The 288,358-nt window shown below is 40.1% G+C and overlaps 4 protein-coding genes and 1 long non-coding RNA gene across 7 annotated transcripts; 1 reads left to right on the top strand and 4 right to left on the bottom strand.

The window, feature by feature from the left end:
- Nucleotides 1–80,981: 80,981 nt before the first annotated feature.
- On the bottom strand, nt 80,982–86,247 carry LOC131406816 (uncharacterized). Its single transcript, XR_009220355.1, has 3 exons — nt 86,167–86,247; nt 82,336–82,491; nt 80,982–81,062 (listed from the first exon to the last, which is right to left on the bottom strand). It is a non-coding gene; the product is annotated as an uncharacterized LOC131406816 (long non-coding RNA).
- Nucleotides 86,248–116,833: 30,586 nt separating this feature from the next.
- Nucleotides 116,834–120,568, bottom strand: ADRA2A (adrenoceptor alpha 2A). The gene has a single exon (XM_058543980.1). The coding sequence runs from the start codon at nt 119,608–119,610 to the stop codon at nt 118,228–118,230; it is 1,383 nt and encodes a 460-aa protein (XP_058399963.1). The 5' UTR covers nt 119,611–120,568; the 3' UTR covers nt 116,834–118,227.
- A 26,304-nt stretch (nt 120,569–146,872) lies between these two features.
- Nucleotides 146,873–243,284, bottom strand: SHOC2 (SHOC2 leucine rich repeat scaffold protein). 2 transcript variants are annotated; one of them, XM_058543974.1, is made up of 9 exons: nt 242,983–243,284; nt 191,797–192,738; nt 170,292–170,429; nt 158,627–158,757; nt 156,657–156,845; nt 153,620–153,742; nt 150,841–150,978; nt 150,383–150,500; nt 146,873–148,960 (listed from the first exon to the last, which is right to left on the bottom strand). In XM_058543974.1, exons 2-9 carry the CDS (start codon nt 192,497–192,499, stop codon nt 148,752–148,754), a joined length of 1,749 nt encoding a protein of 582 aa, XP_058399957.1. In that variant the 5' UTR covers nt 192,500–192,738; nt 242,983–243,284; the 3' UTR covers nt 146,873–148,751. The 2 variants fall into 2 exon arrangements, with proteins under 2 accessions (XP_058399957.1, XP_058399958.1); XM_058543975.1 differs by lacking the exon at nt 242,983–243,284 and adding an exon at nt 242,271–242,340.
- Nucleotides 242,698–258,683, top strand: BBIP1 (BBSome interacting protein 1). Of its 2 annotated transcripts, none has more exons than XM_058543979.1 (4): nt 242,698–242,835; nt 243,796–243,879; nt 256,537–256,609; nt 257,356–258,683. In XM_058543979.1, the coding sequence occupies exons 3-4, from the start codon at nt 256,564–256,566 to the stop codon at nt 257,520–257,522; spliced, it is 213 nt and encodes a 70-aa protein (XP_058399962.1). In that variant the 5' UTR covers nt 242,698–242,835; nt 243,796–243,879; nt 256,537–256,563; the 3' UTR covers nt 257,523–258,683. The 2 variants fall into 2 exon arrangements, with proteins under 2 accessions (XP_058399962.1, XP_058399960.1); XM_058543977.1 differs by having other exon boundaries at nt 243,784–243,879.
- Nucleotides 258,684–258,772: 89 nt separating this feature from the next.
- On the bottom strand, nt 258,773–285,291 carry PDCD4 (programmed cell death 4). Its single transcript, XM_058543976.1, has 12 exons — nt 285,265–285,291; nt 280,200–280,306; nt 274,764–275,066; nt 273,105–273,199; nt 271,304–271,417; nt 268,777–268,998; nt 266,882–266,979; nt 265,835–265,949; nt 262,883–262,990; nt 262,540–262,650; nt 261,739–261,878; nt 258,773–259,507 (listed from the first exon to the last, which is right to left on the bottom strand). The coding sequence occupies exons 2-12, from the start codon at nt 280,240–280,242 to the stop codon at nt 259,447–259,449; spliced, it is 1,410 nt and encodes a 469-aa protein (XP_058399959.1). The 5' UTR covers nt 280,243–280,306; nt 285,265–285,291; the 3' UTR covers nt 258,773–259,446.
- Nucleotides 285,292–288,358: the final 3,067 nt, after the last annotated feature.

Genomic DNA, 288,358 nt, shown 5'->3' with positions numbered 1-288,358 from the left:
CACTCAGGGCTCTCCAACTCTGCCATGCTTGAGAAGGACATTGCAAAGGAGACAATAAGGGAGAGAAGAGGCGAAAGAAAGAAAAAGCTAGCTTAGGAGACAGTAGAACTAAAGTCATCCAAAGGATAGAATCCATTTTAGCAGATGCTCATCAGAACTGCCAACACTAATCCCTTCATTCAACAAATCCGTACTGAGCACCGATTGTGTCCAGTCACTGAGCCAGGTGCTGGGACTATGACATTGATGAGGTGCACGCCCTCAAGAGTTTTCCATCAAGCAGAAAAGAAGAATGTGAAAAAAAAAATAATGCCAATGAATGTCACAGGAGTGCTACCTAAGCGAAATCTTAGGGGACATTGAACAAACACAGCACGGAGTAACATCGTCTAGCTGTGAGGCAAGTTCCCAGATCTTAGAAGGGAGTCTGTGAAAATGAGGAACGTGCAGGAGTCAGCCAGAAGGAGGAGGCAGGGGAGAGGGATTTTCCAGGCAGAGGAAACAGCATGCGCCAAGGTGTCAAGGCCAGAAAGCATGGCTTTTTTGAAGAAGCTGAGGAAAGAATGCAAGCAAGAGGATGGTGGGAGACAGTGCTGGAGAGGCAGAGAGGCTTAAACATACATGATTAGTTAAACTGTAGACAGAGTCAACTGAAGAGCGAATTAATGAACCAACATTTAACCTGCAAAACTCACTCAGAATGCCACATAGAGAGACACTTGATGGGGAACGTGAAATAGAAGTTAGGGGGCACCGAAGAAACAGCAAGAAGTAAGGAAAATAAATAATGCGGGAAAGGCTATATCCAAAGACATGATAGCAGAGAACTTTCCACATGAAAGAGAGACTCTTCAGATTGAAAAAGCATTAGTCATGAGCAGGATAAATTTGAGTAGTTTCAGAATTGCTAACCCATACCGTTGTGAGAAACAAATTTACCAATCAGAGTATCTTGTTTGTGAGCAATTCTTTTTGCCTTTTTTACTAGATACTGTAAGTAACACTGTTTTGCCAAGGTTACTTCTGTCAGCTCCTTTCTTTCGCAAAGGCCTCAGGGTGATCATGTGATTCGTTTTAAATACATTGAGATTCATTTGTTCTAGTCTGCATTTCTACTCTCCCTCCACCCCATACACACACACATCCTGGTTGATATTTTTAAATTTACATGCAACAAAATATATTCTTTGTAGTTCGTCACTCTATGTATTTTGATACATGCACGGTCATGCACCCACCACCAGAGTTCCATACAGAACAGGTCAACCTATGATTTAGGGACTATAATTATCATCCCCATTTTACATATGAGGACATGAAGGCACAACGCGATAAGTAACTTTACCTGAGGTGATCCAACTAGCAAGCAAAGAGCTGACTGAGATTTTGCTTGGGTAGTCTTGGCTCCAGAACACCAGCTAAAAAGCCCTATGCTACACTGTCGTGGATTTCCACACCCAGACCAAGTCTACATGAACATTTGATTGCCAGAAACCCTGTCACAAAGGGATCCCAAATGTGCATCTGCTGGAATCCTCAGTCACAGTCACTACTAGGGGCATCTGGAAAGCTTGGCCCAAATGTCTGGAAAAAGAGTCACGTGGACAAAAAAATAGCAAGCCTTTTCAAACTGTCAAATAGGTTGGGATTGGAGAGCATGAAGGGAACAGACCTTGTCCTCTAGCTGAAGATTTACTGAGGATGAGTTTAATCCTCCAGCCTGTGACCCTTTGAAGACACAGATCACGTCTTATTCATCTCTATACCCCTGGTACTTAGTACATGGCAAGTGTTTAATCAACGTTCATTGAATGCATGCATGCACCAATGAATGAAAGATTATAAATTTAAATCTCAAGAGGTACTAGAGAAGAGCCCCGAGCTACAGGACATGCTCCCTCTTTCAACTGACATTTTACATCCTTCTCATCATATGAGAAGCCTTACACTCCAGTTCTCCCAGTTTTACTAACAGGGTCTCAGGTATCATGGTCCCCACACTTAGAGTGCAGCAGAGGCCACAGACATGCCTGACCAATTAGGTAAATTATGGATAATGACATGGGGCTTAGTGTTCCTCTGTAGCCTTTTTAGCCCCTTGGAACTATGTGGCAATGCAAGACAATATGAAGCAAACACATGGATGGATGATGGGTGGAGGACAGATGGATGGATGGAAGGACGGATGGATGGGTGGATGAACGGATGGATGGATGAACCAAAAGACTGTACTAAACTTAAGTTAAAAGCTACACATATTCTCCTTGAGGACAGGATTTTTGGTTCTCCTTTATAGCCATACCCCCAGTAACTAACACATTGCGTTACACATAACAGTTTCTCAATAAATATTTATTGAATAAAAGAGGAATGTAAGGAAAGTAGCTGACAAGTGGTCTCCCTGTGCCAAATACCAATAGGTAGAGGCATTCTTAGCTTGTCCACATACTCATATAAGTTTGACTCCCGTGTCTCAGCTTCTCTAACAGGTTTTACTAATGCTGATGAGAAAAACTAGAAGACCAGCTCCTTCCAGGCGGATTTTTGAACACGCAGCCCACATAAGTTGAGAATACCTAGAAGTTAAACAGTCTTTCTAAAGCCCTAGTAGAAGAGCACAGAGCAGAGGGAACAGGACTTTCCCAAGGGTCCCTGAAAAGATCTGCTTGGATACCATCAACTTTCTTCACTGCACCCACAAGAATCTGCAGGCAGCGGTGTTCAGAGGCACAGCACTCCCTACACAATCAGAAAATAAAGCATTGCTAACAACATACAGGGAGACCCTCACAAGAGGAAGTTGGCCTGAATGAGTGTGGAAAGGCAAGCAGCCAACAGTCTGTGGTGGCAGATGTTCTGGGCATGACCATATGAAACAGAAAATTATATTTTTAATGTGCATTACTTTCGTCTTGTCATGTTGGGCTCTGGGGAGGGGAGGAGGGCATGTTCTCTAGTCCACCTTGCAGTACTGCCTTGTATTCAATAATTGTTTATGCAGGATCATGCTTATTGAGTCAACAAGAGCATCACATTGTCCTTGAAATCAGCGTGAATATGCTTGACTTAAAAATAACTGGAGTGTTGCTTGGTCCCCCAGGCATTCCCTGAAAAACTCCTGCCAAGGAGAGACTGCTCCTCGGGAGCAAGAATTTATAAGAGAAAGCTGAGTTTCATACATCATAAAATTATTTCTGCAGAAGCGAACTTTTCTCTTTAGGATAGACAAGATCACAAGGAATAGTCCAGCTTTGAATACAGTTCTTCGTAGAGACAGCATGCAAACACTGACCCTCAGAATCTGCAAATTAGAAATCAAGGCATCCTGCCTGTCATGGAGGAGAAGGACTTTGTTAGCAAAATCCAGTTTCAAGGTTTGTCCAAACCCATCAGAGGCACACCCAAGAGTCACTAATGCCAATCCTGCAGAGAGGTCTGCTCTGGAAACTGGCACGTCTCTCCTGGAGCTGCCCAGGGGATTCTCTGTCCTGTCACTCATTCTCACCAGACACCAGAGGAACATTTTCTTCCCTGGTCCCTCAGAAAGACAAGCCCCTGTCAGAACAGCAGACTCTGAGGCTGAGGGAACACGGAGCGTGTTCACAAGCACTAACCTCTCCACCAAGTCCACAAAGCGCCAGGAAGCCTGCCTTGAAATATGCTGAGGTCTTGCCCTGTCACCGTCCACTACCCTGGGCTGTTGGAACGACTGCGTAGTGAGGTTGTGCCGGTCGTACTCTGTCTCCCTAGCTCCATTCTCTGCCGTTCTCTGCCCCCAGTAACTGCATCACCCGTCACTTTGCTGCCTGCCTTCTGGTGGGGTCACCCAATGGAGGCACTGCCAGAAGATTCGAGGGCGCGGAAGGAGGGGTCGCAGGATCCTTCCGCTACCCGCTCCCTGCTCTGGGCTACATTGCCGGCAGAGGCTGCCTCCCTCCACGCTTCAGCCCCTTCTGGAGGCCACTAGTCCGCTCACAGCTCTCCTTGGGTTCCGATAACACTGTTCTCTACCCAAGACTCTTCAAGCCTAGGGATGGTGGAAGGTTCCTGCTCCTGCTCTTCTCCTCCTCTTCTCTGCGAGCCTCAGCAACCCTTGTTGATCTCGCAACCCTGCCCATTCCTCCATAAGTCTTCCCTTCATCAAACCATCCAAGAGGAATTGTGTTTCCCGGCCTGGCTCTGGCTGGTCAAGAGGTGTAAGGAAAAAGGCATTAATCTTGGATTCAGGGACACTGAGTTCTAGACGATGCTCTGCTTTTAACTAGCTATGTGACCTTGAGCAAATCCCTTCACCTCTCTGGGTGGCAGCTACTTACCTCCTCACCAGAATGAGGCGGCCGGATCTGTGCAGGGAAGCCCACCCCACCCTACGGGCCCGCGTCTTTTTCACACCAACACCGGCAGTCCCTGGGGCATCCCTCCAGAACCCTGGGGCTGTGAGGAGCAGTATTTGAAAGCTAGACGTATTCGTCCTTCTAGTTCTTTTAGTGACTTTGATATTTGATATATGGAGATTAGATGACTTTGTCTGGAGAATTAACACAATGATTAGAATAGCAACTCACTTAAAAGGAGCTGTTTGGGGTTTACAAGGTACTCTGGAGGGGATGCTGGGGCACAAGTTGCACCATACACTGGCCCCTCCGGAAGCAAGGAAGCCGGCCTTTCTTTTGTGCTCTCGTGTCATTTGCCATGTTGGGGGCTGCAGGAGGCCGGGAGGATGGTCAGCTCTCTGCAAAGAGGTGCCCACTCCTCTGAGGACAAGTCCCAGGAATGGCGCAGCTGGGCACTGTCTTGGCCAACGCTGGGTCCAGGGGGATCTGGGCAGGTCAGCGTCCACCTGTTTCCACAGCACCTACAGCTGCCCAAAGGCTTCCCCACAAACCATCTCACTCGATCCTCACAGCCTCCCTGTGAGGCCGGCAGAAAAAGAACATCAGACAATTACGTTTGATAAGTAATAGACACGTGTGTTTGAGGAAACTGAGTCAGAGGCGTTTCTCAAAGTCATACAGCTAATGAGGAAGGAGCTGTGACCAAAATCCAGGCCTTAAGTGTCCTTTCCAGAACTATATATTCGATTTATGTAGATGATTAAACTAAATTACTGGCTTTAAAGACTTCGGATTTGGAATTAGGCCAACTTTTGCATGTTGCTATTCATGATTAAAAGCTTGTCCCCTGGCTGTTCTCCAGGATGTCACAGGCTCACTGGGAAATGGAGACAACTCTCTGGGAACCTTGGCCTCTTATCTCTACTTTCCCATGTGCTTTTGTGAATGTTCTCTCACACAGGTGGGGCTGTTTGAGCCAAGGTCACCTAGCTATTTGGCCCGCTCAAGTCTGCTCCAGAGCTCATGTCCCTTGATTCTCAGTCTGGTGCTGTTTTTGCTTCCTCAAAATCCTTCAGTCATTCAACACACATGCTGAGTCTTGCCGTGGGCCCAGCCTGTGCTGGGAGCAGTGGAGGAACAGTGGTGAACAAGGCCCAGCCCCAGCCCTTAGAGGAGTTTAGAGTCTGGTGGGGAAATTGATGCACAAGCCACAATGGATTGCAATCGTCACAAGCAGTGGGGATTGCTGTGAGGAAAGTGTGCGCTTGGGGTGTGTTGGGAGCACAGAAGGAGGAGCACCTCGGTCCTCCTTGGGGACAGTGAACAGAGGAGTAGGGGAAGAGCTGAGATTTGAAGGGTCTGTGGATGAGCAGGCGTCTGGATGAAGCATTGCAGGAGGAAGCAGCATTCTAGAAGCTGGAAGGAGCTACCTGTACAAAGACATGAGCGAGCTTGGCACACCCACGCAGCTCAGCATAGTAGAAGCATCAAGTGCAAGGGACACAGCTGTGATGAACCGGGACAGGTCAGCAGGGGCTCAGGGATGGAGGGCTCTCTCCAAGTCCATATGTAGAGCAGCGATTTCCAGGGGAGAAGACCACAGTGACATTTGGGAGTTGTTGCAGGATTTCAAAGTAAGCTATAGCAGTTTATTCTTGGCAAGACCTGTGCCATTGCTGCCCTGCCTGGAAGCATGGTATCTGATGATTTTCAACAGCCTCTTACCAAAAAGGATGGAAAGCAACAACAGTAATAACAATACTTAACTATAGTAGCCGCCTAGCATGTCTGGTGCTAGAATGAGCCCTCCTGAGTGTTAAGAATAGAGTCAGAGTTTGATTGCAACATCTGTTCGACTTACCTCTGTGAGATGAAGATATGAATGTGCTTCAAAAAACAGAACCAGCCCACCCTCACAGCCAGTCAGGCCCAGCTCCTGAAGGGAGCTGCTCTGAGCCTCGAGTTGAACTCAACCCTCTGGATCTCCTGCACCCTGGAGGGCACCCACCCCACCAATTCTGGAGTGCCCAAGGGTTTCCTGAGTTCTGTGCCTTGCCTCCTCGGTGAGCCTGGGTCTCCTGGGGCCAGGGACCAGAGCCATACCTTCACAACACCTAGAGCCACACTTCACGTGTTGAGGATGTCGAGGAAACAAAGATTTCTGGAGGCAGCTCCGTCCTCCCCCCGAACATAGTGGCACAGTATAAGCTGTGCGTGCCCTTCCTGACAGCTTGCCTATCTGCACATCTCCCCAGGAGGGAGAGCAATTGATTCCCCGGCATCTTACCTTCCCTGTGATCAATTTTTCCTGGCATTTGACAGACTCTAACACCTCCTCTGTGGTCCTCCAAGGGCCAGTTCTGTTCATGGAAACTGTGAGCACAGCCCGTCTGTAAGCAGATGCCTTTTTTCTTTTTCCCTCCACTTTCCAGTAGAGGAAAATCAAGGCAAAGGAGACCAGAGAGAAGAGAGGCTAACCTACAGCAGAGACCCAAGAATGAAGGTGCAGGGCCCCTAGTGACCGGTGTTGTCAGAGAGGGTCACAGAGCTGGCGCAGGGTGGGGCACAGTTGGCAGCTTCCCACGTGCTGACTCTTTTTTGATGAAAAGCTATGACTTTCTCCCCTGTCCCTGACAGAGCCCAGAATTCCACCTTAGGGAAACAGACCTGTAGATTCTGAATGTATTTTCTTCTCCAAGAGTCCCCTTTCCTGTGCCAATAGTCAAAGAAGAGGTTATTAAACCACAAACTCTTAGTAGCCAAGAGCTCAGAAATAAATTAATTTAGCAGATACTGCTGATAATTTGGCCCTGGGAAAGTGGGACCAAGGTATGGCCTACAAAGAGAGCAAGACTCCAAGTGGATGGAAAGATCAGAAGAAGGGAGAAATGTTGAACTTAAGCACCTACCCCATGCCCAATGCGTAACATACACCATCTATTTTCACTACAAGAGCAGGTGTTGTTATCCCTGTTGACAGATGAGGTATCTGAGGCTCAAGAAGGTCAGTCTACTTGGCCAAGGTCTTACAGCTAGGACAGGGCAGGTCTGGATTTGATCCCTGCTAGTGAGCACACAGCCACATGGGGAGCTTGTTAAAAACAGATCTCCTGGCCCTGCCTTTGAGATCCCAATTCATCAGTGTGGGTTGAAACCCAGGAATCTGCATTTCTATTCAGCACTCCAAAATGACTTCAGTGCTCATGGATGTCAGGTGGTGGTTTATAATCTGAGATTTGGAAAGACACTTGGATTAGAAGCCCAGCTGTGTGACCTTGAACAAGTCACTTAAGCTTTCTAGGGCTCAGCTGCTCCATTTGCAAGATAATAGAATGCACACCACACAGGCTTGAGGTTTAAAGGGGATAATGAAGCAAGAGTGCCAGGCCTCGGCTCACCCCTAATGTTTTGGAGGCCTGGGGTATAAGCAGAGGCCCCCTGGCCTACAGCTCACTCCCCTTCACTCCCCTCCCCCTGGTTCCATTCCACACTACCAGGATCTTGCACTGTCAAGTGTGGACATCCCAGGCCACATTCCAAGCTTCATGCATGCACCACCTAAAAACAACACCCCCCCCCCCATGGCCACCCTTTGGGCCTAGTGTTGTGCAAACTGGCAGCACGGTCTGACCTCGGGAATATGGATTCAGGGGAGAGGCCTGCCAAAGAGGGCCATGTGGGCAGGGAATTCTAGGGGTCCCAGTACTCAAGGGAACGAAGGCTTTGATGGGCATGTTCCATTGGTCCACAGACACCTCACCTCCGGGGAGGGCACAGCAGGAGGACAGCCAGAGCAGGGACCCCCAAAGTTCAGGGCCCAGGGAAGGGGCCCTGGTAGCCTAGGTCCAAAGACGGGATCTAGTGCACAGCAGTGTGATTAGAGTTAATGATACTGTATTACATACTTGAAAGTTGCTGAGAGTAGATCTTAAATGTTCTCACCACAAAAGAAATGGTCACTATGTGACATGATGGAGGTGCTACCTATGGTGGTGATCATATTGCAATATATACGTGTATCAAATCAACACGTTGTACATCTTAAACTTACACAATGTTATATGTCAATTATATCTCAGTAAAGCTGGGGCGGGAGGTGGGGACGGGTAGAGACAATCCTACTTGGCAAAGCTTAGCAGATTCAAAGTGCCCAAGAGACACACTGCTTTTGCTGCCCTGGCATTGGTCTTGGTCTTGGTATCGCTATTGTTGAGCTCATGCTTTTCTACACCTCTAATCTGAAGCCACGGGCACAGGCCCATGGCATCCCTCACAGTGACACAGTGTTGGTCACAGGATCCAGAGACGCTGAAGCCTTCTCTCAAAGGCAGCTATAGAAGGAAGGGATGCAGGGGTGGCAAATAGGTGAACACTGAGGGACAGGCCTGGCAGATACCCTGCCACCGGTGCCCCTGGGAGGGCTGGTGAGGTCACAGTCCTCCTCTCTACCCTCAATCCAGCACTGGGACCAGGAAACACATGAACTGAGCAGAGAGAACTTCTCCTCCTTGCTTCTCTCCCAGAGAATGGTAACTCAGGACTTACCTGGACAGTGAGACCACGTGTGGCACAGCAGCCACGCCTGTGGACACAGTGTCCCACAGGAGGCAGGAGCTGCCTCTGAGCAAGCAGGCTTCACCCAGTGACGGGAGCAGGGAGCCTGTGTCTTAGGACAGGAAAGGTCACACGGACTTTCTCCCTCTTTTCTTTCTGGATTCTAACCACCACCTGACCAGAAAACAAATATCAACCACCTGGCTCCCATGTGGCTCTTAAAGCACTGCAACACATTCTCTCAGGTGCACCTTATCCTCTCAACAGCCCTGTGGGGAGGACGTCAGGGTGGTGATCCCCATTTTATGGACGAGAAACTGAGAGATGGAGAATTATCACCACAGTGGTCCCTCCTTATTCATGGGGGATATGTTCCAAGACCCCCAGTGGATGCCTGAAACCGCGGATACCCATGTACCAAACCTTATATATACTACGTTTTTCCTATACATACATACCTATGATAAAGTTTAATTTATAAATTAGGCACAGTAAGAGAGTAACAATAACTTCTCTTTGGAATAGCTGAATTGCCAGCATCACTACTCCTGCACTTTGGGGCCATTATTAAGCAAAATAAGCGTTACTGGAACACAAGCCCTGCGATATCATGACAGTCAATCTAATAACCCAGCAGCTGCTAAGTGACTAGCGGGCAGGTAGAGTATACAGCGTGGATAACTGGACAAAGGGATGGTTTATGTCCTGGGTGGGCCAAAGTAGGGCTGTGGGAGATTTTATCACACTACTCAGAATGGCACACAATTTAAGCCTTATGAATTGTTTATTTCTGGAATTTTCCACCTAATATTTTTGGACTATGGTTGACTGAGGGCAACTGAAATCGCAGAAAGCGAAACCTTGGATAAGTGGACACTGCTGTATTATGGCGTTTCTCACCTTTTATCCTTTAAGTTTGGAGTTGGATGGATCTGAGTTCAAATCCTGGCTCTGGCACTAGGACCTGGAGCAGGCTATTCACTTCCCCTAGCCTCAGCTTCCTCATCTGTGAGATGGGGAAATACACGCTTCAAGTATTATAAAAATTTAAGGCAATAACATATGAAAATCAATTAACATAGAGTCTAGCAAATAGTAAGAGCTCAATAAATGTCACCTGTTATTATTTACCTTGTAGTATTTACCTTATTTTGGAACATGGCTTATCCCTCTGACTGAGCTGTCAGGTCTCGGATAAAGCCAAGATCCACATTCAATTTCAGATCCCTCTTCCCTCTAGGGCTGCCCACAGTGTTTGGGACACAGCAAGCAATTGGTAAACGAGGGAAGAATAAGTCAAGTAGTTTGAAAGTGAATGAGAAGGGGAGACGAAAGAGTGGTCCACAAAACCCACGCTACCCTGGCCCAAGCAACATCCAATCAGCCAAAAAGAAGCCAGATGAAAGGGCAGCACCAGCAAACCCTAAATCCAGGGCCCTAACTGCTTCCAAGCCTGACTCAGGCTCCAGCGAGGCTGGAGAGATGGTGGGAGAAAGTTTGAGAAGGATCTGGGAACACAGCTGACATTAAGTGACTCATTTTCAAAAGCCATTAAGCTAAATTCAAACCATATAGTGGGTCACATGAATAATATAAATTTTTAATGTGCATATATATATATTCATTTAGTTTCCTTGGACAGTGTGACAACCCTCCTGGGACCCGCTTTATGACAAGGAAGCTATTTTCAGACAGACATGTTAAGAAACCGAGTCTCTGCTGAGGACCTTAGCGTCCACCCCAGGGGCTCAGTGGGCTGGGTGAATCTCCCACTGGCTCCTCCAAGGTGGTCCGGGCACAGCCTCCCTTTTCCTCATTCAGAGCAGGGCTGGGATTCTAAGCCAGGAAAAAGTTCCCAGAAAAGAGATGGGTCATGAAGGACAAGGGCCAGAAAACCAGAGAAAAGATCAAATATTTGAAGGAATCTGAAGCACAAAGTGACTTTGCTTTCACAGCCAGTTAATTTAGGCAGCACACACATGCACTCTCCGTCAAGCCTACTTTAGAAAAATATCCATATTAGCCCTGGCATAGAATGATCGCGATAACGCTCAAGTGATTCCAATGTGATCCACATTTCCAGAGCATTTTCTGGATTTGGAGAAAGGCTGAGCAGAAGTGAGAAGTAAACCAGAGCTGAAGCCTTCAAAAAGGAGCAGAGAAAGTCCCACCCAGTCAGATGGGGCCCTGTCTCGATCCGAACTCTCCCAAGTGCCCCCGGGGGATCTCCTTAAACGTGTACCTACTGGGTCTCACCATGGACTCCACACCTCCCCAACCTGCTCCTGAAGGCCTCCCCACTCAGCATCCACAGCCATCACTGACAGTAAAAGTCACTGAAGCATCTGATTGTGACCCATGTCGGGTATGTAACATCTCCTAGGAGGCTCCTCTTTCTCTGTTAACAAGAAGTGGGTTACACAGCCAGGCCTTCTGCCTTTGGAAGGCTGCAGGGCCCCAAATCCTGCTTTAACTCTTCTGGCCTGGAATAGCCCTGTCTGCCAACCTTTCCCATGCACAAAGCACCCCCACCAGCCAGCCCCTTCCATGAGCTTTGTCTGTGCTTCTCCTCCAATGGAGCTTTCAGATCCTTCCCTAAAATATATACCAAAATTCGGTGTGGGAAATGAGTAGCTCCTGAGGGAAGGATGGAGGAAGGAATTCAGAGAGTAAGGGAGGGAAGAAGGAAGGAGAGAAGGAAAAGTATTTTTTTTGAGCATCCTCCTAACATCTCCATGAAGTAGTCCACTCTATGCCCCACTTTACAGACAAGGAAGCTAAAGCCCAGAGAGATTAAGTAACTTTCAAGATCACACAGATGGTCGGTGCAAGAACTGAGAGTTTAACCCAGGACTCCTTGGCTCAAGCTCATATCCTATGCATTTTTCTGAAAAGTCAAAACTGATTTCATTTCTGGAATTATTAAAAATTAGCAAATTGTCTGGGAATACAAAACTCATCAAACCACACAGAGTGATTCCAAACTCACTGTGCTGACTGCCACACTTGTACGTAGCCGGACCCAGATGGAGATGTTTGGTGGATCAATGTCACAGCAAAAACAGGCTACATGTCTCCACCATGTGAGTCACAGGGAGGTCCTGAGCTGCTTCTCACAACACCCTGAGCCTTCTAGTAAATCTGGAAAAGACCAAAGCTTCCCAGAAAGATTCATTTTCTCCTCCTTATTCAGTAACTCTAGGGAAAAGGAGGCTGCAGGTGGTCTGGGTACATATCCCAGGGTTTGGGTTTCATAAAAGTAGTCAAGGTCTCAACCTCTTCAGGGTCTATTTAAAACTCTGAGGCCCCAACTGCCACTCCATATGTCATTCTATTATATACATGTATGTAGATATAGATTGATATTCATGTGCATTTTGTTTCATTTTAAGATCTATTTATATCATGTATGCATGCATTTTGTTTTGTTTTAAAATCTATCTATATCTTATATGTTTGTGTGTATAAATGCAGATACAGATGTAGATATACATATCAAACAAAATATACATGAGTTTCTCATTGGGATGCATCTTGCTGTCACCCTAGGGGTGTATTTAGTCTGCCTGTGGACTAAGTCAACACTGTACTACCTAAAATTTTCTTCCCAGGAAAATAACAAGAGAGAATAGACAGACAGGCAGAAGGAAGCTGCTTCATGGCACAGAAGAATGTGTGGACTGAACAGCTTCTTTGTCCCTCCTTTCCCTTCTGGGTGCCCAGGAAGTTCTGCTGATATTGAAATCAAGGCAAGTACTCCTGGGCCCTCTCTCAGAAACCATTTATCATTGCTCACTTTCTGAGCACAAGCTGCCCAGAGCCTGAATGGAAAAAGCCCAAGTGAGAGGTGGCATCATGGACAGAAACACGAGGTCTTCACTGGTGCTGCTGCGCCCCGCCCTCCGAGGAGCCTGGAACTTGTGCATGGTCACTTGGACTTGTGACTCTGACTTGTTTTTATAATTGAAAAAATTTTCATTTGTGATGTTCCAGGCCCCTTAGAGGCATACACATACAAATATGGCCTTCCTACAATAAGACTCCTACGTTAGGATCTTGGTATGAACTAAACAGAAATCATTAAGACAGGTAGAGGAAGGTGACTTTATAGACTGCTAATGAGCTGGGGATTTCTCTTCAGAGGATGTTCATTTTTAATTCAGAGTGTATTATTTGAGAATATCACTTTCTCTGTAATAAGAACCTCCCTCCGCATCACTCACGTTTCTGGAGTGGATTCAAAGCCCATAAAATCCCTTCTTCAAGGCTGCCCTCCCCTCATATCTACATCCCCTTCCACACCCACACCGCCAGCACTCCAAAGAAATACCCAAGTGTAAGTAGCATTGGAGGGAGCCAATGTGAAAAAGCAGGTGTGTGACAGGTATATCTAGTATAGAAGGGAAGGTGTATCTGGCATAGAAGGGAAGGTGTATCTAGTATAGAAGGGAAGGAACACCTTAAATTATCCCGATACAGAGGAATCTGAGACGTGACAGAGGTAGGAAGCTGACTCAACCCAAGCTGGTGATGGATGGGGATAAAAGACTTGAATAATTAACAGGAGTTCAGATGAAAAGAGAAGAACTGGGGAAGAGTTTGTTGATCTAAGGCTAGCTACTTTTAAGAGGATGCAGGTCAAATACTTTGTAGTAAGCCACTGTGGCTCTCCAGGCTCAGCAACAGGCTGGCAGAGAACTGACCTGGGGAGACCCAAATTAATGGATGTACATTAAATAATGTAGGACTGAATTCACAGTGTCTCCAAATTTAAATATTGCCTGCCCTAAATATTCTCAACCTAGAATCAAGTTGAATTGTACATCAAAAGGATTGTCTCAGTATTGCCATTGTATGATCAAGGCCTATGGGCCCAAGACACCCTCTGAGGGAGCATAAAGCAAGGCTCTAGTGTCAGAGTTTAGTCTAGCTCACCAAGACTTCCTGTCAAACATCTGACTTTCTTACACTTGGCAACTTTCCTGTCCTACCTGGATATAATGGCAGAATTCTCCTTCACAACTGGACTACTTGGCCTCATGTGAAACTGTGTGTCTGTGTGTATACGTATTTTCTCTAATCTAGACCACGGTGAAACAGTGAGACTGCCAGGAGAGTGAGTTTCTAACAGGAGAAGGCAGGGAACAAGGAATGGTGTGGGTATAGCCATCGGGAGCTGGAACTGTTGGAAAAGGAGAGCTGTTCTCCTACTTTTTATCTTTTAAAGCAATGGTGTCTGCATGAGAAATGAGATCTCTTAGGCAGGGGACACTGGGGCCTGCTTTTCTCTCCAGCTTGAAAACCTCTAAGCAGCTCAGGAGTGACCCCTCCCAGATAATGTGCACTTCCAGCTGAGCCAAAGAAGGAAAGAGCTGCAAAACAGACCTCCCACAGCCAACAGCAGGCTGCTTTCCTTCTTGAGGGGCTCTGAGCAGAGAGAGCCGACATGGAAATGAGACTCACAATTTTCCAGAACCACGGAAATGGGTGACAGGTGTGAATAATGAGCCATTAGGATGAGTAGGAAAGGCCAAGACAGTTCACTCAACAGAGGAACAGACAAAATGAAGATGCCTCTTTCAAGGGGATAGACATGAGCGAGGAATATCTTCTGCTTCCCATGAGAATCAGAAGGTAACATCTTTCTCCAGTCTCTTCTGTGACTCCAAAAGATATGCTCAGATATGTAGCAAGAACCATAGGGAAGTTCATATCCTTTACCCAAAAATACCATTCCAAGGATTTTCCTAAAGGAAATCAGTAAACTGAAACAAAAAGCATATTATATGAAAAAAGGCATTAATTATATCATTATTTAGAAAGGCCCCAAACTGGAAATAACCTGTCAAAACAAATGGAAGTGAGTTAGTCATAGTGGTTTGTATTTTCATTATAGACTATTATTATCCAGGCATAAAAATGACAGTTATAAAGATTACATAAAAATATGAAATTATGTTTATGATGTAATTTAAGGTTGAAAAGTAGTTTCTATATATTGACCATCTGTATAAGCTCAGCACTATTTTTTGCAATTTACATGCTTTATCTCTTTTCATCCTCATGGATCCCTATGGGTGGGGAGGATGCTATTACTACCCTCATTATACAAATGAGACAATTGAGACAAAGTTGCTTAGTAATTTTCGTAATTTTCCCAAGTTCGCAGTTAGTAGAGCCAGGATTCAAACATAAACTAACTGATATCAAAGCCATTTCTCTTTAACCAATATGCCATAAAAGCCCTAGACCCCAGAGGATAATAAGCAAAGATATGTATATATATAAAAATAGGAGAAATAACAGGTAGGACAAATAGCAAAATGGTAGATTTAAACCCGACTATGTTGATAATAACATTAAATGTAAATAGTCTAAACAGTCAAATTATAAGGCAGTGATCGTCAAATTGGATAAAAATAAGTAAGATCTAACTATGCACTGAGAAACTCATTTTAAAAGCCAAGACATACATATGTTAAAAGAGGAAGGAGGGCAAAAAATCAAGTTTATGTCTATATATTAACAACAAACAATTGAAATTGAAATTTTTAAATATCATTACAATAGCATCAAAGAAAACATAAAGTATTTAGCAGTAAATCTAACAAAATATTTACAATATCTGTACACTGAGAACTACAAACTCTACTAAGGTAAATTAAAGAAGACCTAGATACATGGATTAGAAGATCAATATTATTTAGATGTCATTTCCCAACAAATCAATGTATAGATTAAATGTTATGTCAATCAAAATCCCAGTAGGATTTTGTGTAGAAATTGCCCAGCTGATTCTAAAATTTATACGGGAATGCAAAGGCCTTAGAATGGCCAAAACAATTTTGAAAAAGAACACCAAAATGAGAGGATACATGTTAACGGATTTCAAGATTTACTATAGAACCACAGAAATCAAACAATGTGATAATGACATAAGAACAACCATAAGATGAATAAAACGAAGAGAGTCTAATTGATTTTCAACATAGATTCCATGGTAATTCAATAGAGAAAGGAGAGTCTTTTCAACAAATGGTGCTGGAACAGTTTGATATCAATAGGCAGACAGACAGAAAGAAAGAATGAAAGAAAGATTTCTAACCCTTATCTCACACCATATACATAAACAATATAAGAGCTAAAATTATAAAATTTCTTGAAGAAAGCAAGACAAAATTATATGACTTTGGATTACTCAAGATTTCTAGATAGGACACAGAAAGCATGGACTATGAAGGAAAAAAATATGATAAATTGGACTTCACCAAAATTAAAAATTTCTCTTTTTCAAAAGACTGTTATGAAAATTGAAAGAAAAGCAACGTATTGGGCAAAAATGTTTGAAAAGCACATATCTGACAAAAGACATGAATGCAGAATATATAAAAAATTCATACCACTCAATAAGACAAAAAGCAATAAAAATAGGCAAAAGATTTCAAAAGATAGTTCACCAAAAAATGTATGCAAGTAGTCAATAAGCACATGAAAATATGCTTTCATCACTCACTTGTAGCTAAAATTAAAAGGACTGACAACATTGAGTGTTAATGAGAGTGTGGAGCAACGGGAATTCTCATACGCTGCTGGTGGAAATACAAAATGACACAGCCACTTTAGAAAACAATTTGGCAATTTCGTTTTTTTTTTTTTTTGTGAGGAAGATCAGCCCTGAGCTAACATCTGTGCCAATCCTCCTCTTTTTGCTGAGGAAGATCGGCCCTGAGCTAACATCTATTGCCAATCCTCCTGCTTTTTTTCCCTTTTTCTCCCCAAAGCCCCAGTAGATAGTTGTATGTCATAGTTGCACATCCTTCTAGTTGCTGTATGTGGGACACCGCCTCAGCATGGCCGGACAAGCGGTGTGTCGGTGCACGTCCGGGATCCAAACCCGGGCCGCCAGTAGCGGAGCGCACGCACTTAACGGCCAAGCTACAGGGCCGACCCCTGGCAATTTCTTATAAAGGTCAACATATACTTACCATACAACCCAGAAATCCTGCTACATGTTATTTACCCACGAGAAATTAAAATCCATGTCTACAAAAAATCTGTATGTGAATGCTCATAGCAGTTTATTTATAATAGTTGAAAACTGCACTCAACTGTCATCTAGTAAATGGATAAACAAGTTTTAGTATATCACTACAGTGGAATATTTTTCAGCAATTAAAAATAGAACTACTGATACATGCAACAATGTGGATGAATTTCAAAAGCATTATGTTAAATGACAGAGGCCAGACACAAAAGCCTCCATCCTGTATGATTCCATGTATACTACGTTCCACAAAAGGTAAATCTATAGGGACAGAAAACAAATCAGTGGTTATTGGGGCTCAGAATGTGGAGAGGGCATTGACTGCAAAGGGACACAGGGATCTTTGGGGGTAATAAAAATGTTCTATAGTTTTATTGTTGTAGTGGCGACATGGCTGTACACATTTGTCAAAACTCATCAAATTGTAAACTTTAAAAGAGTGAGTTTTGTTTTATGTAAATTATGCCTCAATAAAACTGACATTTAAAAAAGTGATGGAGTTTGTCAGGCATATTAAATATAAATAGCACTTTACTTAACAGCAAATAAAATAAAGATGGGAAGGGATTTTTTTTTTTTTTTTGCCTAGCTTGGAACTCTCTTGAACCTCTTGAATTATGAGCCTCTGGGCTAACACTTACCTTTGGGAAAGTAGTTTGCTGCCTGCAGAAACCTCTCTGCTCTGCCTTCCTTAAAGAGTCTCAGAAGATTCATATTTCTCTAAATGGCACTTAATAATCTCCTGTGCAATGTGTTAACTGTAAATAAATCACAAGCATGTAGACTGAAATGCTCCTTGAAACAGAGACTAACATTTAAGAGGGAGAAAAGGAAAAAATTTTAAAGCAATTTATGTGGCAACTCAACCATGAAATAATGATACCAGAGAACAACTAGACTGTTCCACAGAGCCCCCTCACCCTGCCTCTCTCAACTTACCCTGGATGAGAAGAGACCCATCAGCTGCAGTTTCCTGTTGGGGATGACGATGATGATGATGATGATGATGATGATGATAACAGCAGCAGTAGTACAGTGCCAGGTACACCCTAAGCATTCAGTCAATTTTTAATGTGAGTTTCATGTACATTCCCATTCACACCACAAGACAACCCTCTGAGTAAGCACTTTAATTATCCCACTTTACAGAGGAGGAAAATGAAGCACAAATATGTTAGGTAACTCGCTAAAGTCCACACAACTCCTAAGTAGCAGAGCCGGTGTGATGATAATGTTATGTATCAGCTTGACTGGACTACAGGGTGCCCTGATATTTAGCCAAACATTATTCTGGGTGTGTCTGTGAGGGTGTTTCTGGATGAGATTAACATTTGAATCAGAAGACTGAGTAAAGCAGACTGCCCTCCCTAATGTGGGGGGGCCTCATCCTGTCAACTGTAGATCTAAATAGTACAAAAAGGCTGAGTAAGAGAGAACTCCTCCTACCTGACTGCTTAAGCTGGAACATTCGGTCTTTTCCAGCCTTTGGACTCAGGCTGAAACATTGGTTCTTCTAGGGTCTTGAGCCTGCTGGCTTTCGGACCAATAGGACATAGGTTCTGTTTCTGGAGAACATGACTAATACAGCCGGGCTTTGAATCTAAGTATCTCTGACTCCAAAGCAAGAACTCTTAATGATGCTTCCTATTCTGAAGACATAATACGTTAGTGAAAAGTCAACTTGTTTTCCTAAAAGTTGAATATCTTCTCCAAGTTCCAGGATGTCCAGAGTGTTGTCGTTACTATTGTTTTACTTCTGTCCTTTACTTTCCACAGTTTCTAAAATTCAGATATACAAGGCCTTGATCATGTTGGGGTGTCCTAAATCCCATGTTGGGACCCACAGTTTCCCACCCATCTGTAATAATTTTGAAGTTCTCCCTGAGTCCCAAGTCCTGATAAAATGAGGGCCTCCAGTTTAATTTGAACTTTTTGTCAAAAAACAAGCACAAAATAGGAAATCCAATACTCAGGCAAGGAGGCAAGGTGGCTAAGGGGTAACGTAAAATTATGGGAGAACTAGAAAAGTTTCCATTCAGCGACCTCTAGGCTCTATGACCTATAATCATACCCACCAATTTCCATCCTCACAATCAAGATCTACACAGAGGCAGGAGAAGAAGAGTAGGGATTAGAAAAATACCCAGAAAATGAACCAGGAGGAAAGCCCAGGTGACAACCTGGGTCTCTGGTACAATGAAAGAGAACAACATGAAACATTTTCGTCTCAGCCAGATCCTCCCACAGTGGCTCCTCCAGCTGAGGAGCACATCCCAGCCTTCAATGGTGCGGAATCTATTATTCACGAATATATCTAGCCCTTCTGAGAGGGCCTATTTCTGGACTCTCCCACTCCTTAGTTTGTATGCTTACTATCTATTGGGTAATGTCGTATCTTCTTTAAAATACCTCAAAAGACAAATTGCATCTGTAGAGTGCTTCACAGTTCTCATTTTTGTGTGACCTCATTGTCTCTTTTCTATGGCCCATGTGACTAGTTCTGGCCAATGAGTTATAAGCATAAACGGTGTGCCATTTCCAGGCCAGAGAATTATATTGCTGTGCAGGATGCGCCAAAGTTATCTTTTCTTCTGTTAGGAAAATTGCAAGGTTTGGGATGGGCTGCTCCATCAACCTGAGCCTCAAAGGAGACATGGAGCCAAGATCCCAGAAGATATGCAATGGACATGTGATGCGAGTTGTGACAGCCACTAAGATTTTGGGGTTATTATCGCAGCAAAACAGAGTCTATCTTAAATGGTAAAATAGTTAAAACTACCTCTTTTATGCCTCAAAAGGTATATTCATGAATTAGAGGAACTAATTCATGTTGACCTTTCTGAACCATTCATGAGTTGTAGGCCTTGATCAAATCCCTTGTCAGGTTTGGAATTTCCAATCTGAAGTACTCTAGCATTTAGTCCACCCTGATACACTTCCTCCACCATTATCACTGCCTAGCCCACTCATGAATACACTCACACACACACTCACACACATATACACACGAGTGCACACACTCATTCACACATATACACTCACACACACACATGCATCCTTCTCCATTTGATGGTGCCAGCTTAGCAAGGACCTGGCCATGGTACCTTCCTTGTTACGTTGATTGCAAGTCACTTCACAGAGGTACAGAGGGGATTTAGCATAAAAGGAGTGTCCAGAGAGAGTGGCCTCTTCCGTTTTACAACGATGTGGCTAAAGAGGGGAAAATACAACAGATGGAGCTTGGACTGCTGAATCAGATAAAGCAAGACAAATCATGGGAAAAGTGAGATGAGCCCTGGAGTCAGGGACAGAGAGAGGAATAAAACTGTGGACGCTTGAACAAATTCCCAATCCGGAAAAATCATCAGATATTCCCAAACCAGGCTGTCCATCAGAATCCGTAGCTAAGGCTTGTTAAAATGCAGATGTCTGGGCCTCATCCGGGTGTCCGGGATCTGAATCTCTAGGGAAAGGAACAGGGAATATGACATGTATACAAGCCAGCAGCAGATTCTGATGATGAGCCAGGCTGCTGACCCACTGAATTAGGTGAACTATGAAGCCCTTTCCAATTTTGAAATCTCATGGTCTATAAGCAAAGTCAGGAATTTAAGAAATCAGTATTCCCAGATATGAAAACAGGTGCTAGTCTGTGCTCAGGTGAACCTGTGCTCACTAGGTGAACTAATGAGAGGCTTTGATAAACGTGAATAGTAAAATCTTTGGAGAAAGAATAAGAAAAATGGCCTCCTTGCGGCCAGGGTTAGACATGAGGGGGAACTTCCTGGCAATGAAGATGGTCTACCAGAAACTAAGCTGGGCTGCATGTGGTAGGGAACTTGCAGTCCTTCAATTAGCCATATTCCGTATGTCAAGGCAGGGCTGGCTTCACGTGTCTATGACCTGTGCAGTCACAGAGGGACTCTCTCCCAGAAGGAACTCATGCTTTGTTTAATGCTCTACTGTTGCTGTCTTGAAATTCTTAATAATTTTATCTTTGAATGCGAGTTTTGTAAGTGAAGTCTGATGAGACAAGGAAGCATGCATGTGAGCAGAGGATACACCAGGCAGCCGTAACACAGGCTCAGGCCCTCAGGAATGGTAAACCAGGGGCAGTCTAGGATGTCACGGGGCTCTGAGGGGCAGCCAGGGCCGGGACCGGAACCCAGCTGGGTGGCAGCAATGGCAGCAACAGCAGAGGCAGCAGTAATGGCCACAGCAATGGGAGGATGACTTGCCCGCCAGTCCTTGGAGCCCATCCGTGTGACATCTGCACAAATATGAACTCTGTCCTGAGTGCCAGGACACGAACTGCTGGAGCTCGAGCAATAAACTTTGTCCATAAATTATTACAAAATAAAAATGTACGCATGGATATTGCAATAAAGCATATCCAAGAGTTGTTAGGATTCTTCAAAGAGTTTAGAATCCCCAGTTTTGAAAACTGCTACAACATTGCAAAGCAAGTATCCACAGGCTTAGAAATAGAAATTGAATTTAAAGGTTGTCCCAGTCAACAGAAAAGAATGCCATTTTCATATGAAACTTTTAATGAACCAATTATTGGCAAGAAAGACAATTTTTACATTAATTTTTTCTTAAATGAAGAAGCACAATAGACTACATAAACAGGCATTTTGAATTATATACAAACCATGAAGACAATTTCAGTTGCACACAGGATCTCTACAAATTACCGGAAAGGTCAGAGAAAGCATTAAAATGCCATTATACAAATTGACATTTAAAATTAAATTCAAACTTATATAAAATTGACTTCTATGAAGAGTTAAATCTTTTTAGAAAAACTGTTAGGCAAGAATCGTCAGCTCTAGACATACTAAACTCTATATTTCAAAATAATTTTTTAGAAATTTATTCTAATGCTGTTACAGCCAATAAGATACTCTGAACTCTAGTAACAGTTGCATCAGCAGAAAGATCCTTCTCAAAATTAAAAATTACCAAAAATTATTTATGATCTTGTACTTGCAAAGAGCAACTGATGTCACTTTCAATTATATCAACTGAAAATGAAATTGCTAAAAGTATAGATTTTAGTAATCTGATAAAAGAACTTACCGAAAAGAGTGCCAGAAAAATCTTATGGTCAATCAAGATATCACATTGATAAAGTATTATTTTTTATTGTAGTATACAAAATTATGAAAAACATTTTTACTATTTATAATAGTAAATAATACTATTATTATTATAATACTAATAAAACTCATATATCACAATTACACCATTATGTTTTATAAATAATAAAATATTTTTAAAGGAAGAGGTTTATATCTTAATACCTTTAACTACTTTTTGAACAAGGAGCCCCACATTTCCATTTTACATTTGGCCATACCTACTATGTCACTACGCCACTTGGAGAGTAACTATTCTGAGGCTTTGCTGGACACTTCAGGATGGCTCTGAGATCCCCATCTTGCCGAAGGTTTTTAGTGATTTCATCAAGTACAAGAAAGTCCAGCGTATCCTGAAACACAGAGACCAGGAGCATTATGGCAACTACATTCTCATTGTCTACATTCTAAGGAGTTCTAGGGCATCCTTGACTTTGGGTTTCTCATTTTAGACTAAGGCCCTTATCCTCTGAAACAGAAGCTGCATTTCAAGCTTTCACCCCATGATTTATGAGTCCAACATCGTTAAATAAAACCAGGACAGGAAGGGGAGAGAGCATCAGACTTCTTTGAATTTGGGCCAGTGTTTCCAAATGCAAAATACCCAATAGCCAATTTCCCCTGGCTTTGTAGATAAACAACAAGATGACCTTTTATGTCAGAAAGGAGCAGTAAAATTTCCACTTCCCTGTGGAATGTTAGGTTTGGAACCAAAGTTTTCTGTGTTTCTTCTCAAGATAACAACCCACAAAATACCCTAATAAATGCAAATTATGAGATTCCTGTGGCCAATCCAGAAATTCAAACAAACGATCTTGCCTCTTTTCCAAGCAAAATATTACAAACACATCTTTAGGAACTTTTGCCTGCAGGAGTGGAAATCCCCCCTTTCCCTGTAATGTTGCCTCCTCGGGCTCCTGGGAAATGATGGTCTGTCCAGTGACTAGGTACCAGGAAAGCAGGGCATGCCCCCGCTCTCCTTCCAGCCATGTCAGAGTGAACTGAGGCCATTTCCCTGAATCTCTTCCCAGTTGGGGTGGGGGGCGGGGGCGAGGATCATCTTCCCTCAGCGGATAAAAATGAAGCCCTTGTCCATTCTTTATAGAACTTTGGATCCACTCTCTCTTCTTTCACTATTCCCAAAGTTCCCTAAGAATAAAATCGTGTGTCCCAGGCCCCACCAGTCTGGAGATAAAACCGGAATGGCTATAAGAGTCATGTCCCCACCCTCCTTTAAAAAATATCTACTGTCTCCGCCAACTCTAACATTCAGGGGTTCTGATTATTCTTTTTACAGGGTTGCTTTAAATAACAACTACTCAGGGTGAACTTAAAATAGAACTTGAGCTACAAAATTTTGGTTTACATGTGATCTTCCAAGACTGGGTAAAGTATATGCGATGAGGTTCACTCAACAATCATTTTGCTTTTAATCTGTCACAAAATATTTAGTTCAACAATGATATATTGAGAAAAAATACTTTTTAAATAAGTACTTTTTAAAACCTTTGATGTGTCAGGCCGGCCCATGGCTTAGTGGTTAAGCGCACGCGCTCCGCTACTGGCGGCCCGGGTTCAGATCCCGGGCGCACACCGACGCCCCGCTTCTCTGGCCATGCTGAGGACACATCCCACATACAGCAACTAGAAGGATGTGCAACTATGACATACAACTATCTACTGGGGCTTTGGGAAAAAAAAAAAAAAGGAGGAGGATTGGCAATAGATGTGAGCTCAGAGCCGGTATTCCTCAGCAAAAAAGAGGATTAGCACGGATGTTAGCTCAGGGCTGATCTTCCTCACAAAAAAAAAAAAAAAAAACCTTTGATGTGTTCTGATTAATTTGCTTTTAAAATAGCCCTGATATAAAAGCTCTTTATCAGAGTTGAAAACACAAGGGAGCTCTCTGCCAAGCCATCCAATAGTAGAGAAAGAGAGAGAGACCTTGACTTGACCTTGAGGATATGAGAAGAAATGGATAAAAGTGGATTAAGTGGCTGTGTGTCTTTCTTTGACTCCTCAATGGAGTCATGATCCTTGACATTCATTCCATCTGCATCATCAACATTCATTGCAAGTCCATTGGACCAGAAAGCTTCTGTGTTCCTGCCAGCAGCACTAACACACTAGCAATGATTCAGGCACTCTTGGAGGTACACCGTCTATGAAATTGCCAGAGGTAGGTGGACTCTAGATTGGTAGCGAGCACTGTCACGACCATGTAAGTTGCACTTGCACGCAGCCAGACACAGGAACAGTGCTTGGCCCAGAGCAACCATAGACTATCTTCATAGGGTGAACGAGTGAGCGCCATTTCTAAAGAGTTTACCATCGAGTGGAAGATATCACAAACATGGACAAATTCCACCCAAACTTTATATTCAAAAAGCAACAGATGAATGAGCCAGACAAGCTACGTCGGCTCAAGGGAAAGAGAGAGCTCAGAAAGTGTATTAGAAGAAGGGTGAGGGTAAGAACTTCACCTAGGCAATTCCAGACAGACTTTCATTTGTTCCCTTGTCAGACTGAGAGTAGGGATGAAGATGATACCTACAGGATTGTGGTAAGGATGATTTTATAGGTGACAGTACTTTGTAGATGCCAAACAAATAGCTCTGCTGGTGGGAGTTACCCTCAGCATCATAACTCCCTGTTCACTTTTTGTGCCTGAGTGTGGAACTGCCTAAACCTCCCAAGGTGTAGAAGCCACAACAAGATCATGATGAAACTGCTCTCTTTGTCAAGAGCTGGGAAACGTACACACAGGAGCATAGGAAACCATCTTGAAAACTAGCATTCCTGCTGACTCACCAATGGTAAAAAGAAGAGACCAAAAGAAAAAAGCCTTCCCTCCCATCCACAACTGAGCAAAGAAGCCTGCAAACGGAGGCCAAGCTACACAAGTGAGCTGGGTTGGTGACGGTGGCCCAGGAAGATCCATGAGTGGCTGGAGGATGAGCCTTCTGGATTGGCTTTTTTGAGGACTGGCTCTTTGTTCTAACCAGAAAATTACTCTGTTCTTGAATAATACATAATTGCTCTCTGCTTTTGTTTTTCCCTCTTTTTGCTTTAGTAGCTAATAAATCATTTTAAATGAATAGTTTAAAAGGCATATGAGATTTTCATGTTATATACTACCTGGGTACCCAAGCAAACAATCCATTCACCAAAAATATCTCCAGTAGGAGCCATATTGCCCATTGCCATCCTGCACTCTTAAATGTCCTCACCATGCCAAAACCAGGCCTTTGCATAGGGACGTGTAAAATATTCACATGCCAACCCCTTCCTACACACACACGCACACACACCACACACACACACACAACATGATTCATTTTATTTCTCATTTAATTTGTTCATTTGTTTACAATAACCAAGATGACATTGGGAAACCAGAAGAAGAGCTGGAACTGGACCATCTTTGCCTGATCCTATCACAACACTGCCCACATGAACTGAAAGGAAGGAGTTACTTCCCTTAAGAGAAGAAATGTTGACTTGAACTTTTAAATAGAGATTTAAGAAATAGCTATTTTATAGTCTTGTTTTTCCTAGTCATCTGCTTCTCATTTCTATTTTCTTTATGCAAAAATTTGTATCTTTGCATAACTGGGAAGTAAGACATAGGATTGATAAGCCTTATATTTTAGGGAAAAAAAATCAATCTCTTCCAATGAAATTTCACCTGCCTAACTAACTGCTGGCTGCCATTTACATGTTCTTAGTGCTGTATTATCTCCACCTTCGTGAAAATACATGAAATTTCAGACTCTGTAGAGACATAAAACCATAGAGTTTTAGAATGAGAAGAACCTGAGGGGTCCTCTAAGGTTGATTATTCACTCTATTAAAAGCATTACCCACTGGGTCCCTTAAAACGACAAGCTCCTTGTGTGCCTTTAAAATGGAATTCAATTACAAAAATTAAATTCACATAGATGTACTCACGTTTCCAGGAACATGGCCACTATATATAATGAGGTGGACTTAAAACATTATTTGGTTTACCTTGTGAGAGCCATAATGCAAAAGGATAAAATAAGAAATGAAAGTTCTATGGTCATCTTATCATGGGGAAAAATACAGTGGTTATTGCTGTCAAGCCTGCTCCCACCCCAGGCCTTTTCACTGCTCTTCCTTCTGCCTAGAACACTTTTTTTCCCAGATATATGAATGGCTGACACCTCACTTCATCCAGGTCTCTGTTCTCAGAGAAAGTTTCCTTGATCATTCCAGCTAAAGCAGTCCCCCCAAGCCCACCTACCCCTAACGCCGCCTTATTTCTCTTCCTCGTGCTTGTCACCACCTGGCTTATCAGATCTCTTCAATCATTATCAGTTGCCCCTGATGAAAGTATCAGCTCCATGAAGACAGGGATTTTTTTTTCCTGTTTTGTTCATTAGTGATATTTCTAACATCTAGAACACTGCCTGGCACATATAGGTCAATAAATACCTAATGAATGAGTCAATGAAGGAACAAGCAAGCAAACAAGTACTTGATCATGTCTCAAGTAGATTCTGGAGAACCTTCAGAATCTTCTCATACTGCCACACATCTGTGACTTTCTCAAACATGACATTCTTGTAATGTGAAAGAGCTCTTTCCTTTGACAAGTCTCTCCCAGATGGCAGTGGGTACTGAACAGGTTGTCTAAGCTCTCTGACCCCTATTACCAGAAAAAATGATTATCCATCTTCCCTCCTTTTCCTCAGCTATTCAAAAAATACCTGCTATGTGCCAGACAATGAGTATAAACAACTAGGAAATGACTAAACAGTATAATAAGAACTAGGATGAGAGCAAGCGGCAAGAAGGAAAATGTGAGCCAACCAGGGGCCACATCCTAAAGGCTGAATCAGGGTAGCCAGACAAGGATGGAGAAATGGGAATTCCAGGAGGAGGGAACAAAAGACACAGAGGTGTTGGAACATCAGCAATGATGAAAGGAAAGAAACTAGCTAAAAGATAAAGCAAAGAAGACGAAGAACAATAAATGAAATTTGAGTTTCTTGTGCTGGGTGAATGAAAAGTCTTTTCTGAAGGTCTAGCCCCTAACTGCCTAGAACCCAAACACAGACTATTCTGTGATGATCCCAATTGGCATATATATGTAGCAGCCACCACAGCCTGTCCTGGTCGTAGTTTCTGGCAGCCCTCGTGGAAAGGCTGGACAACTGACTTAGCAGGCTGCCTATAAGGGACAGAAACTGCTCTCTGTGCAGCCAGTCCTGAAACTGTCAGATAAAGATAAGCCTCACCTGGCAGACTCAGTAGACTTGCACAACCTTGAATTTGATGATAACCTTGGTAGAGATCATCTGCCTGGTTTAATTTTCTGGTCTGTGAGCAAAGAGAGGCAAGGAAATGATACAGAGAGTCATTTGGGCATTCAAGTCCCCTGCAGCTCACATCAGGCCTGGACACATCCAGCCCATAGTTTTATACCTGATTTTACAAAGAAACCCTACAGCCAACTAGAGAAAACCTATCCTATATCAGACATGACACCCAGTGCTCTTGAGGATATTATCTCAATTAGACCTGATGATAGCCCTGTGGGGTCATTATACTCATTCCCCATCTTACAGATGAACAAACAGAGGCTCAGAAGAGGTACCATGACTTTCCCACTTAACAACTGAGTAGGAAGCTGAGCCTCAAAGCTAAATATGTCTGATCCCCAAAGGCCATGATTTTCCCACCTACTTCCATCTGCCTAGACAGTAAGATACCTATCTACAGGCAGAGGTACTTATTAGACAAAATGCAAAGTCAAGATATGATTTGAGAGAATGAATGAAGTGCACTTGTGATGGAGGACACCATGTTTGTCATGGAGCCCAGAGCCCCAAGTGTCCTACTCCCCTCAGCCTAGTGTCACCTTTCCCGCTGTCTGCCAAGGCCTTGTCAAGATCTAGGGCAAGTCCCAGGGCCTGAATCCATTCCTGGTCTTGTTCTTCAATCAAAATATACAGGTCTATACCATAGAACAATAGGCATCCATTTAAAACAATGTTCCTAAATAGTTTTTAATGAGGAAAATGCTTTTGAAACAAAGCAGATTCAAACTCTAGAAACCATAAGTCTTAAATATGTAAGAATAAATAGGTATGCCTTGACAGAGTAACTGAGAATGCACATCCCCTCTTACTGTAAACAACTAGAAAGATGGAAAAATATACAATTGTTTCCAAATATTGAACAATGGTCATTGTAGGACTATGATCTCTGAAAACAAGATAAGCCTTGTTTTGGCCCTAGCTCTTGACCAGAGGAAATTTACAGACCATAGACAAGGAGGAGAATCCCAAGCAGGTTGGCAATCTTGCTAGATTGATGATACAGAGATCTGAATTGGAGTAAGCTGAGACAGCTGGACTTTGTGAGGGCAAAATTCCAGAGAAGAGAGAGCTATACAGAGAATAGAGCTTCAGAAAACTCTTAAGACTCCCCTTTAGTCTACTGCCAAATACTAAGGTGTGATTAATAGGGTGAAACTCCACAAAGCCAGGAAAACAAAAGTCAGGGATCTGTAAGCTGAATACTTTCCAGATCTGAAAGGGCTGAGAGAAATTTAACTTCCAACCAGCCAGAGTAGTGACTCATCATTGATCACCTGGACCATTCAGTAGAGCCTGGTGGTGGGGCTAAACTAGATTAGAGTAAAGATTACTGTAGAATTGCCCTAACAAAACTGAAAACAAGCCTTGAAAGAATTAAGCTGATCCCCAAGCAACATAACTCCCTGCCAGAACAAAGACTGGCACTCATTGAAGGAAAAGAAAACAAAGCAACAACAGTGTTGTAGACTGAATCGTGTTCCGTCAAAATCCATATGTTGAAGCCCTAACCCCCAATGTGACTATACTTGGAGAGAGAGCCTTTGAAGACGTAATTAAGGTTAAATGAGGTCACAAGCCCTAATCCAATAGGACTAGCGTCCTTATAAGAAAAGGAAGAGACATCAGGGAAGCAAGCTCACAAAAGAAGGGCCATGTGACTCAGCTGGAGAAAATCAATCAAATGAAACAGATCCAGAAATGATGGAAATAGCAGATAAGAATCTTAAAACGTCTATTATAAACAAGTTCAAGAATCAAAAATAACATGAACATAATAGGCATCAATATTAAAGAACATGAAAAAAAGAACCAAAGGGAACTGCAAGACATGAAAAATATATCAAAAATGAAAAATTTACTGAATGTAATTGTATTAGTCAAGGTTCTCCAGAGAAACAGAACCAATTGAAAATATATCGAGAGAGAGAGAGAAAAAGATTTATTTTAAGGAATTCTCTCACGTGATTATGGAGGCTGGCAAGTCCAAAATCTGCACACTGGGTTAGTAGCCTGGAGACCCAAGGTGGAGCCAATGTTGCAGTTCAAATTGAAGGCCATCTGCTGGCAGAATTCTTTCTTGCTCAGGGGAGGTCAGTCTTTGTTCTATTAAGGTTTTCAACTGATTGGATGAAGCCCACCTACATTATGGAGGGCAATCTGTTTTCCTCAAAGTCCACCATTTTATCAAGAAGACATAATCCTAAATGCATACATACCCAACAAGAAAGCTTCAAATTACATGAAGCTTCAAATTACCTAACAGATCAAAAGGAAAAGTAGGCAAATCTAGAATTACAGTTAGAGATATTAACATCCGTCTCTTTAATTAAAGTAGCAAAAAAAAAAAAAAAATCAGTAAGGATAGAGAAGATTTCAACAGCCCTTTGAACCAACTTGACCTAACTGACATTTATAGACACTGTACCCAACAACAACAAAACACACATTTTTTCCAAGTGCTCATGGAAATTTCACCGAGATAGGTCATCTTCTGGGCCACAAAATAAATTTCATAAGTTTAAAAAGATTAAAATCCTGCAGAGTATGTTTTCTGACCACATTGAAGTTGTTAGTAATAAATAAAGAAAATATCTGGAAAATCTTCAAATATTTAGAAATTAAACAAATACACTTCTAAATAACCCATGGGCCAAAGAAGAAATTACCAAGGAAACTAGAAAATATTTTGAACCAAATGAAAAGAAAAATCAACATATCAAAATCTGTAGGATACAGCTAATGCAGTGCTTAGAGGGAAATTTATTATTTTAAGTATATGTACAAGAAAAGATGAATGATCTAAAATCAAAGATCTAAGCTTCTACATCAAAAGCTAGAAAAAGAAGAGAAAGTTAAACCTAAAGTAAGAAGAAACGAGATAAAGAACTAAAATTAATGAAATAGAGAAAAATCAACAAAACCAAAAGCTGGTTCTTTGAAAAGATAAAAATAAATGAGTAAAAAAAGAAAAAAACAGAAAAGAATACTCAAAAAGTTATTTCTTTTTCTTGGACAGTTAGGTTGTAATTGTTTAATTTCATTATTTATATTTTATATTTTCTAAATATTTTAATGAGCACAAGATATGGTCATAATCAGAAAATCAAAACCCTATTTTTAAAATTACCATTCCTGTGTTTATTTCAGAAGAGCTGTGGTGCCTTGCTCTCTAAGAAAAGACATAGTTGTCTTTCCTAAAGTCAATTGATCAGGTAATGTAACTCAGAGAGGGAACACCTCCGCCCCAGATTTCCCCTGAAAGGAAGAGATCCCCCTCCTCTCCAGATGGCTCCACTCCTGGAATGAACACTCCTAGTTCTGCCCACCACATCCTTTCACCTCCTGGAGAGCCTGATATATAATTGGTCCATGTAACCCACCAGTACTTCAAAGTAAATCTGATTTTTTCTGCCTTGTCCTTCTCCTCCCATCCCCTTACTGTCTAAGTCAAGTCTGCTTTCTTCTTCACCTAGACAGACCTCCTCCACCTTCCACCCCCTACCCCATTGCAAGTAAACCTGCTGTTCTCTACCTCTGCCTCAGAACAGCTCTTATGGTCCAATTGACAGGAGGATGCCCTGCTCTGTTCTGCAATCCACCTTCATCAGAACCAAACGTGATACTACAATCTGATTCCCACTTGGCAACTTGTGTGTATTTCCATTTGGTTAGAATCTTGAGAAAAGGAGAAGCCTTGCCTAACCTCCTTGTCAATATATTATTGGATTCATAATCTGCTCCTCTGAGGTAACATAAACTTTTTCCTGATTAAACTGTACATGTGTGACAAATGAATCTAACAATATTGCAAATGTATGACATAACCTCACTGATGGGGAAGAGGAAGAAAGGAGTTGATCTAAATCACTCTGGAAAACAGGGTTTTATCTAGATAGTGTAAACCTAAGGACATATAGAACTGTGCAATAACAATATTCTAGTTGGTAAATTTGTTTCTCACAGGGGCACAGGTTAGCACGTCTAAAACTATATATATTCTAGGACTGAACAATAAATAAATATATTGTACATAATGAGAACCAGGTTTTTCACAATCACAGAAAGAAAATACAAACAACAAGAGCGGGGAAGTCTAAAATGAGCCCTGCGGTACTGGATTAGAGTCAGAGATATCAGTAGAAACTCACGTTTTACTCAAACATATATACAAGTGGATTTAGAAATAACTTTAGGTGTGGAATATTATGTGTGTGTGTGTGTGTGTGTGTGTTATATATATAATTTCCTAGCTCTGTCCACTGAGAGGGCTTAGAAGCACTGACATCCCAGTAGCAACACACACAGCTAACTCCCAGATCTTTGTTTCTAAATACCACTTCCCAATAAAAGGAAATGTCTAATTCTAAGTCTGGGACCTAAATCATCTTATAGAGCCAGAAAGTAAGCCAGTGACAGAAGGACAAATACTGCACAATTCCACTTATATGAGGTAAGTAAAATAGTCAAATTGATAGAATCAAAGAGCCGAAGGATGGTTGCCAGGGGCTGAGGGCACGAAGAAATGGGGAGTTACTAAACACAAAGCTTCAGTCAAGCAAGATGAATAAGCTGTAGAGATCTACTGTGCAACGTTGTACCTATAGTCAACAATACTGTATTGTACACTTTAAGCACTGTTAAGGGTAGATCATATTAAGTGTTGTTACTACAATAAAAAAAATTAAAAAAAAACATGTCAAAGGACACAGGAGCCAACCTGAAAGAGCTCCCAATGGCCAAAGCTCGAAAAATTTGAGCAACAAAATAAGTAATAATAGGGGCTGGCCCCGTGGTGCAAGCAGTTAAGTGCGCACGCTCCACTGCAGCGGTCCAGGGTTTGCCGGTTCGGATCCCGGGTGCGCACTGACGCACTACTTGGCAAGCCATGCTGTGGTGGCGTCCCATATAAAGTGGAGGAAGAGGGGCACGGATGTTAGCCCAGGGCCAGTCTTCCTCAGCAAAAAAAGAGGAGGATTGGCAGATGTTAGCACAGAGCTGATCTCCTCACCAAAAAAAAAAAATAAGTAATAATAGTATGGGATTATAACCCAAAGAATAAATATCTGTGAGTCCATACTGATTTTAACAAATTAATGAATAAGACAAATGTTTTTATAGAAAAATCCACTTTAAAAAACGTAAGAATGACAGAAATAGAAAAACACTATTAGAACACCACTGTAGTAACTGCTGCAGCCAATATCCACTGATGAATGCTCAAATCAACTGGTGAAACTTGAAGAAGAAACACCATATTTGCGTAGCCTCACAGACGTCCCCTAAAATATTTGTTAATTACTGTGAAGGTTTTAATATGGCCACAAATTCTTTGATACTCCTCCCTCCAGGAGGTGGAGCTTATGTTCCCTCGTCTTGAGTGACAGCCGACTTAGTGACTAACTTCTAATGAACAGAGTAAGGAAAAGGAAAAATAGTAACTTTACCATGCAGAAATCTGGCTGATACCACCTTAACTAGGTGATCGAAGTTAATATCATCAGTACTATGTCATACTGATGTCATGTAACCTGTGATATGATGTAATGAGAAGGAGCCACCATCTCTGTGGTGTTCTTCTCCAATAGCCATAACCTCAGTCTAATTATGAGAAAACAGCAGACAAAACTAAATTGAGGGACATTTTACAAAATATCTGACCAGCACTCATTAAAAGTGTCCAGGTTGTGAAAGACAAGGGAAGACCCAGAAACTGGCACAGACTGGAAGAGACTAGAGAGACACAACAACTAAATGTAAAATGGTATCTTGGATTGGATCCAGGAAGAGGAGGGGGAAAGGACATTAGTGGAAAAACTTGGGGGATGTGAATAAAGTCTACAGTATAGTTAACAGTATTGTACCAATGTTAATCTTTTAGTTTTAAAAAATGCACCATTATTATGTAAGATGATAGCACTAGGGGAAGCTGAGAGAAAACTATATGGAAACTCTCTGTACTATCTTCCCAATTCTTCTTGTAAATCTAGAATTACCGCAAAATAAAATTCTTTTCTGAGGAAAAAAATGTTCCCATAAGGAAAAAAAAAATACATGGCATCAATGAACAAAGCCAAAAATTGGAATTTGGGGAGGTTAATAAAACTTATGAACTCTTAGGATAACTGACCTATAAAATAAAAGATAATGCAATTATAAAAAATAAAATAAAAGAAAATGCAATTAATAATAAAATTAATGTAACAGCAGATCTCTACATTGAAAACTACAACATATTCTGGAATAAGTGAAAGAATATTCAAATAAATGAGAGGGATATATCACGTTTATGAATGGGAGAGTCAATGTTATATAAACATCCAATTCCAAATTGATCTACAAGTTGGGTGCAACCTCACTCAAAATTCCAGGTTTTCCTTTGGAAGCTGACAAATAATTCTAAAATCTATATGGAAATGCACAGAGTGAAAAAAAGAAAAATAGTCCTGAAGAATAACAACAAAGGACTTATATTACCTGAATCAAAGCTTCAGAATTACATCAGTGTGGTTTTGGCATAGGGACAGACAAACTGACCACTGACATAGAAGATAGCCCGGGAACATAAACACACCAAGATGCAGTCCTCTGGTCTACGACAAAAGTAAATATGCAGTGCAGTGGGAAAAGGGTGACCTTGTCAATAACAGATGCCGATTCAAAGAGATATCTATATAGGGGAAAAATTAGTCTTGACCCTACCACACACCCTACACACACATCAGTTTTAGATGAACGGTAGACCTAAATGCTAAAGGTAAAAGCATAAGATTTTTGGAAGAAAACATAGGAGAATATTTTTATTATATTAGGGTAGGCAAAGATTTCTTCAACAGATCACAGAAAACACTAGCCATAAAGGAAAAAATTGATAAATTATACTACATTAAAATTAGAACTTCTGTTCATCAACAGACATCCTTCAGAGAGTTTTTTTAAGCCACAGATATATGTATTTGCAATACATATATCTAACAAGACTCATCCAAAATATATAAAGAATTCCCATAATCATTAAGTAAAAGCCCAATAGAGCAATGGACAAAAGACTTAAACAGCTGCTTCGGAAAAGAGGATATCCAAATTAGTTAAGCAGATGAAAAGGTGCCTGGCTTCATTAGTCATCAGAGAAATGCTAAATTAAAACACCACAATCAGATACCACTATGCTCCTACCAGAATGGATAAAATGAAAAAAGCGGACCATGCCAAGTATTGGAGATGATGTGAAAAAACTGAAACTCGCATACACTGCTGCTGGTAGGAGTGTAAATTAGCACAACCACATTGGAAAGCCACTTAGCAGTAACTACTACAATGGAGCATATGCATTCCCTATAACCCAGATTCCCTATATTCCTATATCCCCAGCAGCTATGTGTACATATGTTCACCTAAACACATATACAAAAATGTTCATAGTAGCATTACTCATAATACCCCAAAATTCAAATAACTGGAAGGTCCATCAATAGTTAGATGGGTATTCATAAAAATACACAACAGTAAGAATGCACCAACTACAAATAAATGCAACAACACAGATGAATCTGATAAACACGATGTTGAACCAAATAAACCAGAAACACATAAAAGTATAATTCCACTTACATAAAGTTCAAAAACAGACAAAACTAATCTAAGGTATTAGAAGTCAGCAGGGTGGGTATCCTGTGGTAGGGGAGCTGGAGGAGACAGATATTGACTGGAAGGGAGCATGAGGGCAGCTTCCCGGGTGCTGGTGATACTCTGTTTTGATCTGGGTGCTGATTTGACATATGTGTTCAGTTTGTGAATATTCATCACTTATGATTTGTGTAACTTTCTAAATGTATGTTAGATGCAATAATAAGTTTATGGGGTGGGGGTTAGAAAGTGATATACATGCCTCCAAATGGCCCTTAAGGAGGATTGTGGCAGAAGGAGACAGGTTAACAAGAGAGATGACCACCCTCCAAACACGCTCCACTAATCAAATGCAGCCCCGAGGCTGTATATGGGGCCAGCCAGTGGAAATAAACTGGTAGGAAATAAAGATCCGCAATCTGCCCACATGAAAATCCCTGGTTAGGTATACCACCTTTTAGGCAAGCAGTCCTTGCCTCAGTCGTCCCATCCTTCCCATCAATTTGCCCATTTCTCTCTCTCCCTTTCCCTCTCTAGCTCTTTATCACTAGAATAGAGCTGGGTAGAGACTGCTCACATTGGACTCATGCCATCTTGAACTGGGCTTCCTAACCACCTCACCAAGTCAGGATGCCAAGGTCTAACAAGAAGCTTTCCAGGGAAATGCAACACCAGAGAGACCAGCTCTAAAGACCAGAGAAAATGGAGGCATGTCACAGATGTGTCCACCAAAGCTCTTCCCAGCATAAACAAATGCGAGGACAATGGGAAAACACAGTTCTTTTTGTCAGCAAGAGACTTGAGGCTCTGTCCTTCACCGTGCCATCAATCAAAGTATGCTGGTGACTTCATCTCTAGATAAATATTCACTCTGTTGACACTTGTGTCTTGCCTCTGGACCATAAAGTCAAGATTTAAGAATGATGTGATGCAGGAAGCTTGGGGATGAATTAGGATTGTCTAGAATTCATCCTTAGATCACCAACTAAGTTCTGATTTAATGTCAAGTTCTTTCAAGTAGGGGAACATGCAGAACCATGTGACTGGTCTGTAGAAAACTTGAGATGACCCTCTGTGCCTCCCTTAGACCATCTGTCTTTAAAATGTCTCCTGCACCGTCTGGCCTCCAGTGGCATTTCATGAGTCAGAATGTCCCAGGGACTGAGCTACTTCCTGAGTTACCCACACGCTGGTGACCATTGAATCTTCACTTGGCGCTTGTCATAGCTCATGGGCACTCTGTGTATCCCTCCAGACTATGTTCAGGATCACCTTCTCTACAAAGCCCTTCCAACCACCCCGCTCTCCCTCCCCTGCCCTCACGCCAAGTCAGTAACTCCCTCCTCACTGCACCTGTGCCCCCTGTACACCATTCTATCAGGGCTTTCATGGCGGTATAATTCCTTCAGTGGCTTCCTCCCGTACTAGACTTTGACCCTTACAAGGGTGGGGACAGTAACTTACGCATCATGGTATCCACAGCTCCCCACACAGTGCTTAGTGTCTTTATTACTTTTTCTGATAATGCATGTAATAAAAGGCCATATAAAATTCAAATCTTAGAGAAATACAAAATGTTGGCAGTGAAAGTTCCCCAGAATCTCTCTGTCACAAGATAACCACTGCCAGTTTGGTGCATATTCCATCAACAGTTTGTGTAAAAAATACATATATAAATTGTTAATATTATAATTTTTCGTAAAGATGAAATCATTGTCTACATGCTGTTTTGCAACTTGCTTTTACCACTAAGCCACATAAGATAGAAGCACGCTTCCTTGATGAAGCACATGGCTCCCCCTCGTTCATTTTAACAGCTGCATGCTATTCCATTGTAGGGAGGTACCATAGTTTATCTGGCGACTCCCCTGTGGAGGGACTTTTGCATTATGTCCATGTTCCTTGCTATACAAACAATACTACCACGAACTTTTTTTATTTACATCTCTTTGTGCCCACAAAGGAGTATTCGTCTGGGATAAATTCTAGACGTTGAAACGCTGGTCCTTATAGCCTTCTTTCCCTCCATAGAGAACTGGTGCAGTGTCCATAAGCAACAGCTCCCCAGAAATGATTGTTGACTGACCAAAGAATGGGATTCAATAAAAGAAATGGTCTTAAAAAGACAATTTCTGTTTCTTTGGTAAAAGAGCTTTTGGAAACTGACCCCTTGTGTTGTACTTGGTCCCTTATGTAAGGATTCTTGTAATAAACTCCTTCCCACTAGGCTGAAGGCAAGGATCATGTCTGATCTGTGTTTGTTCAATTCACCAAATATTTTCTGAGCCTACCCTAAGCTAGAAGCAGGGGATAGAATTATCAGCAGTAATTTCTGGTAAAAAATTGATGACTGTTGATGAAATACTAAGCCTCCTTTATTAGCTAATTTCCCTCTATGCCTCGTCTGCCAGGAATTTCAACACTTGGTGCTGTTAAGAACGCTCTCTGGCCTCAGATTTCTGCTATATAGAGATACCCTTCTTAGTCTTCCATCACATTGCTTTGTTACTTTTTTTTTTACCCATATTTCTACAGGTGTATTGCATATGCATCCTATTGCAAACTACCTCAAATGCATGTTAAGGGTAATAACAATAAGTAACATCTTTATAAAGGATTTACATGTGTTATTTTATTTAATTTTTTTTAAGTTGTAATGAAGGTAGAACAGGAATTATCACTATCATCTCAAATTTTTGGTAAACTGAGGATCAGGAAGATTAAGTGACTCACCCAAGACAACACAGCCAGGAAAACACAGATTTGAGAATCTAACTGGGTCTCGTGATTTTATAACTGAAAAATAAAGTGAACTTACGCACTAAGTCATATGAACACCTGTCTCCTCCCTTCCCCTTTACAGCTAAGTGCACTCACCTTCTCTCACCTGGGCACCCACAATCTCGAAGTAAACAGATAAGAAGTTCTTGGGGGAGGGGAAACAGAACTTGCTTCAGTATTGGGCACGTAACAAGGTTAACATTGCTGCCCACCACCACCACCACACAAGTCAGTGTCTTCAACCTTGATTTCTCACTGCACAATGGCACAGCTATTTCTCTAATGCCTCTTATAAGTCCTGCCTAATTCTTCTAGAATCTTCCAGAAATGTTAAATCACATGACAGGAGTGAAGAGGAAGGGAGGTTGGGAGAGGCGGGTGTGGGGAGAAAGAGAGAGTGAGCGAAAGAGAGAGCAATGAAGGAAAACAGCACTGTTGGATAGGTTCAGCCAATGAAAGGTCCTTTCCCATGTCCAAACAAAAGCCCTTCCTTTTCTTCCCAGCTTTTTTTTTTTTCTTTTGCTTTTATTTTCTATTTTGATGGGGGGGGAGGACTGTGCTGTTTACACCGTTGCAAAACAAGCAGAACTATGAGCTACATTTCACGATTTATGTAGCAATTTCATGTCATTTTGAAGTTCTGTTTGAGTTCCAACAGTTTTTTCCTCCCCTGAGAGCTTGGGCGGCATGGGCCTGGCACCCTTCCCAGCACCACATATTTATGACCTGCATCCTGGGCATTTCACAGGCTGCTTTCTATTGATTTTCCTCCCCATCCTCCCGGAACACCTGACTCAGGGCTTTTCCCTGCTCATCTCTGATGTCGTTCATCTCCTTCCTTGGAGCTTGCTTAACTGACTCGCAATGACTTTTGGAACCCATGGATTGCTCTCGGGCCAAGACTTTCAGGTGTGTTGTTCTCGTCAGCTCCCTCACTGATGACAAGCCCTGGTACCACCAGGCTTTGTGCCCACTGCCTGCCGCCTCAGCTCTATGGACACCAGTTTCTGACAGTGATGGTTAACTTTTTGTGTCAGCCTGATTGGGCTAAGGGATGCCCAGATGGCTGGTAAAACTTTATCTCTGGGTGTGTCTGTGAGAGTGTGTCCAGGAGAGACTATCATTTGAATCAGCAGACTGAGTAAAGAAGATCACCCTCACCAAGGGATCATTGGCATCATCCAATCAGTTGAGTCCTTAAGAGAACAAAAAGGCAGAGAAGGGGCTGATTCCCTCTCTCTACTTGAGCTGAGACATTGGTCTTCTCCTGCCCTCAGACATCGGCACTTCTGCTTCTCAGGCTTTCAGCCTAAGACTGGGACTTACATCACTGGCCCTCTGCTTCTCAGGCCTTCAGACTCGGACTGAATTACACCACTGGCTTTCCTGAATATCCAGCTTGCAGACGGCAGATCAGGGGACTTCTCAGCCTCTATAACTGTGTGAGCCAATTCCTATAATAAATCTCCTCATATATATATATACATCCTATTGGTTCTGTTCCTCTGGAGAACCCTGACTGGCCAGCAGAAGGTGTGAAAAAAGAACAATGCTAAAAGACCTTCACTTTGAAGGGGCTTCAGACACCCGTTATTCAAAATCTAAGCGGGTAGAAAAAGTGTTGGCACTTTTGTGAATCCCACACAGCAGCTGAAGTGGTAACGTTCTTTAAGCAAGGGACACTTGAAGTCAAGAAAAATCTGTGCTAGCGAATGGTGAAATTTCAAAAATGTATCTCTCCGGGACAGGTCTGTGTTCTGAGTGCCAGACTCACACATCACCTGCCTTCTTGCCGACTCCACTTGGGCGACCCATAAGCAGCTTCAACTTCACAAGCGCGAAACTGAACTGGCCGTCCTCTCCACCCCCAATCCTCTCCACCCCCAATCCTCTCCATCCCCAATCCTCTCCAGGGTCCTCAGCTCAGAAAATGGCACTTCTGTGTGTTCAAAGAAGAAACACTGGAGTCATCCTGACACCTCCTTCTCCCTCAGTCATCAACAATTTTACCTCCTGGACATTTCTCCAGTATATTCATTACTGTCCAACTTCACTACCATCACCCCTTTTAAACCACCAGGATCTCGTGTCGAGGCTATTCCTGTGGCCTCCTGGCTGATCTTCCTACTCCTCACTCGTGACTCCCTTCAGTCAGCTTCAACACGAAAGCGAGCTTTTAAGAACACAAACCATTGTGTAAACATTCCAATGGCTTCCTACTCCTTTTAGAATTAAGTACACAGATTTCGCTTTGACTTACGGAGGCCTGCAGAGGTCTGACTTCTACACATCTCATCTCTCACCATTCTATGCCATATTGACCTGCTTTTGGTTGCTCAAAAGCACCATGCCCTTCCCTGCCCCACAGCTTTTGCGCATGCTCTTTGTCGATATCTGTGTGGAATGCTCAGCCCCTACTCAACTTCACTAAGCCAACTCTTCATCATCCCTCGGGTCTCAGCTTAAACGGCAGCTTCTCAAGGAAGCCTTCCAGACCCTCTATAATGAGCTCTCACAGCATCCTGTACTTTTTCATAGCATTTATGACAATGGTAATTAATTATTTTTGTAATTATTTATTAAATGCCTATCTCTCCCTCCCTCACTGCACCCCCCAAACTACAAGCTCAAAGAGGGCAGAGACTATATACTAAGTGCCATCCCACATTCTGGGGATGCAACTGTGAACAAGATAGGCCCAAAGTAAATGCTCAGTAAAGGTTTCTGGGACGACAGACGAGAAATGAGAGGGGAAAAGAGCAGGGGAGGACAGTTGCTGGGTTCTTTTCTGAACTGATGAGAAATCAGTTTATGTTTGAAACAGAGGAAATAACAGTTTCCTAGATGACTTGAAGGAAAGTTGTTTTCGAAAAAGTATGTTTATATGTGTATGTATAAATATATTTTTTCTTCCTCATTACTTTTGTAAGGAAATCCAGAAAATCCAAGCTTAGACTTACATGTAGAACTTGATAAAAATGGAACCATTTGAAGAAAAGGCATCAATTATAAATAAGGACTGTGTACAGAATCTCAACTCATGATGGGAAACCACCATTTTCTTGGATTCCAAATAACTGGAATGAGCAAAGTTTTTAAGTCATCTCTAGTGTTTATTTTACTTTTTGTGTGATAATCTTCTTTTAATAATCTTTTTTTCCTCTTTCCAAAAATGGCACAGTTCCCTTGGGGGTATTAAGGATTTTCAAAATCTTTGGCAGAATCAGTGTAGCTCTAGAATCCATTGCTCTGGGACACCAGGAAATCCGTCAACTGAAAATGGGAAATGTCCAAACTCAGCTGCCAAACCAGAAGGTCCATGCAGCGGGGTTCAGCACAAGCACCCCTCACACGAGTCCAGCGTCTTCTGGGTTCAGGGCTGCTGTAGGTAATAAGGCCGCAAGGTAAACATGCCCACAAACATCCATTCCTCAAACAGAATCCATGTCACAGCTGTCACCCTGGGAGATTAAACACTTGTTCCTAATACATGGCTGCTACTCAAGCTAGTTTTGCAACTACCTTTACATATCCTCAGTGGTGGCTACTTTTACCTGTTGAGGATCGAATGAACCTCATGAATGAACGTTTTTGGAAGTGTCTAAAAGACATTTGGAAGTGTCTAAAAGACATAGTGCCTAACGTCTAGTCTTGACTAGTGCCTAACTAGAAGATCAAGCTGAGTAACCATTTTTTGATTTTCAAAATACCAGCTGCATATTATCATGTGCATAGAAAGTTTCCTTTCTCATCTGGCTTTTTTACAGGTACTTCCCAAAGAATTGTCTTGAGCTATAGCAACATATAAAAAACTGCACTTATGTTTTCCATGAAAGTATGGATCACCTGCATTAGAACCACAGCATGGGAGGAGCTTGTTAAAATGCAGATTTTGGAGCCCCATCCTGAACCTATGAGGAAATGAAACTGAATCCACTGATGGAAAAAAACGAAGGAGCCTGACAAAGGCCTCTGACAAGACTCAAGGATAAGAAGAGCTGATGTGGGAGAAGCAGGAGGCAGAGTGCTCAAGGCAGGGGAAAGGAACATAGGAAGACTCTGACATGGGGACATGCTTCAGGAGTAGAAAGGAGGCCTGTGTGGCGGGAGACCATGGGCGAGGAGGAGCCACACAAGATGGGGGAGACAGGGCAGGCTGGGAATGGGGAGTCGTTGAAGAATCTTAAGCGGTCAAGTACTCTGGGTGATTTGTGTTTTGCAAAAACTGTTCCCATGCTGTGTGAAGACATTTGGAGGGGAAGGAAAAGAAACCAGAAGACCATTCAGATTTGGACTAGGGTTGGTAAGAGTGGAAGTAGAAAGACGCGCAAGTTGAAGGTACAAGGTAGAAATGACACAACCTCATGGGCTGAAGGCCGGGGTAGGGAGAGGGAATCTGGGATGACGGGTCAGTTTGCAGCTTCTACAAGGTGGAGGGCAGTGCCCTTTGCTCAGATGGGCAAGGCTGAGGAAGAACAGGAGGATCAAGAGATCCCTTTGGACATGTTCACTGTGGTGCATCATCTGTAAAATGGAGATAAGTCCACTAGCTTGAATGGTTTTTGTGATGACTGGAGATAATATATGCAAAGTACCTCAAGACACATAGTAGAAGCTCAATGAATGAATGGTATCTATTGTTTATTATCGTTATTATTATCAAACATCAGAATATTTGTTGGCACACTGGTCATGTTTGAGCCTATGTTTCTTCTTTTTTCCCTCCTAAAAACACCAATTCTTGAAGCCGAACTGAACGATGCCCACTACACAAGCCTAATCTAAGAGATCTCACACAGAGATATTCTCTGCCTTTGCCTAACTCCGATGCTCAATATCTGACACAGCACACTTGATCCACTTTGTTCCACTTTATTGACAGGAAACATCCAGAACCATAAGAATTATGTTCCCAATTATGGGGGGAGGGGCAATTTATCAATTCTCGATCTCACAGGTCAATGCTTTTTTCCCCTCTTTGGTCTCCCCTTTGCACTCTCCAAGCCCATGGGTCTTCTGAAGTTTTCTCAGTACAGATCCAAGCACCACCATTTCACCACCCCTGAGACTCAACGACATTGCAAAGAAAGTCAATCTCACCCTTAAAATCAGCCAGCCAAGGGGCTGGCCCCATGGCATAGCGGTTAAGCACACACGCTCCGCTGCTGGCAGCCCTGGTTTGGATCCCGGGCATGCACCGATGCACCACTTGTCAGGCCATGCTGTGGCAGTGTCCCATATAAAGTAGAGGAAGATGGGCACAGATGTTAGCCCAGGGCCAGTCTTCCTCAGCAAAAAGAGGAGGATTGGCATGGATGTTAGCTCAGAGCTGATCTTCCTCACACACAAAAAAAATCAGCCAACCAAAAGAGATGTCCCTGGTGATGGGAGCAAGAGGGTGATTGCTGGGAAATCAAATCTCTGAAGTACATTTTAAATGTATTAATGTGATCAAGAATACAGCCCTGTTCGCACCAGAAGAATTCCGATGGGCTCTGAGGAATTAAGTGATTCCAAAAATGTTTGCTGGAGGAATCTGAACAGTCATTGGGGAGCAAGTAAAATATAACTTAGCATAAGCTGTTCCCCAACACCAGGTGACAGCGCAGCCTCTGCAGACATTCATCGTGTTTCAGGAAGGCAGGCTTGACATCAAAAGTCTTTTGCTGCCAGAGAGCAGGAAAGTGATGATTGTGGCTGAAGGGACAAGTAAGGAAAAAGAAAACCATTCAATAACTCCAAAGCACCTAGGAAACGGCGTGACTGGGGACAGAGGCTGAGAGTTCATCACATCAGCCTCAGCCAGGAACAATCAAGCCTGTCTGTTCCAAGACCACAGCGGAGGGGGGATGAGGGGCAGAGTAAAAGCCTTTGGAACTCTCAGGAGCTGGAGAGTTCAACCAGGAGAGAGCAGTCCTAACCAAAGGACCACGCCATTACAATACAGCCATCACAATTGGATGCTACCAGGCATGCGGCAAAGGGCAGAGAGCAGGCTGACTGAGGTGCTGCTGAAGCAGCTGTCAGGTCTCCCCATCCATCCTGATGGAACCAGACTCCCCAGCTCCCCAGGTAGATTGCCTGCATGCCAGCCTCTCTAATCAGGGAGAAGACAATTGTCAGGCTCAAAAAACATTCAGCATTACTGAGACTGGTACACATGTCAGTCCATAGCTACAGTCACTGGTTAAAGGAATGTGGGACAGTCTCATCGTCCTCTCCCCAAAACTTCCTCTAAATAGCATTTAACCCAGGCCCTGGCCCACAGTGCTGCTTCGCCAACATCCTGCTAGACAGAAAAGTGTCAATCCCGTTTATAAATTACCTCCCAGCCATAGGCCATTCACGCAATCGGTACCCTTGATTATCCCCTGTTGGGACTGCAGCTGAGGAAGGAGATCAGCATCCAGAGAGCAGCTGTAGAAACGAGACTTTCCCTCACACAGCTGTTACCACGGAGCAGGACTCGCATCTTCTCAAATGAAGTTGGAAAGAGCAGGGATTCAGGAGTTTTTAATTTATTTTGCATTTGAATTTTTGAGACACAGCAGGATGTAATCAGCTTATGAGTTAAATAGAGACATCTGTCTGGTTCTACCTGAGACCTTCCAACTTGCTGTACAGGGCCCAGTGTTTTTTAATAAAGAGGATAAAGATATATAAATATGCACACATAAAAGAAACGGAGAGCAGAACCAGCTCCTTCCCATTGCCCTCCTGCGCCTCCCTCAATCACCGATTCCCTGCCCTGTCATTGATTCCGCTACTCGACCCAAGAGCAGAGGCATTGCTCTCTCCAACAGGTAAGAACTGAGGGCTGCCTGTAGCCAAACTTCATCTGAATGTCATGGCAGCTGGAGGGGCAGAGAGGCAGCTTCAGAAAAAAAAAGAAAAAGTCCTTCAAGATTGGGGTCTTCGCTGTACTGCCCTGGTTATGGATTCCCAATGCTGCTGCCACGACTGGACACCAAGAGCCTGGAAAGCATGCAGTCGGCCACTCAACAAGTATTTACTGAGCAGCCAGTTTGTGCCAGGCCTGTTGCTAGATGCTCAAGAGACAAAACAGGATAGACATGGATGTTACACACAAGTGGGAGGGCAGAATGAAAACAAACAAGCACACAGATGAGAAAAGGTGAAGGGCCACGAGGAAGACAAGCAGGGTGATGTAAGAGAGGGTCACTGGGGGGTGAGCGCTTGCTGCAGTGGTCAGGGAGGGCCACTCTGAGGACATGACACTTGGGTCGAAACCTGGAGGCTATGAAGAAGGCAGCTTTCGGCAGAGGGAGCAGAAATGTAGCACTGGCACCAGCCTGCATTGCAATGAAGCCATTCCCAGCCATGCAAGGGGAAAAGAGAGAACAGACAGATGTAAGGAATGATGCACAAGGCAGTTCCGCCTCATCCACATGCCTGACAGCGTGCGCATATGTACATGTGTACTTGCATATAAGATGTCTCATGTTCCTCCCACGGCTGGAGTGCCCATCTGGCCTCATTTAGCAAGCCCAAGGCAGACCCAGAGCATGAAAATAAATGGCCAGATTAACACGTCAACCCAGTTCACAGACCATGGAAAACCATCCTGCGCTGACATCAGGGCTTCCTGTTCCTCTTCTCTCTGAATATAGTATTACCAGCGCCTCCTCTGCGTTATTAGGGAAACCTATCAGTCACCCACGGGGAACAAAGCACCTTCCCCCTCCAAAGGGTCTGGAGCAGACAGAGCTCCCTCACATTTCACAACGAGCTCAGGCCTGGATTTATGCTGGGTCATTGTGCCCCATTAAGGTTGCCATGGTTACCCCAGGCCCGTGTTACCTGGATGTTTGATGTGCTGGACGCAGGGGCAACAGCTGCTTTGCTTCTTCTATAATTCACCAGGAAAGTGGCAGAGAGGCTCAAAAGGTAGAAATGCTGGACAAGACCCCAGAGTTTAGAGAGACTGCAGGTGGGAAGAGCATACCACCCACCACGGAAAAATTAAGGCTCTTTCCTAAATCTACTAGCCTGTGAGCTCCAGCAGGGCAGGAACCCAGACTGATAAATCTTGGTCTCCCCCAGCACCTAGAACAGGGCTTGGTGCATAACAAACTCTCAATAAATGTGATTGAGTCATTCTGTGGCAAGGCAAAAATTCACAAAAGAATTCAAACAAAGAATCCATCTTGGGCTCTACCCTCTTTAGAAGTCAAGAGGTAATGAGATTACAAGGAAAACTATGCCCCTTTCTTTGCAAACTGGAGATCACAGAGGGTGAAATTTCTGTAGCTAAGGGAAAGGATCTGAACATGTGGGAGGGAAGCATGTTAGTGTCAGTCCTCCAAGAAGCTGACGCCAAGATCACATCAGGTTTGCAAGAGATTTCTTTGGGCAAAATGCCTGTAAAGGGTAAAAGAGAGGAAGCAGGAGCAGGAGGGGAGAATCTTCAGACCACATTTCAGGCCTAACACCAGGAGAGGGGAAAGGGAAAAAGGAAGATTGGGTAGGAAGAGCCTCAGACTCCAGGGCGGCTCTGGAAGTCTCAGCCAGGTGTATGGAGAGGCTCCGAGCAAAGGTTGTCGGTTAGAGGAGTCCCAGGCTGAACAGAAATGGCCAATTCTACTGTCCCCTCTGTGCTCAGTCATGGACAGGGCGGGGCCCAGGGGAAGTGTGGTCTCCACAGGAATGTCAGGGGGGATCCAAAGGTGGGCATCTGAGGCTGTCCAGCAGCTGTGCTCCCCCAGGCAAGGAGATCTGAGCAGGACACCTCCATGACCACCTGGAGTGGGGGGTATTTGACGATAGGTGGCAGAGATCCCCAGGAGGCTAAAGTCTGGAAACAATGTGGCTGGAGGTGTGGGGAATGTCTTCAGGCCACAGAGGCAAGGCAAGGAGGAGTCTGGGAGGCTGAGCCTTGCACTGCTGTTTGCCTACCCAATATGTGCCCTGCCCTTCCTGCTTAAGCACAGAAACCCTCTCGATTCCCTTGCAGCTAGAAGCAGCCATGTGACCCAATTCTGGCTGGTGAGAGGGAAGCAGAAGTCTGCTGGATGCCCCCGTTAGAAAGGGACCTGCTCACCTGGCATGTGCCTGATGCTCTCCCCTCTTCTCCTCCTTCCCGCCTGGAATGTGGCCCTGAAGCCTGCAGGGGAAGCAGTCATCTCACTACCATGAGATGAGAAGCCTGAGGATGAAAACTGCATGCTACAGAGGGTGGAGCACAAGGATAGATGAAGCCTGGAAAATGGACAACATGGTGGAGCTGCTACATGTGGGAAGCCCACCTCCAGAATTCTTGTTACATGAGAAAATAAGCCCCCATGGGGTTAAGTCATAAAAGTCAAGCTAGCACCCCATGTGGCCCACCCCAAATCCTAAATAATCCAGAGGAGATGCAGTTGGAGGGCTACTCTGAAGTGAGCAATGGGATTCCTTCCCCTGTCTTTGCACAAGACATTCAGGAAAATCAACTCACCAATGCTGTTGGACAGCCTTGGCAGGGTGGAGAGGGGCTCCTAGACGGAACTGGGCATAACAACGTTACTCTGTGTTTAAAGCATGCACAGGGCAAGAGAAGAGGCTGTGCAGAAGAACCCAGTCACCTGCATCATAAATGAATGAGTCCTAAGCCCGGGCCTCAAGCAGTCTGCAATCTAATTGAGGAAACAAAGCAGAGAAATCCTACCTTAATCTAAATACTAGCCTCTACGTGCTTCAGTTTAATCACTATCAGCTGGCACTTCATCCCTATGCCACTCTAACTCCCACGCCCACCACCAGGACAGACATGAATAACAGTGGCATCACTCTTTCCCCTTTTGGTCCAGGGAATTCTTGCATCCTCCCTGCCCTCAGACAGCCCCTACCACTCAGTTGAGGTTGGCCCTGAAATAAGACCTCTTTACCTGGCTTGATGTCATCCACAAACTTGAAGATTTTAGACCACCAAAAAGAGAGTTGTGTTATACTTTTTTTCTCTCATCTCAACAGACTTAAGTAAGAAAACTTTCCTCCAAAGATCCGCAGAATATGATATGCCTCCCAGATACCAGTGAACATGAAACAGTTACCCAAACCCACCCAGCTCACTCTGGCTGACATCAGAAAGTGATCCAGCCCTTCAATTGGTCTACCAGCGGGAGCTCGTGCTTCTGAAGCTCTGGGAGGAGAACTAGTCCAGAGCAATTACCCTGACACACACTGTACATTTGCTGTGATGGAAGAGAGATTTCCAGGCCACACTTCACCTGTCAGCATGTCCATCTCAGAATGTCAGCAGAAACGTTCACTTACCACCACTGCTCTGCGGGTCAAGGATTGGAAATCTGATCAGCCCTCTGTGTTCTAGGAAGGCACAGCTCACAGTCCAGAAAATTAATTATGGCCTCCAAAGGAAACAAAATTCTGGTCTTTAAAAAGTGAACAACTTCCCTCTCCTCTATTTGCATCCCCAGGAGACTTGTACAAAGTCAATATTCTCATCTAAGCACAAGTTCCATACCCTTGTCTAATTGCCTTAATGAGAAAAAGTTCCCCATGGACCTTTTGAGTTGTTTCTTCAATCTGGAGAAAATACATTTGATTAATAATCATGTAATTACATTTCCAATTCAATGACCATTATCATCACATGGGGCAACCTTGGAGCTTCAAAGATGATGTCCATCAACAACTCTGACAGCAAGTCTTTTGTAAAAGGGGTATCATTGCTGATCGGGGAGGCTTTGTGCGTACTGCAGTCACCATGTTGTTGAATGATTGGAGTCTAACCCTTTTGCAGACTTTTTCTAAGAACAGACTTACCTCTGTGAAGTCAAACAGATAAAATTAGGGAGATAGGTGAAACAGAAGCTGGTCCCTTAGAAAAGGTGCCTAAGAGGAGATGGCAGAAAAGGCAGGCTGCTGGGTTCTGCTCTCCCCATCCATCTCCCATCCCCTTCTACTAACTCCCAGATTGCTAGAATAACCATCACCTGGCACAGAAAGCTCACTCCCAGACCCTGAACTCCCTGCTCCCTCACTCAGGGCCTAACGTCTGAGCTATTTGCCCCACCTGCTTGGCTCAGGTTTGCCAGCTGCCCATCATTTGCTTATTTTCTTCACAACCTCAACCAGGCGATATATAATGTCACCTGTGCTATTATATCATGGAATGTCCTCTGTGTCAACTTGGCTAGGCACCAGTTCCTAGTTATTCAATCAAGCACTAATCTAGGTGTTGCTGTGAAAGCACTCTGTAGATGTGATTAAAATCCATAATCAGTTGACTTTAAGTAAGGGAGATTATCCTAGATAATCTGGGTGGGCCTGATTCAATCAGTTGAAAGACCCAAAGAGCAGAACTGAGGTCTCCCAGAAGCAGAAGAAATCCCACCTGGGGACAGCAGCTTCAGCCCATGCGGGAGAATTGCAGCCTGCCCACCCTGACCACCTGCCTTGTGGATTTCAAACTTGCCTAGTTAGACCCCACAACCATGTGAGCCAGTTCCTGGCAATAAGTCTCTTAACACATATCTCCTACTGCCTCTGTTTATTTGGTTGAACCCTGACTGATATATGTAAGATACATCTAATTTAGAATGTCTTCTTTCAGTCCATTCACCTGCTGTTATTAAAATAAATTTATTTTGTACACAAAATATCCCTACCCTAACTGGAAAACTAGTACCACCAGCCATAATGGAAGGAAACCATAAAGATAAATACAGTAAAAACAAAATCAATGCCATGGAATTCCAGCTGGATGCTACTGCCTGCTAAACACTCTGAGCATGAGGCCCATCCCGCTGGTGGTAGAAAGAAAATGAGAAGAGAGTTGATTTGGTGCTGAGATGTGTCCACATCAAGGACAAAGTCTCAGGGAGATGCTGATGAGGATTGATACAGAACTGAGAAGGGAATACACTTCTCACCACATGCTCCCACTTATTTAATGCTACGTCCATGTATGTCTTATCTGAAATCCTTTCCTGTGCAACCAAAGGTTTCCCTCCAGCACTTGCAGATACAATACTGTAGGGCGATGGAAGAGCCACCTGGGAGCGCCTGGAAGGAATCCTTTCACCGTGATTACTCAGTGTCTGGAGCAGCTGGTCTTGGTTTAACTGCAGGGAGTTGCCAACCCCAGTCACGAGGATGGTGGAATCAACTCACTTGCCTCATCTTTTCTATGTACCCTGAGAACAGCGCCCAGCAGGAGGCTCCCTAGTGACATATTAGGGCGGCAAGTTCATGACTCTCCCTCAGTGATGGAAGCAGCGGAAGCCACAGTAACACCACAGTAATACCCTTTGGGGCTCCTGGTACCAAAGGGGAAGGGTCACAGGCCCCGGGAAGCAGTGTTCAGAAGGAAGAGACCCTTGGTGACCCCCCAGCTTCCTAAGGAACTTGCTCTGTGCCTACCCACTGTGTGATGGTTCTTTGGGCCCCACTCACTACATATAGGATCCGATTCACAGCACACAGCAGAGCTCTTTTCCAATCCCCTGCCTGTGTCACTGGATTACTTCTTGTTTGATACCTGGCTTCAGTTGTTCACAAGTATCCCGTAGAAATCCAAACCAGCAGAAAGACACAATAGGTGCTCCTGAGACAGGGCCTGTAATATATTGGAACAGGCCCAAAATAGACCAAATAATAGAAAGAAGATAGGGTAAGGGTTCTGATACTTCCCAGTGATAAGATCTTGGAGCCAATTACATAAATTCTCTGACTCTCAGTCTCTTCTTCTATGAAATGGACCCAATAATAGAACTGTGGTAGGTGCCTTATGTTTTGTCTTCTTTGGGTTAAAGGGCCCTGATTTTCTTTGGGAGTACCATCCCCTCCCATCTCAATCCATGTACTATGGTTGGGGTGGACCTTCCCCCCCACCTTCCCCGCCCCTCTCAGGCACCTGGGACGCACATGACCCAGCTCTGGCCAATCAATCTAGTCTACTTCCCTGGTCCAGGTATGAGCATGTGACCAGAAGTAGTCCACTGAGAATAAATGCTGGAGCCACTGGGCAAAAGCACTTTCTTTTTACTTGGGTCTCTAGGCTGGTAGAATATAAGCCAGAGCTACTGGCAGCCATCCTTGCCACCTCATAAAGAGTTTCTGCTGAGAATACAGTCAATACATATACAGGAAAGCAAAACAGTAAGAGGAGAGAGAGAGTAAGAGTTCAATCATATTATTTGAGCACCTGGATCTAGCCAGGCCTAAGATCAAGATTTAACCCAAGGACTTTTTTTCAGTTTCATCATCCAGTGAAACTAGCTTGGACATCAAAGAGAGATGAGCCAAGTGACTATCACTTGATCCTCACCAGGTGACTACACCTCATAAGACGACATCAAGATCAAATGAGACCGCTGTAAAATCAGAGCGCAACTTGACGCGCAGTAAGCACTCAATAAATACTAGCTGTTGATTTGGGGGGCTCAACTGAAATAATGCACCTAAAGTACTTCTCCAGGTGCTCACACAGGGTGAGTGAGAACTTGATACATGATACATGATAGATGTTACTTCTCCATAGCAGCCGCCTTGAGCACCAATTAATTCATCCAGCAGCCCAACCGGCCAGCAGGCTCCAGTGAACATATTGCTGAAGCCCCACACTTTAGGCTTTGGAGATGAGAAGTTAATAAACCAAAATTCTATTTTTTTGTAAATAGCAAAGCACATTGCAATCACCACTCAGCTCTGTATGGCTTAGTGGATCTCAGCAGAGCTATTCAAATGGGAAAATCATTTTGTTACTGGTTAAGTCAGGGAAAGCTCTGAAAAGTAGCCATTAGGCTGCTGCAGAAGCTGAACTTTTTCAAAAGGAAAAAAAAATGGGCCAAGGAAAAATTTCATCTGGTTTCTAAAATCTAGATTTAGATGCTGCCAAGAGTTATGCATGACATACAACCTCACTACATCTTGATGACAAGAGAGATTTAATAATCACTTTTTTTTAAAGGTTGATGTACTTAACCATTCTTCCAAAAATACCAGTGAAGGGGGGAGAGGGAAGGAGGAACAGATGGAAAGTGACAAAATGCGTCAATTGCCCACATCATTTCACAGGCCCAGCAGTCAGAAGAAGTCAGTCAGCAAGTGATCGAACTGCCATCTCTGGATCCAGCTACCATCCACAGAGTTCACTTGTACCTGCTGCAGACAAGCCCCATCCTCTGAAAGACAGAAAAAAAAAAAAAACTCTGATAAGAGAAAACATTACAGAATGGATGTTGCTGGATAAACCCCTCATAAATGATCTTTTGATGGTTTCTAAATGCTTCCGAGGTCTATGTCATATGTAGGCGACTTATGACATTGGTTTCATCTTGCTGGGGTAAGGGCAGGAGGGAGGTAAGAAATTAATACTTATTAAGTAGCTACCATGTAAGTTCTCTCCTCTAATCCTCACCCCCACCCCATAGGGAGGTAATTAGTAACCCCACTGTATGGATCTTGAGTTCAAAATGGTTAAGCAATTTACTTAAGGCCACACTAGAAATGACAAGGACAGGTCTATCAGACTCCAAAACCTGTATGCCCAACACCACTCCTCACCCTGTGAATCTTTCTTTTCTCTCCCCCTCTCTCAATTCTTTATTTTACCTCTCCCTTTATTCCCAGTCTATAAGAATTGGAGCTCAGTGAGAGCTGGACCAAGTCTATCCTATTCAAAAATTCTTTGAGGAAGGACACAGAAGAGAAGGAAGGAGAGTTGGTCTAGCCAGGCCATTGGTCCTCAAAAGGAGCTCAAAACCTGGATGGATGTTATGATGACCATTATTTGAATGGCTTTCCTCTGTTTTCTTCTTTCAACCCTTAGAGTCCATGAGGAGTCTACACCAATTACAACTTTCCAATCAAGCGAATCAAAGAACAGGAGAACGGGCTTGAAGTTACAGCAATAATTGCTAACATTTTTTGAGCTGTGTGCTTACTATCTGCCTGGCATTCTTTTAATCATTTCATTTATATTAACTCAGAGAATCTCTATAGCAATGCTATGAGGTAGGTACTATTATCATCTCACTTTACAGAGGAGTACTAAGGCCCGAGGAGGTGAAGCCATACGACCAGGGTCACCCAGCTGATAAATGGTGCAAACCAAAGCAGCTGGCACCAGAGCCCATGCAGGAGTCCACCATGTTAGCCCCCGTCCCATAAACCATGCTCATCCTAGACTTCAGGCACATCTGGACAAGAGGGCTTTGCCTGAAGAAACAAGGAGAGATGTGGAGCCCAAGTCCTCTCCAAACATAATAAGCCAGTGTCGGGCTGGGGAAGGGGCTTCCCACACAGCAGCTCCCAGCCCAATCCCCAAAGACTCACGTGAACCTTGGCAGTGGAAGGTAAAATAATAGAGCCGTTACCATTAAAATTGCTGGAACCCTGAGCAGACATCATCCTCTGTCTCATGGGTGTTAGTCAGCTGGCACAGACCACAGACAGCAGGAGCAGCCGCAGAACTGGAGGCAGAGCTGCTGCTGTTGGCATCCCCCAAGACGGGAAACCAGAGCAGCAGAGATGGCAGATGCCCTGGGTTACCAAGACGAGAACAGACGTGTTTGCAGGGCTTTGAGGAGGGCTGGCGTTTCCATAGAACCCGTGAGGTAGATGGAGAAATCCTTATTCGTCTCTATCATCAAGAGCCTACTGTTACCCCAGGCTGATGTAATCTGGAAAGTAGAGTGATCTCTATCCAGAAAAAAGATAATAATAATAATAATAAATCAAACATCAGACAGGTATACGTGCACATGCACACACATGGATTTTGTACGTGGTATGTGTATAGACATACACGTACTCACATGTCCTTCACATATAATTTTAACAAGGATGTACATTTTCTTCTCCCCGAGTCACTGAGCCGTTTGAAAAGCAGAGAAGAAACTCTTACCCCTTGTGGTGTTTTCTTCAGTTTACCTGAATGGAGAACTTCTTAGAAGAGTCCTTCAGGAGAGAACCACTTGGAGCAGACCTCTGCGACTCCACTCATAAAATGCATCTTGCCCGTTCTTAAGATCCTGCAGCAACACCTCTCCCACACATACTGTTCCTTCAGTCCTCAGAGGCACATGCTTCACCTCCCCAACCTGCTTGGAGATCCCTTCGGCTAGGGACCCGTTCACCTACTTATTTCCCTCCCATCCCAGTGCCCAGCAAACAGCGAGGAACTCTGCAAACCTTTACTCCACATGAGGAAGTTGAGATTTGAGAAACAGACCCCCTAGTATCAGCTCTCTCCATGCCATCCCATCCTCCTGCCTGCTTCACCCCTAAGAGCCACAATCTCCAGTTCTGGAATGATCTGTGGAGATGGAGTGAGCTGAAAGGCAAGGCAAGTCAGAGAAGCAGTGTTGAAAGGCACCGTGGAGGTCTCTTGCTCTGTCACTCATCCAGCAAATGTCAACTGAGCACTTGCAGAATGCCAAGCAATTCTTAAACCCTGGTGGAGGGTCGAGCGATGAGATTCGCTTATTTCCTCAGTTGTCACTCCCTTCTCTTTTTGTACAGCTCTAAATCATTAGAAATTTCATTCACATATTGAATCAAAATCTTCCTCCCCGTAACTTACCTTCTTTGATTTGGATATTAGTTTAAACTGCATTGTAATTAAACTATGAGGGATCAAATGTAAGAACAAAACCTAAAAGGTATTGGGAAAAAAGAATATAGGTGAACATATATAATCTTAGGTCAGGAGAGATTTTTCTAGATATGACACCAAGAGAAAAATTAAATAAAATTTTCTATGGATTTGGCAATATAAAAATCTGAAATGTGCATACACTGAATCAAAGGCAAGAAGCAAACTGAAACGAAATGTTTGCAACCTAGATGGCAGACAAAGGGCTTACTAGTCTTAACATTAAAATTTTTTAAGTCAATAAGAAAAAGATTAAACCTGCAGAAAAAAATGGGCAAAAGACACAAATAGGCAATTCACAAGAAATCAAAAGTCCACACAAGAAAAAATACTTGACCTCGCTAATAATCCAAAACATATAAATTAAAATGAGATACCACATTTCACTTATCAATCTGGCAAGATATTTTAAAATCATAATACCCAGTACTAGGGAGAATGTGGGGAAACACAGGTACTCGCACACATTGGTGGTGCAGCCTAGGGAACAGTTTGGTAACACGTCGTAAACAAAAAAATAAAACCCATTAAAATGTTCATAACCCTTTGAATCCTAGGACTCCCATTTCCAGGACTTTATGTTAAGGAAATACTCAAGAGTCTGCACCAAAATTTATTTCCAAGGCTGTTCATCCCAGCATTCACTATATTAGAGAAAAATTAAGGGGAAAAATATCAAAATAGAATTTTGTAAATAAATAATGGTAAATCCCTAAAATAGAATACTTTGCAACACCTGAAAATGGTATTGCAGAAAAATATTTAATGACTTTGAAAGTTGTCTATAATATTTAGTTACATAAAAAAGTTTTCAAAATATGTTCTTTCAAAAATTGGTCCATATTATATCTACCATGTATATTTGCCTAGGAAAAAAATAGGTTATAACCCAATGGGTTAACAGATAATTGTGAGAGATGAGATTAAGTGTAATTCCCCCTCCAGCTAACTCTCTCGCTCTTGCTCTTTTTCACTTCTTTGTAATTTTCTAATTTTTTGCAATGAATATGAGTTTCTTTTCTAATAGTAAAATTTTCTATTGTAAGATAAGATTACATTCAGTGTTTTAAGAAGCTCTACCACACACTTAGTCCATGTTAAAGCCCAGGGGTTTTTTTTTTCCTGGTCTTATATAGTTGACTTTTTGAACCTAAGTGCCAACTTTTGCACTTACCCTGCAGAAGGTCATCAGTTTGGCTTTGACTCTGACTCCAGTCTGCTGGGGTCCTTTTGACACCTGTTTCTGTCACGGATACCTTAGCTTCCTGGCTCTGTACCTTTGGGAAATTTAATAAGCGCACCTTCTCTTCCCTCCTCCACTCCCCGAGGGTACAGAATTGAGGATGAGCCACTGTGGGGTCATTCCCCTGTCTAATCCTGCATGGGCAGTGGATCTGGAAGGATAAGCGACAGAGCAATTTACCACGTCAACCCTCAGGACCGACAGGGAGCCGAATGGCAAAGGAGGGGAAATGGTATCAAAACAGAAAGGCAACCTATACGGAGGAGCCACAGAAAAACATTCTGCCTCCAATCTGATTATAGAGCCAAAGAAATAAAACCTCTGGGGCCAGATCTCCTGGCTGCCTGCCTCATCCGCAGACCCAGGCTTTGTGGTCGACCCACTCTGCATCACTCACTTAAATGGCAACGACATCTGACAGACAGAGTACCGAGCCATGGCCCCGCGTGTCCCTAATGTGGTTAGAGTTGGAGAAATTATTCATCAGAGAATATACTAAAGCATTTAGTGTCCCCTGGATGCATTAGGGGCAGGTTCTGTCGGCCTCCGTGAAGCACGTCTGCGCGTTGTCCTGAAACCCCCGAGCCGGCTCCACACTGATGCCCTCATTACTCATCTCCAGAACCGTAGCCGGGCTCCATGACTCACAGCCATGCGGCCTCATCACGGCCTTTTTCTCTCTTCATTCCCTTCCAGGACCCTTCTGGGCCACTTGCCTCCCTCATGCCTAGGAGCCGCAATCCCCAGCCAGGATGCAAGGGGCTCCCGCCTGCTGTCCTTGCCCTCAACTTCCCATGCCCTCTGCCCATGCCTAACTGTTCCCTCCTCTCCGTCTGTCCTTCCTGTCCTTCAGCGCCTGGCTAAGGCCACCTTCTCCTGAAGTCTTCTCAGCTCTCATTAGCCAAAGTTATGACCACTGTCACAAGCTCACAGGGCACTTTCTTTTCTTTCTCTCTAGCACTACCCAAGCAAGCATGTGAGGACAGAAGAGGGGTGGGTGGCTGGAAAGCCATTGTGAGGGAGATTGTCAGTTCCTACCAGGAGGAAAGACCACCATCTCCTCATCTTGTATGCTTTGCATACAGCATAAAACAAAGTACATGGGCTTGGTGTGCATTGGCTGGATTTCCTATGCTCTGACTTCTTGTGAAAAAGAAGGATTTTACCACCATTCCCAACTACCATTATTACATAAATACTTACTACCTAATACTCTGAAGTCTGAGGTTAGGAAATAGTCTCTATAAAAAGAAACTCATTATAACTCACTACAATTATAACTATTATCATTATTATGAATCGCCTTCATTTACTGAGCAGCTGCTATGAATCAGGTCCTGTTCTGTGTGTTCTGCATAAAGTGTTTCTAATCCTCAAAATAATACCACAAGGTAAGTCCTACCTCCACGTCAGAAATGGGAATATTAAGGCACAGAGAGTGTCAGTGACTTAGCAAAGGTCTAATTACTCAGAATTTGTGAAGTCAGGATTTCAACCTCAATCTAACTATATATTCCTGTTCTTTCCACTGTTCGGTGTTGCCTGGTAACCTTTAAGACTCTTCTTGCAGGTTGTGAATTACTGAGCTGTACTTAGGTGTTTTCATTGGGTGAGAACAGTGACGCGGTTAAGAACAGGGTTCTGCAGCCAGGCACACTGGGTTGAAATCCTGGCTCCGCTGCTTACGAGCTGTGAGACCTTTTCAAGGCACTCATCTTCATAGCTGAGTCTCCTCGTCTGTGAAATGGCAAGTTGGCTTGATGAAATCCAAGCCATTGCAGGCCTATGTGCCAAGCACATCACAGCAATGAGCTCATTAATCCCTCAGAACAGCCCGATGAGAAAGGCATCATCAACTTGGCAGGGACACTTATAAGGTGAAGGGCTAGAAGGAGTTTTGAAACCACCACAACTTGGAACATTGCCTCAGAAATTAAAAACAAAATCCAAAAGTATCTTACAGGTAATTTGGAAGTCATTTTATGGTTTAAAGAATGCTTATGACGAGCGCATTTTCAGAGACAGGGGGTTTACCAGTTGTCTTGGCAACCGGGGAAAGGTTTTGTGGGCACCAGGAGCAGAAGGGAGCCCTGTGCTTTTTGTAGCTCATTTAAAACCCTCCCTTCAACAGGTCCTCAATGCCAACAGGGAAAAGCCCAAATGCCTGAGCCTGCCCTCTACGAATCTTACCAAGCTCTTCTCGGCCAAATTGCCAGTCTTGTCACCTCACACACTAATCTTTTATTTCTGCATATTGCAACCTTCTACTCATCCTTCAGTACCCAACTAGTGTCCCCTGCTCAGCAGAGCGTTCATTGATTTCTGTGGAGAGAGGTCATTGTTACTCCATCTCTGTTGCCACCTCTCTACTGTAGCACTTCTTACCATTTAATTAAAGGTTTATATGTCTGCCTCCACTGTTAGTCATTGACAGTGAGCTGGTCAAGGGTTGAGGTCATGTCCTGGTCATCTCTCATCTTTGTATCCCCAGTACTTGGCATTTATCAAGCACCAAGTAAATATTTTTGCATGTACACATCAATTAATAAATAACTTTCAATGTTAGTGAAAAAAATCACTCCAGCTAAACCGGAATTTTCTTTGAGCTTAATAAATAGTGGCTCCTTCATCATTGTCATCATCATCATCATCATCTAGACCATTAAGATCCCAGCAATACAGCCTGTCTAACTGAAAAAACTTAAGATCCTCTGTGGAAGATTTTCTTGCATTGTTCTTCTAAATAATCAATGTCAATCAAAACCTTTCTCAGGGGGCCAGCTGTGTGGCCTAGCGGTTAAGTTCAGCATGCTCCACTTCAGCAGCCTGGGTTCTCGGGTTTGGTTCCCAAGTGCAGACCTACACCACTTGTCAGCCATGCTGTGGCAGTGACCCACATAGAAAATAGAGGAAGGCTGGCAACAGATGTTAGCTCAGGGCGAATCTTCTTCAGCAAAAGAGAAAAAAAATTTTTCTCAGAGCTCTCAGATATAGCTATCTTCCTCACACAGTCAGTCTGCTAACTATGAAATAGCAAAAGCACAAGGACCATTCAAAGGTTGACGTATTGCTCTTTCAGGAACACGGAAGCCTATGTTCACAGGACAGCACACAGTAGGCACCTGGTAAATATTTGCAGCATGATGAGTATTTGTGGTGTGAGGCAGCTCTCCCGTGGTGCCAGCTTGGAAGTCAACTGTCCACACACCTCTGTTTCAACCACCTCAGTTATGAAGGACCAAGTGGCATCGCAAGGAAGAACAGCATTCGGCCAGAAGACACGGGTCTAAGCCCTAGCTCGTCCACTTAGCAGCTGGGTGACTTTTGGCAAATCATTTGTCTCTCTGGGAAACAGGTTCTTTGTCTGTAAAATAGGGATAATTTCCCTTGCCTTGTTGTGAGGATTCCACAAAATCAATACATGAGAAACTATCTAACACAGGCCTGATCTGGTGGTCAGTGGACACCTGTAGGTATGAACTTGGTTCTATGGATTTGCTAGACTTCTTTCCTGACCCTCAGCTTCCGGACCCAGAATTGTATTTGTATCCATCCTATCAGCATCCAAAACAAGAGGATGAAGGAAGAGTAGGAGACAGAACCAAAGGATTGACTGCTTGAAAGAAAAGGTGCCTCATCCAATTGGACTAGAGGTGGAGCCAAGGGAAAGCACCAAGGAAAATCATTACACACACACACACACACACACACCCTCAGATGCTGAGTATGATACTGAGGACAAATTAAAAGAAAAACCCAGTTTATTTTAGCTATATAAAATTTGGCAAAGCACTCTCATTTATGGGAACCACTTATCATTTGTGCCCAATTTTTGCCCATGTACTTTATTAAAATATGTTGGCTTCACTTGGCTATATGTCAGTATGCATGCTGCATCTTCATAATATGTTGCTCATTTGTCGGAGTCAGTTAAATTAAAGGGCACATTGGCTCTTGTTCTTGTTGATACTTGTGACCAAGGAAAGAGAAACTTAAAAAAATATACGAATGCATCCATTAGGATGAATTATCAACAATTATCAACAAAATAAAATGGAAAATAACAAGTGTTGGTGAGGATACGGAAAAACTGGAATCCTCGCACATTGCTAGTAGGACATTAAAATGGAACAGCCACTGTGGAAAACAGTATGGCAGTTCATCAAAAAGTTAAACATAGAGGGGCTGGCCCCATGGAGTAGTGGTTAAGTTTGGCGTGTTCTGCTTCGGCGGCCCAGGTTCGCAGGTTTGGATCCTGGGCGCAGACCTACACCACTTGTCAGCCACACTGTGGCAGCAACCCACATATAAAGTAGAGGAAGACTGGCACAGATGTCAGCTCAGGGCTAATCTTCCTCAGAAAAAAAAAAAAAAGTTAAACATAGAAATACCACCTAATCCAGCAATTTCACTTCTGGATATATACCCAAAAGATTTAAAAGCAGGGACTGAAACAGATACTTATACACTAATGTTCAAAGCAGCATTATTCACAATAGCAAAATGGTGGAAACCACCCAGATGTCTATCAAAAGATTAATGGATAAACAATATGTGGTATATACATACAATGGAATATTAGTCAGCCTTAGAAAGGAAGGAAATTCTGACATATGCTACAACACGGGTGAACCTGGAAGACATTATGCTAAGTGAAACAAGCCAGACATAAAAGGACAAATCTTGTATGATCCTACTTATATGAGGTAACTAGAATAGGCAAATTCATACAGACAGAGAGTAGAATGGTGGTTACCAGGGGTTAGGGGGAGGGGGTAATGGGAAGTTATTGTTTAATGGGTACAGAATTTCTGTTAGGGATGATGAAAAGCTCTGGATCTGGATAGTGTTAAAAAACAAAATTCAACTGAGTATATTTGAAGATCTAATTGGCTTTATTAAATGATTCATGAATCAGGCAGCATCCCATCTAGCCAATAGAAGAGCACTCCAAAGAGTTGTACAAAACGGAAGGTTTTTATGGGCAGAAGGAGGGTGGGGCAGGCAGATATCAGCAAAAGAAAAGAAAGGACTGTTTGAAGCCAGGACAACTTCTTCTGGGGGCAAGGGGATGGCAGGGATCTTACCATACAGATTACCTCACTAGTGCCAGTCAGGAAATTCCAGACTGATCCATTAAGATCACATTCCTGCCCAAGGTCAAAACTGCAGTCAGGTCGGGTATTAAGTCTAGGTTTAGTATCATAGGCTTTAGCACTAGTGATGCCATTTTGGGCCTGTGGTTTTTTTCTTCAACAATTCCCCCTTTTGCTCAGACTCTTAGCTTGACTGAGAAATGAGACGAAAATTTAAGGCACAAGTGCCACTCTCAGCTGCTACTCCACAGTTCTCGCAGCTTTGTTGATCCTTGGTGTGGTATCTACAGGTCACGACGTTTTGCTTAATCCTCATGACATTCACTGGTCATGATTCCAGGTTCACAAATTTTAAGTTGGCCATTCTCTTTATTTCTTTTCGGACATTCCAGTCTTAGGGAGATCATTTGCTTGGCAATTAGCGGCTCCAAATGGGAATTTAAGGCTTTTGAGAGAATACAAGGCGCCAGGGGAATTTTTATGATAACTATAAGTAAGACAATTTCCAATGTTTGGAGTGCACTTTGGAGCCATCGTCCCCAAGACTCAAACCAATCAAAGAAAGATCTCATTGAAGGAGTCACCCTTTTAAGCCAAGTGGCTTGCTCAATGATCTTATGTAACTGAGTTTCAATTTCCCCAGGAGTGTTGATCCAGGTACAGCAGGTGGTGTTGGCCACAGCACAGACATCTCCTTGCTCAGCTAAAACATAATCAAGGGCTATCCTATTATCAAGAACAACCTTGAGCAGAGAATCCAAAGATTTTTGCTGGGCAGCTAATGTCTTAGCAACGGAATCTGCAATATCTTCAAGAGTTAAGGAGAGGTTTCTGATCAGAGCCTCATTTACATTTACTCCTAAACAGGGAAGTAGGGCACTGCAAAAGGGAGTGAATCCTGAATCATGAAGGCCTCCTGGTAGGTCTTTTCTAGAACAATCAGGGGCACAGTTAGATGTCCTAAGAGGCATTGCCCAGATGTGCACCAGTCATCCAGGCATTCATAGGCCCAAGGAGAATGATAATCACCACCAATAAAGATAAATCCTATAAGGACACAAACCACTTTCATCAAGGTGGCATTGTTAATGGATTCATTCGCAGGAACTGTTACGTTTTTCCTGTTCAAGCCAAGGGGTCAAGCCTCCTAGCCTGAAATAAAAAGTTGTTCTAAATTCCAGAGGTTACTCACCTTAGCAATGGCTTGGGAGATACGGATGACGATGTTATCTTTCCCAGTCAATGCCACATAAAGGAAAGAAAGAGAAGAAGAAAGGGTTTCATGTTTAGTTAAAGTATAAAGTCTTGACCTGTGGTCTTGGACAGAAGCGGTTTACCCCAATGTCAGCTGCTTCTCTTCCTCACCATTTCAGTTCAGAGGTCTTCAGTGTTTGTACAGGACCAGGTGTCAGGTGGGGTCTTCTTCAGTTCTGAGATATATATGCAAGGCTCCAGGCCCTGAAGTTTGGCTACCATCTGGGTAGTGAGGAGGGCCTGGTATAGTCCCTTCCAAGCAGCCTAGTGAGTCCAAATCAGAAGGTTAGGAGAAAATTGGAAACTAGTTTGGTGACTCATAGCTAGATATTAGAGGAGACTAGAAGAAGTCAGGATCCAGTTCAGTCTACAGGAATATAACAAAACCTCAAAGACAAGTAACAGGACTAAAATCTAATATCTACAAAGGTGCGAACATAATTTTTCTCTCTACAATGACCCCCAATTTTTACCAAAGATAATCACAGTAAATCTAAATTTGTTTGCATTAAACTTGGCCTGATTATTTATATAAGTGCAGCAAGAACAGTGATTAACCATATAAACTCTTTTGAAGACTGTTTTGCTGGAACCTTGTAAGCAGGGAACCAGGTCGATTTTTCCAAGCAGTTTCTTGAAGCTGTTTGGTCATGTCTGAGTCTATGCACATCCCTCTCAAATATGAAATTCTAGTCAAAGCCTTGGTAATAGAGCCAGTGTTTCTAATTGTGTCCTATTACAAGGAGAAAAGATTCTTACTGAACTTATACAAATAACTAACTATATTGCCATGAAAAGAATATTCGGGGCCAGCCCAGTGGCGTAGTGGTTAAGTTTGCGCACTTCACTTCAGCAGCCCAGGATACACAGGTTCGGATCCTGGGTGCAGAACTACCCACTGTTCATCAAGCTGCGCTGTGGCAGCGTCCCACATATAAAATAGAGGAAGACTGTCACAGATGTTAGCACAGGGACAATCTTCCTCAAGCAAAAAGAGGAAGATTGGCAACAGATGTTAGCTCAGGGCCAACCTTCAAAACAAAAAAAAGAATGTTGAAGAGTTTCCGAATTCTGGAGTGATCAGGTAGGGAGAAAAAGTAAATGTTTTCATCTTTGTTCACAAAGGTATACTTTACCAAATTGTTGTAAATCGTAGTTTAGCTAAAGAGGAAAGATTACCTTATACCTGGAAAAACAAAACATTAGAGCATTCCCCCCAGTTCATGCAGTCCCACGTAGTTAATACTTGTTCTGCTTGCATCCAGTTTTTCCACTAGTTCTCTCAACCTTGCCTGATGATTGAGGGTGATAGGGACAATGATAATTCCAAGAAATGTGCAAGGTTTTCATTAAGGCTCATATGATCTGCCCAGTGTAGTGGGTGCCTTTGTCACTGGAGATTGTGGAAAGTATACCCCAAGTGGGAAACACATTTTCTAACAGTTTCTTTGCCACCATGAGGGCATCAGTCTTGTAGCAAAGGAAGGTTTCAAACCACCTAGAAAACACACATACAACAACAAGACCATATTGATAACCCATGCTAAGTGGCAGTTGAATCAAGTCCAGCTACAGGTGTTCCAAGGGTCCAGAAGGAGGAATTCCGAGGCCTCTGGGGATAAAAATAGTTTTCCTTAAATGCACTATGGTGGGTGAAGGGTGCAAAAACCCCATAGCCCCGACTGTTCATTTAATTCACAGCCATGATTTACCCATCTTAACTTCTCTGATTCAGAAGCAGAATATTGCCATGTTACAAGGACCTCAGGATGGCAAAAATCTGGCAACGAAGGGTCATTTTTTGCAGAAGCAGAATGGACTTCATCCACAGGTGCTACAGTCTTTATAGTCTGTTGCTGCTGCCTTTGCACAAAAATCAGCTAGGGAAGTTATTCCGGCAAAATGCAGAATCTTTGTTTTCTAGGTATATTACACCTTTTCTCAACCAAAAAAACCCACATCCTACTTTCCTTGCATACAGAATTGTTTCCCTTACTATTTTTAGTAGCTTCAATTACATACATTCAAATTTTTAACCTTTAAAAACCTTAATTTCCAGTGAAAACTAAAGAATAATTATGAGCTGTCTTTTACATTAGCATCCTATGGCTTGGCAAGTTTATAAATACTTTTTATAATTTCTAGAAACATATGCTTTTCAGCATGACATAAAACATGTTTATTAACAGACCTGAATATCCTTAATTCTTCTGTAAAAGGAAGTAAAAAGTGGATAAACTATGTTCAGTAATTAATGTTTCAGTATTTTATCTTATTTGGAAATGATCTAAATATTCAATTTCAATAAATTTCCCATAATTTAATTTAACTTAGCAAAATTCTAAGGTTTCAGGTTACCAAAAAGATTTGGGGAAACTATTATTAAGTACAGATACTGTAAAATGTAATTGTTGCTAAAAGTCTTATCTATAAACTCTTATCCCTCTTACATTTAACTAAATCACTTGCTCCCAACAATTATGTTTTGATTATCCACAAAAACGTCATGAGACATTAGACAAAGCCAGTCATCATTTTAAGTCAAAAATTTTTTTTGTGCTGATAAATTTTGTGACGGATAACATGAATTTACTTGGCTTTTAGTAAACCTAGGTAGACTAAAAGTTGTATGTTTGCATTATACTCAATGTTGATGACTCAAACATGTCTGTTTTAATTAAATCAACAAACTTAAACTAGCTTTAATTTACTAAAGATTGATCCTAGATCATGTGAACTTGAAAAATATTTTAGCTCATTTTTATTACATTTCTGAGAGTTTAAGCACTTAATTTTCTTTAAGCCAATTAAATAGAGCTCTTTTACAAATTAATTTTTACAACATCGTCTAGAGGTAAAAAAAATCACATATCTACAACATACATTTATGATCACACACACACACAGACAGATGCAAACAGAGATCTTGTAGCTTTTGTTTTTACCAATACTTGTGGAGAGAACATTTAAGATTTTTCTTTAGCTCAATTTCCAAATACCTTCTGTTTTTTTTGTCCTTCTGATGAAAAACTTCCCCCTAAAGTTTGCATTTCGAAAAATGGCTCTTAGGTCCCAGAGAAGATGGGGGTAGAAAATGTACATTACAAAGGCATAGAGAAAAGTATTCAAGTTTTCTCCGAGATGGAGGTTTTGGGGCATATTTGCCCATTATCAGAGGTCTGGGGTAACTTAAATTTTTAAGTACAGGACAATTCTGTTTTTAATGTCCTGATCTTTTGCAATATGCATAGGGAAGGTTTGGGGATTGGCAAAAAAGGCAGGTGAACTTTGAACCACTCTCTATAGCCACACCTTTGGCCCCGCAGAGATTTGCAAGACAAAGACAATTGTTTCCAGTTTCCCAAAGAACTGTATTGCAGCCTGAATAATAAAGAGGCTGACCCACCCTTCCAATTACATTTTCTCCAGTTTTCTTCTTTCCTTCTGAGTGCATAGCTTAGGGGAGAAAGCCTAAGGAAAAAAAAATTCTATCAATCAGGCTCTGAATATCAGCTTTCAACTTGGCCAAATTTCTGATCATGAGATTATTAAACTCTTTCAAATATCTTTTCAGGTTTCAGCCAGGACAAACAGTAAATATTTCTGGCAGTATTGAATAACCCCATTAATTTGAATTTTAGTTTTCCCTTGGCTGTTTAAGGGAATAACGTAGCAGTTTACAAAAAAAAAATAAATCCCTCAGAGTTTCGTCAAATCTAGGAGAGGCCCATATGGGGGCATCTAAGTTGATGTTGAAGAATTTGCACAGGGCTTTTGAAGACAATCTCTTTTCCAGTATCTCAGTTGAATACAATTGAGGTATCGATTTCTGGGCTAGTGTTTTAATAACGGACCCCTAAGAGGGTGAAATGGAGGAGGCCTAGGTATTGCTTTAAATACCTTTTGTGTCTTTAATTTTTCATTAGCTTTTTGCAACAAATCTTTCAATGAAGCTATTTTGGAATCCTGAAGCCTTTTGGAAGCTTCTGCATACCATTTAAAATAGGTATTCCATTCTGTTTGTTCAAACTGGGATCCCTCACTCTCGAGTGCATTTCTTAAATGAGTAATCTGGTCTAATGGTCTAATTGGAACATTCCCCATAATGGCCTTTGTAATTCTAGGTTGTCTTTAGTAATATTTTGCATTTTTGTTGATATCTACCATTTCTGGCACCATAGTTCTAAGACGTAAAATAAGCAGGTGTGCCAGAAGGTGGCACAGTCAACTCTTTGAATATAAAGCGTCCCATTTCTTTTAGCTAGTTCTTTGGGTTTCTCAGAGCCAAACTGAAAACTAACAGGGTTACACGTGGTCGGAAAGTGTGAGATGTTTTACAGTGTATCTCATTGCAAGGAAATTTTCTTGAAGTTGACAGGTGACCTAGTGTCAATCTACCCCATTCCATGACCAACTTATCCTAACATGCGAGACTTGGGGTTAGGCGGCAAGCACTCTAACAGCTTTTAAATGTTCCACCTGTGCCAATTTTGCAGATTTTTTGGCTTCTGAGATTTCAATTAGCAATGGCCTTTACTTCATGTGCAAATTAACATAACAGTAGTAACCCAAAAACTAGAGAATGGGGAAAGGATTGAACCAATAGGCCCCAAAGAATGAGGATCACGGACTGATCCCAAACAAATGGGGAACTGCAGCTCCCACCAACAGTTCCCAATGTGGAAACCAGGCACAGAATCAAGGGATGGGGTTTTCAACTCAAAAACCTGGGAATTGCAGTCTGAAAAGCCAATTAGATCGGGAGCTCAACAGAGAAAGAGAGCAGGGCTCAAACCGAGAGACACTTACCAATGGCCCTCAGAAATGGCAAGAAAAACAGTGAACTCAAAAGGGTTCATGGGCACCACGCCTTTGTTTTTCATTGTCCCTAAAGCCACTGGAATGCTCCTTCTGTCCTCCAACTGCCACCAAATCTGTTAAAAAACAAAATTCAACTGAGTAAATTTGAAGATCTAATTGGCTTTATTAAACATTCATGAATTGGGCAGCATCCCACCTAGCAAATAAAAGAGTGCTCCAAGGAACCGTACAAAATGGAATTTTTTATAGGCAGAAGGAGGGTGGGCAAGAAAGTATTAGGAAAAGAAAAGAGGATTGTTTCAGGCCAAGACATCTTCTTTTGTGGGGAAGGGAATGGCAGGAGTTTTATCACGAAGACTACCTCATTAGTGCTAATCAAGAAATTCCAGACTGGTCGATTGAGTTTACATTCCTGCCAAAGGTTAAAACTACAGTTAGTTCAGGTATTAAATCTAGTTTTGGTTTTAGCACAAGTGACGCCATTTTGGACCTGTGGTTTGTCTCTTTAACAATAGTGATGATGGTTGCATAACATTATAAATGTACTTAATATCACTGAATTCTACACTTAAAAGTGGTTAAAACAGTAAATTTGAGGGCCGGCTCCATGGCCTAGTGGTTAAGTTCAGCAGGCTCTGCTTTAGCAGCCCAGGTTTGCAGGTTCGGATCCCAGGCATGGACATACACCACTCGTCAGCCATGCTGTGGCAGTGACCCACATATAAAGTATAGGAAGACTGGCACAGATGTTAGCTCAGGCCTAATCTTCCTCAAGTGAAAAAAGAGGAAGATTGGCCACAGATGTTAGTTCAGGGTGACTCTTCCTCAGCAAAAAAAAAAAGTAAATTTTATGCTGTGTATATTTTATCACAATAAAAAAAACTTTAAAGTATATATATGGAATACATTTCTGTGACACAGTGATTGGGATGGTTTTCAATTTCTCCTTAATTATTTCAGTATATGGCTGGGAAACTGGCAGTGGGGAAACATCCCAAGCTGGCAAACTTCAATTCCTTTCTGGAGACCTGCATTTGGAAGGACCCTGAAGGGACACAATTCTCAAGTCCTCCTCTTGAGTGTCCAAAACCCTGCCAACCGGGTTGGCAAAATGTCGAACTAGGCCATTCTCATTCCAGAGCCTGGGACTCCCTGGCAGGTCCCTGACTGAAAACACTCCCACCCTACAGTCCTGTCCCCAGCTTCTCTATCCAGTCACCAAAGGGACCTGCTAGGGGTCCTCAGGGTCCAGCTAGGTAACCAGAACTAATTTAACAAACTGGTGTTATAGACTTAATAGCTTAACAAGCTGCCTCTCCCAGAAAACTTATTTGCATTTTCACTGAGTTTTCTGGAGACAATAGTTTAAATGGAAGGAGAAAATACAAATCCATTCTCTCAACAAATATTTGTTGCTTATAGGACACACAGCTACAGAATACATTTCCTTTCAAGGATGCACAGGTCTCCTGTTGCTGGTAGGTGCAGTTAAGGCCTGAGTTAACCTGCCCCAGTGAAAAGAACAGAACATTGGGCAGCTGCAGAGAACCAAGGGTACCTCTCTGATTCGTGCCAGTCTCAGCCTACCGATAGTGATGCTATTGGCTAGACAACCCTGGGAGCCCTCACCTGGGCCCAGTTTCCCCTTTCAGAACCAATGCTGTGGCCGGACCAGCCCTTGTGGTTCTTATTATAATTGTAAGATGCCCTCAGCAATAACCATTAGGAAACTTTGAAAGACAAGGTTTATTATTCACACGTCCTGGAAGGTACACAGCACACCTGGAGCCACACAGCAAGGTCGTGGGGAGAAAGAGAGCCTGGGCCTGCGGTTCTGCTTTTATTGGGGTGGGGGTGGGGGCCTACCGTTTCACAGGTTCACTCTTTACTGGTGAATTTAAAACATAAGAGCGGGAATTAAAGTGCAGGAAGAAAAGGGAAAAAAAGCGGCCAACCGGTCAGTTATCTAAAACAAGCAAAGATCTCTAAAACAAAGGAGCTTGGGGCGGGGGCGGTCTGGCTCTTTATCTAGTCCTGTGGCTGGCAATGTGTTTATTTGAGACGGCTGTCTTTGAAGTAGATGCCTCAGTAATCAAAGCAAAAGTCGAGCACTTGCATTGCAAACAGAAAAACCAACTGTCAGGGTTCACACTACACCCTCTAAGCGTGGGTCCCTTTGCTTATAAAGGAGATTCTTGGGCTGCATTCTCTCTTTTCAATTCTAAATTGCACTAATTATGCTATGCTATGATATTCACCAGCTCAGCTCCAGCCACACAAGCCTCTCAGTTTACTCACCAAATAGAGGGCTTGCTAAGGAAACAGCACTGCCTTCCCGCCCAGTTAATCCCATAGGTTGCCTGAACAAGGGCAAGGCCAATGCAGCTTTCCACCTCAGTGTTTGTGGTTACTGGATTGCCCCCCACGTTCCCAGCTAAATTCCCTTAACTCAAAGCTCGACTTTTGAAACAGACTGAAATTCATTTCCAAGTGAGCTGGGGCAGGGCCAAGAGGTACCTTGTTTTTACCGGTGAAAACAGGTAAGACGAATACCCCAAAATGGCTTTTGGTCCAAGGGGCTACGGGGTTCATGGCTTAGCATTGTTGAAGGAGGCAGGAAAGAACAGGGTTCCATGAGAAGAAGGAGCCGTGGCAACCTGTCTCTCCTCTCCCACCCCTCCCAGCTAGCTCAAGCCACCGTCATCCCAGACAAGCAATTCTAGCACGAAGGAGTAAAGATTCTCTGGCGGAAGCATGGAAGAAAGGACTGAAGGGAGACTGGGCTGAGGGCAAGACCCCCACTGCCCCCTCAGCTGCCTGAATAACCCCATCCAAGAGCATAAGAGCAGCTGCCCGGCCTTCAGCACTTACAAGGGGTCAAGCATGTAATGGGTAAGTCAAGCACTTACAATGGGTATGCTGTATGGACATCATCTCATTTAATTTTCCAAAGAAATAGAAACTATTATCTCCTCTTTATAAATGATAGGACTGAGATTCAAGGAGGTAGGCTGACTGTACAAGAAAGCAAACTTGTAGCTCCCCTCGGCTCCCCTCAAAAATAACATTTTTTAAAGACTCAATTCATGGAACGCCTTTTGGCCCACCGTCCATGAAGCGTTCCTCATTTTCCCAATTGCAGTCCACAACCTAGGTGAGCACTTTTCCCGGCCTCTGCCCTCGACACCCCTCTGGACTGGAAGCACACTGGGTGTCAGGCTCATGCCTTCTCCATCTTGGATCCCAACTGAGCGCAGCCCAGTGCTGGAGCCGGACACCCACGACGCCAAATGGGACGACACAAGAGGAAACCAAAAGAACACAGGATGTTTTGCAGGGTGTTCCTTCCCAGGGATGCTGACATTGAAAAGACCACCAGACACTCTGTCCGCCATCCTCCAGGCCCGAGGGACAGCATGGCTGACTCTTGACTGCTGTCTACAACTAACATCGAGGCCAGACCTCACATTGTACAAGCCCCACGTATTTTCTTGGTCTTATGGAGTCGTTTGCCTTGAAAATATCCAACAGCTGTGCATTCCACAGTCGACTGTACATTAATCATGCATCAGAGGGGAAAGTGCCATCGTTGCTTCCAAATCTTCTGCTAACACACAGACGGGCACCCAGCTTCTGAGCTGCTAGGGAATAGAGACAGGCCTCCAAATTCCAGCTGGCCCCTCTCTGCGTGCTGGAAAGCGTCAGACATCTGGCTAGAACGATTGGCAAATGTGCGGCCCCTTGGCTGTGGAGTGCTTGATTATATAAGGGTTGGAGCACCATTTGACAACGCCGTGCTCACTCTCTGCAGCCTCGCAATGGTCTAAGGGCGCCCATCTCAGCTCACCCCTTCTCCTTCTCTATTTTCTTTCGGTCTCTGTTCCACTGCTCGGTCTCTGTCTCTCTCTCTCCTTTTCTTCCAACAGTTCACGGCACTCCAAGTTAAGAAGAATTAGACTCACAATATTAATTTTTTAAAAACAGAGCATTTCTCATTTGCTGAAGGCCTACTATATGCCAGGGACTTTGCAGGCACTGCCCTAAGCCTCATCAACACCCCGCAAGCTGAGCGGTATTATTCTCATCTGCAAATGAAAAAACTGAAGCACACGGACATTAAGTGACTTTCCCAAGTCACACAGCCGGGAAGTGGCAGAGCCAGGATTCAACCCCCGATCGGGTTGCTTCTCTCATTACACTTCCTTTTCTTTCCCACAATCCTGTAGGGTCCTCCTGCACTTGCTATTACCTGGTCATGATCCCAAAGCCAGGAAATGAAAAATGACTCACCAGAGAGGCCAGGCCAACTCAGGGCAGAGCAGGGGCCAAGAGGGGGCAGGGAAGGAGGGCTGTTAGAGCTGGAGAAACCTTTGAAGAAGTTTATGCAGAAGGAAACTGTTTGTTGTGAAATGTTTAATTATTGCACTTGGGGGTAATTTATTATCAGGGAAATTAAGTGATCCCATTAGCCTCCTGTCACTTTCCCAAATAAATCTGTCAGAGTGGGATGAGGGGAAAAACGGAGATGAGAGCTTCTCTGTTTTAATTTGTTTTTCTGTCGATTGCCAAATGGAGTCCAGGCTCCATTTATCTATGGGAAGGGAGCTGGCGACGGTCCTGCAGGAGCCTCTCTGCTACATTCAGCCCCTCTGCAGCCACATTTCCATATCGGAACAAAAAATGAGTCCGGCTTGGGGAAAGGGGGTAAGTGCCCAGTCTACGCAGAAAGAAACCAGAAGCCTGGGAGCTGCAGCCAGTTCTGCCACCAACTGGCTCTGGGGCCTTGGGCAACTCACTCCCCAGCTCTTAAATAAGATTCTCAAATGATAACGCCCTTCCCCGCCAACATCCCCTAAGCACCCGCTGATTCAAGCTTCCAATAATCGTGCCTGAGCACATTTGGCTTATAATAAGAGCTCGGTCAATGGCAACACACTCCTTCCATCCTCACCACCAGGTACTGTCGCTATCTGTATCTAACAGATGTGGCTCTGAGGGAGCAAATGATAGAGCCAGAACAGGAATCCAGGTTTGAGTCTTCAGCCAGTGCTCTAAGCCACTGCCCTACAACGTCATCTCCTTCCACGTGAGCCCAGGGAACATTCTACATGCACCTCAATCAGCCACATCACAGCAACATGAAATCCTGCCTCCCTGGACCGTGAGCAACTGAAGACAAGGCACTGTTGTTTTCTTCTTTATATCTAAACTAGTCGAGAGCCTAAACAAATGCAAAATGCTTTATTACTCTTTGTATTCCCAGGGCTTGGCACTCAGCAGGTACTCAATATATATTTGTTGAATTAACTAATCACTCTGTAATATGAAATTTTTGACTTAGTTGAATGGATAACCAGATCTTAACCAAGGGAGAGGGAACTGTGCCTCTTGCATGAAAAATCTAAATATCTGGAAAGAGAAGAGCTGAAGAAGGTCTGGTAGTTCCAGTGGAGACATAAATTATGCTCCTCTGCCCAAGAGCTCCGATTTCCTCAGCAACTCCACTGTGGCTCCACGGAGATGAATGCCACCAACTGATAAGGGTACCAGAGGCCATTGGCCACAGGAATCTGCCTCTCCCAGATGCCTAGCCCTGGTCGTGTACTCAGGGAGGTGCAATCTTTCTTCTGGCATGGTTTCCTCGTCATTTCCTCATCTATAATGTAATAACAGAGCAGCAGTGCTCAGCCCCTATAGATGGAGCCAGGAACTACAGGGTACCAAGATCTGTATTCTAGCCACTGGCAGACCCAGGCACCTTGTGAGAGCTTCCGGAGGGTTCAGCACCAGGGGTCAAGGCACTTCATAGTCCAGGCAGGCACGAAGCTCAAAGTCACAGGGGCCCAACTCTACCATCCAAGAGGCACCAAGCCATGTGGCTACGATGATCAAGGAAGCTCCCCAGTCACGTCCTGTGTGCTAGGACGTGGACACTGTGTCTGACCCCACCCTCAGTCCGCCACCAGCATTCACTCAATGATCCACAGCTGGAAGGAACACACACCCTGGACACACAGACTAGATGGTTTTCTAAGTCAATAAATAGCTTTGGTTACCATCAACCACTCAAACTGGTTGAAGATGTGCCTGCCAGGGGAGCCCGTGAACACAGGCTGGGAGGGAGATCCAGGGGCTGACCCAAGTCCTGCACATCCTGGTCCCCACTCTCCTGGCATGGGAGTGGGGTGTACAGCCATATCCATTTATGGAATGATGGCTGCCTGGATCCATTATCCATACCTGCCATGAGCGAGCTAGATAATGTCAAGCAAGTCACCCAAATCAAACTTTAGGGTGCACACGAATCACCTGGGGAGCTTGTTAGAACATGGATTTTGATATAATAGGACTGGGGAGGGGCCTGAGATTCTGCATTTCTCGCAAGTTCTCAAGTGATACTGATGCTCCTGGTCCGCAGACCACATTTTGAGTAGCAATGCCCTAAACTCTCTGAACCTCAGTTTCATCTATAAAATGGGGTTCACACTAGCTGCCCCACAAGGTTGTTGGAGATTAAACACCATAACATATATGAAGCACCCAGCAAAGTATCTGGCACATAATTGACCTCATTTGGCTAACAGACTCCTCTGAGAACCTAATAAAAACTAAAGGCTCTTTACCAGTCAGGATGAGCTAGGCTGTGCTGTGGTAACAAACGTGTCCAAAATCTCCACGGCTTAACACAACCAAAGGTTACTTCCTGCTCCTGCTACATATCCAGCATGGGTCAGGGGGGGTCTGCTCATTATAGTCATTTAGAGACCCCGACTGATGGAGGCTCCATCTCAACATACATGTCCATGATCATCATGGTGGAGGGAAGGCACATGGTGAATCACATTGGCTCTCACAGTATCTGCCCAGAGGGGACATATGTCACTTCCACATTTCAGAGGCCAAAACAAGTCCCAGGGCAATGCCTCCTTTCAAAAGCATCAAAGAAGTACAATCCTACCCTGCGCCCAGAAGATGGAGAGCCATAAGTATTTGGTGAATAACATTAATGATTACCACCAACCTACTTCCCAGGGGAAAGAATGAAATACAGAAGCTTTCTCATAACTTCAAGAGGTCCACAGACACCCTCAAGCCTGGTTCATCCTTTACACTTTCTGAGCATGGTCAAAGGAGATTGGAGAGAAGAACTGCTCATTCATCAATTCAATAAATGTTGATTGAGTATCCACTATGTCAGGCACATTCTGGGTGGGCAACAAGATAGAGCAGGTCCATGCTCTCACAGGTCTTATATTCTAGAGGGGATAAACAGACAATAAATGAGGAACTTACAGCAGATAGTAAGTACAATAGAGGTAAGGTGAAGGTGTGATGTAACAGAGAGTAACTGGGAGGTGGGGAGGGATGTTCTTTAGATGGAGAGGTCAGGGAAGGCCACTCTGGGAGGTGATATATGAAATCAAAACTGAAGGATCAGAAGGAGCCAGACTTGCACTGAGCTAGAAGAAAAGATTTCTGGGCAGAGGGAACAGCAAGTGCAAAGGCCATGTGGCAGGAAGAGATCAGTGTGCTAGATGGATAGACAGAAGGCCAGTGTGGCAGGGGCTTAGTGAGTGAAGTGAGTAGTGGTAGGAGATGTGGTGGGAGGCGGAGTCAGAGAGGTCAGGGCCTGATTGTGCAGGTTCCAGCTACATGTCCATGCTACTGATCCAGATCCTGGGTGTCCTTCCCCTGTTGCAAGGGGAGTTGGAGATATCCTGAAGACCCTGGGCAGGAGTCAGCTGGAATCTCATGACAACACAGCCTGAAGGCCAAGGCTTCAAGGGCAGATGACACTAGTGCTAAGTCCAGTAGCCTAGAGAAAAAGACCCTCCATAAAGATTCACCTTTCAGGTCTTCTGTCTCCTCCCTACAGGACCCAGCTTGAGAGCTTCCTTCTATAACTCAACACATCTCTCTTTTCTCTTGTACAGACCCATCCTGCCCTCCTCTGCTCCCCTTAGCTGCACCAGACTGGTCTTTCTGTCTCCAGAATATGTCTCCTGCTTTCCTACCTCCAAGCTGTTGTTATGATGTTCCTCCTTAAAATGCTGTCCCATGGCCTCCCTACCTGAACATGGACTATTCTTCCTGCAGAAAACAGCTTAAATCCCATCTCCTTTCTGACACCTCTAAGGACCACCTGCAGCTGGAGTCAGTTGACCTCTTCTTGAATTTTTAAACTATTCCCAGCAGCATTGACCTGGACTAATGGCATTGGTTACTATTTCACATACACTTCTCATCTCTCTGAGGAAACTCTAAGCTCTTGGAGGGCAGGAACAATGTAGATGAGCAGATGCCCCTTGGGCACCCACCAGAGTGCCTCGCAGAGTTGGTACTCAGGACATGGTTAGACTCATTAAGAAAGAGGCAGCAGACTGGGAAATGTGCCAGCATTTTCATCTGTGCCCAGGCCCCCTAGATGACAGGGTGAAGCCCACGGTTTGCTCCTCTCTGCAACCCCAGTCCCTAACACAGGGCCTGCAGCTGGCTGGGACTCAACAAATTCTTGTGAAATAAACCACCGGACTCATCTTAGATTGGTGATTTTGGATAGGTGACTTGATATCTCTGAGCCTCAGTTCCCTTATCTCTAAACCAAGGATGACGAGTTCCTTCCACATAAGGTTGTTGTGAAGAACAAATGAAACGTGAAAGAGTTTTGTGAACTGTGGAGTCCTCCCATATTATGAGTGGCTGAATGGATCCCTGGTCAACAGACCTTGTCATTTCCCAGCAGACACCACACCCAGTGGAGAAGGATGTGAACCAGAGAGTTGACTGAAGCACATCCTGTTTCCTACTAAAACAGGCCAGACCAAGAGCAAAGAATAACAGGGTCGTGTTCCAGGGAAGAGTGTCTGTGTTTTGAAGGATGAGTGTCTTCTCACCCACCACATCTGATGTGGGCTCTGCTTGTCCTCTGATTCTTTCTCCTGGTCTCGTGGGGCAAGGGGAAGGGAGCTCGGGCAGCCAGGTTTTATCCTGCTCTTGGCCCTCAGCCTCCTTCCACCTTATTTACTTTTCATGGGGCTTGTTTGAGTTGGGTTCCCCTCTGGAGGTCTGCTCTGCCTTCCTGCACATTCTATACATCAGAGGAGAGCCTGAGTAGCAGCAGGAAAGGTCAGTAAGTCCACCACATGCACAGACAAGAGGTTTAGATCCTGCCAAGCAGTGAATGATGTAGACTTGGAGGCCAACACCACTTTCAGCACCTACAGGCCCCGGTAACATTCCACAAGCAGGTAAGGTTGAATGACATTCTGGCTCTGCCATGAACAAGCTGTGTGATCTTGAGCAAGTCCCTTAATCCTTCAAGTTTCAGTTTCCTCCTAGTACCTACTTCACAAGGTTGTGGTAAGAACACATCCGGATAATGCTTGTAGAGCACTTAACATAGTGCCTGGCACACAGAAGGGCTCAATCAATCTTGGCTATTTTCATTATTATACCATCAATGCACAGGTTTGGGGTTTGAAAAGTATCCGTGCAGAGGGCTAGAAGCTAGGACCCCCAGGTTCTCTCACACACCTCCCAAAATGAAAAGAGCCACAATCCTACAATGCATGCCCCTAAGACACTTGGGGATCTCTTCCATCACTCATGTCCACTCCTCACACTCTCGGAGACAAAGGTGTCTGAGCCCTGTGAACTTCCATAGTACAACATCGGCAGAACAAACTGGAAAGTGTCTATACTGGCAAGTTCCCAGACCCTGACCACTCACATAATGGCCACACGTGGAAACTCCCCTTTTGATTAGGAAGTGAGGGAGGTGACAGGGACAGAAGACAGAGCTCTAAAACATTCCTATCCCAAAGCTGAGCCAAGCCCAGGCACACACTAAGTACTACCAGAGAAGTCTCACCTTGTCACTGGTGAACCAGGAAGTAAGTCTGCCTCCCCCTTCCCCAATGCAGGAAAGTGATGTTGTGCTGGTCACCCATCTGCCTCGCTCATCAGACTCTGAAGCCCTCAAAGGCAGGGACAAGCCTATTCATCTTCAGCGACCCAATACCTGACAAAGTATGCACTCAATAAACACTTGTTTAATTTAATTGAGTTGACCGCATCCTAGTTCTCTCTCCACAGGAGCAGAGACTAACAAGCCCCACCTAGGCGGACTGCTCCCTAAGAACTCCACCAGTTTTCCTGGGGTAGATGCATACCCAGCCTGATGACCAGTGTTCTCTGCTCCCTAATGGCATTTCAGTCCTGGCCTATTGGTTACCTGCTCACATCTGCCCCTCTATGTGGACTTGTGAACTTCGGAAGAGTAGAGACACTGTCTTCCAAAGCAGAGGGGGCAGGAGCATTATTAGTATCTTGTGTGGGCTACTCTCCATTTGCCCCTCCAGATGCTCCCTCCACCCTTCTCTGCTCTTATCTGTGTCCTGGGAGGCTGAACTCCATGAACTGCATTAACAAAGTCTCCTTGATGACTAGCTTCCAGATGGTTTAAGCCAATGGGAAGTACTAACAGGAGATCAGAAGGTGGGAGGAGAGAGAGGTCAGGGTTTATTTCTCCAGCAAGCTCCCTGATGGGCCATGGCTTGGCAGTGGCCGCATTCCTCTACCCAAGGCTCTTGTCAGGTGGCCCTCTCCTTTGCTATAGCTCTCTCCAGGTTCCATAACTTCTCCCTCCCCTGAACCATTCAGAGGTAGGTGTGTAATGGCTTTCTGCTGTTACTAACCCTGGGGTCCTTTGTCATCCTTTTTCAGTGTCCTTTAACCTTGCCCATTCCTTTGTAAATAGTCCCCTCACTGAATTCTCCCTAATTACCAGCCTAACTGTCATATCTCCTTCCTGCCAGAATCTTAACAGATAGACCTGGGAATCTGAAGAGCTGGATTCCAGTCTTGGCAGCTGACTGTGTGCCCTCGGCAAGGCCACTCCCCTTCTGGGTTTCAGTCTTTTCCTCTGTACAATGGATGACTTGACTAAGTGTCTCTAAGGCTCCTTTATGTTACAAAATTGTCCTCACATATCTCTCAGGGTTGCTAGGACAGTACTGTACACAGAGACAGTGCTGGAAACTGCTTGATCAAAGGCTGTGAGGGTGGGGAAAGGAGAGAGTGTCTGGGGAGCACAGGGATATAGAGGAAGGTCTTTGCGACAGAGATGAAAGCTAATACCAGGTTGCTCGTTGGCAGAAATATGAACAATCAGTAGCAGAGGAAACTGGTTTCCAGTGATTTGGTTTTTGTGCTTTATGTGGCTGAAACAGCTGGTCAGTGGGAAAGAGCTTGGCTGTGTAGAAACAGGACAGTGCAATGGATAAAGGAACCAGGGATGAGATCAAATAGTCCTGAGTTCAGGGCTCAATTGTGCCATTTCCCAACTTTGTGACCATAGTTGTTTCACCCTCCAAACCTCTCATCCCTCACGTTAGAGTAGGGATTATATGAACAACTCCCTCAAGGGACTGATGTCACAGTAAGTGAGACATGTATTCACAGCATTTATTGCAGTGCCTGGAACATGATGAGTGCTCAACAAATATTACCCACCACAATAAAAAGCCTCTCATGACCAATCAGCTAGTCTGGGAAGCGAGGTGCTATGTTATGAGAACCAGGAAAGCGAGAGAACCCACTCACCCCTAAGGCCTAAGATAGGAGACAGGAAATGAAAGCCAAACTTTGTTACATGTTTAATTACCCCTACTCTCTTTCTAGGGAAAATTCCCCAACTTTGATGCAATGAACTTGAATCCAAGCACACAATGGTAGTTCCAATGAGCTTAAGAGGCAGAGATCAGACTCTGAGGCAGCTGAAGCAGCTGAAATCTGCAGGGCAGAGCAGGAGAAAGAGGAGGATAAAGCTGCACAAAATGGAGACAGAAGTCCGTGTGGAGGATCCCTGGAAGTCTTTGGCTGTACTTGTTCAGGATGAGACTATTTAGTCCCTACCAGAGAGTGACTGCTACGGGTTTGGAAGCTGAACAGAAGTACTAGAGGTTGAAGAGCACTGGGGTACATTGGATCCGTGACCCAGCCAGAGTGCTGAGATCTAACACCTCATTAACATGCTCTGCATCCAGATGAGAAACCAGAATCCAAGGAATTAAAGGAAAATGTTGCCTTAATGAATGCACAGGTGGGGAATTTTGCATCCAGATGAGACACCAGAATTCAAGGAATTAAAGAAAAATGTTACCTTAATGAATGCACAAATGGGGAATTTCATCAGGAAGAAAAATGAAAACTATTAAAAAAGAAGCAAATATAAATTATACAACTGAAAATTACCATTGCTGAAATGAATGTTTCACTAGATAGCTAAACATCAAGTAGGAGATAGCAGAAGAAAGAGTCATTAACTAAAAGTCGGATCCATAGAAATTATTAGTCTAAAGAACAGAGAGAAAAGAGATTGAAGAAAAATGAACAGAGCCTCAAAGACCAGTAGGACAATATCAAATGGCTTTGCATATCTGTAATTTGAGTGCTAGAAGAGAAGTGAGAGATAGGGCAAAATTTTTTTAAAGAAATAATAGGAAAAAATTCCAAATTTAATGAAAAATATCAACTTACAGAACCAAGAAGCAAAAAATAAACAAAAACAAAAATAAAACAAATAAAAAAGCACAACCTGGCAGATGACAGTCAAACGACTGAATGCCTCACTACCTGACCTTTGTCCTGGCCCTTCTCTCCCTTAACTAGTCTGGTTTGATGATTGCTCTGACTTCAGAGCTGCCCTGAATCAGAAGGCAGAATAAAGGGGTGGCATCCTTGAGCTTGGTGACCAAAGAAACATGTGCTCAGGGGGATTCAGAATCATGGGACCAGCAGGTAGGGGTGTATCTGTGTGAGGTATGAATGGATAGCTGATTTCTGGGTCCAGATTTATGCTACTGTCCACACTCTACAGAGCAGAGTGCGGTGTGAGCTATAAGGTGAGGAACACCTCATTATTTTCCACAGAAATAATGGCTGTCTCTTGGTGAAACAGTCAGGATCTCCATCTGCATTCATCCATCTCCACTGAAATCCAGAGCCAGGTCTCCCCCGAACTGTGAATCCTGACTCCAGAGAAGAGAAGGAGAGTGGGATGTATCTATCCAGGGCTGCTCATGGCTTTAAAAGCAGGATCCCTCAGCAGTCAGGGCTTGAAGCTCTCTGAGATGTAGCACCAAGAAAGCACCCAGGGCCCACAGTCCTTCTCCTGGGAGGTATCATCTCAGGCATGTTAGGAGACACAGTCCTGGCACACCCACTTCCCGAGAGACGAAGGTATCAAGTTTAGACTCGAAGGTCAAGCACAGCCGTCTAGTTCAGGCCCTGTGTCCAGGCAGCCAGAGGCCCAGTGGGGCCAAGGCTTCCAGGGAAGGGTATTTCACACCTCTATTCCCTCCTGCTGCTGCCTGAGGCTCCCAAATCATCAGAGGAGGGGGTGGAGACAGCGCTGAGAGTGAATGTCAGGCTCACTTAAGACCAGAGAGGAGACCAGGTTAACCCAAGCAGCTTAGGCCTGGCCAGGGGCTGCTTCAGAATTTCTGAATAAGAAGGGCTCAGGAGCAGCAATCAGACTGGGGGTTTGGAGAGCAATTCTAAGGCTGCCTGGGCATAGTACTTCACTCACCACTGGGAACACGTCAGTTGTCCATATCAAAGACGGGAGGTTGATGGGGAGTATTATACTGGGAATCCAATGCCTCTCACCCCCTGGGCACTGCCACTGAACTCCAGAGATTGCAGGTGTAAGGGGGGAGGTATGGGGGCCTTCTCCTCAGACACCATTTAGAGAAGAATAGACCTGACCACCCCCCCACAATTAGTTGCTAATGGTAGAGTTTCAAGGATCAGTAAGAGAGAATATTGGAGGAAAGGGAACTTTCTTTCACTCTTCAACTCACATTGCCTGTTCCACTCAGGATAACAGCAGGCCCTGATTGCTGTTACAGCTTGGGGACCAGACAGTGAAATAATAAAACTACCTGACTGGTCCTTGGCTATCTGTATGACTCAGGGTTCTCCAAAGAAACAGAACCAATAGGATATATGTGGAGAGCAAGAGCGAGAGAGAGATTGAGACAGAGAGATTTTATAGAATTGGCTCACACAATCGTGGAGGCTGGCAAGTCCAAAATCTGCAGGATAGGCCAGCAGGCCGGAGGCTCAGAAAAGAGCTGATGTTGCAGTATGAGTCTGAAGGCAGTCTTCTGGCAGAAATCCCTCTTCTTCAGTCTTTTTCTATTAAGGGAGAGGTCAGTCTTTTTTATTAAGGCTTTCAGCTGATAAAATGAGGCCCACCCACATTATGGAGGGTAATCTGCTTTATTCAAAGTCTATTGATTTAAGTGCTAATCTCATCTTAAAAAAAACTTCCATAGAACCATCTAGAATAATGTTTGACTAAATAGCTCGGTCCTGTGGCCTAGCCGAGTTGACACATAAAATTAACCATCACACCTTCATTCTGACAAAATGTGCCTCCTGAGGGAAGGGCCTGTGCAGGACATAGATGAGTCCGAGGACAATGCCAACTAGGGGAGAGGGGGCTGTGGCTACCAAACTCGAAAGTGATCCGGAAGGATCAACAGAAGTCAAGGGACTCATTTCCTTTCAGGGAGGCTAGATTGGAGCTTCTCCGATTTGAATGTGTGTGTGAATCACCTGAGATCCTGCGTAGGGGCTGAGATTCGGCATTTCTCACAGGGCCCCAGTGACTACCTGTTGTCGGTCTATGGGCCCCACTTTGAGTATCAGGGTGGAGGGGTTAAGAGGCCCTGGAGTTAGATTCCCAGGTCCAGTCCTAGCTCTACCCCCTCGCTTGCTATGTAACTTTGAGTAAGGGAGGGACTTCTCCAGCCTGAATCTCAGTGTCCTCATCTATAAAGTGGGAGGTAATAACAGCAGCAACTTCAAAAGGTCACTGTGAAATTAAAGAGAAAGTGAACATGAAGTATTGTGGCATGGAGTTCAAGCTCAATAAAAGCTCTTGGCTACGACCATTAATATTTGCCCCAGATTTCAAGAGTCCACGTCAGGTAAGAAACAAATAAATCTATATCCACTGATCAGCATGATAAAAGGACCTCGACATAAAACCACAGGAAGAACAGCTAATAAGATTGAGAACATTCTCCCTGAGAGAAGAAGAGATGTAGGCAGGAGGCAGACGGGGAGTGGAGGCAGGAAACGAAATGATTAAGGGCTCCCTGAACATGCTTGAAACAGAACGTCTTAGAAATGAAATGAAAATTATGCTGCAAGTCTCCATAAGTTAAACAAAGACCAAGGCATGGAGCCTCCTAGGAAGGCAAATGGGATCAATAATAGAACTTAGGGTAACTGAAGCTGTCCAAAAGCGAAGCAGGCTGTGTGGACTGAGCTATCCATCTGCCACCAGAGCCAGGCCAGCCAACTGTGCCACCACCACTTAGAGACCAAAAGGCTGGTGCCACAAATTCGTGTGACAATTCCCCAAACCCTCCAAGCACTTCTAGAACTCAGAGCAACTTACATCCGTGGCTCTCCCTGGGAACAGTCTCCAACGTGCAGTCCTGCACTCCAGGCCTGCTGTCCAAGGGTCTCTCCTGGGGGACACTTGGCACATTGCAAGCTTAGTCATGATGCATCAGACAATTCATTCAGATTTTTGCAATTCCATTACCAGGCCCTTTGGGAGCCAAATGGGAAAAAGAATCAGTACACGTGCTAGTCAAAGAAGCAGTCGTGTCTAAACAGCCTGCCCTCGTGAACACACCGGCCTGTCCTCCCGCAGCTTCCCAGACCAGGGCTGCCATGTTGCTGGGACGCTAGGACAGCCACACTACTTGGTCATGTGTGGACCACTTTGTATACCAGTAGAGACAGTTCCCCCTGTGCCCCCGCCCCTACCCCAGGACCCCCTGGACTGCCCCATAGTCTAGCAACCAAAGGGTTAACACCGGGCACAGCAGGGGTCTGGGTCTGCCCATTAGCCAGTCAGCAGCTGTGGAATATTTTGGACATCACCCTGTACCTTCTGGATGACGTGCCCCCAGGACCTACCAGGTGCTTCTTGCCTCTTGCACATGGCTGGAAGTCCCCTCCACGCTGAGCACAGTCTCTCGGGAGCTGGGAGGACAAGGGAAACCATTGCTTCCCAAATACATCTGGCTACACGCAGCCTTATCCTCACTTCCGCCCCCCACCCCCCCACCCCACCCCCGCCCCGTATAAGAAAAGAGCCTGGCAGAGAAACAGGATGAGGAGGGCAGAACCAGGGTGTGGTGGGAATACCTGGGCCCAGCCACAGGGTTTGGTGGTTGGACCATCTGCGGAGACTCTGCTTCAACATGGAAAGGAACAGCCCTCCTTGTCCTCCTACCCCTTAGGGGTGGGGGGCTCATGTGTTCTCCCTGTGGGGACAGTGAGCGACTCAAGGGCAAGGACAGACTTGGAAGTCAGACAGACAGGCCTGACTTCAAATCCTGCCCTGCTGGTCACTACCTCTGTACTTGTGAGGTAAATGAACCGCTCAGAACCTCAGTTTCTTCATCTGTAAAATGGGAATGAGAATAAGAGTAATATCTGCCAGGCAGGGATGTCATGAAGTTAAAAGAAATTAAAGCACATACAACACTTAGCCCGATCCTCAGCATTCGGTACTGAATAAATGTGGGAGTTACCCCTCATTAGAGACACCCCTGCCCCCAAGCCTGGCGCAGAGTAGGCTCTGACTAAATGCTCATCAAACTGAATCAAGTTGGAGTCTGTCAGGAATACACCAGCTCCTGTGTCTGTCTTAAAGTGGCAGCCGTCTCCTGGCACCCCCTCACCTGTGTCAGCAGGAGCCAAGGCCGGAGAGACGGGGGCCTCCCTGTCTAAGCTCTACCAGGGGAGACAAGAGCTCTGCAGAGTTCCAGGCGCCAAAGGCTCATGCAGCTGAAGCCGCTTCACAGTCACAACTCCTCAGCCCAGGGGTGGGCGGTGTGCAGGAATGCGGGAGGGGAGCTACACAGCAGGGCTGCTCCCATCTCCATCAGGCCCAAGCAGCTTTAGCCGAAACTTTCTGGTCTCTCTCTGTCTGACGCCCTCCCCATTCTGAGTTAAAGGGCCTCCTCTGCAGGGGCTTCTTGCAGTGAATCCAGGAGGGTAAGTTGGACCCACACCTGTCACACCTGGCCCCAGCAGGCTCCACCGACTGCCTGACCAACCCATTGAAACAGGCCTACAGGCAACTGTGGCCTTGGACACGCTAACCCCCAGCCAGCCCAGGCTCCTGGCGCTGGGCCTAGTCAGACAACTCAGTTAACAGCCAGGCATCTGTTGTGCACCAGGCTCTGTGCCCCTTACAGGGGAGAACGAGGCGCCCGGCCTGCTGAGGGAGGGAGGATGGCTGTGCCAATGCTGGTTGTCTGAGGCTGCGGTGGAAAGGGGCACAGGGACCTCACATGCAACTCGGATTTGCAGGGCTCCTGGGAATGCTTCGGTGGGGACAACACAGGACGAGCGGCGCATCCATTAGAGAGGTGCTTACACACCAGTGGAGAAGGGCCCCCGGGAAGAGGACAGAGACAGCAAGAGAACACGGGTCATTCCTGGTGAGGAGGGGCCACAGGAAAAGCAGGGATGAGCTCCTGAAGCACAGGGAGGTTAAAGGCCGTGCACCAGGGATGTGAAATTATCACCCTCAGGTGCTCGGAGAAACACTGACCTGGAGAGAAGGACACGCGCCTGCACGGTCAAGGATGAGGGGCCGGAGGAGGATGCCCTGGGAGCTGCTCTCAGGCCATGCTGCCCCCTCTCCATGAAGCACGGGGTGATCTCAGACCCTGGAGGCCCCACGAAGTTCAGGTACCCACCCTGCTCTCTGTGAGAGGCTTCTGAAGAGGCCAAGCCCCTCGAGGCGGGTCTGATCGCTTTCAGCCACGCATGGTGGTGCACTGGGCATGGTCGTGTGATTCTGGCCAATGAGATGCAAGTCTGCTGGAGGGCCCCTGGGACAGAGCTCCTTGCGGGGAAGCGATGGCCACCAGACGGCAACCATATGGATGTGGCACTTGGAGATTCTGCATCCATTTAGGGACGCTGAGGGGCGCCATCCTGGAGGCAGAGATGAGAGCACCTCAGAGCAGGTGGAGCTGGAGCTCAGGGGGCCGTCCTGTCTCCGGGCTCATTATGAGCCCTGACAAGTTTCCTACTGCCCAAGCCCACCTGCTCGGGGGTTTGTGACCGGTAGCTGCAGGCCTTCCAAGAGATTTAGGGAGCCCATCTCTCCTCTTCCCACATTGTGCTTGAGAAACATCCAGAGCCTACCCAAACTAGGGTTGCCAAATAAAACTAAGGTTAGCAAATAAAAATTCAGGACATCCAGTTAAATTTAAACTTCTGGTCAACAATGAATAATTTTTCTAGTATAAGTATGTCCTGTACTATGTTTGAGACATACTTATATGAAGAAAATTATTCATTGTTTATCTGAAATTCAAATTTAACTGAGTGTCCTACATTTTATTTGGCAACTCTATTCCAAATCCCACGTTTTCTCTCCCTCGTAGTGGACTATCCTCCAAAATGGCTTCACCGCCGTGAGGGGCCTCTGGGCTGGCACCAGTACAGCCCCCGGAGCAGCGTGGGAGGTGCTCACAGAGCCCCACGGACCACCCTGCGCCCCCCTCAGTGCTGCGGGGTTAGAGCTGGAGGAGGCCCAATAAAGGGCCCCTTTTCCCTGCCAGGTCCTAGCAAATGGCGAAGAGAGAGGAGTGAAGAGGAGGGGAGACCAAAATACAATTTCGTTGGCTGAGAAAGCTGATTCGAGGGACTATGGCTGAGAGCTCCCTCCTAATACTGAACCCCAGAATTAGACAAGTCACCTATCCAGTCCCAGGAGACCTGGACCCACCCAGTCCTGCTGTGGGTAGGGCAGGGGTAGGGCGGGGCAGGGGGTGTTGCCATTACCCTAACTTACCCTGTGACCTAGAACAATGCAGATACAGGCGATAGGAAATGGTGAAGGCCCCCATGACCTGTCTCTGCTCCCAAATTCACCCATCAGCTAACTCATTCATCCCACTTTCCTCCCCACTTCCCTGCCACCTCCTTGGGAGAAGAGAGGTCTGGAGTATTGGGCTAATGGAAGGGCCTCCACACGGAGGGATCAACCCCGTGGCTTGATGCTGCCCTCATCGGCAGCACTTAGGAAACTGCTGCCACCCTCCATGACAACAGACCACTCACCCAGGTGAGTGATTCGGCCTGCATCATGGAGTTACTAGTCAAAATGAGCCCTGGCCAACACACAGAGCTCACTCCCAACCGCCCGGTGCCCCAGTTTCTCCATCATTAAAAGATGAAGAAGAGCACTTACTTCAGAGGCTTGTTCCTGGATACGTCTGCAGTGTGCCCACCCAGCACAGAGAGCACTCAGCATGGGCTGTGGCAGTTGCCATCCTCAGCTCTGACCAAGAGGGGAAGTGGGGGTGACTAGGCAAGAATGAAGCTCTTGAGGGAAGAGAAAAGAGGAAGAAAGGGAGAGTGAAGCTGCGTTAGTGTGAGATCTGTACGTGGAGGCCAGCTGGGGGTTGGGCAGCTGTGAGGAGGAGAGATGAACCAATGAATGGAGGCCGGGTTGGCCTCCTGGGTGAGCTCAGGGTAGAATCAACCCCCTGCAGGGAGCATGGGAATGGAGGAGGGGAAGCCCTTTGTCCCCCATCACACCCTTTGAACCTGATGGTCTTGGGGTACAAGCTATGACTCAGGGTGTGGCTCCAGGCTCAACCAGAGCAGGGTTGCCCCTGGGATCCAAACAGAAGTCACAATAAACCAACAGCGGAGACAATGAGGGAAGATGAAGGGCAGCTGGCCAGACCCTTGGGTCCCCCGAGTTCACACCAGATTCCAGACTCAGGCATTCATTGACTCACTCACATAGACCTTCATTCATTCATTCAACAAAAAATGGATTGTCTCATCTGCCCCAGGCCCTGTGCAAAGCACTGGAGACATAAGGGTGAACACAACAGCCATGGCCCCTGCCTCCGCTTTCTTATATTGGGAGAGGTGGACCCAAACAAATACAGGAAATAGTTGCACAACATGGAAAGTTCTGTGAAGGAAACATGAGAGCTAAGATAAAGAATTATGGGGAGTCCAGCTTCAGAAAGGTGATCAAGGAAGTCCTCACTGAAGTGGTGGTATGTTCCCTGGGATCTAATGGATGTGAAAGAGCCAGCTTTGGGAAGAACTTTCCAGGCAGAAAGTGCAGCAAGTACAAAGGATCTGAGGTGGAAAAAGGCAGGATTTAGGGCAGCAAGACCAATGCCCAGCCCTGCCCTCTCTGAGGCTACAGTGCTTCCTCCACATTCTGCCGTGGGGAGGAATGGCTCAGTCTGAGGCTGGGGTGACACCCGCTGGGTGAAGGACTGTGAGTAGGGTCAGGGGGCATGATCAGGACAATGGCTCCTGAACGTCCACTCATCTAGTGGAGAGTCAGTCACACGAGTCAATTAGAGAACATGGCATGCCTACTTGTGAGGCCAAGGTGCGAGGAGGCTCCCTGAGGGCTGGAGGCCTCTGGAAGGCTTTCTGGAGAAACCTCACAGAAGGGCCCATTTGGATAGGCTGGGGGTGTCCAAGAACACGAACAACAGAAGACAGAAGTGAGCCCTGGCTGTCTGTGAGGCAAAGAAGAAACCCTTGGTGCCCCAGGTCCACTGCGGGGCAGCGATGACGTCACAGGGGAGAGTTTTCCTTGTACTTGCTGGGGTGGAGAGAAAGGAGCAACCTCACAAGGCGTATTTGTTGGCTGCCCACTCATCTCCCAACCCTCTTTTCCCCTTCCTAACCAAACCCAGGTTGACGCTGGGACAGCCACCCTCTACACACAAACACACATGCATGCGCACGCACGCGCGCAGACACACACACATACACACAAACGTGGTTTGGAGTAATTAAAACCTCCAGCTCAAGGGGCAGGCCCCAGTTGGCTTAAACCAATCAACACATTCCATCTCCTGGTCAGAGTCATTGGTCCCAAGGAGCACATGGAACCGAAGCCCATCCCATTAGAGGGATCCCTGAGACTCTCACCTGGGGCTATGAGCCCGGCTATGAAGCCTGAGGCAGCTGACAGTCACTGTGCAACCAGGACAGAGAGCTAGAAAGAACCTGGGTCCCTGGTGACATCATCGAGGCGCTAATCAACCAATCCTGCAACCGCCCACCTCCAGGCTTTCCGGTTACACGAGCCAAACATTGCTTTTCATGATTAAACCAGTTTGAGTCGGACATTCTACTCCTTACAATGACAGCGAAAGTTGTTGTGCATCTCGTATGTTCTGGGCCCTGAATTAATTACACACACTGTGTCATGTGGGAATTATCACTCTCCCTTCACAGAAAGGAAACATGAGGCTCAAAGAAGCGCAGTAAGCTGCCCAAGTTCACACAGCTGGAAGTGGCAGGGCCGACTCCAGGGCCTGGGCCTGGGCCCCTCCCCAATGGTTCCTTTAGTCCCTCTGGGCCAGCCTCCAGGGACCCCGGAACCGCGGGCCTAAAGCCACTCTCAGCCAGACACTGTTGAGGCAATTCCAGGATGAGGATTGCAAGAGCTCTGAGGCTTGTTCAGGAAAAATCAGACAGAGTGGAAGCCTAGGATTTGGGCTGGTAGAGACCTGGCTTCCAATCCTGGTGCCCCACTTAGTGGCTATGTGACCTTGGGCAAGTTTCTTGCCCTCCTGAGGCTTAGTTTCCCCATGTGTGAAGTTGGGGTTGAAATTTGTCCCTATTATATCACCTTTTACTCACCTTAAAATACTGAAGTATAAACATAATGTGAGGTAAATAAATATGTGTGTATACATATGTGTGTGTGTAAATTTACTTTCATCTTCACCCTAAGGCAATTGCAGTTCCCCATCAGGAATCCATGCTCTATAAGGCACTACCAAGGGCTTCAAATATCCTTATCTAAATTTGCACCATAAGGCCTATGGCCTAACCTAGTGGAAGTCAGACATGCTCATCAGGGGTGAAATAACAGGGATTCAAGACACGGGGCTGGCTAGAAAGACTGTCCAGTATTCCAGCCTTTGCATAAACATGGTTCAAGAATCCAGAAACCCAGCCACCTAGCAAAGCACTGAGACTAGATTACCCTTTGGTCTCGTGTGCCCCACCCCCTACCTAATGAAGAAGTCTGTCACCTGACTGCCTAGAAGGGTTGGGGGTCCTGCCATCAAAACGCTGTTTCCTCCACCTGGAGTGTGGAGCAGGAGGGGCAGGAAGCATTCTGAGCTCGGAAGGAATGAGTGTGACACTTGAGTAGCTACTTACCTATCGCTCTTCACGCGGCAGAATCTGGTCTGAAACTCACTCTCATTGCCACGTGTCTCCAAGTAGCAAGAAGAAGATGCAGAACACCAGCCCAACAGCAATCCTTGGAAGCTGCATATTGACCCAAAAACCCAGACAACTGTCAAATGACCAAGCTGATTTAGATTCCTTCCCAGCTCCTTCTTCCAGGTTGTTGAGAGGATTCATGATAAGAGACGTGAAGTATTGGCAAATGTTATTATTATCATCTTTCTAGTTACTATTTGGGCCTTTTAATCAAAAAACATCTCTATGCTGGGAGAGGGGCTGAGAAGAGGAGGGGGAAGGAACCAGGGGAGTTGTTGGTTGATATTTAAGCCATGGTGTGTCTGGCCAGCAACATTCCCAGTCTCCAGAGGCTGCGATGTATTAAATCCCAGGACACATGGGGCTTGAAGAGGCTCTCCCACTGATGGCAAAAGCCCACCCAGGGCCCTCAGCAACCAACGTAATGAATTTTAATCACCCTAATCTCATGGCCACGCAGTAGCTGCTAGAGCCCTCTTCCCTCTGTCCCCCCACAGTGACACATGACTTTGAGATATGGTTATTTTGATGTGGGCACACTTTGTCATGGAGGTATTTTGATGATGATTATAAGAATAATAACACCAGAAATAATCATTTTATTGTACTTGGTACATAGTAAACAAAATAAATATTAGCTGAGTTCTTTATGTGAATGTTCTCATAACACAACACCTTATGAAATATACACTACCGAAAGTGAAGCTTTAAGAAATTTGCCCAAACTCACAGGATGAATTACAATTGGGATTTGACTGTAGGCAATCTCATTGCAAAACCTGTACTACTACCCAGTGGTTTATAAAATACCAACAGAATTTGGGGTAGAAGGTACAGAAGTAGACAATCAGATTCTAAAGTTCAAATAGAAAAATAAACGAACTAAAATATCCACGGAAACTCTGAAGAGCTATGGGAAAGAACATACTACATATCCCCAATAATTAAACCAGTGTGTCACAGCATATGCTTAGACAAATATCCCAATAGAACAGAATAAAAATGTAAGAACTTATGGAATTGAGTATGTGATAAATGTGACATCTCAGATCAGTGAGGGAAATATGGATGGATCAATAAATGGTATGAGGCCATCTGGAGAACAATAAAGTAGGCTCCGTACCCCAAACCATACACTAGGATATACTCCAAACAGATCAAAGATTTAAAACTAAAAATAAATGAAACCATAAGATGACTGGAAGAAAACAGCAGAATTTCTGTACAGCCATGGATAGACATCTCTAATGAAGACTCAAATTCCAGAAGTCATAAAAGAAAAGTCAGATCAATTTGACTAATAAAAATGAAAACTTCTGCTTGGAAAAAAATGATAAGCAATGAAAACCTGGGAGGAAATATTTACAACCCATATCACAGATTGAGGGCTAATCTCTCTAAAATAGACGCACTAATACAAATTGATAAGAAAAGGACAATAACACAAATGGATGTGAGTAGATAGTTCATAGCAAAGGAAACATCAAGGGTCCTTAAATTTATGAACAGATGCTCGATCTTACTCATAAGAAGAAAAATGAGAATGAAAACTACACTGAGATAATATTGCTTATCTAGCAAGTTGGCCAAAAGCCAGAAGTTTAAAATCTGCTCTGTTGTAGAGACCATGGAGAGACAAGCTCCTCATAGTCGTTTGGGGGAGACCACGTGGAGGGCAATTGGGCAATATCTATGAAAATTACAAACACCGCATATGCCCGTTGCCCAGTAATTCCTCTTCTGGGAGCTTATCCTACAGATAGTCTTACAAACATGTGAAGTGACATATTTACAAGGTTATTCACTGCAGCATAATTTATTACAGCAGAGGAAGATGGGAAACATCCCAGCGTCCATCGGTGGGGATGGCTAAATAAATCACGGCATCATGGCACGTCCACCTGTGAAGGGCTGTGCAGCTGCTGGAAAAAAATAAGAAAAATGAGGCAGCTCTTCATGTACTGATACAGAAAGAACTCCAAGATATATAATGATTAGGGGGCACGTGCAGAACAGTGTTTATAATATGCTACTTTTGGTGTAAAAAACTAGAGGGGGTGGGGTTAATTTACTTGTATTTTCAAAAGAAACTAAAACTTACAAAAGCAACAAATAAAAGTGGTTGCCTCTTGAGGGTGGGGGCCAGGAACTGCACAGGGTGGACTGAAGTAGGAGGGAAATTTTTCACTCTTAACAGTGTTTTTTAACCATGTGAATATATTACCTATTCAAAAAATTAAATTAAAAAAATTTAATGTTATGTTTTCAGCTTTTTTCATGATTTATGAAGTGCCATGTGAAAACAGACATCCTCCCCGACTCCCTCAGCCTCCTCCCAGCCCAGACCCTGGCCAGAGGCTCAAGGACCATTTAAGTGAAAAAAATAAGGGTCAAAGTTAACTGCTGGGTGTGTTTCTTGGAAATTAAAAACAGTAATTTTGCATTTGGATGGGGCTGTATCAAAATATCCCACATCCGGTCACACAGGTAGGAAACTGGAGATAGCACCCAAGTCCAGAATCCGAAGCACCCTCCCCCCATGCTCCACCTCACCACACTGGTGGTTCCCAGGCCCGGCTGCACCTTAGAATCACCTGGGAAGCTTTAAAAATAATGCCAATGGTCTGACCCGACACCCAACTGGTCAGATCAGGCTGGACCTCCCTGTGATGCCCGCTCTCACCCTGGGCACAGGTTACAGTTGTTACTGCACATTTGTGCGTGCAATTGTCTGATGAGTGTTTTCCTCTCTTTAAGCTCATAGGTGCAGGATCTGTGTTACTTTAATCACCATTGTGTCCCACTTGCCTAGCAAACATTTGGTGCTCACTAAATACTAGATGAATGAATGCATAAATGAATGAATGAATCCTGGGGCTAGAGAAGGAAGCAGGGGGCAGGGAGATGATAAGGCAATAGCTCAGCCAAGAGGAGGCCCTTCGGTGAGACTCCCCAGGCTCAGCAGCCCACAGTGAGGGGCAAAGGACCAGGTTCACAGGCCCCATCAGGCCTTGGCCCCTTTCTGGGCTGTGACAGGCAACTCGGTTTCTCCAGGGAGCTGATCAGTCCTGCCAAGGGCCGAGGAAATATTGACCCTCAACTCTGATAGGGTCTCTGAGGGCTTTCTGATTGGCGATGACACAAGTGCAGCCCAGGGCAGGGAGCAAGCCTGGGCCTCTCTGCTCAGGACACCATCACTTCCAGAGCCACTAACACCGCCCATATGTGAACATGGGAGAAACCGACCGAATGTTGAAACGCCGTACAGAAGGTCCTGCCCCACGCTCTCGGACTTTCTCCTTGGAGTGGCCAAAAGGAGTCTGGAGAACCGGCTTCTAGGCTCAGCCCATCACTCAGCACTGTGCCGTGGACAGGTTACCCAGCCTCTCTGGGCCTCTCTTTCCTCATCTGTTAAATGAGGAATAATTCCTATGGCGCAGGCTTACTGTGGCACAACATGTAGAAGTCATCGAGAGCAAATAAAACAGAACCCACGACCCAAACCAGCTCACGAAGCAGTGCCTGGGAAGTAGGGGCGTGGGCCTCTCCTTCAGGAAGCATCTTCGATCCAGTGGCTTGTCGCCCAGGGAGGTGTTGGGAATCCTAGAGAGCCAGAGGGCAGGGACTGGGAGACAAAGGGTCAGTGAGGGCCACTACCAAGATGGACACAGGAGCCAAGTCTAAGGAAAGTTGCTTCCAAAGCCAAACCCAAAGGGCACGAGCAATAGTCCGCACAGGCATGTGGCAGAGCAGGGGAACCGAGGTGAGGTGCTCAGAGCATAGGGCCCACAGGGAATCAGGGAGGCCTGGAGCAGATCCCACGGGTGGTTTCTGCCGTCACCCCCACCTCGTTCCTGTCCAGGCCTGGGTCCCTTTCAGACTCAGCGCCCCAGCACACCTTGAGCATACCAATAATCATACAGTGAGTGAACATGTACTGAAAGCTTTCTGAGCTAGGGGCTGTTCGGAGCCCTGTGTATGTATTATCTCTAGGTACTATTATCATCCCTATTTGGCAGATGAGGAGACTGAGGCACAAAGGGGCTAAATAACTTGCTTAAGCCTTTGAGACTGCCACCCAATACAATGGCCACTAATAATGTGCAGCTATGGAGCATGGGAACGTGGCTAGTCTGAACTAGGACACACTGTAAGCGCAAAATACACTGCAGATCAGAGTAAGAAAAAAATGTAAAATATCTCATTAGCAATTTTTATATTGATTACATGTTGAAACGGTAATATTTTTAATATATTGGATTCAATGAAATATATTATTAAAAGTAATTTCACCTGTTTCTTTTTACTTTTTTAACGTGGCTACTCGAAATTTTAAAATTACACACGTGACTCACATTATATTTCTATTGGACGGCACTGCTTTGAGTAAATTCGGGGGAACAGGGCCCAGCGAACATTTCAGTCAGGACAAACACTGTGTATGACTGAAACTCATTTCACACAACTTTCTGAGGATGGATCTGTTTCCCGGACAGCATCAAGCCGTATCCAAACCGTGCACTCGTTGACTCTCACTGTTGGTCTCTCCTGAGCCCGGAGCACTCGGAGGGAGGGCGGCCTTCGGGGTAAGTGCCAGGGCATGGTGCCAGGTGCCAGCACGGCCTCAGTCAGGGTCAGGAGAGGATGATGGTGGAAATGACCCAAGGGAAATCCTCATTGCCTCCTCGGGGGAGAAGCTGAGAGAGCCAGGCTAGACATGAACTTCTCAGTCCTATGAGGGGGGCCTGAGGCCTCAGCCAGCTCAGTCATCTAGGGACAGATGAGGAAGTGTCCCTGGACACTCGTGGTGCCTGAACTCCTTCTCTACTCAGCCTCAAGGGGCCTCCTCCCCTGCCTGGCTACACTCCTCCGAGTCTGCCATGCCTGGGTCTGAGATGGGATGGTTGACGGGTGCGGACCGTGGCTTCGGGAGAGTCGCCCTCCCTCCCTGCCCTTCCAGTTAGAGAAGCTAAGTGTGAGGATGAGACAGGGCCACAGCCCACTCACCTCCAACAGATGCCACCTGCCACACAGAGAGACGCACACATTAAGCCAACAGGCCCCCCAGGGAAAGAAAATTCAACAGGTCAATGAACATTCCACGTTACTCCCCCCACAGCAGTCAGCCCTGTGCTGAGCACAGCCTCGCGGAGCTGGGGTCCAGCCGAGGAGGAACGCAGCAGATTGCTCCCCCTACTCTGCACGGAGCTCCAGGTGTGGTGGCCATTTGTGCACACAGCCGCAGCCCCTGCACATGCTGTTTCTTGCCTGGAACAGCCTCCCCACCTGACAAACTGCCACTCTTCCTTCAAGCCTTGGCTCAGGACTCTCATCTTCTGTGACCCCATCCCCACCCTCCTCCAGCAGCAATGACCCCTCTGACCTCTGTCCCACTGCCACACCTGGTACTGCCCTCCACGACAGCTCAGTGCCACCTTCCCCGCCTCTGGGCTCACCAGAGGACTAGAGACGCAGGCTCTGCCTGGAGATCCAGTTCAGCTGTGACACGAACTACACGAGACAAGCACTGTTTTATCTCTCAACCTTCCCTTTTTTCTTCCAAACACGAAATAGAGAAGTTTTATCAAGAGCATTTAATCACTGCTCTTCCTCGTCAGTGAGGGTGATTAAAGCCGCGTCCTTGGCAGGCTGGAACAAACGGGAATAGAAATTCAGGTCACTTTACCACACAGCCTGGAGCTCCTCCTCACGTTTGTTGAGTCTGTAAACCTTCACCCAGCCCCTTCTGTGAGGCAGGACAGCGCCACACCGCAGAACCACACAGTGGCCCCCGCCCTGTGGAGGCTGGTGGGCTAATGGGGAACCAGCTTGCTGCATCTTCAGGTGTCTGTTTATATGTCCGCTACGATAATAGGGAGATGAACAGAATGCTGGGGCAAACAGAGGATGGGGGGCTGACTCTGTCTGGAGGAATCAGGGAAGACTTCATGGAGGAAGTGATGTGTTAGCTGGGTCTTAAAGGATAAGAAGAAAGGGAAAGATGTTCCCAGGCAAAGGGAACAGCATGTGCAAATGCAAAGAGGCATAAAAGGGCATGTGTTTGGGCAGAATTTGAAGGGCCACATGTGTTGCTGCAGGCAGCAGGGAGCTGTTGGTGTCTATTTTGTAGGAAGTTCACTTGGAAGCTGAGTAGAGGCTAGACCGCTCTGGAGTGTGTAGGGCACTGTGCTGGGCAGAGCATATTGGCCCCCTGTATAAGACTACTGACCTTTTATTTTAAAGGTCTGATGACTACAGACTGGACAGGCAGGGGTGGGGAAATTAATTTAATCTCCCAAATAGGGGATAACACAGGTACCACTACTCTGTCCATGTCCATGGCAGACATTGCTAATCAATCACAGCATCATCCTCATCTTACAATGGAGAAAACAGATAAGAGCAGAAAGGTGGGCCCGGGGCCCCACCAAGTTAGGAAGCAGCAGAGCCAGGACTGGTGTCCACAACTAGAGGGGGTAGTGACCAATGTGGTGGGCTAGGGATGTAGACAAACATGGGTATGTGCCCAGGTATAGTCACTGCACAGTCTGCTCAGTCAGCTGTCTTCTCTGAGCCTCAGTTTCCTCAGCTGTAAAACTGGGATAATAATATCCCTTCACAGGTTGCGTGGGATGGGATAGTGAATGCTAAGTGTGAGTTCAGAGCCAGGCTTGTAGTAAGTGCTCAGTAAATGGTAACTCTTAGTAATATTAATAATACTATTATTTCTCACTGCTAATACACCATCTCTCCACATACTTGCCCAATCTTCCCGCCTCCACTGACTGCAAGGTCCCCATCTTTTCTCCCTTTCAACATGCTGCCAAGGAAGCTGGGTGGGAACTACTAATTCTGTAAAGCGTCACGGCACAGACAGGCGCAGATGCTTTGGATGTCTCTGTTCTGTTCTGGGTGGGCCAAGAGACGTCCCTTGTCGTTCCAGCAGTGAAGGGCGCTGAGGACAGTGGGCTGGGCTCTGACCTGGGATTGTCCGAGCAGTCGCTGGCCTCTGTGGATCTGCGGTTTCTCAGAAGGGAATTATCTTGGAACCTCAGCGATATTAACGTGCGGCCAGCTGGGCAGCTGCCTGGAGCCTCATCTGTAGGGGACACAGAAACGGACTGGAAATTTACTATGATAGGGAATATTTAACAGAGTTGTTTTCAGGAAAATCTTATGATGTTGGAAGACTTTTTGGATAAGCTGTTTGAGGTAGCCTGTGGTCTCTCACAGGCATGTGCTAAGAACATGAGACGATCGCCAAACAGGGCAGAGGCAGCCCTCGGATGAGCTTTCTGTTTGCTGGGTGTGTTTGGGGCCAGAGCTGAATGGTTCGAGGCAGTGGAGGAGAGGCTGAGGACCACCATCACGGGTCCTCCCTGAGCACCTCTGAACTCACGAGGAGTTAGTTTTTAAGGGGTACCTAATTAATTGTCAGCGTGATATAAGCACATCCTTTGGCCAGCTCTGCTTGGTACCTGCCGGGGCAGCACAGGCCTCAGGGTCCGAGGGCCCTCTATGGAAACCCAAGAACCCCTTTCCAGGGGATGCAGGGGTCTCTCTGTCTTGAGTCTGGGCAGAAGCAGGAAAGCTGGCAAGAGAGGAAAGCGAGGAGGTATCAGGCACGCAACTCTCCAGCTTTTATGTCACTCACCAAGAGTATCCAGGCTCAGCCTGCATTAGGCAGATGCGGGTATTAGACAGAAGTTGCAGGAACTCCCTGAGAGGGTCCCCGGCTCCAAGGGCCAACCCAGTCACACTGCAAGGAAAATAGACCCCATTGAGAATTCAGGTGGTCCACGAAGCGGGTGCGGGGCAGAGGGTGTGTGTCGGGAAGGCTGCTGACCCAGAGACAAAGCCTGGAGGAAGGCTGACCCAGAGCCTTCCAGTCTCAATCGTACTTGTAATTTCACGGGCCTGCAGGGTGACTGTGGCCTGAAAGGCTAGCTCAGCACTGCTTCTCCACGTGCAGAACCTTCACGCTTTACTTTTCAGTGACGAGAGCAACCTCCCTGCCACCCAGTAAGAGTGAGTGATGATTCCAGCGTCTTGCCCACCCCATGGGCTAGGAGGGCCGTCCAGCCGGATGTCCAGCTCCTTTCACATGGACGCTCCCTGGAGGCAGTGAGCTGAGGCCCAGACGACAGCCAGCACGTGCTAAGTCCCTGCTATATGCTAGGTACCCTATTAGGTGGCTCCCATTGCACACGGTCCTTAATCCTCCCAATGAGCCTGCAAAGTCAGTATTAGAGCCCCCACTTTACAGAGGAGGAAACTGAGGCCCAGGTTAAGGACTCAGCCCCAAGTTGACCAGGGACCCTGCCCCCGTCTGGAAGGAGCCTCCCATGGGTGTCCTGCAGCCCTGACAGTGACAACGAATGAGTTCTCTACTCTGCGGCACGGCCCTGCCTGCGGGGTCCTGGTGGGGTTTACAGCAGCCATTCCTCCGTGGGTCAGGGAACTCAGAGCTCGCAGATGCCGGCTGGCTTTAGGTGTGAGGAGCTGGGTTCCTAAGCCCAGTCAGGTGATGGGCTCTCAGCCTGTGAGGGACCTTTGTCGGGGCTTTGACACTGCGGTGAAGGGAAAGCAAATAGGTGGTTGTTTGCGGTGCCCAGCAAGGAAAGGGAGTATGTGCCTGGCAGGGGGACCCCCTCTCACAGCACCTTGCAGGCTGTTCTAAAGCTGGGGATTTGGGGGTTCAGGACACCAGAGGCCAGTATCACTTTCCTTCGGCTTCTTGGGGTGGGGCTGGGAGATGTGAGAAGGGAAGGCAGAACCTAGGCAAGGGTCAAGTACAGAGAAGGGAGGATCGAATGTCCAGCATCGTATTTTCTCGGCCCACTTCATTTGCTCGCCAAAGCCACAGGGAGGCTGACTGGCAGCCCGAGCACAAAGCCCGGATCTTCCACGGAACTCGAGCCCTGCTGTCACTCTGGAATTCTCTAGTGGCAGAGGGCAGGGGGATGTGGTCAGATGGAATCTCAGCTCCTTCCTAGCCAGGGGCCAAGCCGGCCTTCTTGGACCAAGGAATATGGCTGCCCTGCCCCCTTGGGGACCCCAACTAGACGATTTCTTGTTTACCTCAGACTTGGCAACTCCTTTCTCTTTCTGCAGGCAAAACGGAAATTGGAAGGCAAAACCTGAGGCAGCAAGGCCTTGAAAATTGCTTATAATTTCCAAGAATGTGGTACAAATAGTGACAGGTTTATGATGATCACTGTGTGATTCTGCCGCTTTATAAGAAAATTAATCCCAAGGTACTGTTTTTTTTTAAATGGTACTTTCTCGACGTTGTGGACTGGATTCTTCCCCACCAACACCTTGTATTTGTTTTGAATATAATTTCTCAGGAACTTTCACATTAAGCTCTCCTGGCTGGTGCTGCTCGGTTTGGACTAATGTTAACATTAGGCTGTGTTTCCCTGGGGCAGGAATGGCAAAGGTGCCTCCTGTCATGTGCCACCTCAGCTAAATGGTGGTGGCTACCTGCAGCTCTGCATTAGGGAGAAATCTGTGGCCAAGGCCAGACTCAGCAGGTAATAGTGCTGTGATTGATTAGCAATGCCTGCCATGGGCATAGGAGAGAGGAGTGGTGGCACCTGTGTTATCCCCTATTTGGGGAATTAAATTAAATTTCCCCACTCCTGCCTGTCCAGTATGTAGTCACCTTTAAAATAAAAGGTCAGTCCTATTATACAGGGGGCCAATATGCTGTGGCCACTGCAGCACCTTGCACACTCCAGAATGGTCTAGCTTCCATTCAGCTTCCAGAGTGAACTTCCTACAAAATATACACCAACAGCTACTCGTTGCCTATAGCAACACAAGTCACTCTTCAAATTCTGGACCCAACTCTCCTCCCTAATCTCATCAATGACACACCTACAGATGCACCTTATAGTCTAGACATGTGAAACTTCTTCTTACTGTGTCCAGAATTCACAAGGCCCTTTTATACCTCCTTGCATTTGCACATGCTGTTCCCTTTGCCTGGAACGTCTCTCCCTTTCTTCCTATCCTTCAAGACCCGGCTAACACGTCGCTTCCTCTGTGATGTCTTCCCTGATCCCTCCAGACAGAGTGAGCCCCCACATTGTCTGATTTCCCACAGCATTCTGTTCATTTCTCTCTTATAGTAGTAGACCTATAAAGAGACAATGAAAGAAAAGCATTCTGTAAACTGCAAAGGACTGTGCCCGCCGAGCATCTCCTGGCGTTCCTGTTGAATTCGAGTGAATTCTTCCAATGGAGAACACCACCCCTCTTGTCTCCTCATGGCCGGAAGGCACTGGTTCCTCCTCCTTCTCCTGGGAAACGCTTTCTGAAATAAACAAGCTCAGTGTCGAGCCCCCATCGTGCCAACTTTAGGCGACTCAAACCCTGAGTCCTGAGGTTCCTTCGTTCCCATGTGCGCCCACATGATTCAGAGCAATCACATGCCCACACGCAGAGCCAGGTTACGTGGGGCCCCAACCTGGGGAAATGGCTGGATTCTTCCCATGTGAACAAGTGACACAAGATATGAAAACAGAAATGGACAGAGGAACTCCACCCCACTGCTGATCGGTCTCACTGAGCTAAAAAGGAGAACGGGGTTTTAAGACCCAGGCAAGATCGACAATGAATTGGCTTGTGGGGAGGAAAAGAGATGGCATTTTCTTGAGCTAAAGGGACTAAAAATAGCGTGAGGTTTTCCAAAAGGCAGTAGCGCTACTTCAGGATGTGGCTAGGAAGCGTTTCTTTCCACAGCTATTGGCGCCCTCAAAGCCGAAGCCGCGTGCGGTGAGGAATGCTCGCCCAGCTCCGGGGAGGAAAGAAGCAAGTGGAGAGCTGTGCCGTGTTCCCCTCTCCGCACCATCACTGGTGTTCCCCTCTCTGCCCCTCCTAGAATGCCCTCCATCTCCCCCACACTGAGGCAAGTTGCCCCATGTCCTGAGTTCCAGCCACTCCTCTGAGCAGCATTTCTCAAACGTTTTCCCCAAGGCACCCCAACAGCAGAGAAGAAATGCAAAGGAAGAGAGGAGGGGAGTGAGATCTGAGACTTGCCTATAGAGGCTATGCAAGCATGAAATTTCCTCCAAATCTCAGTTTTATCCTAAGAATTCAAGACAATGTCTCACGCCACTCCAAAAAATGTCCAAGTTCGTATTAGTCTTTAAAAATCAGTTTGTTCCTCAATCTCACAGTTCCATTGTCACTCCAGAAAGGAGAGTTGTACATATCCTGTGATGTGAAGAGCCCACTGGCTTAACACTGCCAGTGTGTGGTGCCCCACAGCGACAAAACAGAAGTCTTCACTGAGAACCTCAGCCTCAGAGCCACTTCAGCCATTGAGGTAAATCATTCATTCATCAATCAGTTCATTCATTTGTTCATTCAACAGGTATTTACTGAGTTCCTTTTAAATGCCTAGAACTGGGGATGAAGAAGGAAGGTCCCAGCCCTCCAGGAACTCAGTCTCATGGAAGAATCAGACAAGGAGACAAGGCGTGACCCAGCTCTGTGACAAGGGTTCCAACAGGGAATAACCACAGGGCCTTTGGGAGCAGAGAGGTGAGGAAAACCTTCCTTCCAGGGAAGGTGCAGGCCAAGCTGCACTCCAGCCCAACAGTTAGGATCTTGTGTCATTGGGCAAGGCAGGTAACCACTCAGTTTCCTCATCTATAAAATGGGTATAAGAGCTTCACATGGATTTCATAGGCATTAAATGAGTTACACAGTGCAAAATGCTTCCTATTAAGTGTTCAATAAATATTATATATTAAGCTGAGACCTGAGGAATGAATGGAATTGGGATGCAGGGGTGCGGTGGGGATAAAGAAGGGGAGAGGGGAAGAGTGTACTTCCAGACAGAAAGAATAACACGTTTAAGAACAAATATTCAATAAATATTTGCTGAACGAATAAATTCTTTAAGGGAAATGAGAGTAATGCAATCTTGATAAGCCACACCCTTTACCTATTGTTCCCGTGTGTGCGTGCACCGGAGCCACACACCCACAGGCAAGCCCTCTGTGTTTTCTAACCAGAGTGTCAAGTTCTTAAGGGCAGAGATTGAGTCTTTCCCCTCTTGGGGTCCCATAGCCCTGAGCCTTTAGTCCCCCAAGGGCCACCGCGTCCCCTCTCTGCTCCCTCCTTCTGCTATCTCCTCACCACTTCCATCTTGGGGCCTTGGCCTTGGCCAAGATCATTGGAGAGAGCCAGATATGCTGCCTCATGGAACAACCTGAGAAATGCAGACAAGGGGCAAAGAGCCCAGAACTTGTGGTCGGAGCCCCTGGATTCAAGTCCTCGCTCTGCCCGCTGGCAGCCTTGTGACCTTGAGTGAGTCACCTGGGACACCAGTCCAGAGAGGACACTGGCCCCCATGAGAAGGAGGTTTGGGGGTTTTGATGCCGTAGGCTGACAAACCATCCCATTTCACGGGACTGAGAGGTTTTCTGGGATTTACAACTTTCAGCACCAAAACCAGGAAAGTCTCAGGCAAACAGGGATGAGTGAGTTGGTCACTCACAGCCTTGCTTCCCCCTCCCAAGACCTGAGACACGAGTCAGAGCAGCACCTGAGCCCTTTGGCTTCGAGGCTGACCCACGGGACGGCATCTATGCAGAAGGAGGGAGGAAGAGGGAGAGCAAGCCTTTGGTGTTGCACCGTGACGTTTCACCACTGGAGGTTGGCATCAATCCACTGTTTGAGGAGGGAGGGCCTGGCCAGAGTCTCTCAGAGATTCCAAGTAGGGCCAAAACCAAGCTAGCAAGGGTGTCCACAGGGCTGGAGGGCAGCGGAGACTGGTCTGCGCTGCTCTCCAAAGGGTTAGGGTGACGCAATTTACGACCCCAATGGCGCTGATTCCACTGCTCCTCCCCACAAGAGCCAATTGAACTGGTCAACCTGATGCTGATCTGCTAGCCAGAGAGTGGGCCAGAGGCTGCAGGGAGCTGCCCTCAGCTAGGCCCCAACCCCACCCACACTGGTAAGTCCAGGAGAGCCCCCGGGAGCTTCTGCTCTGATCCCCAAAGTGTGCTCTGCCATAGAGATCGCAGCAGGCTCCCTGCCATCCCGTCGGAGAGACATCTTGTGTTTTCAATCCCCAGTCCCTATTTACGTCCTGGTTCGGACTTGAGTGCCAGGCTATATTAGGTCATGCCAAGCCAGGCCTGTTGTGCTTTCTCACTAGCCGCATCACATCGTATTTTTAGGGGCAGCCAAGACTGAGACAACGCCAGAGGGCTGCTTTTCTTCCGAGTCCCGAAACACCACCTCCATAAAAATATCATGCTTGAAGGTCCAAGGGCCCGCCTAGTTCCCGCTGCAGTCTGGAGAGAAATCAGCTTGGAGAACAGGCGCAGGTGACTGGATAAATCGGAGGCAACAAGGGATGTGGTCCCTCTGCCTATGTCTCCATCCGCTTCAGCCACCTACACTCACCACCCCAAAGCCCTGCTGAGCCCCTGATTTCTTGTGGCCCAGTGCAAAAGGACGAAGATCCAAGACTCTTCTGGGGCCCAAACTGCCTTCCTCGGAGCAGCTTTTCCTGTCCCTCCCGTCCCTCCGCAGACCCACGGCACTGCGGTGCGGGGTTCCCTTGCTCTATCATCAGCCGTGTCCGCCATCACTACGGCAGGAACATTACAGTTTGCAAAGCGCTGCCTCACCTGTGGTCTCATCTGACTTACCCGCGGGAGTGGTGATAACATATCTATTTCACAAATGAGGAAGTTGAGGCAGTGAAAACGGAGATGAGTATCCAAGTCACAAAGACAGTAGTGGGAGGATCAGGGCCTCTGCATGGCCCCAGGGGCTCCGCTCAAAAGCCAGGCCCAGCTCCCTATTTAGGTCCACGTACTTGGCAACCGAGGAGGAGCTATTGTTCATTGGTTTCCTCTCCCTGAAGCACACTGCTCACTGCTGGAAGTGAGGAGTCTGGCAAGTGCCTGGGCCCTCTGTATTTCACTCCCACCCCGGCATCCTCGTGCCCCGGACAGTCACCATCCACGGGGCTGGGGGCCGGGGCAGCAGAGAGAGACGAAGTGCTTTCTGTGACTTTCCCCTTGTCTCTGCCCCCTATTCCTGTTCAGTCTTACATCAGCCTCTCTCTGTCTCAGACTCTCTGTCTCTCTCAGACTCTCTCTCTCTCTCTCTCAACATACACACACACACCAGCACACATGCACTCACACATGCACACACACACATAGGTGAGTCTGGGATCCAGCACTCAGGAGACCCCTCAGGCCATCTCAGGTTGGAGTGGGAGGGGCAAGGCTATTCCTCTGGAGAGCTGTAATTTCTTCCCTGGTCAACAACCAAGCGCAGTGCCAATGTGCAGGGCCTATGGGGGAGGGGTGGACCCCAGCGAGGGGATAGCAGTCATCCTGGGGTCGAAGTAGAAGGGGTGAAGGCACATTTCACTGCAGCTGCTTTGGGAACAGGGCTAGGATCTTCAAGATTTCGGCATCCCTGAAATCCTTAGGATAAGGCTGCAGACAGTGGAGGATCAGGGACCAGCTCCAGAGGCCTTCAACACTCTTTGCCCATAGCTCTTTGGCCACTAGGCCTTCCCTGTCATTCACATCTCATAGGTCAAGACGCAGACCACCTAACAGGGCTGGCCCAAGGGAAGGGCTGGCCCAGGGGAAGGGCTGGCCCCAGGGGAAGGGCTGGCCCAGGGGAAGGGCTGGCCCCAGGGGAAGGGCTGGCCCAGGGGAAGGGCTGGCCCCAGGGGAAGGGCTGGCCCAGGGGAAGGGCTGGCCCAGGGGAAGGGCACCAGACCAGCAGGTCAATTCAGCTTAAGTGGCTGTGGTCGTTTTGCTTCCACATCCCCAGCTCCATCTCAAGCCATGAACCCAGGCTCACTCTATTGAGGGCTCAGTGCAGCCAAGGGGACACATGAGCGCAGATTGGACAATGGAGCAGGGGTGTAGCCTCCTTCTTGCACTGGCCATCCTACCTACACCTCCCCTCCCACACCTAACTTCCCTCATACCCACTGGCCACCCCGCATCCCCATGACAGCAAAGGCCCCGGGGACAACAGGGCCATTTCAAATACCGTCTAGATGCAGGGCACTGTGACAGACGCCAGATGGGGAGCAGGAGAGCTGGTTTGTAGAGACATAAGTCACAGTCTTGACTCACCCAGCAGTTTCAGGCTAGTTAGAGAGAGAGGAAGGGCTTACAGAGACTGTCCCCCACCCACCCAAAAAAATCAAATAATATGGCAAGACAAAGATCTGGAATTCAATCCCCTATATGGTGAAATTAAGCAGCCCAGAAAGATCATATAGGGAATAAAACACAGAGGAATCTGGGGAGTTGGTGACACTCCAGCTTGTCTTGGAAAGACAAGAGAAAATGTTGTCCCCAGACATTCCTGTCTTTCTGGAATCACATAGCTTATAAGGAACACAGGTCTGCAGACCCTGGGTACACACTCTTGACCACAACGCGCCTTCATTTTTCACTGGACCCACATTCACACACAGCTGATCATTGGCACTTACAGGATTCATGTCCAATCACTGTTGCACAGTTTTGAAGGCTGAACATCTATGGGAATGTGAAAAGTGGCAGAATGTAAGAGCAGAAAGCTGGAAGCCCAAATGGCCCATGCTCTCAGCACATATGATTTCATTTTACCAACTAAATCAAAGAAGAATATCCCAAAAACTCAACACACAAAACTACACACATTTCAACAACTTCTAAACCCATTTCCTGGAAGATTTAGCTGTGAAATAAATCACTGGGTGGCAACAGCTCCTGTTCAGGGACAGTCATGATTTGGGCCATGAATTTGGTTGCCTTCAGTGATGATGACTGTGTTGTACTCTTTGCTCAGCCAGGAAACTGTTGTGAGAACAACTGTTCTGTCCTCTTTAGAAACACATGGAGGGTAAGCTGGATCCTGGGACTAGAAGCCCAGATGACTTCTAGGAGTCTTCCACCTCCTACACACAGCATAAAAGAATTCTAGGAATTGATAGATGACTGAAAGGTCCTCCCAACTCGTCCAAAGAGTTGTACCAACTAACCCTATATACTCGAGGTATTGGTTCCCATAGGACAGCAAGTGGGTTATGGGTTTCTGACTTTGGAGTGATGGCCTCCAGACAAGCTCAAACAACTGTTACAGCTGTTGAAAACCAAGAGCAGTATCAACGTAGTTTGAATTAGAAAGTTGATAATAACACAAGGACCAAGTGGCACCCAACTAAAGAAGCAAAACAACTAAATTCACTTGAAAGTCATGCAACATTTGAGAATATTGATGTGGTGACTTTGACCCAAAGGTCACAGGGCTATATCCATTAGGATTTTCTTGGTTGCAAGTGACAGAAAACCCAACTGAGATTGGCTTAAATAAAAGGAAGGGAATTTATTAGCTCACAAAAAAAAGAAAAATTCTAGAGGTAGGCTTACTTCACACAGATCTGGCTAAATTGATGTCATCGAGACTCTATCTCTCTCAGAGCTCTGCTATCTACCACAGTGACCCCATGTGATAGGTGAACTCAGCAGGTCCAGTGGGAAAGTACACCTGCCTCTCTCCCAACAATTCCAGCAAAAGTCTTCTGGCTTCTCATTGGTCTGACTGATTCAGGGATGGGACCATGACTGCTATGTTCTAAATGTTTATGTCCCCCAAAATTTGTATGTTGAAATCCTCACCCCCAATGTGATGGTATTAGGAGGTGGGGCCTTTGGGAGGTGCTTAGATCATGAGGGTAGAGTCCTCATGAATGGGACTAGTGTTCTCATAAAAGAGACCCCAGAGAGTTCCCTTGCCCTTTCTGCCATGTGAGGATACAACGAAAAATCTGCGACCCATAGGAGGGTCCTCAACTGCCATGCTGGCACACTGATCTTGGACTTTCCAGCCTCCAAAACTGTGAGAAATAAATTTTTGTTGTTTATAAGCCACCCAGTCTGTGGTATCATAGTCTGTATCACAGTAAACCTAACAGACTAAGACAATGACCCACTCACTGTGGTCGGGGTGAGGAATATACTGGCAAGTTACAGGCCTGGGCTTACCTCGTATGGCCACCTTGAAGCCCACCCAACCACATGGACTGAGAGTGGTGAGAGGGAAGTGCCCAAACATAGATTGGGGAGGGGGTTGGTTATGGCCAGAAGAGGAAATGGGGGCTGGGGAGGCAAACCACAAATGTCCACCACAGGACTTGTGACAAATGGATGGATTTTCACTCGTGGACTCCGTCATACACTGGACCTTGTTAAGCTACAGATAGAAACCATCACCTGTGTTCCCTCTGCTCCAGTGCAGAGAAGATTTGGGGAGTGCTGTGGGTAAGCTGGGGATATGCCAAAGGTCAAAGTGTCCAACCCCATGAAGAGCTGGGAGGTGGAACCTAGCAAAGCACACCCTGTATCTACTGCCTCCCTCCACTTTGCTCCCATCCTCCTCGCCCTCAGCCATGGGAACTGTGCAGGCCTCACCTGAAAAGCTGAGATCAGCAGAGTAGAAGTTATTCCTTCACCCCATACTAGGGCCCCAGGGACTGGATCAGACAGGCATGCCCAAGACATTCTCTATGTGTTGTTGGGACAGAGAGCAGACATCACCATTACTGAGCAAGTACCATCAGCATCGGCATCATCAAGAGGAGCTAAGACCAAGAAGACAGCAGCATGTGCCAAATCCAAGACAAAACAAATTAAAAACTGAGAGAGCAAGTGACCACATTGCTCACCAGGACACCCAAGAGTAAGATATGACATGTGAGGCAAGTGAGCTGTTTGAGTGGTTCAGGACTAATGCTAGGAACAGTGAGGACACCCCAGAGCTGCTTGAAGATGAGTGAGAGTGATAAGGAGGCCCAGACCCTGCCAGGTCCAGGCCACATAACAGAGAACCCAGAAGAAGTCTCTGTTAATGTATGTCCAGAGTGACTCTGCCTTTGAGGTTCTCCTCTCGCAGTCTCCATGGAGAGTGGCATGGAGGAGTTGAGTCACTCAGAGAGCAAAATAAAGGCTGGTGTCTGTTGCCACACACACAAAGGATCACTAGGGATGTGATTGTGAAGCACTGCACCATATGAGCTTGTTAGTTCTGACCCCTTTCTGGTCCTTCCCTACCAAGTCAAGGCCAGTCTTAATGAGCTGAGACCACATTTAAGTATGGGCTAAAAGCTGGAACGGGAACACCTGCCCCGCAACTCCACTGTCCTGAGTACAGACAAACCCCTAGCTCAGGATTCTGTTTTAAACCCATCTGTATGGTTAATTTTATATGTCGACTTGGCTAGACCACAGTACCCAATATTTGGCCAAACATTATTCAAGATTTTTCTGTGAAAGTATTTTTTAGATAAGTTTAACATTTTAGTCAGTAGACTTTGAGTAAAGCAGACTGCCCTCCATAATGTGAGTGGGCCTCATCCAGTCAGTTGAGAGGCTTAATAGAAAAAGACTGACCTCCCCCAAGCAAGAGGGAATTCTGCCGGCAGATCACCTTTGGACTCAAACTTGAGCTCTTTCTTGGGCCTCCAGCCTGCCAGCCAACCCTGCAGATTTTGGACTTACCAGCCTCCACAATTGTGTGAGCCAGTTCTCTAAAATAAATCTAAGTGGATGATAGACAGATACATAGATACATAAATACATAGATAGATAGAGAGAGACATAGGGGGAGAGAGAGAGAGAGAGAGAGATACACACACTCACATCCTGTTGGTTCTGTTTCTCTGGAGAACCCTGACTAATACGCCATCTCTCTGGGTTTAAAAGCTGAAACGCTTTCCCATATCCACAAGCACTCATCACACTGCCATATGAGGTAGATAGATAGATAGACAGATAGACAGATAGATAGATATCATGTACATATATATATATATATATGTGTGTGTGTCTCTCTTTCACACACACACACACACACACACACCCGCTCCTCTATGCCCTCAAGGCCCTGCACAAAGGCATTATCTCTGGGGATCCCTCCATGATCCTCCAGCCTATGCTCATCTCAGGCCCTTCAGGGCCTCTACAGCCTTTAGGTCCATCCACAAACCCTGGCACACCGGCCTTCACTCTCTACTCGTCTCAGGCACTGAAGCACAGCAGAACCACAGCTCCCGGAGGTCAGAAGACCTGCAGATCTTGGCTGATTCGACCTTAGCCCAGAGAAGAAGCCCTTTTACCAAATCAACCTCTGCTCAAATACCTTTAGGAGAGGAGACTTCATCAACCTGGAGACAGGCTCTTCCCCAACAGACAGCAGGCCCTTTCTTCTTCAAGAATGTAATCCCCTCTATCCTAGCCAGTGGGCATGCGCATATGAGGAGTGTGGCACAGTATGGGCCTGTTTTAGGCTTTCCTTTCCACACATGACACTATGTACGCACCTCTGCACTCACCATTCCATGTTTTAACATGGTTCTCAGTGGTCATGTCTACTGACTTGGCTGTATTCCATCATATTAAGCATGATTCGCTCATTCATCTAACAAATGTTTATTGGGTACCTACTATGGCTTGTAGGTGCCTGGGATTCAGCAGGAAACAAAGTCCCTCCCCTTGTGGAACTTACACTCTCATGGATAAAACATCACAAACGTGTGGCTATGACATGATAACCAGGCAGCCATGACACCATGGAAAAAGGTAATATTTTACCCATTATTCAGATATGGACACTGAGGCTCTGGAAAATGAAACAACTTGTCCAAGTTCACATAGACAGCCAGAGATGGAGCCACAGTGCAGACCCACGTCTGTCTAACACTAAAATCCAAGCTCCTCTTAGCCAGGTGCTAGAGAACTTGGGAGAAAATGTGGGCTAAGGTGGCTGAAAGGGGAGAAATGTTTCCAAAAGCAAAATATCTGCATTTCTCATGATGTCATCTTGGTTTATGTCTGAAACTCTTCTGACCAAAAATTCCCCCATGAAGTGGGTGCAATAGAGTTGGTAAAGATGCCAGTCCCTGGCCCCAAAGCATTTAAGCAAGAAGAAAGAGTCATGAAGAGACCCGCTCTCAGAGCCTCGGAGGATGGGATGAGCAGGGGACAGGCCCTCGAGCAGCCCTTCTCACAGCAGCCCGAGGCCCCTCACCATGCACCCCATTGGGCATTTGCCACCTTCAGGGACAGGGACGGAAGTTGACAGAGAGTCTGACCCAAGGTTTAAGCCCTGGAATAACTGATGCCAAACCCCAGGGTCTTTCTACTATTAAGATAAGAAAGTGTTGTGGTGTAGCTTGGCTTTCAAGTTTGGGTGTGATTTTGCTAGGCAGCTGGGGACGAGTAATGTGGCATTCCACATGTAGAGAACTGCTTGAGCAGAGTTATGGAGGCAGAAACAGGAGTGTTCTAATCAGGAGACAGTAAAACCAGCCTGCGGTACAACAAAGCAGCCGAGATCGCTAACCTGGGCATCAGGAAACCTCAGTTCCAGGGCTTCACCAGCAACCGTCATGGTCATCACGGGTCTTGTATGGATCTTGGGGTTCATCTGGTCCCACTCGCTCCATTGAACACAAGGTCTTTCCTTCATCAGGCTGGAAAGAAAGAAAGCTAAGAGCCTAAGAGGCCAAACTCCCTGTCACAAATCACCCTAAGACACTGGTTCTAGGGACAAGACGCTGGCCCCGCCCAAACTGGCCAGCCCAGCCCAGCTCAGCCCAGAGAAGCTTCAGGAGCAAAAACAAGCCTCCAGCTCCCAAACCAGAGTAGAAAAAGCTAGCATGACTGGGACTCTGCCTATGCCAAGCACTGGCCTGCACAACTCACCAAAACAAGAGGAACTATAATCTCCAAGTTACAGGTGGGGAAACTGAGGCCTGGTCATATGTTCAAGGTTAAAATCAAACCTTTGTGATGGAACCAGGATTGTAATCAGGTCTTCTGACTCCCAAGTCTTAGCTTTAAAGTGCCCTTCTCAGGAACACCAGCCATTCCCTCCAAGAACTGGACCTCTCTGGGAACTCCTGGGAGAGAGCGCTGCCTCACAAACAAGCAAGTGTTGAAAGTGTAAGGATCAGGTTTCCAGCAAAGAAGCAAGTATGGAGAGTCACAGGAAAAGGCCCCGAGAGGAGTGAGGAGTTTGCTATGGAGAGCTCCTCAGGGCGGGCAGAGCCAACAGGTGTGTCAAGTTGCAGGCTTCCGGAACTCCTTGCAGACAGAGGGCTTTTCTCCTTGAGAGGACTGGACAATCCTGGTATGGGAGCAAGGAGGGCACCTCCCACGCTTGAGCCTTCTCAGATCTTCTGATCCCAAGCAGAACCCATGGAGTGTGGAGTACCTGCAACCTCTCTCATTCACCCTTGCATTGTCAGCTAGCCTTCGGGAGGCTCAGTAGAAAACACAGCCTCCTTGTTCTCCGGGGTCTCCTCTAACCCTCCCTGACCTGTTGTGTAGATAAGACAGCTGAGGTTTGCAAATAAGAAGCAAGTCAGACCAGGTCCCACGGCCAGTTAGGGCGGTTAGGTCTAACTATCATTAAGGCCAACAGAGTTAACTCTCCAAGGAGATGTTTGCATATTACCATGAACAGGAAGCTCTGAGCCCAGGAACCACTCTCTAAAGATGGGAATTCACAGAGGGTGGGGGTGATGGTGTACAGTATTTTGCAAGCAAGAGCATCTCTGAAATCCCAATATCTGGGTCTGCACAGAGACTGGCACTGCCTTTGGGTGACCCCGGGGGAGGCAAGGGCCCTGAGCTTCCCTGAGTGTCATGTCAGCACCCTAGACAGGCCACTATCGTATCTGGGTTACTGCACCCCTCTCACCCCCAGTCTCTTTGCCAGACCTATTCCTGCCCATCTTCAGCTCCCATTGAGCTGTCATTTCTCCAGTAACCCTCCCCGGATGCCTTAGCCCAGGCTAGGTTCCCCCACAGTGAGTCCTTGTCACCCACTATGCCACCCTTAGCAACCTGCTTACCACTCCCTGGTGTCCACATAATATGTCTCCCTCACAAAAGAAGATGCTCTGCGTGGTAAAGATCCTGATTATCTTGTTCACCACTCTAGCCCCAACACCGAGCACAAATAGAGCAATATCAGTGACATTAGTTTGGGGACAGCTCCAAAAAACAGTTGTTGAATGAATGAATGAATGAATGAATGAGGCAAGGAATCTATCAGTCATTAAAACTCTCAGTGCCTCCTCCGGGGCCAGGGCACGAAACAGACTCCTTAAGGTGGGTATCTGCTGAGAAGGAAGGCTAAGGCATGCCCTTAGGTGCTGAGTAAGGAGCAGCAGAATCCCTAGTGTACCCAGGGGACAGGTGGGGTCATTGACCTGGGCCGGCCCCCCCCAGTCTTCACCCAGTCCCCCGTCTCACTGGTCATCACTGTAGGGCAGCTCAGTGTCTGCTTCTTGGCCTCCTAAGCTGGGCCTGAGAACCACAACGTAGAGAACTTTGGCCAAGAGTCAGCCCCGTGGTTCCCTGGGGCTCTCTCTCACCTGACTCGCCAGCTGGCAGGGAGGATGGTGTGTGCGTGTCTGTGTGTGTGTGTGTGCACAGTCTGTCCGTACTCACAACAACCCCAACACATGCCCTCACATCCACAAAGTCCGAGAGGAAGGAGGGCCGTGTGTTTCTTGTACAGCTGCCCAGTGGCCCAAGCAGCTGGCCTGTGGACAAACTGAAGGAACTCGGTGGCTGGCCTCCCTCCAGCCCGTCCCCCAAGAGGACATCACACCTTTCTCAGGTGTTAGGTCCTACGCTGTAAATTCTCCATTTGCCTCTCTGGCTACAGGCTCTGCCCTTGTCCACCCTGCTCCGAAGCTGGAAGGCTGCCCCGGGAGCTGCTCCCTACTCTTACTCTCTTTGGCGCCCTCTGAGTTCCGGCTAGACATCCGGGTGCAGGGGTGAGAGCAGTGGAGGTATTGATTCTTTGGGCTCTCTCTCTGCCCAGATGCGGTTTGGCAATGGCTGCAGCGGCTCTCTACATACAAGCCTGCCAGGCGTCCTTCCCCACAGCTGCACCTCTAATGGTTTGGGTGACTGCCCTCACCTCTTCCTGCCAAGGGTGCTGACAGCTCCCACTGTGCATGTCCCAGGGTGCTTCACTGCCCCTTGTGGGTTTCCCTTAACCCTGCCTGCACCTCATAAATAGTCCCTTCTCTCTTCACTCACCCCTATGCGGTGCGCCATCTTGTTTTTCTCATATACAGATCCCAAAGAGGCCTCAAGTTCCTGCCCTTGAACAGAATGGAAAGAGCCTTTAAAGGCCACTTCCACCTGCCCTCCTGAAATACCTGCGGTCAGATAAACTCTACCTTCCACTGAGAACAGGACGACCTGGCTGTTAAAGAAAATGCCTGCTAGAGAACTAGTGTTGGCCTCTCCCTAACGCCTCCATCCCATCATCCCATTCTCTTCCTTCAGCTCAGCTCCATTCCCCTGGTAGGGGAGCAGTACTCCAGCGTGGTGGTGGGGACGGGGAGCCAACTCGGAAGTTGGAGAGGGGCTACTTATAATTAGAGTCAATGACACAACACTACCCTCCTCTTCAATTCCCTTTCTAATCCCTTCTTCCGGTACATACACGTCTACCCTCAACTCCCCCCATGCTTCCACCCCAGGTGCTGGTGGGCAAAATATCGCTTTGAAACAGGTTGTACCTGTTCACACACACATAGACACATACGCACACATACACGCTCACACAAGCACACATACCCATTCACACGTGTGTACACACACACTTATTCACATGGACACACACCTACACAAAGCCGTAGCCCACATTTGAAAAACACACCAAACTGTCACTTCTACCTCAGGCCTCAATGAGGCTAATAACTCTTAGAGCTAGCTGTCCCCAAGGAGAACATATGGCTTGGCCCCTGCCCAGTGTGCCTCACCTCAGGCAGGAACAGAGGGAGAGAGCAGAGCCGGCATTTCATAGAATCTTAAAACAGATCAACAGAAAAGCCCAGTGAGATTCCTCAGCCCAGTATTACCCAACAAGTGTTCCAGCGAACATGATTCACACAGATGCTCTACAAAGAATGAAAGTCTGCAGTCCAGGGAGCTTGGGACACACAGCATCCCATATCACCTCCTCTCGGAGAATTCCAAACCACGCGGGCATATTCCAGAATCTACGAAGTCCTGAAGAAAAGCTACGTGTTAAAGGTCGCTTAGCCCAGCGTTTCATCAGATAGATGATAGATAGACAGATAGACAGATAAGTAGGTGAGAGCGAGAGAGACTGAGGTTGATTTTGTAGACAAACTCCAGGGAACACACTTTTAAATAACACTGTTGTAGACGAACCGTTTTCATTTTATAAATGAAGAAGCAGGGGCTCAGAAAGGGCTTTGCCCAAGGTCACACTGCTAGCAAAAGGCAAAGCTGGAACCAGCACCCAGGCCTCCTACTGCCCAGGCCCAGGCTCCTTCCAACAGGCCCTATTCTCTTTCTGTATTTAACTCTAAACCCCAGGATGTCTGGTAATCAAAGATATCAATGCTACTTTCAAAACAAACCCTGGGGTTTGCGATTGTGCTCCGTGACATCACAGGGCTGCCCTCCCAGGCACACCCTCTGCTGAGCAAGGCACCCTTTCCCACATCCCAGACTCTGGGGCCCACTGCGGGGGACGGCAGGGCTGAGGGCAGAGGCCTGATGTTGGGCCCTGGCTCTGGCAAGGGCAGGGGACTGGGTACCTGGATCCTGCTTCTCTACTTGAGTCGGGGAGGTAGGCTTCCTGATAGGTGTCTCCAAATGGGGACAGGAGCTCACCATGCCATCCCCAGGGTCGGGTTGGAGAAATGAAAGCTGAGGTCTGACCTATGCCTGGGTGCACCCCCTAGACTTGCTTCCACAGGGCTCAGCTGCTAGAACTACAGCTGCCTTCCCCACCCCTCCTCCCTCAGCCAAAGTCCTGGCACCCTGGCTTCCACATCCTACTCCCTGAGCTCCCAGCCACAGCGACCTCCCCCCACTGCACACTTGCGGTGTAGACAGATGCCCACTACTCTCAGTGGGCCTGCAGCATCCACCGCCCCCTACCATACTGTCATTGATGTATGGCTACTTAATGCTTCACGCAGGCACATCCCGTCTCCCCATGCAGCCTTAATGCTTCCAGAGCGCAGGACAGGCCCTTATCTCTGCCAGCTCCCACAGGAACAAGTGTAGGCTCTGCAGGGCACATGCCTGGCAGGAGGAAAGCTGGCATGGTGATGGGCACAGAGCAGGCATAGAAGGGTTCTTGGGGTTTATCAGCAACTCCCCACGTCCAACAGCAAAACAGAACTCACATTGGGTATCTATGTCATCCGACAGAGAGTCAAGGGGAGGGGTGGGCTCGAGGGACCCTGGGATGCCACATAACAAGTCGGTTTTTCAGGGTCTGAGGTCCTTCAACAGCACAATGGGAGTGGAGGATGTGTGAGGACACTTCTGGCTCTAAAACTCTAGTTGGATTATAAACTCAGAGAGGGAAAGCCTGTGCCACTTTTGCATCATTCTCTCCTCCAGCCCTTTAGCCCAGATGAAATTGAACAAAGCCTGTGGGGAGGAGGTTGTGTTTAGGCTCAAATGGGGCACTACCCCTCCGCCAACTCAAGGCACCTTGCAGGAGTGAAACTGTCAAGACACACTTCGGACCCCAAAGCCAGTGGCTTTTGATACCCCAACCAAAGTTGCATAAAATAGGTGATTCAGCCACAAAGACAGATTCTCTGGCCCAGATAATCAGGATCAGATGTAGACAGGAAGCTGTTGAGTGACAGTCTCATCTCCTGACCTTTAGACTAAGACCCTGTGTAGGCCATTTCTCCTCCTCAAGTCTCCTCCCACACCAGACCTTTGCAGACTGTTGCTTGAGCCCCCCACAGTGAGCAAACAGGGATGCCCCCCATGAATTCAGAAACCCAGCATCTGCGCCTGGCTTCCAGCCCTCTATCCTCCACTTTCCCGAGGCCCCATCCATCTCTGAGGCTTCTCTGCTGCTGGAATGGGGGGGCGGGGAGTGATATCGGAGTCCTGCCCTATGTGGCACCCTTGCCCACACTTCCCCCTTTCCCAGGGAGTAGGGCCCCTGGGGGTGAGGGTAAGGCAAACACTCCCCGGGCAGACAGAACAGAACAGACAGTCAACAGCGAGCAGTGTTTGTTTCTGCCCCTGCCTCTGCGTCTGGGACACACAGCCCGGTTCCTGGGGGCCTGCCAGGCTGGCCTATTGTCTAGCACTGTTTGCCTTTGGGGCAATGGGTGCCCAGGAGTGGGGAGGGAGAGAAAGACTGGGGTGGGGAGCAGGGCACAGCATCAGAGCAGGCAGCCAGCCTTGCTGCCAAAGGCCATGCCTATAAAGACCCCAGGCAAGAGTATCTGGAGCCTAGTGCCCGCCCACCCTCTTGTCTGCAGGCTCAGGTGACCCTGGGGATGGTGAGAACTCCTTCCCCTCTTGAACAAAAACCCCTCAGAACCATTGTCTTCACTCCCCCAGATGCCTCTGAGCCAAATCACCTCTCAGGGCTCTCCGCCCTCTCACCCCCACCAAAGAAGTTAAGGAAGATAAGGAGACGCTGCAGGTACTGCCCAGAGGTGCAGGATTGCCTCCAGGAGAGCTGTGGACCTGCTTCTGGGGGGCGTCCAGAGCTGGTCTGCACGTGTGGTGTAGGTAGCTGGCCCTACAAAGTCCAGCCTTCCCCAAACCACGACCTGTCACTTGTGATTGCCCCTCAGACCCAGCCCCTCAATGAGTGGTTCCCTTCATCAGCGCTGCATCTGATTATACATACGCACAGCACTACTCCACATCCAGTCCACTGCTTCCCAACTGAATGAAGCAGTGTGGCTCCAGAGGCCTGTCACCCAGAGCTGTGGGACCCTGAGCAAGTCACTTCCTCTTGGAAGACGAGGAGTTGGATGCCTGGATCTCTAAGGGCCCGCCCTTCAAAGTGCCATAACCATAACCATAGAGGGAGGAACTTAAGCCCTCCTAGACAGCAGGGTGGAACTGGATGTTGCAGAAATGCAACAGGAGGGACTCGTGCCTTTGGCCAGAGACAATTCAAACCACCTACTAATATACAGTTCTACTTAGGTGTTTATACCGCGCCCTGTGCATATACCACACTATGTGCTATATATCACATGTTGTATGTTATCACAGTGTAAGGCGTGATATATATTTTGTAGCATCTTCCACACTTTGTGCATATACCACCCTTGGGGTATATCTTCACACTTGGGCTATATTGCATACTTTGTGTATATAGCACACTTTGCATAGAGATCTTACTGCTGGCAGCATTTCGCAAAGTACTAATGATGTAACTCCGGCAAGAGGTTAAGAGCACAGACCCTGGAATCAGAAAAAGCTAGATACAATGCATTGCCACCACTCGTTAACCTTGAGTAAATCACTTGCCCTCTGGGACTCAGTTTCTTCACCAGTAAAATGGGAATAATAGTACCAACCTCATAGGTTTTGGGGGAAGATTAAATGTAGCAGAGCCTATCATGGGCTCACCACAGTGTCCAGCACGTAAGAAACACTTGGTAAACAGTAACTCTGTTATTGCTCGCACTTTTTAAAGTGAGTGTTTTATAATGTACACACATTTTTTAATTTAAAAAAAAATATATATAACCCGATGTTCCCAGACTCTCAAAGCTTTTGGAAACTCAGATAACAGGCAGGACCATTTAATTCATATTTATTTCACAGTTGATCTGTAAACTTTTTATTTAAAAAAATCCACTGCCATTAGCAACATGTGCTGACGTTAGTTTTTCTTTAGTGACAGGAGAGTGTGGGCCTTAAAGAGTCTGTCTCAAACACGTAGAAACTCGGATGTAAACAGGAGGTCTCCGCTTCTCCCCTGACTATGTGAGCTCATCAAGGACATGCTCTCAACCAGAAAAGCGGGTAGAGGACACCTCTCTGAGACTTAGGAGCTCCTGGAGCAGGAACTGTACAGTCTGGCAGGCCCATTTGTCTTTGCAAACTGTTTACCTTGGGCAAATTGTATCAGGTTTGCTTCTTCCACACAATTTCCACTCCCCTGTGTCTAAAAACAGCAGCTTAAAGATTTCCCGGAGTCAGCACTTTTGGGGAGGGAAGGGCGCACAGAGATACAAGATAGAAACATACATATTCTTCAAGCGGTGGGCCCAGGAGGGTAGGAGGGAGGGGGCATCGGAAAGAGACGGTTTTAAAGTGAGTTACTGGGGCAAAGTGTGCATCAGAGGATAATGGCTTTATACACGGGGCTGATGCAAGGCGGAAAGGTTCATTTACTTCTGTCTGGTCCAACACTGTAATATTTACATAGGAAAAGGCAATTATGCTGTTAGGCACAGGAAAAAAAAATAGACAAACCTTTTCCCTCAGGAAATCTCAAAGCAAATCCAGGCCCCAGGGACAGTCACCAGTTGCTGGTGACAAGGACACAGAGGGAGGTAATGACGCTAGAAAAGGGCTTGCATTGCAAAGGGGCTTAGCCTGAACCAGACACAACGTGTCTGCCTCCAGGGCATCTCCAACAGCCAGGATTCTGACATCAAAAGCAAAGCGACACTGGGGACCCTCCTGTGTGCACTATCAAAAATAGTGTATATTTACAGTGGGGGATGGGAGGGGGGGCAGGACGGCCCTGAGCGTTTGTTTAAAAATAGAGTTGGTGGGAGGGAGACAGCAATCAGCGGGGCCTGGGTAACCCCCGTCCATTAACCCTTTGTGAGCCGTACGCTCTGGGGTCCAGCGCTTGCTCTGAACTGCTGTCAGAGTTGGACTGGGACGTGAAAATATCTTTAGGAAACAACACTGATTAGGGGCGGCCCAAGAACCTAGAGAGATGGCTCCCAGTCAGAAGCAGCCCTAACAACAGTTGGGGGGCGTGTGGCCCTCCCAGCCAGTACTTTTCCCTGGTAGGGAAGAGCAGATGCCCGGAAGCCGCAGAGCAACCTCCCGGGCCAGGAAACGCAGAGTAGGCAGGACCCTGGTTTCAGAGTACTAGGCCTGCGTAGACGCGCCCCTGGATCCCAGCTGCCTGCGATCTGCACGAGTCTGTTCGCGCGGCGCGGGCTCCGCGCTCACACGATCCGCTTCCTGTCCCCGCGGCAGAGGATCTTCTTGAAGGCGCGGCGGAAGTCGTGGTTGAAGATGGTGTAGATGACCGGGTTCAGCGAGCTGTTGCAGTAGCCGAACCAGAAGAAGAACTTGAAGAGCGTGCGCGGCACGGAGCAGCCGACGGCCGTGAGCGTGTAGGTGAAGAAGAAGGGGAACCAGCACACCACGAACACGCCGATGACCACGGCCAGCACGAACGTGAAGCGCTTCTCGCGGTTCTGCCGCCCGCGCCAGCGCGACGCCTTGGCGCCCCCGCCGCGCTCCTCCCCGGGACCGGCCGCCGGCGCCCCCGGCCCGCGCCGCGGCAGGCTGTCCCCGGGCTTCACCTGGGTCACCCGGGCTTTGCCCTTGGCCCGGGGGCCGCGCTCGGACCTGCGAGGCCCGGGGGGCCGCTCGGCGTGCTCAGACGACGAGCTCTCCTCCAGGTCCAGCGCGTCGGTGTCGCGCGGCCCTGCCGGCGCGGGCTCCCCGGGGGCACCGTTAAGCTGGGCGGGCAGCGGCTCGACCTCGGCGCCCACGGGGCCCATGCCGCGCTCCGGACCCAGGCCGTTGGGCCTGCGCTCGGCGCCCCCCGGCGGCGCGGCGCCCGCATCCGGGCCCCGCCGGCTGGGCGGCACGCGGGTGCGGCGCTTGGCGATCTGGTAGATGCGCACGTAGACCAGGATCATGATGAGGCAGGGCGCGAAGAAGGAGCCGATGCACGACGAGATGACATACCACTTCTGGTCGTTGATCTTGCAGTGCGGCTCGGCCGGCTGCTGGCCGCTGCCGCCGCCCTTCTTCTCGATGGAGATGAGCGGCGGGAAGGAGATGACGGCCGAGATGACCCACACGGTGATGATGATGGCCTTGATGCGGCGTGGCGTGCGCTTCAGGTTGTACTCGATGGCCTGCGTGATGGACCAGTAGCGATCCAGGCTGATGGCGCACAGGTGCACGATGGACGATGTGCAGAAGAGCACATCGAGGGCCAGGTAGATCTCACACCACACCTTGCCAAAGTACCAGTAGCCCATGACCTCGTTGGCCAACGAGAAAGGGATGACGAGCGTGGCCACCAGGATGTCGGCCGAGGCCAGAGACACGAGGAAGAGGTTCTGGGGCGCCTTGAGCGCGCGGCTTGTGAACACGGCGATGATGACGAGCACGTTGCCGAACACGGTGAGCAGCATGAGCAGGCCGGCCAGGCATACCAGCGTCAGCGTCACCTGCAAGGAGTAGGGGGTGGCCCGGGCGCCGCCCCCCGGCGCCTCGGTCCCGTTCCAGCTCGCGTTGCCCGCGTCCGGCTGCAGGGAGCCCATGGGCGCGAAGCTGCCCTCGGCCAGCGGCTGCTCCTGGCGGAACATGAACGCGGGTGCCCGCTGGCCTGGGCCTGCTGCCAGCTGCCTTCCGGCCCAGCGCCGTGGGTCTTCCTCTTCCTCCCGCGCCCCGCTCGCCCCGCCAAGGCTCACATGGGGAGGGGGCCGCAGGAAGGTCGGGCCCGAGCTGGGGGACCGCTAGCGGCCCATGGGCCCGGCTCCAGCGAACCGCGCCCGACCCACGCTTCGGGCGCTCGGGGTGGGCGCCTTCTCGCTCCCAGCTCCTAAATACAGCCAAGTTTTATTTCTGAGCGACGGGAGAGAGTAGATCGAGCAGATGGGGAAAGAGATTTATTCTTCAAGAAGGGAGAACAAAAGTCATCGGTGGCCTGATGACTTGAAAGGATGACGGGATATTAAATATATATATCTCTCTCGACTCTCGAGCCTGAGCGAAAGCAAGAGGTCTTACCGTGTGCGGGGCCCGCCCCCACCCCGGGAGGCAGCCGAGGGGTGCTGATGCGGGCTTGGGGTCCTATGTCTGTCTCCTTACATCCCCGAAGCGATTACCGACTCTCTCGCTTCCCCCAGACGCGGCGGGGCCGGCGGAGCCCGGGCTGGGGCCGGGGTGCGGACTCTGCCACCTCTCAGAGCGCCGCGGGACTTCCAAAGTTGCGTGCCCTGCTGGGGCTGGGGCGCAGCGCGCGGAGCTCGGGGGCGGCGGCGGCGGCGGGGTGAGGGGGGTGGGGGCCGCATGAAGGCGCCCCCGTCCTCAGGAGGGCCGGGCCGGGTGGGCGATCGGCCCTCCAGGAGCCGCGGCCGAAGCAGGGAGTCTCCTGGGCGTCGGCCCGGCGAGCTGCGGGCACTGCGCGCGACCGGACAGCCGGGGTCCGAGGGCAGCGTGAGTTGGGGCAGGAGCGCAGGGCTAGGGGGAGAAGGTGCTGGGGGTGGCCGGGCGGCAGCGCGCCGGCTGCTGGGTGTCTGCACCGAAGCCAGAGCCGCTGCTGCTCCGCCGTGCTCACCGTGAACTGGTTTTATAGCCCCAGGATCAAGCCGGCGTTGCCGAGCAGCGGGCGTCAGCCCCCACGTGGGAAACAGACCCTCCCCCGCCCCTTGCGCCTCCCCTCCACCGGTCTAGCGCCCGCGCCCCGCGCCAGACCCAGGGGAGCGCTGCCCCCTTGGCGCGACGAGCCCTTTGGAGAGGCGGGTACCTTGAGCGAGAGGTTTAAAGAGCGTGCCCGGGGAATGGGGAGCGGTCCCTGCTGGGAATTGGCCGAGCAGCTCCGGGACGGGCCAGCAGAAAGCAGTGGGCACCCGAGAGTGCCCCCATCGAGCTGAGTCCTGGGAGGAAAGGGTGTCGGAAAGCCCTGGCCCGAATCAGGAGAAGCAGCCACCGGTACGGGTCGTATCCGGAACAGCCCCGCCCTGGGCCGGCCCGCCCTCGTCCGCAAGTGCTCCTCGCGGCCGGGGTGAAGTGGGTCGTGGTGAGAGAGGAAGGCACAGGTTTGGATGGAACCCCCTAGGGCGGAATGGGAACCGCCCCCGGGGGAGCGGGCCCGGCCAGATTTCAGAGACCCGCTTAGGGGAGAGGTGGCCTACGTATCGTCCCAGCCACAGAGCTGTCTGCGAGACGCGAGTGGCCCGGGGTCTGGACCGCGCCCCCTTAGACCGCGGTGGGGAGGGGTCCTGGAGGCGGAGGCCGCGCGCAGTGACAGAGCGAGGGCGCACTGACACCTGCTGGCCGCTCCTCGTCACGGCTGGGAAGCCCCGCCGGCGCCGGGTGCCTTCTCCCGCCCCTGTAGTCCTTTGCCTACAGCGCCTTCTCCTATCTCAGGACAAGTTTGGATCCAAGCTCAAGAAAAGAAAATCTAGATTTTTAAATTGCACTTTGTCGTATCGCAGAAATCCTCCTAAAGCATACGCTCTTGTGTGTCTATCTCCGGCGGGAGTGGGGAACCGTCTGATCAAGTCACATTAGGAAGGGCGCCATAGGCATCAGAGTGCAGGACTGGCATCCCACCCTGAACCGGCTCAGGGCAGCCCACCGTGCCCGCAGATCCGAGAGGCCTGGACCGTGCCTCGGTGGCGCCCGGTTCTGGCCTGCTGTGAACCATTGTGTCTTTGTAGCGGAGGAAAGCTGGGCTCCACCCTCACCCACCCCCATTTCAGGTGCACACACCGTCTTTCAGTAGAGGGAGGGTGCTGGCCAAGAGAAGAGAGAATATATTCCGTGTTCTCTGGTAGGAATAGCATGGAGTGGGGTGAACGGCAAGTTTTTGTCTGTGTGCTAGATGTCCTACAATAGATTTTAACAGTTGCTAGAGTACCAGCTTGTATTGTACTATCTGCACTTCTCAGATAAGCAGCAGGCAGTTTAAGGGTAAGGCCCAGGAGGATAGAAACTGTCAGCAGGGGAGAGATTAGACCTGAAGAAAAATTGTCTTATTTAAGGACCCACTAAACCAAAATAGCTTATGTAGTCACCTATGCTGGAAGATCGGAGGACTGAACAGATCGCCTCTCTGCCCAGCAGGGTTCAGGCTCAGGTCTGGCTGGGGGCTAAGGACTAAATTTAGAACCTTGAGCATCATCTTCCACCCTGGCTGATGTCTACAGACCCCATCAGTGATACAGTTATTGATGCTACTGTTCTTGATGTACGTGGACACAAAGTCTATACTTTTCAAAGTACTTCACAGACCTCTCATTTGATTCAGTACCTTTGTCTTCTAATCTTTGCTCCAGTGGGGTGACCTCCTCTTCCAGTCTAAATTCTGAGGAGCCTCTCTAACCCCCTTTTCTGGAGAATCTAAAGAAAGCTGGGAAGGCAGAATTTCCTCTCTCCATTGAGTCCATGATTTTCCATCTTCTACTCAAACCTCAGCTTTGAGTCTCCTGGCAGGTGGCAGAGACATCGCACTACACTCAGTTGGAAATGTGGTTACATTCATTTTTGCACAGCAACCAGGAGCCCCAAACCTCGAGTGTGAATGCTAAGAGAGCCAAAAATCGAAGGCCATGGCAATCTGGGTTCACGGTGTTGTTCACAGAACTTAGGGACTGAGTACTGGGAGACCATCGCTGCCCATCTCCACCCCAGCTGGTAACACACTGCTCTCCTTCCTGTCTCATTTCAGAAACAAAAAGGAAAATGAAAACAGAGGCCACACGGCTTTCCTTTCTTGGAACCTCTGCTGCTAGCCTGTGTATGATGCCTCTCGTCACATTTTCTAAATGCTTTCCAAACAGCCAGTTGGTTTCTTAATTCCCGGGTTTGCAGTCTTTTCCCCTAAAATGAAAACAGGCCTTTCAAGGAGCTAGGATCTCCAAGGTCAACACACAACAATTATTGATAACAATAGCTGGCTTTTGTGAAGGACCTAGTGTGCATCGTGTCCAGGACTATATACAGAACCCCTTTATATGCTGAGCTCTTCATCTCGTCACAAGTACCTTATCACCAAAGGCTCTGCCTCCTTCGTTTGATACACAGGGTCAGTATCTCCAAGCTTCGAAAAGCTACGTGGACACCGTTATTTTTTGCTGGAAGATTTAGTGCTGTGCTAGCTGAGTGCAACACGTTGAGCAGAGAGGCATCCCTGAGGACAATAGTTTTTAACCGGGTCTGTATATCAGCACTGCCTGGGGAGGTAAAATATGCTCACCACTGCTCCACCAGGGCAATTAGGATTCATCAAGTTCACGGTGGGATGCAGCATGTGTATTTTAACAAAGCTCCTTGTGAGATTCTAACATGCACACTCTGCTCAAGACTCACTGCCTTAAGCAATAAATCTCAGTGGTGGGCAGGAGTGATGAGCAAGTGCCTTGTTAGGGGCAGGGAGGGGGTGTCCACATGACCTGGGAACTTTTATCAAACCAACCTGAGCTACAAAGAATGGGCACCAGATTGAAAATCACTGCCCTGGTGGGCCAGCAGGACACCAGGAGGGTGTCACAGCCCTCCAGGGATCTGGGGCAGAACAAACGGTTGAGAGCCACTGTAAATATGGAGGTTGGCTTTCATGGCCTGAGGAGGAATCACTCTGAGCACACAAATAGGGGTCCATTATTATTTCTACTATTAATAAAAATAAATACTATTTATTAGCACTGACTCCATGCCAGGCACAATGCTGAGCAGTTTATGTACTATATAGTATTTTATATAATTCCCCAAAAAACCTTCCTTTACAGATGGGGGAAACAAGGCTCAGAGAGGCTAAGCAGATTACCCAGCTAATAGGTTAGCAGGGTCAGATCTGGACCCCATGTTTCCTGATGATAAGCCCGACGAGCTTCCTAACACCCTTTCTGTGGATATCTGTGCTCCACCGCACTGACCAAGGGGAACCTGCGAGAGGTTCATCAGAAATGAGTGCGTTGACGAGTTGGCAGATGCTCCTGTAACCCCGTCCTCCCGGTCCATTCGTGGCTACTAGAGCAGGCAGTATAGGGCAAGGCGTGCTCCTTCATTCCACGTCTGTATCGGAGGAGGCGTCAGGCTCACTCTGCACAACACTGAATACCTCTCAATGACCAGCCTGATGGGGAGCAAGTGCTGCGCCACATGGTTGTGCAACCCCGGAATTTCTGGCCTCCTCTTGGTAAAAGCAACCACTCCCTCTCATGGGTGCCTGTACTTGTTTCTACCGTAGCTTGGGTGAACCTTTATTGCAGTAGCTGACCTGTTCATTTGTATGATGGTCTAATAAGAGGAAAGGACTGTCCTGTTCATCTTTGTATTCCCAGAGCATACCTAAAACAGTCTTTTTAAAAATCAAATTTCTGGAACCTACCCCTTGGAGACTCAACAGGACTGGGATAAGACCTGGGCATTTACTTGTATTTTTAACAAATATCTGAAGAATCAAATAAATAGCAAAATGTAAGATGCACTGGCATAGATATTTGATAAATGTGTGTGTGATGAATGAATGAAAGAGTCAGTGAATGAATGGATACAACTTATGATTAAGCTACCCAAGAGCTAAGTGGCCCAGAAGAAGGTGGCTAAGATGGCTAGCATTTCATTCCAAAATTAGGATTTAGTTGAGGGATATAGGTATAGGATTCTTTCATTTTTGTTCCCTATCTTATCTGTCTGTATTTTTTTTCCTAAAACAAACATGTAAGTAGTGGGAGATGCTCTATTTATAACTATCAGCTAGGCAATTTACCAATAAATGAAAACTGTTTAAGGTAAATAATCCGTTTATCCTGGAATTACATCTGTCATTAAAGTGTCAGGCAACACCCAAATGCACCTTGGCTTCCCCATCTTACTTGGCGGTGACTTCATCTAAAAGGAGTGGGGAACTAGGTAGGAGGTGACATTCATAGCTTACTTTTTTTTTTTGAGGACTTAACTAGGAAAATACTACATGCCTTAATAGCTTGGACTCCTAGCTGTGCTATAACCCTCAGAAACAGAAGTTCAGACACGCCCACACACAGGCCACACGCTCACACACAGACCATACTTAAACACACATTCTTACCCATCTAAACATGAGGAGCAGGTGGGAACACAGCGTTCCCACTGCCGCCCATGCCATACGCACAGCTGGAACCAAATGCTGCTGTAAACTACAAACATATGTCAAGTCGCTGTATTGCTGACATGGGGGGGGCAGTCACTAGAAAAAAATCTATTGCTTCCTCTGAGCTATTTAATTCCTCCACTTGCTTGTACCCGTGCGGAGCCCTTTGGAATCACATTGTTATTGAAGGCGAATATAAGCCAAAAGAAAGCATCAACTCCAAGAGTGTTGTGAGGAGCTGCCTTATTTACCACCTTCCATTTTTCTCATCACTGACAGCCAGATCAATCCCGCTATACTCACAAAAACACATGAGAAGTCCGGCCACTGCCTTCATCTCTTTTTCTGCAGTGCTAGCCCATCCTGCCCCAGTCTGGAAAATTAAGCCAGGTGTTTTCTGCCTTGGCAAGGTCCTCTAACAAAGACCAAAAGGAGAAGAGTCTGTGCCAGGATCAACTCTACATTCAGGATGCCAAGAAAGGTGGGGCTCCCATCTGGCTCTTGGCTGCTGCCCAACCCTGCAGGACTTGTTTGTGTTCCCATTACAGTGTGTCTGTTGAGGGCTGTGAACATACACCTTACCATCACCTCCTGCAGTCTTCCAGGTCAGTCCTCACAAATAAGTGCCCTTTCCCCCCAAACCCAGGTGAATTGTCTGGCCTGCTTTGTCCAGAAGCATAAGAAAAGAAACCTTGAATCAGTTATGGCAAGTGATGGCTATTTGTTCTCAGGCATAACAGGCAAGGTACAGCCACTGGCCCTTGGGTATAAAGGAGATATTTGTCACCAACATTAACAACTCATAAACTAACATTCCATTAATATAATTAGGTAAGGCGAATCACACCGTTCACGTTTACTGAAGAAACCATGGAGACACGGTACCTGAAGCATAACACACACATACACTATTTAAAAGGTGGTCTGGCCACCACTGCTTCCTGGAAATTATTTCTTTTTTCCATTCTCCCTAGTTAATGAGACAAGCAAAGCACAAGCTCTTTCTTCCTAAAGGGACCCCTGCCTGCCAGGTCCTGGGAGGCATTAGAGTGAAGTCATTAGGAATTTGGTCTTTGGAGTAAGATAAACCTGGGTTCCGGTCCTGCTCCTATCACTTCATAACTGTATTAACTTACTTAACTTTCTGGACCTCTGTGTCCTCATTTGGAAATGAGAAAAATAGTTGTACCCAGCTCATGCATACTCTTAAGTGAAGATTAAATGGGCAAAAACATGGAAAATACATATCACAAGGTTTGGTATTTAATAGGTGCTCAATAGACATCAGGTATGTGTGTTTGTTTATTTGGCAATACTTTCTCCTTCTTTAATCTGACTCTTCCTCAGACAGATGCAAATAGATCCTAAGATCTTCCCAACTTAAAGGTTGATAGTTAATTAATAAATTAGTATGAGAAATAAGAATCCACAACAAAATGAAAGTGGAAAAATATGACTTTAATGGGTTTTAACAAGTATTTATAACTTTGTTTTGTGGACAGCAAGGGAGGGGTGGAAGTCTATGGTTTTGAGCTGTTTATAATATGTAAGGAAGATACACTTACATTACTTAAGTTACTTACACTATTAGGTACCAAAGAAGAGGCACAAACATCAATGAACTTCAGAGGACCAAGAAAATTGGGCTTAATAAGGAAAGCCTACCAACAGGGTCATTAAGTACTAAAATTTGTGACTGATGGAAACTGGGAATTGCCTTCTTTGGAGAGATAAAAGCAGGATCGATGGCCATCTGTTGATTCTGAGTCAGATGTGGACCAGACTGGAGGTGGAGAAGGAACCTAGAGACAGAGAAGAGAGTCACAGAATCTTAAAGCTGATGGAACTTGAGATAAATAGAGTGAATAGGGTAAGGCTGTTTCATAGTGCTTTCTTTGGCACTAGAAAGCCCAACTTAGACCAGCTAAAGTAGAATAGAAAACGGATTGATTCTGTAAGTAAAATTCAGTTCAAGGCAGGGGCAGAGTTGGCTTTGGGCAAGGTTGATGCAGTGGCTCAACGTTCTCACTAAGAACCTGATTTCTTTCTGTCTCTCTCTCTTTACCAGTGGAGAAAAGAAGGAGGATTAAGCAAATGCACAAAGAGTAGCAAATGCAAGGAACCAGGTAGTCCTCCAAAATGCATATGAGAAAGAAGCTGCCTTGGTTTTTGCCAGCATCCAATTTCCAGATTTCATTGCTATGAGGCTGATCTTGTTTTTGTTCTTGGATTTCATGCGATTCCAAAGCCCACAGAACTACTTTCCCATTTTACTTCAGTCTATTTGAGTTGGTTTCTATTCTGTGCAACCAGAAGACTTGACCAGAATGAACGCTAGAACTTTAATTTAACAGAAATATTTATTGTTCATCTTCAATGAACCAGTCTTGGTGCTGGACATCAATGCTAATAATCATCAACAAGACATCATTTCCAAGTTCGCTGACTGGGGATTCTCTGGGAAGACTCTTTTCCATTACCTTACATATATTCAAAAGATTTAAAAGCACCAAGTATCTCCAGTGATCATGGCACTCCAAGTTCAAGCATTGAAGCATCCGTTTGTCCAATCATGTAGAAAAGAAAGATAAAATAGAGAAATTTAAAAAGACATACCCACTCCCAGCATTAGACAAGAAGGAATAAGCCTGTACAGCCTCTCTTTCCCACTGATTACAACTAAAACATCTGGACAAAATACAAGAAGCAACTACTTAAAAAGTAAACAGTAGCAGACAGATTTGGAAGGGAAAACAAAAATTGAGGAAGAAACCCACATGGGAATGAGTTTCCTGTTTATTGTTTGTTCATCTTTTATCTCCCAACTTTGACCTAGCCTAAGGGAGGCTTCCTTCATGGAATGGAGGAGCAGGTATGAATAACTAAGATGGAGAAAGAAACTCCATCTTTCTGTCCAGACAACTGGGAAGATGGTCCACTGTGAGCTAGACAATGTGCACAGAATCTCTGGAAATTTTTTTCCATTTTCTTTCTCATTTTTACTCTCCTATCCCTGACACTAGAGTGGCTCCAATTCTGGAAATGTGTGGCAGCAGCATAGGCAGCTAAAACTTTGAGAAAAAACTGTTTTTTCTGGCAGCAGGAATAGGGAAAGGAAGACCCTGAGCTCTGAAGAGTGGGCCGGGGGGCACGGAGGTAAACCCTATTCTACTTTTCTTGTTCTTTTCTCTCACCACTTTGTGGCGAGGATGGACTCAGACATGCAGAGCTGGGTGGCAGGATCATGAGTAACTAAAACTTCAGGAGAAATCTGTCTTGGTCATCAGAGGAATCAGAAAAGGGGTCCACGAGTGGGGTGAGAGGGACCCAAAGAGAAGAGAGCTGGAGAAGGGGATCCTCTGATCCTGTGTAAGAGCTGACGTAAGGCCCAGTCTCACCTGTGAGCTGTGCATTCATGGGACCAAAAGAATGCAACATAGAAAAGCTTCGAACACTTCGCTTTGGAAACACTGGCCATAGAAGGAGAGAAAAAAAACCTGTGACCTGAAACCAACTAGGTCAACATCCTGTAAAAGACAAACGAAACGGATTTTAATAGGATCCGGAGTAATATTCATAACATACAAGATATAATCCAAAATTACTCAACATACAAAGAACTAGGTCAATGTCAGGGGGAAAAACAATGAACAGATGATTAATTTGAGATGTTAGAAGTATCCAATAAAGAATTGAAAGCTGCTATTATAACTATGTTCCAAGAGGTAAAGATAAATAAATACTCGTGAAATAAATTAAAAGTTAAAAGTTCTCAGCAGAGAAATAGAAACTATAAAAAGAAACCAAATGCAAATTTTCAAGCTAAAAAACACACAATCTGGAATTTTTTTAAAAAACACCTCACTGGAAGGGCTCAGTGTTAGTTTCCTAGGGCTGCCCTAACAAATTGCCACAAACTAGGAGATTTAAAATAACAGAAACTTATTCTCTCACAGCCTTGGAGGCTAGAAGTCTGAAATCAAGGTGTCAGCAGGGCCATGCTTCCTCCAAAAGCTCTAGGGGAGAATTCTTCTCTGCCTTTTCCAGCTCCTGGAGGCTCCTAGCATACCTTGGCTTATGGCAGCATCACTCCAATCTCTGGCTCCATTTTCACATGGCCTTCTTCCCTCTATGCCTCTCTATACCCAAATCTCCATCTCCCTTCTCTTACAAAGACACCAGTCATTGTATTTAGAGCCCACCCTAAATCCAGGATGATTTCATCTTGAGCTCCTTAACTAATTACATCTTCAAAAACCCTATTTCCAAATCAGGTCACATGCTGTGGTTCTAGATGAACATGAATTTTTGGGATACACTATTCAGCCCACTATAGGCTCAACAGCAGAAGAGAGATGACAGAGGAAAGATTCAGTGAACTGGAAGATAGATCAATAGAAACACTCAAGGAAGTTGCTCAGTCTGAAGGGCAATGATACCAGAAGGAAACTTGGAACTTCAAGAATGAAGGAAAAATAACAGGAATGGGAAATACTTGGTGTATTAGTTTTCTATGGCTGCCATAACTAAGTACCACACACCGGGTAGCTTAAACAATAGAAAATTTTTGTCTCACAGTTCTGGAGGCTAGAAGTCCAAGATCAAGGTGTCAGTAGGGTTGATTCCTTCTGAGGGCAGTGAGAGAAAGTCTGTTCCATGCCTCTCTCCTAGCTTCTGGTGGTTTACTGTCAATCTTTGGCATTCCTTGGCTTGTAGATGTATCACCCTGATCTCTGCCTTCATCTTCACATGGCCTTCTCCCTGTGTGTGTGTCTTTGTGTTCAAATTTCTCCTTTTTTATAAGAACACTAGTCATATTGGATTGGAGCCCATTCTAATGACTTCATTTTAACTTGTTTACCCCTACAAAGACCCTATCTCTAAATAAGGACACATTCTGAGGTATGGGGGTTAGGATTCCAATGTATCTTTTTTTGAAGGACATAATTCAATCTACAACACTTGGGTAAATATAACAGACTATTTTTCCTCATAACTTATTTAAATTTGATTGATGTTATGGTGAAAATTAGAACATCTGCTGGGGCTTTCAATGCACATAAATGTAATATATATGACAATTGTAAGAGAGATTACAAAGGAATTTATATAGTTGTAAGACTGCTACATTTTATTTGAAGTGGAAAATATTAATTCCAAGAAGACTATGAAAGGTTAGGTACATATATTGCAATCCCTAGAACAGCCGCTAGAAAAATAATACAAAGATTATAACCAAAAAATAGAATAGAGGAATTAAAATAAAATATAAACAAAAGTATTTGAATAATTCAAGAGACAGGAAAGGGCAAACAGAACAAAAAACTGGGGTGACAAACAGAAAACAAATAATAAAATGTAAGCCTAAATCCAACCATACAAACAATTACATTAAAAAGAAATGGTCTAGGGGCCGGCCCCATGGCCAAGTGGTTAAAGTTTTGTGCCCTCTGCTTCAGTGGCCCAGGTTCACGAATTTGGACCTATACCACTTGTCAAGCCATGCTGTGGCAGTGACCCACACAAAAAATAGAGGAAGATTGGCATAGATGTTAGCTCAGGGCTAATCTTCCTTAGCAAAAAAAATAAATTAAAAAAAAAAGGAAGAAATGATCTAAACCCACCAATAAAAAGGCAGAGATCATTAGACTGGATAAATAAAACAAGACCCAACTAGATGCTGTCTACAAAACACCCAAGTTAAATATAATGGCATAGATAGGTTAAAAGTAAAAAGACTGGAAAAGATATATCATGCAAATGCTAATCAAAAAGAAGCTAGAAACGGGGCCAGCCCAGTGGCGTAGTGGTTAGGTTCACTCGCTCTGCTTCGGCGGCCTGGGGTCCATGGGTTCGGATCCTGGGTGCAGACCTGCACACTGCTTGTCGAGCCATGCTGTGGCAGGCATCCCACATATAAAGTAGAGGAAGATGGGCATGGATGTTAGCCCAGGCCCAACCTTCCTCAGCAACAAGAGGAGAATTGTCAACAGATGTGAGCTCAGGGCTAATCTACCTCACCAAAAGAAAAAAGAAGCTAGAAAGGCTCAATTAATATCAGTCAACTTCAGAACAAGGAAAATTATCAGGATAAAGAGCGATATTACATAATGATAAAAGAGTAAATACACCAAGGAAACATTAAAATCCTAAATATGTATGCACATAAAAGAGATTCAAAATACATGAAGCAAAAACTGATAGAACTAAAGGAAGAAATAGACAAATCCAGAATTATAATTTGAAAGTTCCACACTCCTCTCATAGTAATCATATATAGGGGTCCTAAACAAAACTATCAACCAACTTGGCCAAATGGACATTTATAGAACACTCCATCAACAACAGAAGACATACTCTTTTCAAGTGCACAAGGAATATTCATCAAGAGAGATCATATCAGAAAGACAACTCCTGTTCATAAATTGGAAGACTTAATATTGTTAAGGTTGGCCATACTCACCAAATTGATCTACAGATTCAATGCAATCCTTATTAAAACTCCAACTGGCTTTTTAGCAGAAGTTGATAAGCTGAGCCTAAAATTCATATGAAAATATAGAGGACCCAGAATAGCTGCAACAGTCTTGAAAAGGAAGAAGAAGTTGGAGGACTCACATTTTCTGACTTCAAAGGTTTCTATAAGCTATAATAATCAAAACAACATGATATTGACATAAGGATAGACATATGGGTCAGTGGTATAGAATTAAGAGTCTATAAATAAACCCACACATCTATGGACAACTGATTTTCCACAAGCGTGCCAAGACAATTTAACGGGGGAAAGAATAGTCTTTTTAAAATACGATGCTAGCACAACTGGATTTCCACATGTAAAAGAATGGATTTGAACTCCTACCTCACACTATATAAAAAATAACTCAAAATGGATCAAAGACCTAAATGCAAAAGCTAAAACTATAATACTCTTAGAAGAAAGCATGGGTTTAAATCTTTGTGACCTTCCATTAGGCAACGATTTCTTAGATTTGACACCTACAGCACAAGCAACCAAAAAAAAAAAAGATAAATAGGATCTCATAAAAATTAAAAACTTTTGTGTTTCAAATGATACCACCAAGAAAGTGAAAAGACAACTCACACAATAGGAGAAAATATTTGCAAATCATATTTCTGATAAGAATCTAGTATCTTGAATATCTAAAGAATATTTATAACTCAACAACAAAAAGACAACCAAATTTCAAAATAGGCAAAAGATTTGAATAGATATTTCTCCAAAGACATGCAAATGACCAATAAGCACATGAAAAGATCCTCAATATCATTAGTCATTAGGGAAATGCAAATAAAACCACAATGAGATACCACTTCACACCCACTGCCTCAATAAACAGATAATTATAACTGTTGGAAAAAATATGGAGAAATTGGAACTCTCAACCTTGTTTGTGATATTATAAAATGGGACAGCTAATCCGGAAAACAGTTTGCAGTTCCTAGAAATGTTAAACAGAGATACCATATGACCCGGTAATTCTACTTCTACATTTATACCCAAGAGAAATGAAAACATATGTCCTCACAAAAACTTGTACATAAATGTTCACAGAAGCATTACTCATAAAATCCAAAAAGTGGAAACAACTCAAATGTCCCTCAACTGATGAATGGATCAACAAAATGTGGTCTACCCATTCAATGGAACTTATTCAGCCATAAAAAGGAATGAAGTACTGATATACGCTAGAATATGGATGAACCTTGAAAACATGCTCAGTGAAAGAAATCAGATACAAGAAGTAATATATTGTGTGATTCTATTTATCTGAAATGCCTAAAATATGAAAATCCCTAGAAACAAAGTAAATAAATAGTTGCCAGGGCCTGGAAGGAGAGAATGGGGAGTGACTGCTAAAAAGTACAGGATTTATCTAGGGGGTGATAAAAAATGATCTGGAATTAGGTAGTGGTTATTGTTACACAACTTGTGAATATAAGAAAAACCACTAGACTTACACTTTTAATGGTATGTGAATTATCTCTCAATAAAATTAAAAAGTTAGACCATATTCTGGCTCATAAACAAACCTTACCAAATTTTAAAGAATTGAAGTTATACAAAGTATATTATCTGACCTTAATTAAGCTAGAAATTAATAACAGAAAGTTATATGGAAAATCTCCCCAAATATTTGGAAACTAAATAACACATTTCTAAATAGCACACATGTTAAAGAGGCAGTCTCAAGGGAAATTAAAAAATATTTTGAATGGAATGAAAAAACAAATACTATGTACAAACTTTGTTGGATGATACTAAAGCTGTGCTTGGAGGGAAATTAATAGCATTATGATGCCTATATTAGAAAAGAAGAAAGATCTCAGACAAATAATATAAAAAGAAAAAGAAGTAAATCAAACTAAAAACAAACAGAAGGAAGGAAAAATAAAGAGCAGAAATCAATTTTAAAAAACTGGAGAACTATAGAGAAAAGTCAAGGAAAGCAAAAGCTGGTTTGTTGAAGAGATCAATAAAATTGATCAACTCCTAACCAAAATGACCAATGATACCTACACAGGACTATGATACCTCTAGCCTGCAAAGAGTCAGGGCAAGTTCATTCACTCTTAAAGGTCACTCTTTCACTTCTCGGCCTGTTCTGTTCAAAGCCAAATTTTGAACTGAGACTGAATAAAGCAGGAAAACAGAGTAATTATAGCACAATATTTCTAAGCTAAGAGAAATTCTTAAAACCCATAGGCAAAAGAAACATCATCCCAACATTAAAAAGGATGTCTGTCAAATATTAAAAGCCTTTTATTTTCCTAGACTTTAAATATTTTAGTTTCTAATAAGAAATAAATGAAAATTACTTATTTTTTCATCTAAACTACTTTTTTGTGTATGTCAGGCAATTACCAAATAATTTTTAATAAAGACTGTTCATTTAAAATAATTTCAAACTTAGAAAATAAGTTGTGAGAATAATAGTACAAAGACGACTCATATGCCCTTTACCTAGATTTACTTATTAAGACTTGATCCCATTTGCTTTATCATTTACTCTCTCTCTCACACACACACATACACACACACAATATTACACATTCTTACTTTTCAGAACTATTTGAGAGTAATTTGCTAATATCACAGCACTTTACCCCTAGATACTTCAGTGTTTATTTTCTAAGAATAGAAATGTACATAATCACAGAAGTTATCAGCTTCAGTAAAGGTAACATTGGTACATTATTTTTATCAATCTACCATCATATTTCAATTTTGTCAATTGACCCAACTGTATTTTTTTCTCCAATACAGAAGTCAGTCTAGGAGCAGGTATTCCATTTACTTGTCACATCTTCATAGTAGCCTTTACTGGATTGTTTCTACAGCCTTTCTTTTTCTTTTATGACATTATCATTTTTGAAGAACAGAGTTTTGTTTTGTTTTTTAATAAAAGACTCTTCATTTTGGGTCTGTCTGATGTTTCCTCCTGATTAGATTCTGGTTATACATTCTCAGCAGGAATACTAATATATGTGATATTGTGTCCTTCTTGGTGTATCCCATCCAAGGTAACATGTCCATCTGCCTCTGATTGGTGATGTTAATTTTGATCACCTAGTCAAAGTGTTTATTGAATTTTTCTATTTTATAGTTACTATTTTCCCCATAGAACTAATAAGCAATCTGTGGGGACTCATTTTATGGTCATGCAAATGTCCTGCTTATCCTCAAAATTTCCCCCTAGATTTATCATCCATTAATGATATTTGCTTGAATCAATTTTTACTATGATGGTTGCAAAATTATTTTCTCAGTGCTCTCTCGTCATTTACCAGTAAGTTCTTGGCATTCCACAAGACCCCTCACTTCTTCCCTGCCTATCTATGTATCTGTCACTGATATCGATTCATGGCTTCCTATTTTTTCATGATTTATAATTAATTATTGTTCTTAATTATTTTGGTGTTCAAATAATCCTAGATTTGGCCAGTGAGAGCCCCTTCAAGGTGGCTTCTCTGTCCTTGTGACATGTCCCTATCAATTTTGGGGGCACTTCCTTGCTCTAACTCAACAAAATGTTTCAGGGATTCTCTAGCCTTGGAATCAGCCATTTGTCTGAGGAGCCCTAGTTCCTGTTAGTTCCTGGACGCTAGGAGTACTCATTGCTACTGGAGCACACATACATAAATCTATTTTGGAAATCATGAGTTCACATTGTTACCTCCAATGCCAGCCCATCCCCACAGGGTTCTTTCTTGCCTTCCCCGTTCCAAATTTGTATGACCCTTCTTTCACAGTGATAACCCTGGCTCCCAACAACCTTAACACAATTATTAATTTGCTCAATCATAGAACACATATAAAATGATTTTTAAATTGCTTCACCTATACCACTACAAAAAAAAATTTAAGCTCCTTAAAAAAAGTTCAGAGATAACAGTATGCTAAGGGAAAAAAGTCAGACACAAAAGTCACATATTGTATGATTCCATTTATATGCAATATCCAGAATCGGCAAATTCATAGAGGCAGATAGCAGATTTGTGGTTGCCAGGGGCTGGGAGAAGGGAGAAATAAGGAATGACTACTTTCTTTCTTTGCCTTCCACACTTTTTCTGCCTTCAGTGCTTTGAACTGAGCATTTTATGTGATTCCATTTTCTCTCCTCTCAGCATATCGAGTAATTTTTTTATTTTAACTTTTGTTAGTGATTGCCCTAGAGTTTGCAGTATACATTTACAACTAACCCAAGTCCACTTGTAAGTAACAGTTAAATCACTTCATGGGTAAGGTAAGCTCTTGATAACAGAGTATTTCCAAGTCCTCCCTCCCATCCCTTATAACATTGCTGTCTTTCATTTTACTTATTCATAATCTATAATCCCCAAATACATTGTTGCTAGGTTATTTTGAACAAACTGCAATGTTAGATAAGAAAAATGAAAGATTTTATTTGACCTTCATTTATTTCTTCTTTAATGCTCTTCCTTTCTTCATGTAGATTAAGTTTCTGAACTATTTCACTTTCCTTCTCTCTTAAGAACTTCTTTTAGCAACTCTTGCTAGGCAGATCTACCAGTGACAAATTCTCTAAATTTTAGTTTGTGTGAAAAAGTATTTCTCCTTTTGAAGGATAATTTCACAGGGTACAGAAATCTAGGTTGGTGGGGTTCTTTTCTCTCTCAACACTTAAAATATTTCACTCCACTCTCTTTTTGCATAGTTTCAAAAACAAGTCTGTCATAATTCTTTTCCTTGCTCCTCCATAGGTCAGGTGTTTTTTGTCTGCCTCTAAGATTTTTTCCGTTATCTTTGATTTTTCTGCCATTTGAATATGATAGGCCTGGGTATAGATTTAGGGGCATTTATCCCACTTGGTGTTCTCTGAACTCCCTGGATCTATAGTCTGGTGTCTGATATTAAATTTGGGAAATTCTCTGCCATTATTGCTCAAATATTGTTCCTCTATTTCTTTGCCTCCTGGCATTCTATGTTACGCCTTTTGTAGTTGTCCCATAGTTCTTTGCTTTTCGTTTGGAAAGTTTCTACTGACATGTCTTCAAGCTCACTGATTCTTTCCTCAACTGTATCACCTACTAACGAGCCCATGAAAGGCATTCTTCATTACTGTTTTTTATTTCTAGCATTTCTTTATTCATTCTTATAATTTCTCTCTGCTTACCTTACCCCCTCTGTTCTTGTATGTTGTCCACTTTTTCCATTAGAACCCTTAGCATATTAATCGGTTATTTTAAATTTCTGGTCTGATAATCCCTGTGATACCTGAGTCTGGTTCTGATGGTTGCTCTGTCTCTTCAAACTGTGTTTTCTTAATTTTTGTATGCCTTGTAACATTTTGTGGAAAACTAGACATGATATATTGGGTAAAAAGAATGGACATAAATAGGCCTTCAGTCATGTGGTGATAAGATGTGGGAAGAAGGGAATGTTCTATAGTCCTATGAGTAGTTCTGTCTTTTAAAGAGCTTGTGCTCCTGGCTGCGACCAAGAAATAAATACTTCTCAGCCCCCCTCTCCCCTTAACTGAGATGGGAAGGCTAGAGTTGGATATTTCCATTCCTCCACATAGAAAGCTAGACAGGCTTGTAGTTGAGTATTTCTCTTTCCCCAGGTCAGTTAGGCTCTGGTAAAATAGGTTCTCTTGAGGGCAGGGCTAGTTAAGAAGAGAAATGCTCTCAGTATATGTCAAAATGCTACTTTTTCCCTCCCCATACTGGAAGCATGGAGATTGTTCTCCAGTCTTCACTGTGAAAACCTGCTAGGGGTCATGGAAGTAAAAACTTGAAAAACTGTGAGGGGCCCCTTTAGATTGGGCCACTGGGAGTTTTTAACTCTCAGACTTGTCCACACTGAGCCATCAGCAATTTGTCAATTACAGTTTAGATTTTCCTATCCCAGCACTGGTTTCCATGGAGGTTTACACTCATGGATTTCTGCTCTGGTAATTGTGATTCTCTGTATCTGACCATCTCTCCAATTTTGGGGGCAGCAGTTTGCCCTGTGACCTCAATTCTCTGACAAATCTAAGAAGAGTTGTTGATTTTCAGTTTGTTTAGCTTTCTATTTGTTGTTAGAACAGAACAACAACTTCCAAGTTCCTTTACATGCTGGACCAGAAACTGGAAATTTGTTTTTGTTTATTCACATTTATCAACCTCTAATAGACTAGAATATTTGCTTACTATGTTTATCATTTGCCTTGCCCCACTAGAACATAAGTTTCATTTTTTGTTCACTAATACATCCTGCACCTAGATCAGTGCCTGAAGTGTTAATGAGTGCTCAAATATTTGCTGAATGAATGTACATTGTTTTTTCAAACCCAAGTCTAGGATATAGAAAAACAAATGAACTTGAATGTAGAATTCTCTATCAGCCATTCCACAAAAGGCAACTGTGATAACTTTAATTTGGATTTATACCTTGTAGGCCACAAGGCTTCTTATGGTCTTGGAAGTAAATGCAATCTGGTTGCAACACCTGTCACTCCACTGTTTCCTTGGATTTGTGTAAACTAATCAGGATGGCGAGCCAGGCTTCCTTTCTTAATTACTACTCACACAGCTCCAAACACCTCTCTCTCAAAGCTGAACTTTTAGAAAGTAAGACTTGTTCACAGCTAAGAATACATTACAAAGTCAACATGATAGAGTCAAAAGAACACTGTACTAGTAGAGGTAGTCCCCAGTTCCATTGTCCTATAATAGTTGATTTAATTCTTTGGATTTGGTTACTTTATTTTTTTGTTTGTTTTTGTCCTGAGGAAGATCAGCCCTGAGCTAACATCCATGCCAATCCTCCTCTTTTTGCTGAGGAAGACCGGCTCTGAGATAACATCTATTACCAGTCCTCCTCCTTTTTTTCCCCCCACAAAGTCCCAGCAGATAGTTGTATATCATAGTTGCACATCCTTCTAGTTGCAGTACGTGGGACGCTGCCTCACCATGGCCGGAGAAGCCATGCGTGGGTGCATGCCGAGGATCTGAACCCAGGCCACCAGTAGCAGAGTGCACGCAGTTAACCGCTAAGCCACGGGGCCGGCCCCTGGTTACTTTATCTTTAAAATAGATAATGTCTTATCTACCTGAAAGACAGGGGATGCTCCATGTGATTTCTTTGAACCACCAACTATAAAGTCATTGATCCTTGACTTTGTCCAAAAGAAAAATTTTATTAGTAAATATTTCATCTATAATTAACATGAAAGATTACCCACACAAAAATAGTAGCAGTTTAGTATGTAAATTATGCATTATAGACTTAGTCCAGCACTTCGTTTGTAGCTTGTCTCTTTCATTTGGTTTAAAAGAAAGAGAAGGAAAGAAGTGTCGAACTCAATCTAAATTGTTCAAATTTATGGCTGTTACAATAAATTGTTTTTCCAATTAGTAGATTCCTAATGGAGGAAAAGTTTTGATTTGACTTTCACCTGGTTAACTATTTTAATCACAGCCCCACTTAATCAGCTTTTACCTGGTTAGCCTATTTCAATCAGGGCAGTGCAGATGATGTGGTTTGGTTTGCAAAGGGAGGCAATACTGACTAGGGAGTCAGAAGACCCAGGCTCTAATTTCAACGTTGACATGATACTGCATCAGTGTATAACTCATTCAATTACCCTGGATATTCCTTCATCTTGAAAATAAAGATAATGGAGTCAGATGTATATAAAAACGGAAGGAACAGCAAGGGAAAATGAAATTGGCTTAGTTACTTAAAATAATACAACCCTTAAAAGAACCTAAACATAACCAAAACCAAAAAATTGGAAAAAAAATGATTACCAACTCTGTCAAGTTTATAAAGGTTTAGAAGTAACCCAAGTCCTTAACAATCCTCAATAAAATTCATAGCCCATGGAATTCTAGTAATCCAAATTGTTTTAAAATTCAGTCTTGAACAAATAATATATAGTGGAGAAAAGTTATAAAATAACTGTCAAGGCACTTAACGTACAAGCAAACACTTGTTGAACTTAGAACTTGTTTTAAAGACTTCCCTTGGAAGAATAGTTTGTATATTTTAGAACTGTATATTTTAAAAAGCTGGTATTTACTAAATGATATTCAAATGTGCTTAAAAAAAAAAAAAGCCGTAGAAATATAATCTCCATGAACCGTGTGTGTGTGTGTATGCACATAAAATGAAAAAAAACCCTAATACTCAGATATCTCATCTATGGTAACACCCAATGAATGTGGTAAGACTAATTATGCCCTCGGAAAAGTAACAGGATAGGTTACTACTGTACAAAAGCAGAAAACTAGAAAAATTTTGCTTTTAGTTTTCATCTCCAATCCAAATAAATTACAGCTTAGAAGAACTCTTGACTGTACAGTGTTCTTTTGAAGCTGATATCAAAGGCCAAAATGTGTAGCTTTATTACTTGCATCTAAGCCAATATTCACAGAAAAGAAAAAAGAAGTCACCAAACATTTTAGAAGACAATGGTAATCATTCTAAACCCAGGCTCATCCATAACTCTTCACGTTAATATTTTATTCTCTATAAACTAGTCTATCAGTACCCTTTAAAAGGCAATCCATGTTCTCAATTGCCTCAGGGTGGCTTTTATTGAGCAGTAACAGGAAGTGCTTTGGAAGTTAGAAAAATTGAACTCCGAATGAAATTTTTAATTTCATAACTCAATTTTTCAAAAGTAGATTATTCAAAAACAAGTGAAATCCATTAGATTATGACCTCCTCAATGGCAAAAATTTCTGTGTCTGTAGCGTATGTTTGACAAGAAATGATATAAGATAAACATTGTTTTTGTAGCAAGGAATCATGTTAGTTAAAAGGCATGGGATCTATAAGTAAAATTCAGCAAAACATAATGACCCTTCAAATCAAGAAAAACCAGCGAACTTCTTTACAAATCAATCACCTGCCTGAGTGGAAATACATAAAGTTCGCTTCATTTATGATTTCACCATTGTGCTTTTACTTTCTCTCATTCATTTGTTCATATATACGTACTCACATACACATATGGTCTACCTTTACACTTCAGAAATTAAAGGGCTAATTCCAAGCATTTTGACTGCTACTTCTGTCGTAAGAAATATGGCCACTTAGATGCTTAAACATTGAGCATTAAAATTTCCTAAGAAATAAGTTACATTAAAATTAGGTTTTCTAACTAATTTTCAACATCAGTGATAAAAATTGAAAAAAAAATCCAAATCCTCAGATTCTTATCTCTAATCTCAACAGGGAAATTTAAAGTAACCATATAGTTATTCAATCAAGTGAACTCTTTACAAAGATTTGGACATTCACGATGCCTAATTTTGAAGGTAACATTTATAACATACACTGAGTCATGATTGCACTTGTAATATAAAGGAGAAATTACCAAGTTTTTTAAAATATGAGTGAAAAACAATGGTTTAAGAGTTGACAGTCTAATCACCTTAACCTATAAAAGTTATTAAAGAGCTGATAATCTAATCACTTTATTTAAATATTTTTATAATAGTATTCTTTTCAAGTCAGAATTTTTCTGTGTACATTTTAGAATTGTGCCACTCCCAAATAGAGACATTCTTTTCCTGGGTCTGATTTTTGCTAGCAGGGCTAAGACCGTGAAAATCTAGTTCTTTAGCTAGACCAGATAAGCAACTCTTGATCAAAGATGAGTTAAAAGTAAATGTACAGACTTGGCCAGTTATCCCAAATGTAATCTATTCCAGAAGATTAACTACAAAGTAAAGAGTTCAACAGCAAAAATGAAGGGAGAACGACCACCATAAACCAGTTGATTAAATAATTAGAATATGGAAAAGAGCAAGGAATAAAATCTTTTTAATGAAGAAAAATGGGTTAAATCTTTAGGTGACATGTCTAGAGATAAAATTTAAGGAAATCAAATTTAAATAAGAAAGAATATGAGCAATCATATAAGAATTTTGGAAAGACCACGAAGAGCTGCTCTTAGCATTCTTCATCTGACACCCTCCTCCCAGCTCTTTAGGGAAATAAAATTGCACACAGGCTCAACCTGAAAAACAAGCACTTAGTGTAATCTTCAACTCAGCTCAGGGCTGAAAACTAATTATGGAGAAAGAGTGCTATAAACTAGAATCTAGCTATAAACTAGAATCACTGTCCAATGGAATTTTCTGTGATGACAGAAATGTTCTGTATCTGCACTAATACAGGAGCCACCAGTCATATATGGTTACTGAGAACCTGAAGTGACTAGTGTGACTGAGGACTGAAAGGTAAATTTTTAATTTTAATCTAAATTTAAAAAGCCACACGTGACTAGTTAATGGCAACCAATTTGGACAGGGCAGAGTCCTAGGAAAGTAGGCATGGAAAGTAAAATATTGAAGCAGAATACACTGAGAGGTTAGAAAAATTGCACTCTGTGAAATTGGCTATTCATAATTTCCTAAATACCATATTCCTCGTTTCCCTCGCACTTCTACTACAGCTAGTCCTCAGTCTTTGCAGGCTCCTATCTATACAAAAGCTAAATGTTGGAGTTCATCAGGATTCCACCCCCTTCCCATTCCACATGCTCTCCCAAGGAAATTCTTGCTTTGATTATCATCTGTATGTTGAATCATGTTTCTAGGCCTAACCTTCTAAGCACCGGATTTAAGTATCCAATTGCTTACTTGGCATCTGCACTTGATGTCCCACAGGTGTCCCACATCCTTTCCCTACACCCAAACAAACTAAAAGAACCTGGTCCTCCTACAAAGTTCTGTAGTTTAATAAATTCATCTAGATGCTTAAGCCACAATTCTGGGAGTAACTTTTGATTCTATAACTTACTTTTTCCTATCATTCATGAAGTCTTACTAATACTTCTTCCTAAGTCTCCCTTAAATGTTTCTTTCCATCCCCACAGCCACAATCCCAATCAAAGCCAATGTCATCTGTGATCTGGATTACTCCAACAGCCTCTCATCTGGCCGCTTGGCCTCTAGTTTTGATTTCATTCAATCTATTCTTCTCAAGGTTGCCAGAGTGACTTTTTAAAAATACACATCAAAGAATGTTCAGAGGAAAGATGACAGTTAATCACGTGCACAGGACTAATATTTATTACCTTCCCTGATAAATTTTCTTCAGCCAATTGAATAGTTTACACTGGGTAAGGTCTCCTTTACCCTTATAGCTTTTGTTCTCATGAAACATTTAAAAACATATCTTAAATAAATGCTCTTTATTAGCCAATACCACAACTTTCTTTTTCTAGGAATTCTGCACTCAATTTCCACCTTTAGTACCAAGACATCTTAAACAGCAGAGCAGACTTTCTTACGAAAGGTTACAAAATAAAACACGTTTTCTTCATGAAGGCTCATAGAATGGGAGAAGTATCTCTAATAATTCAATGTCTCCATTATAGGACAGTTTTTATTATAGGATATATTCATTGCATACTCTAATAGTAAAAAAACCAAAAAAAAAAAAAACCTCAAAACTATAATTTGGGATTTTATAAATAGTAAATATAAATAACTATACTGAAGGTCACTACTGACAGTACAAAATACTTTGTTGCATCTTTATGTCCACCTATTTTTGTACACATTATGCATGCCATTTGCTGTTTTAAAGTTTTCTAGAAGATTAAATGGTAGTGAAGAGTCCTTTCAATTCCACATTTTTGTGGTTCAATGATATTGTAAAGACTGATTTCATGTTGAACTTCAGTGACACGTAGCATTGGAAATTTTTTAAAAGATTCAATGGTAAAACATTTACAAATACTTATTTATACTGAATACCTTAATACAGAACGACTGATTAAAAAAGTAAGACAAAGTAAGATATATAGCCAAAATAATCAACAATATAATTCAGGTTAAAAGTACATTTTCTGAAGGCTGTTTACACCTTTTGGCCTCGAATCATAATTCAAGATAGCTAAGTTTTACCACAACAAAAGCCTTGTTAAACATCAGTGGAAGCCTGAACTTCACTAGGAGAAAAGTCAAAACTGTTAAATATTATTTTCAGATACTATCATTTTTGCAGTGTTCTATCTATGCCTTGTAAACTGTGCACTGTGCAAATTATTGTGTATCTAATTAAAAACAAGTTCTGACATGCAGATTAAAATATAATCTAAGGACACTATTCATCATACAAAATACTGTGTTACATTCTTATTTAGCAGTTCAAGACAACTTTCTGAACTGTTAAAAATGAGTTTTGACAGCCAGCCCTGAGGGCCCAGTGGTTAAAGTTTGGCACGGTCTGCTTCGGCAGCCCGGGTTTGGTTCCTGGGAATGGAACCACACCACTCGTCTGTCAGTAGCCATGCTGTGGTGGCGGCTCAGATAGAAGAACTAGAAGAACCTACAACTAGAATATACAACTATGTACTGGGGCTTTGGGGAGGGAAAAAAAGAAAGAAAAAAAGAGGAAGACTGGCAACAGACGTTAGCTCAGGGCGAATCTTTCCCAGCAAAAAAAAAAAAAAAAGTTTTGAGGTGAGAAGAGAAAAACACTAAATGAGAAAAATTATATATTAGTATACTTTTCTATTAAAGACAAATACTAAAATAAATAAATGATTTGAGCCATATACACATAACATCCCCTTTAGCAGCAGACACCAGGTTTTAAGCATTGGATGGACAGACTTATTGAATAATAATTTCTACAAAATCATGAAAAGAAAATGGTATAGACAACTAATGCAAATGCTATTTGTATATTAAGCCTGATCAGACCAGTGGAAGGTTAAATTCTCCAAATAAAAACCACTAATGATAAAAGGTAAATTAGATAACATGAACTCTAAATAATAACAGTCACTGATAAAGCACCTATAGACTCTAATTATTAGATTTTCCAAGTGAGGTCATTTTTAGTAGTACCTATAACATATATATTCATTTCTTATTAGGATTGTTAGGATGGAGCTCTAATAATTTGCACAAAGATCGAATCTCCTCACTAGCCCAACTATTACTATTATGCAAATGAGGGAGAAAAAAACGCTCCTTTCTCCAGACTCTACTTCCATCTGTCAGAAATTTCACATAATATACTGATTTTGTTAGAACAAAGCACTTTACTGCCATCTGCTGAAAAACTGTCGTAATAAATATACAAATCTATGATGTAAATAAATCCTCCCAATAAGTAGTATTCTTATATGCTGTACAACCTGCAAAACCTGTACATGACAGCACTGCCCATACTAGTGGACAATAGTGGACACTATTCCTACCAAACTTTAAAAAGTCCTCAATCTGAAACACTATAAACTACTATCCAGTTGAAGTCTTGATCACTAACAGGTATTTACCTTCAAAACAGTTTATATTTAGAATATGTAAGTCAGTGAGATAATTACAAAGTGCATAAAGTTTTTTTTAAAGGTAACGACCAACTTCAGTTTTAAAAGTTAAAAATCCCCAGAAAACCTTATTTATATTTTAACTTATATTTCAAAGTAAAAATAAACCCACAGGGGCCGCCCCAGTGGTATAGTGGTTAAGTTCGTGCGCTCTGCTTCAGCGGCCTGGGGTTCACAGGTTCAGATCCCAGGTGCAGACCAATGTAGCACTCATCAAGCCATGCTATGGCTGCGTCCCACATACAAAATGGAGGAAGACTGGCACAGCTGTTAGCTCAGGGACAATCTTCCTCAAGCAAAAAAATAAAAAATAAAAATAAATAAACTCACAAATGTTTCCTTAGAATTAGTGTTATCAGGTTTAGAGGCATCCTATTCAATAAAAAAGTACCGATATCTATTTTATAAAACATTCTCCTAACACTTTCTTAATATAACATTCAAGACACTCCCTTAGATACCAAGTTGATACCACAACTCTTGCATAGTCAAATTCTCAAAGACTTGATAATCAACCAAAGACTGTCATACGTTTTCCAATTGCCCAAACTGGCTCTTAAAAGCTCAACTAACCAAAAGAATAAAGCAAAAGAAAAGTTTTTATCTAAGATACTTGGTATACAATCTTATCCTCTGGTATAGGCAGAAGGATAGTTTTCTTCACAAGTTATTCATTTTAGTTAAATTTGAAAATTTCAGGAATTTATTCTGCTTATTTTGGATTGTGCCATTTGCTTTCTTCTAATTTTAATCATCCAACAGCAACTATATATCCTGTTTTTCCACAGACAGTTCTGATCTATGGCTGTTGGCCCAACATAACAACTGATAGTGCCCCCTTTCCATTTCAAAGTCTTCAATTTTATACACTTTAACCACGACATTCTTACTGATAACAAATACAAATTCTGCAAGCTGAAATTTGGACTCAATATGCACGGCTTAGCAATACTAAGAAGAAAAGTAAAAATTATAACAAAAGTTAGCAGAGAAAAGACTAGATAAATTGTGATGTATAACAGTTTATCCATTTTAAATGATTCAGACTTTACAATGAGATAAATTGGAAATATGCAATTACATTTTTAGAACTCATTCCAATTGTATCACTCACCTTTTAATATAAGTACAAATAAATGTTTTATGTGTATTTTCTCCCCCAAGAGTTTCTATCTTCTACTGTTTTCATTTGTATCCATCAAGTCCATAAATTATTTAGCATTTCCCCCTTCTTTCTGCATGAAATAATCATTTGGGATTTAAAAAGTATTCAACTACCACAAAAGAAGGACTGTTTGACATTGTCATTGACATTTTGCTACTATAAAAAGCAAAGCTTAGAGCAATGTTTTTACAATGCAACATCTTATGACATTCCTTTTTTATTTACTGAGCCTCACGGAGAGAGTAAACCTAATTCTTTAACAGAAAGGAAAATTTTGGCCATGCCAATTAGTCCCACTGCAGTTTCAGAAAAAGTATTAGCTCATACGTAGTCATTCAACAATATCCCTTATTATATTCAAATTATTTAAATATCCTGATTTCACAAGGATATCCCAATTAGAGTCCATTTTAGTTTCTTGTTAGAAGTACTGAAATTCATGGGCTCGTACAAGGTGGCAGCCATAAACAGGACATATCTTTTACACTTAAATTTTATAACTCCTCAGGTATATGTGGTTTGCATGTAACATCACTTCTACATTTAAGATTGTGATTATTTTGCACTTCTGCTACAGACTAACATAAATGAAGGTAGGGGACCCAAAATGTTTTAAAAACCATATCTATTTTCATTTTTTAAGAAACAATACCATATTTTTTTCCAAGAAAAGACATTAGGTTACTGCCTTTAAAGTTCAAGTTCCATCATGTTAATATATAAACACACCTGGATATGAGATTTTTAAAAAACCACACATACACACAAGCTCTAGGTAGAGCTGTAATAAAGAAATTCCTTTTATAAACAAAATTTTAACTGAAAAGCCACAGTAGATGGAAAAAAGAAGAAAGGATATTACTTGGTAAAATCCAGTGACATCTACAATAGTTTTACAGCACATTTAAGCATTCTAGGGTTTTATATCTTCACCTGCCTTCCATTTCTTAGTTGCTCCTTAAAAAATTGCCAATTACGAATACAGGTTCGACCTCAAACTTAGTCCTGAATTTGAGTGCCAGGAAGAGCAAAATAACACTCCAAATTTCGATCTTAATATTATAGCCTTAATTCAAAAATGATTTTATTTAAAACACAATGCCCATCTAAGTGGAAAAAAAAAGAAAACCAAGCAGCAATACGTAATTATACATAACAGTTATTCATTATATGGGAAAATTCATTATATTTTTCAGGATGATATCTAGAATGCACTCGCTCTGTGAGTCTCTTCAATAATTAAATCAACTTAGACCGACACTACCAAAAGTAAGAGTACTGTATAAGGGGCACACATTTACAATACTGCTAGCCTTAAAAGCAGTAACGCAAAAGAAAATATATCAAATAGCACATGCACATCTTACAGAACTTCCACTGAATTATCAATGGCTTCTATGCAATGTGCCTCTTTCCCATAACTGTATTAACTTCCAAGAAAGGAAAGATGAGATTAAAATCAATGGTACTGAACTGAATTGTTTGAAGCCAGTGCCCCACATGTGGGGAAAAGTGCATTTAGTTCAGCAGCAATACAGCACAGTGTGAAGATATTGTGCTTAGATGCGATATTCCAGAACTGAAAGATGTACAAGGCAAGTCAAGATATAAAACCATAGTACACTGTTAAATAACCTTGAAACATACATATATTGCAGTGTTCAAAGAAAAACATTCATTTCATTGTACAAGGATAGGGAGAAATCCTTAAAGTTACCTATTGTAGTTTATGATATAATAAATACATATCTATATAGCATTGTATATACATATATAGAATGTGTGTGTTTATGTGTATCTTTTTTTTGCCAAATTATTGTCTGTTTTTGTGGATCTGCAACTTTCAGGAATGAAAACTCCTTTGTACTACAAGTTTCTGTCCCCATAAACTTAAGAAAAGACATTTGTACTAGAAAAGGTCTGAATACCCTCCCCCCAACCCAAAGACTCACTTCAGATATTTTGCTTCACAATTGATCAGAGAAACAATTAAAGGAATTCTGGAATTTTTGATTCACTTTGCCAGTTGTTTCAACAAGCAAATATCTTTTAATATCTAAACAAGCTGATGCAAATTCTTTAGCAAAGGATATAAACTCTAGATTTGACTGATTAAAACAGAGCAAATCAAACCAAAAAAAAAAAAAATCCAGTGATTTACTCTGACTGTAAACAATATATAAAATTTAAATCTCAAATTTAAAAATAAGTTAAAGAAAAATTCTACCTTCAGGGCCTATAATACTATAAAGATGTGACAATTGGTAAGGGGAAAATGTATATGAAAAGTTGCAACAAAATTTTTTGCCCATTATTTTTGCTAAGAGAAAGTATATCTAACTATACTACCTCTGTCCCTTAAGTTTAATAACTTCATAATTTGTTGGCAAATGTTTTAAGCAGACTGGCGTATCTTAATACACAACAGAAAAACATCCATCAAGTTCAGCAAAGAAAACTTATATAAGCCTTTTGTACAGAATTAAAAAAAATCTAAATGGCTATGATTCCTCTATTAGCAGAAACACATAATGCAGTCTTTATAAATCTGCCAAATATATCAATATCTACATAAATAGATACAGATATAGATATGAAACATTAATGGCAGTCTATTTTTGAACAGTGTGTGGGACCAGCAGATTTGTATCAGACCATGGCACGATATGGACCCTGCATCTTTAGGAACTGAATGATGAAAGAAGGACCCCCAGCAACAATCTGAGGTGGAAGGTGACTGAGTGGACAGTTCTCAATACTCATGATTGAAAGCTTGCTGCAAAGAGCCAGCTCAAAGGGAAGGCTATGCAGGTTCGGGTTGTCATTCAAATACAGTTCTTCTAGGTTCTCCAGTGTACCTGTTTAAAAAAAAAAAATCAAATCAATTATTATTTTTTAAAAACACAGTTACTATTAAAAAATTTCAACTGGGCATGATGCTATCCTAGGCATTATATATACTGAATATACATTTCCTCTTATTCTCGTCTCTTAGTTTTGAAACTCTCTACAACCATAGATCTCAAACTTTGCTGCATATCCAAACTAACTGGGGAGATTTTTAAAAGCCTCATGTCCAGGTCACATTCTATACCAATTAAATCAGAATCTCTTCCTTTATGGTTGGTTTTCAAGCTTGGAGAGTTTTTTTGAAAATACACATGCTACCTCTGCAGAGATTGTTTGGGGCAGCTTGGCATTTCTATGTATTTTTTCAAAGCTTCAGAGGTAAGTTTATTGCACAGTCAGTGCGTGCCTATAATCATCTTCCTATTATAGACAATGTGATAAGCTCTCCTATTTATAAATTTCTCGTGTAGAAAGGTTTTTGTTACTTGGAATAAATCTTTCACTAAGAGAGTTATCATATATTTGGTAGTAAGTCAAAAATCAGTTTATATCATCTTTTAAAAAATTTTTCTTATACTCTCTTAGGATACTAATACTTTCTAGGCAAATGTCTCAAGGAACTGCAAGAGACTAGCTGAATAAATATATTAGAAATAAAAGTGTAAATCTGCCCCATGTGTTTCTAATTTTTAAATTTCAAAATTTTTAATATTTGATAGTGGTGTATAGAAGACTAATAAAAATAACAGCTACCAGGTAATGTATTTCTTTACATGTAAGATTTCATTTAATATTCAGAGCAACCCTATGAGAAATTACTATTATCATCCTTATTTTACAGGTAGGAAACTTGAAGCTTAGGGAGTTTCTTTTCCTGATCCAAAGCCATAAAGCCAATAAGCGACAAAGCTAGACTTTGAATTGTCTATTTTACTCCCAAACCATTTTTAACCACTAATCTATAGTGTCTCTGGAACAGCATGGTATAGATAGGAGAATATAATACATGGAATTACCAATTTAAGAACTACTATATGACCTCAATCAATTAACTCTCTCTGTAAAATGGGGTCATAACCTGTCTAAAATTCAACGGGGTCATGTTGATTATATGAAATAATGGGTATGAAGAAACTTTAAAAATTCTAAAGGACTCTCAAATATTAATATTAATTCTAAAATCTGATAAGTAAATGGTCTTTTGGTATAAGACATCAGTAATTTAATTCAAGCCTGTGTAATTTTTAAATTTGGAATGAATATACCAAAACCAACCAACCACTGGCGCTCTATATAAAAAAAATCTAGAGCCTGATGTAACCTCAGTTGACAAAAACAGATTTGTCACATTAATCTGAAATACTGCTTGAAAACACAATAGCAAATTATTGGTACAGAGTCAAAGCGTCAAGCATCCAAACGGTTCATACCAATTTCCTCAGGAAGATGAGTAAGTAGGTTCTCTCCAAGGCCTAGATGTGTGAGATTGGTAAGGTGACCAATACCTCTGGGAAGAGTGGTCAACTGGTTGTTTGTCAAGACTAATTTCTAAAAGATTAACAAAATAAGAGACGATTACATATATATTTCCTATGACTGATGTAAGTTTAAAATAATACATTTAAACTAATAAGTTAAATCAACAGGGATATTAGATTGGATAGGATGAGAATCACTCAATCAGTTTTTCTTTCAAAAAATATTTGTTAGAAATTCAAAAGCAGATATAGCAGGTTACAAGAACATAAAACTCAGCCTTAATGCTATAATAGGAAAATCTATCTGGTCCAAGAATTAGATCACATTCTAGAAAGAAAAATGTGCAATTTGGAATGCCTCCCCAAAACTTTAATCATATAACTATAAAATCATCAGGGTAATGTTTTACCTGCAAATCCTTAAGATAAGCAATTTCATTTGGCAAGGATTCCAATTTGTTCTCTTCTAGATCCAACTCTCTTAACTTTCTAAGGTTTCCAAGACCATGGGGAAGCTTCTTTAGAAGATTGTTGGACAATATTAGAACCTAAAAAGAAATTATTGATAGTGTTTGGCAACTCATGAAATGGAATTATATATTACCATTGTGTGGCTTAAAATTTATTAAGCAATGCTAACTCTCTAAATAGTGAATATTAAAGATAATGTTTAATTATATAACATAAAACATTTAACTTGCTATTCCAAGAAAAATCACCATAGTTACTGGAAATAAAATAGAGATTTTATTTGATTAATTGAAAACTAATGAAAACAAAAGGGAAAAATTTTAATTTTAACTAAATTACAAAAAAACACAGAAAATTAACTACTTGCACTGATTCATATAGTTAATGGTATTTTGATACTAAATAGTTACAAATGTCTATCTAATAGGAAACCAATTATTTATTCAAAAATCCTTACAAATCATCATTTAAGTAAAATTGACTTCTAAACTACCTATATCAATCCACTACACTTACTATTTGCGGTATATTTATTACATTGCAAAGCATCCTGTAATATACTGAGAGAGAAAAAAAGGTTGAGGAAGACAGTCCTCATTCTCACAGAAGTTAACAATGTGGGGGAGGACAATACTGGGTATGGGGATAGTGAAAAGAGCACTGAATGGAAAGATCTACATAAGTTTCTGGATAATTTTTCATGCCCACTTACTTCCTCCAAAGTTATACCACTCATAATAAAAAAAACATATACAATAAGACCAAGAAAATAACAGCAGCTGCCATTTATTGAGTTTACTATTTGTAGAACACTATACTAAATGCATTATGTGCATTATTGCACTTAATCCTAACTACAACCTTATGAGAAAAATACTATGTACTATCCCATTTCACAGCTAAGGAAACTGAAGCCTGGGCAGGGTAAATCCATAAATAAAGACATATAAGTAGCATTGTTCATACAACTCAATAGCAAAAAAACAATCCTATTAAAAATGTGCAGAGGATCTGAATAGACATTTTTCCAAAGGACATATACAGATGGCCAACAGGCACATGAAAAGGTGCTCAACATCACTAATCATCAGGGAAATGGAAATCAAAACCACAATGAGATATCACCCCACACCTGTTAGAATGGCTATTATAAAAAAGATAAGTGTCGGCAAGTATGTGGAGAAAAGGGAACCCTTGTACACTGTTGGTGAGAGTGTAAATTGGTACAGCCACTATGGAAAACAGTATGGAGGTTCCTCAAAAAATTAAAAATAGAACTACCATCTGATACAGCAATTCTACTTCTGGGCATTTATCCAAAGAAAATGAAAACACTAATTGAAAAAGATATATGCATCCCCATGTTCACTGCAGCATTATTTATAACAGCCAAGATATGGAAACAGAGCATCCATTGATATGAATGGATAAAGAAAATGCCACACACACACACACGCACACACACACGAATATTATTCAGCCATAAAAAAGGAATGAAATCTTGGCATTTTGTGACAACATGGATGGACCTTGAGGGCATTATGCTACGTGAAATAAGTCAGAGAAAGACAAATTATCATATGATCTCAACCAGAGGGGAGGGAGGAAGGGCAAAATGGGTGCAAGGAGTCAAAAGGTACAAAATTCCAGTAATAAAATAAATAAGTCATGAGGATGTAATGTGCAGCATGGTGACTATAGTTAACAATACTGTGTTGTATGTGAAAGTTGCTAAGTGGTAAATCTTAAAAGTGTTCATCACAAGAAAAGAAAGTTCTATAACCATATATCGTGATGGATGTTAACTAGACTTATGGCAGTGATCATTTTGCAATATATTCAAATATTGACTCATTAGATTGTACACCTTAAACTAATATAATGTTGTATATCAATTACACCCCAATTAAAAAAAAAGGTGGAATTATACCCAGATCTGTTTGGCTTCAAAGCCCATGCTTTTAACCATTATATCATACTATTTCACCTTACTAAAATACTAAAAGAATAAAGAAATTCGGTTTTTAAAAAATACAGATACAGAGGAAATTTTAAAAAATATATATTTACTATTTGTAAGCTTTTTCATCAGAAGGATGAAAATTCTAGGGCCTCAGAGGCAGGAGAAATCATCTTTGACTGAGGAGGTGACAAAAAGATGGATCTTTAAAATTTTTAAAGAAAAAATTAAGGGGATGAGAAGAGGACATTCTTGATATTGGGAACAATAAGACTAAACGTACATAGCTAGAAATATGCACACATTTCCAACAAAGAAAATAATCTATCTAACTAGTAAATAAAAGAGTAGGTTGGTAATTAGGATGGAAAAATAGGCCAGAATCATATGAAGGGTTCTGAATGCCAGTCTCAGGAATCCATAATAATCTTGGTAGACAATGGTGCAGAGTTCTTAAACAGAGTCAAGGGGAAAAATATGTTCTAAAAGATGTTAGGTTTTAGAAACCTTTTCTTTCAAAGGTGCTTTACAGCACTCAAACTTACCAACTTTTAGTGGGCAACAGTAATTCAGAAGCATTGAGCCCAGATTACGTCAACATCTTATCATCCTAATAGGGTTGTGTATGTTTAAGAGAGCTCTAACATTTCTAATTATGATCTTCACCCAAATGGAAATTGCTTATTTTAATTGGAAACTTTATAAGCGAGATAACTGTGGAAGGATCTAAGGAATTCTAAATGCTCTTTTATACTCACCTCAAGAGAAACGAGGCCAGACACATCTTCAGGGATCTTTGTGAGCTGATTAGTGGCTAAATTCAATTCTACCATACTGGTCCAAGTTCCAAAATCCAAGGGAAGTGATGTCAACTGATTGTCCTGGCAAAGACAAAAGAAGCATCCCAGGTAGAACCACAAAAACAAAGGCCCCTATATACTTCTCTATGGAAAGAGAATTCCTAATTAATCAGAAAACCTTATTTCCCCACCCCCCGCATTTTTTCTGGTGAGGAAGATTAGCCCTGAGCTAACAGCTGTGCCCACCTTTCTCTATTTCATATGTGGGACGCCCGCCACAGTATGGCTTGATGAGCGGTGCATAGGTCCACACCTGGGATCTGAACTTGTGAACCTGCATACTCCAGGCTGCCAAGGCAGAGTGTGTGAACTTAACCACTACGCCACCGGGCTGGCCCGCCTTATTCCCTTTTTTGAGATCCAAATACAGAAAGGAAAAAACAAGCAACAAAAACTCTACGCCTCCAAAGTTTTTCATGCAGTAATTAGATTTTAATTTTGCGGTTAAACTGCAAATTTGTTCCCTATGTGATTATCTGTATTGAATATGGAAAAATACACTACAGAGACCAACACTTCTGATTTCAAAGGTCCTATTGATAAACACGTTTTCCCCATTTCACAAAAATATACAGAAATCACTGAATAAAATGTTGATGCTCATGAGCACAATGGAAGAAGAAACATCTAATTATAGCCCACAAGGAAACTAGATAACCTCAGCAATTCTAGAGATGTGGAGCAATAAATCAGAAGACGAAAAAAGTCTTAAGACTGCAAACTAAATCATTAAAACACTAACTATCCACAATTTTACTTTAAAAATCCATAAGAAAAGATGGTAAGAACATATTTATCACTGAATAACAAAAACAGATGATGAAACAGTGTAATCCTAATTTTGTTTAAAAATTAGATATACATAGAAAAAAAAGTGAAATATATGCCAGTGATTCATTATTTTTTTTCCTGCTTCCTTATATTCACTTATAAAACACATTTTCATCAATAACAACTCTTATCACACTGTTCTGTGTTGGGGATATTGGTATCGAGAGTGGACCATCAGTATCCCTGTCCCAGTTGGATATCAATGATATATGCCAATATATTAACAGCAATGCTACCTCTCAGTGAGGGAATTACTTTACGTCCTTTTGTTAATCTGTATTTTTAAAATTTTCTGCAATGTACATAGATTACTTGTCTCATTTTATACAAAATCATCCATAAGAGAAATTCGACGTAGCAAACATCCATTTGAAAACCAAGTTTTTCTTTTATCATAATATTTAAACTTATTACCTATCTATTATAACATTTAAACTTATTATCTATCTATGCCCAAACTACTGATAGTTAATAATATGACAAAGCATTTTCATTAAAAAAATTTACTACTGGCCCTTATATGAAGAGGAAAATGTCAGTCTTTATTTTCACTTCTTCCAAGAAAAAGTTTTGTTAAACATTTGTCATTTTTTTAATTTTTATTTTTTGTGAGGAAGATTGGCCCTGAGCTAACATCTGTTGCCAATTTTCCTCTTTTTGTTTGAGGAAGATTGTCCTCGAGCTAACATCTGTGCCAATCCTCCTCTACTGTGTATGTGGGATGCTGCCACAGCATGGCCTGACGAGCAGTGTGCAGGTCTGTGCCAGGATCTGAACCTGCAAACCCGGGGCAACTGAAGCGGAGCACACGAACTTAACCACTACGCCACTGGGCCAGGCCCTGTCATTATTTTGAAGAAAAATTAAGGTAAAATCCTATGCAAAGTTTTATTATTTCACTGAAAACAGCAAGCCTAACATATTTACAATAACATCATATCCATAAAAACGTATAACCAAATGCAAAAACTAATGAACACTTCAACTGCTCTGTTCTAAGCCTCCTATTACAAACTGAATATTCAGAATTAATGCCATTACCACTGTTAAATGGTAATGATCAATCATGAATTAACAATGAATTTCATAACTTGTTTAAGATTATAAGATTATCTTGAATTTCCACTAGTTCACTTATTATATTCTTCTAAAGAATTATCATAAAAGACACACATGTCTATGAACAAGTCTAGACAGAATCAAGAAACTGTACATTTAGACTGTAATTTAAAGAACCACAATTATGTTGAGATGGTTCGCCAAAGACAAATGGACGTAGTATGGTACTATAGAAAAAACACTATACCTGGAAGCTGGAAATCTAAGTTTCCTGGATTCTTACCTCACCCATGAAATTAGCTACGTGGAACAATTTACTTATCACCTCTGGGCCTAAAGTTTGTTCACTACAGATTAAATCACTGAACAAGTCATTTTTCATTTCTTTCCTCCTTTTATAATAAACTTCTTTTTCTTTATTACAAATGTGAAACTCATTCACTGTTGAGAATACAGATAAGAACTAAAGATCACCCATAATTAATTCTCATATGCAAATATAAACATTATATTGTGGTAAACACTGGTTATATGTATGCATATAAATCTATAGATATTTAATTAATACATAATTAAGTAAATTAAAAACAGCTTTTAAAAACTATGGGTGGAAAGACAGTCTTCCATGCTTTAACTTTTTTCTACTTAACAAATTGAGAATATTTCAAGTGGTATTTAATATTCTTCTAAACTAGAGTATTATTTTTACTGGATTCATAGTATGCCATTGAAGATATAGTACTTTTAAAAACCAGTCTCTATTAATAAGTTGGTACCAATTAAATAGAAAGCTCTGCAATACATATCCCTACAAGTATGCTTTTATGAACATCCATAATTATGTCTTTAGGACAAATTGCTAGGGGTATGCACAGTTCTAAGATATTTGTTATCTAATAAAAATTACCCTGAAGTATCCATATTATCAGTTTAGATCCCATTAGCAAGAAATAAGTACCCATTCTCCACACTGATAGAGAAAACATAAATATTAGAAGTACTAGTAATAGTAGCTTTTTTTCCTCCAATACAAACAGAAGCTTACCTTCATATTTAGCTTACTTAATACTTTTGCTCTGGAGAAAATTCCAAACGGGATTTTATTGATTCGATTGTGTTCCATGTTGAGGGAATAGATGGTGGAAAACTGAGATGGCCCACCTACTGGATACAACTGGAAGCAATTTCTAGCTAAGGTCAAACTATTCAGTTTCACAAGACTTGATAAAAGACTCTGTAAAAAATGAAATAAATATAAGAATCAGAACTGTAACAAGACTTATTCTGTAGAGGACAGAGCAGAAGTCCCAAACACAAATGCCTCAAAGGGCCTTGCAGGTAACAAATGACAGAGACTGGTTGGGCCGGTTTTGTGATGCCTCATCTAGAGGGACAGTCACTTCTTAACTCTAGCTAATTGCTGCCTTGGAGGGATGTAGAGCCAGTGTAGTCAGATTTCCAGATTTTATAAGAAATAGGAAATTCATTTACTTATATGAAATCTCCTGATTTTTATTCTTTGGCTTCAACTGATTTAAAAAACTCTATAGAGTGAAAAATAAAAAAATATGTCTGTGGGTAAGAGGTGTGTCGTGAGTGGCCAATTTGACACCTCTACAGAGCAGAAACTTGGGTATCAGACAGTCCTGTGCCTGAGTCCTGGCACTGCCACTTGCTGTGTGACCATTCCTATCTAGGTCTTTGTTAAGTAACTACCTCTAAATTATTATTAAGATTAACATAATGCCTGCCACAGAGTAAGCTTTTATTCGGTAATTTAATGCTTCCTTTTAGGAATATTAAATTTAGAAGATGATAATACTTCCCGATATTGTGCAATACATTGCTTTTCCATACGGTAAAATTTTTGACGGAATATGCTTCCATCAAACAAGTATTTACTTAGCACACAACCCCATATCCCCTTACTTCAGCCTCCCACCATGTAACCACAGTGCTAGGTGTCTAGGTATTATGAAAGAGTCTCTGCCATTAAGAAGACTGAACCCTATCTAGAGAAATAAGGCACACAGATAGGAAAAAGAAAATAATAAATAACTGTATATAATCAATAATAAATTATATAGAATAGGCACACACGCAGACACACAGGAAAACTAGCAATAGTCTAAACATAATAGGGCCACTTACATAAGACATTTTTAATTGTTACAAAAAAGACTTTGCAAAGCTCAATCAATCTGCTAGTCTACAATTCCATTCTTTTATTTGTTAGAATACAATAAGATATTATGCTTGAATAACCATAAGCAAACATACAAGTTGTTGGGCATCCTAAAATAGTAAGTAGCAAAAGAAGGAAAGGCACAAGTGAAAAAATAAAGTTGAGAAAAGATAAATGTGAAAAAAAAGAGTATTGCATCTTGCCTAATTAATCTCTAAGCAAAATAAGTGAAAATATTTTTTCTAATAGAAATAACAAAACCCAAATTAAAAATAATGTGTTAAAAAATAACTGCTTTTGGTAACTGGTGTATGCTCAAGAGGCTTAAATATTATTGTATAAGCAGGGTAATAATTTGGATCACAGGAGTGTTGCAGCTAATATTAATCTTGATAACAAATAGTGCCTTCTATGTAGTTCAATCTTTTCATTTATCATCTTTCTACAGTACCTTTTTTAATAACTGAACTGGGTGGAGTAGTTGAGTTTTAAAACCAGCCATACAACTTTTCCTCAATAGCTTTTACTGCCAGTTTCCAAAACAACAGGAAGAAGATTTACATGGTGCTAAAGGAGAATGTAGCACATTGATTTTCCACCTTGGTTTCTCCCTTCTGCACGTTAAAAAAAAAAAAAAATGAAAATGTTCCTATAATCATACCTACTCTTCTTTGGAATTTTTATCTTAGTGGTGGCTATATGTCCATAGCATACTCATTATTTAAGCAATCTCAATCATCAAATTATTTACCCAGCTGTAAAGACTCACCAGTTTTTCCTTCATTAACTGGTAGACTTGTTTCAAGAGTTTACCTTAATCCACTTCTTACCTCTGGTAAAGTAGAAATGTTATTGTTCTCTAAATTTAATTCTTCAAGTGCACTGCATTTTGCCAGTGATCTGGGTATTGCTGACAGTCTGTTATATCTCAGACCAAGACGACTTAAACTGGACAGGTTTCCTGTGAACACAAAAAAAGCAATTTATTTTTTCAAAAATCTGATGAGCCTGTCACTGTCCCAGGCTATCAACGAGATATTTATGAATTACTGTGAAGTACCATTTCAGCAAGATCCTTAACTTCTAGTACCAAGGAACTACACACTACACTCTACCAATTAGGATGAAATTGAAACCACTTTTGTGCCCACTTGTCTTAGAGAAATAATGAAATACACAGCTATGTCAATTTTTAAAATGAATTATTAGAAAGTATTGGCATACTTTAATAACAAAATAACCTTTAGATAAGGCCTAATTGAATAACATCAAAGTAGTGTATATTTTAAATTTACAATAGTTATCCCATTTGTATCTATGTGATGATGATCCAACACAGGACAAGTGGTTACATATAAAAATATACATGTAATTTTGAAAAAGAAATTTCCAGATTTCTAAAATGGTATTATTTAAAATATAAGATGCACAATTATTTTGTGAGATCAGAATGGTCTGATATTTTCCATGAGTTTAAATATAAACATTCCGAAATTTCTCTGAAAAGTTGACCTCATGGTAAAAAAATTTCTCAAAATAAAAAAAAAAAATTACAAGCAAAGTGAAAGTTATAGCCTCTCTTATCATCTAAGCATATGCAGCTTGAGCACAAACTAGCCACTACTGAATATGCAAAAAGGCAAGGCAGAAAAATAGGCATTTTCTAATTTTATTGCCAAGACTACATGGCAAGCTACATGAATGAATACGATGATATCTGCTATCATAAAAGGTTTAAACCAAATTTAATTTCCCAGACAATATACATTAGAAAATAAGTTCATTTTGACACACACACACACACACAAAAAAGGCAACTATACTAAGAATTTAGTTCAATGTATTTCTTTGCCATAGCTGGTTAATTCCTTTTCTGACTTCAAATTACAACTGTTGCTATAACATTTTTAGATGAGCCAGGTTAAAATGTCAAATGTAGCCTCTAGTGTTAAATTATACAGTACTACCCATGTTAGAAATTATAGAATTATATGCCTATGTCACAGCTAACTTTTTGGAGAAAATATTTTGATGCCTTTCAACTTTCAGCAATTTGCTGATGTTTGTTTCTTTCTTTCCTTTTGCTTTGACCATTTTTCAAAAAATTGTACAAATAACTTTCTTTCTTAGATGCAACATTACTACAATACTTACAGAAAACATATATCAGCCTACAGCGTAAGTTAAGCCTGGAGGACAGTCATTATGCCTCATACCCTTATCTAGTTATCACTCATCTGACATCTTTCCCTCCTGCTGAAGAAATCAGTTGATTGAAGTTATAAGAAATGACTAATCGGAGCTAATTTTTACCCTTTAGATTTTCAAGGTAAGAATCAGTCATTGATAATGAAAATACTCTGATAATTCTATATCATAAATCTAGCCAACTACAATGCAGAAAAACTTAGCAATGATTTCAATTCCCATAATCAGAACTATTTCTGAGTTATGTTATGGTCATTTACATTACTTTCTTATAAAAATGTTTGAAAACTGGGCCAAGAGAGTTTGCTGGTGCTGATTAAGTAAGATTCCAATAGGCAGAAAACTGAATACAAAAGCAACAATAAAAACTACCACTTAGCAAAGACAAGTTAATATTGTTATTAAAGTGCTTTTTAAATTAACTAAGAATGTTTCACCAGTGTCTTTCTGATGGCACTCTTGTGAGATGTGCCAATTTTCAAGGAAAAAAAACACAAGCAGAGGATTGGATGACATTGCAAATTGCAAATCACCAGAGAATTTAGAGATTAGAAATAAAAGCAAGAATAATGTTTATTATTGCTATCACTGCACTATTTCATTGACTATGATACAAATGTTACTTAAAAGTTGAGCTGTCAAAAAACAAAAGAATCTACTTCATAACTAAGTTAATTATAGTCATATTCCTAATAGCAAAAAATGGGGACAACCTATACTTTGAAGAACAGATGAATAATTATTTAAATTGGAAGCATCACAGTATAATAGAAAAAATAAAGGATTTTATATTATATACGCAACCCTGGGCAAGTTATTTAAATGAGTCTATTTTCTTATCCATAAAGTGGGGATAATGCCAAATACCTGACAGGGTTGCTTTAAGGGTTAAATACAATGTGTGTAAGATACTTAGAACAGTGACTGATGCATAACAGATGTCCAAAACATGATTTTCTTCTACGATGTCGATATTCTGCTACATTCTGTACCTATTAAAATTATGTTACAAAAAATTTTAAGATGTAAAAGACTTTAAGTTATGATGGTAAGTGAAAAAAGCAAAATAAAATCATGCATTGTGTATGATCTTAACAATGTAAAAAAACACATGGATGCAAAAAGAGTGAAAGAAAACACATCGAAACTGTTATCTCTGCATGGTAGCATTATGGAAGATTAAAATTTTTTCTTTGAATTTGTGTATATTTTTCCTAATTTTCTGTAGTTTTGTAATTTACAACCATCCTTTTGATAAAGAAAAAACTATAATTCTAAAGTCATTTTAATTTTAAAAATTATAATATCTTTCTACCATTCTTTTTTTTAAATGAATATTTTACATTATGGAGATGTTTTACACTAATGTAGAGGTAAGATGTTTGGACACTTTACATTGGGAGGCTCATCTTCTCCATAAAGTGAGGATACGAGCTAAATTGTGGAAAAACAGAGCATGCTTTTTAGGTAGTCATTCTGATTTAAAAACAAAAAAAAAAAGATAAGAACGATACCCAAGAAGCAGCAATAAGAGCCATCTGAGAGTAATCAGCATGGACTGCAGCATAAGTCACCAGCCTGTCAAAGTCACCAACTAGTTAGTGTCAGAGCTACAATCAAACTCAGTTGGCTCCTTATCAAGTAATCGTTCTTCAAGATCTTCATTGACTTTGCTCCAGTTAGCTTGTTCTCTCTTGACACAGAAGCATGATATGTTCATTCTTACCTCCATGCTGTTTGACTATCCATGCTGTTGTGCTCATGGAATGTATTTTTATTCCATACTGAATCCAACATATTTGTTCATGAAGTTTTCCCTGGCCATTTTATCAAGATCTTATTGATCTCCCTGTAAACTGAACTCATGGTAGCATATTGTTTTCACCATAAATTGGCATTTATTTATATTTGGTCTTATGTTGTTAGTTGTTTCATGGATTAGTTACCTCCCCCAATAGACAGAGAACCCTTTAAGTGAGGGACCTTGTTATGTATTTCTACCTCTCCATAGAATTTGTTTCAGTGCTAAGCACACAGCAGGCATTCATTCATATTTTCTTAATAATACAGAAGCTAAAATATTTCACTACTGTCCTCCTTTCCAACAGGAACAAGATGCAAAAACTTAAAATTATATGAAAAGCTAATAAAAATCTCTTTTCTTTGACTCATTCTCATTTTATAAAATTGTATGTCTATGAAACATAGGCTTTACTGGACATGATTTAAAAATATATATCAGACTTGCCTGGTCTATCTGAATACAAATTAATTCTTCTACAAATATTTACAATAATTTTTCCTGGGATACCCAACTTCTAAGCAGCCCATATCAGCCAGAAAGCAGGAACTAACAATTTTAACTCTCTGCATGCCTCCCACCCCACCAGTTTTTTAATTACAAAATAAATGAACGCATCTTACTTTCTTCTCCAGATAACCATAGTTTGTAGTCTAATACATACCTATTGAGACCTTTCTCTAAGTATTTACTTACAAATACACAAATATAGGGATTTTTTTATGTTTGTTTTTATATAAATGGGACCATTCTATATGCTTTTCCTCCATATAACAACTCATGGAAATATTTTCTTGTGAGTAAATACAGACACACCTCATTTTATTTAGCCATTATAAAGTATTCTATGATATGTATGTACTATTATTTAATCATTCCCCAAATGATGGCTTGTTTCTAATCTTTGAAAAGGAATTCTGTAATGAACATCCCTATATGTATATCTTTGTGTACACGTGAAAATATTTCTGATGTATCAGAAAATATAGATATTTTAAATCTTGATAGATAGTACCACAAGGCTATATTGGTTTCATTCCCACTAAAAGTGAAAGACAGTGTCCCTTTACTTACATCCTTTAAAATGGAGAGGGAGGGAAGGTATCAATATTTTACCCCTTGCCTATTCTATGCCCATGGCCACTATAGCTACAGCTAAAGCTGGCAAAGGTAGAAATTTTCCTACAAGCAGTGATAACGTCTGACTATAAAGAACTTCAAAATCTTCTGATAAAATTTTAATTTGCTGTACAAAGTTGAAGATAAAAGAGGCAGTCAACCTTAAAAAAGAATTGGAAATAAATAAGACCATCCCTTTGTCTCCTTCATACCACTGCTTTCCTTATGGAAGAAAGCTGTTTCACTGTAATAAAATGGCTAAAGCATTCACCAAGAGGTCTTTGAAATCTGCCAGAAGAGGAAGGGGCTTGTTAATAGTGGAAAGTCCCCATAATTTTGTTCCATCAACTGACATGCCTCACTCAATCACTATTTACAGTAGAATAGTAGATGAATACAGTATTTTAACCATTTTTAATTCTCACTGAAACCTAAAAGCTTTCTCTGGAAACAAGGATTAGTATGGTAACCAAATTCTAAATGCTTATCAACCCAGAAGGCCTGTAATTAGAATCAGACTCCTGAAACTGCTCTTTCGAAATTAAAATAACTCTTAAGTTTCTCACTTTTAAAATCAGAAGGTTTCTAGAATTTAAAAATTACAAAATGAAAATGATGTAGTCCAATTGCCACATGACTATCTAGTACCAAAATTAGTAGTTATTTAAACAAAAATGGTACCTTCAATTTTCCTAAACTTTTTATTTTTCTCTTTTTTTCTTTTTTTGGTAGGGTAGAAGAGGCTGGACCTTAAAAAATATAATCTATGAGAATATGCTATTCTGATGAAGAAACTCACATTTGAAAAGGCCTCATCACTTTGTGGAGCACGGTATGTTCAAAGAGTCATCCACATTTTGCCAAAATTCTTTACTCACAGCAAAATAAAACAGGTGAAAAAAATTCAGGATAGAATATCAAAAAACTCTTATGCCAGAAAAAAACGTGAAATCAGAAGTGTGGCATTTACTGTGATTCACTCCCTGCAGTGGTTTCAACTCTAATCTCTTCCAATGTGTGGTTTTAACCACAAATTAAACTGCAACCTAAAAATCAAGCCATAGGTTGCTTTAATGTCGAGCCATTGCAACTAAGAAATAAAATCAATGTTGCTGAGCTTCTGTGTATAAATGTAGGCTGATCACTGCCAATCATTGGCATTTAGCTTTTAAGTGCTTAACTTCGACCGTTAAGTTGTTCTGTGCTCCACTTTGACAGCTTGCTTTCTTATGCTGTCAGATTTTTAAAATACGGCAACATCAAGTGGCTATGAATTAAAATTAGATGCTTTCAATTTCAGCAAATATAATCAGCATCTTTAGGTTAATTCAGCATAACTTTTGAGTTATGACTCTAACTCAAATAGATATAATCTTATTTTTAAAAAGTAGCAAAAAATCAGTAGAAAAGACACAGTTCTAACAATGAAATAATGTCAAAGGTACATTTTTTTTTCCAGAAACATTAAACTGAAAAACTGAAAGCAAACTGAAAAGCAAGCAATACAAAAATTCTTAAACGTCAAAAACCTAAAAGAATGCGACCATTAAAAAGAAAACTAGTGAAGTTGTTATATGTAAGCTGCACCCTAATTACCTAAAACCTAATTAGTAAAAGTCTACTTGTTGATATAACCATAATTACCGTGACATTTCTTCAAAGCCCAGCACAACAAAAAGACCTGTGAATTGTTCTGTACTCCAGCCTTGAAGGCAAGGTCTTGTCGTATACTTCTCTCATTATCTCATTTTGAGAAGAAATAGAAAGTAAAACATTTTTTCCTACTTCAGACACCCCAGCCCCTGCCAATTTCATAAAACTACCAGAGATCTCAGAAGGCTTTAAGATACCAACTTCGTAGTCTGAAATAAAATGACTGTTGTAACGAAGATTAATATTTTCTTTAGTTCAAAGCTGATTCTTGAATTAGAAAATATTTATATGAAAGATAACACACTTTTTATTCTTCAATAGAGCAGACTAATGGTTAAATCAGAGAAACTATAAATATGTTTTTAAGCACTCTCTCACTCAACTGCAACCAGCTGTCCCCTCCCCATTTCCTTCTGCCTCTTCTCCACATCCTATGAGCTGTCAGTGATCCTGGCACCGCTCAGCCTGGAAGTAAATGGCAGTGATTCCTGCCAAGGAGTGATAACAACTCTAGGAGTAGCCACGTTAAATAAAGAAAGGGGTAAAAAAATCTCAGTCTACTTAAAAGAAAAAATAAAATGCAAGGAAATAAAGTGATTTTTGGAAAAGTGATTGTGAGGTGATAGCTGGAAGACTTGATTTTCAATTGTGAGTTTAGGGTAAGATTCTTTAGTCCAAGGAAAAGAGAGTAGGGCAGCTGCTGCAGGACTAGCATCAATTCTACAGGATAGGTGATGTTTTCTTTGTTCGTTTTTCATTTTAGGTTATACTTTTCAAGAAGTAGACTAGGAAAAAAGAGGAAAAGTATCAGAAGAACTATATTGCAATTAAGTTTGCCACTAACTGTTTTTGGTGAATTGCGCTTCTCCAATAAATGAGAGAGAATCTCAAAGGTCAATTAAAACTGTTGAGATCTGTAACAGACTAAGACCCAAATGTTCAAATTTCTCACCAAATCTCAACCTTTGCTATACAATCAAAATACTGGGTATGAGGGGGATGGAGAAAGGCAAAAGAACTATTTTAATAAACATGGTATAAGATAAATGACTACAATATTATAAAAAATTTCAGTGAACATTACTTATTCACTTTGCCATTACTTGGAATAACAGCTATACTTTATTTGCTGACAACTATCAAAGCACATAAAAAATAAGTTATTTAAATTTTTCTTATTGTTAATGTTTCAGTTCTCATTGATTTCTAATACATACTTGTAATCTGATCATGTAGAATGTGCTAGAAGTGAGGCACGTGTGTTATTCTGAGCTAACAACTTTACAAGAGATTAATAATGAACTCAAATGTTTTCATATTAATAAACACACTTAAAATACAGAAGAATTACTTCTGATAGAAGAAAGAAATGTAAAATTAAGAAAGCTGGAAGAAAGAAGGATACATGGAGAAGTTACCCTTTGTCAGAGGAAGTGAATCCAAAGGATCCTAATCCTACTAACTGGAAGATATTATCATCCACCAGGTATGCTTTCTCTGTTTGCCAGGACTATTCATTTTAGTATTTTAACTACATCCCCACTTTGATTGTTATTTAACAAGACAGAGATACAGATATATGCATAAAATATTAAATAACAAAATATTGTTAAACTATTTGAGAGTAAGAACAGGGCTGATTGATGACCATGCCCTATATATTCATCTGATCAGCTGAAACAGTACAAGAAATTATGTGGATATTAAGGAGAAAAGTTTTAAGTAGAGAGACTGAGAAGTACAAAGGCCCTGAGGCTAGACCTTGCCTGATATGCTCAAGGAACAATCAAGTGTCTAGCATCTATAATATCCTAACAAATACACTTGGATACAATGAGAGGGATAAGAACATAACTTTACAACATTTCAAACATCCTTAATTTTGGTTCCCCTGTCTGATTTGCAGTAAACAACCTTTATTTTTCTTTTAAGACTGAGCAAGACTTTAATTTTATAAAAGAAGTTGCTTTTTTAAAGTGCTTTTATGTGACTGAAAAGTGATATTAAGATTATGCACTGTTCTTTCTTTTCTCTCTTATTGTTCCAATTAGTTGGCTGTTCAAAATAAGCAAACTTGCAGACATATATTTCAAAGTAAGAACATACAACACAAACTAAATATGTCAATATCTAATTCAAGCAAACTATTCTGAAATAAAAATTAAACCTATATGTTGATTGGCTCAGAGTATCCCAGGGAAATGGACACTGAAAGATCAACACTGAGAAATATAATAAAGTTCTTGAACTTCAGAAATAAAGAAATAACCCTTTGGGTGGCCAGGCAAAAGATTAAGTCACTTACAATGGGAAAAAGTTGGACTGGTCTCATACTTTTATACATTCAATTCCATATCTACTAAGATACTCAAGGAAAAGAAGTTGGACCCAATGATTTTTATATTCATCCAAATTGTTCTTCAAGTAAAAAAATTACAAACACACAAGAACTAAGGAATTACTGTTCATGAACATTTCTGAGAAAACTATTAAAAGACTGACTTCAGCCAACCAAGAGATGACTGGAGGAACTACTGCAACAGAACCGTGGATGACAATTAAGGCTAAAACAAAAATAGAGATTAGCATAACAAGATATACCACAAACATTACATATCCTGACAATGTAACAAAAATTAGGAGTAAAAGAGACAAAAAAGGAGAGAAAGAATAAATTCACTGATTGCCTCATCTATGTCACTCCTCTCAACAAAAGTGAAATACATTCAGTTGCACATGGAATACTTACCAAGATAGACCATATACTGAGCCATAAAATAAGTCTCAATAAATTTAAATGATTCAAGTCACACAAAGTATGTTTTGACCACAATGGAATTAAATTAAAAATCAAAAACAAAAACACACCTGAAAAATTGTCAACTATTGAGAACTAAATAACATACTTCTAAATAAACCATAGATCACAGAATAAACAAAAAGGTAAATTAGAAAGCATTTTGAACAAAATAAAAAGGCAAGCACAACATATCAGAATTTGTGGGATGCTGCTAAATTAAAGCAATACATAAAGGGACCTCAAGCTTCCACCATAAGAAACTAGAAAAAGAACAAATAAAACTCAAAGCAAGCAGATGAAAGGAAATAATAAAGGTCAAAATGAAATCAACGAAATAAAAACCAGAGAAACAACAGAGAAAAATCACTAAAATTCTGAGACAATAAAATCGATAAACCTCTAACCAGACCGACTAGCAAAAAAGAGAAGATACAAGTTACCGATATCAGGAATGAGAGAAGTGGTATTACTGGAGACTCTATAGATATTAAAATAATAAGGGATATTATGAACAATTTTATGCCTATTAAACGTGAAAACTTAAATGAAATGGACATATTATTTGAAAGACACAAATGACTAAGTTTGCTTAAGAAGAAGGAAATAACCTAAATAGCCCTATATCTATTAAAGAAATTGAAATTGTTTTTAAAAACCTCCCTACAAAGAAAAGTCCAGATCCAGGTGGCTTCACCAATGAATTTTACCAAATATTAAAGGAAGAAATATTGCCAATTTTATACAAACTGTTCCAAAAATCCAAGAGAAGGAAACACTTCCCAACTTACAATATGTGGCCAGTATTACCCTGAAACTGAAACTAGACAGAGACAGGTTTTATAACATTATATGTGAATACATTATTTATTCAAAGTCTAATTTTCAAAACTTCTACCAGAAGGTATCTTTCTTCATTATTTCTTCTTAGTGAGCACTTTCAATCTACTACCTGGGTTTTCGTCAAGTTCAGGAAAACATTATAAAATTATATTTTATTAGTTTCTTCATTGTATTATCTCTATTCTCTTTCTAGAACTTCTAGTCCTGTCTCCCATGACTCTTTTTCACTTATTTTGTATCTTTCTGTCTTTTGTTCTAGATTTTAGGGGACTTCTTCCACCTGTCCCTCACATCACTATTTTGGTCTTTGGATGTGTTCATTGTATTATACAAGTATTTTCCATTAAATTTTATTTTGCAAAGATATTTCTAAGAAGTGTATTCTTTGTTTCCTTTTTGTATCAGCCTGATCATGTTTTATAGATGCAGTATATATCTTTTCTATGCTCTTTTTCTTCTAGGGTCACTTTCTCTTTGTTCACCTTGGCCATTTCAATAGATTTTAAAAAGAGAAAAAAGCAAGAAATAATTGTGTTCGGTCCCTATTGAACCAGAAATCTGATTCCTTTATTTATATAGGAAATTTGGTAGAATATTTACTATGAATAGTAATAGAAAAATTCATTATGTGTTGTAGACCATCTTACCCTTCAGAGATGAATCTAATCCAGATAAGTAGTTAACTAGAATACTTAGTCTCTTGCCACTACAAATAGTAATGTGATATAAAGAGTTCTGGCCAAGAATCAAGAAGACATAGGTTCTAATGGCTAGCTATCGTATCCTGAAGAAGTCTCAGTCTGCTTTCTGTAAAGAAAGTTGTCATGTAACCTAAGACAGTCTATTATAACTTATTAAAAAATTCCTTAACAATTGCTTCTGAAGTAATGGTAGACTAGGTAATTCAAGCAAACATTCCCATTGAAAAAAACTAAAAGCACTTCTAAAACAAAAATCAGAGAGCAAACAAGATAATGACTAATTACCAGGCCAGAAACCAGTTGTGAACCCAGAAACAAGCAAAACACTGAAAAGGATTTTGTCCGGAGAGTGCTTCCCTAACTAGAAGACAAGGCTGAAAGGCTAAGGCATGTATCTGCCAAGAGTCAAAATCCAGAGCCTGCCAAGGGTGGGGAGTCTAGTAATTGATATCATCTGGGACCCTACAAGGCTGCACTCTAGTACTAAGGGTGAACTGGAAGTAAAACAGCCCTCCAATTAGTCTGCAGCCTGCCTTTGAATCACCTGGGGGACCAGAAAAATCTCAAGCCTTAGAATATGGATGGATTAAAGTGGTCCCCTAGGCACCTGAAAGAAGCAAACAAAAATCTTTCTGGAGAAAGATAACATCATCATAGGCCTCATATGATTTAGTAATAGAATCTTGTAAATATTCATCATTGAAATTATATAAATATGTACAGATGTAATTTTTCTAAGTGAACATTACAGTATCCTTATACCACACCAATAACTAAAAAGATGTCCAAAATTTTAAAAATTCCCTTTACTGTTTGTATAAATTTATGGGCATTTAGAAAAATAAACAAGACTATATAAATATAGAGCATATCACAGTAAGCACAATTCAACTTTCTGTAGTTTGGCTAAATCTCCGAAACACATTTTGCACTTCAAGACATCTCTTCTCTTACTACCTCAATATTCAGATGAAACTTTAAACTATGCTGGCCATGTTTTAAACACTAAACAGCAATGGTTCTATTTTTCAGTGTGGTCTATTTTAGCATGCAATATTCTGAAATACAAAAAAACAGAAAACGCAAGCATTCTGCAATTTAAGCACAGACTTATAATAGAACATATACATATGACTCAATATTCTATCTTCTTTATAATCCAAGTGAGCTCACTTCCTAAAACGTAACTATTTTCTTTGCCAGAAAATGGAAATAAAAAGCAATTTTAAAATACTATCTTTTAGAAGTTTTACTACTTTGACAATGTTAAATTTTAATCTTTTAATTTTTATTGTCAATATGGATCAAAAATAGTCTTTTTAATGCCCAAGTAGCTATAAACGACTATCAATATCTTCTTTCTCCTCTCATACCTATAGTATCTGGGAGGTCTAGCAGTTCATTGTGCTGCAAGTCAAGGTTGGTTATTTGCGTGCAGTTTCCAATCTCCTTTGGAAGGTGTTCAAGTTGATTGTGAGCTACATCCAGCGTAATGAGGTTACATAATTCACCTGTAAATTGACCAACATAAAAATTTAATAAGAACTATTAAAGAATATATTCAATAATACTGAAAGAAAAACTTCATTTTCTATATCATAATTATACTTTCTTTCTGAAAAAGTAAGTCAAACACAAAATCTGAAACTGTTATTTAAAAATGATATCTTACAAATATTGAATCATCATGTTGTACAACTGAAGCTAATATGTCAATTATACCTCAATAAAAAAAGAAAATAACATCTGATAAAGTTAAAATGTTGATTGTAAATGATTACCAACCAATATTACATATTTTTTGAAATTTAAGTAACCAATTCAACCATAAATATTTACATTTGTATATTCCATACTTTAAAAAGAGCTAATTTTTTAAACCAAATTCAAAACAATAATATCAGATACATCTTGAGTTCAATTTGAGGGTCACCTTCTATCTCAAAATATATATGCTCTCAAACAGGTATATATGCTCTGACGTTATACAGATATATAAATTGAGATTTATAAACTAAAAACTGCTTCTCAATTTAATAGTACTCTAAAAAGATAGAAAATAAGGTATATTTCTCCTTCTCATTCTGGTTGCAAGGGCTGTAATGGCAACTTAGATTATTCTTAGTGTTATTCTGTCTTCAAAATCCTTATCATTTATAACAGATATATTGGTTGCCTTATGAGTTTCCTTTTTTTTTTGAAATAAGGCAGAGGTTAGAGATACTAAAAAAGTCAGCAAAGTACATAAAACTCTGAAAAATGGGTGTGGGGCACATTATTAAGGCACATATTATAAACAAAAGAGAAAATAGATAAAGCAAATTTCATCAAACTTAAAAACTCGTGCATCAAAGGACACTATCAAGAGAGTGAAAAGGCAAACCACAGAATGGGAGAAAATATTTTCAAATCATATATCTATTAAGGGATTAATATCCAGAATATATACAGAACTCCTACAATTCAACAACAAAAAAAAACTCAATTTAAAAGTGGGTAAAGGATTTGAATAGACATTTTTCTGAAGACATACAAATGGATAATAAACATATTAAAAGATGCTAAACATTACTAATCATTAGGGAAAAGCAATTAAAAACCACAGTGAGATAACACTTCACACCCATAAGGATGGCTATAACCAAAACACGGAAAGTAACAAGTGTTAACAAAGATGGAGAGAAATTGGAACCCTTGTGCTTTATCTCCAGGAGCCCCAGCCCAGGTTCTCAGGGTAAAGACAGGAGAAAAATCTCCTGTTTTCACCTAACCATATCATATTCAAACTACAGAAAATCAAAGAGAAAATTTTGAAAGAAACTAGAGGTAAAAAAAACACTTTACCTATAGAGGAACAAAGACAATAATTATATTGGACTTCTCTTCAGTAACTATGCAAGCAAGTGAGAAAGGAATGAAACATTTAACATGTTGAGAGAAAAAAACCAGTCTGTATCCAATTAAAAAGTCTGTATCCAATTAAATTATCCTTCAATAAGCAAAGGAGAAATACAGACTTTCTGAGACAAATAATAATCGAGGGAATTTGTCTCCAGTAGACCTGTCTTGTAAGAAATATTAATAGAAGTTCTTCAGAAAGGAAAATGATATAGGTGGGAAACCTGGATCTACATAAAGAAAGGAAGAGTATTAGAGAAAGAATAAATAAAGATAAAGTAAAATCTTTTACTTTCTTACTCTTAATTGACCTAACAGATTACAGTTTGTTCAAAGTATTAATAGCAACAATATATTAGGTGATCACAGCTTAAGGATAAATGGAATGAATGACAGTAATGTTATAAGGGACATGAGGGAGGAACTGGGAATATTCTAAGTCACCTGCACTACCCAGAAGTGGTATAGTGTTATTTGAAAGTGGACTTATATTAGCTGTAAATGCATACTGCAAACTCCAGGGCAACTACACACATACATACAAATAACAAAAAAGTTAAAAGAAGTATAAATGATCTGGGGAGAGAGAAAATGGAATAATATATAATGCTCAATTAAAATCAGATAAGGCAGAAAAATGGTGAAAGACAAAAAAGAAATAAAGAACAAGTTCAACTAACAGGAAACAGTTATATAGTTGATATTAATCCAATTAAATCAATAAACACTTTAAATGTGATTAATATAAACGCACCAAATAAAAGATAGAGACTGTCAGAGCAGATACAAAAACAAGACCCATTGTATGTTGTCTTTGAAAAACCCACTTTAAATACAGACACAGGTATATTAAAAGTAAAGGGATGGAGAAATACAATGCTACTGTTAATCAAAAGAAAGCTGGAGCAGCTACACTAATTTCAGACAAAGTCAACTTCAAAGCAAGGGAAATTATCAGGGATATAGAAAGCATTACATAATGATAAATGGAACAGTTCTTCAAGACATAACAATCCTTAAAGTGTATGCACCTGCTTATCTTCTCCATATCCAGTACAGTGCTTAGTACATAGCACCATGTTAACTGAAAAAAAAATAAATGAAGATAACTGGAGAAAATAAAATTTGGATTCTAATACTCTTCATGCCAGAGTAATAAAACATTTTTTGTATTTGCCATCATCTTTTCTAATAAATAATACTTGAAGTGGTTTCAGTTCCCATTAAAGTAACTTCCACCACTCTAAAGGAAGATGTACAAATCCAAAAGTGTATAGAGCACAGCCAAGCAAATAAAACAAGTTAGAAGGAGACTATGGCTAACTTTAGCTCATAAGGAATAACTGTGATTCAACTTGGTCAACTGTTGCTATATTGCAGGACTTCTCAACCTCAGTACTATAACATTTTGGACCAGATAATTCTCTGTTGTAGTAGCCTGCCCTGTGCATAAAAGCAGCATCCCTGGTCGTTACCCATTCGATACCAATAGCACCTCCCCATGAAGTCATGACAATCAAAACTGTCTCTAGACATTAACAAATGTCGTCTATTGTAACAATGCCAAAATTGCCCCAATTAAGAATCACTGCTATCTTGGAATGGAGAAAGTTCAATATTGGCCAATCCTCACACTTCCCAAGAGAAGCTGGAAATCTAAATTTTCATATAAAATCTTCTAATGCTTAAATGCTAACAACTAATTCTTAGGTTAAAACAGAACACAACACTATGTTACTAAACATATATGTGTGTGCTTTTTTCAGTATTCAGGATGCCAGTGAACACAGAAACAGATTAATTACCAGCATCCTAGGACAAGAACTTGCATATGACTATCTAACATTAAAACTAAAAGGTGTTTTTCAAAAGTAGAATATAATCACCTAGACTCAAATTAAGTTAAATCCCTTCTGATGTGTGTATATCACTACATGATAACTGAATCTTTTTGAGCATATGTTCTCTCCAGAAAGTTATCTTTCAGGAATACAACTCTCTGCAAAGTCAAGAAATTAAGTTAATACTCATATATTAAGAACAGTGTCATCTAATAACAGTAATACCTCTTTCTCACAATCTAGTAATGCCTAAAGGTTTTGAAAATGCTTAAAACTCAGGAAATGTAATTTAATTTTTTTAACAGTATCAGCACTCAAAAATAACATGATTTTATAATTTGGTCTATTAGTCCATGAAATACAATAAATTCACAACTAAATTATATATTATTGTGAGTTAAATTTGAAAATTATTTTAGATTTTCCAAAAAATCCATGTATAAATTTTAAATGACTCAGGAAGAACATTTTTTCTTAAGAACTTTGAATTTTCTTCAGTCCAATGAAAAAAAATATAATAAACTTCCAAGAAGTTTATCATTTATAAAAACAGTTTCCATGAAAATCTAAATTTTCAAAATTAATCCAAAATTTCCTATTTAATGCAATTAACAAAACATTTTTAGTGTAAGGAAAAAACTGTTTAAAATCTCTCTTCTTTACAGTAACACTCATAACTGCCCAAGCTCCTCTTATTCATATTCAAATAATCAGAAACATTTGAAAATTCTGAATATACAATAAATTCTTCACCAGACAACACTATGCCAGGATAAAAGCCTATGTTACACTTTGCAAAAAATAGGATATTATATATTGAAGCAGTTCATGAAATATTTTCACACTATTTACTATTTCTATACTCTGTCCAGTTATATAGTACTTTTAAACATTTGTTTTACCACATATGATCCAAATATTATAAAAAACAAAACAAAATATAAGTCCATCTCAGATGGTTCTAAAGGACAATAATCAAGGTGTTAACAGTGACTTGTCTCTGGCTGGGTTTAAGAGTGGTTTTTATTTTCTACTTTATACATTTGTATTTTGTGATGTTTCTTTATTTTTGTACATTTTTAAATTCAATGAGAAAAAAGGGAGACTAGCAGTCTCTCCTACACTGTTTATTGAAGAGCATTTTCTGACTCATAAATAGAAGTTTGCTGTCTATGGAACAGATGTATCTTTTAGTGAAAATGAATGCAGGATGCTATCATATTGATGACATAAGCCATTAATATTATGCATCTTATGACTCATATTCCATACTTACTAAGCAATCTTTTGACTTTAAATTTGACTTCCCACATAGATTTGCCTACAGAGAACATGGACTTCATTCATCCATTCCACCAATGTTTATTAAGCATATACCATGTGCTAGACGACACTACTCTTGGGGCTGATGATACAACAGGGAAAAAATAAAAAATTCCTGCCTTCACAGAACTTATATTTTAATAAGGAAAAAAATAAACATTAAATATAATCAAGGTGAGGGATTATTAACAGCTATAAAAGAAAATAAAGCAGGATAAGAGTAAAAGAGTGTGATGGGGGGAAGGAGAGATCAGAAGTGTTGATAGTTAAGTCGACAGGGAAAGTAACCCTGATGAAGTAGCATTTGAGAACAGACCTGAACAATGGGAGAGAGAAGAAACAATGGAAATATCTGGGAGAAGGGTGTGTTCCACACTGAGTGAATAGCAAGCACAAAGAGAGGCAAGAAGAGTAGTTCAAAACACAACAGAAGGCCAGTGGTAGGAGATAAAGTAGCCAGGAGTCAGATTCATTTAGGACCTTGTAGGCTAAGGTAACAACTTCAGCTTTGACTAAGGAGGTAGTGGCGAAGGTAAGGAGTGTTTTTGTTCATTTTTAGAGGTTTTAGATTGACAGAAAAATTGCACAGAAAGTACCGAGAGTTCCCACATACCCCCTTGCCCACATACAGTTTCCCCTATTATTAACATCTTGTATTAGGTGGTACATTTGTTACAGTTGATGAAACAACATTGATACGTTATTATTATTAACTAAAAGTCCACAGTTTATGTTAGCATTCACTCTGTGTTGTCCAGTTCTATGGGCATTGATAAATGCTTCCTATCATGTATCCATCATTACAGTATCATACAGAATAGTTTCACTGCCCTAAAAATCCCCTGTGCTTCACCTACTTATTCATCCCTCTCTCCCTCTCCCAGAGCCCCTGGCAACCAGTGATATTTTACTTTTGCCTTTTCCAGGATGTTTTATAGTTAGAACAACACTATATGTAGCTTTTTCAGATTGGTTTCTTTCATTTAGCAATGTGCATTTAAGATTCCTCCAGGTCTTTTTGTGACTTGATAGTTCATTTCTTTTTATCACTGAACAACACTCCACTGTATGAGTGTACCACAGTTTATTCATTCATTTATTGAAGGATATCTTGGTCGCTTCCAATTTTTAGCAATTGTGAATAAAAAAGCTAAAACCACTTTGTGTGCAGTTTATTGTGTGGACATAAGTCTTCAACTCATTTGGGTAAATAACTAGGAACATGACTGATAGATTTGTATGGTAAGACTACGTTTAGTTTTGTCAGAAACTGCCAACTGTCTTCCAAAGTGGCTATACCATTTTGCATTCCCATCAGCAACAAATGAGAGTTTGCATCAGCATTTGGTGTTGTCCATGTTTTGGATTTTAGCCATTCTAATAGGTATGTAATGGTGGTGGTTGTATTCTGAAAGTACAGCTTTACAGGATATAACATAGCTTTATGAAAAAGCAATAATAATGTGACAGTGTTTCCCCTCAAAAAACTTAGAATCTATTCTGGAAAATTAGGCTCTACATAAAAATATAACAAAGAGCAGAATGTTGTAAACATAAAATAGGAGGTATATACACATACACAAAGTGATGAGTAAATAGAGAAGCAAAATAGGTGGATTGAAAAAAGCTAGACTTTAAAAGATGGTTCAGAACTACCTGGATATTCCAAGAAAAAGAAATAATATGAGGAAAATAGGGAGGCAAAAAAATCATGGGCTTAGCAATTTCTTTGCTGGGCATATATTCAACAAAAATGAGTCCACATGTTTACCAAAAGACTTGCATTACTATAACATATTAGCACGATTTGTATTAGCCCCAAATTAGAAACTACCAAACAACAGTAGAATGGATAACTTGTGCTATAGTCACACTATGGAATATTATGCAGTAACGAGAATGAACAATCTTAACTACCTACACCAATATGATGAATAACGCCAAGTGGAAGAAGTCGAACACAAAAACATACATATATTATGATTCCACTTATATAAAAACAAGGAAAATTAATGTACGTTGGTAGAAGTCAGGATACTAGGTTACCCTCGACAGGAATAGTGACTGAAAGAGGAGTTTCCTAGGTGGTCTGGACGTTCTATTTTTTAAGTTGGATACTGCTTACATAGTTTGTAAACAATCTTGAGTTGTAATATCAATAAAAAGTTAAAAAAAAACAACAGTCTCTGGCCCAAGCCCCTGCTTTGGACATTGCTTAATCCAAACCATGGCAGAAAAACAGGAAAAGGCATTTCTTAAATTTGTATTAGATGCATGATCTTCAACATATTTTAGTAAAATGTGTTTCTCTATGGAAGTTCTCTCAAGTCTAAACCATTTCCACTTTGAAAAATTTATTTTCCTTTTGTCCTGTCTTCAGAGGAGCCAAGACTGCAGACTGTATCCAAAACTTTTTAAGCATGACATTACTCTATTTCCAGACAATGAAGCATGCTGGACATACCCCTTCCCTTCTCAAAGATGATAACACTGACTAGATTCATGTTGGATTCTTCCTTCTATTTCTCTAAGCAACACAGTCTCCCAGGTTGCTCTAATATATTAAACTGATTTTCATTTTGTGATAGAGAAAGACAGTCTTCCACATGCAAAAAGCAGTGGAACACGTGGCCCCTGATATCGAGAAGTTAGATAGCTGGGATGTAAAACTAAAGTTCAAACAAGAGAAGAGCAATTTTAGAAGGAAGAAAGGTTTTTTTCCCCATTCTGGAGACTGCAAGTAATTATAATGCTTAAAATAACAAATTCCTGAGATTATTTGGCACTTTTATAAGTTTCCCATTTTTTTCACATCTTAGTTTAGAATAATCTTTGACTTTTATCAATTATGTTAAAAATATTTTATATATGGCTTTGTTCACAGCAGAAGCTTAACGAGCATCTGATTAAATAAATGAAAAAACTAAACCTGTGGGGTTTGATCAGTAACAGAGGAACATTATTATACAACCATTTGAATATACTATGTCCCTAAAACATAACAGAAGATAAATTATTGCTATAAGAGCATTAACTCAGTCAGTCAGACAAAAAATTCTTATGTGTGCATTCTTTTTATCAGGTACAATACGAGGCACTAAAGATATAAAGAGACTATAACATACACAATACTGTTCTCATGAAATTCAAAATTAGTAGGAGACTATATGTGATTTGAGGGAGGCTAGAGAGGGCCCTGCTTATGAAACCTTACCATTCAAGAGCCATTCTTCTTGATCTTCAAGGCCATTCATGGTCAAAGTTCTTTATCTCTAAGGTGACCATCTCATTCACTTATTAGGCACCTACTGGAGATTCAGCGGTGAACAAAACAAAGTCTCTATTCTCATGGAGCTCACATTCTAGGGTGCATGGAATGGGGAATCAGAAAATAAGGAAATGAAGTGATAATTGCTGTAAACAAAGATAAAGCAGGGAAAGGAAGCTGGAAATAAGAGTGTTGAGAAGGGAAACAATGTGTACCTTTGAACTGAAACACAGGGCATGGGAGGGGATATAAGAAAAAAGGGGAGGGGAAGAGGAAGGGAAAGGGGAAGAGAAGAGATCTGGAGTATTAAATATCAAACTAAGGAATCTGGAACTTTTTGATCAGATAATCAAGTACAGTTAAGTTTTTGAGCAAAGCATGATAATCAGAATGCTGTACTAAAAAAAACTATTTTCTCATAAATTTGAATGGATGGATTGGAGAAGGCAGAAATAGGAAGCACAGTATATTAGGAAGCTACTGCAATCAGCCCACATGAAATAATATGAGGGCCTACACTAAATCAATAGCAGTTGAATGAACAGGCCCACTACAAAAGCAAATAAGAGAGGTGGAAAAAGCAACAGGAGTACTATAAGAACAATGATTCTCAAATTATACACAGTGAAGGCCCAGTTTTTGGGTTTTGTTTTCCCCCCAATTGGTTGTGGACCAACATTTTGTAAAATACAAAACTGCATGCTTGGATGTCCCAACAATGTCAAATTGTTCTACAAGATTCTAAATGCTTACTTTAAATTTCTGTTCTTAACTGGTGACAAACTGGTAACAAAAATTTGGTGGTCCAGAACCTGTCTGGTACATAGGCCATACCTTGACTAGAGCTAAAAAAGAAAAACAAAAAAAAAACCTTCTGATTCCAAGATCTTGAACCTGGGTTGACAGAGAAGACAATGATGCAATTAAGAGAGAGAAATAGAATACAAAAGGAAGAAAAGTTTTTAGTGAAAAGTTATACCTTGACCATACTGAATGTGAGATATTAGTAAGACATCTAGGTAAAATATCTAATGGTTAATCAGGGAAAAAATAAAACACACAGGTTTAAAGAAAACATTATCATGATAGAACATTTTTGTCCTAAAGAGAGAGTTGGGGTTAATATCTGCCAAGAGTCAAATATTGGGCTTCCGGCTAATGGTAATGGTGGAGTCTTGGATAAAATATTTAAACTCTGAACAAATTATTTTAAAAAACCCTGTATAAAAGCATGCAGAGACCAAAAGCAGGTAGAAAGTGGAAGGAATTCAACTCTCGCAAAAAGGGAACTATGGTAGGCAGACTTTAAGATGGTGCCAATGACCTTACCTTGTATAACTGTATACACTGTATAATCACCTCTCCCCTTGAGTGTGGGCTAAACTTAGTGACTTGCTTCTAATGAATAAAATATGGCAAAGGTGATGAGATGTCACATCTGTGATTAGGTTACAAAAGATTGTGACTTCCATCTTGCCAGCACTGTATTGCCTTCTCAACTTGCACCCTTTAATGAAGCAAGCTGTCATGTTGGAGAGGCCCATGTAGCAAAGAACTGAGGGCACTCTCCAGTCAACAGTCAGCAAGAGTTCTTACTCCTTAGTCCAACAACTGGGCAGGAACTGAATGCTGACACCACCACATGAGCTTGGATGTGGATCCTTTCCTAGACAAGCCTTCAGATGACACCCCAGCCCTGGCTAACACCTTGACTGAGGTTTCTCTTCAGGGTGAGAAACCCTGAAGCAGAAGATCCAGTTAAGCTGTGCCTGATTCTGAACTATAGAAACCGTAGATAATAAATAAGTGTTGTTTTAAGAGCTATGTTTTAGAGTAATTTGTTACACAATAGTAGATAACTAATGTAGAGGAATCACACTGAGAGAGATCCACATTTTTAAGGCCTTTACCATGAAGCTAACCATGAAGCTAACCACAAATCTGCCTGTAAAATAAATCTCAAATAGAAAGCCAGAGTCCTCTTGGCCTGAGAAGCCGGAGGACAAGGTTCAGGGTTATGACAGTGGCTGGAATTCAAGGTTGGATACCCTGGAAAGGAGGAAACCACAAAAAAGTGGGGTCCCAAATCTGCATACAGACACCCCTCAAATCCTTGACTGACTCCAAAAATACACCTATGGGTGAGAAGACTGCAAGGAGCCCAGGGGAAAACAACAACAGGAAGGCTAAAAGAGCTGAGCAGAGATTTTGACAGCTACCATCTGTAGTGGGTAAGATTTTAGAATTTCAGTCCTGCCAAGGTAGAGGGGTCAGGAGACAGAATCCCAAAAGGGCCATACTATAGGAGTAAAGACAATATCTCAAAACTAATTTGCACTGAGTTTAAGGACACAACTAAATAGAACCACCCTAAGAGAGCTAAATCCAAGACTCTACAAGGTCAAAAAGACTCAGTAGTAATTTAATTACCTACCAGAATAAAATTTGACATTTTTCAGAGGACAATAACAGAATCCACAGTCATTATAATATTAACCACTTATACTATACAATCAAGAGTTATTGACTTCCATTTCTGGCCATGATACAACTAGACAATGGAAAGTATATGAGAAAATGGTTTGTAGACAGTAAACAACAGCCATACATGACTATGATCCCTGATATAAAGGAAAGAAACTATATGAGCATTATGACTGCCCCAGGTTATTGGCTATAGGCATGATCCGGGCCATAAAAAAGCAGGGAAGGGCCGGCTCCGTGGCTTGGCGGTTAAGTGCACGCGCTCTGATGCTGGCGGCCCGGGTTCGGATCCCGGGCACACCCCAGGGCACCACTTCTCCGTCCAACGCGAGGCCGGGTCCCACGTACAGCAACTAGAAGGATGTGAACCTATGACATACAACTATCTACTGGGGCTTTGGGGGGAAAAAATGAATAAATAAAATCTTTAAAAAAAAAAAAAAAAAAAGCAGGGAAGGACTACTGAACAAAAGCCAACAGTCTTACTGAGTTGTGGCAAAAAATCAGAGTGTAGGAAGGTCCAGGTGGCTAGAATTTTGGGGGCAGAATTTGAGAGATAAGAGAGAAGCAAAAAGAGAGATCTGTGCAATCTGCAGAAAAGTCCCTTTGAGTCTTTGCCTAAGTACTGACCTGCATATATGTGAAAAGAAATTACCAGAGGCTGAGCAAAGAACCAGCAGAAAGCAGCAGCCCAAACAATTCCCAGCGATCGCACAGGCTGGGAATAGTCTGAGTGCCTAACAGTCAGAAAGAAAAGACCTCATAATATACAGTGTCATCAGAGAGAGTCCTCAGAAAGGCATCACCTTAGCAGTGGGGCTAAATTAGATCCAGACTAAAGGCTGCTCTGAAACCACCATAAAAAAGCTTAAAAGCCAGCCACAAAAGGATCAAACTGACTCCAGGTAACTTAACTGTATGCCAGAACAAAGTCTAGCACTATTCAAAGGAATACAACAAAATCTAAGATCCAACAATGTAAAAATTATAGTGCTGGACACCCAATCAAAAATTATCAAGCATGCAAAGAAACAGGAAAATATCATCCACAACGAGGAGAAAAATCATTCCATAGGATAGACAGAAATAAAACAGATGATGGAACAGAAGACACAGACATTGAAAAAGTTATTAAAAATGAGATCCATATGTTCAAGAAAGCAAAGAAAACTGGAACAAAACTGACACCCAAATGGAATGTACAGAGGTAAAGAATACAATATCTAAAATTAAAATTTCATTGCATAGAATTAACAATAGATTTAGATACTAAAAGAAATGATATATAGCAATAGAAAAAATAGCAGTAAAAACAGTCTAAAATACACACAAAAATGAACAGAACATCAATGACCTAAATGACAATTAAAGAGATATGATATATATAATATACATGTAGTTAGAGATCCATAGACTAGAAAAAGCAAAGAAGGAGCCAAAAAGAGGGGAAAATTTCAAGAAATAATGGCTCAAATCTTTCCACTTTTGATGAAAACCATAAACCCACAGATCTAAGAAGCTCATAAACTTCAAGCAGAAGAAACATGAAGAAAACCAGAGGCACACTATAACCAAAGTGCAGGGACAAAGAAAAAATATTAAAAATATACAGAGAAAAAAAGACAACACAGAAATAAAGATAAGAATAACAGCAAAACTCTTGTCAGAAACATAAACTAGGCAAGTCAGGAAAAAAAATACGAGAAATATCTTTAAAACTGAAAGGAAAAAAAGCTGTCAAACTAGAATTCTATACCAGGAAAAACAGCTTTCAAAAACGAAAGCAAAATAAAGTCTTTCAGACAAACAAAAGCCTAGAGAATTCATTATGAGCAAACCTGCACTACAATATACACGTATTAAAGGAAGTTCTTTGGGCAAAAGGAAAATAGATAGAAATTCAGATCTACACAACAACAAAAAGTCCTAGAAGTGGTAAATACATGGGTAAATATAAGATTTTTTTTCACATTTTTTAATCTCTTTAATACATAACTGAAAAGGATGATGGCATGCCAAAAGGCACAGGAACTAACCTAAAAGAGTCACAATAACCAAAGCTGGACCAATTCGAGCAACAAAATGATAAATATTGGATTGAAACCTATAGACTAGAATAAACAAATCCAGATTGATATAATTAAGTAACTGAATAAATAAATAAATGAGGGAGAAGGGACAGCTCTTCCTTATAGAAGAATTTCAATTAATAAATGCAAAAGGAAAGAGGGAAATTTAAAAATATCATCACTAGAATACAGTAATAATTGTTTCAGGGAAGATCCACCAATGAATGCTAAAATTCATGAGCACAAGATTAAGGAAAAACAAGACATTGGCATAGTCTAAAACCAGTACTTCAAGATAATTATTAATTAAAAGAAAAAATTATTAATCTTAAAGTGAGGCAGCACAGCAGAAACCACCATAATCAAGCAGTCAAGGTCAAAATCATCAGTAATGAGACACATTAACATCATGTATCTCTTGATATGATTCACTGGAAAGGCACCACAATCACCTCTGCGGTATTGTTGCCAAAAACGCAAAACCTCAAACTAGTCATGAGAAAACATAATGCAAACAAAAAATGAGTGAAATGTTACATAATATGTAAGCAGTACTCTTCAAAAGTATCAACATCATGAAAGCACAGACTTTCAGTCTTTCCAACTGTCACAAGTTGGAGGAGACTAACGGCACATGACAATTAAATGTAATGTGGGATTCTGTAACAGAAAAAGGAAATTACTGGAAAAACTGGTGAAATCCGAATAAAATTTATAGTTAATAGCATTGTACCAATGTTAATTTCTTGGTTTTGATCAATGTACAATGGCTATGTAGGATGTTAATTTTAGGGGAAGCAGGGTTAAGGGTCTATGAGAACCCTCACTGGTTTTGCAACTTTTCTGTAAGTCTAAAATTTGTTCAAAACAAAAAGCTTATAAAAGATAGTTAAAAAAAAAAAACAATAGCAATGTATTATTATGGGATTTATAACACATGAAGAAGTAAAACGTATGACAATAATTGCACAAAATATGAGAGAAGTAGGAGAGCTCTACTGTAAGGTTCTTAGGCTATATGTGAAGTGGTATAATATTATTATTATTTCAATGTTGACTGTGTTATGATATGTACTGTAAATACTAGAAGAGCAGACACTAAAAGTAACAAAGATGTATAACTAATATGCCAACAGTTGAGATAAATGGAATTTATAAAAAAATACTCAATTCAAAAGAAGGCATGAAATGAGGGAAAAAAGGAATAAGTAACAAATGGCACAAATGGAAAATAAATAGCCAGATGGTAGATTTTAACCCAAGCATATTGGTAACTATATTAAATGTAAATGGTCTAAACTCTTCAGTTAAGGCAAAAACTGTCAGACAGGATAAAAACACAAGACCTAACTATATGCTGTCTACAAGAAACCACTTTAAATATAAAGACACAAAAACGTAAAAGAATAGAAAAAAATATAAAATGAAAGCACCAATCAACAAGGAAGCTGGAATGGTTGTATTAATATCAAATAAAATAGAATTTAGAAAAAGAAATATTACCAGAGAAAAAGACAGCCATTTTACAATGATACATCACCTCATCAGGAAAAAAAAAATTCTAAGTATATATACAAGTAATAACAAAGTTTCAAAATACAAGATGCCAAAAATAATAGGACTAATAGGAGAAAGACAAATTTATTTATTCTGGTGAGGAAGATTGGCCCTGAGCTAACATCTGTGCCAATCTTCCTCTATTTTCGTACATGGGATGCCTCCACAGCATGGCTGATGAGTGGTGTAGGTCTGCTCCCGGGATCCAAACCCATGAACCCCGGGCCACCGAAGCAGAGTGTGGGAACTTAACCACTACGCCACTGGGCTGGCCCCAACAAATCTTTTATAGTTGGATATTTCGACACTCATTTCTCACTAATTGAAGGAAAAAATAGACAGGAAATCGATAGGAGTATAGAAGAAATAAATAACATTATCAACCAACTTGACCTTCCTCCAAAGAGGAAGCAGACGTTTTCAACTGCATATAGAACATTTACCAAAATAGATCATATTTTATAAGTCAATAACAAAAAATATCTGAAAACATCTCTTAAATACTTGGAAATTGAACAATTCATTTCTAAACAATCCATGAGTTGAGAAGAAATTACAAGAAATATTTAGAAAATATTTTGAACTGAATAATAATAAAAAGACAACAGATCAGAATTTGTGTGCTGCTGCTAAAATAGTATTTGGAGGTAGATTATAGCTATAAATGCTTAAATAGTGAAAAGAAGAAAGGTCTGAAATCAATCTAACAACTTAAGTTGACAAAGAAGAGCATATTAAACCTAAAGTTAATAAGGAACTAAATAATAAAGAGCAGAAAACAAAAAAAAGAAAGAAAACAGAAAGATAATAGAAAAGGAAAAAACAAAAGCAGTTTTCTTGAAAAGACCAATAAAATTGATACACCTCTAGCCAGGCCGGTCAAGCAAAGAGAGAAGACCCAAATTACCAGAATCAGCAATGAAAGGGGGACATGATTACACATATTACAGACATTCAAAGAATAAAAAAGGACTACTATAAACTTTATGCCCCAAAATTCAACAAATTATATAAAACAGAAAAGTGCTTGGACAGATTCAAACTACAAAATTCAATTGAGAAGAAATAGAAAACCCAAATAACTCTACGTCTATTAACTAAATTAAATTAGTAATTTAAAACCTTCCTACAAAGAAAACCCCAGTGCCAGACTGCATAAATGATAAATTCTTCTATACATTTGAGGAAATAATACTAATTCTTTAAATACTAATTCTCTCTAAATAATATTAATACTAATTCTAACACAAACTCTTCCAGAACATAAAAAAGGAACACTTCCCAACTCATTCTACGATATGAAGGCAGCATTACCCTGATAACAAACCATTACAAAAAAGAAAAAAAGAGAATTACAGATCAATGTCCATGATAATATATATGCAAAACTCCTTAACAAAATTTAGTAAATGTAGCAACATATAAAAAGGCCCTATTAAAATGTAGCTAGTAGGCACTCAAATATTGGTCAATAAATAATTTAGGTTTGTTTCATAAGTTTTGACTTTCCCTACACTATCATTTGATTCACATTAAGGATGCTTATATTTTAAAAATAACTCTTGTTCCTGAACTTACAGGGATATTTTTCAAACATTCAAAAGTTTAGCTCTATAAAAATCACATCAAATCTCACTAAAATACATTTGCAAAACTATATAATTAACAAGGGCTGGAAATACCTATCACACAAGCTTGAACAGATTATGGGACTTCCGGGTCAGAATTTATACTATTACATTATTTAAATTTGTCTTATAGGCTTAATTCTCCCTCTGATTGCAAAGACTTCAGCAGCTCTTCTAAGCAAGTGCTCCTGCAATTAGCAACATGGACAACAGTGTCTATATTCCTTTGAATGGGTAGCATGCTGTCTTTAGAGTACAATGATTGCCCTCTTCCCCACACCACACCAGTGTGGGAAGTCAACGGTATCCTCTGATCCTATCAAATCCTTCTAAGATAGCTCAAGTGCTCTTTTCTCTCTTACTGGCTCCTTTAGCAATAATAACTTTTCCAGGGTTTTGTTGTTTAGTGCAAAGCCTGACAATTTGATAACAATAACCTAAGTTAACTTCATTTCTAGGTACCTAGGTTTCTTGCGGATTCCCGGTCAAACGAGTTATTTATTAACAACTATGAATTCCCTGTCTTGATTTCTCTTTCCTGCCGAACTAAGTTACTCATTAGCACTTGCACAAAACACTCAAATGAGACCATTAAATAATGTTACCTGGACCATGAAAGCAACTGTATCATCCCTGGCAGTCCCAGAAGAATGTCAAGAATTTTAGGGACTAAGGGTTACAATTTGAGTTAATACTGAGAAATAGGTAACAATACTGGGCTTCATTAAATTCACTTCAAGCCACATTTATTGAAAACCTACCATTTATTGTCTATAAAATTTTATAGAAAATTTCATAATAAGGTGTTAAAATCTCTAAGGTCCTTCAACATTTTTTAAAAATACTGATTCTGGTCTTTCTATTTTTATATATAGATATTGACTGTATGTATAGATTTATTATATATGGATTACATATATCACTTGACTTATAAACTATAACACTGGAGTACTGCAGTGTAGTAGGAAATTGACTTTGTTTTCAATAAATGTTACTGAGTCAAATGTATAAAGAAAAAATTTGCTGATTCTAATTTCTCATACATCTGAATGCTGCGCGAGTTGTTTTTTAAATGGGCAAAAATTACCTGGGTTCTCAAAAAGCACACACTCGAATATATCAGATCATTCTCCTAGGCAAAAGGGGTTAATTTGACAAATTCACATGAAATTGTATACTATATAAATGATGTAGCATTTTATCGAATAATGTAGGAAGAATAGACTTTTAAAAAATATTCCCTCTAACTTGGCTGTTTTTATAAATAATAATAAATAAGGGGTAACCTTTAAAGAAAGATAAGAAATCCTAAACTAACCTATAATTCAACAAAAGAAAATAAATTGTAGGAATATTAGTAAGAGACAAAGATGGAATTTATTTCAAAGACCAACCATTTCCTTTCTAGAAGAAAATTTCTTGAAATTTTATTGTCCAGAGTTTCCTGAACTAAGTTGATTAATTATTCAAACTGAGTAACTGATAGCCCTCACTCTAATCTACCCAGGCAAAAAAAAAATTTACAAAAGCACATCTCTAACATGAAACTCAAAGGATGGGGAGGGAGGTGGTTATTTCCTGTTTTCCCTCTGAAAACACAATTTTTTGACTGTCTTGGTGTACAGTGAAGAGTCTCTCTCAAGACTACAAATGGTAAAAGGAGGCATGGGCAAGAAGAATAGAACTCTGCCCTATAAAAGAAAGCAGTGACTAAGGTTTCCAAATATCTACTTAACACAAAAAGATAGAACATTTACTTTATTTGTCCATGCCTTATCATACAAAAGGAGAAAAGTAAGTAAACGTTACAAAAGGAAGAGTTTTCTTGGCTACTCTGTGATATATTATCTCTGGCTCTTCACAGGCTTACATTTACTGTCTGTTCAATATCCTTTTACTGTTTTCTGCCAGTGTTCACTCATGTGAATATGTATCACTGGAATCAAATCACATGGTATTAATAAAGATGCCATTCATGCTTAAACAGATAGATGTTATTTTAATATAATGTCCCTATAAATGCAGCAGCACAGCACAATCTTGTGTAATGGCTAAATTCCAAATATATTATTTAAACTAACTAGTAGGCTATATTTCAAAAACTTCTGATTTCTCATATTCCTCAAATACACTGCTAAACACAAACTGGATGACTGAAAGTGGTATGCCCATAGAAACAACAGAGAATATAATAAACATTTAATACGCATAATCTAATATATATCTATAATAATGTGGATCTACTACGTAAAATGGAAGTTTAACAAAATGATAATTAGCATATCTTTTGAATTATAAATTCTCTTGTTATGGGTTTCAGCAGTAAGTCAAATTACACTAAAGGTGAATAACACTTTAAAAAATGTCAAAGTTCCATTTTACTTGATCTTTGTGCATGGCTCTTATTCTGTAAACATTCTCAAAGGAGCTCAGGATCTTATTTTTTTGTGATTAAAAATGCAGTAAAGCAAGATCTGTATCACAGAAAATAACTATTTCTGTCTTTCCTTTATAATAAAAGATAGCTTTCAAGAATTAAAAACAAATCTATAGTCATCAGGGAACTACAAAGCAAAACCACAATAAGATATCATTTCATACTTAACGAAATGGTTTTAATAAAAAAAGACAGAATAATAACAAGGATGTTGAGGACGTAGAGAAATCGCAATCTTCATACACTGCTGGTGGGAACATTAAATGGTGCAGCCACTTAGAAAAAGTGTAGTAGTTTCTCAAAAGGTTAAACACAGAGTTTAGCACACGACTCAGTAATTTCACTTCTAGGTATATACCCAAGAAAAATGAAAACAAATGTCCACGCAAAAAGTTGTACACATATGTTCATGGTAATTTTATTCCTAGTAGCAGAAAGTGGAAACAACTCAAATGTTCAACAACTGATGAATGGATAAATAAAATGTGGTATATTCATATAATGGAATATTATTCAGCAACAAAAAGGAATGAAGTACTGATACACGCTACAACCTGGATGAATCTTGAAAAATTAACGCTAAGTAAAAGAAGCCAGTCGCCAAAGACATATACTATACGATTCCATTTATACGAAATGTCCAGAATAAGCAAATCTATAGAAACAGAAAGTAGATTAGTGTTTGCCTAGGGCTAAGGGATTGGGATAAAATAGGGGTGGGGTGACTGCTAAAGGGTACAGAGTTTCTTTTTGGGGTGATAAAAGTGTTCTAAAATTGTTTGTGATGGTTGCACAACTCTGTGAACATACTAAAAACCATAGAATTATATACTTTAAACACGTGAATTATATGGTATGTGAATTATTTCTCAACTAAGCTAATATCCTCACCCATCAAAAAAAAAAAAAACCTAACACAATGGCTCTCAATTGCAGCTACACACCGAATAATCCAGCTTATTCTTTAAAAGTACAGATTCCCTGGACCTGCCAGACCACTAAGTCATAATCTATGGGAGTGGGATCCACATTTCTAGACTAGTAGCATCAGTACAGTGAGACTTAGGTTGAAAATCTCACTCTGTCAACTTCCTAGCTGCATGATCTTCAGTAAAGTACCTAATTTCCCTACATTTTCAGTTCCTTCTTCAGTACAATGGAGGGAGAAGTACCTAGTTCACTGGGTTATTCTAAGAATTTAATAAGATAATATATGTAAAGAATACCTGTATAGAACAGTATATGATATATGACATACTGTGCTCAAACAACAGCTATTCTTACTATTACAAATATGTTATTTTACTGGACCTTTATTTTCTTATACCCTATAAGGAAACAGATAATGCAGACTTCTGCAATGTTTGCCTCAAATCCACGCATCTACATTAAACCTTATAAATCTTAACTCCTTATAAAAAATATTTTTATTTTTAAAACAGTTTACTTTCTATCTGCTGCCCTGCTTGAAATAAAATAACATTTATGAAGTTACTGTTTTTACAGAAATACAGAAATTACAAGAACACAAACTTTAATAATATCACTAATGGTGGGAGGGTGCTCATTAATAAAATTCAATAGTTATTTCTAAAATTACAAACTTGGGAATAAAACTCAAAAGATTAGGCCAGCAACAAATATCAATCATTTAATTAAATAAAATTTGCCAATTTTAAAAAATACACTCACTTTTTAGTAAAAATGCTGTATCTATATGCTCAAGAACAAACTGAAGTAAATTTAAAATCCTATGAAATAATTTCTTGCTTAAGAAATGTATGTTCTTAATTCTCAGGTAATTTGATAACATCTCTATGGTAAAAAAAAATACTTAAAGAGAGACACTCACATGAATTAAAGCCAAAGTTTTAGGATCAAGTGTAATACATACACAAAACAATAATAAGAACAAAGACAGGAAATAACATTTTATATTTCTATATAATTCAGCGTTTCTTTTTCCAATAGCCTATAATTCTATTCCACAATGAGTCATACATACATGTCAAATTTTGACTGAATCTGGTACAAAATCAAAGGTCATTTAACAACCACATTCCTATCTGAAGACATGGAAAGAAGCATTTCCATTCCAATACCTGAGAACATTTTAATATCTCATGAGTGAGTCATACTTTGTAAGCACTGTACATTGCTTGAGAAAATCTATCATGGGTTTTCTAAACACATTTAATTAAACCAAAATTAAATCAAGATTTTAAGTATCTGGTTAGAGTTAAATGTAGTAGAACACTATACCTAAAATTTATACTGCATCTTTTTCAAAGCTAAATAAAATTTTAAAAACATCATAGAATATTATATCGCTACAAAGCTCAAGAGCCTAAACAGAAAGTTTCCTTTATCATCCACTGTAAGACCAATGCTCAAAGCAATAATGTATTTAATTTACCTGTTTTATTCAGAATAAATTCCCCTTTCATACAAAAAGAAAAGTTTCCTTAAAAAGTTGCATAATCCATTTTTGTCACTTTTTAAAAATTTTATAAAACGACAATACTTTTATCAATTTCTCAAAGTTGATGTCAATTGTTTACTATATTCCAAATCATTCTGAAATTTTTTCCCTAATTAAAAATATCAAAACAACTAATTTCTTTTTACTCACTTGTTTACACATGTTTATTGCCTATCTTTTGTTCTATTATTATTCTTTTAAAAACACTTCCTTTGTTTCCATACAATTTAGCTTTGTATACAAAGACTGGAATGAAATCTACCAAAATGCTAATAGTGTTGCATTTATTATAGGTGCCTTTTCTTCTACTTTTCTGTATTCTTGGATTATTTTTAACGAACATGTAAGTACTTCCAAAATGAAAAAAAATTTTTCAATTTTCTTATGACAGTGCTTTTTCACAAAGCTCTGATATGTCAATCTTTTGTAGTAAATTAGGTAGAAAAATGATGTGAATTTAAACAAACATTTTTCAGGTAAAGGGAAAATCACAGAACGGGAAAATGTAGCCTTAATACATCTAATATAATTACGTACATAAAAACTTTTAAAACAGGTGGCAACAGCTTAAAAATTAGGCAAAAATTAGGCAAACATCTTGTTTTCTGCTTCAAATTCACTTTTTCTCCAATGAAAATGCAAGATTATTAAGTTTGTGTGAAAAGGTCCAATTATACTATATTCTAACTCACTTTCTTAAGTCTATAAAATAATCTCAAATGATGTACTATTAATATTGCTAAAACTGAATAAGTAACTATTAAAAAGATGGAAAAAAACCCAGCTGTTTTTAGGCAAATATCAGATATTTTCTGATGTGGCAAAGCACTCAACAAAATTATTTAGCACAACAAATACTACAAATAATAATAGTAATCCAAGGCCTCTTACCAATTTCAGCAGGTAGTTGTTTGATTTTGTTCTCTCGAATACTAAGCATGCTGAGTTTTGACAGGTTTTTGATGTCCTTTTCCACAGTAGTTATACGATTAAAGCGAAGGTAAAGAGTGGTGAGAGAATCTAGCCTATATACCACTGAAGGAATTTCTCTCAGTTTATTATGCCGTAAATCAAGCATCCGCAGCTTCTTCAAGTTATCAAGAGAGTCAGGCAAACTGGTAAGTGAATTTTCACTTAGAGCCAGTGTCATGAGATTTACTAGACAGCCCACTTCTGCTGGGAGGGACTGCAATTTGTTACTATATAAATAAAGTTCTGTTAATTGAATCAATTCTTTGATTGATGATGGCAATATATGTATAGACCTCTTGGATAAGTCCAAACGCATTGAATTCTCTTCCCGGCATTTGTTGAGCTCTTTAATCACTTCTGCATTGCTAGATTTTTTCCTAGTCCCAGGTGCTGGATTTGGCCGTTTGATCGTATTGTCAACTGAAAAAGCCACTCCTGGTTGGGCAGCACTGGAGTCCTTCTTTCCATCTTTGGCATCTTTCCCTTTGGTCTTAGGTTCTTTTTCTTTGCTCTCTTTCCCAAAACCTCCCGAGGCTTTTGCCTCCTTTTCTCTTTCCTTGGCTGATGGTACTTTGGGATCTTTCTCTTTACAGTCTTTTTCTTTTCCTAAACTACTACTCATGGTGACTCAAGCTTGGGCAAAAACTACATGAACTCCTTTTATTTTATTTGCCAACAACAGTAATCGGAATTCAAAGATGAAGAGACAAAGATCCTACACAATCAAAAAAGGTGTTGGCTTGCAGAAGTAATCACCATGGAGTAAGAGCCATCTGTTACATGTTGGATCTAAAAGCACTATGCCCATTTCTGATAACTCATCCCAAAAGGTGCTGGTCAATCAATGATGCATTAGAATTCCTGAAAAATAATACAAAGAGAGTATTAAATTACTTTAGATTATAATTTATATTAAGTAAATGGGCTCTGAAAAACAATCTTACTGACAATTTTGCCATTTCCCTATGATTTGATAACAGTAAATATTTACGAACACCTTTTAGTATGCAAAAATCCATTGAAAACCTATAAAAATTAATAAGCCAGGCCCTACCTTTAAGGAATTTATAATCAAACACGAAGATATAAGATAAGTACACAAGTTACTACAGTATAAAACCTTATAAGAGCTGAAACGTGGGAGAAATCACAACAGCAACTAATATTTGAGTGCTTCCTATATACAAGCACCACTGTAAGGCATTTACAAATATTAATTCATTTAATACATATAATAGGCCTATGAAATTGTTATCCCTGTTTTATACATATGGACACTGAGGCACAGAAATATTTTTAAGTAACCAGCTTTGTGATCTTGGAAAAGTAACAGAGCTGAGATTCCAATGTAGGTAGTATATATCCACAGCCTATGTTCCTAACCACTACACTAAAACTGCTCTATCTGCAATTAATTACCAGATAGCTTTAGGTAACAGGAAGGATTTCAAAGGTGGTGGTGATAGAATGGAGAGCAATCTGACAAAAGAACAAAATGAACAAAATGAAATATATGTGGAGAACAGCAAATAGTTTGGGGAAAAGGACATTAAGAACCTGCACTTTAATAAGTACTCTAGGTGACTGTGATGCAGGCAGATCTAGGGATTACCTTTGAGAAACAGTAACAAAGAGCAATCTTCAATGATATCTATATTCTAGGAACTGGAAAAGTGAGAAGGATTCTTAACGGGTTCTTAAAAGTAGAAAAAGTTCACTGGTAAAATAACCAAAACGATTCACAAAGGCTGAAAAGATGAATAAAACCTTTGTGAAGGAGTCAGTCCTGCCTAGGCAATTGGAAATTTAAAATATAATTTTTATTTTGTGACTCTATTATTAATTTTATAACTAACTGATCTTTATCGGGTACTAGGGCTTAAAGACTAAAGACAAAATGATAACAGCTGATTAGCTTAAGAGGTTAAAAAAATTTTAATAAAATTTCATCAAACCATGAAAAGTATTTGATAGTCTAAGTGCACAGGATTGTGCTAAGAATTTCTATACAGAGGATATGAGTCCTACCCTATACAAAGTTACAGTTTAATTAGACAGCCAAAACACTCACATATGACAATTAAGTAACTGGCAAGATAGTATGTTATTAAATCCTCAGATGAGTGACATATGTTATAGCACTTTTGAGAAAACTGACAGTAGTGAGAAAGGTTGGGTACAGAAGTTCAGGCAAGTAAAGGAGAGATGGCAAATCATTCCAGATGGATATAATGAAAGGATAAGTTAGGCCTAGAATAGGGAATGAGCTTAGTTTGCCACAGGAAAGTGAAAAGGTGGGACTTGGCTGAAGCAAAGGGTCACAGGTGCAGGAACAATAGGAGCTGGGTAGAAGACAGATGATCTGCAAATTCCAGACTAGAGAGTTTGAATTTTATTGGCATATAAGAGTCTACGATTAAATAAACATGCTATTATTTGCTAGTACATCAGAAAAGCTATATCTCCCCACTACTCACCACCCCTTCAAAAAGAGAAAATAATTTTGAGCTACTAGCAAGAGACTAAGAAAAACTTCAGAGGTACTGATTCACAAAGTAATGATGGTGAGCCAAAATGAAAGCACATTTATTAAAACCATACAACAGTGAATAACGGAAGATATACAGAGCAGACGGAATACAGGAATGGCTTATCAATTCGTATTTATTATACAAGTTTATATTGTGATAATATACCAATATACTTGGTATATCATTGTACCAAGTTTCTGAAAATCAAACTTCTATTTAGCAAGATATGTATGTACTGAATTTAAAAGGGTACTTTCTATGTAAGGATCAAGTGAGATGTATAAGGCATAAAAAATATAGATGTTAGGTATTAGAGAACAAGTATATCCTCTTAAAAAGTATACTAGGAAAATTTTAAAGTTTCTGCTTACTTAAAAAATTAGATTTTAAAGCATTTTTGGGCAAGTTAAAAATAACACTTTCTTCAACACACTATTGGCATTTTTAAAGATAGAATCCTTGATCTCCTATTCCAGTGTTTCTCAAACTTCTCTAATGATAAAAACTAAAATAAAATAAACTTGGGATATTAGTTTAAAAAAACAAATTCCCAGGCTCTATCCTACACCACTGAATCAGAATCTTTAGGAGAGAGATCTAGGAAACATTTGTTTTAATAATAAATGTTTCAGCAAATGCTTATCAAGTTTGGGAAACAAATGGAAATCTGAACACTGGTATATTTAATACTGTATTTCTTAAATATAATTCTAAAATAATGAGAATTGAGGGTAAAGGAGAGGGTGAGAAAAGAAACGGTATTAATGACAAAACAAGTTACTAATAATTTAAAGTACACATTGAAGTCTAAAGGGACTTCCCATAATCTATAAATACCATCCACTGTATCTGAAGTTCATACTACAGATACTTAGATGGTTTTCCTGCAATGGTGATGGATTTGAACTAACTGACCCCATTACTCATCCTGCAGCTCTTATACCTAAAGAGATTTACTGGTATATAGTTCAGTCACAGTTCATAATAATATAACTAGGCACAGAGAATAGAATTTGGGCCTTGACATTATCACCATGCTTTACTCAAAGGAATTAACTAATTAACCAGGTTTGACTATTAACTAAAAAATGTTCACATCCAGTAAAACTATATTTTGTCTAGGAGAACTAACAAATGACTTGACTGCCCAAAATTAAGTTCTAGGTCTAATCCAGACCTGAATTAGGTGACACTGCTAAACTATTTTTGATGCAAAACACATACTGAGAGTAATATTTCATGTTTCTTGGAAATAAACTATTCAATAGTTTTTTTTGTTTTTGTTTTGTTTGCAGGGAAAGATTCGCCCTGAGCCAACATCTGTTGCCAATCTTCCTCCTTTTTTTTCTTTTTTTTCTTCCCCAAAGCAGCAGTGCATGGTGGTATATCCCAGTTGTATGTCCTTCTAGTTCTTCTACGTGAGCCACCACTACAGCATGGCAACTGACGGATGGTGTGGTTCCACAACCAGGAAACAAACCTGGGCCGCCCAAGTGGTAAGAGTGCCGAACTTGAACCACCAGACCATCAGGGCCAGCTCTCAACAGTTTTTGACCTCTTGAACTCTACAAGGTTTTGGGAGACAGGTACTTCTCCACAAAATCTGAATCTTGCCCCCACTTATGTAACAGAATATAACAGTACCCATTCTCAAAACGCTTAAAATCTAGTGAAAAGACATAAAATTGCATCAATTAAGCTGAGACTGGCAATGGTGTTTTTATACTGGGATATTTACCACCCAAGATGACTCCTCTATTCCCCACCACCTAATAACTACTATATATGGAGCACCTGAATATGGGCTTTTTATCTTATTTCATATTCTCACAACCACATCAAGGAAGATATTAAATAAGTGTCTCTACTTATAACCAAGTTAGGTCCCTTGAGTCTATTTTACCATTAGTCCAAAATGACACCAAACAAGAAACTACCAACACCATTTGTTGGTAGAGGTCTGAGTTGAGCAATTTTTCTCTGGTACATAGCTATGTTCCAAATTATGAAAACTCTTAACTTCAAATTCCTAAGTAGAAGAGTTCCTCTATACCCAATTTACAGATGAGAAAACTGAGACATGAAAAGTCAGATACCTAATAAGTGAGGAAAAACTCAAAACCAGGTCTGCCTGATTCTAAAGCCCATGTATGTTCTTTCCACTATACCATGCTGTATTTCAAAGATAAGTATCCAAATCATAATTGTATGAGGATGTTGATAATAATAATTTAGGCCTCCAATACCTTCTAAGTCAGGAAAAGTCAACAAACTTTTCCTGTCAAGGGCCATATATTAAATACTTTAGGCTTAGTAGGCCAGATGAGTACCTGTAACAGAAACTGTCATTTTTGCATGAAAACAGCTGTAGACGATATGTAAATGAATAGGAGTAGCTGTGTTTCAATAAAACTTTACCAAAACAGGCCTCAAACTGGATTTGGCCCTCAGGCCACAGTTCTCCAACCACTGTCCTAAATCACTGTTTCAGATTTTAAATCATTCCTTTCAGGAACTATAACTTTTACGCAAATTGGATATAAAAATTTTAAAAAATAAATTTCCTTGTCTTGTAATATACTCACATTACTTTTAGCTGTTACTAAAATAGCTACAATTTCCTAAAATCTAGGGAGAGGAAGACTGGAGGAGAGAAGAAAGTGAGAAAGCACTAGTATAATAAGATCTATTCTTGGTATAAGACTATAATGATAATCATCACATGCAATAATAATTATTTACCTAAAAAAACACATAAAGAGGCCATATACAGTAAATATATTTCTAAGTCTTACCTTAAATGTAGACGTGAAAGCTTTACAATGCAATCACACATTGCTTAACGACAGTATATGTTCTGTGAAATGTGTTGTTAGGCGATTTCATCATTGTGTAAACATCATAAGGTGTACTTACACAAACCTAGACAGTATAGCCTACTACATGCAGAGGCTATATGGTACTGATCTTATGAGACCACTGTCGTATATGCAGTCCGTTGTTGATCAAAACATTGTTATGCGGCGCATGACTTGTATTTGATCTTGAACTACAATGAACAAGACTTCTGGTTCCAGGCAAGACGGAATAGGTCCATTTTACCCTGTACCTCCCATTAATTACAACCTAAAACCCTGGGCAAAATACATAAAAAAAAACAACTAGCAGAAGATTCTGAAAGGCAGAGAAAAGAAGGTAGACTGGCTAGGAACCTTGGATGAAGGATGACCTGGTGCTGAGTTCTCTGATTTTTTGTTTTTTGTCTTCATTTTTGTTTCCTATATCTCCTGGCCTGGACAGTAGAGAAGCCCATAATCCAAAAACACCAATAGGCAATGACAAAAAAAAGAACTAAGAAAAGTCTGCTCTCTCTAGTCTATGTCTGTTCTCTCTAGTCTTCATAGTCTACTATGAAGAGAACAGTACTGCAGGATAGAACCATTTTGACTATATCCTCCTTATTCCATTTGAACATCACATGAGAAGTCATGTCCTACCCCTCCCCAACTAGCACTGAGGCCAAAGACTGTGGAGTGAAACTCTGCCAACCATCCCAGCCCTGCACTAACTTGAACAGAAGCTGCACACATACACCTTGGCATCAGCACTGTGGCCAAGAAGACTGTGGAGGAGAGTCCTGTTGAGCATCCCCACCTTGCACTAAGCAAATGTCAGCTAAGAAGTGGTAGCCCTCTCCCTCCCCATTGGAGCAAAAGCTGTACTATGAGGAAGAGCCCTGTGGCTCATCCCCCACCCTGCACTAAGCAAATGTTAGCAAAGAGGCAGCACACCACCCCTTCACAACTAGAAGGGGGAGGAAGAGGATTAAGGACAGTAGGGAGCTGGAGAAAGGGATTCTTTCATTCTATGTATTCTCAGGTACACTCCCTAGAAGCTCATGCATGAAACCAACCAGAATCAAAACAACAAATGCTTTGAGAACCTAACTATAATGCAGAATACCATCAATGTTTCAGAATGGCTTTGGGGTGGCCCAGAAGCAGAACAGATCAGAATACCCCTGAAAAACTTTTGATAACTATATTGCAACTGAAGGCCACAAAAATGAGTTGGGACATGTTTTCTGAACCAAAACAGGTTGACTGCTAAAACAGAAGATTTAACCAGAAGTCTGAATTTCATAATAGAGTCTCAAAACGTCCAGGATACAATCCAAAATTACTCATCATACCAAGAACTAGGAAAATATCAACTTGAATGAGAAAAGACAATCAACAGACACCAACACTGAGATGACACAGATGTTGGAATTATCTGACAAAGATTTTAAAGCAGCTCTCAAAAAAACAACAAAAAAATGCTCAAACAATTACATATACTCTGGAAACATACAGATAAGTATAAAGTCTCAGAAAAGAAATAAAAAAGAGAACCAAATGAAAATTTTAGACCTACAAAAAAATAATGATATTTAAAAACTCACTGAATGGGCTCAATAGGAGAATGGAGATTACTTAAGTAAGATTCAGTGAACTTGAAGAAAGACCAGCAGAAATTATCCAATCTGAACAAAAAGAAAATGGATTTTAAAAACTCACAAGAGCCTCAGTGAGCTGTGAGACAGAAAAAAACATCTAACATTTGTTTCTTCTGAGTCCCAGAGGAGAGAAGAAAGAATAGAGGCTGAAAAACTATTGAAAGAGACAATGGCTGAAACTTCTGAAATTTGGTAAAAAAATGTAAACCTATAGAGACAAAAAGCTTAGCAAATTCCAAACAGGAAAAACTCAAAGAAATCCATTCCCAGAATATGATAAACAAATTTCTGAAAACTAAAAACCTTGAAAGAAGCCAGAAAAAAACAATACAAACCTATAGGGGAACAATGATTTGAATGACAGTGAATTTCTCATCAGAAATCATACAGATCTGAGGAAGTGACAAACATTTTTCAAGTGTTGAAAAAAGAACTGTCAATCCAGACTTTTGTGTGTGTGTGTGTGAGGAAGATCAGCCCTGAGCTAACATCCATGCCAATCCTTCTCTTTTTTGCTGAGGAAGACAAGCTCTGAGCTAACATCTATTGCCAATCCTCCTCCTTTTTTTCCCCAAAGCCCCAGTAGATAGTTGTATGTCATAGCTGCACATCCTTCTAGTTGCTGTATGTGGGAGACGGCCTCAGCATGGCCAGAGAAGCGGTGCATCGGTGCGTGCCCAGGATCCAAACCCGGGCTGCCAGTAGTGGAGCGCATACTTAACCACTAAGCCATGGGGCCGGCCCCCAGACTTCTTTATTCAGCATAAAAATTCTTCAGGAATGAAGGAAAAATAATGACATTCTCAGATGAAGGAAAACGAAGAGAATTTGATGCCAGCAAACCTGCTCTAAAGGAATCATCAAAGGAAGTTCTTCAGATAGAAAAGCAAACATAACAAAACTTAGAACATTGGGAATGAAGAAAGATCAATGGAAAGGTTAAGAATATGGATTAATATAATTGGCAATTCTTCTCCTCTTCAGTTTTGTAAATTATGTTTGACTGTTGAAAGCAAAGAATGTAACTCTCTGAGGTGCTTGTTAAAATACACAGAGGTACTGAGGCAACTATATGATAAAGGAGTGAAAGCAAAATGACCTAAATGATGCGAAGATTATCACATTCTACTTGAAGGGATAAAATGTTGATACTAACAGACTATGATAACCTAACGATGTATACTGTAATCCCTAGAACAATCAAAAGAAAAAACATATAGAAAGAAGTATACTCAAAAACACTACAGATAAAGTAAAACCTTTAAAATGTTCAAGTAACCCATACTAAGAAAGAGAAGGAGAAAAAAGAAAAACAGAAGGAATAAACAGAAAATAATAAAACAGCAGGTTTAAATCCACACATAGCAACAATTACAATAAATGTAAATGGTCTTAACACACCAATTAAAAGCCAGAGATTGTCAGAATGAGTTTTAAAAAACACGACCTAACTATATACTGTCTACAAGAAAACTCAATTCAAATTTAATAACAAAGGGGGATTACCAGTATTCAAAAAGGTATACCACGCAAACACTAATAAAGGAAAGCTTCAGTGGATATATTAGTATCAAAACAGAATGCAGAGCAAAGAAAATTACCTGGGACAAGGAGGGAAATTATAACAGTTAGGGATTTCAAAACCCTCTCTCAGTAACTAACAAAACTACAATAATAAAATTAGCAAGGACATAGGATAACCAAAAAAATCATAAATCAATGGATCTAATTGACATTTACAGAACATTCCACTCAAAAAAGTAAAACACACATTCTTTTCAAGGGCACATGCAACAGTCACCAAGATAGACCACATCTTGAATCATAAAAGAAATCTTAAATTTAAAAGAATCGAAATCATACAAAGTACATACTCTGACTATAACGGAATTAAACTAGAAATCGCTAACAGAAAGATAACAAAAAACTCCAAACACTTGGAAATTAAACAACAAACTTCTAAATAATCTGTGAGTCAAAAAAGTAACACGGCAAATTAAACTACATATTGAGCTGAATGAAAATGAAAATATATCAAAATCTATGAGATGGAGCAAAAGCAGTGCTTAAAGGGAAATTTATATCAATGAATGATTATATTAGAAAAAAAGAAAGGCCACAAATCAATAATCTAAGTTCCCACATCAAGAAACTTGAAAAAGAGCAAAAGACACCCAAAGCAAGCAGAAGGGAAATATAATAGACAACAGAAATCCATGAAATTGAAAACTAAAAAGTAATAAAGAAAAATCAATAAAACAAAAAGCTGGTTCTTTAAAAAGATCAATAGAATTGATAAATATCTAACAACTCTGACAAAGAAGAAAGAGAAGACACAAATTACCAGTATCAGGAATGAAAGAGAGAATATCGTTAAATACTGCACAGACATTAAAAGGATAAAAGAGAACAGTAAAAATAACTCTATGGACATAAATCGAACAATTTAGATAAAATAGACCAAAATCCTTGATAACCACAAATTACCAAAACTCACTCAAAATAAAATAGATCATCTGAATAATCCTATTTATAACTGCTAAAGAAATTGAATTAATAGTTTACAACTTTCCAAAAGAAATTGCCAGGCACAAATGGTTTCACTGGAGAAATCTAACAAGCATTTAAAGAAGAAATAACACCAATCAGACACAATCTCTTCCAGGAAATACTCATTTTATCAGGCCAGTATCATCCTGATACCAAAACCAGACAAAGACACTACAAAAAAAAAAAAAAAAAACAAGAAAAAGAAGAAGGAGAAAAGCTACAGGCCAACAGCCCTCATGAACAGAGATGCAAAAATCTTCAACATGGTAGCAAATCAATACAGCTCTTACTACTCCTATTGAACATAGTAGTGAAAATCCTAGCAAGTGCAATAAGACAAGAAAAAGAAACAGCATACAAATTACAAAGGAAGAAATAAAATTGTCCCTATTTGTAGATGACACAATTGTCTATGTAGAACATTGCAGGGATTCTCCAAAAACCCCACAGAACTAATAAGTGAGTTTCGCATGATCACAGGAAATAAAATCAACATACAAAAATCAATCATATTTCGGGGCCAGCCCGGTGGCGCAGTGGTTAAGCAAACGCTCTGCTGTGGTGGCCCAGGGTTCACAGGTTCGGATCCCGGGCGCGCAATGATTAAGCCATGCTGTGACAGCATCCCATATAAAGTAGAGAAACATGGGCATGGATGTTAGCTTAGGGCCAATCTTCCCCAAGAAAAAAAAAGGGAGGATTGGCATTGGATGTTAGCTCAGCATTAGTCCTCCTCACAAAAAAAAAAAAAATCAATCATATTTCTATATGTTAGAAACAAACGACTGGAAACCAAAATTAAAACCACAAAACCATCTGCAATTGCTCCAAAAAAAGAAACCCTTAGGTATAAATCTAACAAAATATGTAGGGACTCTGTATGCATAATACTACAAAACACTGATGAAAGAAATAAAAAATGACCTAAATAAATGTAGAGACATATCATGTAAATGGATTGAAGAACTCAATGTTGTAAAGACAGTTCTCCCCAAATTGATCTATAGATTTAATGCAATTCCTCTAAAAATCCCAGTAAGCTGGTTTTGTAGACAAAGATAACCTGATTCTAAAATTTATATATAAAAGCACTAGGACAGCTAAAACAATTTTGAAAAAGAATGAAGTCAGAGGACCAGACTATCCAATTTTAAGACTTCCTATATGGCTATAGTAACCAAGACAATGTGGTATCAGCAGGGGGACAAGACACAGACATAAAACAGAATAGACAACCCAGAAATGGCCCCACACAAATATGCCCAACTAATTTTTTTTTAATTAATAGACTTTACTTTTTAGAGCAGTTTCAGGTTCACAGAAAAAATGGACAGAAAGTACAGAGAGTTCCCATATACCTTCTTGCCCCCATCTCAGTTTCCTCTATAATTGACATCTTACATTACTGTGGTAAATTTCTTATAATTGATGAGCCAATACTGATACAGTATCATTAACTAAAATCCAGTTTACATAAAGTTTCACTCTTTGTGTTGTATATTCTATGGGTTTTGACAAATGTAAGATGACATATACCTACCAATACAGTATCATACATAATAGTTTCACTCTCCTAAAAAATATTCCCATGCTCCACTTATTCACCTCTCCCTCCCTCCTGTCAAGCCCCTGACAGTCACTGATCTTTTTGCTATCTCCGTAGTTTTGCGTTTTCCAAAATGTAACATACTTGGAATCATACAGTATGTAGTCTTTCACACTGGCCTCTTTCACTTAGAAATACTCATTTAAGATTCCCCCATTTCTTTTTGGGTCTGAATAGCTTTTTATTGCTAAATAATATTTCTTGTCTGGATGTACCACAGCTTATTTATCTATTCACCTATTAAAGAACATCTTGGTTCCTTTCAAGTTTTGGTAATTATGAATAAATCTGCTATAAACATTCTTGTGCAGGTTTTTGTGTAGGCATAAATTTTCAACTCATTTGGGTAAATACCAAGGAGAGTAATTGCTGGGTTGTATGATAAGAGTATGTTTATTTTTGTAAGAAAACTGTCCAACTGTCTTCCAAAGTGGCTATATCATTTTGCATTCCCACCAGCATCGTTCCTCCACATCCTCACCAGCATTTGGCACTGTCCAACTGATTTTTGACAAACATGCAAAAGCAATTCAATGGAGGAAATAGCCTTTCAAACAAATGTTACTGGACCAACTGGACTTTTAGAGGCAAAAAACAAAAAAAAAAATCACCACCTTTGACCTAAACCTCATACCTTGTACAGAAATTAACTCAAAATGGATCAAAAATCAAAATGTGAAAAATAAAGCTATAAAAATTTTAGAAGAAAACATAGAAGAAAATCTTTATGACCTAAGGTTAGGCAAGGAATTATTAGATATGACACCAAAAGTACAATCCTTAAAGAGAAAAAAATTGATAAACTGGACTTCATCAAAATTAAAAACTTTTGCACTGTGAATGACTCAGTTAAGAGGATGAAAAGACAAGCTAGAGTCCGTGAGAAAATATACCCAGAATATATAAAGAACTCCTTTAAGCAGTAAGAAAACAATCAATCCAATTAGAAAATGGGCAAAAGACTTGTAAAGACACTCTACCAAAGACACAAATGGTGAATAAGCACATGTAAAGATGTTCAACATCATTAGCCATTAGGGAAATACAAATATAACTACACACCTATTAAAAGAGCTAAAATAAAAAATACAGATGATACCAAGTGCTGGGGAAAATGTGGAGAAATCAGATCATTCACTGCTGATGAAAACAGAAAATGGTACAGCCATGCTGGAAAACAATTCGCAGTTTCTCAGAGTTAAATGTACACTTCACATAGAACCCAGCAATTGCACTCCTAGGTATTTATCGTAGAGAAATGAAAACTTATGTTCACACTAAAACCTGTATACAAATGTTCATAGCAGCTTTATTCATAATACCCTAAAACTGGAAACAACCCAATTGTCTTTTATTGGGTGAATTGATAAACTGCGGTACATCCATACAATGGAATACTATCCAACAATAAAAAGGAGCAAACTATCCTTGCACACAAAAATTTGGATGGATCTCAAAGGCACTACGTTAAGTGAAAAAGTGAATATTAAAACTTTACAAACTGTATGATTCTGTTCATATAATATTCTTAAATGACAAAATTATAGTGATGGAGAACAAATCAGTGGTTGCTATGGCTTAGGGTTGGGGTGAGAGTATGACTATAAAGGGGTAACATGTGGGAGCTTCTTTGAAGTGATGAAATAGTTCTGGACTTTGATTGTTGTGGTGGTTACAAGAATCTATACATGTGATCAAACTTCATAGGACTATCGACTCCCCCCACCGCCAAAAAAAGAGAGTATGGAAAAACTGGTAAAATCTCAAATAACGACTGTAGTTTATTTAATAGTATTGCACCAATGTCAATTTTCTGGTTTTGATAATTGTGCTATAGTTATGTAAGATGTTATCACCAGTGGAAAATAAGTGAAGAGTACAGGGTAACACTGTACTATTTTTACAAATTCTGAGTCTAAAATTATTTCAAATGAAAAATGTAAAAAATAAAATACAATGAACAATACAAATCAACCATATATAGATTACAAAGAAGTAAACTGATATTTTTAAATAAGTGGAAGTTTAAAAACATTTTTGAAAAAACATATTTTGAAAATAAAAATTAAAAAGATAAGTGAGTAAGCCATTCAAATTGGCTGGGAAAAGATTTCTCTCAATCTTGTTCAATATCAAATAAAAAACATACCTGTTTACAGATACCATTCATTTGGGAAGGTATATATTTCATAAATATTACCAGGAAAGAAAAGGTTCTTTTTTTTCAAGTATAAATTCATTTTTAATACAATGATCATTCATAAAATAATGATGAGTAAATCAGGAACATCCTAAGCATACCTCCCTCTATCTTCCAGATAAGGTTAAAAGATCATTGAAATTAGTTCAAAAGCTAGGCTATTATACATCAAAATACTCAGTATCTCCATTTTTACTTGTCACCAAATCTAGCATAAACTGATTAGGTTTTTAGTTAAAAAAAAAAAATTAAGAGGGAGTAGAATGAGAGAAAATATCTGTGTACTACGATCACCCTGAAGGTATAACCTGCAATATCCGTAAGTAGTGTTGTGCTGATGTCACACCATAGGTCTTAGAATTTGAGAGTCAAATTAAAAGAACAGTTGCAATAGTTTATTTTCTTGGAAATAAAGAACTTCACTATTTTGTAATTTATTCGATTAAAATTTAAATACAAGTGACATATTGGACAGGTACTATAGAATCAAAGATGAACATTACTGTAGAAAAATAAAAGGTAAATGAGTTATAACTATACTGGGCCCAGGAGGAGAGGAACTAGAGACTATTCTGTTGTGTGGTTTTTAGCAATACATTAAAGAAGTAATGCACAAAAATTATTTACTTAGGTATTTTTATAAATGGTACACATATGGGAGATGAATACTAATATGACCTACGTAAACAATTCCTAAATGGAATGCAAAGAACACTTCAACCAAAAGAAATACTATAATTATGCATATTTGTTAATATGCATTTCACAAATATTTATTGAACTCCTCCATGTGCCAGGCATCATGCTAAGAGCTAAATAAATAAAATAGACATGGTTCCTACCCTGTAAGTGCTTACAGTCAGGTAGCGGGACAAAAAAGCATTTCATAAAGAGAAAATAACACGTAAAGGCTGAGATATGCAAGAACATTGTGAAACAAAGGAACTAAATGGAGGCTAATGTTTCAGGATTATGTATGAGGGAGAATGATATGAGATCAGACTGTAGACAAAACTATGCAGAATGTTGTAGCCATAATGAGCTTACATTTTCTTCTAAACTATTCAACTATTTTAAGAGAATGACACAATCTTCGTTTTAAAAGGATCTCTCACACCGTTGTGTGGAGAATGGATTGTTGAGGGAAAGAGTAGAAGCAGGAATTCAGTTAGACGACTACTGCAGTAATTAGGAGAGAGCTGATATCTTAAACTAAAATATTACAAAATAGATGGAAAGAAATATTTAGGAGAGAACATCGACAAACTTAGTGATATATTCTATTTGGATAGGGAGGACGATCCTGGAGCTAAGAGGCTGGAGGCAGAAACAAATTTGGGAGTTATCAGCATACTGATGGTTATAACACCAAGATCTGCATGAACAACACAAAAGAGGGGAAGAGAGCTCAGGACTAAGCTCAGGACACCAATAACAAAGACCTGGGCCTTAGGCAACCACAAAATTTACAAATGAGGTAGAAAAGGTTTCTTTCTGAGCACAAAAGATGGGATGGAGAGGTAGGAAGCAAAATTGAAAGAATATGATATCCTGATAATAAAAAGTATCAGCAAGGATGTGGAGAAACTGGAACCCTAACTCATTGCTAGTGGGATTGTAAAATAGTTCTCCCAATTTGGAAAACAGTTTGTTACTCTATTAACAAGAATAAACTCTACCACGTAAAAGTAGACCTAGGAAATTATAACTGATTAGATTTTCTCAATGCACTGTGTACACACTAACCTTCAATACCCGCCACATGAATATTATTCACGTAGTCCATTATATCTAATTTTGTTTATCTCAATGTTCTGCCAATATGGTTCACCTGCAGAGCCACCACGACAGAAAATACTCATTTCTTGTTTATTTAGATTAAAAACTATATAGTGTATAAATCAAAATTAAAAAGTAAACAGTGCATAACTTTTTGGTAATAAAAATTATCAATCATATTTATATCATCAACATCAAAACTAGAAAAAACTGTGAGATCATCTAGTACAGACCCATCATCTTTCCAACCATCCACTCATTCACCAAGCACCTATGAGTCAGGTACTATACTACATATGGGGCTAAAAAAAAAAACCAATCAAACAAAAAACAAAATCTTTGCCTTCAATGATCTTACAAAGAGAGGGAAAGAGACAAGTTATAAAACTATGGGAAAGACAATATGAGAGCATAGGGATTGGGGGACTGGGGGGGGTGGCGCTGTGATGATGCAAGAATTGAATTCTGAAAGTTGAATAGGGGCTCACAAATTCATCCTTGAATTGAGATAAATAATATTAGATATAATGGATCATGTGAATAATATTCACGTGGCAAGTATTGAAGGTTAGTTTTACACAGTGCATTGAGAGAATGAGGATGGGCAGACATTCTGTGCACAGGAAATGGCATGAGAAAACTGCCCGGACTGGGAACCATAAGTAGTTTTTTCTACGGCTGGAGTTCAGGCCCCAAGATAAGAATGGAAATGTAGTCTGTCAAAACCTGAAAGGCTGAGTATGTATTCAAGTTTAGTAATTTAGACTTTATTCTGCAGCACCATGATTTTCAAACTCTACTATCTAAACCCTAATGTTCCAGGAGGGAATTTTCAGGGGCTGCCAGGAGTAAATAGGAAGAGCCACTAAAGGATTCCTGAAGGAGAAGAGGGCGTGATCACAGGCATATTTTTAAAAATTTATCTGATACTGTTCAGAATGATTTTAAAATGTCAGGGGTTCAGGAGGAAGGCAGAAAAACTAATTAGAGGGCTAATGATTGATTCTCAAATACCCAGTCAGTGCAGGACATGTTCTATAAGAATCACCTGGGGAGCTTAGAAATCCTAAATCCTAACCCACGAATGTTAACAAAATAAATATCTGTGGTAAGGAACAGTAATCTATACGTTTAAAAAGTTTTCCAGGTGATTCCAATGCAGGGCCAAATTTGGAAAGCATGCAATAAAGCCATGCCAAACACGATAAGGGCAAATTCCAATCACTTGTTTGTGTGTGTGTGAGGAAGATCAGCGCTGAGCTAACATCCATGCTAATCCTCCTCTTTTTGCTGAGGAAGACCGGCTCTGAGCTAACATCCATTGCCAATCCTCCTTCTTTTTCCTCCCCAAAGCCCCAGCAGATAGTTGTATGTCACAGTTGCACATCCTTCTAGTTGCTGTATGTGGGACGCGGCCTCAGCATGGCTGGAGAAGCGGTGCGTCGGTGCGTGCCCGGGATCCAAACCCGGGCCACCAGCAGTGGAGCGTGCGCACTTAACCGCTAAGCCACGGGGCCAGCCCCATCCAACCACTTTTAATAACAGTATTTTGGAATTTGTAGGTTATCTTTAAAGTGTCTCAATGTTTAGGGAAGTGCTGCTGGCATTTAATGGGCAGGATCTGGAGATACGAAGAACTATTCTTGCATGTTGCACAACCTTCAAATGCCCACCAGATATCTATCTGGTGAAATACCTGTTATAAGTTTGAGTGCCTAGAACCTAATTCCATTTTACATATAAACTGCATTTTTTTACACTTTTCAGGTAGTAAAAAACAATGTCTACATTCTACAGGGAAGGCTACTTTGTTTAGCTTAGAACTCTAAGAATTATTCATTACTTCTGACAATCACTGACACTCATACTGATCTTGGTATTTGAGTCACTAATACAACACATCTATGTAAGTTGGCATTTGTAGCTTTTATGATGATATATATACAAGCTTTTGTTCTTCACTATTTTCTAGTATTGTGCCTGAGCATTTTCATATTGATGCACAAAATGTATAATAAATCCACTGTTTTCTAAGTATTATTGTGCCAAAGCATTTACATATTGACATACAAAACGTACAATATTTTCCTTTCATTTCTCCTTTTCAATTAATCAGGGTATTACATTGATTTTTAAAAATTCTGCAGGTTACTATCATTTCACAACAGTTAAGGGAGTATTACAAAACAATTTGTTACATAAATGAGATACCAAGTCTCTCAGGCACTTGAGAACCTCTGGTTTAAACTAAAAACAGAGGTAATAGGAAAGGATGAGAATAATTCAAGAGCTATTTTAGAGACAAAATCAAAGTAGCTGGAGACGAATGCGAGTTAGGAGAAGAAAGGGATCCAGAGTAATGTTGAGTTGCTGGCATAAACAACCAGATAGATATAGCATGATTATTCAAGTTAAGAAACCAGGAAGAAAAAAATTAGTAAAATTTTGGACATGCTTATATTGAGGTTCCAGTGAAACCATCCAGGTAGTATCTAGTCTGCACTTGAAAATAGGATTTGGAATAAAGCAGGAAGGTCTGTGCTAGGATACGGCTTTGGTGTCAACAGCATAGCGGGACCTGAAGGTTTGAGATGAGAAAATTCACCGAGAGCACATAGAATGAAGATACTGATACTTTGGGGAAGATAAACATTTAAGGATGGATGGATGAAAAAGGGCCCAATAAATAGCCTGTTTTCTTGATCTCTAAGCAAAGCTCCATGGTCACCTGAAAAGGTTGCCCAGATATCTAATTTTGCAGATCAACTAAAACTTTTTCTTTCAATTAAACAAAGAGGCTACAATTACATGTAACTTTCTCACAAAAGGAAGCTACATACAAGATATTCCACCGGTAATATGTATACATTAAAAAGAATATTTTGTTATTAAAGAAAAGATTTTTCTAGAGCCAAATCTTTTCTTCTTTTTCTTTTATTTTTCACAAACATGAAAGATATCATAATAATGGTAATATAAAGTAATAAAAGCAGTCTAAACCCAAACAGATCAAGAGAAATTTAAGATCTAAAAAAATTAATTTTATACAAGATTAAAAATAGTTTTTGAAACATGTAAGAAAATTTTTCAAACTGTAAGAAATCTTAGAGTTAATTTCTTATACCTTAATTTCAACATATTTTAGGAGGAGGAGCACTTTATGAAACACAAAGATATAAAAGCAGCAAAACTATCATAGGCCACAAGGCAAAGAGGCAGAGTTGCAAGCTTATATCTGAAGAAGCAGAGTGGTCTTCAAGACGGATTGTAAAAAACCTGCTGTGCCCACAGAAGTTACTTCAAGCAATTAGGCACATATGGATAGTAGATGAAGCTATTACAGGTGACTCTACAAAGCCCACAGTTCAGTACTTCTTATCTAAGTTTTGTGCTACCCGTATATTTAATAAGCACGTTTCCACCATCCATAACTGTCATATCCTCCAATTTTTAAGACAATGACCTTTAAATTATCAGAAATTATTTTGTTCAGTTATTTCTTCTATGTGTTTATACTCTTCCCTCCCTCTAACTGGAATGCAACTTCAATGAGAGCAGAAATTTTGTTCAATGGTGAATGAATCTGTTCTTAAGTACTGGTTGAAACAAAAAACTATAGAAGACAGAATAACGATATAAGCTCAGATGATGTATTTCTTGGTTAAAAAATTCTATTTTTCCTGAGATCCCCTTCAACACTATCAGTTAACAGATGTCCCACACATGATACCACAAATACGAGTTTATTAATTAAGCACTTAATGGATCTACACAAAGCTTTACATGTGGAGGCTTCAATATAAGACTTTCGAACTAAGCTGAGATAATTAGATTTTTCCCCAACTCTGTAAGAACCTCCTACCTCATTTTTATCAGACATAACTTTATTTCCTTCCCAAACCAGATCACTCTCCCAAATTGCCCCATTTCAGTGAAATCTAACAATCAGTTAACGCAAAAAACCTAAGAGTTATCCTTGATTCCTCCTTCCTTCTCTCTCCGCATCCAAATCTTCAGCAAGCCCAATGGACTCTACGTCAAAATGAATCCCAAATGGTCTACTTTCATATCCATTGCCTTCGCTCTACTCCAAACCCCCATCATATCTCTCCTGAACTACCCCAATAGTCTCCTATCTTTTCCTCTTAATGATTCCTACATACTTAAAATCCACTCTCCAAAAAGTGAACAATTTTTAATACAAACAGTTCATGTTATTCTTCCTGTTCAAGTTCTCTGATGGCTTCCCACCATATGTAGGATAAAATCCGATATAGGATCAGAAATGGCTGATTTTTCAGACATTAAGTAAAAGAAAAGAAGTCTTACAGTTGTATGTTAAATCTCAACTTGAACATACTTTAGGAGACGGGGTCCCTGCTAATCTCTCCAACTTCATCTCTTTCCAATCTCCCAATAGCCTACCATTCTCCAGTCACACTGCTCTTTCTGTTCCTTGAAAACACTGATCTTTCCCACCTCAATTCCTTGTCCCTTGTTTCTTCTGCCTGGAATATTCTTCCCCTATTCTTCACATGGCTGGCTTTTTCTTTTATTTAGGATTCATCTTAAGCTTTACCTCCTAAATAGTGCCTTCTTTCACCATCTATCCTGTTTTACTTTCTTCATAGCATTTATCACTGTATGAAATTACCTTGTTCTTGTATATGTTTATTTGTTTATGATATATTCCACCTCTCTGAGAAAATGTAAGCTCCATAAGACTTCCATAAGATAAAGACACCTTGTCTGTCATTCACAGATATACTATTAGCTTCTATGTTAGTGCCTAGAATATAGAAGGTGCTCAATATTTAGTTAAATAAATATTGGTTAAATATAAGAGACTATTCTTGATATGAATAAATTCAAAACTTATGTATAGTTTAGAAACTAAGACGATATATAGCCTATATTAAAAGGCTATTTATATTCAAATAAATATCGATATTTAAACTTTAATTTCAAAAGTGTTTTAAGAATTCGTTGCACAGATGATTTACTATCCTTCTATTTTAATGCCAACATAAACACTTGGTTACCTGACTAGGTAGTGACAGATGATTCTAAATAGCCAAGTCTTCTGATTCCTTATTCAATGCAGGGTCAATTAATGGCAGAGGCAGGAATGAATCAAAACTTGCTCACTTCCCAGTGATCTCTCTGCTATCTCATTCTACTATAACATAGATACATACTATATCTAATAGATAAGTTATTTCCATTTATAACATACCCAGCTACTTGAGTAAACCATGATAAATTCTTTCATACATAAATATAGAAAAAATTTAACTTATTAAAATCATTTACAAGAATCATGAACAATTATTTGTATCTTCTCACAAAGTCAGGTGCCATGTTAAGTGTTATATTAACTGAATGGAGAAAACAAGAGTTTTTGCTCCCTGGGAGCTCGCAATCTAAGAAAAATTATACTGATTTGGACACAATATCAGTGTTGTATGTTAGCTAGATTACATTTTAGGCTGTAGCAGGTTTTTTCTCCTGTAGGCACAGAACTAGAAAGTTACGAATTTTATTTGTTTTAAACCAATCTACTACTAAAGGCTCTTGCCCAAAATAATTTTTCTAGTTCTAAACAGACAAGCATATTCTTTTACTTTTCACATAGAGGTATACAATATTTTTCACAGCTTATATTTTGAATATTAAGAAGAATCTTTTTACCATAGTTAGCATTTCCACAATGGTAAATCTAAATGGTCAATTCCTCGTCCTTGTCTTACTCAAAACTATCGACAGCATTTAACAAGACTGATCATCTTCCTTTCCTGGAAACACTTTCTACAACTGGGTTCCAGGATACCACTCTCCCTTGGTATCTCACTGGCACTCCTCACCCCTCACTTTCTTTTGCTGGTTCCTTCTCATCTTCCCAATCTCTAAACATAAGAGTATCCCAAGACTCAGATCTCTTCTCTGTCTATACTCACTTTCTAGTAGGGCCTAGATGATTTCACCCAGTCTCATATTTAAATGCTATCTGTATGCTCTCAATGTTCAAATGCCATCTCCAACCTGGACTTCTTTCCTTAATTTCAGAGATTTGTATATCCAAAGTGCCTATTTGGCATCTCCACTTGGATAAGCAATAAGCATCTCAAACTTAAGATGACTAAAATTGAACTCCTGAATATACCCCATTTCCTCAGTCTTCTTCCTCAACTCAGTAATGGCAACTGCACCCTTCCAAGTGCTCAGGCCAAAAACCCTAGAGTCTTCCTTCACTTTCTTTCACTCAATCTGACATCCAATCCATCAGAAAATCTCATTGCTCTGTCTACCCAGAATCCAACCACTTCTTACTACCTCCACATTTACAAGCCCCCATCATCTCTTGCCTGGGTTGTATCCCACAAACCCAGATAATAACTTTTTAGAATAAATTCCTTTCTCTTTAGGAAATATAAATGATCAGCTTCAAAATATCTTATATCTTAATAAAACAAAAACTAAAATGAACAACACAGAAGGCACAATATACAATTGTGTCATTTCCCACACCTCTCATAAGTTACCAACACAATAACAAGATACCAAGGATTTCATTGAGTGATATTAATATATATAATATTCAAACTTAAGGGACTTTGTTTGTTTTAAGATCGCTTCTATCACAGCTGTTTCCCAACTTGTTCTGGAAACATAGAAAATCAGAAATAGAGGAAACAGAAAAGCAGGGATTTTTAATAAATTGCTTTCATATAGTGAAAACAATTATTCTAAAATATCTTTTATACTCTACAAATACTGACTTCAGAAGATTATTGTTTGCCTCACATTTCTAATTCATCTATTACTCTTTCCTGGAATTAAGGAGATATTCTAATTACCAATGCAAAAACTTCTATGCAAACTTTGAACTTGAAAGGAAATACTACCAAGAAAACCCCAAGAGAAATGTAAGAAAAAAGAGAAAACAATGAATGTTTTTACATAAAAAGGACACTATAATCATCTGAACACATTTATCTGGTTCTCACTGGGCACTAGAAACTTCAACTAATGATGCCACGCATAAAAGATAAAATTGAACAAGCAACATTGTTAATAAATGAGCAAAGTAGACTAATTTAGAAGGAAAAAAAGAACACTGCTGAATTACAATGAATTGATATGCTCAATTTTTTTTAAAAACCAGACATGCCAATTCATATACTCCTTAAATTTTTTCATCCTATAACATCAACCAAGCAGACATAATCTCTGGAAAACTTAACAAAATAGTGAGTGACCTTAGCTGAAATCAGCCTGACACACAATGGGAGCAACATACTGAAATCCATAAGCTTTCTGTCCCCCTTGTGCAAGGGGAACTAAGTTTCATAAATGGACCACTCTTAGTCTTTTGTTGCTAACTAGCCCCTAATCAGAAGTCACCAGCTTCATATTTGTTTATCCTCCCAGTTTTTACCTCCCACTAAGAACATATCAAATCTCTATTGTCCATATGATACGGTATAAGAGGCACAAACTTTAAATAAACATAGCCTTTTCTCATGCTATTCTCAAGTCACTAAAATTCCAAACACCATTCCCCTTTACCCACTAGAGTTCTATATTGCATTCTCCTTTGTGTTCTCGGTCTTTAGCCTCAGTTATCTTCCCATCTATCCTGACAATATAAGACTCTCACTCCAGAGCTGCCAATCAATCTCTTCCACATCTGTAACACCTCCACTCACAAGTCCCACTTTTGGATAATTCTCCTTTCTGATAATTTTTCCTTTCATTTCTTAAAGCAATTACCTCTTTATATTCTTGATTTCAAATTCTAAACAACAATCTAATCTCCATACCAAGTTTTAGCTTTTTCTATTTCTTTTTCCTCTGGCTTCCTCAAATGACCAGGTCCCAAGCCTCTCAAACTCCTTGTCACTTCTTATTGTGCCCAATCGCCACAACTCTTAACTATATTCTTGACTTTCACTAGACTATTACATAAGATTCCAAATTCATCTCCCTGACTCTAGTTTCTAAACAACCACCCCTTCTCCATTTCAACCACTGATGCCAGACTAAGCAACTTCAGGTTAAAACATTGGTTTGAAATCACATTCCTACTAAAAATACACACAAGTACATACACATACATATACCTACACGTATATATAAATATACATTGGGTTTCTCCATAATCAGGCTCCAATCTTTCTTTTCTAGGTTTAACATCTGTACCCTCAGTACACTCTCCATTCCAGTCTTACCATTCTACTGACACAGTATACTTAAAGTGCTTTCACATAACTATATCAGCTTGTCTCCTTCGCTTGCATGATCTTTTCCTTCTCTTCACCTCTACTCCCTACTCTCCCTCGCCACACCCTTTATACACTACCTTCATCAGTGTTCTCAGTTTCCCGAACATATGATACTGTTTCCTGCCTCTATGCCTATACCCGTGTTTCCCCCTCTGCCTGTATGCCTTCCACTATATATCCATCACACCTCTTCCTTTTATAGGCACAGCCTTTCAGATGAACTCACAAACATCTTTTAAGACTTCTAGGAGTCACTTTTTCCAGCAAGTCTTTCCTATATTCCTCAGATTAGGCTAGGTACCTCCTAGGAGCTCCTATGAAGGTCTGTCACTATATAACATATTGTTTTTTAAATTATTGGTTTTATTTTTAGTTTCTAAGTAAATTTTCATACCTCAAATTTTTGTTAATTTTCACAACAGCAATATACTTATCTTTCATATGTACTCATTGGTTTCTATTAGGATCTGCATTTTTTTTATTTCTTTAGTAAAACTGTAATAACATTTTTGAGAGTCAAAAAATTAAACACACCTATTCCCCATCCTGAACCAGTCAGTACTAAAGCAACTGAGTGCTGCAGAACAAGGTGGGCACCACCCCAGCCGACGGTGGGAGAAGAGAAGTCAAAATGTCCCATAGCAGAAAGTCAAGCCCAAGTAGTTTAAGGATGGTATGAGTATAGAAGACCCACTCCATCTTGGATTTCAGAGCCCAAGTGAGATGAGAAAGACAATCCCACAAAGGGGCAGTTCAGTGAGGGATATCAGAGCTGAGCAGGATGAGATGGACATCAACATGTGTTAGCAATCCACAAGAGGTGTCAGAGACCAAGTGAGGTGGGGATGGGGGTGAGAAAAGCATCCACAGGTAGTGACTGATCAGTGTGGGATACTAGCCTCTAAGAAAGGTGAGGAAGATGTCTACATGGAGGGGTGGGTGGTAAAGAGGAAGGTGGCAGGGCATGGAGAATTAAGAATCCAAGCAAAGTGAAGAAGACATCCATGCAGAGTTGCCTGGCAAGGGAAGTCTGAGTTTGAGTAGGGTGGGGAAAGGGACAGACATCCAAACATGGAGGCCTGTCAGTGTAGAATGTCAAAGTCCAAGTGGAGGTGACATCAGAGAAAACAGCACAGTAACCACCTCTGAAAATTCTCTCCTCCATAAAACCAACAAGAAAACTGGCAAAAACAATTGAAATAAATTTTATCAGAACTCTCAAAATTAACCAAAAGCTTACACCCAGGGTGCATTTATTTTTAAAAAAAGGAAAAAAAAGAAAGCTCAATCTCAGTAAGAAAAACAAGCTCTGTGACGTTTTAACTTGCTCTAGTCTCATTTCCTGCTCTCCAGATCCATCATAGCCTTGAAAAATTACAGCCCACATTCCCAGCACAGCCTAGCAGCCACCAGAGGTAGCAGAACAAAGCTGGAGCTCATTCAAAACTTCACTCCCCTCAAATTATCACTATTTCACCTGTCTGGTGGCCCCCAGAAAGATCCCACTTGAAATGCTGTCTGTATTTGACCTGACTTAGAGCTTGCCCAGTGCAAAAGACCTTTTCCCCAATGGAATGTTTGTTGAAAACAATTACAGGCAAGTGTTTTATCCTCGTAGCTGCTTGAAGTGGTGGATAACAGTTGGGGCAAATGATAGACTAATCAAAAAGCTTAAAAGGAAAAACTGGGAATGAGATATCATAGAGACTTTGAAAAGCTCCAACACATTCCTGGGAATCTAGATGCTCATGTACATGCTTAAGGCTGTGTGTATGCCCAGGGCTGTGTGTATGCTCAGGAAAGACCTGAGAAGGCCCCAAGCTCTCGCTTTGACTCACTTTGGGGCTCTGCACGAGCAGGAAGCAACAGATAAAGCAGAGCTGTCAACTGCCTGGCTGAGTGTTGAAGGTACACAGAGTTCTTTGGCAAAGACTGGGAGATTTATCAATCCCAGATATTTAAAGAAATCTCTGTCCAATCACTAAGGTAACGAAGTAGAGACTTCAGTGGCTACACACAGCAGAATTAGTTCAGAAAAGTCACTAAACCAAAAACAACAACCACAACAAGCAGCAATAACAACAAACCCTGGAGAGAGAGCAAAATCTAATTTCTGTAGTTGCTACATTTTGTTATTTAAAATGTCCAGTATTTTTATGTTATTTAAAATGTCCATATTACTTAAATGTCCATTTACTACTTAAAATGTCCAAATGTAATTTTTCAACAAAAAATTACAAGACAGGCAAATTAACAAGAAAGCATGGCCCATACACAGGAAGAAAAGCAAACAACAGAAACTGTCTGAGGAAACCCAACACTGTACTTACTAGATAATGACTTTAAGCAGCTACTTCAAATATGAGCTAAAGGAAAACATGCCTAAAAAAACTAAAGAAAGGTATAAAAAAACTGTATCACCAAATATAGACTATGAATAAAGAAGATAAAAATTATTTTTAAAAAAAGAACCAAATAGAAGTTCTGGAATTGAAAGTACAATAACTGAAATGAAAAAAAAAATCACTAGAAAGGTTCAACAGTAGACATGAGCAGGCAGAAGAAACAAATAATGAACTTCAAGCTAGATCAATTGAGATTATCCAGTCTGAGAAACTGAAAGAAAAATGAGCATCAGAGATCTGCGGAATACCATCAAGTGAACCAACATACACATAATGGGAGTCCCAGAAGGAGACAAGAGAAAGTGGCAGAAATATTAGAAGAAATAATGGCCAAAAACTTCCTCCCAAATTTTGAAGAAAACTATTAATCTACACCTCCAAGAAGCTGAACAAATACCACATAGGATAAATTCAAAGAGATCCACACATAAGCACATCATTACCAAACTGCTACATGACAAAGACAATCTTGAAAGCAGGCAAGAGAAGTGACGCATCATGTAGAAGAGATACAAGATTAACAGCAATTTCATCAGAAAATATGGAGGCCAGAGGCAGTGAGAGGACATATTCAAAGTTCTAAAAGAAAAAAAAAAAAACCTGCCAACCAAGAATTCTGTATCAACAAAACTATCCTTTAATGAAAGTAAAATTAAAATATTCCCAAATAAGCAAAAACTGAAAGAATTCACTGCAGACTTGCCCTAAGAGAAATAAGAAAGTGAGTCCTTCAGACTGAAATGGAACAACACTAGATTCAAATACAAATGAAGAAATAAAGAGCACAGTAAAAGTAACTACAAAAGTAAATATAAAAGACAGTTTAAATGTACTTCATATTTGTAGCTTTTTTCTCCTATCCAACTTAAAAGACAACAGCATAAAGCAATACTTATAAATCTGTGTCGATGGGCACACAATGTACAAAGATGTAACTCGTATGACAATAACAGCAAAAGGGTGGGTGGGGAGCTTGCTATACAGGCACGAAGTTTTTGTACACTAATGAAATTAACTTGGTATTAATTCAAACTAGATTCTATGATTTAAGATGTTAATTGTAGGGCAACCACTAAAAAACAACAAAGGAATTAAAACAGCATGCTAGAAAATATCTATTTAACACAAAAGAAAACAATAATGGAGGAACAGAGAAACAAAAAAGATATGACATATAGAAAACAAATAGCAAAGTGGGAAATGTAAAGTCTACCTTATCAATAATTATATTAAATGTAAATGGATTAAACCCTCAAATTAAAAGGTAGAAGTTGGGAGAATGGATGAAAAAAAAAAGTGACCCAACTATATGCTGTCCACAAGACAAAATTTAGATTAAAAAAAAATGACTAGGTTGAAAGTAAAAGGAGGGAAAAAGGTATACCATGCCAACGGTAACCAATAGAGAGCTGAAGCAGCTACACTAATATCAGACAAAATAGACTTTAAGACAAAAATTATTACCAGAGACAAAGTACATTTTATAACAATAGAAGGGTAAATCAAGAAGATATAACAATTATAAACATATATACACCTAACAGAGCACCAAAATATATTAAATAAAAACTGACAAAATTGAAGGGAGAAAGAGATGATTCAACAATAATAGTGACTTCAATACTCTACTTTCAATAATAAACAGAACTAGACAGATCAGCAAAAAAATAGAAAACTTGAACAACACTATAAGCCAACTAGGCCTAAGAGACATTTGTCAACAACACCCAACAACAGCAGAATATACACACTCCTTTCAAGTGAACACGAAACATTCTCCAGACAAACGGTATTTTAGGACACAAAACTTTAAGTCTCAATAAATAAAAAGGAAAGTACATTCTCCAACCACAATGGAATGAAATTAAAAATCAACAACAGAAGGAAATTTGAAAAATTGACAAATATATAGAAATTAAAAACCACACTCCTAAATAATCCATAGGTCAGAGAAGAATCACAAGGGAAATTAGAAATCTAAGCAGTTGAGAAGAGCGTCCACACGAGAGGGTATCCCATACGCTGGCAAAGCAAGTAAGAGCCTGAGCAGGCCAAGGAGTGTGTTACTACAGAGAAGTGGCCTGGTGTGGACTGTCAAAACCTGAGCAGGGTAAGGAAAATGTGTAGCTCTTCAGACTTAGGTATTTGGCAGACATTTTCTTGAAAATGAAGCAAACGAGCCTGTCACTTCACAGAAAAACAAATGAGAATATTTGTTGCCAATGATAAAATTAGACCTTAAAACAAAATTAGAACTTTGGAAAACATGTATCTTCTACTGTGAGCTTGAAGAACTACTCAATATTTAAAGACTTTTCTGATGAGATCAGTGGCATTATTAACAAATGTGGATTTTTTAACACTGTATAATAAAATGTGTCAACATTTAGAAAATCTGCATAACTCAATAAACCTGTATTCTCCAGCTAACCAGTGTATGATGATTTAAAAATCACATGCGGGTAAAAGATCCATTCAAAGTACAAGACAGATCAATGAATTTTATTTAACAGAGAACGAAAAGTTCACTGGATGGTACCGAAAAAACCGGACATTCATAGGCAAAAAAAAAACAAAGAAAAAAAGCGAAAAAGGAAAAACGAACCTCAACCTAAAGCTCAAACTGTATAAAAAAATTAAAAGTTCATTCAAAATCATGGATTTGAATGTAAAATGTAAACCTATAAAACTTTGAGAAGTAAACAAATGAGAAAATCTTTGGGACCTAGAGCCAGGTGAAGATTTCATAGGCATGACACCTACAGCACAATCTATAAAAGTAAGTAACTGATAACCTGCACTTCATTAAAATTTTGCACTGCAAAAGACCCTATTAAGAGGAAGGAAAGACAAGCTACGGGAGAAAATATTTTTTGGAGAATAGAAATAGCTTTGGAGAAAAATCTCCAAAGACAAGCTTTGGAGAAAAAAACAAACAACCCAATTAGAAAATGGGCAAAAGATACACACAAACATTTTACCAAGAGGAGATACAGATGGCAAATAGAACAAGTAAGATGTTCAACATCATTAGCTATTAGAGAAGTGCAAATTAAAATCACAATGAAATATCACTACCTATCAGAGCACTTTAAATAAAAAATAGTAATAATACTAAATACTGACAAAGATGCAGAGAAATCAGATATCTCATATATTCCTGGTGGGAAGGTAAAACAGTTGGGTATAGCCACTCTGACTAGTTTAGTAGTTATTTATAAAGTTAACCATATACTTACCATATGATCCAGCAATTTCCTTCTTTGGCATATACCCCAGAAAAATGAAAACTTATGTTCACACAAAAGCCTGTACACCAACGTCAATAACATTTAGTTGTAATGGCAAAAAAGTGGAATCAACCCAAATGTCCTTCAGTGGGTGAATGGTTAAACAAACTCTGGTACATTCACACAATGTAACACTACTCAGCAAAAAAAGAAGAATGAACTATTGATACACGCAACAACGTGTATGGATCTCAAGGGTATTATGCTATATGGTACTAATCTTACGGGACTTGCACATACAACGGTGGTCCCATAAGATTAGTAACACATAGCCTAGGTGTGTAGTGAGCTATATCATCTAGGTTTGTGTAAATACACCCTATGATGTCCACACAACAACAAAATCGCCTAACGATGCATTTCTCAGAACCTAATGCAGTCGTTAAGCAACTCGTTACTGTACTACAATTATATAAGATGCCAATACTGAGGGAAGCTAAGCAAAGTGCTACTTTTGCAACTTCCTATGAGTCTATCATTATTTCTAAATAAAAAGTTAGGAAAAAAGTTCACTGATATAGTTTTAGATTCTACACTACAATTAAACATCAAGAAATTATCTATTACTGTCATTTTGAAGCAGTATCAGTGAATATCTTCAATTATCTGAAAAGGCTATTAAAATATTCCTTCCCTTTCCAACTACATATCTGCACGAGGCCTGATTTTCTTCATATTATTCAGCCAAAATAACATACTGCAACAGACTGAAGCAATTATGAGAATTTAGCCACTATCTATTAAGGTATGCATTAAAGAAATTTGCAAAAATGTGAAACAAAATCCACTGGTTTTGAAACGTAGTTATTTTTATATAAAATATTTTATTTATATAATATGTAATCAGTTTATTTTTAAAAAGAAATACTTTTAAATTTTAGTTTTAATTTCTAATATAGATAGATATAATGCATATATACAACCTTTCTGAGGTTCTAAATAATTTCTTAAGACTGTAAAGTTGCCTTGAAGCCAAAAAGTTGGAGAACCGCTGCACTAAAGTACTCAGGGATGATGGGGCATCAAATGGACAACTTATTCTCAATTAATCTGGGGGGGAAATAAGTTATTTTACTGATTTCTAAACTGCTAAGTTTGTGATCACTTAACAATTTTTTAAAGGTTAATTAGAAATAAAACAGAAACAAAATAAAAAACCATGCTGCAGACTAGGAATAGATCTTTATTATAACTCATATTTCTAAAAAAGGATTTGTATCTAGAAAATATAAAGAAACCCAGCAAATTGCTAAGAAAAAGACAAATATTGTGCCAAAAAGTGTGCAGGCAATTCACAGAAGAAAATACTTAAATGGTCAATAAATATTGTTTCAAAACTACTCAATATCACTAGTAATTAAGGAAATATGAAGACATATTACTGCCATCAGGTTAGCAAGCAAGAAAAAGTCTGATAAAATCAACTGTTGGAGAATGTGGAGCCATGAGAACTCACACTCTGCTAGTAAAACTATCAATTGTTAAAACTACCTTGGAGACAATTTGGCAAAAATCTGATGAATTTGAAAATGCCCATATCTACCCATTCAATCCATTAATTCTACTTCTAGGTTTTTACAGTATGAAAACTTTTACATACTTGCACAAGGAGTCACAGTGGCAAGGTCACACTACACAGTGGTAAAAAATCAATCACTACACCTACAGGAAGCAATATAGACAAGTGTCAGAAACAATGGTGAACAACTACAGACAGAAACATGTAAGTTGCAGAATGATACATAAAAAATGGTTCCATTTGCATAAAGTTTTAAAACATACAAAATATATATTGTTTGTAGATACATATGTTTAAAGTTTAGACACATAAAGGATTGAGAAAAATCAAATTTAGGATAGTGGTTTCTAAGCTATAGTTAAGGGTAAAGAAAAGGTAAGGTAGTATGCTAACCCAATGTTCGATAAGTTGATTTCAAAGTTATGTTTCCATTTTGAAGCAAATGCTCAAATGAACTCTGGGTTCCTCCCCTGGCTGTCTGAAAGACCTAGAAAGGCACCTTTGCTAGTCATTAGAAGAATATTTATTAAAAAATACAATGAGAGGGGCCAGCCCCATGGTGTAGAGGTTAAGTTCGGTGTGCTCCACTTCAGCAGCCCAGGGTTCACGGGTTCGGATCCCAGGTGCAGACATACACTACTCGTAGGCCATGCTGTGGTGGTGACCCACATACAAAGTAGAAGAAGACTGGCACAGATGTTAGCTCAGGGCTAATTCTTCCTCAAGCAAAGAAAAAAAAAAAAAAAGGAAGATTGGCAACAGACGTTAGCTCAGGGAGAATCTTCCTCAGGAAAAAAAATTTAAAAATATAACAAGAAATAGTTATATCTATCAAATTGATGAAAATATAAAAAAGAACAGTGCTGGTGAGGATACAGAGAAATGGACACTCGCATAGACTGCTGTCAGGCATACAATCCAGTAAAGCCTTTCTGAAAACGTGGCTTCTTCATAGTATAATTAATTTAGGTTTTTTTATTTGTTTGAAGAAAAATATAAATGTATGTGAGAGTTACACATCTGTGTAACAGCACAGAGGAAATAAAAGAGTATACCTCAAGCTGTTCATTTAAGTGCTTACCTCTCTGGAAAGGACATGAGTGTTGGGGGTGACAAGAGAGAGAGACAGGGAGAGGCAATGGCAGGAAATAAGGTAAAGAAATGGAGGTTGAGATCAAATCACAAAAGGCCATGGACACTGAGGTAAAAGAGTTCGAACTCTGCCACTAACTCTTCATCTAGGATCTCAGGAGTACTACATGGAGGACACTGATGAAACAGATATGCATTCTGGGCCTGACTGACCTGGAAAGGAAGTCATGTGTCTGCATGTGCCTCAGTCTGCCAGTACAGATCCAGCTTCAAGCTCTCTTCAAGTCTCAGCTAAACTTTTTCCCAAAAAAGCAGATCGCCACTCCCTCTGCTTTTACCTGCCCAATCCTGATGGTATAAGACTTGTTGCCTCAGCTCTGATCAGTGGAGGTTTATAAATTATTATCACATGATCACATTTGATTTTCAAAATAACCCTGTGAAGTAGGCACCCCAAGTGTTATTGCCATTAACAGATGAGTTAACCAAGATTTAAGGAGGTTAAATTATTTTCCCAACAGCATGGTGTCATTCTGACAATAACACTACTAGCAGCAGGAGATGATATTTATTGAGAACATACTATATGCCAGGCACTGTGCTAAGTGCTTTTAGCTGTTATCTCATTAAGTCCTTGCAACAATTCTGACGCAGATTACTCCGCATTTACAGATAAGAAAACTGAGGATCAAGATCAATCAAATGACTTGTCAAAGATCATACAGACCGTAACTGGCAAAGTCCCAAGACTAACATAGTTCTGACTCCAAAACCCATGTCTCAACTACTATACCATTTCAGAATACATTAAGAAGGCATAAATAATTATGAAAATAATCAGGATTAGACACATAAACCAGGAAAAACCTTTGACAGAACAAGATTTGAAAAGGTAGGATTGCTTTCTATAATCTGAGGAAATGTTGACTAAAAAGAGCCAACAAAATACAGAAAATCTAAATATCTATCTTTAAAAAATTATTTTTCCTCCTAAGACCTAATCTTATAGACCACACTAGTAGTTTACTGATCATTCTGGCATTTAAAAGAGAAATTCTTTCCAATAATGTATTGTTATATGTCTAAATGCATAATTCATATAACCTCGAGTTCAATTATTTTCTACTAATTGGTATCTTTCTGATAAGTATGATAAAAAAATATATTTTATAAACTAATTTAAATTCAGTACGTTACAGTTTAAATCTATAGTCATTAGGTCCACTTTTCCATTAAGAGAATTATAAATAAATGTTTCCATAACTGACCACTAAGAAGTCATCACGCCGCTCACTTCAGAAAAGAACCTAACTCACGCATCCTTGGACCACGTACCACGTAAAAACCAGCACCAATTAATCCTTAGTAGCAATAGTCTTAAGAATACATGCTTATTTTAAAACTACTTTTCTCTTGCCTAGGAGAAAGAGAATAATTCAGATAAGTGAGGGGGTAACTGCATGTCCAGAGACTTACTTGGGGAGTTCTAGCTATACTAAATTTGACCCACCTTATAATCTAACTCAATCTCTACCCTCAATTCTCATGTTAAATGGAGGTATCTCCTGGATAATTTCTATCTCAAAAAAACGTGATTAAAAGTAATATATTGAAAAGAAAATGCAGTAAAAAAAGACCAAAAGATGTGGAGCTGTGGGCGTGGGTTCTAAATCCCCTGGTAAATTACAATGTGACCTTGGGCAAGTGCTACATTTCTAGGCCTCAGTTTCTTGTCTGAAAAATTAGTTTGGGAGCTACATGATCTCATAAATACTTTAAAGCTATAAAACTTCTACTACTAAGTCTTAATGGAAAGTAGTTCCAAAGACCAATTTTGGGTGTCTAACACATAGGAGGTACTCAAGAATTACTTTCAGACCAGAAGATCAATTGTAACAAAATGTCCAGGTCAAAAAACAACCCTTAGGGTTATAGAAAAGATATTACCATAATTGTGTTCTGAGTATATTTACATACTGGAACAGTAGTTACCATTTATCCATATTAAAAAGATTATTAGGTCCTCATGGCTATAGATCATCATAACTATCATGCAAACACATGTTCTGGAATACCCTAATCACATGTTAATCTGAAAACGTTCTGTAATACATTGTCAGCATTCCCCAAAATATATATTTTTACAATGCCTAGTTCCACGGTCAAATAAGTTTCGGATAAGATGTGTCTCAAACATAATTATATGGTGTCTTTACAGCAGAAATTATCAGTGCTTTTAATATAATAATGTACTCTGTGAAGAAGGACATAATATATAATATTTCCCAATTTATTTGGATCAAAAAACCTTTTCTGAAGAATATCTCATTAAAATATCTCAGAGTTTCAAGTGCTCAAAGTACAAATATTTAGCAGCAAACAAAGGTCACTGTTAGACAAATTAGAACACTGATAGAATTTTACAAAATTATTAAAAATTTGACATTTAAAAAACACTTTAGTGATCAATAATTGGAATAACAAAGACTCTCCTGGGCCGGCCCGCTGGCGCAGCAGTTAGGTGCGGGAGGTGCACGAGCTCTGCTTCGGCAGCCCAGAGTTCGCAGGTTCGGATCCTGGGCGCAGCGCAACACACCACTTGTCAAGCCATGCTGTGGCAGCGTCCCATATAAAGTAGAGAAAGATGGGCACGGATATTAGTCCAGGGCCAGTCTTCCTCAGCAAAAAAGAGGAGGACTGGCATCAGATGTTAGCTCAGGGCTGGTCTTCCTCACAAAAAACGAAACAAAAAAAAAAAAACCCTGAAATCTCCAATAATCTAGCAGGCACTGAAATTTTCCATGAGGCTGTTAGAATGTGTTTTTGTATTTGGGACTAAGAAAGTAATATATCCAGTCACACAGAAGGAATGGGGTGGAAAAAATACCTAGTTTATCTGAGCTGTCACTCTGCTCTTGCTAAAGGACAAAGGATAGGTAAAACAGAACTGGGTCAAATGAATATAAGATTATGTCAAATTAGAGAACAGAAGAAAGCTTGCCCACCAGCTATCAACATTTTTCAAACATATTTCCTTTAATAGAGCCTTTAAGGGGAAAAAAAAAATTGACATTTCCCTTGAAAAACAAGATGCCATTTTAGAATACTAGATTATTCCAGAACTAACATTTATTACGCCAAAAGACTTAAAATAAAGAATTCTAGTGGTAAGTATAAAAGTTCTATTTTCAGATTGAACTGAAAAAGAAATCGACATCTCAAATAAACTAAAGAACTTATAAGCACTCTAATTCCTAACTAGAGGCGTTAGTCTATAGTCTCATTCTTAATGTTTCGTAACGTATAAAGCTTCATAAATACAAATTAAGTGATGCAATCAAACTCAAATGTTAAATTGTGATTTTTTCAATTAAAAAAATTTTATCTAAAAGAACCTCTGTAAATGAATTGTTTTTGGCTTTCAGAAAACTGCACCAGCACATATTTTATTCCTTACACCTTAATTCTGACAAAGCTGGACCTAGAGCCCTTACGATTACTGGTTTGAAAATTGCAGGGTACAGATGATGTGGCCCCTTTCTCCTCTTGAAAAACCGCAAAACAACTAGAAGAATGAGAAACAGAAACACCAACTACATCTCCATCCCTAACCACATATATGAGAATGGCTGCCACATGCAGTGAAGGTAAAGAGGTATGCTGGAAGACTTCACGCAAGGGAGAAGGCTTGCAGCTTCAAATCTCAAACCTAACAGCTCAGTTCTCTAAAATACACGGCATAGCCAGAACGGCAAGCCCAACAATCCCCTATTTGGAACATCTGAAGCTTTCACAGACTTCATTTGGCATCATTAAGACACACGAGTCAGAACTGAACAAGAAATCACAGTTTGAAAGCGCACACCTTTTCCCACAAAAAAAATTATTGTTACTTCTAGGTTTTAAAGAGAATTCTTTGAGAATCTAGGCAAAATCATTGCTACCTAAAAATGAAGGGGAGGAGGGAATAGACATCAAAAACTGTAACAGCTCAATAAAGTCTTCGAGGAAAAAAGGTATGACTCAAGAATTTACACCTGTGCAACAATATAGTTCAGTATGAAAGGAACAGTTAAATATTATTGAATATTCAAGGGATATTCAAGGAATATCCTTGAACTCAAGGAATACTGTTCCTATGAACTGCTCCTAAAAAGCAAACACTAGTTGATAAAGTTCAACCATCCAAAAGATAAAAGAGAAACTATGAAAACGAGACGTTTTAAGCATAGAATCCATTTACTTATTGGTCTAAGGCTTAAAAAAAAAAAAAAAGGAAAGATATGTTTATGGCTACAGAATATAATGTAAAGGTTAGAATCCCCAACAATGCTGTTACATAACCAACAAAAATTGGGAAAGGAAATGGACTGAGGTATGCTTATACCTTTACACTGCACTGCCTTACCCCTTTAAGTATACAGTTTCTCCCCTTATCCTCGAGTTTCACTTTTGCAATTTCAGTTACCTGCTGTCAACCGCAGTTCGAAAATATTAAACGAAAAACTCCAGAAATAAACAATTCATAAGTTTTAAATTTCGAGCCATTCTGAGTAGCGTGATGAAATCTCACACCATCCCACTCCAGCCTGCCCAGGAGGTGAATCACCCCTTTGTCCAGGTAACCATGCTGTATACGCTAGTCCATTAGTCACTTAGTAGCCATCTCCGTTATCAGATCAACTGTCACAATATTACAGTGTTTGTGTTCAAGTAACCCTTATTTTACTTAATAATGGTCCCAAAGCACAAAAGTAGTGATGCTGGCAATTCGCATATGCCAAAGAAAAGCCTTCAAGTGTCTCCTTAAGTGAAAAGGTGCAAGTTCTCAATTTAAGGAAAGAAAAAAAATCGTTTGCTGAGGTTGCTAAGATCTACAGTAAGAATGAATCTTCCATCCATGAAAGAGTGAAGGAAAAAGAAATTCATGCTAGTTTTGCTGGCACACCTCAAATATGTATGTATAGGAAAAAACATAGTATATACAGCGTTTGGTACCACCCACAGTTTCAGGCATTCACTGGGGGTCTTGGAATGTATCTCCTGCAGATATGGGGGGACTACTGTACTTTAGTTGTTATAGCTTGATTTCTCTCTTAATCCCTCAGCTATAAAAGATGAGGAGGGGCCGGCCTTGTGGCGTAGTGGTTAAGTTCACGAGCTCTGCTTCAGCGGCCTGGGGTTCACAGGTTCAGATCCCAGGCACAGACCTACGCATGGCTTATCAAGCCATGCTGTGGCAGGCATCCCACATATAAAGTGGAGGAAGGTGGGCACGTATATTAGCTCAGGGCCAATCTTCCTCAGCAAAAAGTAAAAAATTAAAAAAAATAAAAGATGAGGAAATATGCACAACGCTGTAATAAACACAGGTGAGCCAAATACATTCATTAAAAGAAAGTCTCAGAGTAGATCATAAAACAAAATACAACTGTATGAATACAAAAACCACACCCCACCAACTTTGAAAGGATGAAAATGAAATATAGGCAGACTCTATATGTTCAAAATGACACAGGCATTATACAGGCATACAATGCAGATACCTAAGGTTTGGTTCCAAACCTCTACTTCTCATAACACAAATAAATTTAAAACCTTGGGCACCACTGGGTCAACATTTCTTGATGGCAAAAATCAAATGGTGCTGAATAGAAACTGTGCCCTCCAAGTGCTCTCCAACTCAACCATCTCATACATTCTCCCTACTGTGTTCAGTCATTTATATTAGCTGCCTAGTCTCCTGTAGGAATTGAAGTTTAAGACCCCATTTGTATTGACTTACTTGGTTATAAACTAATTATCAGGATTCTTCATACGAAGGCTCTTAATACCTTTTCTTATATCTAAGTCATAAATATTTCCTCTCTGTTGATGATTTTTCTTTTAACTTAGTCATATCATTAATAAATATATATAAAATCTTAAAAATATAGAACACCTATCAAATGACAGCAATGTTTATCTCTGAGTATTAGGATGATTTTCACTTTTCTTTAACTCTGTATTATTTTTTAAATGTATACAATAGGCATTCACTCCTTTTATAATCAAGGAGGGAAAGAAAGCTATTTTCATTTTGAAACAAAAAATTCTAACAGTGATAGTTTGGTCATGTTCACTTTTAATCTGACAAACAATAAAGATAATTGATTATTTATTTTAAAAAACCTGAATGTATAATACAAGAGGAGGTCAGTATAATAATCAAAGCCCACTTAAATTAGTCCATGATAGCCCACGAAGAAATCTATCTAGCACTTCAAATTTGGATTATAATGTACATTGTTTTTACAAGAGATATTCAAAAGTACATGGAGTGAGGGGCCAGCCTGGTGGCGTAGCAGTTAAGTTCATGCACTCAGCTTCGGCGGCCTGGCGTTCAGAGGTTCAGATCCTGGGCACCGACCTAAGTACCACTTATCAAGCCAGGCTGTGGTAGGCATCCCACATATAAAGTAGAGGAAGATCGGCACAGATGTTAGCCCAGGGCCAATCTTCCTCAGCAAAAAGAGGAGGATTAGCAACAGAGGTTAGCTCAGGGCTAATCTTCCTCACCAAAAAAAAAAAAAAAAGTACATGGAGTGATCTGATTCACGTTGAAGTTATCCAAGGTTTTGGATGGTGGCAGTTCAGAAAACCAGTTTTTTTGTCCAATTAAAAATATTTAAATTTTTATAAATACAAAAACTGTATTTTCATTCAGTCAACATTTTATTTAATATATACTAAATGTCATGCACTGTGCAAGGTGCTAAGTATGCAATAATTATAAGGCACAGTCGTTGCCTGTAAGTGGGAAAAGGCAAAAACAGTGTGGTAAGAGTTGTTGAAGCACAAAGAGAAAGCACTTATACCAGCCTTGGAGGTTAGGGGAATCAGGAAAGGCTTCTTAAAAGAGATAACACCTAAGGAGAAATCAACTAAAAAGGATGGGGGAGGGTCAGGAATCCTGGAGTCACCCTGACTCCTCTCTCTCCTTCAACTCTCACATCCTAACAATCACCAAATCCTATCCATTCGTCTCCCAAAATTTCTCCCGACTCTTCAACTTTTCTTCCTTCTCACTGCCACTACCCTGCTCCAGGGTATACTGAATTCTCTCCTCTAATAGTTTTGCAACTGGTCTCACCACATTCACTCCACCGTCTTGTTCCTAACCTAATCACTATACTACTGTAATTAGAGGGATCTTTCAAATACTCAAATCTAATCAATTACTGTCCAATTTAAAACACTTCAGGGGAAAGTGGTTGGCCCCCAGAAGCATAGCCCTCAGGATAAAATCCAAAATTCTTAGCAGTAATTAACAAACCTTTCAAGGTCTGGCCCCTGCTTATATCTGCCACAACTCTCAATATTTCCTACCTTGCACTCTGGTCACACGAACTTTTTTCAGATCCCATAGCAGGTCCTGCTATTTCTTGTCCCCAGGACTTTGCACAAGCTATTTCCTTCTGCCAGAAACACAGGTTTACAGTTCTTCACTGAGCTAACTCCCATGTAGTCTTCAGATCTCAGCTTAGAGGTCTGGGAAGCCTTTCTTGATTACTCAAAAGCCTTTCTGAATACCTCCTCCTCCATGCTCCCACTTAAAACTTCCCCTATTAGAACGTTTATCACAATGTATTATACTCACCAAGTTAGTTGTCTGACTCCCTCTTTTAAAGTAATGGGAAAATAAGGACCCTTCTGTCTTTTCCACAGTTGTATCCTAGTACTTAGAAACAATATCTAGCACATATAGCAGTTATATTTATTGAAAGAATTATAAATATTTGTTAACCTGACTTTATCTATCCTACTAGACAGCAGGCTCCTTACATAAAGAAGCAATTTTTACTCTATAAAGCATTCTACAACAAGAAGATATTATGACCTTTTTATTAAGCACACAATAAGTGCTCAATAAACATTTGTTGAATGAAAATAGCTGGATAATAAAGACAAAACCTTGTCTAATGTATAGTTTCCTATATTCTACTTAAAATTAACTCTCAATCACTCAGATTCTGATATGAATACCTAAAAATGGCAAGATTTCATTTGTATTTTCTTTTGTTTATATGGATCTGAAACGCTCCTTATTCTTTCAAGTAGTTTAAAGGACAAAAATAAACTGCTCTCCCCTCCAAATCACATAAAGCTATAAATTTTTGTAGTTCAAGTGTTAAAAAAAAATCTTCAAAATTGAAGACCAGAGATCAAGAAAGCACCCAAAATTAACATGCTCAACACAATGTTACTGTTCAAACAGAAATGGAAAAACACATCCTTAAGCAGCATGAGCGAACCTGAGGTAAGAGTAGTTTTCATGGAGGCTAAAGAAATAGTTGTCTGTAGAGGAAAAAAAAAGCTATACACTAGTCCATGTTAATTAGAATTATGTCAAGAGTGTACAACTCATAACGCTGTTAAATTCATTCACTCAACTTTTTTTCCCTTTGGTGAGGAGGCAAGATGAAATAATTTGGACTGACATGGAGAGACACAGGACTAATTTTTTTTATATAGTAGCAAATACATGAGAATTTTTCAAGAAATCTGTGGTCCTTCTTATGAGAAAGTAAAAGACTTATTATGTAATTTTGATCCTGAGCAAACAAAAGTTTTAAGCAAAGAAGTGAAAATTCCTGTTTATCCAACCCACAATATAAGCCATAATTAGGATTACAGCTCTCTTGTACAACACTTCAACTTATCATATAGACAAATTGTAAGCTTCTCCAGCAAAGTCTCAAAATAAAAGGCAGGGGTAGGGTAGGAGAGATTTAAATGTCTCAACGTAACTAAGATATAATAGTAAACATAAGTATTCTGACCAAACATGATCTGAAAAGCTCTTATGCCACAAAAACACTCCCGAAAAAAGATTCAGCCATGAATATTTGCTTAAACTGCCTTTCTTGTCAAGAAACTCAAAATATGTCACACACAACCTAAGTATTCCCAAAATATACTTTACTCTTCATTTACCATGGGCAAATTGGCAATAAAGCAAAACATTGGTTACCTAATTATCATTGTAAAGCAAAAGAAATAAAATGTAACTGCTATCTCAGGTTATATGCACTAAGATGACTATAATATTCAAAAAAGCATTTTCAACTTAAAAAACAAATGATTTTCAATACTTTTAAGCCAAAAATTAAGTTAATTACATTTAACTGATTTGTTTTTGTATGTATAAACCCACACATTCTTTTGCTAGGTCTTATCTGAATATAAATCCTTTCCATTATTCACTTTATAAACTATCAGAAACTGTCGAAAAAATAAAAACAAAAATAAATGTACTATACATAGCAAGATTAGAGGTATATATGGTCCCAAGGTAAGTAAGTATCTCACATTTAAGAGTCAGCATTTAATAAGTTGCCATTATTATAAAACAAATATAGCCTTTCTCACGTTTATACAGTCCATTTTTGAGACTATTTAGATGAAAACTGAATGCTCAGCCAATTATTCTACTTATCTATTTATCCTGACAGTAATTAAAACAGGATTTACATAATGCATTTGGGGCTTTAAAATATGATCTCATTATCTCTGTATTATATTTTTTAAAATATCTCAAAGCAAAAATCTTTCTCATACAAGATCAAAAGAAATATATTGAGCAGCCAGGCCCAATTTAACTGAAAGTTAATACGGAATTTCTCTCCTCAGAAGCTACTCAAAATATCAAAAGGTAGCCCTTGCTTATATTTTTGAATATACATAAAAGGACATTTTATTATTTTTGTAATTTAACACATTAAACCTAACCAGTTCCCAATTGATATGTACTATCTACTATCTTGTGAATCCCAAAACATGATTCCCACATAGTCTACAGAAGCTTTGATGTAAAAAATTCTTACACCACAAAGATGTAAATCATTTAGTAATTTGCAGGTAGCAAGTGATATATTATTTAAATCATGCCAGAAAGACAAAACATTATTTGGCAATACTTAATTTTAAGTATTGGTCTCAGAAGCAACTCAAATATTATCAAATTACTAGTTATAAAAACTGGATAATGCTCTCGTCAGGAAAGAGACATGCTAATTAACAAATTATTTTTATTGTTAGCAATAAATTTACCATTTTGGATTATCAATTTTCAAAGAATTTGAATATAATAAAATATAGCAAAATGTCAATTATATTAAACTTAATTTCAACTTTCTTTGATGAACCAAGATCTTCAAGATCTTGCCACAAGATCATTATTATCAATTATCACAGTGTGTATATATGAAAAATATATATACATATATATGAAAATATCAGGCATAACTGAGTTCCAGCTCAGAAAAGACCAGATAAGTTTTTTTATATTTTTGTATGCAGATAATTAGTCACACATTAAAGCATTACTCACAGAGCTAACTCTAGAAGAATTATATTGCTGACTTTTAAAACAAATTCATTAAGTCCTTTTTCATATCATAAAAATCTTTAAACTGAAACATTTAACTCTCATATACATTTGCATGATATTACAATTAGTGCAGATGAACTCAGTCCCTTTTTTAATTAACAAAATAGGTTGGTAAAAGTATGTTTTATCAAATGTCTTTACAACCATACTTTCCTGAACAATGAATACGAAATAGTAGATTTCATTCTTTATAGTCAGTTTCTAATCAGTTTCAGTATGTGGTTCTCATAAGTGGACAATACTGTAATGTTTGGGTTGCACAACATTCTGGGGAAAATGTTTAAAATTATTTCCACTGATACTTTTTTTTTTTTTTTGTGAGGAAGATCAGCCCTGAGCTAACATCCGTGCTAATCCTCCTCTTTTTTGCTGAGGAAGACCGGCTCTGAGCTAACATCTAGTGCCAATCCTCCTCCTTTTGTTCCCCCCAAAAACCCCAGTAGATAGTTGTACGTCATAGTTGCACATTCTAGTTGCTGTATGTGGGACGCAGCCTCAGCATGGCCGGAGAAGCGGTGCGTCGGTGTGTGCCCGGGATCTGAACCCGGGCAGCCAGTAGCGGTGCGCACACACTTAACCGCTAAGCCACGGGGCCAGCCCTCCACTGATACTTTTAAGTCCTGTACACAAGCATCACGGAAATGTTTACATTAGAGTGATCAAACTTTTTAAATAAAAATTTTAATACAATTTTAAAAATTTTTGTGTTTCGAAAACAGTGACTCCATTTTTCAAGTCATTTTACTCAACCCTAAAAACAATTCCTGCTTTTCATGCCTGATTTGCAACCTAAAACATTACCACCTGATTTATGTCACTCATTCACTATCACTATATTTCATCATCTTTAGGTCCTTAATGTCCATCACAAAGCCTGACACAGTCTCACATATTTTTAGGGCTTCAATACACATCGTTCTTGTCCCAAATACTCATGTTCTGTGTATACTACTATAAGCTATTATATAACAGGAGGTGGGGAAAATTAAAAAATACTGCTGCACTACAAGCCATTTAGCATACTGAGTTCCCACAGTTGCTTAGTGGGTGTTCTGAAACTAGGCCATATTTCTAGTATTAAGAATTTCAAATCACTACTTCCAAAGTATAGAAATAAATGTCCTCAAGATTAAATCATAAAACCTTACTATTTTAAACTGTCTAGTATATAAGCATCCCATTTCTATGAGCTTAAAACTGTAATTAACGCATGGAAGACAAACCAATATTTGTTTTAGCAACAAAATAACTATCTCTATCTATCCTTATATAGTCATAGGATTCAACAGATTACAATATTATGATAAAATGCAATTTATCTGAACCAGAACTAAAGCCCTTTAATGAAATTTTGAATTCTTTATCCCAGAAGATATACAAAACTAAATTGAATTAAATATAATCTATTTCAGGTCACCCAATCTGTTATACTTCTAGCAAAGAAGTAATTATGACCTCCAATCTAATTTTTCCATTTCAGGTTACCAGGAAATGCCAAGAGAATAAAGATTACTCTCTCTAACAGAATAAAAGTTGCAGAAATACTTACGTCATTTAGTCATATCATTGCAACACGTATGTTTTCACTCAAAAGTGATGAAGAAAACCATGTTGTTACTCAATTTTACATACTTCATAGCTAAGTAAACAAAGAAACACATGGTAGGTAAAAAATCTACTTCTACAAACTTTCAGGTAATAATATACTACACTGATTCAGTACTTTCAGATAATTATTTACTTCAACTTAATTTTACTCAATAAATACTTATGGTGTCTACTATGTTGCATCTCATTAAGCAAATCTTTCCAATAACAAAATCTTAACACATCAAAAATTTTAAATTGTATCATTTTAGATGGAAACCTTTCTTAAATACAATATAAGGTCTTGTGTCATCTTTAACAAAATCTACTAAGAGCAATTAATCTCTTCTTCATGATCTTACATCACTATTGCTATACTGTTCTACATATAAGACAAATGGTGTCTTGAAAAATTCTAAATATGTTTATCACAACATTAAATTGTCTTACACTGCTATTTTTTTTAAATGTCTTGTATCTGTTTTTTAACTGTGTCTGCTTTTCCTCAGCTCTTCTTTTCAACTCTCTTATGGCCTCTAAGAGTATCCCAGTCCTTTTTACGTTTGGTTACCAAACTCTTTTAAATTGTATATTATGAGAGAGTAAAAAGCCCTCAATTAATGCCTGAGGGGTTCTAACTGCATGAAATGTGTTTAAGAGCAAAGGCACTAAGACATCTCTTTGTCCTTTTTAGTGACCTGTTTGTTTTGGGGCTCTAGAGTATTAATTTAAACTAATTTTCTATTACGAGCCTAGAAGGTCTAGACACTGAATACTGGAGAAATGGTAAAGAAGAAAGACATACTTGATGCTCATCATGAAGCTTACAGTCTAGCAAAAAAGACAGACACTAAACACACCATTACAAAAATGATGAGTGTTATAAAAGAGGAAGTACAGGTGCTAAGGGACCTTATAATAGGAGAATCTAACTAGCAATCAAAGAAGGCCTCCCAAAGGATGTGACATTGAGGCCTGAAGGGCGCTTAGGAAGTTAGCCAGGTGAAGAGTGCATGGGGTTGTATCCAAGGAGATAATACCAGAAAGTTAGTTGCCTAATAAGTAACCTTGATAAACGAGGTATTATAACACTTATAAGGTAACTGCTAAAATGCAGAAATTTTTAAAGGGATTTCTCAAATTTCTATAATGAAAATAACTAGAAAGATGAACCTTCCCCACCCACTACCTCCTCCCCACAAAAAACAATACAAGAAGGTTTTAAAATGGGAAACTATGGCACTTTGAGGGGAATGGAGTTTAGGATGGCAAAGAAGGCCTCACTGTGCCCTCAAAGAAGTATTAAATCACACTGTACAAAAATTACTTAACATTTAAGTTCAGAGAACTTTTAAATCATATAAGACCATATAAAGACTTCTACCAGGATATAACTGTTGATCATACAGTCTGACTTACCTAAAGAGTAGTACTTTGAAATAAGTATGTAAAGAGGTGTTTTTTAATGTTCTCAGAAGAGTGAATTTTAAATGTTAGTATAATAAAAACTTACCATGAGTTCTAAGGAAGTTCATAAATGTCACTCAACATGATGCATTAATGCTGAGAAAAAGATATTTAAATATGACTTTGAAACATATTATTATCCAAGTTCTAAGCCTTGGAATTATTCCACATCAGGCTGATATGTTCTCCTTGTATTTAACTAAAATATTAATGAAAAATATATTTAGTTAAAAGTTTTAAATAATAATTTGGAGCAGCTGCCCAACATTAATGCAGATCCACAGTTCAAAGCACAAATTAAATTAAGCATATAAGAAATAACAATCTCTAAAAATATATGCTTTAATGAAAGCCTACTGTATCACCTAAAATATTAGGTCATACATGGAATCCAAATTACTATTCACCTACAATTCTCCAAATGGACCTTACCATATCTAACTTCTATGCTTTTTCTACCCTCTACCTACCCCACTTATTCCTCAAGAGTTAGTTCAGGTCCTACCCTCCAGTAAGCATTGCTGGTTATATTTGCAGTCTGAGTCTTAACTCATCTGAGTTCTTCAGTGTATACTGCTATCAAAGCACTTGTCACATTGTAAAACAATTAACTATAGATTTGTCCAGTTCATGTAACAAACTGTGAGCTTACTGAAAGCAGGAAACATAGTATATTTACCTCTGTATCCTCAGTCTGGGACATACATGGCACTTAGTAGAAGGTCTATGACATAAGTTAATATGAAACTGTAGTTAGTAAGAAATATTTATAGAACAAAATTTAAGTTAAAGACTATTTGCAAAACTGTGCAAGTCTTGAAAGCAGGAAGGAGTGTTGTACAACACAAAACTGGAAACTGAGAAAGCCCAAATTTAACTGATGAAATTAACTCCAAATTCCAGACATTATCAGTGTCAGAACAAGTCATTTCCAGTTTACCTCTAAGACATTAGAAAAACTAAAAGAAAAAAAGATCTACCTTTGCCAACTGCGGAATTACTTAATTAAAATTGTAGGATTTATAAACAGCATTTGAGCAAATAAAGTGCTTAAATTTTGAATGTTCACAGTGCTATAAACACTAGAAGACAGACATACCAAAATACTTCATAACTGTCTTTCAGGTTCATTTCACATAGGGACCAATTATACTCTCTTTTAAGGTCTCCTGCAATGTTTTAGCTTCAAGCAATATGTTCATTCTTTCCAATAAAAGAATCCTTACCTTTTACAGCATGTACTACTTTTTGCAACCAGTTCTGATCTTTAGAGAAGTTGGAGTGAAATATATAGTGTGAAATCTAATTCGTTCTTTTAAATCTTGATAATAGGAACTTCATAGTTTTCAAAAAGCACATATGTTACCAACATCTTACAAGTTAAAGAGCCTTTTCTAATTAGAATATTCTTTTCATGTGTTAGAACTTTGATTTGCTGAATTAAAGATACTGTGCTAAAAAGCTGGGAACCAGGGGACAGTACCAAACAAAGACAGAATGAACATTAGTTTACCTGAAAATAATGCTATTACATATTTTAGAGCATAAATCAATTTCTCGGACTTATATGCATGTTCCTTTCAACCTGCACTGATTGACAATAACACTTCAAAACACTCTATAACATATCAAGTTCAAGCACATCATAGGTCACCTTGTAACAGAAATTTTTCAGAATTTAAAAATCAATGTAGCCAGAGAGGTAGAAAAATACAAAATTTTAACTACTGTCTTAACAGAGAAAGTATTTCCAGAAAGATCTATAGGGCATAATTTTGATGCAGTGTAATGAGTAGGCAAAACAAAATTCAGAAGACAGGAATAGCAAATATATATACATATAAAATTTAGTCTATGAAAGATTTAGCCCTAAATTATAACATGCCTGATGCATAATATACAAGGCATGAAATGTAAGTCTATCAATAAGCAAAAATAGTGACCAATTTAATATTTGCAGTACATACTCATTTCTCAAGTACCACAAAAAAAGTAGTTAATGTATCACTCTGCTGCTAAATTACAGCCAATTTCTATCTAACTCCTCTACAGCAAAATATTTGGAAACGTCAAAGTGTATACTTTATATCTAAATTTCCTCGCCTAACTGATATTTTATAAACTAGATCAAGAACACTTCCACCAAGGCCAAGCTATAAACCTCAGAACTCACTGAAGGATTTATGGGTCAACTTGCTTGGTTATTTTTTATTGTTTGGGGTCAGGGGAGGAAGGAGTGTCTTGTTTTGTTTTTTTGGTTATAAGCATAGATTTTATGCTTTTTCATACATGAGTGATACATGAATGATATAATAAACTGAATTCTAAAGATATATTCCTCCATTTAATCTTCAACCTCCAAAAAATATTTATCCTTATATCTGCAATACAGGTTAGAGTATATTTTTTAGTCAAAAACACAACAGATTATTTTTATATTTAAATATCTTCCTACTAGAAAAAAAAATCTAAAAATTATTTAAATTGTTTAAAGAACACAAATCTTAAAGAAATATTAAATTACACAATAGATACTGATTATCCAGAATATTTTCAAAACATATAATGACTGCAATTCAACTGCCTGGATAACAAAGAATGCCAATTTCATTCACCCTTCCCCCACAATCCATATGGGTAAGCCAAGGCAAATAATATACCAGCAGCTATTTAGAAGCCATCTTTGAGAGTATTCCACATAGCATTCCAGTTTATGTTTCTCTGAACATGGGACAAGCCCTGTCCCAAGTCACGGATGAAACAGTAATATTTAAAAAGCATAATTCCAGTAAGTATAACACAACAATTTATAATTTTGGTGTTCCTTTTTGAAAAGTGCTACATTTAAAATTTGGTTTGTAGTTCACAAGTTGTTGTACAAGTCTTACTTGCTACAATTATCAAAACACAGCTCTGATCAACCATCTGCATACGGCAGTTTAAAAACTGAAAAATAGGGCCGGCCCCGTGGCTTAGTGGTTAAGTGCGCGCACTCCGCTTCTGGCGGCCCAGGTTCGGATCCCGGGTGCACACTGACGCACCACTTCTCCCGCCATGCTGAGGCCGTGTCCCACATACAGCAACTAGAAGGATGTGCAGCTATGACATACAACTATCTACTGGGGGGAGTGGGGGGGGGCTAAAAAATAATCCAGCTGCAAGCTATTACTATATCTCTTAATATCACTCTTTAATCCACAACAATTTATAACAAGAGAAAAATTTAAACACTTACAAATCATACCAACAATGAAAAACCAGAAAGCAAATGCCAACCTGAGATAAACCCAGTTGCTTCTTCAAAAACCAAACAAACACCTTGGGAAAAAGTAGTCACCTTAGAGATAGGCCAGGTCCATACCTAGAAACTGGCATTTCAAGGATATAGTTCATTATGTTAGCTTTATGTTACATTTAAGCCGTTTCAAAGTTACAAACTTGAAACAAAACCTTCATTTATTTATCTGTAGTCTATTTTTCAAATATATATTCAAAATTAAAGTTTTACAGCATACCTATGTCCAAATAAGTATTTAAAAGATTTATCACATCAGTCTAAGCTCCATATGTAGCAAATGGTGATTTATATACTTTATTCCTAAAAATTCTTGTCACCAGCACATAGAAAAACATCAACACTTGATAAATTCAAACTATAAATGTAAGCTTACTGAATGTTACAAATTGTACCCAATAGCTAAGTCTCTTCAAATACATAGTAACAAACAGTTACAAGGGCAATGGCATAGAAGGATGAGGGTAGAGATTAGTAGACTAACAACCTGAGGCCTTTAAAATTAAGACAATTTTTCAGTGTTGATCTACATTTAGATACAAAAAATATCTGGTTACAAAAGTGTACCCTATGATTCTGAAAAATGCAACAGAAAATAAGTTTTAGACACAGTAATCCCTCTGAGTAGATACTAGAAGCTGCTGATATTTATGAAAAAGTGTACAAAACTGCACAGGTGTAAGCTTAGATATAGACTGTTCGTAGTTATCACTACGGAGGCAAATACTACACAGTCCACATCTGCAACCCAATTTTGCTTCAGCATCCCCAGAGACTTAGAAAACACTTCTTTGGGTAGGTTGTAAAACACCGCTTCCTCTTTTATTCTCATCACCCCCATTATGATACAAAGCCACAGATAGACAAGAAAATCAAATCACCAACTGTAAGTGCTGAAAGCTTTAAAAAAAAAAAAAATACAAAAAAGGCATCTTCTTTCCAACACCCGAATCGGTATTCATTCCACCCGTTTGTAAACCCATACTAACACAATAACACAAACCCTCAGCCGATTTAAGAAAAAAAAAAGGCAATTAATGGTTTGGAGTCATTATTCTTCTACCTAGGCACGGGGCGGAGGAGGGGGATGGTACAAAACAATGGATACTGAGGGGCTAGGGAAAAATCGTTTTGTCCTGAAGCCTCTAGCGTTAAGAGCTTGGGGGCGCGGGGCAAAGGGGTTAGAGTACTTTTCCTCTATCCCTAAAAGCTACCGCGGCAAGGGGTTGCCATCAGGCATGCCTAACAGGGCAGTCTTGGATGCCTACAACTCGCTTCGCCAGGCAACACACCCAAAGCGGACTCACCAGTCTTCACCGAAGAGAGAGGAGACAGGGAGAGGGCGGTGGGCTTTGGAGAGGAGGGCGAGGAAAGACCCCACCCCGTATCACTACCACTGCACCAGGGCCCCCCCAACGATTTACACGCCCCCCGGACGCCCACGGGGCGCCCCACAGCCTGGGCCCGGTGCCCTCGGGAGCCGAGTGGAGCAGGACCGTCCGCCAGGCGACCCCGGCCCGCGCCCTCGCACCGGCTCGCCCTCGCCCGGGCGCTGTCCCGGCCGCCCGCCGCCACCGCAGGCCCGGCCCCGGCCCTGGCCGCTGTCAGAGCCGGCCGGCTCACTCTTTGCGCCCGGCTGCGGGCCCAGCTCTCCCGGCGACAGCACCCAGGAAAGCCGCGGCGGCGCCTCCCAGGGCCCTGGCCCCGCGGGCCTCGCCCCGGCCCCGCAGGCTCGCGCCTGTCAGGGCGCGCGGGGCCTCCCCGTACCGACAGCCAGCACGACCGCCCGACGGACAGGAAGAAAGGCAGGAAGAACCGACCAACAGACACCCTCCCGCCTCAGCGGCCCCTGGTTACCGTCAGGAGCCCCGACTCCGCCATCCTCCTCGCCCTCCTTCCTCCTCCTCCTCAGAAGCGACGCTGCCCAACCGCCGCCCCCCGCCTGCCCCTCCCCCACTCGCCCCGCCCCGCCCCGCCCGCCGCTCCACACACTCTCGCTCCTACCGCCCCGCCCCACCCCTCCCGGCGCAGGCCCGTCACTCGCTGGGGAAGAAAACAGGCGGAGCCAGGGCAATTGACGTTGCCCAATCAGAGTAAAGCATTGGCGCCAGCGACGCTGCCCAATCAGAGCGAGGCATTGGCGCCAGCTTCCCTCTCTCCGCCCTTTTCCTTTTCTCCGCTCCTCTACGCCTTCTCTCCCGCCCACTGGGCGCCGCTGGCTAGCCAGGCCACAGAGTAAACCTCCGGCAGGGTAGAGTGACAACTCTCAATCGGAAGTTACTTTTGAAGCTAAGGCAGCCATAACTGATAATGGCAACGGGAGTCTTCCGGCCTCCCGTCTCCTGTGTGACGTAGTTTTCCCTTCGCCCAATCTCACCGTTGCCCTGGGCAACAGCTGAGCCGTCTGAGAAGAGATGCATCTGTAAGTAGGCCCAAAAAGAGACCAAAGGTGACCAGACATCCCATGTTAGACAAATTAATTCATATTCTGGACTACCTGCCCGGGTTGCGGGAGAGGAGGGAGCAGGTTTCCTTGGCCCTTATTTTGCTGGGACGTCTGGTCACTTACCTAGATGGACAAGAGTTTAGGGCTCCGAAAATCCCTGTCCTGCCCGGAAGTTTCATTTGGCTCTTCTGAATGGGGTCATGGCGGAAGGGTGGGAATAGCCTGCGCCCCCGGCACCCCAGGGAGTGCCCATTCCGACAGGAGTCGCGAAGTGAGGTGAATATCTCTTGGCCCCGACCCGTGGGGCAAGCCCGGGCCGGACGGTCCCTGGGAGACGGAGCGCCGAGGAGGCGAGCGGGGCTCAGAACCGCTTCCGCTTGAAGAAGGTTTTCTTTCCGGGCTGGCCAGGCGGCGGCCCGCCCTCCGTCGGCTCCTCTGAGTCTCCCTGTGGGGCGAGGCTGCTCGACCGGCCCCCTTCGCCCAGCGGCAGCCGGTCTGCACAGGCGGGGCGCGGGCCGCGGGGCGGAGCCTCTGACTCCCGTAAGATGGAGCTCCTGGCCACGCCCCCGCAAGTTCCTATTATGTACTTTCCACCTTCTGACCTTTGCATGACGGAGAATTCGGGAGCTTGAGGAAATCATTTTCTATTCCCAGCTGTAAAGGAAAACGATGGTCCCCCACCACCGCGGCAACACCTCTGAGTCTTATTTCACTGTCTCCTGTCTTCACATTCTGAATTTTCACCCTTTTTCTCTTTTCTTGGGGGTTTGTAAGCGTTGACTGCAATTCTGGATAAGGGTATACTGTCCTAATCCTGCGTGTCTATGGTTAATTAAACAAGTTAATGCTTGTGAATATTCGTAAAAGTACTGTATTACTGTTATATGGCTCTTTACAAGAGTTGTCACAGATTATCTCATGTAGTTCCTTCTGTAGGCTTGAATCAAGAACTGTCAGTCATCTTGGTCTTACTGGGTTGGATGCCTAAAGCTGCAGGAAAAAGACCAGGTGAACTTCCAGGTAAATTGAAAATTGTTTATACCCAGCCGGTCAACAACACGGGTGCAAACCTACCTTCTTTACTTAACTTCTTTCTACTTCCTTAATACTCATGCTCCAGCCAAAATGGACTGCTCTTGTTTCTTCCAAGGTTAATGGCTGAAGCACCAACCTTTTGTGATTCTTTATTCATGTCCTAGTTATCCTTGGGGATGTGTTTCCAGATTCTCCCCAGCAAGAAGTCATTTCCTCTGAGCTTACCTAACACTTTTTATACCTCTTTTATGACAACCACTATTTTATATAACAGCTGCTTATATTCTTAGCTTCACTACTGTGTTTACACCTAAATAGAATGGTTTGTATCTAATTCACCTGCCTATCATTTTACCCTGCACATGATATTATTTGGTAAGTACTTACTGAAAGATTGAATATATTGGATGTCTCCTGGATGCCCAAGACACTGCCAGCGAAGTTTTTATGGAACTTCAGTGTATCAGAAATTCAGCATAGTCTCTGCTACTCAGCCTGATGTCTTTCCAACATGATTTCTTCCCCCAATTGTTTATTAAAAAAATTCATTCATAAAAAAGTTGAAAGAATACAATGAACATTCATATACCCTTCACCTAGATCCAACAGTTGTTAGCATTTTGCCTTATCTATTTCATCCCTTCTCATAAACTTTTTGTCATTGAACCATTTGGAAATAGGTTGCAGACACCTGTTGTTAAGTAGACACCCCTAAATTTCCAACTGGTTTTTCCTAAGAATTATAAAGTTCTCCTGCAAAACACGATATCATTATCACAACTAAGGAAATTAATAATTCTGTAATATTTAAAATCCAGTCTGTATGCACATTTTCACATTGACCCAAGCAAAAAAATCAGGATCCAGTCAAGGTTTATGTATTGTATTTGGGTACTGTAACTCCTTAGCCTTAATCTAGAACCTCCATCTTTTAGCCTCCATCTTTTTTTTCCCTTTTGACATCGGCATTTTGAAGAGTTCAGGTCAGAGGTCTTTTTGAATGTCTCCTTTTTTCTTATTTCTTGTAAATCAAAAGTTGGACTAAAGCCTTGATTACATTCAATTTAACATTTTTTGTGAGAATACTTCACAGTATTCATACTTTTCCAATCATGATTAAGCCTCCTCAAATGCAACTACATCTACCCGTGCCATCAGTCGCTAGTTAAGTCCATTCCACTTATCACCATACACACTCTTCTATGGTGTCCTACAAAGAAGAGTTGAGCGTTTAATCTTCCTCTCTGTGTAGAGTCTGTGTTAGTGCCCTGGAGTGGAGCATAGACTGCTTACCCTTAATAAAGTGTTGCTGCTACTTTGCTTACACTTGGAGCTGATGTGATGTAATCTGCAGCAAAGTGTACTGATGTCAGCATAGTTTCATGTTGATGAAAGATGTGTGGGCCCTGCAATTCAAATACGTATGAATCTTGATGTTATCAAAGCAGATACCAAGGCAACTGCTGGCCATCTGGCCACATTCCAATTTAGGCAATGTTATTTTTCTCCCTGAAATTCTCTTGCAAGCCCTAATTGGTCCTGGTGTTTTTGTGATAGCTTTTGGTAACATTCGTCAGAGCCTATTAAAAATTGCAAAATCAAGATTATACTTAACACTGAGTACATTAGGAACATTCTCTGCCCAATGGATAGAGAAATGTTTGTGGAATTTGCTTCATAATCACAAGGAAAACTCACAAGACTGCTAAGCTCGCGTACTCCTCCTATCCTAGACTTAGATTTGATCATGAAAAACAAGCAAAAGGAAGAAAACACACTTAAGGGAGCAGAAGAAAATGCTCTGGGGGGGCAAAAACTCTTAGATTGCTATAGAATGTGTTTAGCCATCATATTGAAAGTTAAGTAGTACACTCCATCAGTCACTTCTTCTGTGTAGAAGGAAATTTGCTCATGTGGGACTATGAAACAATTTTAAGTTGACTCCAGGTTCAAGTAAGGCAAAATAATGTACCAGTTAAGACCACAGATTTTAGAATCAGACCGGCGTTTCAGGAACACGGCCATTCACTAGCTAGTGACTTGGACAGTTTACTCATTCTCTCTGTTTATAATCTGTTCTCTCTATTTATAAAATAATCTATATTATAATCTAGTAAATGGAGCTATAAAACCTCTTAGAATTGTTGAACAGAATGAATCAAATATATATAAAGTTCTTTAGCTTGGTGTATAGTACATTGTATGTAGTCAGTATATGGTAGTTATTGATAACTTCTCAAGCAGTCCAATTCGGGCACATAGTAGGCATTAAATATTTATTGAGTGAGTAAATGAATCTAAGACAGTGCTCCTCCAAGTTTAACGTGGGGAACTTAAATAAAAACTAGAGGAGGCTGGCCCAGTGGCATAGTGGTTAAGTTCACGTGCTCCACTTTGGCGACCCAGGGTTCGCAGGTTCAGATGCCGGGCACAGACCTATGCACTGCTTATCAAGCCATGCTGTGAAGGTGTCCCACATATAAAGTAGAAGAAGATGGGCAGAGATGTTAGCCCAGGGCCAATCTTCCTCAGCAAAAAGAGGAGGGTTGGCAGCAGGTGTTGACTCAGGGCTAATCTTCCTCAACAACAACAACAACAAAAAAATAGAGATTCTGACTCAGTGAGTCTGGGAGAGGCTCCAGAAAAATCTATATTTTTAATAATTGTCCAAGGGATTTTGATGCAGGTGATCTGAGGATCAGGCTTTGAGAAACACTGAGTAAAGTATCAAACAATTCTTTATTTCCCTTTCCCTCCTATACTGTTGAAATAGCTATATATCTCAGATGCTGAGAATGTAAAAAGTTCTTCACATAACTTTTTTAAAGGTTAATAGCTAACATTTTTAGGACCACTTTCTAGTACTGAATTTCAAAATAGCAAATATTATTAGAAAAAGGCATTTTGTATGAGTAGGATGTGTCATTTTTCTACTAACTTAATAGTAATGTCTGCTGCTGGGGTGTACCAGAACCAATGGCATCATCCAAGTTCCCAAGAAGAACAATTCCTGGTCTTAGGCCTAGGCACATTTCAGAAGCTAGACGCCGCACATTTTATTTGCATGAGTCTGAATTAATTAGCCAAACTGAACATGTTGCAACATTTTTCTACCAGCAGATGCCAGATAACAAAACAAAATAGAATCTACTATAGTTTCCAACTACATGACATATGATGTTATTTGGCATCTCCAGCTGAACATTATCAATCCAAATTAAGCACCCTGCTAGCATGTGGGCAGCCATTTGAGGGAGAGTGAGCGTTATTACTTTGTGTCTGCCAAAAAACACTTTCTTTTTGGGCTCCCTCTTTCACATTTTTCTCATGTTATTTTACACTCAGAAATTTAATATCCATTTGAAAATTTATGTGTCAACCACAAATCTTAGCTAAGACAAAAGATAAAATTTTTCATTATTTTTCCTATCATTCCTACCACCCCCATCCACAACCTGCACTAGGCAGATTGAATTTACTTAAAAGGAACTAACAATAAATATTCACAAAAGAAAAAGGTCCTTTACTGTCCTTTACATAAACAGGATTGCTTCTGGTGCCTTCCTCAGTTCCCAGAGATTGTATTTTTGCTTCTTAATGCCCATTAACAATAAAATAGGACACTTTGGCATATAATAGCGTATAATATTGCAGTGGCTCCATATTTTATTGAGTTGCAAAGTCAAGTGCCTGTAGTGGCTGGGCAGGTAAGGTGAAGGGAAACAATAGGCAGTAGTGGGGCCTGGAGAACTCGCCATGCTCATTTTAATGGGGCATCACTTCCCAGCCCTAGCCAAATTTTGCCATGTGGGGATATGGGCCTGGTGTTGCCAGATTTGTCAAGAGGAGCTGAAATTTGGACTTTATGTGAAATCTCCTGACTCTTAAACATTGGTTCGAATACTTTTTAAACATTTAGCAAGCCAGCAAAACATTTAACTGAGTAGGACCAAGAGCTACAAGTTTATGACCTCTGTGTTTCTTACATGATAACGTGATTGGTACTTTGGTTGAGAATCTCAAAATACATTAGAAATGTTTTCTTTTTGCCATATTTCAGGTGCATTTACTTCTCTAGGTTAGGCAAGTCACTTGTCACCTACATCAGAAATTTAAGATAGATTCTTATGTATACCAGTCTTCTATTCCCTTGATTATAATTTTAAAGGTTTTTACTCTTTGCCACCAACTGAAAAACTTTTCCACATTTTCTCAACCTTGAATTATATCATGAAATAAGTTTGCTTTATTATCATATTTTTAAAAATATACTTAAGAACACAATTTGGCAGCACATGCTCTTTAAAAGTAAATAAGTAAAACAGATTTTTAAAGGAAAACACCTTTAAATATACCATGCTGTCTTATAAGTACCATGGTGTTGATGAGGATTCAAAGGATTTTTAGAGTCAGAAGATACTTACTGGGAAATCTAGCACAAGTCCTTTATTATAGCGATATGAAAATTAGACCTGGAATAGTAAATGTTACGCTATATTTCTGAGCACTTTTACATCCACTTTTCAGTTGAACCTTGCAACCTAGAACAGATACTAAACATATTTTTTATGAGAAAATCAAACCTCCAATTGGTTAAGAAATGTATTCAAGGTCACACAGCTAGTTAGCAGTAGAGCAAGAGTACAACCCTGTAGCCCATTTAAAGTATAAACATGAAACAGATTGATCAGAAAAAAATGAAAAAAAAAACCCTCCAGTACAAGCTTGTTTTAAATCATACATTGGATTTTACTGTCACAGCTTGTTTAAAATACTTGGAACCCTGGGGCTGGCCCAGCGATGTAGTGGTTAAGTTCAGCATGCTCTGCTTCGGCAGCCCGGGTTCAGATCCTGGGCGTGAACCTATACCACTCATCAAGCCGTGCTGTGGTGGCATCCCACATGCAAAATAGAGGAAGATGGGCACAAATGCTAGCTCACGGCCACTCTTCCTCAAGCAAAAAGAGGAAGATTGGCAACAGGTGTTAGCTCAGGGCCACGCCTCCTCACCAAAAAAAAAAAAATACTTGGAACTTGAGAATACTCTGAAACATTCAAACTTTAAAAATGGGGTTTTGTACAATTAGGATAAGCTGATAAGTTTAGATAAATTAACGGAGGGGAAAAAAGAATTATGATAAAGAGCTAATGGCAGGTTAGGAGTATAGGCACATATTATGGATAACGACAGTGACCCACAGAATGTCTCCTTGGGACTCCTAACAAAGATCAAATATTAGACTGAGGAAACTTTAGTATGACCTAGGAAGACAGTTTTTTTAAAAACATCCAAATCCTGTCATTAGCATTTTTAGAAAACAAGACTTGGCTTTGGCATCCACAGTATGTTTTCATTTTGATATTTCTGATCTATGTGTACAGTATATGCTTTGAGTTACCAGGAATGGAATTTGGATTTTAGTAAACCTATTCCCCTTCTCTGCCCCCTGACATGACTATAGCCGACATTTTCCAGATGGCTAGATGAAAATAGGGTACAATCTAAAGCTAACAGCTGTTCAGCTATTTAACCCAGGATCTTAGTCATTAATATGTTGTCATATAAGCTAACCTGTGAAAAAAATTTAAAACTTGTAAGCTTTTAAAGTGTTGCATAGTTTTTTTTTTTTTTGAGGAAGATTGGCCCTGAGCTAACATCTGTTGCCAATCTTCCTATTTTTTTTTTTCTTTTTTCTCTCAAAGCCCCAGTACATAGTTGTATATCATAGTTATAGACTTGTAGCTCTTCTATGTGGGGTGCCACCTCAGCATGGCTTGATGAGTAGTGAGTAGGTCTGTGCCCAGGATCCGAACCGGCGAACCCCAGGCCACTGTAGCAGAACGCACAAACTTAACCACTACGCCACCGGGCCGGCCCCATGTTGCATATTTCTAATTAAGCTTGAGATTTGAAAGTTACAGTAGCATCTCTTATAAAAATAATACTAATGCTATAAAAAATATCCACAGACAAAAAGCAGTATTTTTTCCTGCTACGAGATGTATTTCTTTTAGGGTGGTATCAGACATGACACCTGGAATGCTGAACCCTCAGGTTAAGAAGAGACTGAGAGAAAGAAAAACCATATGTTGGTTAGAGCCATACATTGGTATGATTGTGACACAGTTCTCAAACTAAACAGAAAAAAAATTCAGTGCTTTAGTCAGTATGCTGCACTTTATTTTTATCCTGAGATTTACTGTTTGACTCATATTTTCTGTTCATCTTCCTTTGCGAAGGTCATTAGTGGCTTCAAACCTTCCTATTTCAGAAGAAATTGAATATCATGTGTTACTTTAACCTTCATTTGCTGCTACACACCGTAGTCTAATCTCCTCTTATCCCTCTAACATCTTCTTAGATGTTGGTGTTCCTTCAGTGGGACATACTAAATCCATTTGGGGTCTTCAGGCCATTCCTACAGGTGCCGCATAGAGAAAACTGAAGAGACCAGCCTTCCGAGTCAGGCAGACATGAGTTTAAATCTTGTTTCTCCACTTATCAGCTATGTGATGTTGGACAAAATAACTTTTCCTAGACCCGTTTTAGTGTGTTAAATTTAATAATACAGTCATGCATCATTTAACTACAAGGATACATTCTGAGAAATGTGTCATTAGGCAATTTCATTGTTGTGCAAACATCATAAAGTGTACTTACATAAACCTAAATGTCATAGCCTACTACACACCTAGGCTGTATGGTACTAACCTTATGGGACCACCGTCATATATGTGGTCCATCATTAACCAAAACATTGTTATGTGGTACATGGCTGTATATGTATGTATGTATTAGGGAATGCAGTGGGAGGTGGGTAAATTCAATTCTAAAGTCACCTCTTAGGGCAAATGTTGTTTGTTTTCAAAATTACTGTAGAAAATCTCTTAAAATGTCTATATAGTTACAATACATGATTTTGTACTAAAACACTGTGCTGTTACTGTTATTCTTAAGCAAACTAAAATTTAAGAGCCAATACGCTAAAGGAAAAAAGCTCAAGTATATTTCTGGGCATTGAAACTATTCTTCCTTTAAGATAACTTGTTAAGACAATATGGGTGTAAAGGGGATGGGTGGAAAATTCTGAAGTGTTCCTGCTTGCCTGTAGGTTTTTCTTCCTTGTTTTAATATAAACAATAACTCTATGTCAATACACTTATTTTTTCTAAGAATCTAATTTTTTGACAACGTTGTAATGGTACAACACAGTAAGAATCACTGACATTCATTGAGCTCTTACCATGTGCTAGGGACTGGTCTAATGGCTTTATATGAATTATGTCATTTAATATACCATCTAAAGTCAGTGCCATTATAAGCTTTATTTTACAGATGAAACTTAGGCTTAGAAAATTAAGGAATTTGTTTAAATGACTAATTTGACTGCAGATCCTTCTCTCAACCGCTACACTGTACTCATCTCTTTTTACCACCAACGCTACCACCATCTACCTTCTTTCCATCTCCCTCTTAGGTGATTATATCTACTTCTATAGCTTATACTACTGGACCATTGACTCTCTGGGCCTACAGTCCTTCTTACCTCCCTACTGGACTTCCACACTTAGTGGACCTGACCCTAATTCATGGTCTTTACCCTTCCCTCCTAACCTGTTCCTATGTTCCCAACTTGAATAAATACCTGCACCATCCATTCAAACAGGTTAGCTTGAAATCTCAGTCATCCTTGATCATTTCCTTCTCACTCACTGGATGTGGAGGGCAAGGGGAGTGGTGGAGGAGGTTTGAATCTCAACTTCTTATATCCTTGAATACCTCTTGTATCTTCTCTTCTTAATGCCTATTATCACTTCTTTTGTTCATTCCCCCATCATTTTACCTAAACAATTAAAACTTCCTTACTAATCTTGGCTCTAATGTCTGTTTTTCCTCTTTGTCTAGAATATGTTTCCAAAAAACAAATCATGTATCACATACCTACTCAAAGCCATCCAGTTAGCTCCCGCCTGTCTATAAGATAGAAAGTCCAAACTCAGAGGCATGGCGTTCAAGGCTGTGTGAGCTGGCCTCCACCTAGTCAGTCCCACCACAGTTCATACGCTGTATGTACACTGTATTCTAGCCATTCCCCAGGATTTTTTTTTTCTTGTTGCTTTCTTTTAGTATATTGTTCACTTTGTCTAGAACAGTCTCCCCTTGCTACACAGCCGCTTCTCTGTGTAGTAAACCCCCATTCACCCTTCTGGGACTAGTTCCAATGTCACATTTAGTAATTCTTGAGAGACCAGCCACTGTCACCTATCCTGAGCCAAGTTATTCATGGTTTTTGTTTCTTAAGGCGCAGCAGATATGCTTTTATTAAAGTATGTCATATTCAATTGTAATTATTTACTTACATGTGTCTCTCCCCCATTTCACCTCCCCTAAATTCCTTAAGGAGAGGAACTGGTTCTTACTCACTCTATCTCCCTCATTTAGCTATTGCTGACACATTATAGACATTTAGTATGTTTGTTTAAAGAAAAAATCTGTTTAGATAGGTACATATTGTCTCAAATTCCTCTTCTTATGTTATTTATTTTCCATTCTGAAAGAATAATTCCCTTATCACCAAAAAGACCATCCTTTTCTACTCCAGTCTTTACTGTCCAGTGTTTACTTCCAAAGCTCTGTCCTTATTAACAGATATATAGCCATTAACTTTATTTTTTATATTCACTAATTATTTTATCAATGTGTAATTTATTTTGATCAGTTTTTCACTAATTGTAATAACTCAATCCAGAATATTTTAAAGTTTTTCACTTAAATTTATAAACATTTTCGTAGCAGAGAAGTATTGTAGGATAATCATTAAAATATGTTCAAGCATGAAAATATATTATATTAGAATAAAACTGAGTGGAAAATAGAGGTCTAGGGAGAACAAGGATGTAAAATTTCTGACTTAAAAAAATTCATTTTTTTTATTAATGGATATGGTAGCTATCAAATTGCTATGATATTTAGATTATATTGGATATATTTTTAAAAGACTGATGTAGTATTTTTAAATATGCTGGAAATTATATCCTTTATAACTGTTTAAACTTATAACAAATTTATGTATCAATTTAGAAATGCATAAAGGGGTACCTAGTTTTTCTGCCTGGTTTTTTGAAATCTCTTTGGAAGTTATGCAAGCATAAAATTTGAGGACCACTGATATATATTCAGAAGGGCGCTTTAGTGCTCTTGTCCAGTCCCACACCCATAATTATTTGGTTATCAAACTAAATCACCCCAAAGATTTTTAACTTGTCCAAGTTGTATGATTAACTTATATTATCACATGTATGTGACTGATTTAAAGTAATCCTTCTTAGACTTAAGTGTCTTTCACCTTCACTCCTACAGCTTAATAAAATATTTCATGACAAAGATTTGGTTTCCCTCTAAGTTCTTCTGCCTTAATTTTAGACATCCAGCTCAAATGGCTACAACAGGTTTGCTTACTTTGTCATGACTTTCAAATGCAGTATCCATCAAAACCATTATCTCTGGGAGAAATTACAAACTAAAGAAACTATGGAGGAAAAGGAAGCAGCAGATTATTTTCCAATTACCCAGACCAAGAACTTCAAAAAGTGATTGACACTGCACTCTCTAAGCATCAAAAGTTTGGGTTCTATTAGTCTAAGAATTTTATTTTACTTCTGTAATTTGAATGTTTTATCTTAAAATATGCCTTGACAATCTATATTATTTTAAAATCTGGCATAGTATTCCATTGTATGACTGTTTCATAATTTATTCAACTCTTGCCATATTGCTGAACATTTAGATTCACCTATTACTAACATTTTGCTATTCAATGCAATGCTTTAATGAACATTCTTATTCTTATATCTTTATATACTCGTGCTTTGTTTCTTTAGAGCTCACTACCAGAAGTAGAACGATTGGGTCAAAGAAAATGTGCATATTTAGCTTTAGTTGATACTACAAAATATTCCGCTAGAAAAGCTGTGCCAACAAACCCACGCACCAACAGAGTGCCCATTTCCCTATACCTTCCTTAACTGTGGATACTATCAGGCTTTTGACTTTTTTTGCGATTTCAAGATATAACACACACAGCAAAATGAGACCACAATGATTCTTATTTTCTTAATGAGGCCATAATGATTTTCCTTTTTAAATTGCAAAACCCACCTCCTCAGCACGCCTAAATCCTCTTAAACTATTTTATTTTCTATAGCACTTACAACCTTCTAGCATTCTATTATTTTTCTCCCTCCTTACTCTAGACTGTAAGTTCCAAAAGGGCAAAGGTTTTGTTTTTGTCTGTTTTTTTCCACTAATGAACAGTGCCTGGTACATGGATGACACATATTTATTGAATTGAATGATGTGGCACTTGTATGATACACATGAATTTCAGCCATAGCTGGTAAGTTTCTTCTTTGGCCCATCTGTCCCTGGTGTTACACACCTCTTACCTTACCAGTAAGAAAGTACCCTTAGGATCACCTACAGCTCCTTAGGGCACATGACACCAAACAAAACACCCCTGTTTGGCTCTCAGCAGGCCACCTGAAATAAATGCTCCTTCCTACCCTGGACTCCCTGGGCAGTTGATTTTATCAAGACAATGTAGCCTTGCCCGTGTGGGCCATCCAACCACCACCTTGCTTATTTTAGCCCTTCCCTTCCTGTTTCTCTCCTGCCAATGCCTAGGGGGTCCTAGGAACAAGAACCAACCCTAGTAAAGCTGACACTCCACCTAGGCAAATGACAGCACATTGACCTACCCCACACCAGGCCCAACCCACTCCCTACCAGGCCTTTGGCCCCACACCCTTTCCAGTAACAATGGCGGCTTAGTCAAATGGAGAACTGAGGTTTGGTAGAGCACCAAGTTTCATTGTTTTCCTCAAGCCAGATTTTGGATGTGAAAGAGGTATAGACAAGAGATAGCAAAGGACAGTGATTGAATTCTGAGTAGCTGGAGTTGCTACTCTATAAAACAGCTAAGATTTAAGATTTGTTCTCCACCATTTTAGCATTTTGGTGATTTAAAAACTCTTAGCTGCTATGTATTTCCTTCACATTTATCAACATCTATAATGTCTATCCTCCCTTTCAGTAGCACATCATGTCAGATTTGCACCAAATAAGGGCCTAATGAATATTTTCATTGTGATATCTTTAATGGAGAGGCTAAAGGTTATTATAGCTTTAGTCAGGCTAATTAGGGATCTGCAATGTTATTAGCCTTCAGCATAACCTGGAGAAAAAAAAGGAATGATCACTAGGTACCACTGGCAGGCCTAAGTAAAAAGAAGGAAAGAACGTGGCAGGAGAAGCTGTGCACTCTAAAGAAACTGCATATTGCATTTGTCTCAGATTCCAGTTAATGAGGAGTTGTTTTATTCCTGGTCCACTCCCTACTTCATCTTCACTCTCGGACAGAGAAGTGTAGGGGTAAATTTTGATGACAAAGTTCTAGAAAGCAGATAGAGCTTCCTCAGGAACTTAAGAAGTTCCAGAATAGGAATTTGACCGCGAGAGGGGAAAAAGCTTGGTGGATGAAGAATAGGAAGCTTTTATTAGGAATGTCAAAGTGGTAGTAGAGTAGGAATGACTAAGACCAGAAGCAGCTGCACTTGATTATAACTAATCTGCAGTGGGCAGTAAAGGCAGGCACCAAGCCAGCATCACTACTTTACAAATAATAAACCTTTCTTCTGTGGCGGTGATGTTGTGAAAGCCACGTGCTAAGGTTGCATCAGTACGGAGAAATACCACAAAATGGGAGGGACTGTCTGGAGAAGCATCTGTGTTTGGAAAAGGATCATGCTACAAATTACAGTCCAGAACACCTTGAATATATAGCATAGCAACAGTAATCTGAGATGTAATGAACACTAGGAACAAATGCTATCAGCCAGAGAAAGCATACATCCTGAGATATTTATTCCTAACAAAGTATTCATATGAGGGTATTCACTGGCACTTGAGCATACAATCTCTGTATTAGAGAATAGTGAACTGAAAGCATACCTCACTGCTGTTCAAGAGCCAGTTTTACCTGTTTGTGTTGCTTCCTTACAGATTGCAGCTGTGTAGCCAGTAACTGATCCTTAGGATGCTTTTTGTCATTATATCAAAGGGATTCAAGTAGAAACCAGCCATTAGCTACTGAAAAAGTGGAAATGTTAGGAAATGTTTACCTACCACCTCCTCCTTTCCGTAATTACCTAAGCCTTACCCCATCTCCCAAATGGTCATTTTTTTTTACATCACCCACCATTCCCAGGAGATGCTATCAGTGACCCAAGATGGCTGCACATAAATGCCTTTGTTTTTCCTCAGCTGATATCTATTAGCTAATCTTGTCTAAAAAACTGAAGCCCTACCAGTTTTTCACTAGGAGGGAAAAAATTTAGAACACACAGCCTTCCAATTACCACCACCTTGACTAATGGAAGTTGACAAGATCTAGATGCTTATATGAACTATCTCAACTTTGTTTCTGTGAAAAGACCCACAGGAAATAGGAAAATTATGCAAGGATAGGGGTAGTTCATTTTCTATAGGAATTGTGATTTTACTACTTAAACAATGGAAATGTCTCAAGCAATACTTTGGGAATTCATTCTTGAGTAATATTAATAATTGATTTCTCATTGAAGGAAAAAACTGTATCCAACAATTCAGATATGGCGGAAATGAAGTCAATGTTCCGGGAAGTTCTCCCAAAACAAGGTATCTAAATCACAAATACTTAGGTTATCGAATATTATAGGGACCTAAAAAGTAATAGGCAGTGTCACATAGCAGGCTTAATAGCTAAACATTTGAAACTATTTTGTGTTCTATATGCCACATTTACTGTCCATTTTTACTGTGCTGCTCTCATGAATAGGTTGTAAAGGAGTAATCCATCCAAAGGATGACAAATGAAGCACTGTTTCTTAAATCTAGAAATCTTGTTATACTCAAGACTGTAGATTACAATATGAAATTTTCAATGAAAAAATAGCACTGTAATTCACCATAATATTTAATAAGGTTTGAAAGTGGGGAAAAAGAAACTTAAATCAAGCAATAGTAAAAATAAATTAAAATAAAAGCTGAAGGTTTAAGTTAAACATTCAGTAATTTGAATTCATATTAAATTAATACCATACTTTACTACATAAGTATTTTTATGCAGTATGTATTTCTCCCAAATCTTTTTTCAAATTAAATATTTGACACAAAAAGTTGTCTCTCTCCTGATAGCTTAGAATCTTAGGTAGAAAATTCAAAACTTGTCTTCCTCATGAAGTCCGTAGTATTAAATGTTGCTTTTATATTTTTCTTATATTGAAGCAATGTTGCAAGGGTAACTAGGAGAACAAGAGATTTTCATTGACAGCGGATTAAGTTTTTAGACCCTGATTCTAGCTGCAAATCCAAACCACCAAACAACTGAGTTATCTCCAATTCTTGTTTCTTTTTAAACTTAGGGCAGTTGTCTGTGGAAGATATAACCACTATGGTGCTGTGTAAACCCAAACTTTTACCCTTAAAATCTCTGACTCTGGAAAAACTGGAGAAAATGCAGCAAGCAGCACAGGATACGATTCGCCAACAAGAAATGGCAGAAAAGGAACAACGGCAAATAACTCACTGAATGATAACTTCACTTCTACAGAACACCCTACCTTACTTACTGTTAACAATAGATAGAAAATAATCTGCATCTGTATGCTAAAATATGGGTTAATAAAACTGATAGTATTCATATAAATGAAGAAAATACCCAAGACTAATGAAACTTGTATTATGAATTTAACCACTCTGGTTCGTATTGAATATAAGCTATTAAAAAACTTGAAACCCAAATTTTATGGGTGTTTTTTTTCTTACCCAAGTTTTTAGAATTGCAAATTAAATTATTTTTAACCATTCCTACTACCATCAGTTTTATGGTTAACATTCTTAGGCACAAGTGACTAAATGCAACTTTTATATTCAGAGAATCTTTACATGTTTATTAAAAACTAAATTTGAAGATACATTCTAATCTTGCATAAAATGTTAATGCTGGGCTTTTACATTACCTAACTTGAGAACTTGTTTTTACAAATTGTGTGTCATGTCATGTTTAAGGCTATCTTGCCTGACCACCTGATCCTACCTGTAATGACAAAACCGTATTTCTTAAACAAATTTGATTAAGAAACCCTCACCTGTCCAGTCCCCTGAGCTTTTAATTTTACTGATTTTAAGGACTTAAGAATTACCTGGCTACTTTGTCATCTAGGTATCAAAACACAAAACTCTAAAAATGGAAAGTAATATGGACTAGATGGAGCCCATGAGGTAAATATGAACGTTAAATTTGGAGGTTTAGTTCTACAAGACTGCACCTAAACCTGTGATAGGTATATTCCTAAGAATACCTTTGTAAATTCTGAATATAATTCTTGGTTGGGTTTGCTGTAGTCAACAACAGACAATTTAAGTTAGCATAGACCTTGAGGCCTTGCTGAGTAATTAGGCTCTGCAAAAGAGGTTAGAAATGTGATGATTCTTTAGATAACTTATTTATTGGTAGCTACTATTTTCTGACAGTGGGTAAATGTAAAACTTTGAGTCTTTGAAGAATAATTTTTTAGAACACAAACATTAAGTAAAACTTAAGAATGATGAAAGTATATATATTTTAGAAATTTCATTAAGCACTAGATAAGATCAAAAAACAAGGAAGTAAGCATGCATTTCCCAAGTATAATATTAAAAGATTTACTATTGTACTTTGATTTAAAAGTTTCCAAGGAACAAGTTTAAATTCACTAGGTTCAAATATGCTCCCTTATGATTTAAAATTTGCTGTGTGAAATAAGTTTTTTACAAGACCTAAAATAAATGTACGCCCAATAAAGAATCAACACTGCTTCACATGTTTTATTTTGTCATACATTCTTTTAGAACTGGGTTCATTTTTCCAGTTTTGTAGAAAAATAGATGTTCCGGCCACCATTTACATACTGTCTAGTCTTTAAGACCAATCAGTATGCTCCCTGGAAAGATGAATAAGTCTCATGACTAACTCGTTTTCTTAAAATTCTTTAAGACAAAGAAATAACTTTTTTTTTTTTTTTAACTCCCAAAGCACAGTATTTCATCAGCAGCAGCCAACATGGGGTTTTAGCAGCTTAACTTGACCCCCTAAATAAAGCTTTGTATAAACCAGTGATTTTACTACAAAAACACTGTCCTTGAAAGAAAGGAGTGGCAGTCAGACATCAATGCAAAACTTGGAATGATTAGGTCATAAACATGGTACTTACAAAAGGTAGCTTATGAGAATATTCCACTTAAGAAGTGGTTACTTTTCTGTCCCTCCTTTATACCCTCAAAAAAAAGAAAAAAGAAAACACTTCCTTTAAAAATTCCCCCTAAACGTAAGTTTATAAAATTTCAAAAATGCCTTGTACCCAAAACGAGTGCTTTAAAAAAAAAAAAAAAAAAAAAAAAAAACCTGTGCTAACAACTCTTACAATGCAGATATATGTTTTTTATAACATCTAAGACTGCAAGAGTTCTTTTATTCAGTAGCTCTCCGGTTTAAGACGACCTCCATCTCCTTCACTTACAAAACGTTTTCTGCCCCTGTAATGAAAAGAACACAAACATGAAACAGATACAAATTCTGACTATAGTCAATTAAAAAAACTTAAAACTTGGTATTTTTCAGTTACTCATTAAGTTCTAAGGGGTTTCGTTGTTTAAAAAAGTTAGCGTGCCTGTAATTCTTTTGAAAAAGACTCTCCCTGCTATATATCCTAGGATATATCAAATGAACTGCTTATCTGAGCAGTTTTTAGTTAAATAAAAGCTTAATTATTGAAATAAATTCATTGTCCAAATGGAGTTATAAAAAAAAGTTAATATATAAATATGGCAAACATTATGCTATTTGGAAATTTAATATTTATTTCTACTGCATTGTTGTTATTATTTGAAAGCTTAACAGTGAACCAAATAGGAAACACCAACATGATATGGAATTATGTAAACCAGGGCTATGGAACCTATCAAAACATTCATGTTTAAATTTTTTTTTAAATTTTTTCTCAGCTATAGAAAACCTATAACCTGAATGTAGAAATAGAAAAGCCATAACCTGAATGTGGAAAAACAAATCAGAATCCAATTAATTCCAGTTTATGCCCCATTTTGGGATTCTTGCTATTTCAAACTCAAGAAGCCTTGCTCTACAATGTAACCACACTCTAGCTACATGTAGCAGCAACAGCCCAGGAGGAACAGTTGACCAGCAGCCTAAAACAATAAATGGAAAACAAAGTTGGGCAGAATTAGCCCTTATTCTCTGACCCTAGACCAACATGCACAAGCATTCGAGACCACACAAATGTACACTTCACTCACATAAGCAAAAGGATAGACAAAAAGTCAAAGTTCTACGGTATACACAGAAAGTCTAGGTATCTCCTCAAATGATCCTTGAGAGTAAAGCCACAAAGGAGATAACCAGTTAGACTTTTGAACACAGGTTAAAAAATTTTTAAAAAGCCAGTGCCAAGATGTTGATGCCTATTCCTACTAAGTGGAAACCAGCTACATTTTCCTGAACATAAAGGTTTCAGACTAAAATATTAGGAGACTGAGGAGGGGAAGAAAGCAGAAAGTAGCAAAAATCCTTGCCAAAGTTGAGTTTTTACTGATATATACCACTTGGCACATCAGTACATAAATGGTGCCAAGTAGAGATCTACATTTTCAAACATTTTTATCAAAGCCATTAAACTGTATCTTCCACCATTATCTTGTCCTTCTCTCTTAATGGCTTCTAAACTTTCTAGAGCAAAGGACACTACCAGGAAGAATTTTTCTGAGATTTAATTCTCACAATGTACCATATAAAAATATGCAAAGCTCCGGGGCCGGCCCACTGGCGTAAGCTGTTAAGTGCGCGTGCTCCGCTGCGGCGGCCCAGGGTTTGCTGGTTCGGATCCCGGGCGTGCACCGACGCACTGCTTGTCAAGCCATGCTGTGGCGGCGTCCCATATAAAGTGGAGGAAGATGGGCACGGATATTAGCCTAGGGCCAGTCTTCCTCAACAAAAAGAGGAGGATTGGCAGATGTTAGCTCAGGGCCGATCTTCCTCACAAAAAAAAAATATATATATATATATGCAAAGCTTAGAAATTTTTTCAGATAAAAATTACAAAAACTTAAAATGTATGTAGAACAGACCCACACAAGAAGTTTAGCTATTACTAAACTTTTATACCTATTACATTATAAGCTTCATTATAAGCTTTATTTTAACAACAAAAAATTCATTAACTCCTAAAGAGACCTTGGTAGCACAAATATACTACCTCCAAAGAATCACACACATACCTTCTAGTGAGATAAGATCCAATTAGCCCCAACTGTCCATTCTATGAAGGAGCAAAAAGAAGCTACATAGAGGACAGGAATTAGCCTACATCTTTGAAGTCAGAAAAAGTCTGGATTCATCCTTGGCCTCTACCATGTGTGACCTTAGAAAAGCCTCAATTTTCTCATCTTATTGGTGATAATCTCTACTCTTAAATAATTATTTACACTACTTAAAACAGAGCCTGGTACACAGAACTGCTCCACAAAATTAGTTTCCTTCTAGTGAACTGGGGTTTCATGAGGTAGTCTTGTATACATTTACAAGAGGGCAAAATAAGCTTCCCCCTTGTTTCTCCACAAACTCAAAACAGATGATTTTTGCTCTAGAGTGACTTAAGGAAGATACTATTATTTTTCTGACAGACTGGAATGATAGAAAACGAACTTAAGCACCTCAACCAGTATTTTATGTTGAGAAAGTAATCAAGTACCTTGAAGGACAAAGATCTCTGAGTTGTTTGGAAATTATTCCAGCCTGAAAACATTCTTCTACAAATCGTTCAAGCACAGAGTATGAATGTGGGACATCCAGATTAATATCCGGAATTTCATTGTAAATTCTCTCATAACCCTAAAACAATGAAATTATACACAGAATTTTTAGCCCATATAAAATACATAATGCCATACAACCCATCACTGTCATCAAGTTATATTTAAGGCCAAATGCTCATATAATTAGACTGAAGTCAGATCTAAACCTTGAAAAGCACAGATAATAGGTACATTTATTACAGAATGTTTTCTTTAAAACTGTTCTCTCGAAAGAGCTTCAGGCAAACATGAGACATTGGACACATTTCTTCCCCATCTACTTCTCTATAAACATTTACTAAATTTTTAAAAGATAAAAGGCAAGTAAGAACCTCACCAACATTTTAATAGCAACACATACAGTTTTAAATAGGAATAAAGTACTTTAAAGTATCATTTGTTAAAAGTACATGTTTCTCTGTAGATGTAAAACAGAAATCATATCTTAGAACTCTGAGGAAGAACCCATAATCACATTTTTAAAAATACAGAAAAAAAACCAGTGACATGTTACTTTCCAAGAAATGGCTGCAAGAGGTTCAAACATAAACACTACCATTTAAAAAAAATAAATAAATAAGCGTAATACTACTAAACATATCTAAAAGAAAACTTCACTGACAATTCATAATCTGTATTCAATCATTACATATTTAAGGTATAAGCCTAAAAACTGTTCATAATAATGTTATACTCACTCTTTTCATTTGGTCTAGAGTAATGGTAGAAGATTTCCAAAGGGATTTTAATAAATCCAAAATCATTTTAAATGTACTTTCTCCAGTTGACTCTAAAACCATTACAATGGCCTAAAAATTGAATGAATTTTGGGTCATTATTTCATATAAGAAACTGCTCCTAAAATGTATCAGATCTCTTTTCTCTAATATGTAACTATAATCACTATGAAAATTTAAAAATAATTTTCTCCCTTAACATTAAAATTTTTAAAAAGAAAAAAAAAGTACATTATTAAAGAAGCATTAAGTCACTGTAGTGCAGAAAGACTTAATTCTCTTTGGAATGTCAGAGTAATCTTACTTCATATACAAGCTCATGGTGAAAATGAGGTACTTCCAGTTCCTTAAGGCAATGTTCAGCCTCAGATATGTCTCCAGAGAGTAAATACTCTTTCAGCAGCATATCAATCTATTAGATTTAAAAATTGAGATGCGTTAGAATTCCTGATTTTTAAAAAAACTGTGCTTTGCCTAAAGGATTTATTTACCCCAATCTCAATATATTACATGATGAAATAGCAGATCACAAACAGCTAAGAACATATAGACTTGACATGACACTATCATAACAGAATTTTTTCATAATTAAAAAGTAAATCCGAGATTTTTAAATTGTTCATAATTATGAAGAAAATGCAGTGCTTCGGTTTGTCTTAATCATTGAGATCTACAAGGAGACTTAAGATGTACACAGCCTGAGTTATGACCATCATGCTTCAATGCTCCTTGAAAAAACAAGGGATCTTTAACACCACTAGAGGGCACTACCTGAAAGTCTCAAAATGAATTTTTAAAGTGGCAAAAATTCTTTCACTTCCATCCGGACAACGTTAACTGTGCACTGGGAGCCAAAAAATGAGAGATGATAATAAGGCTTTACTAGACAGGGCAAAAATTTCCATGTAGTTTCTCTTTTCTCTATAACTGAGAATTTGAAACCCTTTATGTAGAACATTCAGTAACTCAGCTTCCAGTTATAGCTAGAGGCAAGTCTTGACTTTCCTGTTCAGATTTGTACTGTAACATCTATGGCTCCAGAGAAAAGGGGGGAAAGTTTTTCAGCACAAGAATTTCAACTAGGAATATTCTTCCCCATACAATGCCTGCTGAAATCACCTTTGCACCTAGTAGACGCTCGAAGACTGAATAAAATAATCTCATTTTATTATCTTCTACTTCCAACTCCTACAACGTATTTTCATAAAAGGTCAAGTAAAATTTGATCAACAGAATACATCCTGATGAATAATACCTATTATCATGCTTTAGCAAAGTAAATACTTAAAGCATGGCATTTGAATAAAGTGCTTTCACTTTAATACATTTACTATTTAAAGTATATCACTAGTTTTTTTAACTTTGTTATGTGAAGTATTTATGTTTTCCATTGGGTTCCATGCATTTTTGAGAATGATAAATTATAAATACACATATACATTTCTAAAAGTCCTCTTTGTCCAACTCATCCTTCTATGTAAAAAGTAAATGAATACCCAAAAAATGTCAACCTCAAGTTCATATATTGGTAGTTTTATTTCAATTTTCATCTTGACCATTTTTTTGTTGAGATAATTCACAGACCATAAAATAGTTTGCAGTTTCTCAAAATATTAATTTTGGGGAGTATTACCATCTTAATAATATAAAGTCTTCCAATTCATAAACATGAGAAATCTTTCTATTTATCTTCTTTAATTTCTTTCAACAATGTTTTGTGGTTTTCAGTGTACAAGACTTGCACTTCTTTTGTTAAATTTATTCCTAAGTATTTTAATCTTTTTTATGCCACTGTAAATGCAACTATTTTATTAATTTCATTTCAGATCATTCATTGCTAGCGTATACAACTGAATTTTGTATATTGATCTTGTATCTTGCAATCTTGCTGAATTTATTAGTTAATAGTTTGGTTTTTTGTTTTTTGGTTTTTTTTTGGATTCATTTGGATTTTCTGCATCCATATCATGTCATCTGGGAAGAAAGATAGTTTTACTTCTTCCTTTCCAATCTAGATGGCTTTTATTTCATTTTCTTGCCAAACTGCCCTAATATCTTGACTGTTTTTATACCTCAAATTTTTCTAACTTTTTAATTTTTTTAAAAACAGATATGGAATCATGACAGTACAAACACCAACTCATCTATCTTAACATATATAAAAGCAAAAATGGTCAAAGCTCTAATTATATTTGAGCTCCTTAACACTCAAACTACGTATACATATCATTAAAATATTTACTAAATATCAAACCTATAGTCACATGAAAAGATTATACCCAAAAATCAGAAGCACATAAACTATAAATCTTCTAATTTTCTTAAAGATCTGCAAATAAAGAGATTATATACTTTTTTTGGTTTCTTGTTATAGAACACTTTATTGCTAGAAAAAAACCCATGGAGAATAAATCTGGCATTTTATTTGGCAGTTATCTGGCAATTACTTTTTCTTTTAAAGCATGCATACAGGTAATGAACTTCCTTATAAAAATCTACCACTCTGATCTACTCTAGTGTTCATAATTCATAACTTAAAATCTGAGACTATCCAGTTTCAAATTGCTCCCATAAAAATGGATATTTACTAAATAACTAGAAAATAGAAAGTCTTACTTCAACAGTATTTGAAAAATTTCAAATACTAATATAAGAAAAACACTTCAGGCATTCCTTTGAGGTTCATACACAGACTTCTTACAATTATTCATGAAAGCCCTTTTAACCTTACACAGTCTCATTTTTTTTTTTTTTTTTTTAAACTCAATGCTTTTTTTTTTTTTTTTTTTTTGTGAGGAGATCAGCCCTGTGCTAACATCCGCCAATCCTCCTCTTTTTTTGCTGAGGAAGACGGCCCTGGGCTAACATCTGTGCCCGTCTTCCTCCACTTTATATGGGACGCCGCCACAGCATGGCTTGCCAAGCAGTGCGTTGGTGCGCGCCCGGGATCCGAACCAGCGAACCCCGGGCCGCCGCAGCGGAGCGCGCGCACCCAACCGCTTGCGCCACCGGGCCGGCCCCCACAGTCTCATTTTTAAGTCAGAGAAACCATAAAAATTTAATAACAATGATATAACTATTATGTAATTTACAGCAAAAGGGTATAAAGCCAAATATACAAGGATTATTCAATTTTCCATTTGAAGCTATAAGACTGACCTTAATTTTTGTCCACAAAAATACCAGCTAGAGGGCATAGTTTATTTCCCTAAAGAAATACGTACAAATTAACTTAAAGACAATACCCAATAGTTACCTCTTTAACCAGGTGATTAACAGGCTGCTGCCCACCTCCAGAGCCCCACACGCTGTCTTTGCGCTTTCCACCTTTAGACATACTCAGGAGCACAGTAGCCTTGTCCAGGGCAGCTCTACCAAAAAAAAAAAATCTAATTTTGATGCCCAGACATGCTTAAGGTTGACCAAATTATGAATAAAGTTGGAAAAAACCGATATGCACTAAAAGCTTTCACATAACATAAAAGCAACCTAAAATTTAAAAGTCTTTTAAAAACTATTTTTCAAAATAAAAAGTTACGGGCAAAAAAAAAGTTTGTTTCTCATGTTAATATTCTCATATTCTATTATTTCCATTTCTCAGTCAACAAAAATCTAACATTATTACAAAATAATTGATCTATACTGAGAAGGAACGTTTCACATAAAACTAACTTTTACATAGATCCATGCCTTCCCACCAGGGTGACCATTCCACTATGACCCTAAGGTAGTCCTAGAAAATTAACATCTACACCTGAAAAAACCTAAGACATGGCTAAGTCCAAATCTGTTTCCAGGAAGTTATGAAAAATCATATAGCGTAACTCTCACATATCACATTTAGCTTATAATTAATCACACCAAAGAACAAGATTGAAAAACAGTATTTCCTAAGATTTCTATAGTAGATAAACATAAAATTGAAAATGGGGCTCCTTTGTTAATACTGTCCATCTTATTAGAATATTAAATAATTACAGAATGCTAAAACCTGAAGGACCTTCAAGAACATTCTAAGTCTAATCCTTTCATTTTATGAAATAAGTAAATTGAGGCCCAGAGAAGAGTGGCTTGACATGAAGTTAGCAGATGGTTTAGCTAAAACCCAGTACTTCTGCCTTATGGTACCCTCTTCTTCTTGTTATAGCATGCCAGCAAGCTCTCAATTTTGTTTTATCAGTGGAAGATAGACACAAATGACAGATGTTCACAATGTCTGATTAATTCTAAGTGTTATTTCAATAGAATCCTGTAAAATTTTCCCCTATTGTCAAACTCTAAGTAGGAAAATTAATTTACTTACCTAGCCTGTACACAATCTACAGTTCCTTTGTAACTATCAATATAGGTATTACATAAAATTCCATCTCCAACAGCTCTAGCAATAAACTGGCCCACCAACTACAATAACAAAAAAAAGAGTTATATAAAAAAATCTAAAATAAACCTTTATAGAACATAATTTCTAAATACATAAATGATAAAGACTAGTTAAACTACACAGTGAATATCTAAGACATTTTGGAATATTCAAAAAACATCTATTTAGCACCTACTAGTTATGCTTGGCATATACTCCCACATCTTAACATTCCATCAAGGGGGGGGGGGCCACATCTGCTTTGCTCACTATTGAATCCCCAACACCTTGCACACTGCCTGAAACATAGTATGTGATCAAAAATACTTCTTAAGTCAATGACAAAGTCAAGACAAACCTCTCTCCTGGGGGAAAAAAAAATGGGACTAGGTTTTCTGAAAAAACTGTTTGATTAAAGGAATATATCTTTCGGAGAAAAAGTTGCATACAAATATTTATCTTAAAGTATGTTTATAGCATTATTTCTTAGAAAAATTGGAAACTTAAGTGTCCAACAATAAAGGTGTGGTTAAATGATACACACATAGATGGTACACCATGGGGCCATACGGAAATACATTTACCACATCGTATGGTGTAAGAAAAATCACGTTTACAAAACAGCACATGCAGTATGATTCCTTTTTTCTTTCTTTTCTTTTTTTTTTTTTTTTTGCTGAGGAAGATTCAGCCTGAGCTAACATCCCCTGCTAATCTTTCTCTTTTTTATGCTTGAGGAATATTGGCCCTGAGCTAACATCCGTGCCAATCTTCCTCTATTTTGTACATAGGTCACCACCACAGCATGGCTGACAAGTGGTGTAGAGCCATGCCCGGGATCCGAACCCAGGCCACTGAAGCCAAGCACGTGGAACTTTAACCACTAGGCCATGGGGCTGGCCCCTGATTCCATTTTTTATTAAAACAAACAAAAAATGTAAGGATATATGAAAACCATACATTGATATACACCCTCAGAAAGTAGAAGGAAGATTTAACACCAAAATGTTAACAGTTAACTGTGGTTAGTTTTGCTGGCCTTTCTTCCTTTTGGCTTTTCTCTTCAAAAATTCTATAGTGAACATGAACTTATGTACTCACTTTTTTAAAGTAGGGGTATTGGCATAAAAAGAAAAAGTCCATATTCAAATCACAGCTCAATACCTACTGTCTGTCACAGGAAAGTATTACAGAAACAGCATTTAGGAATTAACCTACCTATACTCTATTCCTAAGTTAATGTTTAAGTAAAGTGCTCCCATCTTGATTTACAGCTTTGCTCCAGTAAATAGCAATGATTTCACACGTTTTTAATTTCAAACCAGAAAGTCATATTATAGTGTCAACATGTATTAAATCTAATAAAAGTATAAGGCTTTGAGGACAGAATCTTAACAGAAGCAAAAATCATGAATTTTCTAATTATTTCCCCACAAAAGGTCTTATTTATGATTATTTTTATAATAAACATTAGTCAAGTAAATTCAATCCTCAATTATAACAATCTACATTTTTTTAAATCCTAGCTCATAAAACAGCTTAATGACATATAATAGAGAATAGAGCAAAAAAAATATGATCTAAAAACTATACACAGCATCGGGGGGAAAGTAGGATGTAAAATTATAGTATGATGAAAATTATGTCTGGAAAAATATTAAAGAACAGCTAGGGAAAAATACACCAAAAAGTTAGAGGGCTATTTTTGTGTGGTAAGAAATATGGGCCATTTTTTCCTCTTTGATCTACTAAAATTTCCTAGAAGCATGTATTATGTCCATAACTGGAAGTGTAGTTGGGGGATCGAGAGAATGAACAAACAGAAGAATCATACAAACCTGTGGTGCTCTAGGAGTATCCAATGCTAATTCAGGTAGATCTTTCAACAATTTATCAAATGACTTTTCTACATCATTCGTGCTCATTACTGTCCCACAAAGGTCAGAAAGAAGTTTAGATGTCATTTCTCTATGACTAGCCTTTCCCTCCAATGCCAAAGACACTGCCAACACTGGTACTCCACTTTTCATTTCACCAAGATTTAAATCTCTTAGCATTTCCTATTCAAAAAAAAAAAAAAGTATGTCACTGCCTTTAATTCAATATAATTTTACCTTTAAAAAATTAAGATTTTGTCCATATATCCTTACCACTCCCCCTCTAAATAATTAGAGAAGCAGTCATATTTTGTAGGATAGGATAAATACATCTTTCTCTGCATATAAATTAGATATTGATCCACTTTGTCAAGCTTTAACTGTCTGAACATCACTGAACTCAAGGACGTGAATTACACCTAAAACAGTTTATTAACCTACATAACACTGCTAAGTTTGGTGTTAGGAGTTAACTAACCTTCTGCTTTATAATCTATTATTTCTAGGAATATTGTTTTATGACCATTTGTGGGGAGATTCATTTTACATTATCATAAGCTGTTTGTACTCTACTTTTCTTCAAAGCTTTCTCTTCACACAAAAATTTATACTTTCATATAAAGTTTAAAATGAGATCTTAAACCATTGTTTTTAAGTGGGATTATTGTTTTAAATGCTGGGATAAAGTTAAAATTTCCTATTAAAAATATAATAGCAGCAGCTAATACTTATTGAGCACTTATAATGTATCAGGCGTTATAACAGCCACTTTATTTTATATTATCTTATTTAATAGTCGAAATAACCCTTTGAGAGAGGTATTATCATCATACTCATCAGACCCAAAGCACAGAAAAATTAAGTATTTGCTGAGGGCACACAGCTGGAGTGGCCAAGTTGAAAATGAAATATAGGCAGTTTGACCCTAGAGGCTAAATTCTACCTTAGTTTACTTAGAGTGCCTTTCTTTTTACTTAAAGTTTTCTCAGAATATTTAAATCATGGTATATTAATAAAAGGGTGCCAGAACTATTTCCACAGCCACCTAAGTGGTATCCTCGTTAGTAGTCTCTTCTCATTCTTTTTTATCTTCCTGGACTGCGCTTGAACAACTAACGCATTGCCTTTAAACATGATACTCTGCCTTCCCGGAAAACAAACCCTCTTCAACCATCTTATCCTGACAAACTCCTAATCATCCTTAGATGGCTCAGAATCATCTCTTCTATTACTCTCCGTTTTATGCTTCTTTAACACTCTGCTCATAGTATTACACAGTTATTGAACACACAGTATATCACTGATCTCATGCTAGATAGATAAAAGGATTTCAACAGTCCTTGCCGTCACAGGACTCAGTTAAATTCTTCCTCTATAATAGAATGTTTCACATTATATTTTAATAATTTATCACTTCCTTCATTTGACTGAGCTTCAAAAATGCAGGAATCACCTATTACAAATTCTCCCACATTGTATGTACTGAACAAATACTTATTTTATATTCAAATCCTACAAATCCAAAGATATCAAACCTCATATCAGACAAACCAAGAAAGCCCTGTCTGAATTAAAAGAATCTAAATCATAAAAGTCTTCTGAAGAATTACAATTTTATTACTTTTTCAGTAATTCTAACTAGATCAATAATTTTATTTTACCCTTTTAGATTTACTTTATGAACAACTCATAACACAGTCAACATTCCCATGCAAATTATGCTTCAAAAACACTTACATTTGTAATCTTGGTTTCTGTAAACATTCTTTTTCAAATCTTTGTATCTGTGTTCTCTTATTTTTATTGGACAGAGTACAAAGATAAATTTTATCCTAATCCTGAGCACTGAAATGAACGTCAAAAAAATGGAACTAAGTCAGGCATTTCTAACTGAGATTCCTGAGAAGGTTTCACAAGGTCCATAAATGCCCTGAAATTGTTAAAATTATATTTTATAAATTATCAATTATAAAAATGTTATAATTATAAAAATTACTAAACTACTGTGTTGTGCCATTTTTCAGGGAAGAAAATGGCACACAGTGCTCATCAGATCCCAAACAGGCAAGAAGTAGTCTAAATTAATGAAATTTTATTCCATTTCTCAGCTAGAAATTCATTTACACAAAAGAAAAATGCTTAATTATTCAGTGATCCAAGATCATTCTGGATATGATGTTTTGTTTTTAATAGTGTTCTCCTATATTAAATAAATTACACTTGCAACTTTATTTTTTTTGTGTGAGGAAGATCAGCCCTGAGCTAACATCCGATGCCAATCCTCCTCTTTTTGCTGAGGAAGATTGGCCCCGGGCTAACATCCATGCCCATCTTCCTCTACTTTACATGGGACGCCACCACAGCATGCTTGACAAGCGGTGCGTCGGTGGGTGCCCGGGCCTGCGAAGCCAGGGCCGCTGAAGCAGAGCGCGCGCAGTTAACCGCTGCACCACCGGGCCGGCCCCTATACTTGCAACTTTAAACCTACCGCAACTTCATTAGTATCTCCATGCTCAAAATATTCCTGTATAATTGGTGTTAAAGTTTTCTCAAATGCCGTTTCATCCAAAGGCAAAACTACAGTTTCATAAACACAGTTCTCCTGGGAGGGGAAGAGGGAGAAAAGAGTTATAAATTTAAAAACAAAATACTCAGATAAATTTAAATTGTTTTATAATTTTATATTCCAACTGGTTAGTAATCCTCATTCAGGGCAAGAAAAAGAGATGCTACATGCTTTGATCACTTGTATTATATAAAAACAGAATCTGTACTGTTCTTTTTCAAAACCTGCAATACAATAAACCAATACGATAGATTAGAACCACTAACCACAGCAAATATATGACTTGCTCCCAACCTCCCATATCTTCTGTTAATTTTTATCTCTCTCACCAATCCTTCAGTAACCAAAAAAGCTTTAACGGCCTCCTGTCATACCTAGTATTTTCATTAAAACTTTACTTACTAAAAAAATGAAGCAGGAACCCAAGACTTCACGATTAGTATTATCATACTAAAAGTCCCTATAACAAAAATCAATGTTGTCGTGACTAAAAAATCTCTAAGGAAAAGCACTATTCAACTGATATTTCAAAAACACAATTATTGTCCATTAATCTTCTATCCCCCTTCTCCTCTGCAAAAAGGCCCTGAAACGTTTACATGCAACTTCTGACTGGCTTCAGTCTAACATCATACACTTGAAAGACTATATATTAAAACGAGAATATTTAGCAAAGATTCTAAAGTATTTGAACTCTACTGGTTTTAAAATATATTTTTTCATGTTCTTTTAGAAATATTTCCATGTCCAACTATTGGTTAAAATAGATAAGTACATACATACAAACAATACACAATAAAAACAATCTAACGTATACCCTGATAATTTCCTGTCTAAAATTTTCATCATAACAGCCTATCTTATGCAAAGACACTACTTTTAAAAATATGTCATAATGTCTAGTATTTGCTTCAAAATAATCCAGAGCATGGGGGGCCGGGGCCGGGGGGGGGGGGCAGGGGCAGACAGACACAAGAGGAAGATTAAATGGAAGTACAGGATGAAACATGATTAGCCATGAGTTATTAATTATGGAAGTCAGTAAAGCTGGGAGATAAGTACAAGCAGGTCCACTATAGTATCCTAACTTTGTCTAAGTTAGAAATTTTCCATTAAAAAGATAAATATATATAAATACATTATAAAATCTATTAAAAATTTACATTCTCAGCATTGTCCCTAGAAAAAAAACTCCACATATTCCAAAAATAAAATTTACCACATAGTTACCATCCTAAACAACTTCTGTAATATTTAAAAGGAACTTTGTATCTATGACTCTTTTATGATGTTCCAAAGAATATATATTCTTCTCCATTACCATTAATATAGAAAGAAACTATACTAAACAGAATTTATTAAAAAGTACTCAACTTGATAATCCTAAATGAATTTGTAAAGACCTACTTTAAATTCAACTTCAGAAACCAAGTGAAAATTATGCATACATTACATCAGTTAACTTCGTTTCCTAATCCAAAATTAACCTAACAGTCTGAAAGTAGAGTATATATGTGATTTAGATATATATACTAATGTGTGCGTGCACATACATGTATACACACATTATATACATACTACTCATAATCATATAATTTGACAGGTGTGAGTATAGATATAGAATATATGATTTGACAAATGTATGAGTAAACTACAAACATGAGGTCAAAAAAGTTTATACGAATTTTAAATATATATTTTTTAAAAAGTAAAGCAATGATACCTGGTCATCATCATAGTTAGGATCTTTCACATCTACCTCCTCCACATCATATACCTGTCCAGGTGTACCCCAGACACCTTTGCCTCCTGCACCACCTGAAAAAATTTAGAATTGAGAAAGGAAAGAGCACAAAGTTCACAAATTTTAACTTTAATTGAAATCTAAAATAATTCTAGATGTCAGACGTTAATTAAATAACCGCCAAAAAACTATTTTAATTTCTATGCTAGTCTTTTTTCCAGTTAAAAGTTATACCTTAAACCTCTTTTTATTCAGATCACTGCTTTTTCAGTAATGATTAGATAGTATATATTTTAAAACCTATTTCCAAAACATCAAGTTGAAATAGCTTATAAAGTTAAAACTAAAAAGGCAGATGCTTTAAAATAAAAGCAAAAACAAAAAAAAAAAGATCAGAAAAACAGCTATATCAGGGACCTCAGGGGAGGTGATATTACAGTTGAGCTCTAAATTTTATTTGACATTTCTTGGGACCAGAACAAAAAGAAATATGCTGAGCCAGTAAGATGTGGCATAGAAAACTCAACAAGGGAAAAACTATTTAACAAAGAAGCACAATGACCACTATCAAATGTTTTAAAGTCAAATACTCTTTAGATATAAAAGTACACGTTAAACTATACTTTGCAACTAGCAATATGTTACAAATAACTAATTGCTATTTAAGCATTAACAGCACCAACCATTATTTCTGTCTACTTCTATACACAAACCAACTAGAAGTTTAACAATTCCAACTTTCAAAGTTGCTTTTCTACATAAACGTACTGAAATATTTTTATAAGACTCAATATATTGTGTTATCTTTAAAGAACTTTATAGTATCACCAATGTTTTCAGAGGTTTTCATTTTATACCTAGAGTATAATCCTTGCCACCAGAGTAAAGCAGAATCTGATAGCTAGCTTTCATTTTGATCCAACCAATGGTTGTAGAGCCATTCAACAAGAGTAACAATTTTTGACAGATCACAAAAACATTTTGCAAGAATCCTAGACTACAAATTGAAGCTCCCACCATTTGGAAGCTGGTGAAATCTCCAAGTAGTAGCAAAATCCTACCACAGACAGAAGCTGACAAACCCCTCACTCAACAAAGAGTTAAGCACCTATATTGCTAGACACTACTCCAGGCACTGGAGATATAACAGTGAAATAGACCATTCCACTTCAGTACCCAAAATAAACAGAGCTAAAGAAAACTCAGAACTAGATCTACGAAATCATTAAAGTTCTGTTCCAGATATTAGCAAATTTATATTTATCATGTATTTTTAACAATGGACATAATTAGATTCATTAGATAATAGGTATGATGAATTTCTGACCCCACTTCTTTCAAGCAAAGTTAGAGAGTACATGCACAATTCATAACTGTGAAAAGCATCAGTGTGTATTTTGCTGGAAATGAGATAAAACTCTGCTCAAGAAAACTAAATATATTCAAACAAGCAAAAGGCTCACCTTAAAGAAACAGTGGGATGGTCCTCAGATTATTACTATGTAATAATATATACAAACCATAAAATCTTACATTATCACTGTTTAAATTTCTCTCATTCCTAAAAAAAGGCAATTATAGTACAAGAACTGACAGTATTCTTTTCCATTTGTTTCTTTGGCCGTGGTATATACCAACCTTTCTTTGGTAGTCCCCTTCCTTTCCCAGATCTCGATCGCCTATCTAGCAACCTTCCCTTTGGACTGGTTGGTACAGTTACTCCACTTCTAAGGGCTTCACTTCCATTATCACTGACCGAATCGCCTCTGCCAGAGTCCCGGGATGAGTTTTTCCGTAGTCGTCTTTTAGCCTTGGCATTAATTCTAGCTTCGTTAATGGAAGATGCCGAAATCCAATTTCCATTTATTTCATTCTTTATTTCCTCAGTCCCAGCATTTTCTTCATCGCCAGAAAAGAGAGAGTCACTTAAATTATCAGGATCTTAAGGAGGAAAATGAAAAAAGAAAATTCTAAGTAAGTGTTTTAACCATCCATCTACTGTTACACCAGTTATAGTCGTAAGTTATATTAGGTTGAATCACATGAAATTACCATTTTGGGAAGTCAGTAACAGTCACATATTGTCAATTTCATATGCTTCAACCTAATAAATGACAACTAAATATGATTAGTTTTCATATTATCATGGAAAGTAAACTAAGGCACTGAATTTTAATGAGCAAAGTTTACGGAAAACATGTTATCTCATGAGTTTAGATCATAAAATCCATGTAATATAAACACCAAATATAAAACCTTTAGACTTTTGTGAGCTAAGAGAGTTAAGCAATTGGAGATAGTAAGAAAAGACTAAGGATCTTGAAAGAAGGGAGATAAAGTAATATTTACAGAATGCCTACTATTATTTATGAGGCATTGTGCTGGGCACTTTGTCATCTACCCACAAGTTTGAGAGCTATTTATTACATCATTTATACAGATAAGGAAACTAAGGCTGAGAGTACTTAACTTGCCAAACACCTCATGATTAATTACAGATACTTAGGAAATATTACTAATCCAAAGAGCCTGAAAGGCATTTGGCAAACAAGTGATCACATATGATTACTGAACTGAACTGTTGAGGCTTCACTGCTTTCAAAGATAAAAGCTTGCTTTCAAAGCCATCATCTCAAAGTTCTAATGCATCTCTCCAAACCTGACTCATATTACTTACCACTCTCTGAAAATCTTCCAGTCTAAGATTTGTACATTATCCCCTAAAAGATAGCAACGCATTTGGAGTTCCCAGTGGTCCCCTGTTTAGAATGTCATCCTCACTGCTCTTTTCAGTTATCAAAATCCTTTAGAATACAGCTCAAGTCTTACTTCCTCCATGAAAACTTTCCTAACAATTCTAGCCAAAAGAACACTAATGCTCACACATTGTTCATTTACCACATCATGTAAATCACTTTATTTCTTTTTATATAGCAATCTTGCTTTTCCAAATAAGTCATAAGCCTCAAAAGAGGAACTATGCCTATACTGTACTTCCTTGTATCCTCAGCATCTAGCACAGTATCCTTCATACTATCAACTCAAATGTCCGTGGAGATCAAATGACATGAAGACACTCAACTTTGCTCTGAAAACTTTGTAAGTCAGAATGAATTAGTTGCCCCTGGGCAAGAGTTTTGTTTATTATAGTTAAGTCAGAGTTGAATCCCTGAAATGGTTTTAAATATTCCCAACTGTAATTAGGATGTGTTAAATCTATGTGCATGGACTTTAAATATGTTTTAAGATAATATGTTGCAACCAAAAATTTTTTAAATCTAGCCCATAAAAGGCACAGATGTGTCAAAATCTTTATAACTCTTGACAAAAGGTATAAAAGTTAGGAACAAATTGTGGTAATCAAAAAACAAACAAAAACGTTAGGTAGAGTCAAATTACTTCATTAGTCTCATTAAGTAGTCTCGCTGCCTTCCATCTTCAAACCATTCTCCAAACTGCATGGAGACTGATTTTCTAAAACATGCCCCCACTGAAAATCCTTTGAAGGTATTCCCACTGGGTCAAAAAAGTATTAACTCATTACCTTGTAACTTAAGGTCCTTCATGATCTTGCCCCTGCTAATATCACCAGAATAATTAATTGCTGACCACTCCCACAGTCAAATGGTCAGAGCTTGGATATCATAGGTAGGTGATGGGGGGGGATGAGTTTGGCAGAGCAATACAGAATATATTAGAAAAAAGAGACAGTGGGAGAGCCGGCCCCATGGCTTAGCGGTTAAGTGCGTGCGCTCTACTGCTGGCGGCCCGGGTTCGGATCCCGGGCACGCAATGACGCACCGCTTCTCCGGCCATGCTGAGGCCGTGTCCCACATACAGCAACTAGGAGGATGTGCAACTATGACATACAACTATCTACTGGGGCTTTGGGGGAAAAAATAAATAAATAAATAAAATTAAGAGACAGTGGGAGACCAGCTAAGAAAATGTTCCAGTAATTCAGTTACAAGCTAACTGGAAAGAGCCAGGGTAGTAACTTTGGGGTAAATAAGAAAGTGACACTTTTAAAGAAAAAATAAAGGCCTTTTAAACAGACTAGATTAAAGAAGAATGAAACAATGTCTTAAACGTTTTTAGACAAAGAGAGGAAGACAGTGTTAGGAGGGTGAGTTTGGGACATCATCATAACTAAATACTATGACTAGTAGTCATAGTAGTAGTACTTCTGTCATTACCATCACTATTGTTACATACTAGACATTATGCTAGGCACTTTAGATACATGGTCTATAATCCTCACAAAGCTCTATAATGATGCTGTTTATCCTCATTTTAGAGACGGAAGATGTTTCATAGAAAAGTTGCATATGTAATAAAGGATTGTGGCCAGGATTCAAACCCACATTTGAATCTCAGATGACTATAACTATAGAAAATACAAAGCTACAGTACAGCAGAGTGGTAACAGCTAAAGAGACAGGATGAACAAGGGAGTGAATGTAAAGAGAGAAAAGCAGAAGATCAAGAGGAAGAAGAAGGAAAGACCAGAGATCAGACAAATTAGATGGAGTTTCAAGTAAGTCTCAGTGACTGAAGAAAACATGAAACATCTACCTGTAACATACTGCTTTCATTATTCTACAATTAAGGTGAACCACTGAACTCACCCAGAAGAATAAGGACTTAGAAGTATAATGAAATGCTCTATACTGTCCCTCGGAGTACTCAAGTACTCAATTTAAATATATTTGCCATACTTGAGTTTCTTTTCTTCAACTATTTTAGTATCTTTTCAAATAGATCTTTGTGTATCTATAGTAGTAGACACACCTAGGTATATTTTTTATATTAGACCTTATAATTCTTAACCCATGTTTATATCAATTGCTCTTTTATATTTGCTATTCATACTCACCTAAGTTTTGAGGTTCCATAACCACTACCAATCTCACTTTAAGAAAACCAAAATTAAAAACATAAAAAAACCTGAGTACAGAATGTGGTGACTTCAAAATTATTTTCTCCTGTGTACTAATTCCCTCTTTCTGAATTCTCTGACATCTCAATAGTAACCAATCCAATTATATTCCCATAGTACCAGACAACTGCATTTTCAATTACTGGTCCACTGAGTGGCATAATTAGAATTAATATTAGCACATTTTCATTTGTTACATACATACTACATGCTATGGGCATGACACACATACACTATACCTCACTTAATCCTGACAATAAAGCTATAGAGAGTGTTTTGAGTATTTATACCCCAGCTTTATACATGAGGAAACTGAAGTTCAGTGCAAATAACTTACTTTCCCAAAGTAAAAGAGCTGGTAAAAGTGAGAATTGGAATTAGTACCCTAGTCTGTCTGACTTGGACTATTTGCTACAGGAAAAATTTACTGCAAAGAAGGTCTGTCTTAGGCCTATCCAAGTATTAAAGAACTGTAAGTCCTTTTTTTAAGGCAGTAGTGGGCAGAGGCATCAAGAACAGGGTTAGAACTAGGACGTGTTATAGTCAGAAAACAAAAAGTATAAAACTTAGAGCTGTGCTAATAGAAATATAATGGCAACCAACGATGTAATTTTACATTTCCTAGTATTCATATTAAAAAGTAAAAAGAGGGGCCGGCCCTGTGGCATAGCGGTCAAGTGTATGCGCTCCGCTGCTGGTGACCCAGGGTTCAGATCCCGGGCACGCACCGATGCACCGGTTGCCAAGCCATGCTGTGGCGGCATCCCATATAAAGTGGAGCAAGATGGGCACAGATGTTAGCCCAGGGCCAGTCTTCCTCAGCAAAAAGAGGAGGAATGGCATGGATGTTAGCTCACGGCTGATCTTCCTCACCAAAAAAAAAAAAAAAAAAAAAAGAAACAGATGAAATTAATTTAAATATATTTTATTTACTCTAATAGACCCATCATATTTCAAAATGTAATCAACATAAAAAGTTATTGAGGTATTTCACCTTCTTTCTGTCATACCAAATCTCTTGAAATCTGGTATGTATTTTGCACCTACAATACATCTCAGTTCAGACACGTAACATTTCAAGTGCTCAATGGTCACATATGGCTAGTGGCTACCATACTGGACAGCGAAGAAAAGAAGGAATTACCTATATGGGAAATACATTCTTAAATTGTATAATGACCATCCCCACCTCACTGAAGCAGAACATGATACCCATTTATAATCCTAAAAAAACAAGTACTCATATAGCTATTGTATATAGTAGCATCGAAATAATCATTAATTATCATAGTAATTTTTTCAACTATAATTTTCTAGCACACTTTAGATCAGAAAGCTTGTAAATATAAAATGGCAAAGAATTTTCAACTTCAAAGTGTCTGTTCCTATCAAAGAAAACTATACAACTTGTACACAATACTGAATTAAAGTCACTGAAAAAAATGAAGCTATAGTATTAAAAAAATGAAGTATAAATATATTTAAACTACAGAAAATAGAAATCTTTTCAATATTAATAAAATTATAAAGCAAAGAATTATATAAAATATACAAATATCAAAAGCTCTTACTATTCCAAATATTTCAAAATCCTAACTAACTCTCTACAAAGATTATTCTGAAAGCTTTAAATATATTTTAAGTTGTCTGAAGTTACTCACCATTTGTACATCTAGTCCACAAAACAAATTTTATGATAATAATGTGCCTTTGAAGCATCATGGAAAATCAGGGAAAATACCCATAGGTAATTTATAATATAGAAATTATTAGTTAGGAAAGATATCAAAGATACCAATAATAGTTTATATTGTAGAAATCACTAACTAGCTCATGTGAAAACATTAATCAGCAGGTTCATTATTCTCCATTCTGTACCATACAGTTTATTATAAATACTGGGGAATAAGAATGTATGGAATATGCAAGGATGGGCAGAAAAATAAAGACATGATAAATTTCCATAAAAATAAGAACCACAAACTTGATTTTAAAAATAATATGACTTGTTTTCTTGTAGCATGAATAACAGAGTTTTTGAAGTAAAGATGGTTTTAATATCATGTTTTCATAAAATTTGGTACAGCCTGAAACTTGCTCACAGTACAGTCAAAGTTCAAGATACAATTACTTACCTGTGGAGTTTACATTCAGTATCTGCTCATTTTCTACATCCATTGTTCCTTAATTTCACTTGTACTGATTAAATTACCAAATGGAAGTCTTCCTTTGGGAGCTATTTCTTTAAAAAGAAAAAAAAAATTTCAACATCTTCCAAACCAATATAATTAAGGTATATTCAGTTTACTTAATCATACTGTAAAAAAAAAAAAAAAATCACCAAATAATTCCATTTTTTTAAAGGGTTCACTCTACTTTCAAGGATAGCTTACCCTAATTAACATTTGGTTTCAAACTTCTTGACAAGTTTATCTGTGTCAAAAAAAAAAAAAAAAGCCTAGGGCCGGCCCCGTGGCTTAGCGGTTAAGTGTGCGCGCTCCGCTGCTGGCGGCCCGGGTTCGGATCCCAGGCACGCACCGACACACTGATTCTCCGGCCATGCTGAGGCCGCATCCCACATACAGCAACTAGAAGGATGTGCAACTATGACATACAACTATCTACTGGGGCTTTGGGGGGAAAATAAATAAATAAATAAAATCTTTAAAAAAAAAAAAAAAGCCCATATTTCTGGATGTACCAAAGCTTCCCTTTAAATTGAAATTAAAAGATATATTTGCTATACAGTTTATTTCAAGTTAAAGTAGTATACACACACTCCAAATTTTTTAGGAATACCAGGCCTCATAATTAATCTGATATTCAGAAATACTGGATAGTTTGCTACCAATGAATTATGAGAACTATTACAAAATGCAAACACCACAGTTTTGATTAATCAAGATTATCACACGATAGTGTTATTTTTCATACTACAACATATCTGAAGGCAGACATATCTGCCATTTCATCACACAAGTATCTATAATTACTATTATAAGACTTTAGGAGAAAATTTTTAAATCAGCATTTTCTGTAATGAGGGCATTAGTTTTACAATCTGAAAAATGCATTCTTTTTTAAAAAAACTTCCCTATTTTAGAAAGAAGTAAGTACAATGACATTAGCATCTCAGTATTTTAGACTTCGGTTTCAAAATGGCTTAGAAATTATTAATGCTGGAAGGTTATGATGAAATCAGTTAACTTCTATTTAGACAATTGACAGCGATATAAATTCAACATTACCTGAAAGACTATCAAAATATATTTTCATAAAAACTATTACCAGAAGGTATAACCAAATATGATTTCAGAATCTCTCTGGAAATATTTTTTAAATGGTGGTTTACAGTACTAAAGTATTTATCTGTTTAAGCCATATAGGTTAGATATAAGTCCTCCCAGTCATTTATAATCATCTCACTAGCAGTGTGCTCTTCTAAGATATTAAAATGCACAAATTAATGAAAAGGACTAATAAACTAATTACAGAGAAGTATATCTTTTTCATATAACATAACCTACTGTTAGAAGTCATTTTAGGACAATGATATATGATGCCTTCTGGGACTCAAAGGTGAAACTGACTTTTAAATTCCTCAGTATATACTATTTTAACATCTTATAAGTTTATAGCCCTTTTCTCCAGGAAAGGATATTATTTTGTAAAACAAAAATAAACACACCTTATGCTAAAATTATACACTTCTCAATATAGCATAATCCTTAGGCTACTAAGATGCTATCACATTGCTTCCAAAGTTAAGAAAATGGTGAGATGGCTCTTTAATGCTATTCAGAATAAACAGACATATATGATTCTACATTTTTTACCTTTCAATATCATAATTCCCCCCAACTTCACATTTAGGGGAAAAATGAACCTTAAAAATATGTACATAGGGGCTAGCCCCATGGCGTACTGGTTCAGTTTCGCGTGCTCAGCTTCGGCGGCCTGGGTTCGTGGGTTTCAATCTCGGGCACAGACCTACACCACTCCTCAGCCATGCTGAGGCAGTGACCCACATACAAAATAGAGGAAGACTGGCACAGATGTTAGCTCAGAGCTAATGTTCCTCAAGCAAAAAAAAAGAGGAAGACTGGCAACCAATGTTAGTTCAGGGCTAATCTTCCTCACACGCAAAAAAATATATGTGTATATAGAAATACATATAGATGTATGAACAAAAATAGTTTGGAAACCTAAATATTTAGTGACCTCCGTGGCTGAAAATGCCATATCTGTTTCATCTCAGTACATGAATTACGTGTTATAGGAAAGCAAAAATGTCATATGATGTGTGTATGAGTTTTTTAAACCAGAGTTACATTAAAAAGTCTTTTTTTTTCCGGGGCTGGCCCGGTGGCACAGTGGTTAAGTGCGCACACTCCGCCACGGCGGCCGGGGCTTCGCAGGTTCAGATCCCGGGGGCGCACTGACACACTGCCTCTCAAACCATGCTGTAGTGGTGTCCCATGTAAAGTAGAGGAAGATGGGCACGGATGTTAGCCCAGGGCCGGTCTTCCTCAGCAAAAACAGGAGGATCGGCAACAGGTGTTAGTTAGCTCAGGGCTGATCTTCCTCACAAAAAAAAGTCTTTTTTCATACTTGATGCAAGTAGAATCTTTGAGAGAATACTTTCTGCAGTGCCTAGCTAATAAAGGAAATGAAATGATTATAACTGATGTAATAAAGCCCTTTATAATTCAAAAAGAATTTTACATGTATCACTTCATGTACCTTTCAGAACAATGCTGAGGTAGGTACTCCACTTTGCACACAACTGAATAGATTCAGAGAAGGTAGGTGATCTGTCCAGAGACAGCTGGTCAGTGGAACAACCAGGATTAGAGTCCAGACCTGCTAAAGCCAGTACTGTTTGCACAAATTCAATACAAGATTTGAATATCCCACAGGAAGATTCTTTTCTGGTGTTAACAGAGAGAACCTTATTAAAACATACACTCCTATAGCTGTATCGAATTTTTAAATACTGCTTTCCAAACACTAAAAATAATATTTATTTTAAGCTATTATACAGAAGACGTTCAGCTGGGTAAATTATCAGGTAATGACTTATCTATAACTTACCAAGTTTGTTTTTATTAAGTAATCATAAAAAAACAGTCATGTCTGTGTCTTTAGACAATGATAACACAATCAAGAACTCAATCACACTTGACAGTGACACGGACGTTTTAAAAGTTTAGAGGATAAAGATATGTTCCATGCTTTTACTCTCTCCGAAGTAATCAAAGTTTTTTCCAGTTAACAATCCTTAAGATTTTTGCCCAAAAATTAAAATGTAAAGTAAAAAATCTAAACCCTGCAGCCTTCATATTAAACTGTAAAATTAATTTTCAATAAGAAAACAAAACTATACACATAAGTTAAACAAAATTAAGTTTGAAATTAACCACTGTTTTCATTTCTCCAATGTGTTTCACAGAAACATACAATCAGAAGTATGCCAAGACATTCCCTGAAAGATAGAGCCTCACCCTCCCACTTTATTCCCCTCCCCCAAAAAATCTACTTCCTGAAATATACCTCATAAACCACTGGGACACTTTCTGGAGTCAAGTTTAGGCCATGTGATAACTAGAAAATTACTTGCATTCACTTCTGGGCTACAATCACAGCTAATTAGCAACTTAATATCAGCTAAAAGCTTTCATCCATAATGATGCAAAAGTGAGCACTATGGTAAATATCAAAGTGTCATTTATTTTTGCACTCCTGGCAACTATTCTTCCTTTCTCATTACTACAACAGAAAAACCAATCAAAATATAATTCAGGGGCCGGCTGGGTGGTGCAGGAGGTTAAGCGCGCGTGTTCCGCTGCAGCGGCCGGGGTTCGCAGGTTCGGATCCCGGGCGCGCACCAATGCACCACCTGTCAAGCCACACAAGCCACGCTGTGGCAGTGTCCCATGTAAAGTGGAGGAAGATGGGCATGGATGTTAGCCCAGGGCCAGTCTTCCTCAGCAAAAAGAAGAGGATTGGCAGATGTTAGCTCAGGGCCAATCTTCCTCACACACACACACACACACACACAAATATATATATATAAAATTCAAAGATGCCTGCTGAGATATTAAGGAATTTAATAAACTCATAATGAAAGAAAATTAAGGGCATAAATACCAATAATTAAATTTAGAACACATCTGCAGTGGCCCCTTTTTTAAAAAGTATATGGTGGTTTCCTAAAAAGCCTTACTTTAGCAAGAACGCCAAAATTCTAAAACTTAATAGTAAAAATACAAGTAAAAACAAGCAGTGAGGTTTTTTTCCACTCCAAGCTGCATTTGCAATCGTTTTACTCGCCTGTAGATACCACACAGTTGCTGCCTCCGTGGCCGGTTCTCACGGGGGCCTGGGGAGACCGGCGATACTGACATCTGCAGACAGTTTTGAACCTCTTGCAAAAAGAACCCTCCCCAGGTACACTGCGGTACCAAATTGACAAATGCAGCAGACACAGCATGCGTTTCACAGAAAGGGGGCTCCCTTCTCGGCTTTGTTGTCTCTCGGAGAATTCATTTAAACTAAAAGAGCGACCCTTTGCCCGAGGAGCGGCGCGGCGAAGTTGGCGCAGGACCGGGGCGGCGGGCACGTGTCCGCCTCCCAGCTCCCCCCGCCCCTCCCGCGGGCGCAGGGACGCCCGCGGCCCCCAGCCCGGGCCGGGGCATGCTGGGCCGGGGCGGCCGGGGCTGGGCTCGGGGGCGCGGGCGGAGGGCCGGCCGGGGGCCGGGGGCGGGGAGGGCGCAGACCTTCCTCCCGAGATCTCAGTCGGTCCAGAAGCACGCCTCCCCACGCCCCCTGCCCCAATAAAAATGACCACGCGGCCTTCGCCTGAGGAGGAGACCCCCGCCGGCGAGCGCCCCGCGCGCCCCGCTAAGTAAGGAGGGGGTCCGGGAGGGGGCGGGCCCGCGCCGCCGCGCTCCGGGCCCGGGCTCAGAAGGAGGGAACCGGGGCCGGCCGACCGCAGCCCGGGGCGTTAGAGCCGGCGCGGCCGGGCCTGCGAGGCCCCGAGAACGCGGCCAGACCCCCGCCCGCCGGCCCCGACCTGACCGGGCCGCCGCGGCCCCCCGCCCCCTCTCCCTCCCAACGTGCGGCTGCCTCCGGGGAGAGACGCGGGCTGGGGGAGGGCGCAGGCCTCCCGAGCGTGCGAGCCGCCCCGCCGGTACTGACCCCTTGAGCTGCTGCCGCCGCCGCCGCCGCTCGCCCAGGTCCCTGTCCGCCGGCCCCGACCCCGCGCCTCAGCCTCCACCGCCGCCTCGGAGCGTCTCTGGCCCCTCTCGCTCTGTTTGTTTTTGTTTTGTTCTACCCAGTAACACGGAGGTGAGAGGGCGGCGTTTATTGGCCGAGGCGAGGAGGGCGGCTGGCCAATCGTGGCGGTGGAGCGGGAGCTGCGGTGAAAAAGGAGAAAAGTGAAACGTGGAAAGCTGGGCGCAGGAGGGCGCATGCGCTTGTGCCTCCTGGGACTGGCTGGAGTGGGAGCCGGGCGGGAAGCCGGAGTAGCGGGAGGTTGGGAGGCCCGGCGGGATGGAAGCGTGGGCGAAAGGGCAGTGCCTTGGGGTGGGGACGAAGCTGAGGCTGCCTTGACCGGTTCACTCATTTCCCTCACAGGGCAGTCAGCAAACTTGGCTAAAGCAAAGGCTTTGGCCTTCCCGAAGGTCCTGCCTCCATTTCTCGACACACCTCAGGGGAATACCCTTGTTCTCTCCAGTTCCTTCTCCTGTTGGCTTTTGCTCATTCCTTGGCTCCGACTGTATGCAAACCGCATGCTAAGAACTTTATCTCAGCGAATGTTCTCAACACTTTGCGATAGAAATCATTCCCGTTTCACAGATGAGGAAACAGACTCAAAAACTCTTTTAAGTCCCTTTGCTAATCAAGACTACTCAGGCCACTGGGGTTCAAACTCACACGTTCTGCACCCCAAGGCTGGGGTTCTCAACCATGGTTATAATTTCTTTATGGAAACTTACGCCTCCAGTGACTGTTCTCAGGGTCTTTTGCTCCTGGCTGTGTTCTCTTTGTCTAGTCTTTTCCTCTCATTCTTCCTAGGTCCCAACCCTCTGAGGTAATGACCAGAAACTTCTGCTGTCTCTGTGCTCTCAGGAGAGGACTCAGCCACTGTCTCTGGCCTGATTTACCGATTTTCTGATGTGCAATACCTGAATGGTCAGTTGGTCCCTCCAGAACCAAACTGCCTCCTCCCCCACCAGCCAGCACCTTCCCCCACCTTACCCTTTCTGCCCAGTCACCCTGCCTGGGAATCATCTCTAATGCTATTATTTCTCTGCACAAAAAAAAACCTTCACTCACTTCCCATTGCCTGCCTGGAGCATCAGTACCTCAGCTAGGCATTCAAGGCCCCGCAGTGTGACTCCAAGACTTTCTGGACATGTCTCTTCACACCCTTCCCAGTCCACACACACCCTTAGCTGGAACCCACTCGGACCACTCACTCTTCCATATGCTTCTCCACCTCCTGACAGTTGTTTATCATACCATTTGAAATGCCTCTCCTTTTATCTCCCATCTCTGCCTGATGCAATCCTATCCATGCCTCATGGTTCTCCCACATAGGCCTTCTTGAGCCTCATGACTTGATATGATCTTGGTGTCTCCTGATTCCTCACAGTATTGACTTGTTGTACCTCTGGGGGCACTGATCACGTTCTACCTGGCATTATGTTATCTGAGTCCCTGTCCTAGCTCTTCTCCAAGTTAGACGGTGACCTTGTTAAGGGTGAGACCTGTGTCTTACTCATCTGTTATTGTTCTAGTGCTGAAGAAGACGCCTTGCACTTTAATGTACCTGTGCAATAAATACACCTTATTTTGAGTTCACAAAAGTTCTCAGCAGTTGGTGCTCATCTCCATTTCCTGGGCAGAGACCTCCTGGTGTGGCCAGCCAGCATCTGAATTAGCCTCATGTGTCACTTCTACTTTTTAAAAGCAAAGCTTCCTGGTCACCCAGTTTGGTGTTTTGCTTTGTTTTGTTTGTTTGTGTATTTGTTTGTTTTTTCTATCACCTGCAGCTGTCTCCTTTGCCTTCTCTGCCAGGGCTCAACTCTCCTCCATGATCAGTGTCTGCTGACTCTTTTTTTTAATCCATCTCTCTCTTTCTCCACATTTTTCCTTTTCTCACTCCTTTCCAGTTCCTGACCCTTTCCTTCTTCCTTCCTGCCACCAGCCTCCTCTGACTCCTGCTAAGTTCTTTGATTACTCATTCACTTAACACATTTGTTAAGCACCTATGGCATACCCAGGCTGCAATTGGCAGGCACCCCAAGATCTATGAGATAAAAAAGAGTGGTATATGACTACCCATTTTTAAAAGCATCTAAAACAACCTCTAACTTTTAGCAAATTACCCCAAAAAGAACCCATTACGGAGTAACATGTTCACATCCTTTTTACCCATCGTCTCAAGACTACCCATGACACCTGGCATCCCAGGACCCATGTTAGGGCCTGCCTTTCTAGTTGGATGTGGTTGACCAGTTTGGACCAGGCAGTCAGGAAGTGGGGTTCTAGTTCTAGCTCCCCCACTAACTACCTGTAAGAACTTCAGCCCTTCCCAGGACCTCTATTTTTTCACCAGTAAAATTCAGAAATTGGGTTCAATTAGTAGCTCCCAAGGTATTTTCCAAAGAACATGACTTTTGTGGAACTTTAATAGATATCACAAAAAATATGGGGGAAGGACTGTTCCATCATCAAATCGACTTGAAAAGAAATTGTTTTAACAATGTTAAACTGTTTTTTGTTTGTTTGTTTTGACCCCACCTCTTCTCAGTATCTTTAATAAGCTAATGTTCCTTGACCTTGAGAATCTTGGGAGACCAGAATAGGAAGCTAAGTAACATTTCTCCAATTTATTTAAACACAGAACCTTTTTTTTTTTTTTCCAGATACCCCAGAGTCAGTGTTACTTTGAAGCCAGTTTGGGAAATGCAGATGACAGCTGCTGTCACCAACATTCCTTCCAGCTGTACTGAACACGGGCCACCTGAACCTTTGATAAACATTAAAAAAGAATAAGCTGGGAAACGGAAAAGTATCCAAGTGCCAAGAATTTTTGCCCACCAAATCAATCCACAAATATTTATTGTGTGCCTCTGTGAAAATTAGGGAGCTGATGCAGCTGTGTTCTTGGAAAAAGACAGTATACTATGCCTTAGGGTACTGTCTGAAGCATAGAGCTGCCCAGGCTTCTGGGCCACGTGTACCTTTTCATTTCACATTATAATTTCTCACAAACTGACTTTCT

The sequence above is a fragment of the Diceros bicornis genome, chromosome 6 (genome assembly GCF_020826845.1).
Source record: "Diceros bicornis minor isolate mBicDic1 chromosome 6, mDicBic1.mat.cur, whole genome shotgun sequence".
NCBI classification, from domain to species: domain Eukaryota; kingdom Metazoa; phylum Chordata; class Mammalia; order Perissodactyla; family Rhinocerotidae; genus Diceros; species Diceros bicornis.
The sequence above is the reverse complement of the archived record's forward strand: the minus strand, read 5'-3'. Positions and strand labels throughout refer to the sequence as shown.

Excerpts from the sequence above, each read along its gene's own strand:
- ADRA2A (XM_058543980.1), bottom strand. The coding sequence starts at position 119,610 with ATGTTCCGCCAGGAGCAGCCGCTGGCCGAGGGCAGCTTCGCGCCCATG.
- BBIP1 (XM_058543979.1), top strand. The coding sequence starts at position 256,564 with ATGGCGGAAATGAAGTCAATGTTCCGGGAAGTTCTCCCAAAACAAG. Across the intron at positions 256,610-257,355 it reads GGAAGTTCTCCCAAAACAAG|GGCAGTTGTCTGTGGAAGAT; the intron begins GTATCTAAATCA and ends TTTTAAACTTAG.
- PDCD4 (XM_058543976.1), bottom strand. The coding sequence starts at position 280,242 with ATGGATGTAGAAAATGAGCAGATACTGAATGTAAACTCCACAG. Across the intron at positions 268,999-271,303 it reads GAGATACTAATGAAGTTGCG|GAAATGCTAAGAGATTTAAA; the intron begins GTAGGTTTAAAG and ends TTTTTTGAATAG. Across the intron at positions 266,980-268,776 it reads ATACTCCTAGAGCACCACAG|TTGGTGGGCCAGTTTATTGC; the intron begins GTTTGTATGATT and ends TTGTTATTGTAG.
- SHOC2 (XM_058543974.1), bottom strand. The coding sequence starts at position 192,499 with ATGAGTAGTAGTTTAGGAAAAGAAAAAGACTGTAAAGAGAAAGATCCC. Across the intron at positions 150,501-150,840 it reads CTTATCTTAAGGATTTGCAG|AAATTAGTCTTGACAAACAA; the intron begins GTAAAACATTAC and ends TTAATCTTTTAG. Across the intron at positions 148,961-150,382 it reads TCATCTTCCTGAGGAAATTG|GTACACTGGAGAACCTAGAA; the intron begins GTATGAACCGTT and ends TTTTTTAAACAG.